Source organism: Anguilla anguilla, chromosome 6 (assembly GCF_013347855.1).
Source record: "Anguilla anguilla isolate fAngAng1 chromosome 6, fAngAng1.pri, whole genome shotgun sequence".
Classification (NCBI taxonomy): domain Eukaryota; kingdom Metazoa; phylum Chordata; class Actinopteri; order Anguilliformes; family Anguillidae; genus Anguilla; species Anguilla anguilla.
This window is the reverse complement of record NC_049206.1, coordinates 18631035-18869000: the sequence shown is the minus strand read 5'-3', so window position 1 is coordinate 18869000 and position 237966 is coordinate 18631035. Positions and strand designations below refer to the sequence as shown.

Genomic DNA, 237966 nt, shown 5'->3' with positions numbered 1-237966 from the left:
TGTTTGGTCTATACTGCAAAAGCACATGTTTAGATTTTGAATACAAACTAAGCACTTAGGTAACGCTTTTTAAACACATGGACATGTTGAAGAAGAGAACACTTCTACACTTCTTCAGAGGCGTCACGAGGTGGGGTGCGGACCGCACCGGGTGACACCATCAGAGGGGGGTGACACCAAAATGACTGGCAGTAAATTTTTTGTGCAGCGACGGGTTGAAACTAGCTAGTTTCTCCGATGCAGTTTACTGCCGATTGATTTAATTGGCGGTATTAATGTGACGAGAAGCGCTTTGTCATTTGAATGCATAAAACACGCGATTCCTTGTGCCCACTCCCACCAGCATTTTTTTTTTTTTTTGCCTCAGATTTGACATCAAACCTTTTTTTTTTTATTCATCAGTTCTGCGACCTTCTCCGGATACAGCGTTCACTGAAGGAGTAGCATCCCATACATATTTTTTTGTGTTATTTTATATCCACTACTGACGCTACTAAATATGACAGGTCGTTTGCTGTTCACTTCCTGCAGCAGTTCCTCCACTTCAGAACTACTTAAGTTTTTCTTACGTTTGGAGTCCGGTGCTCCACCGTCTTTAGATTTTCGTTTGGGCATTCTTGACTTCTCTCTCAACTTTTCTTTTCAATTTCTGTGTGTGCACACGGCCCTGCAGTCTCATGCCGTTTTATGGGGATTGGCGGGGCGTTTGCCTATGCTAATTAGGAACAACTGGCACGCGCTTTCAGTTTACGAGGACCATGGGATTCATCATTATAAGAACACGATTGCGAACAGTTCTACGGTTTAAGAACACGTCATGAATCTGACCAATTTAAGAAAAAATTAAGATATTGGTGAATGAGGCCCAATATTGGTAGGGACATGTCCGTACCATCCATATCCAAACCTGTGTCTATGGTATCTGGCATCGCTTCCTACCAGGTCTAGAGAAGGGACTCCTGTAATAAATCAAATTAGCTGTCTCTGTCCTGGGCTTTCAATCAGATATTGGATGGGGTTTGGTTCAGCTGGTCCAGTTGAACAAGAATTTATAAATTTTCTTTGTGATATGTGTTCTCTGCTGCTTTCTTACAGACAAAACTTGTTTTCAGATTATATCTTATAAATGTACAAAGCAAAATTCCATAGTAAGCACTGAGCAACCATGTAGTCTGCTAGGCCCACAATGACAGCAGTGGGCAACCAGGAGTTTGCCTAATATACTGTAACTTGTCAGATAGGTGTTCATTAGCTGTTGACCATAATTTTCAAATTATTTTCATAGAAGTCTTTCATAAAAACTGAAAGGGAGATCATGAAGTCACTAAATAATCCGTATAGCGCAGGAGCAAAAACTTCTGCTAAATTATTCATTTTAGTTAGTTTATTACCTCCAGTTAGTTTATGACTTCAGCTTTAACTTGCTTAACCCATTTTACAAGCTGTGATAGATCCCTTATTACATTTCTGTTGCACCCATTCTACTGCTAATTTATACGAGGCAGGCCGGTGGAGGATGGACTCCCCCTCTATAGCCGATTTCTCCCAAGATGTATTCCTATCAGGGAGTTTTTCTTGCCACCAAGGGTTTTTCTCCCCGCTGGGTTTTTTATTTTTATTTTTATTTTTTACCTTGTGCTTGCTGTTTGGGGGTTCAGGCCTGGTTTTTGCTCTTTATCTGTTACTTTGTAAAGTGTATTTGTGACAGTTTTCTGTAAAAAGCACTGTACAAGTAAAATGTATTTGATTTACTTTGATTTCACCTGAAAAGAAACATTGATGAAAGGACTTTCCCTAGGTCTTTCCCCTGGGTCTCATGCTTTAATGAGGTATGCTACAAGCCAGCTTTGCTGATTCACTGTGTGTGTGCTCAGTAGGGTCTCCTTCCCAAACTGTTCCCATATTCAAACATGAAAGACGAGATTCCTGTCTCTGGAAATGAGCAGCAGAAAACTTCCTGAACGGATTGAGGATTATAAAAAAAATATATAAAAAAACAGGCTTCAAAGCAAGGTTAATTTTGTCAACAGCTTTACTGAAAACCCCAGAAAACCATGAATGATGCCTCAGCAAAGGAAATATTAAATACTAAAATTTTGTGAATCCTAATATTTGAAAGGCTCTTCAAAATCTCAAAAAGTGCTGTGATGCTTTACCGTTTTAATTCACCTCACCTATGCTTCCTAAATAGTCTTTGTTCAGATAGCTTACAGCATCGACTGGTTTACTTTGCCACCTAGTGTACAACTACACAAACTCAAATGTTTATTCTTTAACTTATTTTATTCAAATGATTAATTTCACTTAGACTCACTAGGCTAACTTTGAGCGGAAGCACAATAAATTGAATGTGAGGCATTTACTAGGAATGATAAAGAAAGAGGGTCCAATAAGAACTGTTTGGCCTATTATTATGATTATTATTGTTGTTGTTGTTGTTGTTGCTGATGTTGGTGGTGGTGAAGGTGTTGGTGTTGTTGTTATTATTTCATTTGATTATTGTTTATTAAAGAGAGGTTTGACGAGTCAGTAACAGGGCACAAAGCAATGGACAATGGGTAACTCAGAAAGCAATGAGTAAACAGCCCTTGAATACCCGTCAATTTTGAATCTTATTTGGTGGTATCCTCAAAAAAGGCATATCAGGGGTCGCCTGTCTCCAACTGTTGCCTGGTCAAGCAACAGCAGCAAGTAGCCAACCTAAAAGACTCCTCCCCTTTTGATGATGGCTTGCTGACTGCTGTGTCCTTGCTGATTTAAAGCGGTCGATTTGATATAGGGGAGACTGTGAAACTGAAAAAAAATAATGAATGTTTGATAACGTGAATTTTATATTTGACGTCTGCAAGTTTTACCCGCAAATCTAACTGTAAACACAGTTGCATTTTATTTGAGGACAAAAAAGAAGACAACATGGACTTCAACGTTAAAAGATTAACAGCAGACGCCGGTATTTTTCTCACTCGTGCTGTACAGGTACTAATAACGCTACTATCTTGAATTTCTTGTAGTCCATCGATGTTACGAGCCACAGCTATTGCGTTATTCTTGTAAAGGAAAGCATTGATGTGTTTGATCCAGCAAATATTTCTGATCATGAAATATCTATGCCATTTCAGGCCTGTTTACTACAGGGTTTGGCTGATTCAAAGTAGATACGTAGCTGAGTTAGCTTCCAAGCGTTATGATTGTGTTGTTTAGCAAACATGGCTAAATGAACCTGGCCTGTCAGTTAGCTTTGCTAGCTAGCAAGGTAAATTTGCTATCTTGCTGTAATAATGTAATGTTAGCTAGACTAGTAACTGCCAATAAAATATGTATATGGCCGACTGTCTGCGGAGTGTGATCAATTCTAACGTCAGCTAAGTTAGCTAGCTATGTCTTTAGTCTAGCTGCTAACTCCACTTGGGTCAAAGAAAGTTATTTTTCATGTCAATTTGCTTATCTAGTTAACCAGCTAATGAGAGGAAAAAATTACACTTTATAACAGGTTAACACAGATAAGTGAGAACTCGTACGATAACTGTTCATATTGTGACCGCTGTATTCTGTCACACGCAGTTTACAGGTGAAATACTTGGCCAAGCTGAAAAAACCGAGTTGGATGCGCATTTGGAAACTCTTCTGGCAAGAGCAGAATATACGAAGCTGTGGACAGAGAGAATAATGAAGCAGACTGAAGTTTTACTACAGCCTAATCCAAGTAAGGAAGACGATTTTTTTCCCCCAGATTTTTTAAACTGTAAAAAAAACACAGGATTTAATTTCATTTTTTAAACTTCCATTCATTGCATTGGTGAAAGGGTTCACTTGATGCCTTGTGACTTCTGATGCCTTGTCTTCTCTTTTAATTGAGTTTCCCCACTACAATTTGCAGATGTCAGAATAGAGGAATTCTTGTATGAGAAGCTGGAAAAAAAAGTCCCCATGCGTGCAAATAACCACGAGCAACTGGGGACATACATGATTGACTCCGGACATGAGTTTGGGCCAGGAACAGCTTACGGTAAGCTCAGTGTTGCTGCAGATGCTTCCATGTAATAATGCAAATGTGTAAAGTTACCCCAAGAATGACCAGTGTAGGATTATTTCAGTTCATAAATAATATTTTTGCTGATACATGCCTTTTAAAGATTGTGAGCGTCAAGCTAGGGAATTCTTTATGGCATCTTGCTTCACAGTCCTCTCCTCCTACTCTAAATCTAAGGTACTGTATAGGTTGGTAAGGAGTGAGAACAACAAGGTGCCTACTACTATGTCCCTTTTGTGAATTGTGGCTCACCTGACATTCATTTCATCTCAGGAAATGCACTCATCAAATGTGGAGAGACTGAGAGACAGATTGGAGGCGCAGAAAGAGAGTTTATTCAGAGCTCAGCCAACAACTTCCTCACACCCTTCAGGAACTTCATTGAAGGGGACTTTCAGACCATCTCTGTAAGATTTGAAGGGAGAGTCCAATTTTGTTAGATTACTAAGAAAGTGTTATGACTGTTATTTTCCTCATGCAACAACTACCCTTTCCAGGACAGTTGTTTTCGTTATCATGATATTTCCACAGGGAAGGCACCAGACAGAGGTGCAAACCAGCCCAATGTTCTGCTCAAAACTGAGTAAGTGTTACCCTCATTTGCCTTCAGAGAGAACGGAAGTTCTTGCAGAACAGGCGCTTGGACTTGGATGTCACCAAATCCAAACTGAAGAAAGCCAGGGTTGCTGAAGCCAGATCAGCAGTGGGTATTCTTATTCCTCCTTTTACATTGCCCTTTATGCCTTCTAGTTTGTTCTTCTCTTATACCTGCAGGGGGCAGTGTCTTCTGTTTTAGACAGATGTAAAGTGAATAATATAACAGAGGCTGCACTGCAGAAAATCGACGCATTACACCAACTAAGGATTTTTTGTAAGGAATGGCAAAATCTTGTTAGCCACTGTCACAAAGCATAGATAAAGCCTTACTGTCCTGTACTATGAAATGCAGCTGATTCTGGGACAGGCTTGGAAGTGTGCATCCACAAAGAATACAAACTCTGCCTGCAAAACTTTGCATGCACTTCTGCTTGTACTGCTGATTTCATTGTAGACCTTCTGTAACTTCTGCCTGTAATGCTATAAAGCTTGTGTCTTGTTCTTTTTGTCTTTTCTTCTCTTCATACGCCTTCCTTGTGTTTTCAGCAACTGAACTCGACCCCGCCACTGGGCGAAGAGTATGGAGCCCACTTTAGCTACATGCTCAGCTTTCTGCATGTTAAATGGCTTAAGGTTTGTCAGCTCAGTTGAGTTCTTAGTTGATCATCTGCTCTCTCTTGCTGTTACCATGGCTTTGGCAGACATTGAAAATTGGGGTACATGCAGACATGGAGGACATCTATCACTTTGTAGACTTGCTAGGTGAGGATATCTAGGCAGCTGAGGCGGTGTGCATAAGGCCCATTATTTCTCAGTCCATGCATGTGTTCACCCAATCAAATAATTTTTTTACTCTTTTGTTGAATTTAAACTAGCGCTCAAGCTCAATTCCAGACTTTCTTCGTAAATCCAAGCATACAAAGCAAGGAAAGCCGGTAGACTCACTAGGATAAAAGCCATTGAAGCCATTGCCTGAGCACCTGGCACTTGTCTTTGTAAATTTGCAGATACACTGTGAAAAATGCACACACATACAAATAGCCAAAGTGCACTTTTTAAATAGCATTTTTTATTTAAATTACAACAGGCATTGTCATAATTTGATAACAGCAAGCATTTTATTGCTTATTGTGTTATGTATTGCCACTGGCAATTGCAAAAGTTGCCATACTCTTCAGTGGGTTTAAGGGCAGCTGTTGAGAAGGTATTGCTGTAGAAGATCATTATTTCCTACTTAAAACATCCTTTTGTTTGGTTTGTGTGTGTAAATTCATGCATGTGTGTACATGTCCATGATATTGTGTTAGTGGATGATACTGTATAAACATGTAGAGTAGCAGTCCTATATGATTTTCCTACTTGGTACCTGTATCTGTATTCATAGTGCTTTTAAATTAGATTGCCTTTATGAAGAATTCAGGTTTCTTTGGGCATAAAACCTCCTGCAGATACCTTATTTTTAGTCTGTCCATCTCCTCCCTTGTTGATAGCTGAGGAAATATTTACTTTTCTCAGTAAATATTTGACTTACTGTGGTGGATAAGGAGTCTATCACCTGTCTAGAAGGTGTTTTTCTCTCTCACACACCCACACACACACATATGCATGCGTACACACACACTTTGGTTTATTTTGGGCAAGTGTTGCAATGCAATGACAAAAGACTCGGGCACTTCCTTTCCAAAGGGATAAATGTGTGACCTCATCTGGAGGAAGAGGAGGAATTGAGATTGAGAGGCCTGGATGGTGTGTCAGGTCAGAGTTTGGAAGCCAAGGTGATTTCCTTGCTGTGAGATGTTTACTACAGTTGGGATATTTTGATGTACTAAGCATGCTCTGGTTGGAGATTTTTTTTGGTTTGTGGTTTTCTTTGGAGTGCAACTGAGGGCTAAATTTGTTGGTTGTCCGCTCAGCAAGTATGCTGCTTTGTCTGGCCAAACACCTGATTGTGTGCATTGAAACAACAATGTTTGTGTTTTCTTTTTGCTTCATGTTTGTCCAATCAAGTGAATAAACTGCTCTAATATGGAAGGAAAGGGAAAAATTTCCAGGCCCTGTGAGATGGCCTGAAGACTGAGTCAATGTCATCCTGTGGGTAGGATGAGCCCACCTTTTACCCTGTCATTTGGATTGACAAAGTTGCCTTGCCCTTGCTTTGGTTTCTTTTGTACATACTGACTACACACACATATCTACATGGCCTTGCCTCTTGAGTAATTATTGTGTCTTGGCTTTATCCCTGTGAGGTCTGTTCTAATTGGTACGTCGCTGTTTTTACACGCTGATCAGATGTGGTCTGAGGAGGAGGCTCAGGTAAGTGAAAGTCTTTGTCCCCATTACAGGCTGACACTTTCCATTGGTCACCAGCAGGTGGCGCTTTGTATTAAAACATTGGGGCACGTGTCTAACAGTAAAGTCTTATGGCATATTTTATGAAGATCGCTTCTGCCTTTAGTGTTAGGACTGAAAAATGTTTACACCTGACCTTTTCTAAAGCTATGCCCATGGTGTACTGTTGTGTATATATGTAGTCTGGATGGCGCTGTGCTTTACTATGTTTTTGTGAAGCTGTAGGTTATGTCTTATGGAATGGCAAAGAGACCAGTGGGTTTGTGCAAGTTATGTGCATAGGTTGTTTACAGGAAAAATGTGTTCAGTCCTGTCATTAACATTGAAAACTCCTATCCCTTCTACTGAACACATGCCCAGTATGAGGCTCCTCTGACTATTTCTGGTGAGGCTGTTCCGATCATGTGATCAATGTGATGCCATTCTGAGCTTGCCTAGTGTGATGCTACTTGCAGCATGCCTGGCATGGCATGGTTCCTCCTAGCATGCCTGGTGTGGTGCTCTTCTGAGCCTTACCCACCCTTCTGAGATTTCTCAGAGTTTGTTGCCCCTCAGGCGGAGACTGAACTGAGGGTGGCACAGAGCGAGTTCGACCAGCAGGCAGAAATCACCAGGCTCCTTCTAGAGGGCGTCAGCGACACCCACGTACGCACCGTGCTCACGCACCAAACTTACCGACACACACAAGCCCTAAAGACCAAAAAAGACGTGGCCTATGCTTTTCACTGCTGTCACTCTCAGAGGGCTTCTTTTCTGAACACTGAACTCTTCTCCTCTCTGCTTTAGGCGCATCACCTCCACTGCCTGAATGAGTTTGTTGAGGCTCAGGCCACCTACTACGCACGGTGCTACCAGCACATGGTGGACCTCCAGAAAAAACTTGGAAGGTCTGACACCACTGTTTTAGGAAGCATCTAGTATTTAGCTGTGTGACTAACAGTTGCTGGAAAGGGATGAAAGCTGCATGTGATCCCCTCAAGGTCATATGTGCTTTCCAGCTCAGGGGTGTTCAATCTGAGAGGAGCCAATGCAAGTCCAAGCACTAAAACACTTGATTCAATAAAAATGTTCATAATCTTCAGTTAAGGCTTTGATTTGTTGAATCACTTGAATCGGATGGAAGAAAAGACTACCAACTCTAGCCCATCTCAGATCAGATTGGTCACACCCCTAACCTAGCTAGTTATAATGCATGGAATCCTGGGAGCAACTTGGCTGCACTTGGCTTTGCAGATCTTTGTGTGATGCTGCCTAACTTTTTTTTTTAATTCATATTTTCCAGAAATTGTTCTGTAGCGTTAGCCATGATAAGTTACAGTAAAGGACAGAGAAATGCACAGCCATTCATAATATATGTATATTTTTTTTGTCCCAAATTTTGAGATTAAAATGTGATATTGTTTGTGAAAAGGGAACAGGGACTTAGTTGGGTGATGTCACATCAGGCAGCTCGTAACAGTTACAGTACATTTGAGCATGATAAACAGCACTCTACTGTTTTTAACTGTTCCTCTCTTTTCCAGCTTTGCTTCCATGCTCTCCTCCAACAACAACCAGCAATCCTCACCATCCAGGGCCTCCGTACCCATAGCTTCTTCCCCGTCGGTGTCACCCTCATACCCCTCTGCCCTGAATGAGCTGCCCTGCTCCAACACCAGCCGCCAGGCGCGGGTAGTGAATGACTACGAGGCCGCGGGCAGAGGAGAGCTGTGCCTGGCAGCGAACGAGGTGGGTCCTGTCAACCCTGCCCTTCTACCGCAACACTGAGTGCATCACTAAATCAGTCACATTCACGTGGGGGGGGTGGGGTAGAGCGAGCCCTGAGCCTGGAGACCCCCGCAGCATTTTATGGTTTTTGTTTTCACCATAAAATCACAAACCAGTGTAGCCCCAAGAAATAATGTGAGGAAATTGTAATCGAGTGCTTTAATTGATCTATTAAGTTCTGAGTAGCAACACAAATCTGCAGATTCTGTGACTTCCCAGGGCCTGGTTTGTCCATCCCTCTCGTGGTGGCTCAGTACTGCTGCAATGAGAATAATTAGCGGTTTGTCAAATTTTTGGCTAAATTTAGCCACTAACCGAATGTTGAAAAGCAAGTGTTTGTACCGCATAACAGGAAACTGAAACGCCACACCTCTTTTTCAGATCATCATGGTTTCCACTGCGCCAGGCATGGACTCTGATTGGCTGATGGGTGAAAGGGGGAACCACAAGGGCAAGGTTCCCATTTCCTATCTGGAGCTACTGAATTGAGAGTGTAGCATAGGCTGAAGGTATAACGGCCTATTCCTATCTAGAGTTATTATTTAAACTCAATAACTACCATTTCCTTCAAAGCTATCTGGAGTCTTCCACATCACAGGGCCGACAGCGATACAAGAACACATTGGGGAAATCCTTTTTAAGGGATCTGAGATTATGAAAGATCTGTGCCAAACAGACATTTTCCTTGTTTGCTGGGCATTTCTCCAACTTGGACATCAGCCATAGTTTTGGGTAGTGTGCAAAAAGAGTCATCGTACTGCCACGTCAGCTTTGTTACTAAGTATTTGCAAAGACCCCACATACAGTAAGCGTTTCCCCCAGGAGGAAAATCAGGTTAATAACAGAGGAGATTCTATCTGAAAGCTATGCTGTTTTTTAAGTAGTGAACAACAGTGCCTTGAGATAAAGCTATAGGAGACTGAGTGACTATATGTTGGTTAGACCTTGGTAAGGTGTCTCTTTGATATGTGTAACAAGGTAGTATTTACTTGATGAGCTTGAAGGTTTATTTTCTGCTAAATGAAAGGTTACTAATCACAGGAAGTTGTTTTCTTTGGAAAGTAAAATGAGACCTACAGGTGTTTATTAGGCATATATCTTAACTGAGAGAATTTACTCATGGTTATGAACCGATGATAAACTGCCATATGTTGCACATTAGTACTATTTAATTATTTAAGTATTTAAAGTCCTTAGTCAATAGAAATGTATGTATGTAATGTCACTTGCCACATTATAATAGTTCAGGTTTCTCAGAATGTTGCATATTAATATGAACACTAGTTTGATATTAATGTGGTAAAAGATCATATCTTATTGTTTACAAGAAAATGATGTGTATCAGTCTCTCATTCTGAGGAGGCTGGTTACCCTTAGCAGTTCTTTAGAAAACAGTTTTGTTGGAAATGTGGTATGCTGTCATCAGTCCATTAAGTTTGGCGTCTCGTGCAATAAAGGGTCTTACTAGCAATTGTTTAATTAGTTTGTTTCATTTTTCACTTAGAACACCATAATATGAGCTCCCACATGGGACTGGTGTGGTGTAGAGGTGTGTGGTCTTCTAAAAATATTTTATTTTATTTTAATAAAGTTTTTTATTGCTAAAATATGAGCTTACCTACTTTTTTTGAGAATTTATTTAAAATTGTAGCACATGCTTAAACCACCCTGCTTGCATGACACCCTGGAATGGTGACATTTCTCGGTAATAACCACTATAATAATGCTATATCATATTGATTGTTTGATAAATAGTACTACCTTCTACATCCCTATTTAACTTTTATAGGGATAATCAGACTTTGTTGTCTATAAAATGCTGACTTCATAAATTCTGAACACAGTGTAGTGAGTTAAGGGTTAAGTGGAAGTAGAGTTCTGTGGTCTGTTCACTTCCTGTTTGAAGGAGGCAGCTGCCTGTTGATCATGCATATGCTGATGCCCTGGGTAACTCCTTCCCCAAAACCAATTTAGAGAAGTGCTATTCCCGCACCACTCCGCCCTACGCACACATTACCACTGCCAAACAGCTACCGCCTAAATATTCTGGCTTTTCGTATAGAATGACTTTCATTTTGGCTTTGAGTGCTAAGATAATGAACTGAAGCTGAAAAACTTTAATGAGCCAAACTGCCTTTAACAGGTCTTTCTATTACGGAGAATAAGCTGCCTTTGTGTGAGTAACCAAGTGAAGCGAAATCTGATTTAGGTCTGGAGCTAAGAGCGACGCTTCGGCAAATAACCACAATACAAGGGGAGGCAGAGTTCTGAGGATATTAATGAGGCAAATGATAAATTACTGTGAATAATATAATGTGGCCCGCTATATATCATTCATTTTTTGGATAAGTGCAAAATAAACAGCGATGTTTTGCACATCACAGCACTTTTCATGTTGGCCTTGCTTATATCATAGCATAGATCTTCAGGATGTTAACACAATCACCAATCAGTCACTTTAGTTTCTATTTGATGGTGAACAGCATGATTAAATAAGTGGTATTCAAGTTTTGAACAAATATACTCTTATTTCAACAGCATTCTTGTCAAATAAGTATTTTTTGGCTATAAATCATTGTATTCTTGGATACTGCAGGCTCTAGTTCCACCACCTAACCTCAAATGCTTGTTGACTCGGCTGAAAAAAGTTCTAGGTTCTCGGTTAGTGGCATGAACAGAGCTAGAAACTGTCTGCTCATGACTTTATGAAGAGTTAAGAAGTCTAGTTCATGCACTTCAAATTCAGCACCAGTGCTTCAGAGATAGGGTTTGGAAGGAGGCCCAGAAAAGAAACCAATTTTTTTTCCCAGTTTCTCTGTTCCAACCACCATGGCCCAGCCTCACCACAGTGGTATTTTGGTTACGCTCACTCTGGTTTTCGCCCCTGCTCGCAGCCTCTGTATGGTATGCAGAGTTTCAAATGCACCCCAGTTACCCTTGTCACCTGTCTAGTCCCCACCGCTCAGCCTGAAACTACAACATGCCCCCACTATGCTCCAGAAACCAGAATGTGGTGTGGTTTTTCACTTTGCAAAGAACTCTTGACTTGGCTGTCTTTAGGTCATAAGGTACCATGTGCTCACAGCTTTTCACCCAGATTGGTTACTGTGGCTAAATTGGGCAAAGACTTTTGTGGCACACCACTGATACCTTGCGGTCTAGTCTCGTTTGTCACTCTATTGGGCCAATAGACTATTGTTTTAAATTAATTTAATACATCTGTACATAAATAGTTTACTTTTGGCCATTTAATACTTTTTACCAATGAGATCATTCTGTCCCAGGGTGATTAAAAATGCTTGTATTAAACATCCAGCTACTTATTTACTGGCCTAACTGAAGAGAAGCACTGAGCTCTAGAGTACAGAAGCAGTGAGCTATGTAGGATTTGAACCTGTACCCTCCAGGATAAGTGATTGTGATGAATGGAGTATGATTAAGTGATTTCCTGCTTTTTATTTTTAGCTAAATAGTCAGTCAATCCATATGTTTATAAAGCCTTGTTCAGAGTATTCTGCTTAGTTGAGATTAGCCACATCTCTTCATACAGTTCGTATCCTGATGTGAACTTCACATTCTCCTGGTAAACATATTATGGGAAGTACTGCAAAAGTTTTAAAGACAGACTGCATGAGTTGTGGTTTTCGGGGATGGCCTTAGGGTGTTGATCTGGCCTAGGTGCAGCTGTGTGTGTATGACATTCACCCACGGCCAAACCGCAGATAGAAGTTTCTAAGCTTCAGGACTGCCCGTTCACTGCAGTTTGGCACAACAGGAAATTTCACATTTCCTCTGCTGCTTACAGTTAGAGCTTACTTCTGCAAGGCTCTCTCTCACACAAACACGCACACACGCACACACACACACACACACAACCGCCATCTTTAATGGCCAGATTGTCAGAAGCCATGTGATTCTCTATCAAATTACTTTATTCATGTACGTTCAGCAGTGCATGCACCCACAAGGTAAGTGAAGATGTTCCTAAGGCAATACTGAAATACTACTCTAGAAGTAAGATGTGGTCAGCACAACATTTTAAAAAGTGAAAGTGAGTGAAATGCATTGTATTATTTACATTCTGTTTTCATTACATGCTTGTGCCTCTGAGTCATAGTGGTTAAGGAACCAAGTAATGACAGAATTATAAGTTGAGCAAGTACACAGAGGTTAAATCCAGCAATATAAATAGATGAAATGAAAACAAATTGCATTAATTCCAGACAAAGTAACAGTGGCCCGTAAGAAGAAATACACTAAAACTGAGTTCTTATTATGCTGTCTTTATTTAGCAACATTGTTAATACGAGGTGGCCCGCATACATCTCTTATTAATTTGCCCAGGCACCCTACTGGACCTGAAGGTCAACGTAAAAATGACTATAATGCCCACAAAAGTGAGACAAACAACCAGGAGGAGAGCAACATACCACCCGCTGGGTTCTTCATTACTCATTCTGCACAAGTTTCCACTTAGACGGTCCACCATATTTGTCCCGTGAACAGCATGCAGACATGTCACATCAGGCCAATCCATGATATTTACGGTGTTCACCTCCTCCAACATCCTGTACCAGTCCATATCACAACAATTGAATGGGTTTCCCCCAAGGAAGACGGTGTGTAGACTGCTGCTTAGAGTCTCAGCCTGTTGAAAGGGTATGGAGGTCAGGCTGTTGTCCCTCAAATCCAACCACCTCAGAGGTGGGATACCTGGGAGGTGGGACAAGGAGTTCTTGGAAATGTCTAGAGATCTCAAGTGAATGAATGGAGTGAAGTCAAAGGCTTGAGTCTTGGTGTTGCCAAGGCCCAGCTGCTGCAGGGTTCCATTTAGACCAGCTAACGATTCCTGGCTCAGAAAAATTTGTGGGTTGTCTGAAAGCTCCAGGTGTGTTATCGTTGTGCCGTTAAAAGCAAATGGTGGTATCTGCCTCAGGCTGCACCCTCTTAGGTACAACTGTTTCAGGGAGCTGATGTCTGTCCAAATGACGCAGTCACAGTCATCTGTGCATGAGTCTAAGTCCTCTGAGGAACAAATATCCACCTTGTTGTAACTAAGATCCACTGTGGTGAGATTGGAGAGGCCCACAAACAGTCTTGTTGGGAGTCTCTGTAGATCATTCAGGCTCAAGTTAAGATGAGTTAAATAGGCTAATGCATCCAAAGTGGTTTGGCTAGCTGAGAGCATGGTTAGCCTGTTGCTGCTCAAGTCTAGCTCATACAGGGAGGCTGAGAGCTCTTTCAAATCCAATGACTCCAAGCAGTTCCTTCCTAGCTTCAATCTTGTTAACTTTTGCATCTTACCCAGAAAGCCCCGTGGGAAGTAAACAACACGGTTCCCAGTCAGGTCCAGCAGCTCCACTGAGGAGATGTCCCCATGGAGGGTCTCATCCCAAAGCTCAACTGTTACATTGCTTATGTTTCCGTACAGATTGAAAAACTGCACATGGGTGGTCCAGTTTAAGGAACTGATGTTGGCAAAGTGCTGATAGAAGCCAATCTGGTTGTCAGACAAGAGCAGAGTCTGGACATGGCTGAGGGTGGGCAGGAAAGGAAAGAAGAGGAGCCTGTTGTCCCGCAGGTCCAGGGTTTGTAAGTGGAAAGGTTCTTTCACGTCCTGGTCAGAGATGAACCACTCCAGGTTGTTGTGGCTGGCGTTCAGGACCAAGAGTCGGGTAAGCCGGAAGTTCACCAGGCATAGCAGGTTGTTGAAGGCCAGATTGAGTCTTTGTAGACTCTGCAGACTATTGAATGCCCCTCCCTCAATCTCAAAGAGTGCATTGCTCTCCATGTTCAACTCCTCCAACCGATGGAGGTTATGGAAGATAGTCTGGTCCAGTCTCAACATAATGTTCCCAGAGAGAGACAGGCGCTCAAGTGAAGACATGTTATGCAGAAAGAGAGAAACCATGTTTTCTGTCAGCCCATTTTCAGAAAGGTCCAAAACCTTTAGTTGGGCTAGATGCCATAGGGCCTGACTGGTCTGCTGGTACCCAGTGTGAATGTGGTTTTTAGCAAGGTTGAGGTTCTCTATGTTAAGGGCATTATGGAAGGTGTGTGCCTCGATGGTTTCCAAGCAGCAGCTGGCACAGCTCAGGACCTTGAGGTGAGGACAGCAGGAGAGGGAGGTGTTTTTCAGCACTCTGATGGGATTATTATTGAGCTGGAGTTCCTTGATGTTTTTTGGCAAGTCTGTGGGCACAGATGAGAGCTGAAAGTCTTTACACAGGGCAGCTTGCTGTGTCTGAAAAAGGAGAGAGGCATAAGCGAACATAGCTATTGTGAGGAATACAGACTCTCCTTAAATGTTCTTGGAAGTTTAATAAGTTAGCAAGCAAAGGAGTCTAATTTCTCAGAAAGTCTAATTTACATCTCTCCAGAGGACAGCCATTTAGTCTGTGCATTAGCATCCAATTATTAGCCTTTGTTCTTGTGTTAGAAGAGTGATTAGATAGCAAGGAGAGGACTATCGTGGATGGTCCCGCAAAGTATACAGATACACATTGTAAAATTTCATTCTTGTCCTGAATTGCTAGTCCCTAGTTCACCTGTGCATCGTCATTACCACTGGCTCGTTCACAAAAACTTTCAACAAATTATGGGAAGTCATTTTATGACTATCTACACTCAAAAAAAGGAAAAACGAGAATGGAAAATTAAGAATCTCACTTTTGGCTCCTGTTTAAAAATTTCTTACCGTTTCTACATTTGCATTTAAAAAGGCCAAGACTGTTATATACACAATGGACCAACATATTATGAGACTGCTGTCACTCTTACTTTATGAATGGCACTGACTACTTGTGACAGCCAGCAGTGTGGTTTAAAAAGTCAATGACCTGGTTAGAAACCCAGGCACTCAGTTATTTTCAAATAAATGAGAACAAATCAATCAACATGAGCCCCTCACCCCTTGATGGCAAAAACAGTCAACATCCATTCAAAAAGGGAGAGATTAAAGCCAGAGAGCCAGCAAAAATAAAAAGTGTATGTAAATATATAAATATATTCCAGTAATTCTAATAAATTGTGTGGCTATACAAATGAACTGACTAATTAAAAAAAGAATATAGACACTTAACAGACACTAACTATTAAAGTTTAAGTAAAAAAAATCTAATGATAAGAGAAAACATCCATAATGAACTGTATGACATAAATGATGGCAGAATGTAGAAAACCACTTAGAAAACTCGAATTAATTTTAACTTCAGCAAAATACATACGTCATATGACAATTTTAATGTGGACTGTTGATAGATGGAAGGAAAAAAATGCTACATGCCCAGCAAAGTATGGCAATGCCATTTTCTGGAAAAGAGAGGCCAGAGAAACAGTCCAAGTAGCATATGAATACATCAGAAGAGTTGGACACTATCTGTGCGCTGTCAGTACCCATTGCTGCTCTTTTTGGGAACTTCTGGAAAATTGGGTGCTCCTTACCAGTTGGCAGTGGGCATGGCTGGCAGCTGGCAGCTGGACATCCCAAATCAGGCTGAGGGCAAGGCAGGCCAGACAGGGGATGAGTCTCAGGAGGGGCATCTTAACACCATCACTGAAGGAGATAAGGTGCGGAGCACAGTGTTAGTTGCATGTGATGATGCAAACTTCCCCTTGCTCTCTCTCCATCAAGAATTCTTTTCTCATGGCTGATACAGTGAGAAAATTAACCATTTTTGGTCGCCTTACCTCCAGAGCCCACAGGCATATCGGAACTTCAGTAGCAATGTGCATTTGAACAGAATGTGCAATAAAGTGCAAAAAAAAAATGTTTGTATTTTTTGCATGTTCATCCCGGACCATTTTTAAAATCAATTACATATGACATATGCAAAGGAGTTGAAGTTGAATTCACAGAAAATATCTGGATCAGACCTTTCTTTTCACTATTAGTTTTGTTCATGTTAATAGTCAACTTATTGTTGGATTTAAACCGTTCAATTCTTTATACCGTGAATGAGGAGTGCACCTGCTTTAAAACTTGTTTAAGCATTGTATATTGGTACAACATGTCTTATGAACTGTTTATGACTCATATAAATGTGATATTGTTTTATAACTGTATTTGTCAGATGCTGGTAAAATAAAGGATAACTAAGTAAAATCACAGTGGCCAGCCACAGCTGACTATGCCATCCCAGAGGTCACAATGACAATTTAATTTTAGATGACAATGATGAATAATTAGAACAATGTGAAAAAAATGTACTACTCAAGAGCCTCAGTGAAACACAAAGACTTACGTGGGCAGTTAGGTCAGCCAGCTCCACACCATGTTGCACTTGCAACATCACTGGCTTCTCAGTAGCTCACCATAGCATCTTCATGATTCATGTAGTACCTGGAGAACCAAAAAAGCAGTGCAGTTAGATCTATCAGAACTGCAATGATCATAGAAGCTTACAAGTCGAGAGTTAAACGCTCTTTGGATCCTCATAAACGACGATTTATATAGGCAACCATTTCTTGCAGCAATGGCACGTGATTTAGCTTCCAATGTGTCAATGACGGTTTTGCATATTATTTGCACATGAGAATTGCATATACATGTGCACACAGCTTGCAGATAATCACAGGCTTTCTTCCTTGACTTCCTGATGGAATAGGCATCAGAGTATCCTAGTGTTCAGAATCCCCGCAAACCACAACTTGGAAGTGCCATTGCATATTATTTGCACATGAGAATTGCATATACATGTGCACACAGCTTGCAGATAATCACAGGCTTTCTTCCTTGACTTCCTGATGGAATAGGCATCAGAGTTTCCTAGTGTTCAGAATCCCCGTAAACCACAACTTGGAAGTGCCATTACATTAAATGATGAGTGGAAGTTGAAATGCATCAGTTTCAGATTTTAAATCCTAGAAACCACAGACATGCATAGGTATCTGCAGAAACATTACATTTACATATCACTAGCACCCTAGTAGTGTCTTTAAACAGCATTCCTACCTACTTGGCTCGCCCAAACGACAGAACTTCAGAGGAAACCACAACTGCTCACGCCCTTCCCGAAGTGCTGCAAATTCTCACATATTTGCAAGCATCACTCTGAGCTCCCCTTTCTGTTCTCGCTAAGCAAGGAGTGTCACAGCAGTTCTCAGCAAAGATAACTATATCACTTTCACCCACCGATTTTCTTGCTAGTCACAGGCGGAGATGACCATCAACACCATTAATATGTCCCTCTCAACTGCCTGATTTTGACGTCAATACGTGCTAAAGATAAACTTGTGTTCATTTTGCACTTGCGGAAGGTGGTTTGACATTAAAAATAAACACACATTTTCAAAAACAGGGATGAAAAGGAGGAAGGAAACCAAGAGCTTCTATCGAAGAGGGGTAGTACATGCACACACCGGCAAATGCTTAAAATGGCAAATAAATGCTTACATGTACAAACCTAAAGAATCTACAGGCTACAAAATCCCCTCTTTTTACAACACTTTTATTTGCAGTTTTCATTATCTTCACCAATGAGACAGAGACAAGGCAATCAGCTTAAACCTACTCGCTGGATGCCTCGCAATGCAGGGCTGCTAGCCAGAGGCACCAGACCAGCCTTGCCTTCACTTTGAGTCACATTGAGTAAAAATGGCATGGAGAAATGATAAATGGGGAATTAGCACTTTCTGAAAAACATTACATTATTCTTTTTGTTCTTCCCATATATGTATGTGTTTTTTTTTTCAGTGTATAATGTAGCGGATGAAGAATAGCTGCCTCCTTCGTGTCCTTGTCTTTCTTTAATGTGCATTTAGCTGCTCCAGTTAGTCGATCCATAGCTAAGCTAGGTCACTTGCTCTCACTCGCTACCAGCCTTGATTTTATATGCAATAATATGGCCTATTGATTCTGGCTAAATGTTTCATACACAAATATGGATTTTTTTAAAATATGCCTTTGTTACTTTTGCAAATGAGCTTGTCCTGCTTGTAAAAAGTCCTTAGTGAAAAAAGCAATATCCCTACAGTGCTTGTGCAGCTGTTTTACCATATAAACCAGATTTACCCAAGGTGCAATGCTTATGTGAATCTTTAGGCTGACCCAGAGCCTGCAGTCGTTGCTCTGGGTCAGCCTAATCTCACATCTGGTGAGGAACTCTGCCTCTTAAATAAAGCATTTGCATACTCCAAGATCCACCTGGTCTCTCTTTGGAATAACTTGTTACAATATTTTCAGTTGTCACATACAGTTTCTATATTCGAAGAAAAATGTATTAGATATTTTAAGACCTGTTGGCTTGACAATGGCGGGTAGTTGGCATATGAGATTTTGTGTTGAAGACAGTGCCCTCTTGTGGAAATACTGAAATGATGCGGGCTCACTCACAAATATCAAAACTGTTCTCAGTACTAATTTAGCATTATGTTTGAATTATTCCTCCTATAGTATTTAAGAATTTTAACTGAAAACTTACTTTGCATGTCTCTATATGGGTCACACATTTGACTTTGCATTGGTAATACAGGTATATAATAATATAATACAATTTAGGGAGTAACAGTTGACAGTCGGGTAAGTTTCACGACATTAAGAGAAACGGCATCTCCCATTACAAGGACGGATATTCTACTGATACACAATTGATTCTTGTTTTAAACAATATTTTTTTAAAAAGATAATGTGTAAAAATAATACATACAAGGCTGTTGGGTGACCACCTTAAGTCCCTCGTGTATGGACTGTGGCCAGTAGCCCTGCACAGTGGTGCACAATTGGCTCTAGTGTCTCCCAGGAATGGATAAGTTCCAGTCAGCCAGGGTGACAGTGTCTCTCATGGGTTTCTAACCTATTTTTTTCCCCCCCAATGTTCGACTTCCATTGGAACTATGAAGTGCTATCGTGAGATGAGACATTAAATGATCAGAAATGCGTAGACTGAAATAAAGAGGGCAGTTCGCAAGTACAGACTGAAGGATCTTGAAAGACAAAATAACACAGAGAACAGAAATCGTCGTACCAATAATTTTCACATATCTTTTTGGGAAATAAAATTATTACTTGTTAAAAAGGCAACTTTTCTCACCTATTTCTGTTTCTCACCTATTTTTATATGGTTTGCCTATACCACCTGCAAAGCAACCTACACATTAACCATATATTGTAAATGAAAGATGTTCGACAGGTAATTTGTAACAAAATACATTTGTGTCCACCTATTTTTTTCCCCATCGCAACTATCTAAAAAAAAAAGCCTTTAAAAAAGTCAAACTACTCAGCACACCTCAGTCACATGACAAGGGTCACATTACTGAACAGCTTCAGTTTTTCATGGTCGGAAGTGACGCTTGTTGATGTAGGTTTGGTTGGGGCGCAGCGTTCACTGTCAGAGAGAGGACAATATCAAAATCATAAAGGGGAAAAATCCTGACGAATTGAACAGTTGTCGGTAAAGCGGGAGAAAAACATGTAAGTAGTCAACACAGCTTGTCGCTGATACTGGTTTACCACCAGTCTTCGCCGGTGTTGGTTACCTGTTGCGACGATTCTGGGGTGGGCTCAAGGGTGAAGAATTGAATAACCGGTGGTGATGCGAGAACCTGGACCTGTCTGTCTTTCATTTCATCTCCTTACTGCGGCCTATTATTAATACGATTGCATTGCAGCGCCCATTCAGAATCACAACCCACGCAGTCTAGTGTACCGTTACGTTACCTAGTGATGGGTTGCTTGCTTACTAGATGACTAGCGTCGTTACCGAACATCAGCCTAAGCAGATGCATAGCCATATCATATATGACCAATATGAGTTGGCTAACGTTAGCCATCCCTGCGTTTATATATCTAGCCAAACCATGTTAGCCACAGGTCAAGAGCTAACGCGGGGTAACGTTAGTCAGCTGTCTGAACGTTTGGCTAGCTAACTGTTAGCCAAGAGCAATTGTGGAAAGACGTCTGATTAATTACTTGATTAATTAATTGATTAATCGCTTGCGATTTGGCTAGATAGATAGCTAATGTGGAAAGAGTCGACGTATTCCAGCTAGCCTGAGGCGGGTTTTCTAGAAAAAAGTAACGCCGTTTGCTGGGTAGCCAGTTAGCAGTATCGCTAGATTGCTAGCCTTATTTGATTACACTCGATTGATATGAGAAGCTTAACGTTACCACTTTTTCAACAACAAAGAGTGATATTCAGCGTTAGCTAATGAAGACTTTGTACCCAACGACATTGTAATTACTGGCTGGCTCTCTGGCTAACTTATCGTTGTTTTTTTGACCATTTGTTTGCGTTAATTTATCTCTAATGTTTTAGGATGCTGTAAGTTTGCTCATTTATTGATGCTAACTGTATTATTAGCTAGCTAACCTATTAACTTGCTAGAGGACCGAATAACTGGGAATTGGAGCTGTACGAACCCAACATGTTTGTTATTTGTTACTGATTATTATAATAGTGCAGGGATAGGTCGGTGTAGCTAAATTACTGTCTGGGTTTGTTGGTGGCTTCCAGTGAACTACTGACATTTAGCGGTTACGTAGCTATCTGAATTATAGTCCCATAAACATTGTAGCTATATCTCTGATATCGTAGGACACAACGTCGGTCGATGGTATTTTATTCAGACAGTATGCAGTTACAGTTGATTGTATTTAAATAATTTCATTAGCACCGTTTGTTATATAAAAAAAACGACAAAATTGCCAGCTGGCTTCTTACAGCAAAACTGTAAGGACACTAATTACTAAGAAAACACCATTGGGAAAATGTATGCCCTGGAATAAATGTTTATAATGTTTCTTTTTTAAGTGCAGAGAGGATCCAAAATACGTTGGTTTTTCAGACCCACAAGGCAGTGTGAAATCCGTGACAATTTGGCTGAAAAATCTGAAGCTGGCTAAACTGCTCCACTCTCTTTTGAGTGGTTATGTGAAAATTAATTTAGGAAAGTTAAGATCCTTTCGTTCGTTGTACCTATCAATTGTTCTGCTTCATGTCAAGTCAGCTACAGTAACATTTCAAGCTATTTTCCACCTCAGTTCATATGAGCCTACTAAACAGTGGGGTACTGATATCAGTATGTTCAGTCATGTGTTGAAAAAGCTTATCTCTGTGGAGACACTCAATATCCAGAGTAGTTTATAAAATGTGTGCTGCAGGTAGATCACTGCTTTGGTGCATCATGTCCCAGTTTTGCTGGGACCAGATAATGAGTTTTTATTCCATTGACATGTAACTAGTTTGTGGAACAGCTGTTTTGAATAGAATGACACATTTTACAGTTTGTTTTCCAGCAGCTTTGTTCTGACCCCTGAAAATATTGGGACATTTTGTGGGCATGGCCAACTCTGCCTTTGGCCAGATCACTTGGCCTACTTCCAGTGCTCTGTGCTTTGTTTCCAGTATTTTTATTAATGCATGTCTTTCTGGAATTGGATAGAGAATGACTATTGTAAAGCTACAGTGTGCTGGAACCTGCTTCTGGTAGGCCTAGCTATATGTTTTCAGATGAATCAAAAACCGTATGTTTGATTCTTGTGGAAGCTTTACAAGTTATGTATCATATCGTGTTAAACCGGAGGTGCTTGTGTTTGTGCATGTAGTATGCATCAAATGTGCTCCTACTATAAACAGGTTGGGATGTCAGAAATGGAGGACAAATGGAGAAAGAACAGAGCCCTGATATTGAATTCTTTGTTGGGCCAGAGTCTCCAGTCACTATGAAGTCACAGGAGTGCAGATTTAGCCCAAACCTATTACCCCCAGCCTTAGTATGCTGGGTTTCAGTCTTTCAACAGTTTTTGATTTGTGTGGTGAGAATGCCTATGATGGGATTGCCAATCTTCATTTGAAAGCCAGTTGCAGAAGATATATCATGTTCCAAACAAAATGGATGCACAACTACTTTTTAAAACATGCTCAAGCTGGTAAACCTTCCCTTTCAACACACAGGGAAGCATTGTTAACACTGTCTAGACAGCCCATGGAGACGTCAGACAAAAAACGTAGGTTTGTTGATAGTTGTCAGGGTGACTGAGAAGAGAAGAGGATTTGAACCACTGAAAATTGAAGGGAAAAGATAATATTAAAGACTTCCTACACTTCTTAAAAATATTTAACTGCTCTTGGAAGAATTACTTTTACTATGCAGACATATTTTTGTACAGAACTTGTCACCAGAGCACCGCCTTCACATTCTCTCACTGTACTTGGAGAGTTTCTCTGAACTTGCCTGAAATCTGAGTTGGAAACATGCACGTGACATCTTTCCTTTATAAGTTGACATGTGGTCATCTGTTTCTTCCAATAATGTGGAAATTTGGTTGAAGTTTCTGTTTGTGCTATAATGTAAAATTGGGAGGTATTTGCATTGGCCAATGTGGATGGTGAAGTACTGGCTATTGATGTACTGTAGTCCCAGAATGCATTCTGCATGCCATTCTACTGAGGGAACTATTTTTTAATGGGGTGTAAATTTGCCTTGGACAACTATCACTGTGCAAATATACAACTTTGTGTAATTTTCTGAATACTAGTAAATCCATAAATAATCACTTGTGTGTCCTGCACACATGTTGTGACATTTGGTGCCTACAAATCAATGTAAATGATACTTTGGATGGACATGGAGTAAAACTACAAGTAGCAGCTATTTTATCAGTGAAGTTTGGATTTCTGCATGTGAAGAAAATGGACAGGCTAGTTGCCTGGACCCTGTGAAATAAAAGTGTTCGCCAGGCTTTGAATTGATTTTTTATTTATTTTATTTTATTTTATTTTTTATTAAAACCCTTAATAGCTTTAGGATGAATTCAAACAGGGGAAGTTTTTGATTGTATGCACCAAGCATTTAGGCTGTTAATTAGCCTTATTTGGGCCTCTGAGTTACTGTTCATTCCTGATGTCCAACCAAAGACTTTCCCCAGGGGCTCATTTTAAAATGAACATCGACGTTTCATCCAGAAACGTCAGATTTCTTTCGACTTCCTGTCAGATGAAATGGTCGAGGACTGTTAAGGGAAAGCACTGGTGGCATTTTTATAGAATGGCTGGAGTTGCCCTTTAGAAGATGAGCTCAAGGCGTGCTTTCAATTGAATCCATCGCAAGGTGTGACAGAAATAGCACAGCATTGTGTGAGTAATGAAGTATCCATCGGCAGCGGTTGTCACAGCAACAAAGAAAGAAGACTAAAAGAAATAAAGATGGTTATTCTGTTGTTTCCTGATATTAGATATTTAGATGTTCTCTTGTAGTCATTAGATATTTAATTGTGGGCCGACAAGAGTTAATTTAATTGAGAGGCCGGGGCCGGGTATGTGCTCAGAATAAACAACGGGGGGGGGGGGGGGGGTTCATGAATGATTTCAAAATGAATCTCGGAAAATTATTTTTAATATAACATAGAACACAGCAAGCCAGTGGGTCTTGTCAGCACAATGAGCACAAACATGTTCTTATTTATTTATTTATTTAATCAGGATATCTCTTTGGTTGATTACCTTTTATAAAAAAAGATCTGTCGAGAGTCAGTGGGGTTGTGCACTACATTATACCTTGTGCGTAGGCCAGTTTCAGTTCTAAACTACACCAAGGTATCTATATCTCCAAATTGGTAACATTTCAGTCCCATCGAAGCTCAAAATTTTCTGATTTGTAATATAAATATTGATATAAGAGCTTGTTTGAATAGGCTACCAGCTTCCATTTGTAGCCTAGCAACGTGGAGAGCACCAGAGCTTTCCTGTTAACACCTGTAATTTCCTGCAACATGACGGCATGATGGATAGAGACACTGGAGCTGAATATCTGATTGATTTTATCGAGTATCTGTAGCATAGCCAATAGAACACTCAAATCAGAATTAATTTACTCAGCGGACGACCAAATGTGTATATTATTGCACCATTCTTAAAGAGCGTCTGTTCTACGAGTACTAGCTGGTCTCAGGTCATTGTGCTGTTCTTCTGTCACAAATTTACACTCATGTCCTCACAGGGGGCATGAAACCAGCCTAATCAAGCCATCTCGCTGCAATTTACCGCTCACGCTCCCGTGGGTCTTTCATCTGGCGGTGCTGCATTTCAGTTTGTAGGATCACAAATAATCAAGGGCAGGAGCTGCCGAGGTTGAAATTGTAATATATTAGCATAAATCTCCTCTTTTTTCACTGAGCGTTCAAGCTCTACAATGTAAGCAGGAGAAGGTAATTAATATCAAAATTACGGTGTGTATAACTGTGATATCGAGTGGTGGCTGTTGTTGCGAATGCTGGCCCCATCATTGAGCAACTCGGGGACGTGCGTTTGGATTCGAAGCGGTCGACCTCAGAATTGAAGGTTGTTCTCCATACTTGCCAGTCCATGGCAATTGCTTCAGGGTCCCTCGGCTTTATTTTATAATAATTAAGGGTCTCTTTCAGATTGCCCTTATGCTTCTGAAGGACAGTCATCAGCATATTGAAGCTCACGTATATAGGTGCCACACACACACACACACACACATGGTTTTTCCCTTTAATGGTCCAGTGTGGTTATGTGAGTCATGTTCCTGGTAATTGAGCCTGAGTAATGTTTCGGTTTTTAATGTTTCTATTTATAATCAGGTTGTCACACTGCTTCACTGTGGACATTTTTGTCATTCCATATAAATATGATTGCATGCTCGCCTCAGCCTTTTTATTTTAAACTGAATTTCCATATTTGCTCATGAAAGAAATGACTCAACCATGATTTCTGACTTACTGAATAACTAACCACTCAGGAGATTTAAAGTTGACCTTGAGTACCATAAAACATGTTAGACCTTTCATATTGTTTTAAAGCATAGCGATGGGATTGCAATACCTTGCCTCATTAGAATCTTTGTTAAAAAAAATTAAAAAAAATAGGTCATTTTCTGACCTTTTTACTGAATTCTCAAAATGGATGAATTCCAATTTATTTCAGTGTTGTGCCTACATATTTTGTTGCTTAGGTCCTTGAAGTAATCTTTCAGTCTTTGTGCTGTGCCCATAAGTGGTTGAGGGACTGCATACATTTGAATACAGGGTATAAAGTCATTCTTCCACATGAATATCAAATATTGCACGAATAAGGCATTTATTGCACTGTTAATTTTCAGCTGGAGTGAACACCAGAGAACTTCAGTTTTCACATTTGCACATTTGTCTAAAATTAATTTTAATCATTTCTGTGAATGACACCTGTGAAGGATGTTAAAATGCGGTCCGTTCAGGCAAGCCTTCAGGGGAAAGCCCTGATGCGCAGAGTCACCGTGACTGATCAGACCTGTTTTCTATGGCCTACAGAAGCAACAGACGCCACTGCAACATGAATCCGGTTTACAGCCCGGCTCCGACAGGAGTGCCCTATGCGAACCCCAAGGGAATAGGATACCCAGGTAAGCATGGTCCCGCGCCCCACTGAGTTGCAGGATGTCTCCAGCTGACCCTCACCAGCCTCGCTAATGTTGCTAACCCATGCAGGTCTGACCTTCCCAGCTTTACCAGTGCACAAACCCCATAGTCACAAGGCACTTTCTCACCTTAAGTCATATAAGAACTTCTGGTGAATATAATGTATTGCAAGTGTACTGGCATTGAAACTATCAAGGGTAAAACCAAAGTGTGGTTAAGTCTTATTTCCATTGTGAACAATGAAAACATCTAGCTAAAATATAGCATCATTAGGTAGCTATGATGTACCGCATAAGGCACAAACGGGACACAAATAATGACTAAACTGAGTTTAAATTCTGCAGCACTAGATTTATGCACACAATTACGACATCGTTTTCAGGTGGGAATCCCAAGTGGAGTGTCGACTGTAGTCTGCACTGTGGCAGTGGGAAGGCTGATGTCTCTCTCTTGTGCATTCGCAGCAGGTTTTCCGGTCGGCTACGCCACAGCGGCCCCTGCTTATTCTCCCAATATGTTCCCCGGAGCCAATGCTGCCTTTCAGACAGGTAAAGTAAGGCCTCTCTTCATGGAATTCCCTCTTAATTGCCCCAACGGGGCTTTAAAGGGGAGAGCAGACCAGGTTGGGGCTCCAGAGAACCTGGTCGCATGGTTACCGTCCAGCCTGGACTGTATCGGTGAAATCTGATAAGGAGCAGTAAGACATGCCCAGAATTCTGTAACATGCCCCTCTTACATTTCTGGTTGCCAGCCCAAAGTTCATTTCCCATTTGAGTGACACCATTTGGGCACCTGCTTGGGAAATGCTGGAACCAAATTTCCAAAATATATATTTACTGAACAAAAGATGCTTTGTTTTTGATTTTGAGGCCTTGATTTTTATGCTTTTTTATAACTGTAACAGCAATTTAATATTTCCCTGTGATTTCAAGCCGTTTGTTCTCTTATTTATATGTATGTCACAGTTCACATGGTTAAATTTTGCCTATGGCATTTCAGGTTTCACACACGGCACACCGTACAAAATGTCCTGCTCACCAACCACCGGTACGGTCCCGCCGTACTCTTCGTCACCAAATCCCTACCAGACAGCCGTCTTCCCAGTGAGAAGCGCTTACCCACAACAGAACCCATACGCACAGGTGAGTAGAGCTGGCCAGTGGCAAAGGGGCTACTGACAGGACAGGAAAGTTAGACGCTGGACTGATTGGACAGAGCTGGACGTGCGTTCATTCAGAGCTGTTGTAAAAATTGAGTAAATATTACTCCCTCTCCTTTGTCCTGACTTTCCTCTCCTTTGTCCTGTCTTTCCTCTCCCTTGTTCTCTCTATCTCATTCACTTCTCCTTTACTTCTCTCCCTCCATCTATTGCTCTCCCCATTTTCTCTTCCACCCACTCTCTTCCCACCTCCTGTCTCAGCAGCAAGGTACCTACTTCACACAGCCCCTGTACGCGGCTCCACCCCACGTCATCCACCACACCACAGTGGTCCAGCCCAACGGAATGCCAGCCACCATGTATGCACCCCCCATCCACACGCCCCGCGCCAATGGCGTCGCCATGGGCATGGTAGCCGGCACCACCATGGCAATGTCAGCTGGTAAGCCCCCTGCCTCCATTTACCAGTGTAATGAAAATTCAGTGTCATCAGTGTAGTAGCCTACAATGCAACAACCGGATGGAGCACACGGTAACAATACAATGGTGCCCTTCTCATCTCATCACTTTTAAAGGATGAGCCTAAACTAATTCTAAAATGAACGTTAATCTAGCTAGCTGGTTACTTAACGCCAACACTGTGTGATGCCAAAAGTGATGTCAGCACTTTCATAGAGTATCAGTGTGTTACTTCTAGTTGTGGAGCAGCTCGTGGGTGCACATTTTAACAGCCCTGGAATTATAAACATTGTCTGAATAACCTCAGGCACAGCCATAATGCTGAATATAACCCCAGCTCTCCTGGTAGTTCCCGATGTTCCTTGAAAGTTTTTAGATTCAGAGAAATAAAAATAAATGATTTCTTGAAAATGGCATTTTGAAAAAAGTACTATAAACTGCTTGAATTTTGATATGATGGAGATAGATGGTGATGCTGAAAAGCTTTGTGTCCCAGTTTTAAAGAAATGCCTTTAACGCCTGATATAGGCTAACCTGTACATGAAACACTAACCCAAACGATGTTATATAATTAACATGGAGATGCACAATAGATCACAGCACCAGCACTAACATATTTATCCACAATGCAATTGCAGTTGTGGTGAGAAACCGCATCTTAATAGATGTTGTGGTTACCTTTAATTGGCAGGCACCTTGTTGACGACTCACTCCCCAGGTCCAGTACCCCCTCACCAAGTCACGATGCCCACGTACCGGCCGCCTGGAACGCCCACCTACAGCTACGTGCCCCCCCAGTGGTAAAAGAATGATGCCGTAAGTACAAAAGTGGAAGGTTCTCAGTTCTAATGCATTTTAACATTGAATCGCACCCTTGTTTGCATGACCTGGAAGTCCCAAATTGCCAAATTTCTTCCGAAAATTCACAGAACATATATGGCTTTTGTACAGAATGAAAAGTAGGAAAATGTAATGGGTAGAAAAAAAGATAAGGGTTCATACCTTATTTGGCTGACCTGCCAGTTTATAACTCTGAGGTGAGTAAAGCCGAGGTTCTACTGTTTTTACAAAATTAACCTCAGGAAAAATGAGGTTTTAGACTAAACATGCTCAACCTTAAGTAAATAGCAAGTGGTATTTGGTAAACACCAGCAGATGGTCCAACCAAACATTTGCATTTTTATACTGAGCTGTCTGCAAGCTGACTCCCCCTTTTTATTTATCCCATAAAGAAGCTTAGAACAATGGACGATGGAACTGGTGCAAAAGCTTTTACATAATATACCATGGTTGCAGTTTTATGCAGACAAAACCCAAAATGCAGGAAAAAGACACTGCGTCCAGTGATTGCAGATATTCCAAGGTTCCTTCCATTAATTGTTTTTAAAGATTTTATTACAGTCGATGACCCAGACTTGACCCATAACAAAATAATTACTCCTGTTTCTTTGAGCCAATCAGCTTTCGATGTCAGACTTTTTAGTGTTTTTTATTGATCATAATATTTACCCAGCTGTTGGTAGCATTGCAAGATTAAAAGAGAAAGGGCTTAAAATGAATTCAAAAATGAGAATGAGAAGCTCTTGCTAGCTTGCTCCACATGAGTAAATTAAAACAGAAATTTCTCCTAGGTTTAAAAAAAAGATTAGTCTGTGTAGTTACAGCCATTGTGTTATTATTGTGAGTTGCCATATTATGGCAAGAATTTTTTTTTTGTTTTTATCAGAATGCAGATGAACTGGCATTAAATGCAGATTTCAAAATGTCCTGCTTTCCAAAGACGCAGCATTCCGTGGGCTAGCACGACCACTGATATAGCTGGAATCTATGCCCTGCTTTCTGTCTGTTCAATTTGGTTCTCTGGTCTGTAGGTTGAAGATACTAGATATGCAGTCATATTCAGTCCAGTATTCTACACATGGTGCTGAAGCCCTGATGTCACCAACCAGGATTTCATTTGTCCAGTCAAATTGAAAAGATTAGAAAAAAAAGAAACCAAACAGAAAAGAAGGCGGATCAAGAATCTTCCCATCCTGGGTAACTCATGGAAGCAGTTCCCCCGCACTCCAATCTCCCCCCCACACCCCACTTCTGTTTGCTTTACTGCCGATGACTAGGCTTTGACAACAATGTGTCCTGTGGACTGTCATGCAACTCTAAATAACGTAAATAAGGCAGTTTACTTTTTAGTTCTGGACCCATATCTAGCCAAATGCATGTTTATATAGATGCCAGTGTAAAAATATATTTAAAAAGCTTGCTCTATGTAGCTGCAGTGACTGATGCAAAACTGTCAGAAGCAAAATCCAAAGGTATTGAGTACAAAAAAAACCTATTATAAAAACAGGGGCTGACACTCAGTATCACAGAAGCTATGTCTTAATGTTACTTAAACTAAGTATTTCTTTATGAATGAACATGTAAATTAAGTTTACTATACATCTCAGTGCAGTATACTTTGAACCAATGCTAAAGTTGAACTTTTTTTTAAAGTGTGATTTTGTTTTGTACTGGCATAACAGAGCAGGCCATTTAATTTTGTTGGGTGATGCTGCGTTGATATAAATTTATACATCATTTGTAGACGCTGGTTTTTGGGGTGGGTGGATGGGTGGTTCTGCGCAGGCCTACCTGCCTATTCAGGTATGTTCCCCTTGGCTCTTCTCCTGTGTAGTGTTTGGGACTGTGTGTGTGTGTGTGTGTGTGTGTGTGTGTCTTGGCAGGACAGAGCCTTGGAAAATACTGCAGAACTTCTTTTTTTTCCGTTTTTCTCCCCTTTTGTTTTTTTAAAAACAATCTCACCTGAATAAAAAAAACATAAAGCCTGAAATGGGGGTGTTGAATATAGGACCAACCATGCCCTTAGGCATTGTAGAGGGAGCAGCTGTTTTCTCGGTTTATTGAATGTTTTGCCATTTTATTACACTTTAAATGTGCAACTTGCTAGTCATTTCAATGTCTTTTTAAAACTACTGGTGAGCAGTTCTCTCGAGTGGGTCATTCATTTGTTCGGTAGCTTGGTCTGGTCTTACAGTAAAGCGATTACCTCAAGGCCGCACCAGAATGGACTGACCACATCATTGTCTTTTAGGAATTCGCACTGCTTCCTTCATATTTACCTCATATTTGTGGGCTGTGTCAAGGAAGTGATGTAATACTTCTTTTGTATTATATATTTTTAAAAGACCAAAAAAAAAAAAAAAACAGCAAATACAATGAGTATTGTCAGAGGTTCTCATTAATTAGTTGATATTGATACTTGTGCAAGAAGATCAAATATATGCTCAAATCAGCATGCCTAATTAAAAAAAAACCCACAACTGTGCTCTTCTACTTAACAGAACTCATTTAAGTATATTGCTAACAGTCTACTATTTGTAGGAATCTACTTCTGATGTACTTTTCAAAAATGATATCTTAAAATGATGTTGAAATTGCCGATTTCCTTTGAAGGACCGGCTATCTCAATAATCAAATAACCGTGCTTTTTTTCAATAGCCCTTTCAATAGCCCATTACTAGTGTAATTCATTTCAGCGGCTTGCGTTTCTGCAAACACCACAAACCTGTATAAAGATATTCTGCCTGTGTCGCACTGTACCATCAGAATATGTCTTAGTTGAATGATCAGAATTTTGGCAGGTACAATTCTTTAATGAGCAGTTTCACATAGTAAACATGTCACCTGCATCTTAGAATTTGTACCAGAATGGCTGTTTCTGTTTCCCTCAAAGGATGATGATAATGGCCTATCAAAGTTGGCTTCATGTAATTCAGCTACTTAAAATGTTTGGCCCCAATTCAATCTGGCCATATTTCGCTGAACCTAACAGTCTGTATAGGCTGCTCTGCAATACTCGAGCACCACCCTGAAAAAAAATGAGGCAATGTTCTAAGCTTGATCTCAAAAAGGTTCAGGAATATGCCTGCATATCCTGACTTTTATTTATTTTAGACTAAAAGTTTTGCAGTGATGCTGCTGAAGACCAAGCAATGTGGGAAGTGCACTTGTACACAGTAGGACTTATGGGGCTCGGGAAGACTCTTGTTTTTGCCTTTGGATTCATTGAAATTTTTTATTTTTTGTTATGCATTATGCCCGAGACAGCAGGTCAAAAGTTTTGACTGCCTAGTTACCCACCCTGCTTCTTGCAACAAGTGGGTGTACGAACACAGGTTTGAACTGTCTTTGTAGTAGATGCAGTGACCACATTATTAAAAGCACTACTTGTGTATTTTTTGTTTGCTGGTTGCGTTCTGAATTGCTGTCCAAAATGTGATTTATTGTATTTTGATTATAATGGAATATGTTTTATTTTTGTTTTTTTCAGTCGTCTCAGCAATACAGTTGTACTGGTATTTGTACTACTCAATTTCACATATAAGGACAATCACCGCTTTGTGTCTCCACATTTGTCTGTGGCCATGGGATAATCCGATAATTTATGGAAAGAGGTTCTTCTGACACCATTCCTGGCCATTTACACGTTTTTTTTGGAAGCTGACGAGCTGCCCTTCACGTGACCCTGCAGGTCAGTGGCGGGAAGCTGGTCTGCTGGGAAAAGCATGGCAAACATTCTCTTCCAGTCCTGTCATTGTGTGTGGCATCCACTAGGTGACGCTGTGTCTCTGAACTCAACAACATTGATCAAAGGAAATGTTTTTTTTTTATGTTTGGAGAGATGTACTGTATTTCCAACATTTTAAATAAAGTTGATATACAAAACTTAATATGCGTTGATGGTTTTATATCCCCTCATCCCAATTAAGTTATACATCCCTATCAGATTCTTACATTCTACATCTGCCAGTAGTAGTTAACTAAAGGCATGGGTAACTGGTGTATGGTTTTATTTTGCACCCAGAATTCCTGTTTAAGAAGTACATGCCAGAAGATGACTTAAGTTGTAAGGTTAAGTGCCAAAAATCTCAAAATGATATGAAATGCCAAGATCTCAAACATATTTTCTGTTAATGACACACCTTTTCATGCATAAGTGAAGTTCTTTTTCATGCCAGCAGAGGGCGATGAAAAGCAAAAAGGTGAAAAAGGTCAAGGGTTGCAAATCACACATACCTTTGGAAAACAGACTGACCATCATCTCTTCAGGAACTATCTCATATGCCCCATAGATTATATCCAATGTATAGTGATCAGAGCATGTGAATCATTTTATCTCTTTATCTAACATGAGAACAGAGTTCAAGAAAGCATTTTTTTGCTACTCAGCACCAAGCCATGAGCTTGATTAACACGACAGCTCAGAAAGTTGCTGTAATATTTTTAAAGAGCTGTGTTCTGTTCAAATACTTTGTGGCTTGTCTTTAAAATATTCAGAGTGCATACAAGATGATTTGAACTGAAGTATCTTCTGCAAAAAAACATAAATCCTCATAACATCTGCCTGCTGAGGCACAAAATTGGGGTTTCAGGCCCAGCAGTAAAATTGCTTATGTCAAGAAAATACCCAGTTTGACTGAAAACCTCACTAGATGCTGCGGATAGCAATTTGTAAAAGAGAATGTCATAAAAAATAAATGAGGATAAAAATAAATACATGCTCATTCAAGGTTTCCACATTTGCATAGATGCCATACTTTAGGGGTAAATGCACAGAGGCAGTATTTGGCACAGTACGACATGAACACACACACATTTCCATCAAACGCTGTCTACAAATTTGGATGACTAACCATGTATTTAATCTAAAAAAAAGGGAATCACTCAAACCTCAGGGGGTGTAGAACCTTTCGTCGATGAAAGTTGTTGCAAAAAATCCTCTAGATTGGTTACAATCAATTGAAATCAGGAAGTGCATGAACATACACCTCCCGGGGAAGAATGTACTATATACTGATGGGTTGTAAATATTTTTTTAAAAAGAAAGAAAAACGAACACCAGGAGGTAAACGTGAAATCTTTGTTATTGTGAACCATTATCTTTGTGCCGTGTTTGCTTGCGGTTTGATTGGTGTGCAGGGTACAGGGTGAAAGGTGGACTTCTGGCTGATTATCAGACGTGAAGCTGAAAGTGTAGATTCATATATTTTGGTAGGGATATGACCACCCAGAGCACCAGGGCATGATGCTGGGCTATATGGTAACTGCTTTTGTAACTGGCAGCTTCTTTCACACATCAGTCAGGGCAGCCAAACGGTACCTTAACAGGGTGAGCCACCCAGAAGTCACTGTGTTACTGTCTTCATTGCTATTTTCATCGTTCTGTTGTATTTATTTAAATGTGGTGGTTTACCTTTCAGCTTTTCAACATAGTCTCAAATTTCAAGTGCAACCTGTTGCAAAGGGGTCAGAGTTCAGGGTGGAAGCTGACTTGTCATGGTAGCTTCAATGACCCACCCTTGTGTTGGGGTCTTCATATGTCCATCACAACTTCAGTTTTGGGCCACATTCAGCTGGTTATCATATATTGTGAGACACTAGGAAATAAAAAAAATAAAAAAATAGTTTGCAAACTAAAGATGTGCGAGTATCACATCCAAAACTGGAAAATGAGATTTCTATTTTTAAAGTGTTCATGTCACTCAAGCCTGGCTTAGTTATTGTGTGACAGGTAAATGCTAGTTACTCTAATCAACAACTACATGTATATATACATGCATTATGTATCCCCAGAGGTAGAGAACTTTACTTCAGCTGCTTCACGAAAACCTTAGGTTTGTAGAGTAGAGATTATCAGACAGCCCTGGATAAGAGCCCATACCAACAGATAGCTGTAAAAAAACACTTCCCGATTATTCAGTTAGATGGCTGAATGGGTGAGTATCAAGACATTTTATTTGTATTGGGAGGAAAAAAAATGTTCTCAACTCAAAGTTCACAGCAATTCATGCAAAACCTCATCACATTTCCAGGTGATGCTTTGAATGGCACTTCGACAAAGAAGTTCATTACTGAAATTAACATGAAGGCCCACTCGGAAGGAACAGGGGAGTGGCAGCTGGAGAACGACATGACGGGGGGCAAAGTGACGGACTTCTTCGGGTCAGACTCCGGACCAGGTGCGCTTCTGCAGGACGAAATCTTTGGGATTGTTTGACTTTAGCGTAGAGATGTTAACTTCATGGTTGGACACTCCAAGTCCATTGCAGACAAATGAATTCACAGAAAGAGGAAGAGACGGGAAATTGCGCTTTGTGGTACCCTTTCTCTCTTTTTGAATTCTGATGATGCAATGAACATTAAACAACAAATACAAAAGCTTGTTAACTGGCACAGTGAACAATTGGCATATGTTAAAAAAAAACAACACACATTGAAAGAAGTCCTTTCTTCAGTCATGGTCTTTCTGATGTACAAAGCGCAGGCTATAGCATAATCACATGATGACTTGGAGCAGTAGTAGTAGTGTTAGTACTAACAGGTGCATCTGTAGTTGAAGTAGCGGAGTAGTAGTGCTATGGTTGTAGTCCTAGTACTAGAAACGACGGCAATTGTTCTCTTCAAAGTATAAACAAGGTCCAAGAGCTGGTGCCCAAAGTCTGATTGTAACCAACCTATAAAGTGCTTTCTCAAAGGAACAAAAAATATCATCATCATAATAATAATTATAGCAACCGTAATACAATATCAATAATAACCAAAAAAAAGAAGAAATCATAAAAGGGTAAAAACAGAAAGTCCAGGCACGAGCAGCACGTGTCCCCTCATTTCTTGAAGGGCGTTAGCCTGCCGATGTTGTGCCAGAAGTTGGAGCTCTTGCGCTTGGGCTCGGCCAGCATGAAGACCTGCTGCTGGGGCAGGGCAGCAGGCAGCGCTGGGTGCTTCTGGCGTAGCAGGAAGTCGTAGTAGGGCCTGGTTACAGCTGCCGGAGGGGACAGGAAGTGAGTCAGTGAGGCCCACGCACACACATACACGCAATGCACTCACTCATCCTGTGCAAGAAAACAGATAAAGTATGTTGCTAACAGCCAACAAATATATTTGGTATCACTGACACTACATTCAATGATTGGAGTTGTTTACATGCTCTGAAAATAAATTTCACAAGTATGTGACTGTACAATATATAAACTGGGAAAAAGTGGAAAACATCAATACCTTCTCTAAAATGTATTTAATTAATGTCTATATCTTAATCTATATATTACAAGAGAAGGTATGTCCAGAACCCCTCTGTATCACACTCCAGGTGTCCTACATAGGGTCAAGACTGGGGTCAGCAACTGACACACTGCAAAAGTTAGACGAGAAGCCGGAATTCAGCATGGAAAATAGGTTCAGTAACATTAGTGAGGAAGCAGACAGCCAACTGAGGCTTAATGCAAAACGGAACACGACAAACAACCAGCCAAGCCAATGACCAAGGCGATTAGTTTTGTGTACAGTATGTGTCCTGTGGGCAGTATAGTGGTTGATTCCAGACAGTGCCTTGCCCTAGAAATGTAATTAATTTGTACAGTACATATAGGGCTTACGGTATATATCAATACTATATCAATTTCACTATAAAACACATACTATAAGCGAAAGAGAAAACAAGAAATAAATTCCCATTAAAATTCCGAAGTTTTTGTTTTTCTATTATTGGTTTTTTGTTCTACAAGTGTCACTTTTGATCAAAACTGATCTCAAGAGAGTAACTAAGGCAGCATTACACCGTACCCTGGGTCAGGGACCCCCAGGGGTCTACAAAGGAGCCTTCTGGGGGTCTTTAGCAAAATTGAAATCATAGTTTCCTTCATAAGAATGACCTATTTTAAACTTAAAGATAACATATACCCAGGTTTCACATCATCTGTGATGTTATGACCGTTGTAATTTATTACATATTTAGACAAATGATTTATATTGTATATATTACTAGGTACATCTGCTACAGATTTACAGTATATGATGTCCTGTTTTAGGCACGCTTCCATGTACCTTATTTTTTATGCTAAGCAGACAGTATAGTGCAGACTGAAGTGGATAAAGTGTCACTACTGAACTTTTTTACACAAGTGTGTGTCTCTGCTACTAATTTCAGCAATGCTTGAGATATAAAAAGGCCTTTGGCTTTGGGAACCCTGCCCAGTGTGAGCAATGTGACGGGTGAGGGCCAGGGTGGGTCAGTCTGGTTAGCTGGAGCGCATCCCGCTCGCACGTTACCCTGAGGCTAACGGAAGAGGTCACGACCCTGGGAGGACGCCCAGGACAGGGCCCTGCGCAGGACCCCCGGGGCGGGGGGAAACCTCGGCCGAACCCGGAGGCGCGGGGGGAGTTTGGGTCTGGGAAGAGGAGGGGCGCCGGCGCCAAACAGGTGTCGAAAACCTGAGGCAGGCCAAAGGGGGGTCGTGGGGGTTGGGAGGGTGAGGAGGTGAACCAACGGAAGGAGAAGAGGCACAGACAGAGGGACAAAGAGAAGGACAGATGGACGTGAGAACACTGGATGTGAAAGAAACAGGACATGGACAGAAAATTCTGGAAGAAAAGTGAAGGAACACTGTGCAGTGGCCGTCTGGCATCCCCTGCTGGCATCGGACAGGAGTTTGGGCTGGTGTGAATATCAGCTAAAGCAGGCTTTAGCCTGCTTATCCTCCCTGCTGCAGAGGTTGCATTGTGTCCCGAAGAACCATGTTCCTGTCACAATGCCAGTTTAATCCACCGTGGGTTTATTCATGAAGCCAGGAGGAAATTTCCCTGGAGGAATTTCAAACTGCCCATGGTGCATTTGCCACCTCGGGCCCGCTCCATCTTTTCCGCCATTATTTTCCTGTAATGGGTGACGGGGGTGCAGTTCGGCAGAATGAGCTGATACCTTTCGGCTTCCCGGCTGGGTGGCTTTTGCTGGCATTCAGCATGGCCTGTTTCTTCTGGACGTCTGTGATGGCGAAACCTGTGAGGAACCCAGAGGAGAGCGTGCATGATCAAGACCTCACAGGTATGGCACATTGTTGTTGCTCACAGGTAAAACACAGGTACACTGCTGTCAGGATTTCACAGGTAAAAACACAGGTACACTACTGTCAGGTGTTCACAGGTAGAAACACAGGTACACTACTGTCAGGAGTTCACAGGTACAAACACAGGTATACTGCTGTCAGGTGTTCACAGGTAGAAACACAGGTACACAGCTGTCAGGAACTCACAGGTAGAAACACAGCTATGCAGCTTACAAAAGAAATACTGAGCTCAAGAGTATGTTTTCCGTTAACTTCAAGACACCAATGAAATAGGCAATAATGTAATGACAATATGCCAAGATTTCAATTCAGACACTTTCCCTGAGGTGAATTTGCACATAGAAGCAGGCCAGGTGATATGTGGGGTTGTTTCTGTGGGCTCAGAGCTAGCTGGTCTGGGACAGTGCTTCCGCTTCGTGCATTTGAATGGAAAAACGAAACCGCATTAATCAAAATTCAGAACTTGGCGAGGGAGCCAACTTTAAATCCTGTACGAGGCGGTTCCGTGCAGAGACGGGCCCATAAATCTATCTGCTGCTGCCAATTACAAATTATCCTTCGCTTGCCAAAAGCGTGCCTTTATCCATTAATGCAAATGGCCTGGCATCGTCTTACAGGAAGATGTGGTTCACATTATGTTCTACTGAGGATTTCAGCTTTTCCTGTCTCAGTAGAAGGTCAGACAGGGCTATTACAGTCATCCGGGACAAACAGTATTTCCTCTCTACTGTAATCCATGGCTTGAAAATGATCCAAATTTCATAAGTCTGAAGAAAGTATTGTGTGGGTGTGTGTGCGTGTGCATATGTGTACATGTGTGTGCGTGTGTACGCGTGCATGTGTGTGTGTATGTGTGCATATGTGTGTATGTGTGTGCACATGTGAACGTGTGTGTGTGCATGCGTGTGTATGCGTGCGTATGTGTGTACATGTGTGTGTGTGTGTGCGTGAGTGCGTGTGTATGTGTGTGCACATGTGAACGTGTGTGTGTGCATGCGTGTGTATGCGTGCGTATGTGTGTACATGTGTGTGTGTGTGTGCGTGAGTGCGTGTGTATGTGTGTGCGTGTGCATACATGCCTGTGCACACGGTGTTGAGGGCGGGCGCAGTCTCACCTGTCTCCCGGTCGTGCTGCACCTGTCCCCGTTCGTCGGCAAAGGCCTGCAGCCAGCGCTGCTTGTGCTCCGGCTTCTTGGCGCACAGCAGGTGGAGCTCCTCCCCCCCGGGGGACCTCAGCTTGAGCGCGTTCTTCACGGTCACGTTCAGGTCCTTGTCCTTGCCGTCCTCCACGTCCACCACCTCGATCTGGTCCATGTCCATGCGGCCCTTGTAGTAGAGCATGTCCCTGCGGAGCAGATCCTGGGGACAAGAGAAACTCCACAATAAGCGTGGAAGCGATCGGAAAATATCCACACGAGCAATACGACATGCTGAGAACAAGCCAAAGGAAAGACTTTCTGTTCTGTACTAGATATTTATCTAGTCTGCTATGCAGCCTCAGTACGTTCCAAATATGTCCAGATTTTCACATTTATTTTTTGATGTTGTACAGAAAACCAATCAGGTATCTTAATATTTGTGTTAAATTATCATTGTCAAATACACTAGTGAGGCTTCCCCCCCCCCCTCCCAGAGAACACAAGTTGATCACCCCCTGCTGGCCATCGCTCACCTTCTTGCAGTAGACCATCTGGTGGTCAAACAGGAAGAACATGCGCTGCTGGCTCTTGGCCTGGGGCGGGGAGATCTTGGTCAGCTCCCCGGAGAAGATCAGGTCCGAGCTCCGGCTGAGGAGGTCCTCTCCCTGCAAAACCGCACGCGCCGCACGTTAAAACACCCGAACGTGAAGTACGGTACTCTACGGCCTCCTCTTCCCCAAAGCGAGGATGTCCTCACCTCCCAGTCCTCGATGGCGCTCTGCCACTGGGCGATCTTGTCAATGTTCTCCAGTCGCCGCTTCCTCTCGTTGATGAGCCGGGCCACGTTCTTCATGGCGTTTAACGCCGCCTCCACGTCTCTGTAGTCCCTGCGGTCCAGACAGAAAAACAGCTGCAGGTTCTCCCTTTCTGAACTGGGTTGCGTTTCCCTGCCTTTCAGGATGTGTAGCTGTGTTGTCAGCCACGTACGGGAACGTGTAGCGGTGTGCAAGGTGCATTCTGGTAAATGTCGGTGCGGGCATGTACAAATGGGTTTCTGTGTGCGTGTGCAGACGACAGACGCAGATGGAGGTGGTTGTTGCTGGGCGTAGGAACCACAGGTTAAGTTGATGCAGACATGTGCAGTTACTGCAGGTATGTGCTATTGTACAGCTAGCGCAGTAAATATACTTGCAGGAGTACATAGATGTTCCATGCATGTGCTGGTGTGTAAATATGCCTACAGGAGTAGATAAATGTTCCATGCGTGTGCAGGTGTTCAAATATACTTGTAGGAGTAGGTAGATGTTCCATGCATGTGCAGGTGTTCAAATATACTTGTAGGAGTACATAGATGTTCCATGCATGTGGAGATGTGTAAATATGCCTGCAGGAGAAGATAGATGTTCATGCATGTGCTGGTGTGTAAATATGCCTACAGGAGTAGATAAATGTTCCATGCGTGTGCAGGTGTTCAGATATACTTGTAGGAGCAGATAGATGTTCCGTGCATGTGCAGGTGTGTAAATATGCCTGCAGGAGTGCACAGATGTTTGTTATTGAGCTGGTCGCAGTACCTGTGCTGGGGGTTGGTATACTTCAGCAACTCGGCCAGCTGCAGAGGGTACTTGCAGATCTTCTGGACCGGCGTGAGCAGGAAGCCGTCCAGGGAGATGTCTATCATCTTCTGCAGCAGACGGCACGCCTCGAAGAACACCACGTATTTGTTGACCTTCATGAGCTTACACAGCTGGAGGCAGGCGTTGGGATGGTTGTTGCAGTACTCGGAGTAGATCTGGAAATCTGTTTGCTGGAACACAGGAAAGCAGGAGAGAGATGTCAGTCAGCACTACACCCTGAAATTTCTCTCTGATGAAAGCATGGTGCATAGAACATCTGAATTCTTGAATGTCAAAATCTGCTCCATATAATGTGTGTGTGTGTGTGTGTGTGTGTACACATGTGTTAGTTCCTTATTCGGGAAATTCACCTCTACAAAAAAAAAAAAAAAAAAAATGGCAATGAACACATACAGACGGGACTACAAATGTCACAGTAAGTGTTTTGGGGATTTTCTCACATGTTCTAAGAAACAGGAGCCTATTTCGCTGGTGTGGGGCTGCTCCTTGTTGAACTTCTTCTCCAGGGCCTTCAGGAATTTCTTCTGGAAGCGGTAGATCTCTTCGATGTTGCCGAAGATGGTGCGGAGCTGCTCCTCAGTAAACATGTCTGTCCTCTTCCGGCACTGCTTGATGTAGCCCTGAGTGGGGATACAGAAGACATCAAGCAGTGATTTAACATTTTTGTACAAGTTAAATGCTACATAACTGCTCTTGATTGGCCCTGTACCACGTACAAAAGTACTTCATCATGTCCACGTTAGTACATAACCAAACTGATTTAAACATGGAAGTGTCGCTTGTAAACATGACTGTCAAACATTAACTGTGCTTAATTACTGGCAATCAACTTAGATTATTGAGGTGTATCAAATGGGATAATTGTTTGAGAAGAGACTATTGCGACCTCTAGCTGGCGGAGGACTTAAGTACATTGCGAGAAAACAAGGGAACACAAACTGGTGGCGCAACCACCCTATCAGCCATGCACTAGGGCTTCCCGTGAGACATTTAGCATGCCCTACTGGTTCTCACATTAAGCAGTTGAATGCTGTTTCGGCTAAACAGAAACCACACCAAATGCACCCAAAATAGATGAGCCAGAATGCCATACTAAGCGCAGCCTACAATAAGGGGGTGGAACTCACTTACTCTCCTGGAATGTATCAAGCGCAGCCCAGTTGTGGGGGGTGAGTGAGTGGGACTTACCTCACAGATGTCCTTCAGGTGCTTGATGTAGTCTCTCTCTGTACTCATGATCTCGTTGATGACGTTGGCCCTCATCTGCTCCTTGCAGGGCAGGCCGGGGCCCAGCAGCCTCCCCGTGGAGGCGCTGTCCTCCTCCTGCGCCTCCTCCAGCTTAGCTAGGTACTCCTCCATCGGCTCATCCTGGTTCACTCGTAACTGGGAAAAACAGGCCAGAAACAGCGTCAGACATGCATGTGCTTCTACAGGGGCCTGTGAAGGAGGTCCTCAGCAAAATGTAAAAAGTATTCTCCCCATTTAAGATTAGTTTTTGAAGTACGTGTGTGTATGCTTCCATATTTCATTAATTGTACAGGCTATCCATGGGTATGTTGTGATTACAGTTACACACCTTATATAGATATATAAAAACTGATGATTTAGACATGATTCCATGTAGCAGCTGAAATGGGCACTGCAGACTGTAGTAAGTAGTGCAAAGTCAAAATAAAAATTAAATAGAAGGAGGTGTAGTATGGCCATTTGACCTAGAGATGAAAGGTGAGGAGGGGGCCTACCCGAACGAAGCTGGCCGGGAACCAGCCCTCGCTGTCCTGGATCCGCCCCCACCACCACTCCTTGTTGCTGGCGTCCACCACTTCGATGACATCACCGGCCTTGAAGCCCAGCTCCTGGTCGTCCATGGTGACATGGTCCCAGAGCGCCTCCGCGCAGACGCTGCCATCGCTGATCAGCTGGAGAGAGGACAAGCACAACTGACCTTGGATCATCCCTTCATAGATGCTGCCATCGCCGATACACTGGGAGATGGCGGGCACAACTGACCTCAGATCAGTCCTGAGGGGGTTGCACACAGTGCATGCCGGGATGCTGACAGTGCATGTTGGGACAACATTGATTAAACGCCACCGTCCAGAATGCAACAGCAAGTCATGTTTCAGCCGAACCAATAATTTGGCTGTTTTTTTAGAGGACTCAGCTACATAGTTAAAGACCAAGCTGTCACAGAGATTTATGGGGGAATTAACTGGCAGTGGAGTTCGGCTCATTTGGGTCTGACTGTGAGGAGCCTGGCAGGAAGGACTAGTCACAGGGGAATTTTAAGAAATATACACACATACTGCAATATATACTGTACCCACACACACACACAAGCAGAATGATGATAACAAGGTTATGGAGAACCATCAAAACAGGCTTGTCACCCTCCCATCACACTGTCACCATGGAGATGGTCGCTACTGCCCATTTTCCAAGCGATGCGCCCACACAAATCGTCCCCTACGTGCCATCGGCGTCGTAACACAATTGCGTGCTCCAGAAAGAATGCAGAAGGAATGGGAACCCGCAGGCACGCTTTCCCAAACGGTTTCCCGGAGATGAGCGCTCCTACAGAGCGACGCGGTGCGAACGATCACGCGTATCAAACAGACAGACGCGCACTCACCGGGCCCCGCCTCCGAACCCCAGAGCGGCCCTGAGGGTTTGCGCCCCGCTATTTATATCCGCGCGCGGGGTGTTTTCGTCGGTGACGACAGCGGCGACAAACGAGGCTGACAGAAGGAGGCGCACGCGGCCTGTACGTGGAGGCGTAGGAGACTCTGTGGCCCGCGGGGCACGTAGGAGCAGATTTTGACGGGATGGGAACTGGGGCCCGCTGACCTTTGGGCCAGGGCGAGCTCGCAGTGGTCAGACACGTCCTGTCTGCTGCCTCCGTCCACGCGTGGCTGTGCCATCTCCCCGTGAAAGCTTGTGGCGGCATCGCTACATTTGCATAACCCTCAGGTCTGTGAAGACCAATGCAGCTCAGAGGAGGGGGGGGGGGGGGGGTGCACAGCTGAGCCCATAGACACATATGCAGACAGGAGCACGCATGCTTTAATGCACTTTGCACTGATTAACATGGACCTCCTCCCGTACTGCTGATTGGATAGCCCAGATTAAAAGGAAGTACAAGCATACACTCAGTGCATTTATGAACACAGCCATCAAATAACACACCTACGAGTCTCTCTCTCACCCACAAACAAACACACACAGACACACACACACACACACACACTTCCTCTCACAGACACTTACACACAAGCACACATATATACATACATAAATATGCATGCACAGACACACACACTTTGCAATATTTATGAAAAAGCGGAACCCTGCGGTGCACAAGCGCACACCTCTCCCCCCGGCCAGCCCTTCCCCACAGCGTCTCTAAATCATCCCTGCTTGCGCTGCGCGTTAGCATCGGTGCTAACCGCCCTCCCCCCTGCTCCCTTCTCTCCTTTACCTGCGTACCCGTCCTCTCGTTCCGGACGCCCATCTGCGCGAACGCGCTGCGGGAGTGGGGGGCTGAGAGGGTACGGTCTCCCCCACTCCTCCCTCACTCCCTCGCCCGCGCCCCCTACTGGAAGGCCAGCAGGAACATCAGCACCACGTTGACGAAGATGAGGAGCACCATGATGAGGAAGACGGCCAGCTTCTGCGCGTCGGGGCTCAGGTTGCAGCGCAGCAGCAACTCGGCCAGGCCCCTCCTCGGCCCCGGGGCCCCCTGCGTGTCGCGAGCCATGCCTCCCTCCCTCCCTCCCTCCCCGCCGCCTCCTTCTCCTCCGCTCCGCCCTCCCCCTCTCTCCCTCTCACTCTCCTCTAGCGATGTCGGGAACACCGGCCGCTCTGACTCAGCATCTCTCCTGATCGCAGCGCGGCTCCCTGGCTCTCCTTCATGTCCTCGTTCCCCTCCGCCGTTTTCCCCCTCTCTCTCTCCTCCTCTCTTCTCTCTCCCCCTCTCTTTTGCTGCTCCTAATCTGCTTATACGGGAGGATTCTGCTAATTCCCTCGGATCTGATTACTTGGCGTGACGGCTTTCTTCCCGCCCCACGACCCTTCTGAACGAAAGCGGCAGACAGTAATGGACGCCGGGTCCGTCTGCTTCAGCCCCGCCGAAAAAACCGTCCATCCAACTCCCAGAACTGCCTGATGTATTATTTCTCCTCTTGCTTTTTCTCCGTTTTTATTTTTTTTTTGTTCGGCAACCAATCAGCCGGCCGAGCTCTGTGCCGTATCCTGGATACGAGAGCAGCTGGAGCAGTGTGTGTGAGTGTGTACGTGAGAGGAGGGGGGAGGATGGGAAATAATGCATTTTAAAAGCTTTCTGTCGGTCGGAGCACCGGATTGGCCGATTTTGGACTGCACCCTACCCACAACCAACCCCTCCCCCCCCACTTCCTCATGTCCTCCCTTTCCCGGGAGTCTCGAGGTAATTCAGAATGTCAGGATATTAATTAAGGAAAATAAACACAAGGCCATTCCGGTTTTCTCTTATTTTGTCGGAGAGTGTTGGCGGGTCTAACACTGCTGCTAATAGTGTGGCACTGGGCTGATGGGATCAGAGCAGCTCTCTAATACACTGTCTCAACCTGCTGTTCTCTGATCCTCCACCCCACCCCCACCCCCACCCCCACGACCCTCTGGCAGGCATCTTCAGCGTGAGGTCAGTGGATGCATCCCCTCCCCCTCAACCCAGACGCACACTCATGTGTGTACACAAACGCACGCTTGACCACACACACATACAAGCACATGCACGCATGCACATACACACACACGCAAGTGCAACTGTACTATAAATAGGCAGACATGCTGTTTGGAAAATTTTATCTTTAATTGGCATTGGGGTACTTTGAGCAGGGCTTCTACCATTTCAAGGTATGTTGACTGAATTTTGCAATATATTCCATTAAGACACCTATTGGTCCAAAGATCAGCAAATATTTAATGTATGGCCTCAAATACTCTGAATTTCAGTTTTCATTAGCAAGCATTAACGGCATGACAAACGTACATTGATTTTGGCAAAGCAAGGTGCAGTAATAATACAACAGCACAATAATAACATAACTCCTAACTACAAGTCAACCGATAAAAAGCAATTTACCAATCTGTCATTATGAGTAAAACTGTTATTTATTACAGTGTCACATCCATTACGGCTTGCATGGTGCCTAATCCATGCAGTGTAACAAGCTATGAAACGATCTGCGACTATTGCTCCGTTAAGTGCGCAATATAAAATCTAATTTCATTTTAAAAATGTGAGAGAAAACTAGCATGGCTGCTCCCAGCTGCTAGGCAACACGAGGGCTCAGCGCACAATGCTCCTGGGGCAACGGGATTTAATCAAACCTTTAATTACCTTCCCCTCCAAAAAAAACAAAAGCGTTCGTTTATTATTCCGCTCTTACTGGCCAGACGTGTTTGCCCTTGAGGAAACGGAGGCTTTTCTGGTTCTCCCTCTGTGCCGGCAGTATGCTGTTTTCACAGATCCCCTAATTGCTTTCCCCATCAGGTACCATCCATAATCTGTCACGTTAATGCCGTCTGACACGTCGCGGGTGGGGGGAGTGGGGGGGCTGGTGCCCCTCCCAGCCAATCACGCTCTCATATGGGAGACTGAGCATGTGCTTGCCCCCCCAGAGCTCCTTGACTGAAATGCCATTCGTGTCACTCAAAAAACAGTGGAAACCACAGTGGGTGTTTTTTTTTTAAATTCTGAATGGCAGATGGATATGTTCCAGACACAAAGAATCCACACAAACACATAAACACAGGCACACACACAAATACCCACACGCGGGCACACGCACGCACACGCACACGCACACACACACATACACGCACACGCACACGCACACGCACACATACATACAAACATGCACACACACAGCAGTTGCCCCAGAGGTGAGAAGCGTAGCTGGGGTTGTGGGACAGCGGGTTCTCAGGACAGGCGGCGTACCTCGTTGATGGCCAGCTGCTCCCCTCCTCCGCCCGAGTGGCCGAAACGGTGGCCGGAGTTGCGGAACTCCTCGTACAGGTCCTCCTCGCTGCCCGCGTCATCCCCCAGGCCCGCCTTGTCCAGCGTCCCGTCAGGTATCACCACCGCTGGGGGGAGGGGCCAGACACAAGCCACAACATCAGCCCACAGTGCCTTTCTCTGGGGCTACCACGTTCTATTGTGACATCACCTCTGCTCAAGGGTAACACAGATTCTCTATAACAACCTAGCAACCAGACACTCAGCTCCAGAATTAGGATGTAGGATGTACTGGAACTATATTACAGTCTTTTAATATCCAGATTGAGGCAATCTGGTAATATAGAATAACAGAAATAATTACACGTTCATCTACAGTATATACAAATGCCACGGCATTCCTGAATGACACAATGACTTATATCTGTTCTGAATGTGTATCATATGTATTACAGGCCATGCAAAGAATCAGCACACCGCTCAAGTTCAACAATAGGAAAAAGAACTGGCCCCTCTCCAGGTATCGACGTGTCCTTATTTATTAGCACATTGGAAAAATATTAAACTTTGATTTTCCATAATGCTCAATTTATAAGCGCACGGTGTTCAGGTGAGAAAGTGCGGTACTAAAATCTTTCAAATGTTCCCATGGCATCTTCTACAGAGACATAATACAGTATATATTGCAAACGTACGTATAGTGTAATTCAGATTAACGCGTGCTTCAAATATGTCTTTCCATGGGCGGAGCTCTGACACAGTGGCAGTATACATAAGCACGAGCACGTCTGAAGTGCCAGTGGCCAGAGAGTTCCTGGGGACTCAGGTCTGCAGAGGTCACTGCAATCAACCACCCCCCCCCCCCTCACCCCGCCCCAGTCTGTCTCCTCCTTCTGGAAGAATCTCAGCCATTAGATTATTTTCGCTTGCGTTCCCAGCTCCTATTTTTGGCACACCGCTCCGAGCGATCCCCGTCCTGTTCGACTCGTAGCCCTTTCAGACATATTATGTTTAATGAACGTCAGAAAGCATCAAAAAAAGCAGCTCTGAGGCAAATGAAGAACTAGAGTCTCTCTCTTTCTCTGTCTCACCCCTCCCCTGCCTCTCTCTCTCTCTCTCTTTCACTCTCTCAGACATAGGAGGTAAGGGATGAGGAAAAAAATGGTAGAAGAATATGCTCTCCTTTTCATTTACCATGGGCCATGTGATCGAGTGAGGAAGCTCTTGTAAACTCCACTAGCATGCATTATCACAACGTACCTTTCAGTAAAATTGCACGATGGCATGCCCACGATTCAGCCTAATTGTGTGCAAACGTTAATCTTTGTTGCAGGCTTTTCCTGCAGCAAGCAAACAGTTGTCACAGCATCTAAGTAACCATGGCAACATGCTGCTTAGAATGCACAGCAAGAAAGCACAGCACCCCCTCCAGCAGAGGAGGGAAGAGCAGGTTCTGTTAGCTACTGGACATGTATTTCATTCTCATAAAAAGAAGGATGTCAAGATGGAACTAGCTGTTTTCTTGCACTATGAGTATTGTCTTTTGTCCTGGAAATGAATTTGTTTTTCTTATTTTTAAAACTGCCTCAACATGATTTAAAAAGCAAACTTCTTCACTTATCTCATTTGAACTCTAGAGCAAAAAGAAAAACAGGATAATTTAGAAATGTATATCTTGTCCAACATATGAATTCACTGAGGTCAAGTTAGTAATGCAATGACATCACTTCCTTTGGCAGACTTCATTGTCCCACTTTAAAAGCATATGAATTTCATTCAGAGTGAACCTCACTTGAAGAAATGAACAGTGGGGCTTCTGACCAAAATGACCCTAAACGATGGCCTCCCAGGTAGCAGCCAGGCCTCCAACCCCCAAACCTTCAGTTTCAGAATCCAGCACTCCACCCACAACACCACATTGAATTTCAGTGCAAGTTTGAGACTAAATCGTTTAGGAAATTATACTCTAGGAATAGTAGAATCATCTGGTCCCAGAGCCAATGTGTTACAGTGGCTTTGGTAAGCCATGCTCTAGAGTAGTGGTTCTCAGTATCAGTCCTGGGGACCCACTGTGTATGCAGGGCATAATTCTACCATAATTGTGAGTTTAAACTTTTACAATTTACCATGTTTGTTGTTAGTTGTCATTTGCTGTCAGAAAATTCCACTCGTTTTACACAAATGGTAGGTTTCCACAGTCTGAGCAAATAGGACCCAGCTGATTTCACCTGTCAGTTTGTAATTTAAACAATTAAAAATAGACTTTCTTTCATTTGGAATTATTAGCCATATAGTACACACAGCACAGTAAATGTTGGTCTGATCTAGGATGTGAATATGGCAAATTTGTTTTTTTTTGGGCATGCATCACTATTTTTGCGATAATGTGGCTTTAAGAAAGTAAATCGTCCTTCAGTATACCGTAAAAGTGTCTAATTAAGAACAATTAGCAGCTCATTACAATACAGAGCTTGTTATCATGGTTGGAACAAAGACCAGCATACCCAGTGGGTCACCAGGACCAAGGTTGAGGCTCACAGCTCTGGAGGAGTGGCCTGGCACAAAGCCACTGTGTGTGGCATGGCATGCAGGCAGGACTGGCCCCTCTCCAGGTATCAACGGGCCCTTATTTATTAGCGCACAATAAAACCACTGGACTGGAGTTGGCCGGCGTCCACCGGCTGGACTGTACTGGCCTCGCTTATAATGGATGGGAGAGACAGGTGCAGATGAATGCCTGGGGGGGGGAGATGGGGGATGGGCTGGGGTTGGGGTACTCTATCTGGGACTCCTCCAAAAAAGAAGGACGCTGGTAATATTGCATGCCCCCCTTCACCCCTCTATCGAATACCATCGGTATTCATCTCTTGAGTTCCACCTATTTCAATTTGTCCCATCTCAATTTGCGTCAACTTGTGCTGCATGCTAAAAAAAATGCTGTGTGCCACCTTTCAACTTTTTCCATCAGGAAAAAATTCTAAAACCTTATTTTGACACAAAAGAAAGGTATGCCTTTTTAAAATTCACATATTAATAGTGGTTCATATTCTCCAGTCTGCACACCACACACTTCTGTCCATCAAGTTCAGTGTGCTGTTTCGGACCCATTGGCTGCCCTGTAATCTGCCTTTCTTCTGTTCTGGCTGCTTCGTGGTGCACGGCACAGATACCTCAAAGAGAAAAGAACAATTACCCGAACTCCACTGTCATCTTCGGCAGACATCTCAGACACACCGTGCTCACCTCAGATTTCACACGCCTATTATTCAGCTCTTAGCCTTTCACAGGACGACCTTCGCTGTGCCAAAAACTCCCGTGAAGCAATCAATGAGGTCATTCATGGAAGGGAAGAGGGACTGCAATTCTTTCAAGCTCTACTGAGTAGGATTGTTGATATTTCAGCTATCTAGATTGTTATTTTTTGTGGACATTTTTATCTGTCCACAGAAGCTACTTCATTAACTGCACGGAAACTGAGTTGACTAATGTTGGAAGCTAGCTCCACTGTTGTAGTCAGAAAGATAAATCGATAAGAAGTCCAATGAGGAAGACAAGGAAGAAAATGATGATTCTGCCTTTGAGTGTGGGTACCCAGTTAATGATAGATGCTAGTATTTAAACGAGCAACACTGGTGCTTGGACGATGGCCTGTAACATTAGTGTGATGGAAACTGAAAGCTAGCTTGATAGTGAGTTTCAGAGAAATGGCCAGGCGCTGGTATGAGGGCTTGGTTGTGATGTTGTGATCAAGCGATGCTTCAAAACTGTACCAGCTCTTTGTCTTCCCCTGCTGGGACTGACAGAAGACTCCCATATTTCTCTATTTGAGCTTTCGCAATCATGGCAGTAAAACATTTAAAATTGAATTGAAAGAGAGTAAAGACACCCTCACACTTCAGTTTTAAATGCTTTATTGTCATGGTATATTTTACAAAACACTATACTGCAAAAGCACTTAGAGTTAGCTCATAAAATAGTCATTTTATGATACATAAATTTTATTTTTCTCCTCTCTTTCTTTCCCCCTCTAGCCTTTTTTTTCTCTTCTGAGCTCTCATGCTGTCATAGCTTGACAGCATGACCCAAAACATAGATTCAAAGCGCTGGGAACTTCCATAACTCCATAACTTCCATATCTTCTCATATAAATAAATGGACACAGATGCTCAGGGCATCAGTTGAGTGAACAATGTGTGTCACTCCGTGCAAAACTGAACTCTGGAATTTAATAACTGGCCAGAAAAATTCCAGAACAATAACAACCAGCCAATGAGCGCAACATGCAGCCAATCACAGAACCATGGCCCACTCCTGGGTTCAATCCATCCTCTCCACACCTCTAACTACAGGGGGTTCTGGTATTCTGCTGGTATATTACAGCTTATATATTCATAAAGAAATATGAAGAGCACAATATCCATTGCAAGTATTATCTGTGGGCATGCCTCTCATGAATATTTATAAGAGGCATACAATTAGAATGTTTCGGCTTTAGCAGACGGGAGACAGAACTTTAAATATTCAGAGCTCCGTTCCTGCCAGGTCTGTAGTATGTCATAACTCATGGTTTGTGTTATTAATTGTGTTTTTTTTTAAAGTTATGTTTGAAAGGTAATCCAGCAATACACAATGAAACATTTCTCTACTTATGCCAGCTTGCTTCCTACCTAGCAGTGTAGTGGAGATGTTTCAGATAGCTGATTTAGGCATGTTGGAACCACTGGCTCTGTCCTGGGTGTGGCATAACCAAAGGGCAGGGGAAATGCATGATAATTTGTAATAGTGCAAGTCATGATACTAGGGGCCTTGCATTGACACTAGGCCCCCTATCTCACAAAATCTGCTCTCTAACCTGCTTTACCGGTGGTGAGTTAAGGGCGTGAGATCTAACAGCTAAGGGCTTTAACAGAGGTCAAAGGTAAATACAATCAGGTCAAAGGTAATAGCATTCAGGTCAAAGGTAATCACATTCAGGACACCTGTCACCTGACCTGTTCACTTGGTGCTTAATCATTAACAAGTTAACATGATTAATACACAAAATGACTGAAATTCAAGACTTACTTGTAAGCTACAGTCTTGTTTAGACTCTTGCAAGGGGGGCAGAAGTAGTGACACTCTGCAGACGATTCTGAATGTCTGTCCTGACGCAGATCAGCAAACTAAGGCCAAATTAAGCAGGGAGAGGCAAAGACCAAATGCTGTGCAGTGGATTGCATGCCAAAAGCCCTCTGGCCGGGATGACCCAGACAGCCGCCCCACCCCCCCCCCCCCCCGCCCCCCAGCCCCACCCACCCAGCGCACTCTGTTGGGACGAGACACCTCCGCAGGCTAGAGCAGATGCTGACCCAGTGCCTGTGTGTCTCTGAGGAGCCTGTCTGTGCTGGTCTGCACTGCTGTAGGAGGGTGCCCACAACATGGAGTTATGCCCTCAAAATGGACCCATTTATGTTTTATGACAAAGCAAAAATCCAGGCAAAGGGCTACCCTCTAGTTATATGACTAATAAACCCAATCGCCCAGCAACACGTTTCCTTTCCTTTCAAATGGCTGATTTCAGAGAGAGGAATAAATGCGAATGAACAGTAGCACCTGGGTTAATGACTGATTATTTTTCGATCAATGCGATCATTTAAATTGAACAGGGTACAACCCTGAAAACAGGGGACAGCTGATTGACTGAGGGGTCATCCTCCCCATGAGTCGAATGACTTGTATGTGCTTCAGCAAAGAGGGCGGGTCCAAAATAGAAGGGCAGAGAGCTGATATCGCACATTATGATTACTAGACTGGAAAAGTGGCCGCACTTCATGGACGTGCATTGCAACTGTGAAATTGAACATCGACCCAACTCAAATGTAGCTCAATTCATTTAAGTCAATTGTTATTTTCCCTTTATGGTACAACAGACAAGCCTAAGGACAGGCCTTGTGAAGCTAATGTGCTCTAGGGGAAAATCTTGGCCTGTATCTGAGCTCATCTGGAGCCCAGACTTCCTGGAGCCACGCTGGTAGGATAAGATATGGCTTCTGCAGACAGCGGCAATGGATCACAGAGCCCTGCTCAGCTCCTGCATCTCTCCCAGCACGTCTGCAGGAGTCAATGCCAGACTGAAAGGTTAAGTCAGCTTTTAAAAGCAGCTGCTTTTGTGTACGGCTACGAGTGAAGTCAGCTTTGAGCAGACGTTACCATGGTGCAATGTCTCTGTACTTCCTGTGATGTCAGGAGGTCATGGACACATCGCTACAGGCCCTCCCGCATCTCCAGGGCAATTGGGGGGGGGGGGGGGGTGGAGGTTTATCCAAGCAGGAGAGAAGTGCTGACCTGTTTCCTGAAATTCCCTGTCCTTAAATAAAGCCGTCGGACACTGCAAATCCCCCCAAAGCCGCCTAATGCCGGAGCGGTTCACAGATTAATGAATACTGGAGAGAACGAATAATCTACCTCTCTGTCTCTCTTTCTCTTTGTTCTTTGTGATGGACGAGTGTACCGCAGTACCACGCTCACAGACATGGCTCATTAACACTTTAGTGGTAGCCTACTGCTGAAACAGGTAAGGTGGTAAGTCCAGTGTATACTGTGAAGCATACTGTGACAAGTTCCTTGTAAAATGTGCTATATAAATAAAATTTGATTGAATAAGTGGCAAGGTTAACTGCTGAAACAGAGTTCAGACAATTAATTACTTATCTCCAGGGGCTAATGTCTCATTGCCATCAGCCACCCTCATAAATACAAACAGACATTTAGTGAGCACGCGCTGCCATTTCAGATTTTGGATTCCTCAAGCGTGCGGGGACAAAACCAGTCAACCGCACTGCTAGTCTGAGCGATCAGTCAAGTGCCTCATCCCAGTCTCTGCTCCTGTTTGGGAGATGACCGTGCTCTGGAATCGAAAGTAGGGGTTCAGGGTAAGAACTGGGGAACCGCCTGAACCACAGCAGATCACATGAGGGGCTTTGGTCATTCTCCTCTAGCGCAGGTGAAGAGTGTTATTTAAAAAAGATCTCAAGAGCTCTCCCAGGGTGAGGCTAAATCAGGACATGGGATCAATATGGCTCGATGTGCTCGAGGGCTGACCCCACACACGGATCCATCCCACAAATTCTACCAGCCAAAACAAACCCCCCCAGTGGGAGTTTCGGGACATATGATTGGTGCGTTATGTTATTAAGCCTCACGGCAGACGCTGTTGCAGTATGTAGGGAATTATGGCCAGTTCAAATTTCCACATGATACCCTCGTACCCTTTTATAGCTGGACATTTTAAGCCCAGTCAAGGTCCTTTGTACGTGGCCACAACAGCCAGGTTTTGAACCTGCAACCCTTTGATTAAAAGTCTGATTTACTGACAGTTGTCATATTCCCACCTGAAAAATCATACTTATTTCACTTTTGTGTCTGAATTATCATACATTGTCACACTTCCACCAAAAGCGCAGAAAAAAAGTCTTCCAGCATTTTTTCTTTGCATAAAAAGGTCATAAACCCTTTTAAAAAATTTACATGTTAAGTAAATATCCTTCTAGGAAGGAAATGAATATTCATGATTGAGCTTGGGCTGGGCATATGCCCACTCCAGTGTTTAGAAGCCGGTATCTCCGACTGAAATTCCACACAGCCTGTCTGACAAACCCAAAACACTTCAGAAGGGACAATGTGCTCTAGGGATGGGGGCCATCCTGATTTACAGGCCCCTGGAATCACTCCCCCTCCTGTCTGAGTGCTCTACACCCCCATTGAGATTCCTCGGGTGCGATCAGCAATCTTAACAGGCAGTTAACTGCTGCGTTATTTATTGTTTATGGGTGGCAGGGGATTTGGGCTTGGGGGGTGACATAGGAATGTGTGTGCACCATGCGTGCGTGCGTGCGTTTGTGCGTGCGCTACAAGCCCGTCACGCCCTGATTGGCCAGTCCGGGACAGCCTCAGGTACTGTCGCCAAGCGTGGAGAAACCTCGAGTGTAAATTCCAGTGAGGGCATTCCCCGGTGGGAGACTCGACTTGGGCCGCAAGCTGACATTTAATTTCCTCCGCCAAGGAAACAAGTAACTGAATAAATGAATAAATAAAGGTGAAGAAAGAAGGGGACGAGGAGAAGGAGACATGAGTGTTTACACTCCCTCTGGGAAGGATGGTGTGGCCACACACAAACATATATAAACACAAACAGGCATCCTCTCACACTTACACACACACAAATACTATAAGTGAACTGAGTTAAGACGGACTGCAGTTTTAAGCTGTGCGTGATCTAGGCAGTGCTGTGCTGAGCAAAGCACGAAGGATCAGGAAGCTCCCCCAGTGAATCCTGAGCTCTTAAAGTACAGCCCCCAGGCTCTTAATTGAATTTGATGAGGGCAAGCTAATCCGATCCGCGCGGTAGCTTCCTCGGGTCTTTCTGAAGTGTGGCTGGAGCTCTGGAAAGGACGTGGTGGCCGGTGACCCCCGTTGACCCACCCATGAACCCTGTTCCAAACTCTCCCTACTCCCCCAAAACCTAAAAGAACACTGCTACTAGCCCTGTGCGTGAAGGAACCATGACGATGGTCTCCGGGGAAACATGGTTGCCCGTGCATTATGATGCGCTATCACCCAGTGCTAACAAACTGGTTGAGAATCAATGGCACTCGAGAAGAATGGAGGGACCGAAGGGTAATAATTAAATAGGCAGAAGATGTAGACGAGGTGGAGGAGTCTTGTGTATATATGGCTCCACATGCCCCGGTATCAAGACTCGAGCTCCGCTGTTGACGGGATCCTCCGGACTGCCCTGATTTAATTACACCTGCACCGCGGCCACGCCTCGTAATCCGAAGATGAACGGCCGCTCGGGCGGCCAATAAAACCTCCCTCTTTTCCTGGCCCATCGATCGCAGGGAGATGGATGGTCGGGTTACTTCACCGGGAATTACACAGACCATTAAATCCAGGTCACCCGCCGCCTGGCGACCACCCAGCGAGAAACGGCCACTTTAGACTTCAGACTTTCAACCCCGGCCTCTCTGCCACTGTGAGTAAATCAACAGCGCGAAATGGGCAGAGCATTGCAGTATTTCAATTTGTAAGCCCAGTCTAACCATTACATCACTCCAGAGATCAAGGAACATACAAGTCAGGACTATGGGGTCTAAAACTATAGGTATAGAACGTTCTGCTGTGCAGCACTATACTGTATAATGCTGTGCTGTGCTGTACTTGCAATGCACCATAATGTACTGCACTATACCACACTTCACTGCACTATACTGCAGTACAAATGCTCTACAGCAAGGGGTGCTTGACTCTGGGTCCTGGAGTGCAACAGGTTCTGCTGGTTTTGCATTTCACTTTAAATTAAAAAACAAATTTAGACCAAAAAAACGAGGGCTGCGTTCACGATCAAACCCCTTTCGGCAAAGCCTTTTGGCATATCTTTGACGTATATTCATTTCCGTTTGCTGGGAGTGCTGGGGGTGTACCCAAAACAGCAGGTGGCATATTTCAGAATTGCTGTTCACCGTACTGAGTCGCCCTCTATAATATCTGCAGCTCCGGTATCAGCACACTGGACAGTCAGTGCAGCACCATTTCAGTTCATGAAACATCTTGCAATGTTTTGCTTATTTAGAAGGCAGCCCCGGTGAGGAAAATTAAATAACTGTAATCAACCACTTTAATTGTTCAATTAAGTGCTGAGTAACAATAAAAGCCAGCAGACCGTGTGGCTGTCCTGATCCTGGGTTAGCATCCCAGAGGGCTACTTACTGCTGCTTTCTTTAGTGGTTATTTTCCTGACTGCTCCAGGAGAGGGCGCTGTATGAAGCCCCCCTTCCTGCCAACCTGAGCAGCAGATACCAACAAGTCACCTACTGCCTTGCGAAACACTCGTTTTTGGTGAGGGATTATGGGTAAATCGCACTGTTCTTTTTTTAGACCTCATTTAGGACGGGGTCAAATTTGAGTGAGCAGCTCGGCCAGTGACCTCCTCGCCCGCGGGAGACTCCCAGGTCTGGAACACTGCCCTGATTCTCTCATTCCCTTCTTTTCTCTCAAATTCACTTCCAATTATGTCTTTTTTGGACATTCGCACAAAGAACCCTCTTCTCCAAGGCCAGCTCTCACAAAATAAAACAGCAATAGCAACAATGACTGTTATAAGATCAGGTAAAATTAGCTGAAAACAAAAGTAAAATATAAATTTAGATATGACAATGGTCATGTTTTTATATATGTTATATATTTTTCAATATAAACAACAGGGGGCTTTTGTCTGTTGTCATTGGGGAGACGTACACTGCTGCCCCCCAATTGCATGTAATCAGAAGAGCTGGGCACAGTTATTGCTTCATCCGTTCAGCAATCATGTCTCCCACTCCTTAAAAGCTCCCATTCCAAATGTCACGTTCACAGTCTTCATCCAGCTAGCAACACAACCCCCCCCCCCCCCCCCTCCACACCACCACCCCCCTCTGCTCTAACAGACCGGCAGGCCCCCTCCAAACATGGAAGTCTGCTCGGTAACACTCTGTTGCTATGGGCGAAGGCTTTCTTCCCTCTCTCTCCCTCTCTCCCCCTGTGTGACGCGTATCTATTCACTGGCGGCCTGTGGAAGTCGTGGCGGACAGGGACATTGTCGCGTCTGCATTTTGAGGACTACATGCACTTCGCAGGAAGGGGACTGTGGCGGTTATGGGTTTTAAGGATCTGGTGGGTGTGGTCGGCAGATCGCCCCTCCCTATGCAGAACACAGGATTCCCCAATAACCTCATGATTACACCCTTTGCTATCAAAATCCTACAGTGGCACATGTTAAGGTGCCACACAACTTCAGGAATCTCTGAAGCTTACCCCTTCCCAAACTGGGGGGCATTTCACGTACGGCACAAAAGGGTCCCTCCCCAAGACCAAACTCAGAACCTTCCGGTGTTACACCACACCACTGCTATCTTGTCCGCCAAGACACTTGTCTACATAGAATATGCAATTGATTGATACTGTAATTGATTAATTAAGTTCTGAGAAACAACGAAAATCAGCAGACCCTGCGGCTCTCCAGCACTAGGACTGCCCACCACTGCTATAGATCATTAGAGAATACAGTGCAGAAAAAAACATGCCGACACTACACCTCCCCCTACTCCTCCTCTGTGTGGAGGGCAGTAAGGGCTGTCCATCACGTCAGAGATGATGGCATCGGGCTCCAATTGTCAAAAACACCTCTGGCTTCACACCGAAGGCACAAAGATTACACCAATTAAATGAGCTCCATTGTCCTTCACGCCTGAGACGATCGTGCCACACCTCTCTCTCACATCTGTGGATACAACATCATCATCAGGCCTCCTGCTTGACAGTGCAAGACACATCCTTTATGGTGCGTAGAGTAACCAGGGAGGGTTAACTTTATCGTAAATTTTGCATTGAATGTGTTGCTCATTTACTTGGCTTCTTCAGCATTCACCTGAACTCAATTTTGTAAGCAAGGTGCAACCTTACAGAACAAGAGGTCATATTCCATCTATGAACTGATGGCTCATGAACGGAGATCCCCAGCCAGTACTGTCCAAGGTTCCAACTTGAGCCTTTTTGCTGCTTTCCAACAGTGGAGTCACTATCTGACACATGCTACCATCCTCTGCCACTTCCCTCTGGTGTACAACACACATCTTTGGGCATTAGTAGGTAGAGGTGGTTGCACCCTCTGTCCATAGACCAATGGTGTGCTTTCAGAACACACAGAGCACAAAGTGCAGTATCACAAATATCCACACACATATACATACACACACACACACATACACACACGCAGACACACACACACACACACACACACAAACACAGCGGTGATGACAAACACAGAGCAAGTCGCAGCCCCATCTGTAAAATGAAGAACTAATTATCACTGTCACTTCACATCACATACAATGTGTCCTACAGCTTCAAGAGATGCAGGTTAAGCCCTTCAGGTTCCATAAGCTGACAATCAACAGCAAGAGCATTAACATCATCAACCGTAATATTCTCCATATTATACAACTCCCACAGCCACTAAAATTAAAATGATTAGTTGTGGCACCCTCTTGGCAGCTGTTGAATTTGCAGAAATTGACTAGACTCTGAAGATTTGTCTAAAATGTGGGTAATTTATTTTCTGAATACTTCTAAACATGAACAAATATAATAAGAGTTCTGAAATGTATGAGTTCCTACATGTATGCAAATCTACCATGCCTTGATGTTTACTGAAATGTAAGACTGGGTTGGTTGTTACTATGGCAATGAGTGCTGATGTAACGCATTCTGGTGTGTGTTCAGGATGACTTCATGTGGAAGGTCGTCCTGAATAAGATTAAAACAAGCCTTTTGCTGTCATCCCACGCAGAATCAATGAGCAGTGACAGCAATCCAGCCTTAGCCATTAAATTCAACAGGATCCATTTCCTTGTTTTTGTAGGTTAGTATATAGCTGCTACTCAAATTGTCAAAGCAGCACTAAAGTATTTTTATGGCAAGTCAGACATGAGCATACAGTAGCACAACCCTCTTCACAGTTAAACTGGTTTTAGAAAAAGCAAGCGCTGGCTAATTAGCCCCGAAGCACACCAAAACAATCCAAATTAAATCTCTGCTAATGAGGTTTGTCTCGTCCCAAGGGCAATCAACATGTGGAAATTGATTTTCAACATTCTGTCAATGTAGTCGCAAGTGTCACACACTTCGAGTGGACACGCTTTGATAAAGTGCCAGCACAAAATGGACAAGCAACAACACTATTCAGACCAGCTGTTCAATACTGCATGTCCAATACCCAATTAGACATTGTTATTGATAATAGGTCCAGAGAGTCTGTTTAGTGCAGAAAAAAGACTTGAAAACAATGAACAGGGCCTCAAATTGCTTTGATTTGTTTCTCATTATCTATATTTTTAAACAACCAACTAGTGATACAGCTGAGCAAGTCCTCAGGGAATGCTGGTCCACCTTAAAGGCCACACCATTTCCTGATGCACACAGCGATCAAACCTACTGTTAATGTTACGTTCCATACACCTGACAACCACATCAGTGTATACTACCATGATAAGTGTGCGTTTGTTTGTGTGTGCACTCTGCTATGTGTTTAAATGTGTTTACATGTGGGAGGGTAATATGTTGGTAAATGCAGAAGTGATGACACTACCCAGACCCCAGGAGAAAAAGGAAGACAGAGCCTGGAAGTGATGTCACCTCTTGTCACCGGGGGCGACACTGGTTCTCTGTCACCATGCCAACTGTAAATGGAGCTCCAGACAAAACTGCATTATGACCCACACCCTCATCTGCACTGATGTGGCCTGGATGATGTCCCCCTCTCCCATTGGAAGTAACATACGGCCATGTGACTTCTTGCTGTATTCACAACCATTGACCCCAGTGGCTTGCCGAAAGGCGAAGTCAATTTCATCGCAAAATCCCATCGCCTGAACACAAATTTCATTAAAAACCTTTTGGCCACAGCTGATAATGACATATGGAAATATACCCAAAGTATTGCCTTGAGAAAACTGTATGTGCTTATGTACAGGTGTGAGTTATTTTAAGACCTCTGTGTTTAGTTTATGGCAGAGGAGAAAGACAGCCCAATGGGAGGGAGCGTATCACATTCCCACAGCCAGCCCAGATAGATTCTTGCCCTGTGTTACCATGCAATCTCTGTGGCGATGGAGCTGTGAGGCTATTTCTCCATTTATCCTGTCTCCAGTTAATGTGTGTGCGTGTGTGTGTGTGAGCATGTGTGTGTATGTGTGTGTGTAAGTGTGTGTGTGAGTGTGTGTTGGGGGGGCAGTGGCAGGTGTGTGTAGGGTGCATTCGTTCCCCTCCAGGACCGCCCCCCCTACCCTGGGAGCCATTTCTAATAAACCAGCTCACCAGGAAATACTGTCATTAAAGTGCTCCTCCCACCTCTACAGCGAGGTATATTGTGTACAATCACCTTGAACTTGGTAAACCGGTTAATGAATAAAAGCACTGATGAGAGTTCAAGTGCTCCCCCCTCTCTGAGTCTCCTTCAGTAAGCTGAATGTCACCTGGCAGAAAACAGCTGGACCAAATCTCTGTCTGTTGTTTTGGGTGTGTGCTTGTTTTGCTCCGTCTGTGATTCGTCTGCTTATTTTCATTTGCGGGCAAGGCTTTCATATCAGTCGGTAGCTAATGGATTGGCTCGCGCTCCTCTTGCAAAAGCCTCAAATTTACAACGGACAGCCGATAAAGCCTGATTCAGCAGCTAGAGCAGGGTGTGTGGTGAATCGGAAATCTCAGACACACTTTGCAGCGCGTGGTGAGAAATTGCCACCGAGCCCCGTGATTTGGTTTTCCGTCACACTGAAACAGCCTTAAGATCCAGGGAAGACGGGAAGGCAGCGGCTGAGACCGAATGTCAGCGCCTGGGCGTTCTTAAAGGGGCCGCCAGGCTGACCGAACCCTGACCACGTCCTGCTCGCGGACACTTTCTGGCTTTTCAAAACAAAACGTCACCCGTTCCGGATGCATAGAAAGCGCCGCGCGGCGCGTTTGTGCTTTCTGAGGTGATGCATCACTGGTCTCCCCGCGTCCGCCCGAAGTCTAGAAAGGCAGGAGGAAGGGGAGGGTGATGACTCGAAAGCAGTAGAGAAAGCAGAACCCCTTAATCGGACCCCCGCCCCTCCCGAAACACGCCCCGCTCCAATGCATCTCTGCACTTGCATCACCTGCGCACCTGAGCGGAGAGACATGCCTCACATTGCAAATCCCCCCCGCCGCCGCCCCTTCCCGCCCGACACAGAGAGAAGCAGAGAAAGCCAGAAGGCGGCGGACGCCTCTTACCGGTGGTGGAGTGCAGGCTCTCCAGGCTCCAGTAGCGGGCCTGGAGCCCAAACCCGCGCACGCCCCCCACTCCCCCCGCCCGCCCCACGCCGGGGCTGCCGTCCGAGTCGGAGCCGGGCGAGAGTCCGGAACTGCCGCTGCCGCTGCTGCAGCTGCCCCCCGGCAGCGGGGCGCCCCCCTCGCCGGCGCCCTGCTGCGTCCGCATGCGGCCCGAGGCTGCTCCTCGCCCGCCGCCCGCGAGTGCTGACCCGTCGGCGGAGTGCCCGCGTCGCGTCGCGCCGCCTAGCTCCGATCCTCGCCCGCTGGGTGATCAGCCTCCGCCTCTCTCGCCGGCTCGCCCAAGACTTGCTCGAGCTTCCTCGCTCTCCCTCCCTCCCTCCCTCCCTCCCTCGCTCGCTCACTCGCTCGCTTGCTCCCTCTCTCTCTCTCAGACACACTCACACGCTGCCACAGCCTGACATCACTGGGGGTCCACTGAGGGGGAACCCAGCTGTCGCCAGGAGCCCGATAAGAGCTGCTTTCAGCCTGGGACTGAAATAGGCTTTCCTTCTGGTACACCCCCTCAGCCCACCCCTGGCACCCCGCCCCCTCCAGCCCCTTCCCGTTCCTAAAGCAAAGATGTCTGTTGAGTGGCTGAAATGTTCTAGTGCGGGCAAAAACTCCTACAGTTAAAACCTGTCATTGAGAGGGCTTTGAGATATGACTCCCCCCCCCCCCACATACATACAGATACGAACACACACACCCACACATATGCGCACAGGCACACGCTTACGCGCACACACACACACACCGCCAGCTGGTGTGGAGCTGACTGCAGATGTGGATTATATTGCTGCATCCCTATTCATTCTTTGCAAAGGAATGAACAGTGATTCTGTATTAAAATATGAATTAATGCACTAAATTACTGTGGCTTTTCATAATTTTGGACCACACACAAAAATTCCATTAACAGAATTCACGGAATACCACTAGATAAGTTCACTAAATTCACTGAATGTGGCCAACTGAATTCCATCAACTGAATACTCTGATGCCCAGAGGTTAGTGTTCAAAACATTAACCGTACTAGCGAAATGCCATTGTGTTATAATAGCAGGCACAAGAAAACCACATCTGAGCTGTCATTTCAACTTTTTATTTTTTTCTCCCAGAAAGAGAGATTGCACTTTTAAAGAGCAGCGTGTTCTATTACCTGAATTAATTATCAGTTGTTTACCTTAAAGTCAGTTTGCAATATGCACTGATATGCATCTGACAGTACCTGTAATTCAACCGAGGCGTTCTCAAAATGGGTAATAAATATTTCAAAATGAGCCCCTGGGAGAGTTTTAAGTTTTATTCTGCACACCCCCCAAATTGGCCCTCAGCAGGGAAATATATAAATGCTTGGTATGTTCCTCTGAACACTTTCCCTGGTGTTAGTTTTCACATAACACGCCCAAGGCAATTTAAAGGAAAGGAAAATGAACAAATATGCTCAGAATAACCACCAGCAAAAATGCATTTGAACTGAATTAAATGGGTTACATAACCATGTAAATGATAAGGAAAATAGCTGGCTGAAAGCTAGCATGAACTTAATTTGCCTTTTGAAATCATCACATATCCCTCAAGATTTTACTGCTGATGATGTGTTTCCAAGTTTTAGAGAACAAAGAAATGCAGCGGAGAGATGAGAGGGAAATTCCCAGGATTTCTGCTAGTGACCAGCTGACCTTCAACTGACACTCCAAACACAGAAAAGAACCAAGCAAACAGGCCATCTAGATTAATACAACAGTGTGTGCTAACGACATTCCAGTTGCTTCCGAATTCCCTGGCAACACACAATATGCACATCTCAAAGTTAGGGCAAACATGCTCTCTTTTTACCTGGCAACATGTCAAATTAGATTCAACACATTTTAAGAGAAACACCGCACAGAAATACAAAATATGACTCAAAATATGACAGAAACACTTGGTTGTTCTCTGACTGCAGGCTATGTTATTTTTCTACAGCTTTATGCATTCATGCATATCTAATTAAAATATTGAATCAATTTAGATTTGCCTGTCAAATGCACGGCAATCATTTAGATGTGAACCCCCAGGAAACCTACCACCATGCATGTATCATTGGTTATGCTTGCTCATGTGACCAAACAAGCGCCCCATTATTGTTATTGTCAAATGAATCACTGTCAAGCTAACACAAAATGTTAATGCTCACTGGGTGGTTTTCTTTTTAAATCAATTTTATACCCCAGTTATTGTTTTCCCTAATCATATTTGGCTCTGCAGTCATTGTCGATGGCTCCGCAGTGTCTCCTTCCTGATCTTGGTGTGACTCACGGATGACCAGCTTAGCTTCTCAGGACACATTGTGGCATGATTTGGTTCTCCCTTCACAACATTGGGCAAATCTTCTTCTTCCTCACCCAAGAGGCTACAGAGCAACTCGTCAGAGCCCTTGTAATGCCTCGTCCAGACTATTTAAAGGTCTTGAGAAATGTCTTATGAGGCCTGTGCCATCAGGCCTCTGTAACTGGCCCAGAATGCTTCTACAAGCCTGGCATTCAACCTGCCTAAATACACACTTGCCACTTTATTACGCCCTTCATGGGCTTCTCGGGATTTAAAAAATATTAAAAAACGAGTGATTTATTTAAGAGCAGACTCCTACCGACTGCTAGTAAAGTATGACTGGACCCAAAACCCCACTGTTTGGAGTTCTTCTCAGAATTTGCATAAATATGCCAGGGGGGGTGCTGGGAGGGCATTCTAGAATGCAGTGTCCCGTGGTGCCACGGTACAGTTATGCAAAGGAGTGGGTTCTGTCTCATTTAGCACAGTCCATTTAACTGCGTTCCATTTAGCTTGTGCTTTCACACAAAGAGAGAGAGCTGAGGCGTCTGGCTCGGCTCTGCAATTTAAAATGCGCGTTGGAACGGACACCGGGGAAATCACGGCACGTTTTCAAAAGGTCAGAGATGACCGCCGAGCCAAAGCCGGGAGGCCCGTTAGCTGTGATTCATTGCAAGTGCAGGAGATCAGAATGCAGATTACAGGTTTAAATAGAACACAGGGAGGTTTCTGTACCAGGGTTCATGCTGAAGACTACATAAATATGATCATCTGTACTCCACCTACAAACACGCTCCACTCATATATAGCCTACTACTGCTGAAAAGTTCAACACACACTTCAAATACAATACGTGTGGGTGTACCCGCTTCTGCACATACATACGTGTGTGTGCGTGCGTGCTTGTTTGTGTTGTGCGTGCATGTGGGGAGTGTGCATACGTGTGCGCATGCGTGTGAATGCATGTGTTTGCATTCATGGGCATGAGCAGCTGACTGTTTTGAATTCCGCAGCAGGTCCACATTAGAGACAGTAGCATGATAAGTGGCCAGGAGCCAGAAGAGAGGTGACAGCGAACCAGCCTGCTTCTAATATAACACTGTATTACAGCGGACTGCTGTGGAATGCACCTTATCAATGCAGAGACAGAAAGGCCATTAAAGGCAAAATTTATCTCTGATTCTGCACCGCAGACAAATTGAGGAATTCACAGGAAGGACAAGATAGATAGTTTAAGAAGATACAAATCTGGGCTTTAGCTCATGCCAAACGAACACTGAAGCCTTGAGTGAAGTTCAGAGCACTGCGCCACTGCTGAAGAAATATTGCCCTGACATTTGCAGGCTCATGACTAGGCATATATCAACCAAGAGAAAAATAAACTCTGCAGAGACTTCGCAGGACAGCTTTCTCGACTGTGACTGATGCAGCTCCTGAGCCTGGAAACTGTCAGAAACTGAGAACAGAACCAGCACCACCTGCTGGCAATTTCAAAGAACCCGCTCTCCTGATTTATTGCACGCACGTTCAGAGGAAGAACACAGACCGGGGCAAAATAAATAAAACATGTCAGTTTTCAACAGCAACTACTCAAGAGACATACGAATGAAAGACCTAAGCCAGAAATAGGAGGCATAATAATAATGCACAGCATTTGTATCATGCCTCCCATCTCATTCTCTCAAAGTATTTTACAGAGAAAACGCTGAAACTTAGAGAGGGAGGAAACTGATAAACTCAAAACTGTTAAATTGTGGGATGATTTTATGGATTGCTCAAATCAACCAGGTTAGGAATTTTTCTTGGACACCAAGGAATCTCCTACTCTCTGAAATAAGGTCTATGGGATCAGCGAAGACTTGAGCAGACTGCTTTCATGATGTATGGAAGCAAAGTGGAGACGTGGACGCAGTACTCACCCTGGTAGGAGACACGCTGTGGCCAGCCCAGGCAGTCCAGGCCAATGGGGGTGCTCTGGGAGAAGCACTGGTCTTTGAGGGCCAAAGAGGTAAAGGCCTCATTGGAGATGAGGGAGAGTCTAGCCTGGGCCTGTGGGAAACCAGCAAAATCAAGGCTGGGGAATGACAAGACCTCACTCCAACACCTGCACCCCCCACCCACCTAATAAACATCCCTTTAGATTCAATTACTGGTGTTTTTATTCAATTACCCCACCATTCCAGATCGGTAGTAAGATTTCTGAAAACAAATCCTGAAACTAACACATCCGATCACTGCAATCGGTTATCTCAGAGAAAGAAATGTCTGTTTTAAATTCAGTCAATGGAGGAAAATGCTTTTCTACAGAACAGTGAACACACCAGCAAGGATAAAGGCAGTTCCAGAAAAAAAGACAAGTTAACAGTGTCTGACTACACTGAAAGAATAACAGTGGCAGTGGAGCGGAAAAGCCAGACTTGAAGACCAGAGGCGAAACGTGAGGATGAACGTAGGGATGTAGGAATGAAGGAACGAGGGTCCAAGAGAGGAAGCAGGAGGCAGAGAAGGAAGAGGAGGCTGAAAGTTTGACTGGCGTTTGTGACCACGCCTCCTACTTTCCCCACCTCTCCCGACGCCTGCGCGTTAAGCCAGCTTGTGCTCCCCGGTGTCGCTACGGTCATCCTCCTCTGTCTCTTCTTCAGCTTTCCGATCCGAATGTCGTCTGAGCAACTGCGCCGGCCCCTCTGTGACCTTCGCTCCGCCCCCTGCTCCACCAATGGGGCAGTAGGTCCCACTTCACCCTCTCCATATGTGGGCATGGCACAGTTTACCAGGTCGGAGACAGGCCTGGGGCCCCTTGAACCCTGCCCACGGCTCTTTGCCCGCAGCACGGTCACCACATCCGGCAGCCGTTTCTCCAGTAACTGGCCAGCTGGTCTACTACCATCCTGCATAAGTTTTGAGTGCACATTGTTTTTTGTTAGAAATTAGTTCTGCTGAACTGAACTGCAGTCACATGGGCTGCTGACTGGTGCACACAGATCAGCCTCAGTTACACAAGTACATTAATGTCCACACAATCACATGGGTTCACACAGCATGTTCACATACAAAAAATAAGCAGTTCTGAAAACAGCCAATCATAATTACATGTCAACACAATGTTGTCCTGGTCAAAACCACCTGGTTAAATATAATTTTTGTATATTTTCATGAACAAATTAATCTGCTCAAATGAACAGAAAAAACAAACATTTGCCTGTTTTAAGGTAGGCAAGTACTTGTTATTAACTATAATTGTTTAACGTATGGCCAGTGCAAAGTAATTTAAACCTGTTCTCGTGTGTTTCTTCACCAACTATTTTCAAACTGCTAACACTAGCAGCCACCTATACCTATTTTGCAATTAAGACCAGATTAAAACCCAGGAAAGAGAAACATGGGCTTGGGTCAGCTTGAATGTTTTATATTTATTTAACTGACTTGTGATTTGTTTCCCAGCAAGCTAGATGGTAAGCAAGGGTAGACTGCTTTGATTATGGTGGTTCTCTAGTCAGACAGCTTGCTGACAGCAGCAGAAGTGCTTCTCTCTTAGGTCACTGTTCATTCAGCTGTTTCAGGAGTACTTCTCACTTGTAAAAAATCTTTTCTTAACATGCACCTATTTTATTATAAAATAATGCTGTGTGTGATCTGTGTTATTATAGGAAAGCTGTAACAAAAAAATTTCTGTTTTTGTGAATGTAGGCCAATGTCGAGTCCAAGTTGGTGCCTATGTCTGTGTGTTTGTGGGTGTGTGTATGTTTGTGTGTATGTGGAGGGACATTTGCTGTCATTACTATCATTATGTGTTCATGTGTGTACTGTAGATACATGATTAATCAAGCAGGTAGGAAAACAGAAGTGTTTCTATTTGAACAGGGCACCACTAGAGGGCACCAGAGGCACAGAGATTGGGCCTTCTGGCATGTAAAGCAGGCTAGAACAAATCCGATGTCTGTACGTCTCAGAGATTGTAAAATTGCAGAATTCAATTATACAGAGGCAGTAAGCAGTTAAAAAAAAACAGAAAAAAAGCTGACTCGGCCCTTTTCATCCTTTCCCGCTCCTTCTCAGACCGTAAGCATGAGATAAAGGGAACCCTGTTCCCCAGCGAGCAAGCTGTCACAACGCTGAATGGTATACACACACACACAGACACAGACACACACACACACGAACAAGACTGAAAGGATCCACACTGCAGGGTGAGATGGATTAAGTGGTAGTGCCAACTATTCATGCTCGCTTTGGACAGGACAGTAAAGAAGAGGAACAAACGCATTTCATGGCACTCATCAGAGGGGATAAATTAGCCTCACTGAAACAATTTGGCTCGGGAGTAAACAAGAGTTCCTTTTTCCGAAGAGGAGTTCGAATGATGTTAAACTGCGAACAATCTCCTCCTTGTTAATGTGCACCAATACGTTTAAATAAGTTTCACACAGTATGTCCTATTGAAGCTTTGCAAAAGACATCCTTTGAAATATAAACCACCTGTTCTTTCTAAAGAGGAACATTCCCTTAGGGAATTCCTACTGGGAAATAAGCCATGTCAACAAGCTGGGAATGTCATGCCAGGAAGTCATCTCCTGCCCCACACACACATTATTATTGCACACCATATTTGCTCTACCTTACCTCAAACTCATTGACAGACATGGAGGTGACCAGACCGATGGGTGAGGGGCTATCCACTCCGATGTTGTCGCGCTGGCACTCTGTGTTCAGGGAGATGGCCGATGATAGCTGTGCTGCTCTGGGCTTCAGAGTCTTGGGCTTCTCTGGGGGGTCTGAAAGCCCTTCCACGCTCACCCCCCGACCCAGAGAGAGGAGGGAGATGGCAGTGGGTCGAGACGGGTAGCGAAAGCTCCGGCGGTGGATCCCGGGAACGGGGCTCTGGGGCTTGGGACTCATGGGACGAAGGGGACCATCCATGCCCTCAAAGGAGCTAAAGGACCTCGTAAAAGATGGGGCAAGTTGGAGGGCCAGAGGAGCCACTGCGGTGGGGTTGAGGGATGAGGCAGGCATGCACCCCCCCAGTGGTGGAAACGTGGAATCGTCCCAGGGGGGTGGCCCAGGTGGCTGGGTTTCTAAAGCACTGTCTTCAGTATTGGACTGTACACAGACATCAGTGTGAGGCTGGGTTATGGCGAGGCTGTTTGGTGGAACCCGTCGCCTTGTATCTTCTGATTTGCTCTCATCTGGGGTGCCCTCCAGCGGCTCCTGCCGCACGCCCTTATTATTTAGGGCATCTGTGTAACGAGGGCGTCTTGAGTCTGGGAAGCCCTTAAGCCGGTCCTGGGCAGACCGCAGAGCATAGTCACTGTGGATCTGCCGAGCAGACCTGGCTCTACCTCCGCTGGTGGGTTCTGGGTCTGAAAGAGCAGGCTTCTCCAGCTCTGCCTCCTTAGACTGCTTCAGCACCCTCCAGGACTGCCTGGTCTTCCGCTTCTCAGACTCAGGCTTCAGGCTCTCCTCCTCAGCCTCCTTTTCAGGAGGCTTAGATTCAAACAAACTGGAGAGGGACCTATGGGCCAGGGTGAACCTCATTCGCAGGTTGAGGCTGTCTGAGCTCTTGCTCCTCTTGTGGCCCAACTTCTCAGCAACAGGGGGGTTCATGGAAGCTGGCGCTTCATGGTTGTAAGAGGGGGCATCCCCATCGCAAGAAGCTTGCCTGTAGATCTGTTGGACATGCCTGTTGCGGGGTTCCAATGGACAAAACCCATCCTCCTCTCCCTCATGGACAAGGGCCTTTTCAGCATTCTGGTCGAGAGGGTTGCCCTGATCAAAGATATTGTCATCCAAGTTCCCATGCTGTTGCCCCTCCCTCTGTAAGTAGTCAGTGCTGGAGGACAGGTGAGCGCTGCAGAGAAAAGGGTTCGGTCTGCTCTCAGGTGACTCTGCCCTGCTGCCCTCATCCTTGTCAGGAGAGGTGCCCCTGCATGAGAGCTCGGCCTTGCACTCTTTAGCCTCTTGGGCCGAACTCTTGCGCTTCCTGAATGAGGGTATCCTGGAGAAGACAGAGAACTTAGTCTTCCCTGCGGACCCAGATTTGGTTGCCTTGCTCTTCTCGACCTTGTGGAGACTGGAGTTGCTATCATCCATTTCCTCACTGTTGGTGCTGATAGTGTCTTGGTCACAGGAGACCTTGGTAGGGGTGTGGTGGCCGTCATGAACTACATCTCCATTAGGTGTGGGGAATGTTACCTTGTTTCCATATAGATCAGGGCAGCTGGTACTTGACTGTAGTTCCAAATCTGTACTTGGTAACTTATTCCTCATAATCTCTGGTGTAGTACAGTGATAAGGTGGGAGGGATGAGGGGTTTTGGTGTGAGTACATATCACTAGTGGTCCCCCTTTGCACCCCCAGCACCTCTGGTTCTGAGGTGTCCACATCCTCCACCAAGAGTGAATTCTCCTGAGGGCGATCCGATTCAAAAATAGGTTCCAGGTTGTTAACTGTCAGAAAATTTGAACTCAAACTGTCATCTGGGTAATGGTATGCAACGGTCTCAATATCATTCTGTAATGGCATTGGGCAGACCTGAAAAGGCACACAGCATTCCTCTGTCGTAAGAGAGGTAAAGCGGCTATCTGGGATCTCTTTTGCTTTATCCAATGTGTGTTTGTCTTCCATGTTGTTTTCTAAAATGAGTGAATATTCTCCACCAACCTGTGAGTAATAAGCTAGGGGTTCAAGTCTTTTTCCTCCTGAGTCAGGTGGACAGCCTGGCTCCTGAAGTGGATTGTCACTTTTTTCAGATTTCTGCTGGTCCACCTGGGAGTCCAGGTTACTCTCAATGTTATCCAAGGCTACGCATTCCCCGTAGTCTATGTCCATGTATGGGGGGAGGCAGGTGTTGACTGTGGGTGGGTCCTGACCAACTACTTCATCTTTCTGTGGGCCACCTTGCCCCTGGAATCTCTCTGTCTCCCTCTCTTTGTGGGAATCCGTCCTACAAAGAAACCCCTCGGCCAGGCCCGACACCTGAATGTGACAGTGGGGTCCATAATCCAAGGTATCAGAGATGTACTCTACATCCCGGGTACTGTCTTCCAGTTCTGATCCACTGGAGGTTGCAGAGCCTCTATCCATGCTTTCCCAGAGTGGGCCAGAGGATTCCGCCTCATAATCATCCTCAGAGTGAATGTCCAGTCCCCCAGGGAACAGGTCTAGGGGCTCACTATTGACTGGATGGGCCTGCTCTGCAGGAGCATCAACAATTGCATCAAAAGTACTGGCAGCGCATGACTCTAACACCCGCTTGGTGTTGTTATTGGTGTCAGAGTGGCATTCAGACTGAGCTGGAGACTCTTGGAAATAGCTTAGCTCAGAAAAGGCATTTTGGTATTGTGCTTGTGGAATATCTAACACGATTTCCCACTTCCTCAACAGACCACATTCCAGATCGGAGGCACTCATCCCCACTGTGTTCCCCTGGGACTGGGCAGCTTCTGTTGCGCCATTTTGAGACTCTGTCAAATGGTTAGGAGTCCTCTGTGTTTCTGCTGATTCTTTGTCCATTTCAGACAGCACATCTGAACCACTGAGTAGAGGCTGGCTATAGTTCAAATGCACGTCAGAGGTCACATTGAGAGAAAGTTCCTTTTCGTTTTCATGGCTCTGTGGTACACCCTCGTCTGACCACTCGAACGACTCTGTGTGTGAAGGTTGGGGATCAATAAAATCCTCTACCCCTTCACTCTGTAGAACGCATGTGTTGTCGCCTCCTGAAGAGAGTTGACCTATCTCTCCCATCTCATTGGCGGAGAGGTCTGACTTCAGTTCGTAGGAATCAGCAGGCCCCAAGCTGTCTGCATGAGCTGTCTGCATGACCTCATGTTCCATTTGAGGGAGGTGTTTGCATGTTTTGCCCAATTTCTCAGTAACATATTGTACACAGACATTAGTGTAAGACTCAGTTTCTAAAACATTATCCTTAAGACTGGGTTGTACACAAAAATTAGTGTAGGACTCATTTTCTGAAATATTTTTCTCAATATCTGACTGATAGTAGATGTTAGTCAGGGGCTGAGTTTCTGAAACATTTTCTACAATATCTGTAGGTATACAGACATTACTGGGAGATTGGGTTTCAAAAATATGTTCCACAGTATTTGTATGAATGCAGGAAATAGCCTGAAGTCGGGTATGTAAAACAACATCCTCAAGACTGGACTGTAAACAGGCGTTAGTGTTGAGTACATGGGCTTCAGTGTGTGGCTGGGATTCTAAAATATCGATCTCAGTATTGGACTGTAAACATATGATAGTGTGAGGCTGGGTTTCTAAAAAGGATTCCTCAGTACTAGGCTGTGCACAGATGTTACTGTGAGACTGGGTTTCTAAAACATCTTCCTCATTATCTGACTCTTCTGGGACTTTATAATGAAGTTGGGTTTCTAAAACAGTTTCCTCAGTGCTGGGCGGTACACAGATGTTATTGTGAGGCAGCGTTTCTAAAACGTGTTCCTCGAAATCCGACTCATCAGAGGCAGTATTGAGAGGCTGGGTTTCTAAAACATCTCCCTCAAAATCCAAATCATCAGAGGCAGTACTGGGAGACCGGGTTTCTAAAACAGTATCCTCAGTACTGGACTGTACACTGGTGATATTGTGAGGCTGGGTTTCTAAAACATGTTCCTCGAAATCCGACTCATCAGAGGCAGTATTGAGAGGCTGGGTTTCTAAAACATCTCCCTCAAAATCCAAATCATCAGAGGCAGTACTGGGAGACCGGGTTTCTAAAACAGTATCCTCAGTACTGGACTGTACACTGGTGATATTGTGAGGCTGGGTTTCTGAAATATTTTCCTCAATATCTGACTCTTTAGGGGGTATACTGTGAGGCTGCATTTCTGGAACAGTTTCCACTGTACTGGGCTGTACATAGATGTTACTGACAGGCTGAGTTTCTAAAATACCATCCAGAGTACTGGGCTGTGCACAGATGTTACTGAGAGGCTGGGTTTCTAAAACATCTTCAAAATCTGACTCTATACTGTAAGGGTCGGTTTCTAAAAGAGTTTCCTCAGTATTTGACTCCACAAAGATGTTACTGTGAGGCTGGCTTTCTGAAACAGTTTCCATAGTACTGGGCTGTACACAGATCCTACTGTGATGCTGGGTGTCTAAAACATGTTCCTCGAAATCTGACTCTTCAGAGGCAGTACTGAGAGGCTGGGTTTCTAAAATATCTTCCTCAATATCTGACTCTTCAGGGGCTATACTGTGAGGCTGCATTTCTGAAACAGTTTCCACTGTACTGGGCTGTACACAGATGTTACTGACAGGCTGAGTTTCTAAAATACCATCCACAGTACTGGGCTGTACACAGATGTTACTGAGAGGCTGGGTTTCTAAAATATCTTCCTCAGTACTGGGCTGTACACAGCTGTTATTGTGAGGCTGGGTTTCTAAAACATCTTCCTCAGTATTGAGCGGTACACAGATGTTAGTGAGAGACTGAATTTCTAAAATATCTTCCTCAATATCTGACTCTTCAGGCACAGTACTGTGAGCCTGGATTTCTAAAACAGTTTCCACAGTACTGGGCTGTACCCAGATGTTACTGAGAGGCTGGGTTTCTACAACATCTTCTTCAAAATCTGACTCTTTGGGGGCTATACTGTAAGGGTCGGTTTCTAAAAGAGTTTCCTCAGTATATGACTCCACAAAGATGTTACTGTGAGGCTGGGTTTCTGAAACAGTTTCTACAGTACTGAGCAGTACACAGATCCTACGGTGAGGCTGGGTTTCTAAAACATCTTCCTCAAAATCTGACTCATCAAAGGCAGTACTGGGAGCCTGGGTTTCTAAAAAAGTTTCTTCAGTACTGGGCTGTACACAGATGTTATTGTGAGGCTGGGTTTCTAAAACATCTTCCTCAGTACTGAGCGGTACACAGATGTTAGTGAGAGACTGAATTTCTAAAATATCTTCCTCAATATCTGACTCTTCAGGCACAGTACTGTGAGCCTGAATTTCTAAAACAGTTTCCACAGTACTGGGCTGTACCCAGATGTTACTGAGAGGCTGGGTTTCTACAACATCTTCTTCAAAATCTGACTCTTTGGGGGCTATACTGTAAGGGTCGGTTTCTAAAGAGTTTCCTCAGTATATGACTCCACAAAGATGTTATTGTGAGGCTGGGTCTCTGAAACAGTTTCTACAGTACTGAGCAGTACACAGATCCTACGGTGAGGCTGGGTTTCTAAAACATCTTCCTCAAAAACTGACTCATCAAAGGCAGTACTGGGAGCCTGGGTTTCTAAAAAATTTTCTTCAGTACTGGGTTGTACACAGATGCTATTGTGAGGCTGGGTTTCTAAAACATCTTCCTCAGTACTGAGCGGTACACAGATGTTAGTGAGAGACTGAATTTCTAAAATATCTTCCTCAATATCTGACTCTTCAGGCACAGTACTGTGAGCCTGGATTCCTAAAACAGTTTCCACAGTACTGGGCTGTACCCAGATGTTACTGAGAGGCTGGGTTTCTACAACATCTTCTTCAAAATCTGACTCTTTGGGGGCTATACTGTAAGGGTCGGTTTCTAAAAGAGTTTCCTCAGTATATGACTCCACAAAGATGTTACTGTGAGGCTGGGTTTCTGAAACAGTTTCTACAGTACTGAGCAGTACACAGATCCTACGGTGAGGCTGGGTTTCTAAAACATCTTCCTCAAAATCTGACTCATCAAAGGCAGTACTGGGAGCCTGGGTTTCTAAAAAAGTTTCTTCAGTACTGGGCTGTACACAGATGTTATTGTGAGGCTGGGTTTCTAAAACATCTTCCTCAGTACTGAGCGGTACACAGATGTTAGTGAGAGACTGAATTTCTAAAATATCTTCCTCAATATCTGACTCTTCAGGCACAGTACTGTGAGCCTGAATTTCTAAAACAGTTTCCACAGTACTGGGCTGTACCCAGATGTTACTGAGAGGCTGGGTTTCTACAACATCTTCTTCAAAATCTGACTCTTTGGGGGCTATACTGTAAGGGTCGGTTTCTAAAAGAGTTTCCTCAGTATATGACTCCACAAAGATGTTATTGTGAGGCTGGGTCTCTGAAACAGTTTCTACAGTACTGAGCAGTACACAGATCCTACGGTGAGGCTGGGTTTCTAAAACATCTTCCTCAAAAACTGACTCATCAAAGGCAGTACTGGGAGCCTGGGTTTCTAAAAAATTTTCTTCAGTACTGGGTTGTACACAGATGCTATTGTGAGGCTGGGTTTCTAAAACATCTTCCTCAGTACTGAGCGGTACACAGATGTTAGTGAGAGACTGAATTTCTAAAATATCTTCCTCAATATCTGACTCTTCAGGCACAGTACTGTGAGCCTGGATTCCTAAAACAGTTTCCACAGTACTGGGCTGTACCCAGATGTTACTGAGAGGCTGGGTTTCTACAACATCTTCTTCAAAATCTGACTCTTTGGGGGCTATACTGTAAGGGTCGGTTTCTAAAAGAGTTTCCTCAGTATATGACTCCACAAAGATGTTATTGTGAGGCTGGGTCTCTGAAACAGTTTCTACAGTACTGAGCAGTACACAGATCCTACGGTGAGGCTGGGTTTCTAAAACATCTTCCTCAAAAACTGACTCATCAAAGGCAGTACTGGGAGCCTGGGTTTCTAAAAAATTTTCTTCAGTACTGGGTTGTACACAGATGCTATTGTGAGGCTGGGTTTCTAAAACATCTTCCTCAGTACTGAGCGGTACACAGATGTTAGTGAGAGACTGAATTTCTAAAATATCTTCCTCAATATCTGACTCTTCAGGCACAGTACTGTGAGCCTGGATTCCTAAAACAGTTTCCACAGTACTGGGCTGTACCCAGATGTTACTGAGAGGCTGGGTTTCTACAACATCTTCTTCAAAATCTGACTCTTTGGGGGCTATACTGTTAGGGTCGGTTTCTAAAAGAGTTTCCTCAGTATATGACTCCACAAAGATGTTACTGTGAGGCTGGGTTTCTGAAACAGTTTCTACAGTACTGAGCAGTACACAGATCCTACGGTGAGGCTGGGTTTCTAAAACATCTTCCTCAAAATCTGACTCATCAAAGGCAGTACTGGGAGCCTGGGTTTCTAAAAAGGTTTCTTCAGTACTGGGCTGTACACAGATGTTACTGTGAGGCTGGGTTTCTAAAATATCTTCCTCAATATCTGACTCTTCAGGCACAGTACTGTGAGCTTGGATTTCTAAAACAGTTTCCACAGTACTGGGCAGTACACAGTTGTTAGTGTGAGACTGGGTTTCTAAAACATCTTCAATATCTGACTCTTCAGAAGCTATACTGTGAGGCTGGGATTCTGAAACAGTTTCCACAGTACTGGGCTGTACACAGATCCTGCTGTGAGGCTGGGTTTCTAAAACATATTCTTCAAAATCTGACTCATCAGAGGCAGTACTGGGAGGCTGGGTTTCTAAAAATGTTTCTTCAGTACTGGGTTGTACACAGATGCTAGTGTGAGGCTGGGTTTCTAAAACATCTTCCTCAACATCTGACTCTTCAGGGGTTATACTGTGAGGCTGAGTTTCTAAAAGAGTTTCCTCAATATTTGACTCTACATAGATGTTACTGAGAGGCTGGGTTTCTAGAACATCTTCCTCGGTACTGGGCTGTACACAGATGTTAATGTGAAGATGGGTTTCTAAAACATGCTCCTCAGTGATCGACTCTTCGGAAGCTGTACTGTGAGGCTGGATTTTCAAATGGCCTTCCCCAGGACAGGATTGTACACAGACATCAAATTGAGATGGGGTTTCTAAGACATCATCCCCAGTATCTGGCTGTAGACAGACATTAATATGGGATTGGGTCTCTAAAATATTTTCCTCAATATCTGATTGCATACAGATATTTGATTTTGAAACTGGGGTTTCTAAAACATAGTTCTCAGTGTCTGGCAGACAAAAGTTTGTAAAGTGATGAGTTTCTAAGATGTCTTCCTCCTCTTCATAACTCTGACTGTCCTTGGATATAGCCCCTCTCCTCTGCTGATATACTTTGCCCTCATCGTCTGAATATGATCCCAGACTTTCAGAGTTTAGTTCACAGATCTTCATAGGTTTCGATCCAGGGAATTCCCATGGGTAAGTCTGTTGTTGCATTTCTTCATCTGAGAGATTAGCATAGTCTGTCTCAGAACACAGGACAACATAAGTGGCCTCATTCTCACTGGGGTCCTTTGAGGACTCCAAGCCTTCCGATGGAGACATTAGTTCAGTTGCACCTGAGTCAATAGCTATAAACTGAGGCTCTGCCACAATTTTTTCAGAAGATTTAAACTCAGATTCTGTTACAGTGATCTCAGGGAATTTTACCTCTGACGGTATCACATTTATTTCAGGGGTGAAATGCTCTGAGATAAACTGTGGTTCCATTACACTTATGTCAGCCGATTTAATTTCTGAATGTGCTGCATTCATTTCAGTAGATTCCAGCTTTTCATTTGATACACAGTTTCCTGTGAGTCTAAACAGTGCACTTGCTCCATACGTTTCTGTGGGTTTAAACTGTGAGTCTGTTACATTGTTCTCTCCAGGTTTAATCAGTACGTCTGTTCCACATGACTCTGTGGGTTTAATTTGCAAGTCCATTACAGATGTTTCTGTAGGTATAAACAGTGAGTCCATTTCACATGTTTCTGTGAGTTTCAACTGTAAGTCCATCTCACATGTGTCTGTGGGTGTAACCTGTGAGTCAGTTCCACATGTTCCTGTTTGTTTCAACTGCGAGTCTGTTACAGAGTTCACTCTAGGTTTAAACTGTGTGCCTGTTTCACATGCTTCTGTGGGTTTAACTCGCAAGTCTGTTGCAGATGGTTCTGTAGGTTTAATTTGTGAGTCCATTTCACAGGTTTGCATGGGTTTAAATTGAGAGTCTGTTCCATGTGTTTCTGCACGTGTAACCTGTGAGTCTGCTCCATGTTTTTCTGTTTGTTTAATATGTGAGTCTTTTGCAGAGGCTACCATCCCAGAAGCGTTAAGCACAGGAAGTCCAGCTTCCTTGAATGATGATTGAAGGCTGTTGCTCTTCGGGACCTCATTGGATCGAAAATTCTCAGTCCTCTCTGGTAAGCCACTGACACACGTCTGATGTGCTGTCCATGAATGGAAGCTAACAGAACCCAGGTTTTGAGAGGGGTCGTGCTCTGTAGGCTCTTGGAGCCATTCGGGGGCCTCTTGGCACATCTCTGACAGAATACGCATAGAGCTCCCTACTGTGGCATGTCCCACGCAGCCCGTGGGGTGGGGTGGTCCTATGCTGGGGCCCCCTGCTGCCAGCAATGCAGGTGGCCAGTCATCACCATCAGGGGCAATGTCAGAAATTGTGTCGCTATGCCAGGAGTGGGTGTCAAAGTATTCCTCTGTGGTGTCCTGGGCCAGGTCGCCTGATTCCAGAGCATCAGGGCACTCTTCTGGACCCAGGGCCCCCTCTTCCAAGCACCCGCTGTCATTCACAGGGTCGTCGAGCACTTGCGGGGCCTGAGAAAGACAAGGGGGGAGAATGGAACAAATTTAAGGTTCTGAATCTGTGAAGGCGGAAGGAGGAAGAGTCCATCTCAACAAAGAGCTCTGGCAGAATTAAAAAAAACAAAAAAATATTAATAAGGAAGTGAAACACACAGTAAGTCCTTTAATATAGCTGAACACAGGCTGGGATGGGATTCAGGCTCTTGTTCATTCATAACAAAAGAAAACACATGCTCATGTGCGTAACAGCAATGGAATGATAATTACATAATTACATATGAAGCTCGATTTTGTGCACTTGGAATACATGTGTCATAGAGAGGTACAGTACCTCATGCCTTTGGTTACAAATCCCTGTGGACAGGCTTTGCTAATATTCCCAAACTCACTTACTTATTAGCTTTCACATCTCTCTCTCTCTCTCTCTGGTCTTACAAACAAATTTTATTCTTCATTTTATATGAACCCAAAAGATTCAAATCGTTATATAGTGAAGGATTCATTAATCAGTGATAGTTGTAAGGGGACTGAACTGTTCTAATGCTCAGTGTTGATTAACTGTGCTCTCTCTCTCTCTCTCTCTCACACACACACACACACACACACACACACACATGAATCAAAGATTACAAAAATGACTTTTCCTTGATGCCAAGGAGCCATTCCAAGAGTGTCTCCACTGCCAAAATTTAAATACGTGTAAGAACAGGTCACAGGAACACAGTGGTTTTTCTCCCTCGGGGTCATACTTATGCCTGAGTACATCTTGCATCTGGCAATAGCGAATGAGTCTCTGGGCATGCAAATGCCCATCCAAGCATCCAGGTCTATACCCAGCCTAACACCGCTCCCATGTTCCCAAGACGTCTGTAGCCAGTTAGCTGGCCGCTCAGCCTCTCTTTCTACATGTCCCGCTCACTTCCTCTCTCTCCTCCCTCTTTCTTTATTATTTCATCCTTTGTTTCCTGATCTCCTTGGCGGGCTCCAAGCAGTGTTTTTGCAAGTACTGTATGTGTGTCTGGGAGGAGTGGCATCTCAAATATCAGCACCATCCCACCAGGCAAGCTGCAGTACCTGCTGCGTCTCGTCCCGGAGGTCATGGAAGGTGAACAGGAAGAAACAAATGTGGGGGGTGTGGGGAGCTGGGGGGTACAAGCAGGCAGGCCCTACTGAGCTTCCTCCTCCTACCCTTCCCTGAAAGACCACAGATAGTGAGGGAGTGCCACAGAGGTGTGTCTCTCCCAAGCCCGGCCAGTCTGGGCTGGTTGATCCCTCGCACCAACAGGAGGAGACACCAAGAACACTGACTTCAGAAGCAGTGGCCGCCAAAGGCAGCCTCTGAGCAAGAATGAGCTGGAGGAAATCTTCCCCGACATGATAACAGTGATAACAACAGAGTGTAACTGGCTAAATTTGACAAAATTATTTCCTAGAACATGGTAATTGCCGTGAGTAACAGAAAAATTCCCACATTTCTGTTTTAATTTGGGATAATAGAAGCCATGAGTAGCACTGAGATGTGGGCAGCATCCTTTGCAGAAGGAACAGTATATTGTCTGTGAGGAGAGCCCCACTGGGAGCTCAGCGTTCCTGTTGGTGAAAGAAGGGGAATATAAACTGGGGCAGGTGCTCCCTGCTATGGTGGAAGCTTTTTGTGCTGTTTTTCTCCCTCTTTGATGTGAGAGACTGGCCAGATGAAATGGGACTCACACTACCATGGGAGGTGGCAGGGAAGCTCAGGAATAAAAATACACAGTAAAAAGCAGGTGTTTCCCCAGCTCACTCAGGAAAAGAACATTGGGAGAAATTCAGTAAAAATCCCATTTGGTTGTGTAATGCTATCATGAAAGCATTCCTCACAAAGTCTCAGAATGCATTTAGGTTCCTAACAAAATCGGCTAGCTACAGACATGTTCCAGACACAACAGTATTGGTGAAATCCTGTAATGGTCATCATTTCTTTCCAGAATTCAGCGAGCAAAATATTTTGGCAGTATCTCTCAATTAAATCTTCATGGAGTCTGCCTTTGCTGGCTGTATGAATGTACAGCATGTACAAAATGAGGCATGTAAGGCAGTTGGGTTAAAGGCAGCTGCTAGGCAAACAAAAAATCTAACAAAAACAAAAAACAATGAGTTGTCTAGTCACAGTCTCGTCTGCATGCTTAGGCCTTCCTGACACCCACATCGGAAGCCTGTCAGAGGCTGCTGGGGCTTAACTCCTAGGGTGTGTGTGTCGCCACCCTGAGTCAAGGAAGCCCTGATCCTGTTAGCAGTGAGGTCATGCTCGGTCGAACAGGCGTGACATCCTGACAACTCAACACAGCCGAGCCAGGGGAGAGAGGAATCGCAGTCTCAGCAGAACGAAAATACACAAACCAGGAAGCCCAGATGTGCTAAGCAGTACCAACCAAAACCAATTTCTGCTGATATAAAACTGACATACTGACTGACATACAATCTGACTGACGAACCAGTGTTTTGTAGTTGTCCATGACCATGAAATGCACTTTTGTACGTCGCTTTGGATAAATTGGATAAAAGCGTCTGCCAAATAAATGTAATGTAATGTAACATACTGTATGTACTGACTGAGGTCGCTGTCACTAGGCCCTTTGCATGTCTGGTACTGTCAGTGCTCACACAGGCCAGGGTACAGTTAGGTTCCTGCTTTTTACACAAACTTGAAAAACTCACTACTCTCAGAAAAAGGACAAACTTTTCCCTCAAAACTCTGAGGTAAGTGGTAGGCTAAGAATTCTGGTAAAAATGGCATAAGGCATAAGGCTGAGGTGGGATAATAAAGTCAGCTGATTTTATTCCAACATCATGCTGGGGGGGGGGAGCGGTCTCTTTCTCTGATTGTCTCGCCATGCACAGGTGAGTTTGGGGGGAAGGGGGTGGAGCAGTGAGTAGGCACCTCTTCGGAGGCAAAGGGACAGGGGCGACTGATATGATCTGACGAGATATAGGGGCCCCTGCATGTCCCCCTCTCAATACCGCATGATCAAATGCAGCAGCAGCCAACGGCAGCCGTGCATGGCATTAAAATATGCGCCAGATAGGCTTGGCTCCCTCCTTCTCCTGCTGGTTCAACAGGAAGGACAGCCAGACGGAACTCCCTCAAGGCCAAGATCACATCGTAGAAAAAAAAAACTCATATCTGGGCGCAAATAAAGCAGCAATGCAGAGACGCATTAAAGGGGCAGCTCAGCCAAAACGATTATTTCATATGCTGTTTCTCACCTGCATAACTGCTATTCTTTCTCTCCTGTCAGTAATCAGCTCCAGTGCCCAGAATCAATGATCTATCAAAAGGCGCTTCAATGCCACTTTCTGCGGTTCCCATCCTTACAGTGAGTGAGAGTGAGTCAGGGCATGTAAAGCCTCAAGGTCCGCATTGAGGCAATAGTCAATGTCACGACCCCAATGCGAACTGTGACCTCTTTGCTCTGCCTATTTAATGACAGGTACATGGTATGATTCGGCTCAGTATGATTCAAGCCTGCAGGTGGTGCTTTGAAACTAGGAGGCCTGTTTGACTGCATTTTCTGGGTCGACTTGCTTCTCAGAAACAGGGGTGGGTCCTTAATCCACTTAAAAATACGGTTATGTTGCTTTGGCACTGGGCCAACCTAGAGAGAGACTGAGAGAATGATTTTCCCCCTTTTTCCCCAGCTATGTACACTCCTCCTTCAAACTGATTTTTTAATTGTTGTATGTCAACCATTTAACAGTCACTATTGTCCTTATGAGGCAGTAATGAGTCCAAGCTCTAGCTCACTATCACCATGAGGATGCTCGGCCCGACAGCTCTGAATAACAATAATAATATTTACAACAGGGAGTTAAGAAATTAATGATCACGTGTTATCTTAGCTTTCACCATGGTGCTATGCCATTATATCAGATAAACAGTGCAGGTATACAGAGGGAGAACAACGGGGGGTGGCAGGTGTAGCATTCAGAAAACAACATTTAGTGGATCAGTAGCACTGTGCTACACACCAAGGTCTGGGGTACCCCACTTTAGCATCAGCCACAGGACACAAAGAGGCCCTGTGCGGTCTCACTGCCTATAATAAAACTGCTCCTATTTGCTGCTATCAGGGTCCTGAATTTGCCTCTGATCATTACACACTACAGTTGGGTGCTGTGCCTTTAACAAGAATGAAACGTCACTGAATGAGAAAGCAAAAACAAAGATGGAAAAGATCCAGCAAGAGATGAAGAAAGATTGAGACAAGAAAAAAGGAGATTCAAAGGAAGAAAATGAACACAAAACAGAGAAGAGCAAAGATGGAAATAATAAATGAAAGGCAGAAAGAGAAATGGATGTGGGATGCCACGTGTAGCATGAGCACATGGGTTTTGGTTTCTTTGCACAGTGTGGGGTGGTGCAGTGATTTCTGGCCCCAGGGCAAGATTCCCGCTGGTGTTCGCGGGGCTGTGAACTCGTCTGCATGAGCTCACTGCCCAGGGGACGTCTCCTGAAGGCACAGCGGAGGGGAGAGGAACAGAGCTGTGAGGAGACAGGGGAGGAGACCTAGTACCCGCTCCCCCCCACCCCACTGCAGCATTGTGGGCTGAATTACACTGTGCTAATAGGGACTAAGCTTCTTATCATGGAGAAAAGGGAGAGAAACTTCCACCACAAAACCAGCACAAATAGAGCTAAGCTGCCCTTTTCCTCCCATTGACCTACTACACAGTGCTCGGCTCCAAGCATGGATGAAAGTGTCTCCTGTCCATAGCTGCAAACCTAAAGCTAGGACCAACTTTAGAAAGACCATAGAAGGTATTCTGCTCAACAGGAACAATTTATAGATACTAATACAAACCACTGTAAACACAACATAAAATTTTCCACAGAAACAGGAAAAAGTAGTCATGGAATGGTGGTGTATGGAATGGTGGTGTATGAAATGGCGGTTCATTAGTCTTCCACACTATAAACTGTACCATGTAGAAGTCTGTTTCTAACCTGTCAGGATGAGGAAGAAGAGACAGTGTTGTTGAAAACTTTGGTTTAGAAAGATATTCTCTGTAGTGGGATCCCTTACATCTGCTGTACAATGACCTCACTGCAAATACCTTTTTCTACTCTACTGTAAATTCCAGCTAGGACCAATTTAAGCTTGTTTGAGGACAAACTACCTTGACAAGAAATTTTGAAATAAATATGGAGGTGTAGATGCATTGACTCTTATTGAGATGTAATATATTTGTTGAATGAACTTGAACTTGACCTCAACTGCAGCTGTTCCACCTACAGTAGCTAACTGGTCACCAGCTGCCAGGTATTGTCGTAAACCCAGCTCTACCTGATTACTGGCTTCCAACTGTAGCAGGCCACGAGCTACAAATTACCAGCCACCAGCTTAGCCAGCTATCAGCTGTTTTCCAAGCCTAGCTCAAGCTGCCCATCAGCTACTAACATCGAGCTACCATGTTTCATAATTCTAGCTTTAGCTGGTCACCAGATACCAACTACCAGCTACCATGGTTCATAAACCTAGCTCAAGCTGGTCACCAGCTACCTATTATCAGCTATCATATTTCACAAACCTAGCTCTAGCTGGTCATGCTGATTACTGGTTACCAGCCACCAGCATAAGGTATTCCTTTCCAGCAGGGTACCACACAGGCCTTCAGTCTGGATGTGTTTTGGACCAGAGAATAATTAGCCGATATGTATCCATGTAGCAGGGAGTAAGAGTTGTAGTTCTTTACTATTAGTAGTAGTCCTTTGCTTTGCAGCTAGCATTATAAGGGCATATCAAGTTATTTACTGCTAATATGAAAATTAATTTGATACCTGTCTTGCTTTACTTTTCAAAAGGCAGTGGCCGTTGTTTATAAACACAACCAAGCATTGGTTGTGTCTACCTTTCTCAATGGGCATTGACTGTTCTTGGTATCTATAGTCATTAATTTGAATTCGACACTGGATACTGAGAACAGTAAACTGTCCCTTCAAAAAGGAAGACTATGGAGCCAGAGAGACATTAATCCCATAGTGCATTGTTCCATTGTATTTATAAACCTCAGCCTTTTTAATTAAAATAACAAAAAAGTAAGCAATTTTGAAACAGGAGCCAAAAGAGACACAAGGGCCTACTTTGGTGACAACAGAAGAGTAAACATGCCTGGGTGCTAGTGGAATTGATCTCTTTTTGCCTCTGTAATAAACTAAAAAAGTAAACTGATTTATAAACTTGGTTTGGTAAAATTACTAATCATAAAGCAATATTTTAGGCTTTATCAGGCAAAGATGAAAATACAAAAACAGCACACTTCCTCTCATTCACAGCATATCATGACAACACCATGAAGTTTTCATGGGTGAAGGTGTGAAACTAACCGGATGACAGTCGCTGTTTACTCAGGTTGCACTGTTTCTCCGCACAGGAGTGTATTCAAAAGGGACAAGCTGGCCTGAGAGAGGCAGAAGTTCACAGTGCACTGTCTCCTCCTCTTTGCTACTCACTATTCTTCCCTCTATCTCTCTCTTTCACCCATCTTCTGCCTATCAAGTCATTTCAAATCAATGTTTTATTGCCAAGAAACACATTTTGTAAATATTTAGAGGCTCAGTAGTGAGGCTGCTCAGCTGTTGAGCTACTGGATGCAGAGATATGGGCATGGATTCAATAAACAACCACCCTTAAAATTCATACAATTGTAATAAAAACTGTAATTTGTTCACAGACACAACGAGTCATCAGCATTAACTTGCTGAACTGTTTAAATTGGACAAAATTTAAAACTTTAATTTATACATTGATATAAAGTTAAATACAAAATCCTGGACATGGTGTAATGTAGTGTGTCCTGCACTTGCTTTCGCATTCAAATGTCTGTGTGTCACAGGGATTTACAGCAACAATGTTGTGGTATGCAATGTAAAAACTGTGATGCAATTATTTTTGTATATTGCCAGAAATAAGCATTTATTATTGCAAAGAACTCTAATTCATTTTTTACTCTTGTTCTTTGTCTATCTCTTGCTTAATCCCCCTCCCTTTCTCATTCAGTTAGTTTCATAAACATAAAAATGTCTACTAAAATATACTTCTTCCAATGTAGTGTTCAAATTAATATTGTTCTTCTGATCAGCAATTAGCTGGTTATATCTACTCATGTCATGTGTATGTGAAGTGTGAGTATGTCTGTGTGTGGGGGGGGGGGGGGGGGGGGGGGGGGAGGGGGGGCTGCACTGTTTCTCCTATAGAAATGCAGCAATAGCATGAAGAATATGATCCAGCTGCCAGGCACTTTATCATGTTCCTGTGCCGTGGCCTCATGGTTATAAACCAAGGGCAAAGAGTGACATGCCACCCCAACAGTAATCTCTGCACGTGCACAAGATACATATACACACATAAAACCATGACATGTACACAGACAAAAGACGCATGTCCATTGTGCACGTGCACACGCACACACACACACACCCAGCACAGTGACAGGTCTGGATTGAGGTCTTTCAGAGAGCAAGCGTCACTCCATTAAATCCAGATACGGGCCCAGTGAGTCAGCCAGCTGCTCTCATAGCAGTGCGCTAAGAACCCTCTTAAAAGGCTAACCTTTCACCATGCCGCTCAGCCAAGTTCATCTGTTATCCTACCCACAGACTCCGACCAAACAAAACAAAGCTTTTCAGAGATAAAGATTCAGCCTTATGCCCCTGCCTAGGCAGCCTGCAGCCAAAAATGCAACCAGATTCACACTGGCAAGCTGCCCAAACCTTGATACGTTATCTCGGGATTAACAGAGTACTAATTGGCTGGCTCACTTTGTTCAAATTCACAGTGGGATAACTCTCTGTTTTTTGAATCAGATAACCTAATTAGCCAAATTCTCCAGCGTAACTCGGTTTAGCAAAGCTGTTTACCTCTGCACCAACCAAAATATCTTTCAAAAACAGCCAATAAAGCAAGTCAGAACTGTACATATAAATGGAATTCAATGGCAATTTTCAGCAACAGGAACTCGTCACATTGTGATACATCTGCTAAGAAACTGTAAGTAAAACACAGAACACACCTAAATTAATGACACATTTTACCTGATGAGCATAATTAAACACCAAGCAATAATGACTGAAGTATATGGTTTATTGGTTCCTTTTTTTCTTTGATCCTGCATGGTTTTATTTTAATGAATGAATAATGGTAATGTAATATTGTTAATTGTTCATACATCATCATATAAGGGTAATTTATCTGATTTACTGATTTGGCCAATACAGTTGATTCAATAGAAATAAGCTCTCCCCTGTCAGTGGCTCATTTTCCTTTCAGTGTGTTTTCCCAAGATGAAAGGGACTCTGTGCTTGGGTGAGTCTTTTTAGTTAGTATCATTATCCCTTCAATCAGTTTCCCATGTTTTATACACTGCAAAGCCACCTTTAAGTATAAAAGACAGTAACACTGGCGTCATTATTAATATTATTAATTTGCAATGACAATATTATTGTTATTATATTATTATAAGAACTCCGGGTGCTGTTGCCATCACCCATAAAACAGTAGATTTTTTGTGTTAAGGGCTGAGGCATACTGCAAAATGTTTTGTAAAAGATAAACAAAACATAATTTACACATTCAGAGGCAATAACAACTCGGTATCATGCCCTTTACTTAATATAATACTAAACTTAAGAGTTGGCCTGCTACTTCATTAACAGGATTTATCTGTTAGCCTATGGCTCCACAAAACAAAAAGATGGAATTGTTAAATCCAGTTCCCCAACTGGCAATCAAACCTAAACTCTTGGAGTTGCAATTGCAAAGACCCGTATCCAATATGTTACACAGTCTTGCTCAGTCTGTCCGACCAAACATTTTTCCTGGATTTTTCCCACCCATTCTATGCCTGTTAACACACTTTGTCCTCCTTCTTTTATCTGTGATAAGTATTTGCTTAACCTAACAAATTGTTTCCTTTAGCAGTGAACCGTTGTGTTTACCCAGTACCCAGCAGGGACAGTGAGTGGTCATGCTGCGTCGCTGTGAGGTAAACGTGACCGTAGGGTCAACCGGCGTGTGACTCCACCATTGAGTCACGCCCAGCCTTTATATCACTTTATCAATTCTACAGCAACAGTGCTCCAATGTTCCACCCAGCACACAGAAGACTGCTTTAAATCCTTTAACAGTTCTGCAGTTTGAGGGTCTTTGTATGTCTGTCTGTGTCAGTTTGTTTGTCAGTCTGTGTTGATTTCTCCTTGCATCTATCTGTATATCTATCAACTATCTATTTATAGATCAGTCTCTCTATTTATCACCCTGTCTGCCTTACATTCTATGTTTTCCTGTCTTTCAGACAATTTGTTTTTGTTGATCTATGTACCCTGTGTGCTTGTCAGTCTCCATCTTTCCCTGTCTGTAACATTCTTAATCAGCCTGTTCACCTGTTTCTACTTGTCTCTCTCCACCCATCAGTGTCAGTCCTCATCCGTACGTCTAGGGAGGGAACCACAATGGGCAAACTGAGCTGGCAATCCAGATGATCAGCCTGTGCCATGGCATCCTCTTCCGTAAACGCAAGCGCCTAATATTCCTCAGCCTTGCATTTACCACACCACACTCTACAGCCACACGTCCATCTGGAACATCTACGTTACATTATCCTTAGGCCCATCAGCCAATAAAACCTGCAATGAACATGCAATAATAATTTAATACAAAAGGCCACCTTGCAGACAAATACACAAACTTACTGTAACAACAGCTAGATGTACAAAAAGATCTCGAGATAGAAAGAATATACAGATTACATAAATAATAAAAACACGTGAAAGTCGTTAAGATCCACATAAACAAAGCCAGATTTTCCTACCTAGAGGCACCAGAATCTTGGCCAAAGCTCTGCTCTCCACCATAATCACCTCTTTACATCACTGGCAAAGGCTCCTATGTCTAAAGAAGATAAACTCCTAGCCATTATCTGCTTAGTTTTGCTGCTTTTTAAACTGTATTTATTAGTTTGGGACAATGGTCGTCGCAGGACAAGAGAGGAACGTTCTATTAGGGAATTCAAGTGATGACTCGTCATAGGCTGTTATTCTGGCACCACAATAAAAGCTTTTCCCAGTCTCTCATTTTAAGACTGTTAATCTTCAAATGAAGATGTCTGAGATTGATTTTCCAAATAATATTTGTAACGAGATTTTTCTTTGTAACTGCAGCCTGTTGTTGTTATTCAATGACTACTTCCTTGGGCTTTACCATGTAATTGCTGTTTTATCTGTATTTGTTTAATAACCCAGTACATACAAACTATTAATTGTATTGTTGCATTTTATTTTACAGAACCTGCAAGAAAATCTCTGAAATAGATCTGAATAGTTTTTGTTGTTGTTATTATCATTTTCCTCCTGCTTTGATTGCAGCCCCGCATTTCTCCTGGAGTGGAGCCTGCCAGCAGTGTTTACATTCCAGCACTGCTCGTGCATTAGTTCTCGCTCGCGCTCTTTCTCTCTGTAGCCGTTCGATTGAGCACAAACACGACGCAGCTTTTCTGAGAAAGTTAGTCTTTTATCTATCAAGTTTTCTGAAGGACACTTCAAAGGGAGAGATGAGGACAAGGAAGATGCCTTTACAGTAACTCACATCAAGTCGTGACTAGAATCTGTCAGCAGTCCAAAAACATTACTCCGTCAAATATGTGTGCGTATGTTGTATCCGACAGCAAGTGATTCATTTTCCCTTTCTATAAGTTACACATATTTCTATTATTCATAATCCAACGAATGAAAAACCTGCGCAACAAGATCTTTTATCTGGGTACATATCCCATCTTAAGCATAAATGTTCAAACAACTTTAAAAGGCAAATATTGGCTGCACTAAGAGAAGCCAAACCCCTGAGTGTGTGTGTATAAAATATTGAGCATTTATCTGCCTTATAAGGGCAATATACCTGGTTTGTGCGTGGTGCATCAAAATAAATATTTACCCTGGAGTACACACTGAAAATATTCTTGGCTCTATCTTGAAAACTTTTCTTTTGAATTCACAATTATAGTAGTAATCAAAAATGAAACTATAAAAGTCAACAATGAATTTAGACATAACTTAACATGCAAAGCAGTGACCATAGATTTAATTGGATAAAGTGTATTTTATGAGGAAATCATAGTTCTCTTCCTCTCCCAGCTGTGCAGTAGAAGACACTACTACCACACTGACTCCAGACCAGTGCAAGAGAGGAGGGATAGTGTCCTCTCTCAGATGTGCATAGCAGAAGATACTGCTACCACACCGACTCCAGCTCAGTGCAGTAGAGGAGGGAGAGTGTAAACTCTCAGCTGTGAATAGCAGCAGACACTGATATCACACTAACTACAGATCAGTGTAGAAGGGTGGAAAAACATCAGAAAACCTCCAGAAAATGCAGAGTGGGGGTTGCTGGGTACCTCAGTTGGTAAGTGAGAACCAGGGCCTCGGATCGAATCCTACCCATGCCAGTGCCAACAGTGGCCGGCAGCCCCACAGAAACAGTGCACCAATTGGCATAATGTCGCCCAAGGGATATACAGGAGGGATTCAGCCAGCAGGGATAGCAGTGTTCTTCGCTTCAGCCACCCCTGTTGGTCATCCAGGCACCCATGGCTTGCTCTCTGCATACGCATATGATCGGTTCTCCTCTGCCCCCACTCTGTGTGAGCGTGGCTTGTGGCTGCAGTGTGAAAAGAAGCATCTGGCTGGCACCACGTATTCAAGAGAATCACAGCGAGTTGTCTTCCCTCTCCTCAGCCAGCAGCAGGGGCCATATATGAGCATGTTTGCACATAGTTCAGGAACTGGACATTCCAAATTTGGGTGGAGTTGGAGATGCTCGGTTTCAAAGAAATGCAGAGTGACTGGAATTTTTCAGGTTTTAAAAATGAGCTAATTACATTTCAGTAATAGAATGCAGCTGCTGCCTAGAGCTGCTATGCTGTGCCACCCATGCATTCAGTGCCAAACTGCCACTACGCACCCGCCCAGACTTGGCTTACAGTGTGGAATCAGGCCTGTGTGCCTGGGCCGTGCCCTCGCCCAGCACGACCGATGTCTGTCAGGGCCCTGCTGTCTGTGTGTAAGCTGGGCCCCATGGTTCACACAGGACACAGCTGTCATTACTGACATGTCTTACTGTACATTCACTAGGGGGAATGTGGATTCTGCTCATACAGTATTGAAGCTCTCGTCCACAGCACATAAAACAGCTTGCAATGAATATTGTAAACATACATCCAGAAAACAAATGTATACACACAAACGGACACCCAAATAATGAAAACATACACAAGTACACATATAAAAGCACACAAACACATTTACCCCTGTGACATAAGAATGCAATTTTATGTCACAGGGGTAAATGTGTTTGTGTGCAAACAATTAGTGCAATTCAATTCAAATGGCCAGCACACCACGTCACTTCAACAGTCACCTTCACTAAGCAGCATATCTGCACGTGTCAGCGAGATGCTGGCCATGCACTCACTGAACAGCCTACAGCAAGGTTAAAATCCCTACAGGATTTGAACCTGCAAGTTTCTAGTTACAAACGCAATTTCTTGTGTACGATTTCCCACATGGTCACCCCAAGGCCTCAATGCCCTGGTAGCATGGCAGGTGTTGGCAAACGAGGATACAACATGGAGGGGGGCATGGCTGGTCGGTCAGCAGCAGCTCTTTCAGCTGCTAGACAGCCGCTCCTGCCCAGCTACCCCCCCCCCCCCCAAGCTTGGTAGGGGGTGGGGAAGCTAATCTCTACATTCCAGATTGTTGCAATTTATTGCAGAGGGGTTTGCCCTGATTCTTGCGCAACAGGAGTTCAGTCATGAGGAAGAGGATTTCCAGTTTCATCACTGACCGCAAAGACGGCATTCCCGGGTTACACTCAGAGCTGGTTCCTCTGCTTATCCTACGATAACACCTACCCCCTTCACTGTGTTTTTCTGCCACCGGACTGGAACTGGCAAGACCCCATCAGAGACTGGGCCATTTATACTGTATAGGGTGCATGGGGCACACAGAAATGCCAACGGGAACAACTCAAATCAAACACACCTCAGGTCAATGTGTTATTTCATAATCATATCATGGCATTCCATGAAAGATTACATCACAGATTCCCGATAAACTGGGCACATGGGTTAGCTCTATGTTCTCTACATTGAAAGTTCTGTCTCTGCCACTGCTGAAATTGACACATTCCAATTAGTCTGGCTTCTGGGAGTTTCTGATGCTATCAGTTCATGAATATTCATGTGGTTCTCCACAAAAGTGGCAAAGGATGGGCACACCTCTTCATAAATATTCATAAATGCACTAAAGCACTAAAAATTTGTGCTACTAGAAACCTCCCATAGTAAGACAGTAGAAAGAGGGGGTTCTGGGTGGCTCATCTTGTTAAGGCAATGTTATAGTGCTTGGATGGGCCCTGCAGTCTGGTATCAAATCCGGCCTGTGGCAGGGCCAACTGCAGCTGGCAGCCCCACAGGATGAAGCATAATTGCCTCTACTGTCGCCCAGGGATGGGCGGGTTTCAGTTGGGATGACATCACCTCACCACAGACCAGCAACCCCTGCTGCTTGATCGGGCACCAGCAAGTCCATCTGTTGAGCTGCACATGGAGTGTCTTCTTCCAATTCATGTCTGTACAGCCCCACTTGTGAAGTACAGCGTGATAAATGAAAAGAACTTGGCATCGCAAGCTTCCGAGATGAGCACGTACGTGCTTGTCTGCGCTCTCCCAAATAGATAATAGAGGTTTCAGCAATAAGTGTTGATACATACAAAAACTGGCCACTCCACATTAGGGAAAAAGAGAGGGAGAAGCATTAAAAATAGAAAGTACAGAGAACATACACAATGCAGGAGCTAACCGTCAGGTTACCAGAGAGTACCTGTGGTTACATCATATGCAGACTTGAGATGCATTTAAAAAATTTTGTCATTTGTATATTCTACAGCTCCAACGACAATTATCATTTGAAGTTTCCCATCATATCACTTTCTCTCCCCAAGCACTGATTGAAACTTTACACTGTGTGAACAATGACTCACTCACTGAACCTTCCCTCACAATTTCAGGCTGGAAATAAAACAACACATTTTACTCAGGGTTGCCAGGCTCTATGTATGCATATATATGAAGATGAAATTAAATGGAATATTTCATAATTTTATATTAAATAAAAAAACATTTGGGTACTGCTCCTAGTAATAAATTCTCACACTTGAGTATTTAAAAAAATTGGACTTGCCTTTACTTATTACGATTATTAGCTGAAATAACAAGGCAAAATAATAAACACAGACAGCTGATGTGGATGCTAAGGAAACAAATTATTTTGTGTAGTGCTGCAAGCTCATGTCCTCAAATGACAGAGCATTAAGTAGGATCACTGTACTTATCCTGAGAAGACAAAACAAACCAGTTCAGCTTCAGCTAACCTTCGTTTCCCACCAAAGATGCTGCCATGGCTAAAGGTGGACTACAGCCCCTGTCCTGAAATTAAGATGAATCTTTACAAAGAGGATTTTGGTCTTACAAACAAATTTTATTCTTCATTTTATATGAACCCAAAAGATTCAAATCGTTATACAGTGAAGGATTCATTAATCAGTGATAGTTGTAAAGGGACTGAACTGTTCTAATGCTCAGTGTTGATTAACTGTGCTCTCTCTCTCTCTCTCTCACACACACACACACACACACACACACACATTTCCTGCTGCCACACATATGATGCTACTATTTTACGTGTACTTTGCATTTCCTCCACACTCCACTTATCTATAGACTTTTAAAGGCTCCCATTGTGCTTTGGTTCTGTAAACTGCAAACCGCATTTTCTTGGAAGCAAGTGTGCAGGTTCTTGGTTTCGTTCATTGAAAATCTCACTCTCCTCATTAAGCCCCCCCAAAAGGGTTTACACGTTGCTCCCAAGCGTCATAGCAACGGCACAAGCGCTTGCCAACATTGGTCAAGCACGACGGAGCTTGGCGAGAAAAGGTACAAGAAATTGGGTGGGGGGGGCGGGGCTGTGGACTTCGACCCCGCACCGCTCCGTCCGGAAAGAGCCTCCCCTCCCTTCTAATCAGGCGCCACCGACATCATATATGAAGGGAAAGCTCTGGAACACTTTTCTCGCGGTTACTGAATAATGAGAGACAAGTGTGAAAATGCCTCTGTACCTTTAGGCAACTGACGCCGGTGACAAGCAGCATGTCAGAGCCAAAACATAAAATTAGCGTGTTTGCCCACAAACCAGCGGACCACGGGCACTCGCTCACTCTACCCCAGAACCTCAGTCTTGCCGTGTGAGCCAAACGTCCCTAACAGAGTCCAAAGCAGCGCACACACCGCACGCGCCAGAACCAAGGCAAAAGAAAAGCAGACGATAAAAGTTACTGCCAGTTGACTTCAGGTTGAAACGAGGAAGTCGCAGGCATAAAAACACCCGCATACACAGAAAAAAACTCTGCAGTCAGACAATAAATAAAACTTTCCTAGCACTCTCTGGCTCTCCTAACAAGTTCGGGAGCAATAACATGAGAACGAGGGTTTAAGACAGCTAACCACCTCCCACCCCCCTTCCTGGGAAGATGCAGCCCTTACCTTGAAGAAACTTCTGAGGAAGTAAATCACGCTGAGCATTTTGAGAGCGGTGCAGAGTCCCCCTTCTCTCTGCCCTCTGATACGGGACCCTGCTTCCCTCTCTGCTCCGCTCCTGCCTTTGCACGCTCGCTTGTTGCTATTTTGGACGATCCTAGTGGCGGGTGGCTGGGGTGTGGGGGGGGAGCGCAGCCAGAGGCTTACGCTGAGGAGTTGCATAACAATGAGGGCTTAACTGCGCAGCGTAGCTGCTTGGCTGCGCAAACAGGTCGGTCTGGGCAGGCTTTCTCCAAGCCCTTGCTCGCTAGCTGTTTAACTATTCACCACCTCTCCTCTCCACTCAAACCACCATAACATGCTAATTGCACTGGTTTTGAGAAAAGCAGGGGGGTGGGCAAGAAGGGAATAAGGAGGTGAAAGAATAAGCAGGGTGGTGGAGTATGGATGAGGTCATTTTAAATCCAGAGAGGTTTGGAGAGTGAAAGAGACAGTGTTTTGATGAATTCCAAAGTGGTTCGTGAGAGACTGTCAAATAGAGGTCCCTTTTACATCCTCACCCCACCCAGCCATCATTTTACTGAGATTCAGTTCCTCCTCAGTCACACAGTTATCTCATAAACACTCTTCATGTTGGTGGTGATGCCACCAATCACATCTGGAGATTGGAGTGGTTTCATTTTCCCCCAAATAGACAAATCCCCCAAATCTGTCCTTAAGCTGACTTACAAGTAAACACAATTGTTACATCTTTTCTCTTCACACTTATTTTGGCAAGTTAGTTTCAGTGATTGCTTAACTTCACAAACTGTGTTTAAAGAACAAATTATTGCTTTTGATTGTTAGTCAACATTAAGGAATGTTGAGTGAATCCCTGCCAGTGTTTTTCTAATAGGTGTCTACCTGAAACAAGCTAACCTGAGGTCAGCGACGCAGTGATGAGATTTGCTGATCTGAGCCACATAAGATACGCAAACATTACTCAACGTACATGGAACAAACTTACACAAGACTCATCAGCAGGGTTAAATAATAGCCTGTTCTCTCTCTCTATCCTATCGTTCTTTGCTTTCCTTCTTTCTATTTCCCTTCGTCTCTCCTGAGGAATCAGTCTGTTGTGTCACAGGGTTTTCAACCAAGTGTGAATGCCTAAATAGAAGAAATAAAAAGAGTGGCTTTAGAAATCCACTGCAGCTCCCAGCAGTACTGACAGGCAAGAGGGTGAACCCCACACATGGTCAGGAGAGAGACAGCACAAACATTTCTTGTACAAAGGGCCTGGCATGTGGGAATTAAAAGGCTGCGTATTCTTAACACTGAAAGTTCCGTCTCTGCATCTGTTCAGGTTGAACATTACAGTTGGCTCTGGTTCTGGTTGGTAACAGGAATTACTATACTGCTAGAGACGTTTGGAAGACAATAAGGCAAATACTTATAAAATAGTAAAGGGATATAACTGTTCAAAAATCCCACGCTGTAGAACTGAAAAAATCATGTTATACTTTTATTATTATTATTATTATTATTGTGGGTTGGTGTGTAATTAAAAGTATGTTCTCAGTGTTTTCAGTCTTGTTTGGAGGAACGCTGACAGTACTGCTACAGGATGCCCCCTGCTGTCTCCCAATGGTAATGTGAAAACTAGAATACACAGGGGGCTCAAAAACCCCATCCAAACACCATACATTTCTCCAACACCATACATTTCAAATGAAATTTTTTTATTGGGTTCTGAAGCTTATATATTTTTTTACACCATCTGTAGCATCTCGATTGCAGTACATGAACCAGCTTATTCTCTGGATGGGGAACCACTGCAGCAGAGGAGGAAAACTAATTTTCACCAGCCTGTTAATGACTTGTTTAAACAATGTTCCATTGTTTTCCGATCCTCAGCACATAACCATACATCAAAAATGAAATTTAACTTCATGAAGCGATAAATATTTTTGTAACAATGATTGTTTTACTGAGTTTTTGTTGGATCTACCATGTACTGGTAATGCCCTGGTAATTGTTTAAAGAAAACCTGGGTTCACACCCAAGTCATGGATGTAATACTGTTTACGGAAGAAAAAAGAAAGCAAATTTAGAACCACAGATGTGACAAATCCTTGTCAGAGGTAAGAGACCAGAGGCTCGATGGTTCACAGCTGAAAATTCAAACGAATCACGGAAGTGATTTTAGGGCATGAGTCCAGGGCATGGCAGGATGTTGTGTTCCTTGCTGTGACTTTGAGAAGACACACCTACTGCCGGAAGCGCTGGCACTGACAGTGCTCAGCCACAACCCCACTTTCAAAAACCCCACGTGTCGGGTGGCGGGCGTGTCTGCAGGTTTTAAGCCAATATGACAACGATGTCTGTTACACTTATACAGACATCTGACATCATCATCAGGAAAGCAGATCTGAATGGCAGGGCCAAATCTTAATCGAAGGCACAGTGCTGCCAGCTTATAGAAAGGTGAGAATTCAATGAGGAAAAGAATATACCTCCCCTCTTCTTTTCTTAAAACGTCAGAAGGGAGAAAGGGCAGAAAAATCTGAAGGCAGAGCAGCAGGTGATTCTAAAGTGGCAGAGTAAGCACCATGGACTCATCGGCCCTTGTAATTTGAGAGCTGGGCATTCATTCAAAATCTGTTCCTCTATTGAACAGAGCAGTCCCACCCCAGTCCGCCTCACAAGAACCAATTATGCACAATTAAACTACTGCTCGGCCAATCACCATGTGACCCACAGTTCCCAGGCTTTTCCAAATCACAAATGTATAACACAAGATAACTTGGCTTATATTTTTTCTTTTTTAAAGGGCAAATCACTGTGATTGGGCCCCTAAAGCAGTTTTCTAAGGCTCATCTTTGAAAAATATTTAATTTTCATCGTGCACATTGATATTTGAAACATGGAAAACACTTCATAAATAAAACATATTCTTATTATTTAAAATAGGGCCACAGTTAGGTAATGATTTTTTTTGTGGCTAGCTCACAATATGCAAGTCAGAAAATGATAACTTTAGCAAATTTTGGCACAGAAGCTTGGTTGCAGCTACAGTGCATATTATTGCATTGTGCCACTGAGGCTGGAGGAATCCACAGAGTCCTACATATTTTTGAGTTTTTACCCCTGCTTTTATATCCATGAGCAAGGTCAATAGTTTATGCTGAATGACTTCAGCAAAGACCCAGCTGAAATAAAGCCTTGACCTTCACACATAATGTGTAGGTTGTGTAGTTGTGAACACTTTAAGTGAATAGACTGAACAAGGCACCATATAAATAATAAAACAATGTCAAATAACCTGTCAGTGTGCGTGTGCCGTGTGAAAAGTTGGATTGGTTCATTTGAGAACCTCCTGATGTGGAGTTTTGGAAAGCAACTTGCACTTTGCTGCTCTTGTGGCTTCATTTTGTGAGGAGAAAAGATGGACGAATTAGAAAGAATAACCAAACTGTGCCCAGGCCAGGGGTGGAATGTGATATGAGTATCCAAGATGAAAGAACGTGGTACCAGATGCTTCATATTTGCAGCATCAATCTGTCAGTGCTGGTAAAATTGGCAAACCCACTGCACCTCTGGACTCGCATGTACCTCTGAGAGAGCTGAACCGAAAAACCCCTGGACTTCAGGAATCCACAGCACTTTGAACTATTCACTTAAAAGAAGTACTTTAACTTTAAATGACTTCTAATGTGTAACGTAAAGGAACATGTATAACATGTAAACCTAATTTTAATTCAGGACAGACATTAAATATTTCAAAAGAGCACCGTAAAAATAGTTTATTATGGCTCCTGAATGGCTCAGTTGGGAAAGGGACTCAACATAAGTGTATCACCAATTTCCATCAAGGCCAAATCACTGACTGACTCTGGCCAACAGCAAGACACACTTGGCTCTGTCCAGCTAGGGGTAGGCCAAATTATTTATATTCAAGCTTCATCTAGTCCACCCAATAACACGTCAGGCGCCCACACAGGCAACCCGTTTTTATCAATAAGAGAGACGTCTCTGGTCTGTGCCAACTCTTCTGTAGTACTATGTGGCCTGTAGTGTCTAAAAGAGTCATTGGCTCTCCATCACATGCATTGGTGGAGTCCAGACACTTCAGCTGCAGTGTGCCACATGCACTGAGAGACCTCAGTACCATTGCCAGGTACAATTTTGAAAGGAAAAAAAGGAGGATTCATGCTAAAAAAGAATTTAAAAACTGTATGATTGGATGCATCAAGAACACAAGGGTCCTTTTGATGTTTATTTGTAAATTGTGCATGCAACTGAAAACTTTCCTTGGGTTTTGTTTTCTTACAGAATCCCCCTTGTGGTTCAGATTTTCATTGTATTTTAATTATCTGAAAACCTCATAAGGATCAGATCCTCCTCTGTCATAGTCTACACACATACACACACATTCACGCACACAAAAATCACCCCCCACTGCCCAGAACAACAGGCTATTCACTGTCCCGACAATGGCCATGGAGATAACATCCTTCCTGTTCCCAAGGAGACAATAATGACTTCTTGGTTATTATCCAAGCCCAGCGGTGAACTGCAGCCAATCAGCACAATCTGGCACCAAATGTGGACTCCAACAATTCCTCAAGCAGGGAGAGTCCCCCAACCTTTTTTTCCCGTTCAGTCAACCTTGCAGTGAGACAGGCCTCTTTCTCATGATGCACTGACAGTCCCTGTTTTGTGAATTTAATATGAATCATTGGGATGTGGTATTTAGACTCCCTATATCAAAATGCGAAAGGCAAAGTGACAGTTGCACTCTTGGCCTGGTCTGACTAAGTGCTCCCCGGGTGATCTGTGCCAGTGGTGGCCGTATGCTTGTGTCACTATGCATTGTGTTGGCAGTGACAAAGAGATATGATCTGCTCATAGTCAGCCTGAGCTCTGCTGTTACACTGTCAGAAAGACAAAAGGGAGAAATATCTACGATCTGAGCAAACAGTGAAATTACTGTAATTAAAAAACCCCCAATCTCACTGCCCCAGGCTAAAGCCAGACTGAAGTCACTAGCATGCCTCACTCAATCTGACAGATCTCACGCACGCATGCACACACACACATGCATGCACGCACACACACGCACGCACGCACACACGCACACACACACACGCACACACACACATGCTCGCACACACATGCTCGCACGCATGCACACACACACGCACGCACGCACGCATACACGCACCCACACACACACACTCGCACACACATGCTCGCACGCATGCACACACACACGCACACACAATCATTTAATCACAAACCACCTACTAACCCACAGTCTCTTGCACACACTCTCATTTTTCAAATGTCCACACACAAACTTCAGGGCATCATACAGATACTGTACTCATACACTGATCTGTAATTACCATGGATGACCTATAACATTAACTTGACTCATTACATTAGCCAATCCACATATTTCACAGACCACTGAATTTCACCACAATCTGACATGTATGACACACTAAAACATGACCACAGGGTACAGGGTTAAGAGGCCGGAGCCAGCTGAGACAAAGGTCAAAGGTACTTGGAACATCATGGTGGATATGATGACTCTAACCCCAAATTCACCCATCCCCCAGTTTATTTTGCACAGAGACTTTCAAAGTTTAAAAGTCAAAATGAATTTGTTTGACTTCACCCTGACCCCGAGGCAACGTAGAATTTGGGGGGGAAATATTAGCTGATACATCAGCTTCTGACAACTTTTGAGAACCACAGCATACAATAGATTCAATAAATACCACAAAAAAAATCACAGCTCACTGTGAGAAATCACAATTCACCACGAGATATATCTCAATGCACTGAGAATCGTTTTAATATGCCCTTAAAATAACTACGAACATCAACACACTTCCGTGACACAACAGAAGGGTGGAGTCAAACATAAACATACAGCACCAATAAAACAGGATGAATCAAATGTAATAATGCACTCGCAGACTTTTGGCAATACTGAAAAAATAGATCAACATAGACCCTGTCATTATAGCCTTTATGACCTACCTCCTACAAGGCATTGTTTTTTATTTGACGATAAACCTGTTGGCACAATTGCATAGTGTGTTTTGCCTCAAGGTGTGCATGCAGGATGTCCAACAAAGCACGTTCCCTGGAATGTACCCCCTCAAATAATCAAAATGAGCAGTGCATTGTCAAGAAAGCTGATGCTTATTTCATAAATAAAGGAAGAGAGTGGTTACTTTGAACAAACGACCCTCATACCCAACTAACCACCATGGATTGTCAAAACAAAACCTTCCTGACAAATGGCTGTTTCACAGGTGACCCGAGGTCGGTCTGAGATTGCCTTGGCAAAATGATGTCATTGCTGACACTGACACTGAATCTGCTGAGAATGATTCTTACATATGGTTGTACCTGGTTTTGGCAAAGGATAGAAGAATGATAGCTTCTGGGTAAGGTGCCAGGTGTGCAACTTCCGAATTTACCTGGAACGTCAAAGAAAAGCTGCCAACACACCAGCTGAATTAATTTAAATGTACATTTCACTTCATTTAGATGCAGACAATAATTATGATTGTCTCGCCTCTGTACACCTGCAGTTACTGGGAACAGGCAGTGGTGGGGCAGGACAGGTTGTCATGTATAGCACAATAAGGCAAACTTGTTTTTTTTAGGACCAACTAAATTGCAATGGAACAATGCATTCACTGTTAATCCGTGTGAGAGACACACACTTTGTTACTTGAGAAGCATTACATGAAATAATTTAAACCAACTGGAAATGATCTCAATGGTTTAGGGTTCTCTAGGGAGAGGGAGTGACTGCATTATTTTCAGATTCAAAGATATTCTCTCATTAAAAGCTGTCAAACTCTATGTTTTTTAGTGCTGGGCAGGTAAAGGCTTCTTAGGATCGAGCTCTCTAAATTTCATAGAGCATGAGAAATTTCTGGAATACAACGCAACATTGGTGATTCATTGGATCATTTAACTATGTACGATGCTCAGAGTAGACAACTTGAAAGTCAAATTATTTTTAAAAATACTTCCAAAAATACTTCTGCTTCCAAATACTAGATGCTCTTCTTTGTTCTCTGATTTTAAGATTTAGAAGAGCACAGACAATTCAGTAAGAGTGCTATCCTCCAAATAATGCGTTATCAAACCACTGCTTCTTTTCACAGCCCACAGTCATGAGTCAAAAGAAAAACGTCATGTGCAGCTTGAGCAAGATGGTGGTGGGTGCTTGAGTGACCAGCTGGGATAATTTGTCATATGGCCAAATACAGTCACCTTGGCCAATTAATTCCATCCCCAGGCAATATTATCACAGTGTAAGCACATCATTACATTGTGTATTGTGTATCATTGCACATACATGTTTCATGTGCTTTTCATGTTTTGAGGAAGCAACTTTTTTTCTTCACACAAAATGGATACTCTCTTATCAGACCAAACTCCAAATGTAACACAACTGGTTTGGTGGTAGATGGCTGGGTGAATGTTATCTGTGAGGAGAGCAAAGCAATCAGTGCTTAATGATGAGAGGGCACGAGTTGAGGGAGGACTGCTCACCATTAAAACAAGGGCTTGTCAGAGGTCTGTGCAGCAAAACAAAAACGTTTCTTCCACTTGTGAGAAATATTGGCATACCTGCACTTCAACAGCTGACATTAACATGTCAGCAAATTACTAGCTTGGGCGTTACGAAAACATAACAGACATACACAGCATCTTAACAGGTAAGTTAAACGTTCAGCGTTTAACGTTAACAGGAAGGGACTTCAGTTTGTATTCACGCACATTCCGTGCCATGCAGGTAGTGTGGCAAAAACGCTAAATAAAAAAGATATACAGCTAAAAAAACAGCTTAGGCTTTTTCTGTGGAAAAAAAGCTGAGAGTTTATGACTCCAGAAACATTACAACAGCCTGGGAAAATGTGAAAATTCCAGGGGCACAATGTTCTGCTTCCAGCAGGGAGGGAATGCCCCCCCAAAAAATCTAGAGTACACAAACGATATCTCTCTCGTACATGCATGTAACTGTGCAGATGGGCCGTAGATGTTCTGCATACTTGAAATACATATGTTACATGTGACTCTCTCTGGCGCTGTGTTCGTTTGCTGTTAAGTGGCGTATCGTAGTAACAGACAGTAACAGCAAGTAATCATGCTGTGTTTATACTACAGTTGGCATTTTGATTTTGAAATATTCCTAATTAGGATAAATTGTTACATAGAGATTCCCATCCATCAAATCAAACAGCAGAGAACTGCCCCTCCTCCTCCCTTTTTGGTTGCAATCAATTTATTTTTTCATTTCCCTCTAGGGTATTTTCAACAAATAAATGTGTGCAGGCATAGTGCCTTTTTGGATGTTGAAATCAGTCTAAAATGCATAAGCAAGTAAAGGTCAAAAGCCAAGCTGAATTCACAAAGCATTCTATGCACTCAAATTCACCAATCCACATCTGCTAAACTCGTAGCAAAGTCAGTTTCATACAAAATAAATAGTTTTTATTGCTTTCAAATTCTTTTTTTACTTGACCTCCATGTATTTTGACGGAAATGAGTTGAAACTTATGCCAAAAGGGGCAAATATATTTATGATCCTAGTACTGAGCTCAAATGGCAAGCTAGCTGTTAAAGAGATACAGGTGGTCAAAGCTGACCTATTTGGCTGATGGGGTCAAAAACAAGGTTCCAAATTCTCACCAGGGCCACAACTCTCATAGGCATTAGTCTGAATCTGTTAACATCAAAAAAGCTGGGCCTGTTAGTGATTAATCCCATAAGGAATGACTCTGCTTCTAGGGGACCCTATAACCCTCAACACAGCGGCAAACTGTGTGGTAACATTGTCACCCAAAAAGTCATACATCTCCAGGTGGGTGTGTATGCACATGAGTATGTGTGTGTGTGTGTGTGTGTGTGTGTCTGTGTGTGTGTGTGTGTGTGCTTGCATGTGTGTGAGATGGGGTCTCAGGGAGGGCTGGGGGTGCAGTAGTCTTGGCGACTGTGAGAAAGCTTCTCTCGAGGTCCTGTGAGATTGAGGCCCTCATGTCTCCACGGTAACCCCATTAAACAGGGAATAATTACTCGTTTGCTCCCTCATTTGCATTACAAACGAGGTTTGGGGCACTGTTCAATTTTGGCCCTTGTAAAAGCCTCGGAGCACAACTGATTTTATAAAAACTCTGTCTCTTGATATTCTCATTTATCTTCTTTTAAATGAGCAAAGTACAATATATTTGATTACCCGCAACTTTGAATGTTGCTGCATAATTGGAAAAGTCTCACCTGCCCAGCCTTTTTAATGATATGGTAATGCCATTAACATTTTTAATGAAATCATGAAACTCTTGAAAGTCTACACCATGCTCTGTTGTGGCGAAATACAATACAAAGCCCTTGTTTCTGAGGTTTTCTGTCACAGCAGTGTGGTCTCCCTTCTAGTCCAGTCTATACTGCAGTCAACATTGAGGCTGGTAATTCTTTATCCTGTCATGTTTTGTCACCAGAACCAAAGCTGCTGGCGTTCTTTATCAGTGGGCTTTTCTGGCTCCTGTGCACTGGCCGGGAGAGTGAGGATGCACTGGAGCACAGCTCTTTGCCTCAGACAGCAGCCCTGACAGCTGCCTGAATGAAGAAAATCCAGCGGCTTTATTTCAGAGAACCAAATGGGTGGACGGCTTCCGGATATTCTTGGTGAACACCAAGAACACACAGGGCAAAGTGCAGCATCACAAATAGCCACACATGCACGCACATACACACACACACACACACACACGCACACAGAATCTGATAAACACATGGAAAGAAAATCTCTCACACACACACACACACACAAACATGCAATAATCCTTTGTAACCAAGCAATTTGGACCTCATCCACTGTCAGTTTAACAAGATTTAACAGCCTTTTACAGAGTACTTTAGTGAGGTTAAAAACCTCACTAAAGTAACTGCACTTAGAATGACAGACACACATTCAGTCCCTTAGCAAGGAGTTTAAATACTCTGTCACTGCAGGCACAATGGCAGATTCAACCCTTATTGGTTAAGCGCAGTTTATCAGGCTGCTCTGTCTGTTTTCAGTAAAGTTCTGGTACCTTCTGTGTGCCCTGGCCTGTATCTGAACCTCACCGCAGATCTTTAATCAGTAGGTAGAGTAACCAGAGGAACAGAGAGAGAATGAGAGGCCAGTCATTACTGTCACTCTCATTTCCCTGCCTTTCCCCCCTGCTGACATGGTCAGTCATCGTAAGAGATACTCTCTACAGGAACTGCCTTTGGCTCACACCCCCTTTGGCTTGGCCTACGGGCCCAAGAACATCAAGGGAAGTGTTGGGCTTTCAACACCGGCAAGCATGCACACACACAACAGCACATAGAAAATACAGTTAAAAATAAATACAGTATAAAAATACACTTTCACCCACGTAGCTCGCTCACACACACACACACACACACACACCTTTGTAAACAACACGTGCATGCACTCACATACACAAACACATCTGCATACACACTCATCCACAGGTCTTTGACAAAAACATACATGCATGCTCATGATGTACCTCTGTCTCTCATGCACACAGACAGCTCCCATGTCTCAGCAGCACACAGAGGGTCAGCCAAAGAAAGATATTTTGAGTCCGAAAACGGAAGTGGAAACAAGAGCCCCCTTCTGAACACGTTCCCATGCAGGAGATGGATGGATAGACTGCACGCTGGCACCACGCCTGTGCTTTTTCTACTGAACTGCAACCCTTCACCACAATTCCATGATGGAGTCACACCAGGTGAACTCCAGTCCAAAGAGAAGGGGAGAAATGGAGAAATGCAGCACCTGCAGACAGTTTAAGATAATAAGCCAGATTTATGCCCTCAGATCCCATTAACCCAAAATACTGTACTGTACTGGAAGCACCAGCCTGGAGAGACTTGTTTATACAACCCTGCTACCATGTGGGCCAAGGGCTTGGGGTGAAAGCCCAAGCAAGTATGAAACAGTGATTAAGATAGTCCTCACAATTACATTTTGTTTTGAGTAATTTTTTTTTACATTTTTTAAAACTCTCACTACCTGTGGGAGAGGGAGGGAGTAAAATATGGACAGACGCAGAAAATATTGGGGCAGTACAGTACTTCACAATGATCTTACAACAGAAGCGCCACCACCAAAAGCGCGACACTATGGTTTGAGAATGGGCTCACTGGAAAGTGTTCTGTTGGCTGTAACGATATAAAAGCGGTGACCCTTGTACAGAAGATACTTCAGTGTACGTCAGTGGCACGTACTTGGCGCATCCAGCCACACGCTTTTCCCTGGGTTAAGCTTTCTTATATAACCGGGCGTGCTCGGTGCCAGCCAGACGGGGTACAAAGCGCGGTCATGTCACAGCTGCGGCGGCGCCCTTTTCATTGTGGAGGTGTTCAGTTCTGTAACCCGAGTGCATGGGAGGTCCGTCTAATGTCGGATTAAGTCATTGTGTCGGCACCGTGAGATTAAGACACGGCCCGGTTCCAAAGAAGGGATCTTGTCTTTTTAAAAGTACTCTGAATGTGCGAAAAAGACAAGTTCCCAGAACAACCAGCTCTGCGCTCTAAATACCTTATAACTCAACAATTAGTAACACTGGTTCAAAACCCCACATGAAAGAAAAACATCATGTTGCGTCGGTAAATGGGGAAAAAATACAGTTTTAGAGCTGTTCCATTCAATTTCTTTGAGATACAAGGTTTTTGTGCGACACCAATGGTATCTTGCTTTGATGGCCTTGTAAATTAGATAAGAAAGTAAGTAAATAACTAAAAGGGAGCCCCATCGAGCATAATAGATAACAGTTCCATAGAGGAGCCAACCATTTAAATGAACAACTGGAATAGCAGCATATCTATGATGATGGTACTATAGAGAAGCTGTTTAGAAGACTGGGTATTATAAAGCCCCTTGGAGCTGACAGCCAGTTGGCAGCTGGATCGTAGCAAGACCGGACACAGCAGTGTGGGAGCTGGAAAGGAGCGATTTGTTCTGCAAGCTAGGAGAGGCAACGGAGGGGGGAGAGAGGACTGGACTCAATCAGCTTCCCACTTCCAGGAGACAGGGAGACCCTCAGCTTTCAATGACATCAAACACAACAAAACTTAGCTTAGCATTCTGAAAGCTAGACCCTGCAGCACAAACTGGAGTGCGCACAAACTGATGTTTCACCTTTAGGCCCTTGCACTGAATATGTCAAGGGAAGTGGGTCAAGCCTTCATGGTTGGTCACCGTAGTTCTAGGTGGTGTGGTTTGGTTATGGTGGTCAACCGGGGGTGATCACATTTTCATTACAGCCAACTTTCATGGCTTGAAATGTTTCGCAAGAAAAAAACAAAACATCAGCCCACTAACATGTCTAGGAACGTTTGGATGGAAGACAGCCTCCCATCTGATAAAGACAGACTGACACAGACTGCATTCAGAACATTGCAGTACTGATAGTGTGACAGCTAATGCGTACGTGGGGTCAGGCGGACACGAGAAATGTCTGTATTAGGACAAACACAGTACAGAAGCATGGGTTACGTAAGAGGTAGGTGATCTATCGTAGGATACTCACAGAATTTTTTTCTCCACAACGAACTACAGTAATCATTTCAAAATGGTCAGGGATTTGGGTTTTAAAGCTTTTGGTGGTCTGAATGTGTAATAATGTTTTTATAATACTGACAGAAACAGGAATATCAACACACGAATGATATATTCACATAACATATCATCCATTGTGGAAGAATACCTAATAAATAAGTATATTACAGCAACTATTTTCACATGCCAGCAACTGTATGTGCATGCGTGCAAGTATTGGGAGGGGACCCTTACTGTCTTTACACACTGACTTTTCAGACGTGGAAAACATAAAACAGTTCAGCCTGGTTCAGATCAACTCGACATAAGTTACTGGGCCGGAGATTGTGCTGCCAAGCCCTGTAAGGAGCTTAAAAATATTAAGTGGAATTCAGAGGCCAAGATGTCGCTCACATTTATATCAATGAGGAGAGGGAGCACATGTACTAACAGAGGAAACGACAGATCATCACATCCATCATAGTCCGGGACAGCAAACCATGCCTGGCACAGTGGTCCTAGCTTGCCCTGACCTCTGACCTCTGACCCCTGTAGGACACTACGATCCCAACAGGAAACTGAGCAGGTGTTGGTGCCTGGGCCTATTCTCTCTGAAATTGCCTAGCAGGTTACAGTTAATGGACATATTATATATATTTATATGTGACATTTCCTGATAAAGTTCAAACAGTAACCAAGCATACATAAAGGTCAATCACTCTTGAGAAGCTAATTAACAAACCTGATGGATCTTACCAAACACTTTCCCAGAGTATTATTTTCTCCCAGACCAACAGGCCCGCCTTTCCACAAGGGCTGCCTGGATCTACACCATGCAGCTGGGAGATCAGAAGAACAAAGAGCCCTGCTGCCCATCGGGAAAAGGGCTGAATGGCTCCACCAACACTGGATGCACTGTTCGTCATCCTAATGCCAAACGCTTCATTTGCTATTTTAAACTCTGGCCTGCATTATTCAGCTATGTTATTTTTTAGGAGGGGGGGGGGTGTGTGGGGGGGTCTCGTGCATTGCAACAGCTGCTTAGCCCATGATGACAGCAGCTGTGAAATGTTTCGCTGCCGCATGCCTGCTCACACAATAGAAAACTTTCCACTAACGTTCCCCCACTTTTGTGTCTATTGGAGTGTTGCACGAGAGTTCTGAAAAAGCCAGTGGGCAGCCATCATATTACAGCTTGGATTGTTCAGGTGAAGAGGTTTGAAAACTGAAACACGTCCACAGCCACCTCTGACCACAATGCAAGATCTTCAGTCAGAATTCATGTTGGCTAAACGGTAAAGGTGAGGAAGATGTCAGAGGGGCTGATCTCTGACTAACACCTCGTCTACACAATGAGGTGCAATTAGATGCGACAACAGTTTATATTAAATTGCATTTTTAGAATATCTTTCGCATTCTCCCTCTTCACTGTAAATAGGTACACAATGTCTCAATGCATTCCATTGAGCCAGGCTATTTTCAGCACCTGGCTATGAACAATGTCATCAGTTCCCTCGGGATGCACCCTGATCTTTGCACCCTAACCTCTCAGTGACCCTGATCCTGGCAACAAGTTATTTACATACATAACAGGCCTTGTGTGGAACACTTAGCAAAAATATTGTGAATACTAAAAAAGCACAACTGCTCAGTTTGGAAGGGAGGGTTGAAAACACCACCACCTTGAACCTTTTGTTTTGTCTGCTATTTATGAAATACAAAGCAAGTCAAACAACTTATTTTGTCTTATCATTTTTTTAAATGTGTTTTAACAGGATGATTGACTCGGACACATGCAATCTAGCCCTTCATTGTGAAGGTCACAGAAAGATTGAGGGACATTGTGCTCATCCTGAGAGATCTGTCTGGGTGACAGCTTTTCCACTCCGGGTGCCAGTGGCACTGCCGAGGTGGGGGCTGTGGGAGTGGCATGAGGTGGAAGGGCAAATGTGACAGGCTGCTTGCTGAGCTAAGTGTGCCAATGCTTTACTCGCACATTAAAGAACTCAAGAGTGTTACAAATTCTTATCTGGGGCTCTTGAATTATTGACTAAAGTATCTAAATAGTTAACCTGATAATAATCCTGAATAGGGTTTACCAAAATATCCAGTACATGCAACGTGAGCTATTAGAACTCACAACTAACAGGGAAAAAAAAGTTATGTCATATAATATATCCTGTCTGGAAGCGGGATTAGGTTGAAGACAGCTCAGCGATTTATACACAATTTAGAGCAGGGATGTAAAAACCTGCCATCCTGTAGGTATTTACTCTAACCCTAACAAAGCACACCTCATTCAACAGCTAGAGATATCATTGAGCTACTAATTAGAAGAATTAGGTGTGCAAAATTAGAGCTGAAACAAAAACCTACAAGGCAAAAGATCTCCAGGAACAGGGTTGCACAGCCCTGATTTAGAGGCATACAATTAGTTACAAGGGGTAACACCTCAACAGCCCAGCTAACTGAAACCCTGCTGTAAAGCAAACATTCAAGGACATATTAAGGTAAACATAACAATGGCTGTGATGTTGTAGATCATAAGTAGCAAATATTCATTCAGTCATGATGCGGCAGGCTGCCTTAACTCTCAGTAGAGAGGTACAAATATCAATTGTAAACATATGGTACCATGCAATTACAAAAGGTACAATCACAGACTAATACTGTAAACACAATATGAAAGTTTAAGCAAGCAGGACTTAACCTTAATGTTTTCTCACCTTAAAAAGACTGTCTGGAAAGGATCTTAACATAACTTTCCAAACAACTGTCATGCCATGATGTATTCATAGTGTCCTCACTGCTGTTGTGGATGTCTTATGTAAAACGAGCATTCCATAGAAGTTTTTTAACGTGCATCTTTCCAAGAAAATCCTTGAGGTTTTTTGGTATCTACAGGATGATACATCTTCCACAATTGCAAAATTCACCCGTTATGAGCACAGGGAGTTCTTCTCTGGCTGTTGATTTAGTGAACACCATACAAAGAATGACTCCATTGGAGATTTACATCAGGGACAGACAGAGCATGGGGGCAGCCAAGACGGTCACCATCTGCAGAAGTAGCCCTCTAACACTTAAAACATTAAGTGTGCCTACACCAGGACATAAACAACCTATATACAAACAACAGACACCGAAGCAGTAGCCAGCATACTGACACAGCAGTCAGTAGGCAGGGGTAATCTGGTGCAACATGAGCCTGCATTCATGAGCTGGCACCTGGTACCTGACCCACAAAGAGTGGCAAACATTTCATGCATGGTAGATGTGCATATCGAGCTGGAGTTAAAGTAGTGTGATATAACTGAACATTAGTTAAAAGAACAAAATTACTTACTGTATGTAAATAAATCAACAAGCTATCGCAGAAGAAGAAAAAAACCACATTGGAAATTTGTATTAGATTATTTGGTGCTCCATCAGGTCCCCTCCCCAAGTGCCCTCCTCCCAGTCTCTTACCTGTGACATGGTTCTGCCACCACAGCCCCAGCTTGGCATCCTACTGACCCTCACAGACAGGGCTTTCCTCCAGTAAACACAAACTCCCCAGTCCGAACAACACTCCGCTGCTTCTCACACTGTACTGAGCACAGTACGGTCTGCGACAGACAGGGGGAAAAAAAAGAAAAACAGGGCAGGGAGGAAAAGCCCTTCCCTGGAGAACGGGAGGAGAAAAAAAGAAAAAAAGAAAAAGCGAAAAAAGCAAGTCCGTCCAGAAATCTAAAAAGTGCCGCTGAGCCAGATAGTTCACGCGCGAGGATGGGGAGGACCAATGGGGAGTTTCTGGTTAGGTGAGGAGGACCAATTGGGTGCGAGGGGATGCCTTGCCCAGAGCTGTCAGACAGGTATGGCTCCTCCTCTTTCACAAAAGAGGTGTGCTTTGTGCGTGTGTCTGTGTGTAAAGACACACCTGGGGATTATCCAGACAACAGGTTTCAATATGGGGCATGGCAGTGCGGTCTGCCACCACAAGATATGCTTACAGGGCTTTTTTGCAGTTTGGTAGAAGGGAAAATGCAATAAATAAAAATAAATATTCTGCTCGAGTCAGCCGAACACTCACCGATCTATCCAATATAGGGGGAAAAAGTATTTTCTTCAAACAAAGGTCTGGTGACATTTTCAGATAATCACATTGCATTAGCAGACATTTAAGGCCATTCTCCAAAAAAAAAAAAAAAATCAACATCCAATCTTACTATTATCATTCAACCAATGCATTTCATTTGTGTTTAAAATGATGATGTTAGTTTTAATAGTTTCATTAGACATGCACATTAATGCAAATGCATATTCATATTACTTCCAGATCCAGATTCACAATAATCAAAATGATCTTTCTGTTTAGCATTTGGACGCACTCTGGGTAACCTTATCTGCATTGTATAATTCTGTTCATTGTTTAGTGTTCAGCAAACTAATTATGGTGCAAAATAAATTTTAAAAAACTTGCTTTAAAATAATCTCTTTGCTTTAAGGACAAAGCATGTCATCAGTAAAATTAACCATGGCCTTTCCTGTTGGTTATGCTTTTCAACTCAGGGCGTGCTTAGGGAACAGCTTCTTATAAATTCTGGACTATCTGGCGCAAGCCCACTGGACTCCACTCTCGTAGCATAAATTGAGCGAATCAAAAGGGCTGTCAGAGCAGAGAGTGAATAAAGTTGGCTCGGACTACTTAAGATGGGGGTCCATCCAAACCAGCTGCCCAGGGCAAATGAATGGCAGAAGCTTCAGAGGAGGGAAAGACATGAAAAGTGTCCTTCTACAGCTGGGAAAGGAGATACCCTGCGGACCATGGCCTGATGACTCCCTGCCTTTGATTCGCCCCTTCAGACCCGATGCACACTCACACACAATGAACTCAGTGACCGTGTGAAAGGCCATTGTTGTGCATGTGACATATATTAGCAATCCTGTATACAATAAGTCCTGTATCTCTGGGATGTTTTAGAAGAAAGTAGAAAAAAGAAGAAAGAAAAGAGCAACTAGTAGACTGGTTTGACAGTAGCCACTGTGTTTCCTTTTTGGCATGGAGAGAGATTGTTGTTATACTTAATGATGTCTGAACACTAGTCTACAAGACACATACTAAAGATTGACATAAATCACACCCAAGCAGCAAGGCACACACTTTTGCTCTAGACAATGGGATGCCTAATAGTGCTTCAGAACTTGTTTTGAAATTTTCAATATTGTCAGACTCCAGGATTTTGGGTGAATTGCGGGGGAATATAACTCGCGCACAGTTCCACGATTGTAAAGGTCAGGTCAATGCACTGTTTATCCTGGAAGTACTTAAAGGATTTATCCCACCCCAAGTTTATGTTGGAAGGGAGAATGTGTCATGACGAACTGTGGACCCCCCTATGCAAAAGACAAATGGAAGCGGGCAGCAGGGCGTTCAAGTTCATCCGAAGTTCAGAAACATGATGATGGATCTTGCCCTTCATCCTATGTAGAAATTCCCCAAAAATAAGGGGAAAAAAAGGAATTTTTACAGATTAGTTCAAATTACTTCTGCACTTTGGGCGTAAGGTGCACTAATATTACAAAGCTTTTGGCCTATATTTGAAAGAGACACCTTGCTTTTTTGGTTTGCACAAGGTTACATATATGGTAACCACTGAATAATTAATAATTTCTGCAATAATTACTGAGATGTTGATAACAATCTAAATTCAAAAATAGTTAGGGTTCAAACACACAGCCCAGTATATTTCTTGTTTTTCCTTTCATTCTTCTTTCTTTTTTACTTTCTGTAATTATATAAAATATTCCCTATAGGCATTAACGTGATAAGTTAAACAAGACTGCAGCATCCTTTGAAACAGCAAGGGTGGAAGACAGCATGACTTGAACAAACCAATACCAAAGTACTGGCAATAAGTAATGGCAATAGTCCCCAAGCCACAGCTAGACATTTCCAGACAACGGTGGCAGAAAAAACACCAACCAAAACCAACACAAAGGCTTCTAACCTCCATGAACTTTCAAAGAAATATGTCATGTGCTAAGAACAAATAAAATTTCTCCCTTTTTAAATGTGAAAGAAAAGCAACAGAAACCACAGGAAGGATCCATACTTCTATCACTACCAGTGGAATTATTTTCTTTCTATTGATTCTCACATGTTTCACAGAGCAACACTGTTTCACAGAGCAACAACACCCAAGATACCTTCCCCCCACAACCCTTCTCTTTTGCTATCAAGTCCACTAGGCAGGTGTGGTGTGAATGCTTTGAAATAGTGAGGAGGACTTCAATTATATACTTTTTATCCAAGATCCCACACAGCAGAAAGACAATTTATTGCACTGTGAGCAAAAACAGGTGTGTGCGTGCAAGCGTACCTCAACAGAAGAAAATGAAATAAGGTCATATTTAATCAAAAAAAATTTTAAAAGTCTCCCTGTGATGCATAAATATGGGTATTTTAGCTTAGTTCCTCTGTTTTCAGGAATTCCATGAAGGTGTGTTAACTTACTTAAATGCCTTTTCCTTCATTCTACTCTTGGGATCCTATTGGACCTTGACATATAGAAAAGAGGAATTCCAGGATGATCTGGGAAAAGAGGACTGGAGGCCTGGAATAGTCCACTGTTAGGCGAGGGGTGACAGGGTCAGGGGGGCAAAGCCCTCTGATCTTACGTGACCCCCACACTGAAAGCTGATCACAAGTTCCATGTCATTTACTGTGGTATGCAGTAAGTTTAAAGGCCAGATGAACTGTTCTCCAAGAAATCATTTCAATTTAAAACTTTGAAATTTCAACTAAGGAAGAGAACATTACAATGGAACTATTTACTGGGTATATCTAATTGAGTTTAAATTTGAAATTTATTTTTTATATTTCCTAGGGGTTAAAATATGCACAACACTGAATAGCCTTGGTGTGTTTAGCTGGGCAGGCAAGCTTACAAATAGTACTTTACCTGATTTAAAAATGCTAACAAATACAACCAAACCCATATGCTTTTTATTTATACATAAAACAACATCTCAATCCCATTTAAGTTTTCTCTCCAGTCTCTTCTGACAACTGTAACTGGCTACGACCTTAAGCCTGGTTAGATCCGGACAGGCAGAGAAGAGCCATCTGTTAAATGTGTCAGTGCTAAGCATAAATAACTAAAATTAGTATTGTTGCCATTATGTAGTGCCTAAAAATATTTCAGTCCCAGAGTGTTCTTTGGATAGGGCTCCAACTGGATTAATATCACAAATACTTTTTTTTTAAATTGCAAAGGTTCCATCCAAACCACGTCGCCTGATCGAGCACAATGCTGCGGCCCATTTACAGGGAACATACAAAACTATCTGAACTAGTGAGAGGGGAAAAAAAAAAGGTATTACTATGGTTCAGTGAATGTGATAGAACAGGATGGTAGATTGAGTAAGCCTGGCAGGGAATCGCAGGCCGGTAAACAAACATGCTGAAACATGTAGCCAGCACAACCAGGGAAGAAACATCAAAAGACCTGTCACTGGAAACGAATAAAACCAGGATAGAGCCCCACCTTTCTGCAGCACTTACACTGGTCTAACAGTTACCACAGAGCAATAAAAATTGCACTGTCACTTTGAATGTGTGGCATAATGTTCGCCAACAGAGCTGAGCGTGTTAATCACGGTCTTTGACCCCCTGGGTGTTTAAAATTGAGCACACATGAAAGACTGTGGCATTCTGAAACAACACGCCACCAAATAAGGGCAGCCAGGTGAGCTTCGTCTTTTGGGTAAGCTGACATCACCAGCTTTATGTTTGTAACAGCGAACAGCAAAGCCATTTTCTGCATATTAAAAGAATATTTTAACCAATTTGTATACAAAATTTTCTTCAAATTTGATATGGCCTGTTGTAGTGCCTGTATTTTTAAAGATGAATAAAGAATGATGTTTGACTCATTCTTGAAAGGGAACAGAGGACCTAATTGAAAAAGGTTATAACATACAATGGAAATATTCTTCAGTCTGGGTTCATTTAATTCAATACATCTTTTGAAATATCCTTATCCTATTTAAGACCTGTTTAGTGACCCAGCACAGCATGCAACTGGTGTTGTTGTTCTCTGGAAAAAATATGGGGCAAAGGAGGAACTCACCAACTGTCAAATATTACTCTACTTTAAAAATAATAAAGAAACACTCAAGGAAACAGGTTTTTTTGATACAAAGTCAGTAAGCGGACACGCTTGAAGTGTCTGAGCCACGAGACAGGAAGGGCCAAACATGCTGAAGCCTACCTGTGGCACGTCAGGGGAGACTCTTAATCTCTGTGAAGAGAAAAAAGAAGAAAGAAAAGAAGGTTAAGGACAGGGAGCTTGGAACATTCGTTATGCATGTTCCCCCTAGGCCTTCTCCTCCCTCACACTAATTTGTGCCTCTAAAACGACTTTACTCGCATGTGGCGTGGAAACAAGTTTTTCAAAAGGCGTAAAAGGAAATGACTGACAGCTCTATGTTTTTAATTGGTGACTCTAAAAATGTTATGTGTGGTGGAGGAAATAATGGCACTTTGAGTGAGGGAGCAGAAGGGGGAGGAGGACTGGGCTGCACCGAATGAATAGATCCTTGAACTACGCTGCTTTAAGGTTTTCCCTATCCAGTAATTGCCTCCATCTCCCATTTCCGATGTAGTTTAAATATCATAACATTTGAAGTCCTGGGATTAATAGATGGATGGATGGATAAATAAATAAAATAAATACCTGATACCTGATACCTGATAATTCTAAGAAGTTCCACCTGGTGCACTTACCTCATGTGGAAATGTGGATCTGTAAATGACCACACATACTAAAATCTGTCACCTTATGATGGTATCACTATACAGCGACCTGCGACCATACAGATAAGTATCTGGGCCAGGACGTGCGTCCCTCAGGCCAGCATTAACCCTGCAGGCATCACTACCAGGGCCACTCACATAAAATCCAATCCCCCACTGAGAACTGGTTCCATATGGAACCACTGTCAACCGAATCAAGGTCACCATTGGCTGTGCCCCCATCAGGCACGCTGTAAAGCAGGAATGCCTCAGAATTCTCTGAGGCAATTACTTAAATTGCTCCTATAACGTGTTTGTTATCGTTTCCTTGATCTGGAAGGTGGCCCATGGCCCGTGGCCTAAAAAGAGGTAACACTCCAAACAAATGTTCCATATACAACAGAGAACATTCCACAAGTCTGATTTAGGAGCCTCACATTTAACAGTGAGGAGATGATGGCAGCATTTCAAAGGCACCCAAGAAGAGATAAAGGTGGATATCTGCATGGATAAGGCCAGACAACCAGTTATGGCAGAAGTCTTGTAAAAACCCCATATGCCACAGCCCAGGGGAAACATAAGCGACAAGACATTGCTTGCCTGGCAGGCATTGCTCTCTCCTGAAATGAAAGTAACACAGACTCTGTGGTGTCTTCTGCCTAACACAGGCCTATCCTACACCTAGATACAAGACACCATACATGTAACCTGAAATATTCACTACTTATTAACACAGCAAAAGTATTGCTTTGGTCAACAGCACTTTGTAAGAGCAATCTAGCTTTCTAATTGTGACAAGTTATTCCACTATAAGGATATCACTCAGGTGGAGATAGTCTCCACATTAATTAACTACCATGTTAAAAGATATCATCCAATTGAGTAATAAATCATTTCATTATGACATGCAATTATGTGGACAACAACATGAACATTATAAACAATGTGAAAGAATATTTTCAAAGGATGTCCAAATATACTTCGTGTATTACAAAATGTACAGTATGATGCATTTCCACTTTCACAAATGCAAGGACACATGCTGTGATAAAATAACATAAGAATAAGAATGATATATGAATGTCAAGAACATATTTTCTTAGATATAGTACCATTTATATAGGCTAGTAAATATAGTACTGGTTATATCTACAAGTTCATATTTAGAAGTTATATTGTTTATTTTACCTAAAGGCTGTTAGTAAAGAAGGTCATCAAAGTTAAAAGCGGAAACTGATATAAATTTAGAACTAGCTGGAGTGTTAGCATAGCGCTAAGTACCTGCAACTCTGATCATGCCAGAAATGAGGGACAGAGGTTACAGAACCAAATTTTCAACCAGAAGGTCATTGGTTCAAAGCTTAAATCTTGCCCAATAGCAAGGTGTTTAACTCAAGTAAAACCACTGCGGTATAATAGGCGAATACAAAAAAATGTCACCTGTGCAAATTATTCTAGATACTGTATATAGAAGCACAACATAAGAAATATAAGTCATATGTACGACGGATATAGCACTGCTGTGGGAACACGTTACAGGCTACTGGCTTCCCATTCACAACATGACGTGACTTCTAATCTAACCACTATCACCAATATTTTCCCTGTTTAACAAAATCAGAAACAGAGGCATCTTTAAAATTTGTATGTACCCTGGGAATTGGCAGAATTGTGATCAAGGTTAGTGGGATCCTGCCACTGGTATAAATACAGTCAACCTGAGTGACACCAGAAAAGGAAACAGCGACATAAACAAATAACCAGATAAACCAGATTCCCATCTTTCTACTGAACTGTCAGCATGGAAGACATGAAGGAATTCACCACCATATTTGATATTGTTGATATGCTCACTTATACAACACCCAAAGCAGTTCTTAGAGGAGCCTTAAAATGAATGGCAAATGTTTTGTTGGACACACTAAGAAATCATAAACCTGTCCATCATAAACTTTCGGCAACTGTCTGGTTCCATGTGTCCAAATAAGCAGGACAACAGGAACTTATTTACAAACACCTAACTTTTCTTTCAAGCTCCAATGCCTTCTCATGAGATGATAACTACAAGGTATGCTCCTTGTGCTCTACCATATCTTTCTGTGAAATCAAGCAATTCCTGGTTGTGACGTAAAAGAAGTGCTTTCAGGTTACATGGGGCATTGTCTTGACATCAAGACCGGGAGTTTCAGTGAATGACAGACACAAATGAAGATATACATAGTGACCAGCAGTAACCATTATGTTGCTGAAACCGGCTTTTCAAATCCTAATGAGTCTTCAGGCTTGCCATTAAAACTTTGATCTAAGGGCTCACTTTTTACAAAGGATACAACTTGGTGATTTTCATCTAATTTAGGATGTTGATGTTGGTGTCTTCAGCACAGTCTGTGTGCTTGTATTGCTCAGCCCCTGCGTTCATGGCAACAAGCATCCTCACTAAATGCCACTTTAAATTCTGGGTTTATGTAACCTAGATGCTGGGGAACAGGCTGCACGGTCACTTCAGTAACACTTTCAAGGCACCAGGCACGCAAACAGCCAATCATAAGGATCGAAACACAAGCTGATGACCCCATCTATGCTTAATCAACTGAAGTTTCACTTTATTCTATTCTGGGGTGTGACACAGCAGTCACTTATTTAAATGTAAGTAACCAAACCCTCTGGTCCCCTGTCTCCACCCGCACCTCCACAATACCTTAACTTCACACCTGCCACCCTCTGCCTCATTAGCAGTGTGTTTTACGTGGGGTCAGGAGGTGTCCGGTCACCTGGGGAAGTCCAGAGCTAATGAACTTTCCAAATCTCTTCCGGGCAAATTCAAGACAGGACTGCATTCCTCTGGGGCTAAGTTTAAACTTCCTGACCGCCACTGAATTTGACTGCACCCCCACATGTAGCTATGTACCCCTCACATGCACAAACATTAGCCTATCAGACACCTACACACATACCCTTGTGCACAGATACTGCACACGGGAACACATATACACACTCCCACACACAAACGCACAAGATCACACACACATGCTCACATGCGCAGACAAACAGATACTATGAATGCATGGATATATACTGCATTTGTTTACTTCTATTCTATGACTGTTCTATGTGAAATAGGCCCATTGTGACAAAAAAGTCACAATTGTGTGAAATAAACTCACAACTGCGAGAAAAAAAGTTAGAATTCAGCAATTTAGCCAACTCCTTTCTATGGCGGAAACAGGCTTCCATAGTTAAAGCCCCAGTACAAGATGGAAATAAATTCATATTAAATGTCATATATTTTCTGAATAGTCATCAACTTCGCTTGGCCGCTATTGAGACCAAGCGATGTGAGAGCTGCGATGTAAATTATGTCACAAATATCAATGATAAGAGTAGGACCCCAGGGGTCACCAGAAACATTTATTGAGTTCTGGTGTCCATATTTGCGACAATTTACATCGCAGCTCTCACATCGCTTGGTCTCAATAGCGGCCAAGCGAAGTTGATGACTATTCAGAAAATATATGACTTTCAATATGAATTTATATGACTTTTTTGTCACAATGTGTGTGTCTCTGTGATCTTGTGTGTTTGAGTGTGGGAGTGTGTATATGCATTGATGGAATTTGGGTTAAAATGTCACAAAAAATCTGAAGGTTATATCACAATAACATGTCAGTCCACAATATATCAATTTAAGGTTAAACTGATATTGAATTGCATTTACAAAGGTAGGCAGTTTCCGTTGAAAATCACATAGATAGCAGACGCCTGAGTGGTATGAGAGGTTGTCAGCACTGTTTCAATTTTTCATTCATTTTATGAAATTAAACAGATTCTACTGTGGTTCATTTAGCATGTCGAGGATTGCAGGTAAATTTGAAAGCATTGAAAACTTTTAAAACAGGAAATTCAGTATCATTCATGACAAAATTGTACTAATAAATTCATGGACCATTTCTAATTGTTTTCTCCTACAGGCGGCCCCCCTCCATTTCAATGGAGGAAAAATGCTGAACTGACACACAAACGGCAAACGACTCAAACAGCTCTCTCACATACTGCATGAACAATGATCAATTGTAACAGTTAACCAAATAACACACAACTGCTCCATAGTCTTGGCAGTGATAAGGATACCCAAATAAATTACAGAACAAAATGGCCACTTGTGAAGTGTCATACCGTCAATCCTTACAAAAAAGACAATTATTTTATTTCACGAGGAGTATTTAATGCAGAGAAGAGTCTCCAAGTCTCTGTCATCACAGATAAGATTTTTCCTATAATTCTGGAATGCAGTTCTATTCTTCAGTAAATATAAACACATTAGCTTGTTGAAGTTATGTGCGATGTCAGTATAGTGTTTATATTTGTTTTAGAGAGCATTCCAGTATCCTACAAAAAATTATACCTTGCATACCTGAGGTCACTGGTAGAATGTACCATAGCAAGCAAATAATTGTCAAATAAAATAAAAGCACACACATGGACACTGGTTCTGGCAATATTCCCATTCCAAAATACAGGACACAAAGTGGTGTATGCTTAGGTAAGGTGGTAAAGTTTTGGGGGGTGGAGGTTGTTTCCTTAATTATTTGCTGATAAGCAACCTATTTAATAAGGTAATTAGACAATCAATGTTATAAGTACTGAATGTAAATGCAACTGTAAGTCCCACTAATTGCTATAAAATGCAGTGCAGTTAAGTTGAATTGTTTTTAAACAATGTAATACAGAATGCTAAGAAAACTTACTTTGAAAGTATTAGATTCCCTGAAATGTACCGAGCCATTGTGTAGGTGTCACTCTGTACAAGTTAGAATATTACACGGAAGGGTTTATTGAGTTTTTTTATCATCTCATTTACACCGAGTACATAGTGCTGAAAACGATTCCTGACTAAATAAACATCTCCCGACGTGGCTGCCTATACATTCTGTGCACCAGTGGAATTAAACAGAGTCATTGTTAATTGTGTGCAATAAAATACATTTCCATATCTGGGTGTCTAAAGAAAAGGGAGGGTTTCTCGTTTCTGTGGATAGCTGCAAAAGCCCTACACATCAAAGTTGCATTAAAGGTGAAACTGAATCAACAGGTCTTCAACTTATTTTGTTTTAATGGCCCAGACACCGGGGTTTTGTTCCGGTCGGAGGTGACGTCGAAGAGCCCACACAAAATAACTATTTAATAATTTTCTATTTCAGGAGTTTAATATAACACTTATATTTAAAAGCGAAACTGATGTTGCAAAGAGTACTATATATGGTCTCTCACCTGGCACAACTTCAACACGGTCCAGCACAGGATGTACGCCGACAGAGTGAACTTTGCCCTCATGTACCGCTCAGGTAAGCAGGTGAGGTGCATCTGCACTTCGTCCAATCCACCTTCCAGATGGACATTCCCCTCTGCATTGGGTTCGTTGCCCACCACAGTAACTGATGTACTGTAGGCATTGTTGTTGTTGCTGCTGTCCATGTCTTCTTTTTCGAAAGTAGCCTAGCCTACATAATCATCGCCTTGGTATTCCCTATCCTTCTCCAGAAGCTACATTCGGGTGTCCTTAGTGTACCTCCTGAAATGCGCCGATTTAAAAACACACAAATGTCTTGCCTCGCATAGAACGCGGCTGAAAAAAGTTTTGGGAAAAGGCACAGTGTCCACGTCTCGCTCGCTTCATTAATACTGGAAAACCTTTACCGTCGTTAGCTTTTAAATAACCCATGAAAGACGCCGTTGTGTGTTGCACACAAGATAAATATAGTCCTAGCTTAACAGCCCTGCCAAGTGCTTCCAAACCCCTCTTGCCAAAAAGAGTACACAGACATTACTCCTCGGCTGCCGGCTGCCTTGTAGCCTATTGAACAAAGTGGCGCTATCGAGGTGAGCGGGCAGCAATGTGTAAGAGAAACCGTGCAGACAATTTCCAGGCTTTAATGTGCATGACTTCTGAAAACCTTATCATACAACAAATACAAATATCGAACGCTCTGTTGAGAACATATTGCACTACACTACAATAGAACTATTGCATTTCTTCCCCTTTAATCTACTGACACAAGGAAGGGTAAGTTCCCCATCGACGGACTTAATATTTTAGACGATACTATTTTTAATCAGGGTACTGTAGCAAATTAGAAATGAGAGAATACAGCCATTTTTTTGGTTGTGTCGTGACCTAGAGGTTACGAGTAGGCCTACGCATAGTTTACCCGCTTAAAATGCAGACTCATTGTCCGAAGCCTGATGTGGCAATCGGAGTTTGACCCCACTATGCACGGACTGCGGAGAGGTTCCGCTCTGTGGACCGTCGCAGGTGTTTTGGGATTAGAACGCACGACTGAAGTGGGAGAGGGCTGCTGAAAGAGGTCAGCACCAAAGCTCGCAAAACCCATCGCCCGGAGAACGGTACAGCTGCGTGCAAACACATGTCTTATTGTTCCCGACCGCCTCCATCTCGCTGGTCCTGATGCAGATAGATCTTACATTCACTACTTAGTTGTCCCTCGCTCCTCACTTTAGCTGTGCTCACATTACTGAGTAAAGTGGTATCGAGTATTTTTGGATGAAAGGTTTTGGTCAATAATGGACACTGGGTAAATAACTTGCCAATGAAGCAGATACAGTCGCGGACTCGAGGCGCCTATAATCCATTAGTTCGTGATCAATATTAGTGCAGACATCAGACATATTGAAGCTGAAACGTGGAAGGTGCAACCCTCAGTCCAAACCAGAACCAGTCCGGCCAGAACACAAGGGCAAGTAAATTGTGCTTTTACATCGGTCAAATTAAACATGCTTAACCCTATACGAAGTAATTCGGAAGACTTTGTTAGCTTGGTAAACGCCGAGGAGCCGCGCGGTACAAACGCTGCCCTGACAAAGTTTGTGTTTACGTAGCTCTCCGTGATTACCCTCTACAATGTCCTTCACGCTGTCCGCATCGCTGACTTCCTGTCCTCTGGTCCTCCAATTCCATTAAAACGTGAAAACACGCCTCGTGCCCCGAAGCGAGGACATCCTAACGTGAGTCGCCACGGGTTTGACAAGGCGCCCATGAAATTATTTCCCTAAATATTTATTCCTCAGAATGCTCCCTATTTAATTGACTTCCACACACGTTTTAAAGGATATTCATATTTTTTCTCTTTAAAACCCTATATTTACCATTGACACATATTTGCACAGCAACTTCCCTATTCATTTTTCACAAAGACAAACCCCCAGATTTGGAAAGAAATCCCCCTCTCGCGACCTTTAGCACACCCAGTACGGACCAGATTGGTAAAGCTTTATTGTCAACCACACAGTGTATATACATAATTTTAAAATCAATCTTTAGAAAAAATATGAGTATAATGTAGGCTATTCATGCATTTGAAAGAATATTGCACAAATATCACTTTTTCAATTAAAAAGTAAAGCAAATATTGTCACCAGTTGTTCCTAAATTATAAATACTAAATGTGTAGGCCTGTTTTACATTCTGTGAAATAATTTATTGCATGCAAACAGTTACATTCTTAATTTTCACAAAATATGTACCAGACTTGCTATTTTTATACACTGTATTTGATCAGCAATTGGTTTATGCTGTTTTTTCACGCTGTAGTTGTACATAAATAAATCAGAACTCCCATTTCTTGCACTGAACAGAAATCTTGAGTTTGCAGCAATCTGTACATCTGTTAGCAGTTTGACACATCATCCCTCATTTATACAACACTAAATGTAGTGGCAGAGAAAACAAAACCACCAATAAATCAGTTGTACTTGCTGTTAGCCTTGAAAATCATACTTTTTCTAAACTGTTTACACAAATCCCAGTCTAGTTTCACTTTCATTTTTATTTAATATTGTTCCCTGTATACTGCAATATCTTTACTCAGACACAAAATCTGGCCAAATACTTTTGCACAAGGGTACAGAAACTGTAATCTATCCAAGTATCTAAGTACATGAATTTGCAACATCTGGTTCAATCCACTGGTCCACACAGATGTTCTGTATATCTCAAGGGAAAGTACGATCCAAAACAAGCCATGTTATGTGCATGTCTCTGATATCACTTCCTCCAAATCTTGTGTTTCTGGCTAGTTTCTGGCACTTCAATAAAATAACATATAATCAATTAATAAAATATAGAAATTGCTTATCATACAGAGAATCATAAATCAGACATCTAATTTCAATAAACTGCAATGGTAGTCTGCATAATCATTTAATGTGAAGTTTAAAGGCCATGAAGTAAGGGAAGAAGCTTTTGCAGATTGTCTAGACTTTTTTTATAATGACTCATTTTAATTTGTCAAAATTGATTGAGTTTAAAGTTCAAGAAGTTATGCTTACTGTAAAATAAAGAGGAGGACATTTTGTCATGAAAGCATTCTCTGTCAATCCGGTGTGCACACTGTCACTGATGGCAATTTCCACTGTTGAGCCCTTGAACAACTGAACAACATGGTGGGGGCTGAAATCCAATACTGTTCTATCATTCACTGCCAGCCTTTAGCAGAATGCCATTCTTCCACCACCCCCCCCCCCCACCCCACCCCACCAACTGGCCTTTCTTAGTCTCTCTCCCACTCACCCCTTTCTCCCACACTCTTCCCCACTGACTGTCTTTCAACCTTTTTAGCTTCCCCTCTATATATCCTTCAGTCTCTCCCCAACTATAACTCTACCTACTCTAATCAGGGTTTAACTCCTTTACAGCAGTTGATAATTAGGTAGTTTGTTCTTGACAATGGGACAATGATAAGGTTTCCCTTTGATTTTACTTGGAGAGAGAGAGAGCAACCACAAGAGGTCTTTATAGTCAGAGGGAAACCTAGCCTGTGAATTTAAAGCTTATATTATATACTTTTGATTTGGTTCATTAAGTGTGTTAATATGTTATTTCTGTTGTTTATACAACACTCTGTATTGCACTGTTATGTATATTTTCCCAATGATATATAATAATAATGGGATCTTAGTTGTCTTTAAATTTGCTGGCTGTAAAAATTATACCTGCTACGTTGCAATAGTTTAACTGGCCGCCAGATGGCAGACCCCCCAGAGCTGTCACGCAAGGAGCAACACAGTAATATTTCAGAGGTAAGAGGTAAATGAGCACGCACGTCTCCATACTGCATGGGGACTCTTTTCAGGACCAATGTCATGCAGATGCAGAGCAGATTTGCTCATTTTCACATAATCTGGATGGTTTATCTAACTTAAGTAAACTCGGTAATTTAGCCAATCCGCATACCTTAAAGGTCAGCACATCAGTACAGAATTGATGCAATAACAAGGCAATGAATCTTATCCATAATACAACTTCACAGCTTCAAGCACCACACCACTACAAGGGCCACTTATAAATTGGAAAAATGTCAATGCCATGCAAATAACTACAACCAACAGCCTTTGGTTGACTCAAAGGCACGTGTGAAAAGAACACATTATTTTAAAACAACCGTACATTGCATTCAAATAAAAGAGAAAATGGAACACAGCAATGTCCTTTCTCAGCGACTAAAATGAATTTTGTAGGAATGAGAATGACTATCAATAACCAAAGACAATATTCATATAACAGAGCTAAAGCCCTAGTCTGACTTCCAATTAATTTACTGGATAGCAAACTTCTAAAAAATGATATATTGCATACAATATATGAAAAATCCATCAAGTAAAGAATATATTTTCATATGTGAAAATATACCACATTTATGAGAAAATATATCTATGATTTGCATTAGCTATTACATGCATACACTGTCAAATATATTTCAACAAAACATACCATAAAATGTATTGTACAATATATGCATCCAAATTATATATAGAATAGAGGGAGTATATTTTGCCATACAGATATGCTTAGCAAACATTGACACATTGATATATATTTTTAAATGTAATATTTCACCATTCATTAAAATGTGTTTCCGTATCACTACACTCAGAATAGGTTCCCTTCTCATTCTCCAAAACTATCCAATTAAATCAGTATCACCATTCATGGGCATTTTCATTAATATATAATAAATGTCATAAAAAGAGCATGTATTTGAAATAAATGCCTAACTGTGTTCAAAATAAATACAACAACTGTGCTCCAACCAAATTTGGTATCAATTTAACTGCTAATGTTTATGAAGGAAAACTTGGTTTTGTGGATGATTTTATTAATAAATAAATAAATAAATAAATAAATAAATAGGCTTAGGGAAAAGCTGACCTGCCAGGTTCCTACATGTCATAATCTGCCTCTTCCAGTCTCCTGACTTTTCTGAATGTTACTGTGGGAACTGAAGAAATGGGAGATTGGGTCCACTTCACTCCCTGTAAAGAGACAGCTCCTCAGGGAGAGAAGGACCAGTTGGACCCTTACCCTAAATCTACTCAAGGCATGCACAACCCCCTAAACCTCCCCCCCCTCCCCCCCACCCACACACACACACACACACACACAGACACAGACACACGCACACAACAGAATATATCACATTGCACAGAAATCTAATTTACCCAATAAATCAAATAAAGGTGCCCAATAAAGACAAAACAGACACCATAGTAATATAGTTTGTTTTGTAAGAGTGCTAAAGCAATTGTGCTGCTATTTAAAATTCAATAAACAAGGTTTTCTTTTTTAAATGTGTAGTTTAAAAAAACCCATCATATAACTGATAAAAAAACAGGATAGTCAATACAATTGACACACTTAAGGCTTTGCAGTCCTTGAATTTTGTTTGTTCTTCTAATCTGCTGTATACAAAAGATTAAAAGGATAGTCATTCCTTTGAGCAACAAAACTAGTCCAAAAGACTTCACAGACAACTGTCCTAAAAAAATCTCAGTTAAGTGATGTCTTGAAGATATAAATTAATCCAATTATGTGAACATTTTCAAAAACCATAAAAATAGAGACTGAAGAAGAAGAAGAAATGAACAAACTGAGCATAAAATTCCCCTATACAGAGGCGGAGATGCAGTAGGAGGCCACATTGAAGGAGAGGACATTGGATATGCAGTTGGATTTGGGAGGAATTGGAGCTGGGGTTGGATTTGGGAATGGCTGGATTTGGGATTGCAGGAAATGGATTGGTGTTAGAGATGTGACTGGAGATAAATTTGGGGATGGCTGAAGTTGGGATCTGGGAAGTTGATAAGGATAAGGCTAGTGATGTTACAGGGGTTGAGGACTGGATTGGGGATTAGTCAGATTTGGGGTAGGGTGGTGAATAGGGATGGGCCAGAGATAGTGTTGATTGAGGAGTGGTGTCCAGAGGAAGAAATTGAAATTTGGAGACAGTGTTGAAGCTGGCTTTTAAAGACAGGATTGGTGCTGCTCTTGCTGGGTTCTGTGAAAAGAGAGGAGATCAGTGAGTCAGTAAAGTTAGAATGAGCAAAGTACAACTGACTCTTCAAGTCAATTTAATGATTACACCTCATTTTACGACGTTTCTTTGGCAAGTTTAACACTAAAATCTAATCTTTGTTCAAGATTAATTTGCCCGAAAATGAAGACATATTAAATAACAGACAGCTAAGACAAAAAACACACATAACAACACAGTCAATTTAATCTAATAAGAGCACTGAGGAAAGGTACTGTTCTCCAGTCTAAGGTTGCAGTGTTTAGCTGGCTTGACATGAATGCACAACGCCACTGAATCTCTCTTCTGTGAGGGCAGTTCAGCTGATTGACCCAACTGCTCCTTTGTAGCACAAATCACCACACTTCCTCAGATAAGACTCGTCCAAAACTTCACTCACAACAAACCCGGCATTGAGAGCCACACTGACCGGCAGAACAAGCCTGCCTCTTTTCCAATGCCCGCCCCTATCCGCACTCTCAATGCAGACTGCACAGATTTCAGACTACCCATGATGTTGTTATTATCCATTGTGCTCTGGGCTGTCCTGCGGAAGATCTAGGGTAAAAGTGCACTCTAGGTGCAGAGAAATATTTTTCTATTTTGCGATACTGTGTCATGCATTTATTGTACTGTATTCACGTTTTGACAAGATGTGTTTGTCATGGCAAGAAAGCAATTTGAAATTGAGAGAGAGAGAGAGAGAGAGAGAGAAGCTGGCCATCATTTAACAGTTTTTGTGATAGCAGTAGCATTTAGAGTTGTGTGTCACCTCTTGGTTATTTTTTCTATTTGTCATCTCTTGAAAAATATTCATTGAGCCAAAAGATGAATTATCATCAACTGAAGTAAGTATGATCCCTTTTGATTTTGTCTTACATTTTCAACTCCATCAAGGGAATCAGTCAGAGTAGGCATTTATCGCAAGCCCAGACCTAGTTCGCAGCTCTATGCAATTAGAATGGAATGATATGCAATAGCCTGGTTATGTTCTGAACAACGACAATGCATTGACATTTTAAGGATAATAACATACATTTATGTCAATACATAATGTGGTTCCTCTGGCCTAACTCCTTCATACCTTAATAATGTATATGCTGCCATCATGTGGTCATAAGGTTACAAAATAGCTCTGCAGAGGAATCTTTAGCAGGTGCTTTCAAATTTGGTACTGGTGACCCACTGGTTTAAGCACATATTTCTGCTTTCTTTTGTCTTTGAATTCTTCACCCCTCATAAATAGTTTAGGATCAGTAACCAGCTGCATATATTTCCAGCAATTACGACCCTGATTTCACTTTCTAGCCTATAATTTTTTTAAGCAAAAATGTAAAGGAATAGTTCAAAAGGAATAGTTTTCCATACAGCACATGGAAGCATTTAAAGCATTCGCTGACCGGTCAAAAATCCTGGAATGTGATTAAGAGACATTTATTCCTTGATGGCAAGCATGCCTGTTTCTAACATAACGTGACCTTAAAAGGCCAAAATGAAGAACAATTAACAGGTTATACAATTCAGAAGTTGCCATATTGTTTCCAGCAAAAAACAGCAACCATTCCAGGGCCTGGTTTGAAAGTCTCTGGTCTAAATCAAGCGGTTTCCAAACAACTCGGAATGTAACTGGTGTGAAAAGTGAATCACCCCCCACCTCTTGACTGCAATTGACCAAGTCTCAACGACAAGCCTTTGAAGGGAAATTTATAAATATTTAATAACTGTTAAATCCATGTGATCACTTCCCATGGGTCACTCACACACAAACACAGGCAAGAATAAGAGTAAATAAGCCTACAGGCAAGGAAGAGTAAAGCCTTTCATCCCTCAGACTGCTCTCCCTCCCTTGTCTATTCTTTCTCAATCTTCACCCCTTTATCTTCTTCCCCTACTTCCTTGCTTCCTGACAGGAGAGCCACTGAGAGCACTTAATGCCCCACAACCCCCAACACTGCAGAAACACTAGGGGGGAGCGGGCGCGTGATATTTCATGATGATCTACAGAACTTTGATCTGACCGCTGTTGGCACTTAAACAACGGTGACTGGGACACCAATATGGATGGCACAGAAGTCGAGTTTTATTTAGGAGAAGAGCAAACAGCTTTACGGCCTTTTGAGCAACAGTTACAAAATGGCAACGTCCAAGTCGTTAAAATTGACTGAACTGAATTAAAATGAGGAACTCGCTAATGCCATCCAGAACTGTAACCATCACAACTATTTCACCTTATTCAACAGCACAATTAGGACAAGCTGTAAAATACTCACACAGCCTGACGTGCATTGTGGAGTTTCCACCAACTTTCCTGTGGACCAATCAAACGGCATGAAATCCAACGGTTTTGCATTCCCGGGCGACAACCCCGCAATGCTCTCACCACATGACTGTCAAAACACCATATGCCACCCCTCAGTGGGTTGGTGGGTGCTGTTGTCGTGATGACCAGACACACACTCCACGAATGGTGATGACATTTCATTATTTTATAAATCGCAGAAATCAAAACAAACATATATTTGTGTACGTATACATCTGTGTACATTATACATGCACAAGCCTTGTTTGCTCATCTTCTTCAAAGGTGGTAATTTTGTAGTTGACCGTATACATGAACCGTATGGGTATGTGTGTATGTATACATCAAAATTCTACTGTTTACAGAATATCCCTCTCAGTCATTTCCTCTAAATAATTCATCTTAAGTGACTTTATTGTCTCTGTGGTGGCCAACATTTTGTGCCTTCAAGAATACAGTGTATAACCGGGGTAGGGGGGATGGGGGCAGGTGGATTTTTTCTAATTTGTTCTAGGAATTGAGATATTTTCGCAACTGGACCATTTCACAATGTGCTGGCTAAGAGCTCCAAAAAAGGTTGAACTGCAGGAACAATAAATCCACATCTGACAGATAGGGATTCCAGAGATCCGTCTTTGGTGTTGTGTTAGTAATGGGCTCTTTAGAATTAATTCATATGGGACATAAACAGACCACATACAGGATATGAGGCTATGCTTAAAATATGTAAGAGCAATAGAAGAGCACAATCGGATGTATATTATATAAATTGGTATGTATCACATACAGGCAGCGCACTTGGAATTTTTAAGGCTAATTCCAGTTCCTGATACAACATGACTCTGTCAAACTCTTTATTGTCTCTGTGTTAAGAAACACATTCAGGACATCACATGCATTTCAGTCCTCAGCTTATGTACTGCATTTACCAAAGAAAGACTTTTCATTGCTAGAGGAAATGTACCAGCTAGCACATAGCTAAGTACTGTAGGTCCAAAGTGAATGACAGAGGAATGACTCACAGTACTGTTTGTCAAGCCATTATACTCACTGCTGAGCCACAGCAGTGTTAGAGTAGACAGTATATTTGAACGCACAACGCCCCAGTGGTGGATCGTTAGCTATCTTCTGAGGCAGACGGAAGGACCAGTTCTTCAGACGGCATCTTGGTTACACATCGCCCCACCCCTCCAACCTTCTGTTATAAGTTAATTTATGGTACAGTATTTATATGGGTTTAGGTTGTGGGATGGTTTTACGGCATTATGTTTTCTTAAGGCATGTTATGGATGCAATCTGTATCTATTCAGAATTTGCATCTTGTTTCTTTCTTAGCATAGCTAACTTAGCATAGCATTAGGGTTTGTGATATTGTATGTTGTTAGCCAGGTCTAGCACTATTACACATATAAATAAGGTGAATACATTCACATGTCTCCCACATTGCAAGCTGCTCTGGATAAGAGCATCTGCTAAATGGATGTAAGGAAATATATATCTTCAGAGATCTCCCAGTCATCACTGCTCATATAGCATTACTCTCGAGTCCAACAGTGTGACCTTTACAGAAGGTTGTTCGTCTCACTATGACAGAACAAGAGCAACCATTGCTATGGTCTCTATAGCCAGGAAACAGGTTGCAGTGACACTGAGGAATGGTATAAGCTGGCCTGACCTTGAAGTTATGGTTCACTCCCTCACCCCCCCACCCATTTTTTTCATTCCCCGCCCTGCAGAGCTGTGGCTCTTCCTATGATTATTTACTACTGATCCAAGATGGCACCGTCTGCCTGAATATCATTGGGGTTGTGTGCAATTGCAAGTCTTGAATCTACGCTCCTAATCTTTCCAAGCCTCCACTTTATCGTTGTGGTTTCTGTGGCCAGGCTAATAATAGACACCCCCCCTCACGCACCCACCCAACCCAGCCCACTTCCTACAGATCTAATAAATTATTTCACTCAAATCACAGCTTCTGAAACCCTCCGATTCATGCTGCTCCTCCAGCAGCCTGTGTTCCTCTGAGCTATCTCCCAGCTTGTCCTGACAGTGGGATATAGATAGCTCTTGCTGACAAACGCACAAAGCCATGTCCATTCCTGCTCTGTATCTGCTGTTAGACGATGAGACGCCCCTTCCATCCCACCCTCCCATCTCTTCAACCACCTCGGCAGCATTGCCGCACAGGTTTTCTCGCACAACAGAGAACACACATAGCAACAGTGGCGCTGCTCCGTCTCCACGGAGATGAGACATGGTTCCCATGGCAGCAGAGTCTGTGGGGTTATGGATTCAGCACTGCGATGTGATTTAGTCTGTGATGAGACACCATGCCATGAATTTTGTTTCTATGGAGACCTTTACTGCCATACATGCTATGCATTCTAACCTGCTGTGGTGCTTTGGTTTTAATTTTGTGTAACTAAGAAAATTCTAATTTTTGTTTTATTTTTACACAATCTTTTAAAATGTATTTCAATTAAAGGTAAACGGTGATCCACAGCCATGGTGCACAAGTAACAAATAAATAAATTTGGAGAAACAGTGATAATTGCCTCTGAGCAGTCTGACATATTAATCAGTGCACCATAATGGTCTTGCATCCTATGAGAGGCCATCATGATTGCACAGTATACAATATACTGCTCATCTCCAAAATCAACTGCTTTCAGATCAAGAAAAACACAATTTCTGTTCTATAATGCTTGACTTGTATTGCAGCATGTGTATCACTAACATTGCAGTAAAACAAGACAAACTGATTTAATTTCTAGAGCAAAAAGAGCAACAGCCTGCCGTCTGCCCACTGTATTTTCACTGCTCAACAGAGCTGGTATTTGTCGCTAACATGGTGCAGCTCATAATGTTCCCTGCCCCCAAGCGTTTTCTCAGTTTGTGAATCGAAGGAGAAAATGGATGTTTAGCGTCCTAGAGAATTATGCGGATGAATGCCAGAGGTGCTACGGGAGGGCACGGTCGTCCCTTGTGGGGTAAGGAGCGGGACGGTCGTCGTTCACACTGGTTTCGGTTCCCCATCTGCTCAATACTCCCACGGTCATCCCTAATGACCTGGAAAAGAATAACTGTCCGCAAATATCAAGTTCATCTGAGCATGTACAAATTTAATGAACCTCGATCGTGATCCTGTGTTGCCCCATGCATGGTGATGGCTGGGAAAAATAAAGGACTCAGCTGTATCTGAAGTGTACTGAAGACTGAGTCAAATGACACAGATAAAACAGTAACAGGGAGGCATGGCTGTCTGCTGAGAAGGAGAGTCAGTGATTTCAAACGCATATCTCTTCAGATTTACCACAATCTTACGGCTTAAAAAACTGAATGCAAAAATATTATTAATCGCAATGTGATACTGAAGATTCACCAACCTGAAAATGCTGGTGTAATGTGCTATCACTGGCTGATCATCAACCAATCATAGTGCCTTGCCAGTGGTGTGTTCCATTCATTATGTGACTCATGATGCCTCACTCACTCTTTGATAGTCATAAAGCTACTTAAACAGTAAGATGGCCTCATGACATGTGACTTTCTAGGTCCTCCACCTGCTGTAAATGATCTACAAAAAACATGAGGATAAGCACATGCGTGGTGGCCTCAGCTGGCAGCTTAATTCATTATATTGTACTTAGTTTCCTGTCCAAGAGCTAGTGTCACAGGGAAAGCCCAATATGTCACCGTGAAATACAACCTGAAGATTACAATCTGACACAAAGAGCACTGGCTGGTCAGAGCAAGGCCTGCTGAGTAAATTACGACATTCAACTTTTAAGGAAGCTGTAGGTGTTTCATTTCTATGGCAAAACTTCCAAATACAAAATAGCCTCTTCAACACCCCTCATTGTTACTATGGTTTGGAAAGAAGAAACTGTGGCAATGACATCACCTCCATATTTCCCATACACAACTGTCTGAGCACCAAATATGTCAGCACCGTCTTGCTATGGCAGGTCCCCTGTCAAAAAGGCAATAGCCTGCTTTGCCTTTTAGCCATGTTGGACCTTACCCCTGCCTTAACTTCTTTTACAGTAACAATGGTAACTCAAGGATGGTCATAACTTCGCTTTCCTCATTTACAGCATAATATCTGCTTTATTCTGTAAAATGTCTACAGGACAAACATCCAAATATACAGTACATATACACAAGCAGGGCTGAATAATATCAGTTACTACACCAAAGGAGCCCTTTAGAAATGTACATAATTTAAGTATTCATGACTTCCATAGATTAAAACAATATTTTATATTTATGTATTAATTATACATCAGAATTTTTGTCAAAAAGGATTTATGATGAATGTATATTTGTCTGCACAGCAGGTTAAATATGTGAAATAATGTAAAACACATGTGAGATGTAAAACACACATACCATGCGTAGTATAAACCAATAATATGATAATAGAAAATTCCAAAGCTAGACGTGCAACAACTATGTACCATGTTTACTCATTTTGAAAGTCTGCTGTTTGCTTCCGAAGAGAGTTATATACATTATGTTGTTTTTTAAAAGTTTGAAAATCTAATAATTGTAAAACGTTTAACTTTCACCAGCATCCTCTGCCTGTGGCCTTTTACAGCTTAATGAGACAAGGATGGCGAACCCCTCCATTTTCACCAGTCCAAGGGACTCTAAATGGAAAGATCTGATATCCAAATGTTATTTTTCTGACATTGCTTTATTGTCTGTGAGCTATGCTTTCAGAGTAAATAAATATACAAATCCAGTTCAAATTAATTGAACTAATTAATTGAAAGGAGTAAAGCATCATATATTTACCAAGGAAATCTTCTATGAAGGGTCTGCATGATCTTTTTCAAAACCAAAACTGAAATATAGGGAATTAATTTGATTCTAGATGCACTTACAGAACATTGCCTTTGTATCATTTTCTTAAAGCCTTTCTTCTTGCTCTGAGGTAATTACCAGCGACTTTTAATCTACTTAAACAGGATCTGTGAAATATCTGGACCCCTATTTCAATCAGAAACAAATTTTGATATTAACTTGGAATTTATAATCACAGAGCTTCTTACTTATATGACCAGCCCGTGGTGGCTGAACTACTTTCATTTCTTCATCCTGCATCGGCGTTCCACCTTCTTTTCCTCCAGCATGACATAGCCACATGGCCCGTCTCGGTTCACGGCTGACTTCTTGTGCCGCCTCGCCTTCTCACGTGGCTGCCCCCTGGTGGTGGCAGTGGCCTCCCCCAGTGTGGCGATGACATGACTCTGACTGCTGCCGAACTCTGAGTAGGTGGAATTAGACAACGGGAGGGACCTGGGCCTAGGTGTTTGGGTGGAGTTTTGGTTGTGTTCTGAGACAGAACTCAGGCTGCCAGCCTCCTCCAATGGAGGAGAGGCCAGGCAGTCAGCTCCGAGGTGAGGTAAGGAATCATTGTCAAAGCCACATGTCCCGTGGTCACCCTTTTCCATGACACCGCTGTTCCCTCCACCACTGATTTTCCGCTTATGCTTTGATTTAAGATACCTGTGCCTCTGCCCTTTACCCTCTGCTTTAACATCTTTCTTGCTGCTGAGCTGGGAGAAGGAGGCGCCCTTATCGTGGTCTCCTTTGCTGGGGCTGCCGCTGATCTTCAGGGAGGACACCTGGCCGACACACTGCTCAAGAATCTGGAGTATGTCAATATCGCTTCCTGACATGCAAGGGCTGATGGGAGAATCCAGGAAGCCCCTTGGGAGTGAACGGGGAGTCCCTGGGGACCCTGACCTGTCGCAGCCAGTGTAATGAGAGAGATCAGAGGTCGAAATGTGCTCAATGAGGGACAGACAGGAGACACACAGGTAGAGCTCTTTGGAGCCCTGCTTCAGGGAGCTCTTGCAAGAGCTGCAGAGTGAATCTTTGTTAATTGCTAGAAGGAACACAGCACTTGTCCCAGAGCCTGGAGACCTCAGCGCAGGGGATTCCAGGTCTCCATCAGGGGTCAGGGGAGAATCCTTATTAAATATTCGGAAGCAAAAGCCATTTGTGGGGGTGCTGATACGACTCCTCACGTGGCTGCTGCTGCCTGGAGAGACTGAAATGGGTCCTTCGTCCATGGGAGTAGGGGTAACATTGGTTTGCACTGGGGCGGCATCTGGCTGGCAAGGTACAGTCTCTTTGGGATTCATTGGCCCTGTGTTGTCATAATCTCTGACTGACAGCTGGCTCTTTGCCCCTTCCTGAACCTTTGGAGAAACTGTTCTGCTGTTCATGTTAGCGGAGGTAGCGCCTTTCCCAGTGTCCACCCCATTGCTTTCAGGCTCGGCCAGGCTCATCCTCTCAGCCCTCTGCTTGAACCAGTTCACAATCCCCATAGCCAGGGAGATCTCAGTGTCACACAGCTTGAGCAGACAGTCTTTCCCCCTCCAGCTGCTATGCAGGAGATCCTGACCAACTAGGTCAAAGGGTGGAGCCAAGGGAGGGGCCAGATTCTCCTCCGCCCCAACATGGAAACTGTACATGGACATAGGAAGGTCACCAGCCAGACCAAGAACACTCTCTGACAGACCCATCTCATCATCAAAGATTGGGGTCATGCCTGTCTCACCTGGATCATAGAACAGCTCATAGAGGGCATCCCCACTATAGCTATCCCTGGGAAAGCGGGCCGATCGACAAGGAGAGAGAACCTCCCTACTTGTTACCTCCTGGCCTGGGGAGATGTACTCATAATAGCCTTCATCACTGGTGGAGATGGTTTCCTGGGTGTCACTTTTTTGTGTCACCGTATCCATCCGCTGCTCCATTGTGCGAATAGAGGTGTGTGGTGAAGTGGCCAAGTGTTCGGCAGTTGGTTTAGTTGGGGTAGTGGTGGACGACAAAGCATTTACTGCCTTGCCCTCTTTAATGGGACTCTGCCTCAAGAGAACAGGTCTGCCCAGGCTGTCCCACATTCCAAACAAGTCTAAGATCTCAGAGTGGGCAGGGGAGGCCATCTGTTCCACCCCTCCCTGGAAGGACCCTATCACAGGGCTGGATTTCCTGGGCTCGCAGATGTCCCTGTCAGGACCTTGGCCCTGTGTGGCCTCCAAAGGGAGGAGGTTCTCCTCTTCTGCGAATATCTCCCCACACCCAGTCTGAGAGCCGAAGCTCTTCAGGGACGTGACATCCTCGCAGATGTTGTGGCAGTAGTCAGAAGAGGAGGAGTCTGAGAGGGGGTCATTGTGCTTATGGGGATTTGAGTGCCCAGCAGAGGGATGGTTCCGTGATCTGCTGTGTTTCCTGACCCCATTATGCACAACCAAATGGTCCATACCTGCCATGCCAGGAGTCGGGGTGCGAGGGGAGATCGCCTTCTCCTGCTTTGCCCTCTTCTTACCCAAAAGATCTTTGATAGCCCTTCTGGGCCTCCGCAGGGAGATCCTCTTCTTGGGGATGGACTTGGCAAAGGAGGGCACAAACGGCACCTGTGGTGTCAGGTTGCGGTAGTCGATAATTTCCCGGCTGCAGCCAGCAGACACTCCCTGGTTCTCCCGCAGTAGCTTGGCCCGTCCGCTCGGTGAGACTGCGAACCCGGAGAAGCTGACACTGCTGACTAGCCTCCCCTTTTGGCGGACAGTGGGCGTGTGGCCGCCACTATCAGTGGACCCGTCATCTAACTCAACTGCATACCACCCCATTCCCGCCACACAGTCATGGGTCTTGCTCTTCCTCACAGACCCAGTATGGGCCCAGGCTGCCGACAGGGTATCCGTGAAGGCAGGGGACAGGATATCCTGGCAATCCAGTGAGGGTGCCACGGGGCTTGCTGGAGACTTGGTGCAGCTGCCCTCGATATGAATGCTGGTTTCCATGCCACCAAGGGAGGGGCAGCCTTCACTAAAACATTCAGTTTCACCATTGCCCCCCTCCATACAGGGGCCGATGTTGTCCCCAGGGGCCAGTGGTCTGCTTCCTTTTGGGGTGTTTGGCAGCTCTTCCATGAGGGCTGGTTACATACTTCACTGTGAAGGAAGCACAGAAAATAATCACCAAAAAATAAAAACACAGAAAGGTGCACATCACATTAGACAAGATTCTTGTTTAATTATTATTATTATTGTTTTTTTGTTTTTTTTTGTTCAAAAGCAACAATGCAAAAATATTTTGACTTCACAGTCTAATTTTCCCTTTTGCTAAGATGACATGAAGGATTGTGAAACTCCAATCATTGCACATTCAAAATAGCACTCATTCACCAGCTTCATCAGTAAACATGTTTACTTGCATGGTTCTTAAGTGGTAATGAATTACATTCCTCATTAGAATCAATTACAGAAAAAGAAATTTATCAATTCAACTGGAAGCAATCAACTACTTACCCTATGCATGTATTTAGGCACTTTACATACTTTATTCTGTGTATCACTACCTATGGCCATGTGGTGTGTTTCATTACTTACAGCTTGTGGTTTATGCATGCACTGTCAAATTCAAATGTCACCAAACATTGTAAGAATTCCATCCTGAAATGCATACATACTCTGTTAATGAAAGACAAGCACGCATAATGAAATCTTGTGTGCCATGTCATCTTTATTTGCAGGTGCTGAAATAGCGCGGATGTTTACTACTTAAGAGTATACTTGTTCAAAATGGTTCATTTTAAAGCAGCGTATGGATTACAACTGAACAGTGGACTGTTCTGTATAGCCTCCACTGTTATCAGAAATTAGATATAACAACAGAATCCTACCGTGCAAACTTGGACAAATACATGCTACGTGCAGGTTCAGAATAAACATTAGTGAATGTTTTGCACTAAGCAATAATGAGATTATTCGAAAATACCAAATAATTCTAATAACAATAATATCGATCCGATACAGATTTGTAATAGCTACATTTGCAATTAGAATAACAATTGTATATACTCAACATTTCATTTTTTATCACCGTTCAGATAGTTAACGCTCCACGTAACGCTACCCATTTAAACTGCTAAAAAAATGATATCGTAATTAATTATATCCCATAAAATCATACACGATATCTCACATGCATAAATCAGTGCCATGTAGGCAGCTTAACAGTACTACACCAGGCAGCTCATGGTGTAACCTATTAAAAGCGGCATGTACAATTATTATTATTCTTTTCTTTTTTTTTACCTTAATTTCAATAAAAAACCTCATATGTCAAAGGGAGGAGCGCAGTCCTCTTCCTCGATGTTAAAAAAAACCCCTCCTTCGGAATAATGGAAAAAATGTCCATGGCCCCAGTTTAAAATTTGGAGCAAATGATGGACAAGTAAAGAGGAACATCACGTCCTCAAGATTCCCAAAAGACGCACATTCGATAGCTGTCCCGCTAAATTATTAAGCAGAGCTGTCTTTGGAGGGCACATACCTTATCTATATTTAGGATAAATTACCGTTTGGTTAGAAACGCTACCATACTCCTGCAATCAATAATTAGAGTCACGTATTTATAATCGTTTCTCGTGCTACAATTTCACAGAAGGCTGCCTTCGAGCGGAGTTGCATTCCGTTTGAAAGGCTAATGATGGTATTTCCATACCTGTTCCCACATTGCGCCGGACGGATAGTATCCGTGGCTGTAACTGGTCAGTCAGTTGAACTCAAAGCGCTGTAACGTCCTCATACCAGGAACGACAAACTCCGGATTAATCATTTCGCGCCCAACATGTTCATTGATCGTGGGAATGCCTGCGTCCACCAGACCGTCTCAGAATCAGAGAAGCAAGGTACAGACGGCTAGATGGGAAAATGTGCGCGTTTGTGAAACAACACCACAGATAAGGCGTCGGAGGTTTAGACTACACAACAGTATGATTATGCACATTTATCTGCTATGACGTACAGCACAAAATGTACACTTTCTGGGCACGAACGGTAAGAAAAATAAAATTCACAAGTGTAAAGAAATATTTAATTTCTTGTGCAACAGAAAAAATATACATAGCTTATATGCATCACAGTTGATATTGCCGGTCCATTTATTTTTCCCTTTTATATTTAATAACAATATTTCACAGAAAAATGAAGGCATGTGCGGGGCTCAAATAAGCAAAACATGCTTGGAACATACTTGTCAGCATTGCTATCCAAGGCTTCAACAAATTGGTAATCCTCTCGTGAAGTGTAACAAACATGCTGACCTTAGAGGACATAGCAGGACTGGACAACATCCATGGGCCAATCAAACCAGTCTTAGCTCTTACAGCCTGTGACTCACGACGCCCCAAAAATTATATTATTTTCATAATACTACATTCGATCCAGCTAATACGGATGTATTGACCCAAAGGCATTTTCTCCATCCCACAAATTTTTAAGCAACCAATTTTAACAAACATTTTGTGCAAAAAGGTACAATGAAAACAGTGACACAAGGCTTAAATCTCCATAGGGAGAATTTCAGCATCAGCATACAATGTACATTCCACGGGTCAGCAGTAAAGTGGTTCAGTGCCACTGGTCACAGATAGGGGCCCCAGCCCAGGTACATCTGACACAGGTTGTTGTCATCTGTGGCTTCCTGTATGAGGTAATGCACATGACCCTCGATGGACAAGGGCAGACCCAACACCTTGTTCCTGCTCTTTATCACCCCCTGCAGGCGCTGCTCAATGTCCAGGACGTGCGTCTTGGCCTGGAGAAGGAAGAGCAGATATCAGCCCTGCAGAATTTAGATATTCTGGTCCAAGTAGTTGTTGAATGCTAAATTGCTTGCCTGATTTGTGGAACTGCAGTGAGTGTTGCTGAGAAATGATTTATGTTAACCTTGTTACAGGATGACATTGTTGCATTGTAATATACATTCTTTGTTACTTCATCCTACCTTTTGCAGGGTTGTACAAAGATGAATGTATCAGACATTTTTATAACATCTTTTTATCTGTGTTCTTTTTTTCTTCCAATTTAAAGCACCCAGTAGGTCAATCCAATTACTGGCTTCCTCTGTCAATTGATTTCCTCAAAGACGAACATGGGCATCTTCCGAAGTGAAAACTGACGCTTCTTATCACGCTGCAGCACATCAGCTGAGCTCTGCTGTTACTGCACTGGACACTGCTCAGGCAGCTGCAGCAGACAGACTGCTGGAATTCCAGCGACCAGAAGAGCCTATCTCGTGTGACGAGCCGGAGAAAAACCAGCCGACTGCAAGCCTCCCTCCCTGAGATACGCTATGGTCACTCGCACGCTGTCCGTTCAGGTTGTTGGAAACAGTCGGCACTGGCACGGCCTGCATTTTGCATCATTGCAAAAGAGCCACTGCAGGGCTATTAACACTGTGAATAGGTGTTAACTGATTTTCAGATAAAAGCAAAAACCAACAGACCCTATGGCTCTCCAGGGCCAGAGCTTGACCTCAATATGCAGCCAACAGCCTGTGGCCATGGATTTTAAAAGGTTGCAAAAAAACCCCCCTAAGAAACGTGTATAAAAAGTGCTAGTAATACACAAAAAGTTTGCTTTCTCACCACTGTGTCAACAATTAATAGTGTACACAAATCTTTATAATAGATCAAATTAATTCCCTGGTTTAAATCCCCACCTCCTAAATAAGAGGGAATTGTCAGCCAACAGTGAATCAGGGGCAGCTCAGTACCTTCTCATTCAGGATCTCCCCGGACTCGTTGGCTTGCGTTTTGGACGTGCCTTTAACAGGCTTGCTCCACTCCACCAGGGGGTCATGAAGAAATGTCTTTAAGACGCTGCAGGGAGGAAAAAGAACGGCAACTGCTGCTTAAACAGCTCCTACGGGGCAACTCCAGGAATGAGATATGCTCAAATACTGATCTGTAATCCAATACAGGGAAATATATTCTATCATGGCCATTTTCTAAGGAGAAAATAAATCAATCTGGTGAATAACTATTTATACAGCCTGGATAGCTGATACATAGAAAAACACACATTGGTTTCCATCACACTATTAAACAGACTGAATGAACTTCAAGTAACTGGGACTTTTCAAGAAATTCTATTTACTTTACAATGGAGGGGTTGGCGTGGCAGGAGACAGTTTATCTCAACCAGCACCACTGTGTAGCCCCCCTCCAGGTGATCCACAAACATCTTTGTGGTTGAACATTCACCAGACCTCAATGTAAGATGGGAAGCCATGATCTTTTCAGAAGATTCACCGGGGTTCTGATTAGACAGGCGCATTTGGAACGCAGCCAGGACACCAGGAAATGCTCCTGTCCTTGTAACGGACACCTCCACCGGAATCATACCTCATGAGCGGTTCCCTCTGATCCCTCATTAGTCGGATGGTGACCTCGCAGGCCTGTCGGAAGAGCCCCTCCGTGCCCATGGGCCCCATGGCATGAACCATGTTCTGGGTGAGTCGGAAGGGGACCACCTCTGGCACATCAAACGTCTCTCCCTGCACCAACGAGGAGGCGAGTGTTACGGACATATGTGAGAGACTGACAAAAGTAATTACAATACATTTATAACCTGACAACTGTCAACCCCAAGAAACAAACTCAGAGAAAGGGTTGGATCACCCATATTTATTGCGCACACTTATAGGTGTCAGCTCGGCTGTACACTTTCCCTTGGTTTAATTTTTAAATGCCTTTGTCCTTTTATCGAGAGCTTAAGAGGAGTACACGTTTTAAAAATGTAGACTACAATTTCAAAAATACATATTGCTACTGTAGGTGTTTGTCATTGTCACAAATTTCCATCAATCAGATGTTATTTGAGGTAGTATAATAAAAAAAATATACCAAAGCACATATGAGTGCATTCATAAAATCAGTGTGACTCCTTTGAACTGCTGTTAATCATCTCCTCGAACGAATGTTAACCACACAGACGATTCACAGACGATTCAACTCACAATCTGGAAGAAACTTGTGAAACTATGCTCAGGATAAATAAATCTGAATACACTCAGGTAAAAATGTTTTAGCTGCACAGTGCTACGTCCTGCGACACAGCGCTCACACACACGCTCACCTTGTTGAAAAGGCAGTTGAAATCAACGTGAACGGACTCCCCCGTCAGGGAGTCGAACAGGATGTTCTCCCCGTGGCGGTCTCCCAGTCCCAAGATGTACCCCACCATAGACATCACAGCAGTAGAGCGGCAGTAGAAAGACCTACTGCTGTACCTGAGATTGACAATCATAAATTTCTTGACACAACGTCACTGAAACATCACTTTTTTTTTTTGGGTGCCATGCATTCACTGGGCGTCACTCTGAATGACACTGGGTGCTTTTGAAAACAGACAAAGAGTGGTCCAAGTTACCATGAAGTGGGGTCAGGGAAAGTCCTGAGGAACCACTCGTGGAAGACAGGAGGGTGTCGAGCAAGGAGGACCTCCCTGTGCAGCTTCAGCCTGTCTTGGAATGAGGCCGATTTGGGGAGAATGTATTTGCGCAGCTCCTTCCCCGACAGATAGATGCCTGAAATGAAGGTCGTGCATCAGCAAATAGTGCAGTGGATATGGACCTGTGCAATTGAAACTGTATGTTTGAATTGCAGGTATTGCACTGCCGACGTACTCTTGAATAACTGGATAGTATGTAAAAGTGTAAAAATGTTTTGAGTGTCACTCTGGATAAGCAAACAGACAGTACCCTTCTCCTTGTAGAGTTTGGTGAGGATGTGGCGCAGGCCGGCAGTGTTGTTGACCCACTCGATGATGCCGCACTCTTCGTTGAGTGGGATGACCGCGTACGTCCGGATGTGGAGCTCCCTCCGCCTGGACTCTGCGTCCTTCCTCAGGCACTGGTACACGTGAAAACAAACACCACAAATACTAGTCCGTGACTAGTCCAGTCGGGGGCCGTGATTTGGACCAATACGAGGAAAGTGTGCATACGAACTTAAAGGTGGATATACCCGAAACGTTCAGTGTTATGGTGTAAAGCACACGAGACTCCTGCAGCAATGGTACCTTGTTGATGAGGCAGTTGAACTCCATCAGCCTGCAGTCCTTCCTCAGGTCGTCTTTGGGTTTGCACATCATGGTGTAGAACTTCCCGTCTGAGCCTTTCAGCGCAATCTTCTTGGGCTTCTGGAGAGAGGGCAGGATCTCCACCTTCACAGAAAGTAAGAGGGATACCATTGCTCATCTTGTCAATAGCAGTTTGTCATTTTGCATGTACACAGATCCTTGGAGAATTTTCAACAAACATTACAAACTTGAAAATTCACATTGACATGGCATGTCGGTGCCTTGGTATGGCACTTTGAATGTGAATGTCTATATATAAAACAAAAAGCATATGTCAAAGGATGAATAGCAGCTCTCTGTTGATGGTAAATGCAGATATCTCTGGGGACTCACGCTGTCATCGAAGCCTGCCAGGTAGACCCAGTGGCCGGGGAAGGCATCGTGGTTGGGGTTGGCCCCGCCAGTAGAGGGCAGTGTGGGGATGAGCACGGACTGCAGGGGGATGAGGATCTGGCTGAAGGTGGGCTCCTCTACCAACCGCTTCAGCATCTTGAAGTGAACGCTCATGCTGAGGGTGCTGCAGTTCCCATCCACCTGAAAACACAGCAGAACCAGTTCAGTACCAGCTACCTGTCCTCCCTACTGCCTGCCCTATGCAACTAGAACCCAGCTCAGATCTGTACAGTAAAGGGACTAGTTCTCCAAGTAGAAAGATTAGCAGCTTCACCTTGAGTGCAATTATACCAATGGGAAGCTGGACAACTGCACAGTGATGTACAATAATAACAGGTGGCAGAAAAAAAATCTACTTTCCAGAAAATGACTCCACAATAAATTTAAATCTAAATCTTGGACTACAGCACACTAGTATGGCTATGTAGATTTACCCAAAGTTGGTTTGAGGCTGGACCTGGGAGATTTGTGAGCACCCCTCTAATACCCAAACTGGCGTATGAAGAAGGGAGGTTTCTTACAGGTTTGTTGCAGAGCTCCAGCAGCTTGTCAGTCAGCCGGGTGGCATCGCCGATGAACTTCCCCAGAGACTCTTTCAAGCTGGTCGCCTTCCTCAAGATCTCTTTACATCTGTTCATCCGGGTCGGGTATGAGGACTGCCAACCCACAGAATGCATTAAGTTAAAGGTCCAGGAAAATATAATATGTGAATTCTTTACTGCTGTGTTGTTTTGCATTCACTAACAGCCAAGAAATATTTTTAAATGATTCTTGCAACAACAAAAAAAAAAACATATGAAAGCATGTGCCGAAATTGGCTAGTTAAATTATACGTTGCAAAATTCATAAATTGAAAATTACTATTAGCTTAAATATATAGTGTAACTAACAGAAATTTTGAACATATGCCATATATATATATATTGATAGAATCTATACAGTAACATATGTTACTATACATATGTGGACCCCAGGAAGACTAGCTGTGCTTTAGGGCACAGCGAATGGGGATCTTAACAAATAAACAAATATTGGCCAAATACTATATGACTATTGTAGGGGGGAGGCTGGCTGTTCAGACCTTGGACACGGCAGTCATCATCCACATGGCCTGCTGCGGGTAAGCGAGGAAGACCTTGGCCACGATCTCCAGCAGCACGGCGAAGACCTCGTCGTTGGAGTGGCAGATGCGGGAGATGAGCTGGGAGAAGGCGGTCAGGAACTGGTAGGGCGACAGGTTGGCGGTGTGCTCCATGATGGCCGCGTTTATCTTGGTCAGGTCCTGCCGCATCTGGAGGCGGTCGGAGCGTCCGGCTGGTGATGAGGGAAAAACGTTCGCGCTGTGATTAAACGGAGGGCTAGGGCTTGGTTGCAAAAAATATAGCAGAGGGAAAATTAAGCTTCTTGAGCTCCAAAACAAGGGGGGATTCTGGCTGCTTTCAAATCAAAACCAATAAGAACTGCTCATTGTAGAAAAACATGAGAATAGTTCACATTAGACAGTAATTGGCAGCACTCAACAGCCCTGCCTGTTTTGGGGGCCATTAAATCTCACTCTTCTGTCTCTAGAGAAATTACCCTGTAAGGTACCTTTAATGCTCATTTAACGTGTACAAAAAATAGCCTGAATTTATTCTGTACATATTCGTATCAAGATGAATTTGGGAAAATGTGTCAATATGAACATGGAAATTAAACCCAGGGAAAGTATCTGGTTGCGCACACAGCACAGTGCAAACCACAGTCCAGGTCAAAGGAGATTGAAAGATCCCAGTACCTCAAACAAAATGGTTGCAGTTTTATTATGAAACAAACCTTGAACACCATTTAACTTGGAGCAGTTCTAAATTATTCATGCTTTGCTTAATGTTCACTAATGTATCAGCAACATCTTTACATCCCATTTCAATTCACTTTTGGACCTGAACTGAAATGTCATGTCAAGTCAATGTGTTGCTGATGTATTAGTGAATCTTCAACAAAGCATGAATCATTTAGAGATGCTAGAATTTGGAAGCAACAACAATATCAACACACTGAGCAACAAGTTACCCTTTTCCCATTCATAAACCTTTGCACCAAAGTCCAGCCACAGAGAGAGCATTCGAGGCATTGCCTGGTATATGTACTGATTTCCGAACTGCAGTGCCCTACAAAACATGAGGACACACAATCAATTAAGCAGGAAAACACATCAATAATTCAGTATTTATGGAGTGTGACAGCCTGCAATCTCATACATTTGCAGCCTCACACGCAGCCTTTCCATTGAGCTGCCTGTTCATGATAACCTGGGATCGGTTGGCTGTGTCATTCTTTAACATGATAACCAGTCCTGGGTAACCACATACGGCCAGGGCTCTTAGAGTTTGTATGATCAAAAACAGGACTAACCACAGAAAATATAAACACAAATAGTTTGCACTTGCTTTCCAAAAAAGGTGACAATGTAGCGAATCAGATTGCCCTGTTTCTCCAGCTTGTTGTCGGTCACCATGGGCATCAGCTTGTCGTAGTATTTGGCCAGATAGAAGTTACCATCCTCCCACTCCGGCAGAAGAGCTGTCACGTCCTAGATCAGGAAAGGGAACGACTTAAAAAAGCGTTTTTATTGGTTAATGCCTCCCATCCCACTACCAATGAGGTTTGTGTAGTTGGGACAATGCAACAGGCTGTTCTACAAGAAATTGCCACTAGCAGAACCACATGAAACCCCTTTAAGCCAGGAAAACATCAACTGTTATTTGTTCATGTAATAAGACATTTTCTGCAAGCTTTTATGTCCGTTAATAAAACCAACACACTGAGTTAGAACATCATTATTTCATAAAGTACATCCCAGGCCCCTCAGCATTAATTCAGACGATTTCATACCGAACTCTCCCACTTCCCAAGACATACACTCCCCTATACATTCTCATATGAATGCACACACACCAATGAACAAGAATGCACAACCGAAAAAACACAGACAAACACATACAGACACACTCCAAAATACAAATACACACACACAAATACAGGAAAACATACACATATGTACACAAACACGCTCTAATTCTACACACAAAATTACCCTATATGCTTTCATGATGGCGTTGCTCTCAAAGTTGGCAGTTTCCTCCATCAGGCGGCCGACCAGCAGCATGGCCCGGCCCTTGATCTGGATGCTCTTGGGGTCAGTGAGCGGCTGGTCATCAGGGAAACACTGCTGCACCCCCTTCTGCAGGACGATCAGCGCCTTGTGCACGTCTCCCTGAGGAACAAGGACAAGGGCTCTTACAGGGAACACAGAGAAAGCTCTCCGCTGCATTCACCAAAATACTGGTGAATATGGCTAGCACGTATCAACGGCTGAGAGAACACCTAGCACGTACAAATAAATTTCCATTTAGCTTACACATATTTTTTGCAGTTTCCCCCAAAAAAAACTATTCAGTAAACATTGAACGACAGGTAATCACTATTTGGGATTTGCAGAACATCCAGGTGGTGCCCTTCAGTCAACATATTTTAAATCAAAATATAATAAGGCAAGATAGCTCCAAGGTTATGTAACCGCAAAACAGGAATATCTGCAACAGTTTGCCGACCCAAAGCTCCACTTCAGGGCTCATTTCCAGGCTTATTTTCCCAGCATGCCGTCACAGCCGGCGAGGGGAGAGCGCTGCGGTACCTTGGACCACAGCCACTTGGCCTTCTCCACGAACAGCTCGGAAAGGCGGGAGTTCTCTCCGTTGAGCAGGGCGTTGAAGGCCGTCTGGTGGTGGCCGGCCCTCCTGGACACCCGGGCGCTCTGGAGCCAGCACTCGCCCACCAGGTCCTCGTACGCCTGCCTGGAACGCGCCCACGCGTTCCGTCAAATCACACGCCGACCACACATCCACCAGACTACGGGTCTGCTGTTACTCTCAAAATCCCCTCTGCCAGAATTCCCAAAACTATGACTGTACTTTATTTCAAAAAGTTTTATATTTCCTGAAAGACTATATGCAGGTAATATCATAATATGATTCTAACAAACATACTATGCTATATATAGAATTTATTGAAATTGAAATTTAAGGACATTTCGGAATGTATTGAATCCTGAATTTTTCCAGATCATTCTGAATACAAACAACCTTGAATTATTAACATTCCAAAAGATTTTTCAAGACGTTTTCAAGAACCAATGGCAAAACCTGCTTCTAGGTTCTCTGTGAACTTCATGACACAATCAAACACAGAGATCCCCACTCCCAACATAAGGGTTTATTAGTGTATCCGGTAGGGGTGTGGGTTCCATACCCCTTGCTGAAGCTGAGCATGGCTCTGCGGAGGGCAAGGATGGGCTCCTTGGCCCGGAAGGAGTTCTGCGTCATCTCCAGCCGGGCCTGCCAGTTGAGGGTCTGCTCCCCATCCTGTGGCCCTGCCCCCTTCTGCCACTGCTTCTCAAGGTCCGTGAAGGCGTGCTCCAGCTCACTCAGCATGTGCAGCCTGGTCGCCACGGAGACAGGCAATCAGAACCTCCCAAGAGTGAAAGCAAGGCTATAGGCCTGGCAGCATGCCATGGGGAGCTAAGGTTTACTGGAATGCATGCGAAGCCTGCATGCACAAGTGCAATGTCACATTTTGATTCATTAGCAGGAGTTACACAAACACCATCTCATCTTAAATCTAAACTACAAGACCTCTGACTGCAGCTAGGTTCTGAACTGGTTACGTTCTGGGTTCTGTAACGGGTTCTGTAATCTGTAATCTTTATTTAGAGCTTTTATTCAGTACCTTATGATATACTCGTATCCCCTCTGATACGTTCCGCATTCAAAGCTGGCGGCCGAAAGAGGCACCACCTGCTCCTTGCGGACGATTTTCAGCTTCTTGTAAAAGGCTTCGGAGTCCTTCTTCTTGGCAGCCAGCAGCATCTGGCCCTGCCTCACGCTCCACGTGCTGGACTTTCGATCTACAGAGCAAAATCGATAAATACGATATGCCAAAGGCAATAGAGAGGTGTATTTTCTCAATAGGTATTGTCAGGCTGAAATCTAAAAGAAAACTCCCATTGGCAGAAAAGCTAAAGTGCAGTGACTGTCACCTGAAGCTAAGTAGTCTTCTAGAAGGTCCCATTGGGTGAGCTTCCAGGCGGCCTCCACCCTGTATGTGTTCAGTTCCGATTTCCACTGCGGCCTTCCATCAAACAGGAAAACAACATCACGTGGTCAGAAAACAGCCAGTCCTTCTCAGATACAAAGTCTGACCCTCACTAAGATGGCTGGGAGTGTGTGATGCAGAACTGAAATTATCAGTTATTGAAAATGAGAAAACTGAAGTGAGATAATGAGATAACTTTGTCTCCACAAAGGCACCTTACAACAACATGCTGACCTTAATGTTTGCTGAAAATTGGCACAACCACACCTGCAACACCCCCCCACATGAGGAAACAGGACAGTACAGTGATAAATGGCCGAAACCCTTGCAGGTACCTGTTAGCGAGCACGCCGTTGACTTGAGTAATGACTGTTGAGAGCTGTCCCAGTCCTAGCATGGACTTCATCACCCCATGATAATGACCAATCTAGGCAGGGAAAGGAGAGGGGCGGATGGAGAAGATATTGTGTTAACAGCACCCAAAATTTGTACCTTAGACCACTGATTTGAACACCAAAACCAAAATCACTCTCAAGAGAATCCCAAAGCACTTTAACAATCAGGGGGAGTAATCTGACTTACTACAGTTAGCAGTAACAGTGCCATTTATTTACAAAATACAGTGAACACAACATCTGTTTTCCAGAACATAGGCCTGTGTTGTGTTTGCGCAAAAAGACAGAAAAAACAAGGATAAAGGGAGACTGTATGGTGCAGTGGCCAGCTGACTATCTGGCTATATATGAATTCCCCATGCAGCTGTGGGTTTCATTCCCGGCATGGCACTTTATCTACTGTGATTCCATGTCAATCTAAAAACATCTCAGCATGTCCATTTATTGTCTGATTAAAGCAAAAAAAAAAAAACACACACACGCGCGCACACACATGCACACAAGGGCAGCACACTGTCCTTTTAAAAAATCTCTATGCAAGGAATACACTTGAGGCTGATCTTGTTTCTCCCACATTCACTGATAGGCTGGCAGCAGGCCAATGCAGCGCAGCTGCCTAGATGCCCTCTGATTCACTCACAAATAAAATCACTAGGACTACTAATCCTAGTGATTACATCCTTTGAAAATACTTTTGGCTACCACTGTGCATTGTGACTGGCAGACTGAGAGACTGAGGGTTTGTAATTTATCAGAGACAAAATGGAACAGACTACAGGCAAAATTCACTGGGCTCAACAACACCAGTTCACTGTGGTACACCAACATATAGTGGAAGTTGTGGAAGTATTGTGGGTAGATTTATGCCCATTTATGGAAACACAAATGGACAGAAAGAGGACGATTGGCCTATAAGTTGGACGATTGGCTGCTAAGTTGTAGAATCGGACTGCAGGGACGCATGGGGCCAGCGGAGGGCGCCATACCTGGTCAGACTCCAGCTGGATGGCGCGGTCATAGCAGGCGGTGGCGTCGCGCAGCAGGCCGATGCTCTCGTGCTCCAGTATCTGCTCCCGCAGCGAGGGCTCTTCCTTCCGCAGCGCGTTAACCCCCCTCACCCCGTCGGGCTCATGCATGGCTGCGTACAGGGTCTGCCAGGGCCAATCACAGGGGGATTCCATCAGGCTAATCTACACTGAAACTATGGGCACCATGGACTGTTCATTATAAAAATGAATACTTTATTATACAATTATCTTCAGTACCTTCTGTGGGGCCCTTGTAAACTGCATTGCACACCGCCTTTTACACTGCAGACTGAGTGTATATTGCACATGCACACTGGTACGGTACCTGCAGGAAGGTGAGGTGGTCCTGGATGTTCTGCTTCTTCTCGATGATGAAGGACTCAAAGTGCATGACGGCGCGGGTGTAGGCTCTGGAGCGGAAGGAGGCCTTGGCCAGCACGTCCTGAGGGATGCAGTTGAGAAAGGACACCACGCTCTGGTACTCGCCGTCCTCCGGGCCCGAGTCTGAAACACGGAGAGGCAGGGATCTCAGACAAAGCAAAGTCACCAACCCAAGGGCATTCGAGTGCTTTAAACCTTCCCTACCCACAAAATTTAAAGGACTGAGAAAGTATTACACACCACCAATTATTTATGTAACATTCCACTTAACAAAAAATAAATTCAGTTAAAGGTGCGGTAAGTGTTTTAGCAACACTTTTGTTCATATTTAGTTAAATTTCCTTTACGTCCCGACAGATATTAATAAGTTAAAGTCTCTAAGAAAATCCAGTCTGTCTGACTGCCCCAGGCTCTGAAATCAACCACTCCAAATTTCCAGTGCTTAGAAGTCAAGCAGCGCAGGCATGCATGTGTTGGATGGGAGGGGCTTTGGGGGAAGAGCTGAGGGGAGGGGGCGGGAGGTGGTTGGTGGGAGCTTGTTTCTCCAAACTTGCACACAGCACTTTTAATTCAAACGCGGCAACGGTGGACGGGCATGCTCACCGTTCTGTGGGGCCTGATCGCGGGAGGACCGCCCCCCCGACCGGGCGGCGTTCAAGGCCTGCAGCTTGTGGCGGGCCCACTGGGTCAGGTGGTCCAGCATGGAGAAGACCGTCTGGGTGCTGAGCTGGGTCAGCCCGGACTCGCTCTCCTGCGGCCGGCCCAGGCGAGCGTCGTCTTCCTTCAGCACCGCCATGATCTCCTTATTCACCTGTGGGGGGCGACAGAGAGCTCTGAGCGTCTTATTCTCCCTGCGCTGGAAAATTCCACACACTGCAAGTTTAACCATTGGACTCAAACCTCATCCTGGTCTTCTTTGGTGCAGCCCAAGAGCACGTACACCAGGATGTGAGATAGGAGGTAGATGGTCACTTTGTAGTCGTGCTTTATTATAAAGCTGCAGCAGTTGAATACCTTGCTGGCGAGCCCATGCCTGACCTGCAAAGGCAAACAGCAAGTGTCTCATGAAAGCATGTTCTGCCTTTTTGAACATTCAATCATAACCCAGGTAAAGATGGCTAGTGGTCATGGCAGGGAAGTAGGCTATACAATCAAGGCACATTTTTGTTTGCCTCAGAAAGTTTAGTCATTAAACTAGTTAAAGTAGGCAAGCCTAGTTCAGTCAGACCCTCACTACAGCGTGGGAACATTATCTGTCACACACTGGGACCACTTACTTATAACTTTTGCCCATAAATGGTACTGGACCCTCTTTTCAAGAACGTTCCAGAAGATACTTCCTCTTTATTTATCGATACCACTTTACAGTAAAAAAAAAAAAAAAATCAATCCATTTCAGTCAAAGACACGATCCTAGGTTGCAGATAATAAAAAACCTACAGCGACTCACCTTGCTTATCAGATAGCCTGCCCACGTGGCTGACCAGTCAGCAAACTTGCTCCCGCGGCTGCTACGGTAGATTGGCTTCTTCAATTTGGACCAGTTCACAACCTTCTGAGAACTCTTGTACCTACAAGCGACACAAACATGAGCACACACACATACACATCTCAAATAGAACATCCGCACAGAAAATCACAATGGCAGATCGAGCAAACAAGCCTCAGGCTCCCATAGAGGAGCCTGCGTCCCCTGCGTCTGAGCTAAGGAAAGAGGAGTACACTAGCTAGCCTGCTAGGTACAGACCTGCTGTTGAGATGGGGCTCCAGGATCTCCTGCACCTGCTCCGGGAAGCGCCTCCACAGCCTCCGGCCAGGGGAGTCAGTCCGGCCCTCTCGGCACTCAAATATCGCCAGGAGCTCCTGGAACAAACACTCTGTCAGCAAGGATGGAGAGAAGCACTAGGACAGGGTGGGATCACTTCACTACATTTCACCCCCTACCCAGAAGAGATAAGGTAAGGAACTGGTCTTAAGGTCAATGGTTTGATTCCAGGGTAGGACACTGTCATTGTACCCTTGAGCGAGGTACTTAACCTGCATTGCTTTAGCATATATCCAGCTGCACGAGTTGAGTAAGTCACTCTGGATAAGAGTGTCTGCTAAATTGCTAAATGATTGTAATGTAAAGCAAAAACTGAGTGACAGTGTAACCTTTCCCCTGACCTGGCAATCGCCCTCAAATCAGTTTTTCCATTGGTTTTCTTTCTTAGAAAGCATGCCAACTACAGTAATTATAATCAGCCACGTGTAATTTTATGCTTTTCACTTAATTATGTCTACACTTTTCATGGTTACAGCTGGCTGTTATAACTGATGAATAATGAAGTAGTTTCTTTTTCTTTTTATATGTAAACACTAGAAGCAAAAAGTCTCCCATTTCTCACTCACACTCAGCCACTAAGTCTCCAAACCTCCCTCTAAGCTTGACTGTAATATATACAAACATTTACAAATGAATGACGTATTTATTTTTTATTTAGATTTTTCCCCTGATTTGGTGCTTAAGGCATCTTCTTTTCAATATCCAGACACTGAGTTTAAGAATCAGAATCAGAATCAGAATTATTTATTTGCCAAGTACGATGTACAAGGAATTTGCCTTAGTACAAGGTGTCTTGTACCTGCATGGCGTAAGCAGCGGAGTCCTGTGCCCGTACATCATCAGCGTAAGCCAGGAAGGTCCTGGTCAGCTCCGTCAGCAGCTCGTAGGCGAAGTTGGCATCGTCCACCCCGCTCTGTTTGCACAGAGGGCAGTCAGAGTCAGTTTGAACTCACAACCGGCCCACTGAAGCACACCAGCACAACAGATGCATCCAGCTAACGGCATCAGCTATAACCCTCCATAACAAACAATGGTACATCAGACTTGACTATTGCAACAGCACCGACTACAATTATGCGTACGCAAATACCGGCATGGCACCGGCTCTCCAGGAAACAAGTTTGAGAGCCCCACTCCTTACTGAACAGCAGTCAGATCCTTGGTAGCAAGAGGGTGGACTTTTACCACAAAGGTGGAGCCTTTCCCCTGGGTGTCGGCAGTGGAGAGGTCGAGGCGTCCCGGGTCGATGGCGCCCAGCTCCCCCAGGCACTCCCCACAGAGCAGCCGCGCCTCCGGGTGCGTGTCCTGGCAACCCTTCAGCAGCACCGTCACCAGCTGCGAGATCACCGGCTCCACCGTCTCGCTGTCCATCACGTACCGCAGCAGCTTCTCCTGAGGGGGCGGGGCCACACAGAAGGACACAGGTTTCAGCCAATCAGCTTCAGCTCTGCTTGGTTTCACACTGTAACAGGAACTACGCTCAGGGGATCACCATTCAATGTTAATTAGATTTTTTATTTATCCTTCAGTGAGTTCCATTGAATTATTTATCCTTCGGTGTTTTTCAAGGGAGCCCTAGCTTGAGATATAAGCTCACAGGGGAAAAAGTCAACAAAACATGGAAGATGAACACCATTGATATACGTTCAATTGAATGTAAAAAAATGGAAAGAGGAGAAGGATTCAGGCAAGGAGGAGAAAAAGGAACAGGTAAAGCAGTGGCGTACCTGGTTTTTGTACATCATCTCCTTCAGGCTGGTGAGAGCATGGATGCGCACATCCACGTTCTCGTGCTGGATGGCCCTCATGGAGAGCTGCAGGGCTGCCTGCAGGTCCGTGCTCTTGGACGTTTGCTGCGGGTTTGAAAAACGGCATCATCTCTCCTGTTCCATTACACATCGTGCATCAGCGCTTCACTGCTCTCACACAGGTTTTCAATGCGATTACTTTTCTTTCTAGGAGAGCAATCAATGTGGGAGGGGGGAGGATTGCGGTCACTGCAAGCTATAGTATGAGCCATAAGTACATATTAGACTCATTACCACACCTGCATCATGGACAGTTTTCCTTTCTGAAGCTGGATTTTTTCAAGAGAAGCGCATCAGCACTCCACCTGGTATTTTATCCCAGGTTCAGCCATCAACAATGCTACATGCTTCATTAAGAGCTTCTGGCTCAGGATCCCAGCTCTGCTTCAGCTCCAGAGAGCCTAGACTGACCTTCCTGTAATCCTGCAGGACCTGGTGGATCTCCTTCAGCTCTGGGTGATCAGGCAGGAAGTAGATTTCATGGAGGAAATCCTGCACTTCATCTCTGGGGAAGAAAGTGAAATCACAATCTACATTATATATTTGGAATCCAGTGATTGCACACCTAGCACAGATCCCAAAAGAATTAACAAAAGGGGATTATACTCTCTTCATCCATCAGCAATGTGTAAGTTCTTGACTGGCTGGAGCAGGGAAGCCATTTTGTACACACACCTTAACCACACGTCAGGTCAAGTGGAGGAAACAATGTCACAATGTACACGGAGGATGGATCAGATAATGAAGGAGCACTATCAAAAAATAATAAAGGTCACAGAGAGGTTGTCAGAGACAGACTCTCTCTCTCTCTTTTCCCCATACAAGAATTCACCTGTTCTCTATGATGAGGTAGCGAATGATGACGGCCGTCTCTTTGGGCTGGACGGGGATAAGGGGCAGCAGGGCCACCATGACGTGACTGAGGAGAGGCCCCAGATACGGCGGGTCCACACAGCGCACAAAGCAATTCCATGTTCTGCAAAGACAAAAAACAAAACAACACTCTTGCGGCTGATGTCGACCGTAAAAAGACTGTAGCTAGACCGCGGCGACCGCTGCGCGAGCTCGAGGGCCACTCACTGGCAGCAGAGCTCCGGGAAGTCGTCTTTGTATCTGAGGCCGGTCCTCAGGGTGGTCATCATCTTCACCCTCACCGAGCTGATGTGCTTGGGCCCCATCAGCTTCATCAGAGCCACCAGGCTGTTCAGCGCCTGGAACGCAGGGGGTGGGGAGGGGAGGGGGGGAGAGAATGGGTCAGGCTCTACGCTTAACGCTCCGGGTCCAACCGCTCTCGGGCAGGCACTCCGCACTCACCATCTTCTTCTTGTCCTTCTCACCCGCGCTGGAGCTCAGCAGCTGCATGTTGAAGAAGGCCAGGATGCCCAGGAGCTTCGGCTGCAGGTAGTCCGCCTGCAGAGACGCAACGTGCATGGGCGGTTCAGGATGGTAGAAAAGCTTTACCTGTGCGCTACTGAAAAACTCTGGGAAAGCTAGGGGCTGGACGCACTACAATTGCCTAGGAAGCACTCTCAGACATCCCACAGATGCTTTCTATTCTTAACATTGAAAGTTCTCTCTCTCCCCTGGGGCTGTGATGTTCCAGTTTGATGCACCTTATGAATATTCAAAAAGGGACATGTCCAAGGACACCAAGGACAATACTGTGGAAATGGGTGTTCTGTTTTCGGACACACCTCTTAATGAATATTTATGAACTGTAAAAAGGCACCCCCTGGGGGGCGGCGTACCATGCGGTCGGGCGTGGTGATGTCACGCGGGCCCTGGTAGGGGTCGTCTCCCGAGGCGAAGGAGGCCAGGATGGCCAGGCCGTTGAAGACCTGCTGGTAGTGCTCCCCCAGCCGCAGCAGCAGCTCGTTGTGCAGGCCCTGGAAGTCCTGCCGCAGGAGGCTGCCCAGCTCGATCTCCGTCTCGCTCTGCGAGGGGGACAGAGACCGCCGCTTACACTCCCACAGATCAGAGGAATGAGCAATGCGTGCGTATCTGCACATGTCCTGGACATGTGTTAGACAGGACCCTTTGTGAAAGCAGTGTATAATTGCTAAATTTTCAGTAACCTGACCCTTACAATGGTTTCGGTTGAACAATCGTGTAATTATAATTATATAGACCTAATAACTGAACACTCTCTCACCATCTTCAAAACAAAAATATAAAATAATATGTCCATTTTGTGTTCGAAACAAACACTCATTGGTGTTTTACTGATGATGTACTATGTTATGCTATGAGCAGTTAGTTTGCGGGTCACCTTGAGGTAGTGGAAGGCCCTCTCCAGCTCGTCCTTGGTGCAGGAGCACACCAGGTGGGAGAAGATGTACTTGAAGTTGTTGATGACGATCTCCCGGCGGTTGACGTTGAGCTGCTTGGCGATGGTGCGAATGAGCGCCGAGGCAGTGGCGCTGGCCTTGGCGGCCAGGTAGGGCAAGAGCACCTGCAGGGTGCGCTGTGGAGCGCACAGCGAGAGACAGGCCCGTGTCACGCAAACTCACAACACCACAAAGAGTTATGGTAGAAAGGACGTGGGAACACCACGAAGACAAAACTGACAGGATTTCTGGGCTAAAAATAACACCACAAAGAGTTATGGTAAAAAGGATCTTGAAGGGAGCCCTTATTAATCCAAAACCGATGCTTGTGAGTGAACGTGTGAGTAGCCCATGTGTGGCTCAGCTGACGAGGGGTCAGTGGGGGCTTACGGTCAGGAAGCGGTTGAGGTCGGGGAAGTCGAAGACGTGGGCGACCTGGGACAGGATGTCCAGGGCCAGCTCCCGCTGCCGGGCCGCCTCCTCCTGCAGGGCCTCGCTGCTCTGGTCGGGCGTGCAGCGCAGGGCAGTCACGTGACGCGAGTGCAGCGACTCCACCAGGAACTGCCAACGAGGACACAGGAGGGCCAGAGATAAGAGCCTCTAAATGTGTATACACATAAGAGGCCATTTCGAGGGCAAATTCTCAAAAACTACTTGATTTTACTTTGCCCGGGTCTGCAAGGACTGAGGGGTGAAAAGGGGAGAATCAAACATATATATCCTTTAAAGAAAGCTTACTTACCCCCATTTGTTTTGAACAGATTTCACTATTTCAGCACACCAAAAAACATGTTTTAATAAAAACTATGCTTTAAAATCTAAAACTTAAAATTATAATGTTGCTAAAGGTACGCCTGACTTGAGCACTTAATGATAGTGACTTTGATAATGTTGAGCATCCATAACTGTAGTACTGCTGCGGCTAACATATCTGAGTGCACCTGCGTTCTTTGTTTTCTAATTAGCATCTCTACTAAATTAAAGTAATGTGATGTGATAGATAGGCATGATGCTCACCTGGCAGACGGGGTTCTTGTACTGGCTGAAGAAGGACTGCAGCTTGAGGTCCCGGGAGGAGGCCAGGGCCCGGATCTCGCTGTAGGCGGCCACCGACACCTGGGCAGACTTGGACAGCAGGCAGTGGAGGAGCCGCAGCAGGGCGAAGGACACCAGGTTCCCCGTGGCGGCTCTGGAGCACAGCGCACACAGGCAGGTCTTTCATACACCGGACTGACAGGGGCGCAGGGTGAGGAGCAAGGGGAAAGAGAGCCTGCGGCATACCTCCCGATCTCTCCCGTGGTGAAGATCAGCGTGTTCTTCACGTCGTTGTTCCGACTGGTTTTGGCGTTGGTGTACGCCTCCTTCAGCCGGGAGACAAGGAGCTGAAAGAGAGGAATAAAGAAAAGATGAAAGAAACTGGAAGCACTCCAGACTGAAATTAACCACATTTCAACCTGAAATACACAGTACGTCAGTCTGAAATGGACATTTCAAACTGAACTACACTATACTTCAGACTGAAATGGACTACATTAAAACTGAAATACACTATACTTCAGACTGAAATGGACCACATTAAAACTGAAATACACTATACTTCACACTGAAATGGACCACATTAAAACTGAAATACACTGTACTTCACACTGAAATGGACCACATTTCAAACTGAAATACACTGTACTCAGACACAGTTTTCAAACTGGACGGGAGCATACCTCTTTAAGGTAGCCGTCCCCTTGCCAGCATTCCAGCAGGTGTTTGATGTGTCTGCTGAAGTGCATGCGGACCTCCTCCCCCGGGTCCTCGATGAGGCTGACCAGCCCATTGACCAGTGCCTTGGTGTCCGGGTCTCCACTGCCCACTGCCACGTGTTTGCACAGGTGTGGGATGTTCCCTATAAAAGCTGTGGACAGAGCGCAGACAGACTAATGCCACTCACGCACATAGTGAAGGACGCAGCTTCGCAGCGATGCAGGAAAAGTGGATGGATTTTTGGTAAATGAAGCTAAAAGAAGTGTTTAAGGAACGGTTTTAGAGGTGCTGCTGGTGCAGGAGGACGGGAGGCGAGCTCCACAGACCTAGTTTCACCGCGCTGTCAGCGTCGGGTCTGAGGAGCGCCAGGAAGGGGGTGAAAATGGAGGCCCCGATGGCGGTGGCTTTGCCCTGGTGCACGGCGCTGACGGAGAGCCGGGTGCAGAGGAAGGCCCCGGGGGGTCCGGTCTCATCCCGCGGGACGCTCAGCTGAGAGTTCTCCGCCAGGCAGCAGGCCAGCTGCCCCGTGATGCCAGCCAACTCTGTCTTCACCTGGACAGAGCTGTCCTGCAGCTTGTTCCTAGACATTACAGCAAATAAGTAGGCATACGGTAACACTGCATGACAGTGCTCATTTACAGCTTTAATTATTTATCTCAACATGGACAGGCTACAGTCATGCACAGTATTTATGCAATTCTTGCAATTCTCAGTGCATGTTTGCATAATATTTAACTGGATGCAGTGTAGGACGCAAATTGATTTAATGTGGAATCCAGCAGCTCAATATGTACACATTTTCTGCAGGAATGTAAAATGCCAAGTGACTGACGGAGCTTTCGCAGTGTGAGTGCATGACAGAACATTATCAGATACAGCATATGACGGAACATGCGCAGACTGAGTGTATGACAGAGCATGCTCAGTATGAGTGTATCACGGAGCATGCTCAGTATGACTATCTGATAGAGCATGCTCAGCGTAAGCGTATGATGGAGCATGCTCAGTGTGAGTGTATGACAGAGCATGCTCAGAGTGACTATCTGACTGAGCATGCTCAGTGTGAGCACACAATACAACAAGGCCATAAAGAGTATACGACAGAATGTGTACAGGATACAAAAGACCGGGCGGTGGTGTGTGGGGGTACGTACAGCAGCACCTCGTGGATCAGGCTGTAGGACTTCACCCCCAGGTGGTGCAGCAGGTTGGGGAAGCCCCTCACGGCGCTGGCCCTAACGGCCTCGCTCGGGCTCTGCAGGGCCCACCGGTACACAGACGACCTCCAGTCCGGGCACGTCTTCTTCGGCAGCAGGGACAGGAGGAAGACGCAGTGCGCTCGAGCCCCCGTCGCTGCGGGGAAACCAGAGGGTGTCACTCGCTAAACAATGAACTCGCATTATTACAGCTGCAACAAAATACAGTCAAACACAGCACTGTACATAGGTCTGATTTGGAGTGTGAAACAGGACTCACAGAAAGAGCGGGCCAGTTTGTGGCTGAGGCTGAGCAGGTTGGAGGAGAAGCCGGCTGACTGGTAGGCGGGGTGAGAGGACTGCTCACACACCCAGGGCACGGACAGCAGGGCACACAGGCTCTTGTTCAGGCCCAGGTCAGTCTGGCAGCTGCCTGCAGGCCAATCATACAGACAGGCACTAGTATCCACAGACAAAGTGAAATGGCAAAGAGGATGAGAACAGACAAGTCAGCCCATCCCAAAAACTGATGCTTCTAATACATGCTCTAGCAGGCTAGTCTGACCAATTGGCCATTCTTATCTTTAAACAGTCTTTTGAAAAAATGTACTACATCCATCACATGGTTGTAAATGAGTAGGTATGAGTCAAGGGCAAGTATCACTAATGCAGAAATACACAGGCAAGTAGCACTAACGCAGGACTTTCAACACAGAGCAGTGCCCCTTTGGAAACATTTTGCCAATTTGAACAGACTATGTATCAACTCAAGAAATTCTACCTCATTCCATCTTTAAGTTCCATAGCTCCCCTTGTACAGCATTATTTTGCAGGAGCCCACCCCCCCATTGTACCCCCTTACAGCTCATGTAGAGAATGGCATCCAGGATCCTGATGGTCCGGTCCACGCAGGGCTCCAGCTCGTCCGCACCGTCGGCGTTGGCCAGCACGGTCCGGCAGCCCTCCACCGCCTGGGCCAGCGTCCGGGGCTGGACCCAGACCAGCCGGGGCGGGGGTGCGGCGCCGGCAGACTCCGGCAGTGGTTCGGCACCGGGCTCTTTAACGTCCGGCCCTCTGTCAATCGCACAGAAAGGATAAATCAGGAGAAGGCTAGAACACTGTTTCCCGAACTTTCTTTGCACAGGATTCAATTAACGAACCAATACAGTAACTGTGATCGCCGTTTATTAAAATATAGCCAAGTACAAATGTATAAATATAACACTAAAAAGTTTTTAACATGTCAAAACAACCACATGTACTTACATGCTAGTAAGAGAAGTGTTTAATTTGACCAATGTTAATTCTAACAGAAAGTGAATGGTGATTAAAAACCAACATAATGAGCATCTGCACATCAAAGGCCTCATCACCCTCTAGTGGCCGATGACCCCCGCAGACCGTGCGCCGAGCACAGGGCCGCCAGGTGCAGGATGACGGCCACGCCCTCCAGGGTGCAGACGGCCTGGGAGACAGGCTGGTCCTTCAGCTGCGCCACCAGCTCCTCCAGCCGGGCGTCCACCACCGCCCACGCCTCGCTCCTCAGCCTCACCTCCGCCTGGCTCGCTCTGGGCCAGAAACACAACCGCACACAGGAGGAAGCCCGCGTTATGCCAGGCCTCATTAGGAAATGCACCAGTGAGTCAGACCCGCAGAACATTCTAGATCTGGAAACGTTGCTAACTAGACAAATGATACTAAGCATTTCAGAGCTACACCAAAGTAGCCAATAGCTGATTACTATTTGTGCGCCTATAAACATGGACTCCAAAGCGGCTCTATTAAAATGACAGACTTTCTTAAAACCAGTCCTTACACCAGGGGGTTTTTGAGTGGCTTTCCCGACAGGGGCCCAAGAGACAAGCACAGCCTCTTGGCGGGCAGCTCGTTCCCAGGCCCATCGGCTTCATCGGAGGTGGAGGAACCCGTGGGAGGCTCCTGGGTGAGTTCCATCCCTTCAGATATCAGGGCAGCATGCAGATACCCTTCCAGATACTGTCAGACACAAAGAGAACAACAACCAGCACAATTAAGTGATCTAAAATAAGGGAGATGTGATATATAGGCATCCCTGACAAAAGTGAATCTGAACACATTGGTACAATTATGTTTTGTGTGGTGACAGAAGGCATATTTCATAAAATTCTGAATATAAAACTTTGTAGTAGAAAGTCTTTATTAAGGAGGAGAGGAATGACAGCCATACAGACTGAACACTGACCTCCATGTGTGGCTGAGAGCCAACGGTCTTGACGAGAGCTTTGCAGATGTCGTTGACACGCTCCCTCCTGATCTGGACAGCTGATTCGTAGCCGGGCGGGACAGAGGCCAGGAGAAAGCGGAAGATCTGGCACAGCATCATTCTCGCCTCCTCCGACTCCAGCTCCGCCAGAAGCCCCTTGGTCAAGAGTCCGTGGAGCGTCTCCATCAAGGCGTTGAGGTGGACCCGCTCAAACATGGTGTGTGTGTGCAGTTCCGGAATGAACACGTGTCCGGATAGCCGCTGGAGCTCCGGCCCGTAGAGGTTTAGGTCCGCCGGGCTGACGGAGCCCAGGGAGCCGAGGACCTGCAGGTAGGCGGAGAAGAAGGCCTGCGCCTGTCTCTCGGGAAAGCCCCCGAGCTCCACGACGTGCGCCAGCAGAGCCATGGCGGCCTTCTTCACCCTGGGGCCCCCGCCGGCCATGTCGGCGCACCCCACCTCCCACACCGCCCGGGCCTCGCCCCGGAAGAACACGCCTCGCAGGACGTCGGTCAGCACCTCCAGCGCTGTGGCCTTCAGCGTTTCCGCGGCGACCGCAGAGGTCACCTGCAGGGCCGAGGGCGTGAGGTAACCGGCTGCGCCCGCGGGCGTCACCGTGAACCTCTCCAGGGTAACGGGCCATGCCTGGGGACCGCCACGGGCGTCCCGCACGCGTGTGCTGACCAGGTCCTGTGAGAGTCCGATCAGATCCCTGGACAGCACCCCGAAAATAACGGGGCTCTTGGCTCTGAAGAGATGCAGTAAAGAGCAGATGACCAACGCAATCTTCTCATGAAGACTCTCGCACTCCTGCGAAGCGGCAATGCGCAGGAGCCGAGTGATCATCCACTTGCTGAAGTCTGCAGTTAGAGAAACAGGGAAGTAATGATCAGTACAGAAAACAGATCATAAAACAAGTTATCGTCCTGAAGGAGGCAATACATTATGTGCCCCCACTCTTTATTAAAATGTGCCCTAAAATGTTACATTTTCATTTACACGTTTTACGCGTGTGTGTGTGTGTTGTGTGTGTGTGAGAAAACCCCCGGCAAACTCAACCATTTAGTGTGTTGTCAGATTAGCTTAGTTTGATTTGTATGAGTGTCTGTGGATGTGATATAGAATCTTGATATGTATCCCACAAAATGCTGGGAACCACAGTTCCAAATAAGGTGCTGGCCCATTCAACTCAAAGGAGCGCATCACATACCAGTGCAACTGTTCTCCACATCCTTGAAGCGGTCAAGCTGGCAGGCAGGGTTCACAAACATCAACGATGAAGACTTTATAATGTGTCGCACAAAGTCCAATAACATCACACAGGCTGGTGCCGAACTGCTCTTCTTGGACAACTCCAAGGCAACTAAAACAAAAACACAGTTATTCTTATTCAAACATCACTGTCCATCTAGCAGTCTTCTTGCTGTCAGCCATGGCTACTTCACTGCTAATACAATATTAAATGGTCAGCTGGCTATAGAAGCTTTTAAAATGAATTCTATAACAGCCTACATGACTCTACAGCAGTTCAAAATAATAGAATTGAGGACTTTTTTAGGACCTGCAATTTACTAACTTTTCATGTGAATACTCTATAAAAAGATTATTCATAAGCCATTTTCCACATCATTTCACTTTAACCAGAGTACAGAGATCATGAAAATGTTTTAGAAAAAATAATATGTCATGATATAGGCTATACAACTCTGTCATGCCTGAATTTACAATATTTAACAACTCTCAAGGTTTCCAATGGCCCGTGGAAAACACAACTTCGGGTATGCTGTGCATACCTTTTGGACAGTACTTGTGTTGTCATTCTGGCTCATGCCAAACAAATCAAATCTTACCGACGTCAACATCTGTCAGTATCCTGTCAATGAACTGGCAAAGTATTTGTCGTGGCTTCTGCACTACGCTGTTGTATTCTGTTGAACCGGCACTGCAAAATGACAAAAGAATAAGGTCGCGGTTTTTGTAAAAACAGTTCGCTAGTTACTACCTAGCATGGATACGCATGTAGACGTAACGTTATATAATTTCATTTAATCAACAGAAAGGTATTTCAGCATGCTCCTGTAAACATCATTTCTTGCTGCTAGCCGGGCTAACAAGCGCGAGACTCTTGCGGTACGTTATCAAGGAATTTACCTTCCAAGTTCCTGCAAAGCAGGAATCATGGCTGACATTTCCAAGCCCTGCTCCATCATATTAAGATTATAAACACTGTCACACAACACGTCAACAGCAGGCTGAAGAGTAGCACCACAACGTTACATCTGTTTTCGGGCGTCCATGGCACATTGTTCAAAAAGTTTCGCTCGTCCAGCGTCGTCTACAGCATCCTCGTAGGGTCAAAATTATGAAGACGTCACGCCGTCACGCGGAAGCACACAAACATACATTATCATTGCATGTTGTAAGTTTGCATTTACTGGGACACCCATTACTTTTAAAAAATGATATAGGTGTCTAAGAAATGAAGCTAAAGTTCTTGAATTTCTAAAGATATTAGCCACTAATACTACATGATTTGTAGTCTCTAGAATGCCAATGAGTCTTGGCATCAGCCAGAGACAAGGTGAACTGCAACCCATTCCACAATCCCAGTCTCTACAATCTGTTGTACGTTTAATTTTTTCTTTATTAATGCACCCCACATACCTATGATTCAATGATGTAAGACCAGTAAACAAATTTGTTCATAATTCCTCCAGCTGCATGAATTACCAGAAGCACAATTACTGGTCTGTACGAGAATAAGACCATCTATTGGGAAATCTGCTGTTCTGACACAAATATGCAATGTAGTGTGGTATGCTGGTGTCAGCTTCCAAGGCTAAGACTGGTGTTGGCAATCAGCCTGAAAAACAATGTAATGCATCTGGTAATTCAATAGCAACATGCATCAAACTTAACTGTATTTATTACTGGCAAAATGCGTGGGTGGAGATGTGAACCTTGCCATGGCACTTTCCCACCTGTGCTCCCCTCTCTATCCCTAACCCTATCCAATTTCTACCTGAATAAAGAAAAAAATTAATGAATACTAAAAAATAAAAATACAAAGCAGGTCAGACAGTCCTGCTCTCCTTAAAAACATGCATTACCATCAAATTAATCAAGTACAAATGTCATTAAATTGTCAATGAACATAGAACTGTAATGATTCCTGTTAAAAGGTTATGCCAAAGCTTTAAGTACAGTATGTACCCCAACCAGGTACCAGACATCACAAGGTGCTTGACATCACAAAAGTCTATACAGCAGTTTTCCCAGTTAAACATATGTTCAGAACTTTCAAAATATGTTCAATAAAACTAGACAACAAATTTTTATCTTAAATTCTTTTTTAATGAGAACTACAAAAAAGGAACAATCATGAAAATAAGACTACAGTCACCTGCCTGGAAACCAGACTGACCTGCCACAGCAATGATTTCCGTGTGGAAAATTGGGACACCAGGTAATGTCATTATCATACAATATAGAACATTGTTGGCTCTAATCATGGAGACAACATGGCTGTTTGTGCAGAATGGGGGAAAAGAACGGAGAGTACAGGAGGAAGAAATGAAGGCTCTCCAAGCAAAGTGTCTTCTTCCATCTTTGAGGCACATAAAAAAAAATAAAAAAAATTCCGCACCAGTTATTACTACATCACAGTTGTGGGTAGGAGGGACATGATTCATCAGTGTTTACTTTTCTTTGATTTCTTGTGAGATCTGTGTGGGGATCTAGACTTGGATCTGGATTTCTTGTGAGATCTGTGTGGTGATCTAGACTGGGACCTGGACTTCTTGTGGGATCGGTGTGGGGACCTAGACTGGGATCTGGATTTCTTGTGAGATCGGTGTGGAGATCTCGACCGAGTCCTGGATTTCTTGCTTGGTTTTTTTGGGGTTCTCGACCGGGACCTTCGTGATCGTTTTGGTGTCCTGGGTGCTGAAGGTGACCTAGAAGTGAAGCGGAAATTGCATTAACATTTTAATGTCCCAAGCCACCAGCAAATATAAAGAAAATTCTGTAAGGAAGAAGAAAAAAACAAGTGCATATGTAATGGGAAGTGCTATAAAATTTTACATACTCAAAGGGGTTTTCCCCACACAGAAACATTGCATTATTAGCTGAACAGACATGAACATGAAGTTTCAACAACCTCTGAACTTGAGACCACTGTCCCAAAACATTGTCATGCCTAGCACCCATGATGTAAAAGGTGGTACCTCTTGGAGGACTTCCTGCTCCTGTCCCGTGGAGAGTCTTTGTGTGAGGAGCGGGAGATGTCCTTGGTGTAGGACCGGGTGGAGCGTTCTGAGCGAGGGGAGGGCGATCTGGCCCGTCGATTGCTGCTGGGCGTGGGACTGGGCGAGGAGCTGTGTCTGCGTTTCCTGGCAACCAAGCAAAACACTTGTCACGGTGCAGTCGGCTACGATGAAACAATCCCCATTGAGAGCATGTGCTTCAGGTGTGTGAAAGATCAACCTTTATCCGTCTGAGACCAGAGAATAAGAGCGGAGTGGAGCAAGGAGTGGAGTGGGCTTTAATTTGACTGGAACGTGGAGCGGGGTTTCAAAAGGATGAAGCTTTGGTTATTTCTCCCACTCCAATTTCACTCCCGATGTCACAAAATCGCAAGCTTTGTGCATGAGCAAACATAAAGCTCAGCCTGGTAGGCCTACGCTGCTTTCCCCAGGTCCTACCCCGTTGCATGCAATTAGCTAAATTTGCTAAGCATTTTGTTAAATATTTTTTGCACGGAGACTGACAAATAGGTGCACCATTAAAGTATATGCCAAACAGCGAAATGAAGAGAGAAGGTGACAATATTGTCTCCACAGACAAAGATTCTTTGTGGAATCTGAAAAGACATTACAAGAAGACTTTTTTTTTTTTTTTTTTTTTAAACATACAGAGAAAATGGCCAGCACTGCAGCTAGCTTGCCAGCCAACCAATTAGCCAAATGTTTAGTTGAACATATTATTATCATATTATAGCTTTACCTAACTTCTGTTCCCGTATATAGTTCATAATTACTGTGTCTAGTTCATAATTCATCCTATGTCGAATGCATTAAATACAGACAGCCCCAAAACTCATCAAAACTTCAATCAATCAATCAATTTTATTTGTATAGCACTTTTAACAAAGGAGCTTTGTCACAAAGCAGCTTTACAGAGAACCAGCCCCCAAAGAGTAAGCCTAGGGCAACAGTGGCAAGGAAAAACTCCCTGACTGATAACAGGAAGAAACTTTCAGCAGAACCGGACTCAGAGGGGGAACCCATTTGCCGCGGGCAGGCACCGGTTTGTGATGGAAAAACTTGGATTCCTCAAAGTAAAGACTCTCCTGTAAACCTTGTTTCATTGTAATTGTAGCCCATTAATTGCTGACCTATGTGAAGGCAACCTCCGCTCCACTCGCATGCTGTCTGAGAGCCACCGTTACCCACAATACATCACCTGTTCTTATAGACAGATGTAGTCCAGATTTATCCAGTTGGGAAAAGGAAATATTCTGTTATACTGTTTCTTTATTCGCATGCAAATGCAGTGTTATATTTGTTCAGAGGCTGTTAAGATCTCCTACCTCTCCTTTCTGTTTGGGGTGGAATCATCTTTGTCTTTGTCTTTCTCATCTTTCAAACGGACCTCAGGTTTCTCCTGGTCCTTTTTCTCCTTCTCTTTTTCCTTCTCCCGTTCTAGTTCTTTTTCTTTTTCCTGGAGAAACAAGGGAAAGGAAAACAGATTTGGCCTGTCAGGTAGGCTCAGGGTAGGTACAATTATGGAGCTCTTGCATGGTAGGGCTGGGGGACATCTGGATGTTCACACCTTCATATCCGGGTAAACAATTTCTCAAATAGGAAGGAATAAATTCATGAATGGTTGGGATGTGTTAATAGTACCACAGGGTGACAGCGTTGCTGTTAAAATTATAAGCATTTTTGGCTAAAAGAATTGCAGATTTTATAAAACAAGTTTAATATCAGACTATAATGTTTGAATGAGCCACATGCATTAAAAACTGTTCCTGCTCCTACCATGCAACACTGTGTGAAGAGATGCCATTTAAAAAATGTGCATTACACGTGCACAAAATGATGCACTAGTAGGACAGTATTGAGATTATTACTACTGCTATTTCTGTACACTGTATACCCCAATATATAGCATTACTGGAAATTGGCATCAAAACCATTGCATGGGATACACAAGAAACCCTATTTCCTCACCCTCTGCAGTAATTTGTCTCTATAGTGCTCCACTTGCTCCTGGATGCTCTGGCCTGACTTCTTTGGCCGTTTTCCCGATTCCAATTCGTCTTGAAACTTCATCACTTTGAGCTGGACAGAAAGCAACGAGAATGTGACCCATTAACCCACTCAGCCAAAAATAAGCAGAGAACCAAACATGTTGGGAACCTGGACTCAGCTGAGATTAACGTGCAGGGTCTATTGTTTTTACCTCTATCTCCCGCAGCTTGGCACGCCTCTCCTCTGTGATTTCCAAGGCCTTGGCCGATTTGGAGTCGGAGGACTCGGCGGGCCGAGCTGGGTTGGGCAGTGGAGGCAGCTCTGCCGATATAGAACTCTTGGGGTCCTCCTCATCTTCACTCTCCGCCTCCTCCCTGCAGAAACAAAGGTAGAATTATGAAAGTGGACTACCTCCAAGGTCCCTGGGCATGGTGGAAAAACATGGCAGGCAAGGCCAGTGATGGAAATGACACTCATGCTTAGCCACTTCAGCCAATACACTTTTTCCTGGATTCACCAGCAGGCAGCTTCAACTCAACACGCTCATCTGCTCTAGTAAGAACCTGGAGTGGCTCAAACTACGATGCACTGGGACTACCATTTCCATCCCTAAATGTACATGGGCTAGCGTCTGGCAGGAAGAACCAAGATTTCATATTTTACTGCATTAAGGACCAGTCATTTCATGCAACCTCTGACAGTCTTCCATAGGGTTTCCATTGTTAAACAGTTGATTTTATCTTTATTTTTCGATATTTTTTAAGTAAAAAAAGCATCTCCTAGCATTTCACGAGCTATAGCAAAAACATGTGTCTGGAAGCTTGCCAGCCATCAACAACCTACAGTACATACAACAGCTATTTTCACATTTAGCGGCACTTACTTCTTCAGGCTTGCCTCAGTCTCTTCTGGCTGATCGAAAACTTCCCATTTAGAGGTGGTTATAGCTGGGGGAAATGGAAAAGGGCTGTTAAAAATGCCTGAAATCAGAGGACCTGAGCACAGCTCAACTAGATTATTACCTAAAGAAACCTCACCTTGTGCTTCCAGTGCTGAACCATCTACTTCCTCCCACTTTGAAGGTGCCGTCTTAAAACCCTGTTTTTGCAAAGACTGGTCCACTGAAAGAGAAAAAAGGCACATTTAGAACATATTTTTCAATTTGTAAATGAGAAACTGGCCCAAAGAATTAATTTGACCGTATGGATCATATGCTGGCGTTCTCTGACCTCACCATACCCGTGAAGTCACAAATTCTGGACTAACCAGATGGACAACTCCATACTGTTATCATTGAAATTTTGGTCTCCCAGCTGTTGAAGCTTAAAATTTACAAGTTGATGCATTTAAAATATTTAGGAAGAAAAAATATGCTAAATTAAGGCCCAAAAGCACACAGTATGGAGAAGCGATCTGTAAAAGGTTGCATTTCTTAAGGACATCTTCCTATAAAGGTACTAACAGGGAATGCCATCCAGATCCTCCTCAACAGGCTTTATTGGAACCCCATCCAGGTCATCCAGGGGAGCTCCGTCGATGGGAGCCTCAATAGGAGCCCCGTCCACGTCCTCTAGGGGCGCCCCGTCCAGCTCCTCCTCCACAATGGGGGCTCCATCGATGTCTTCCGCAGGCTCCTCCTGTCCAACCCAGAGTCAGAGAAGTTAACATGCTTCCTACACAACCCAAAAACTCAGTGCAATTATGCTTGCTGACTGCTTCAGACCTTCGTTATCTAGCGTGTCTAAGTGGAGCATTCAGATCAAACTAAACAATTATTGGATTAACAGCTTACCGACTTGACCCAGTGTGATATATAAAAAGTCGTGCAGAACAAAATCCCAAAACCAGGTTTTATGCACAATGGTCTGACATTTCTGGCAATTTGTTCCCTTAACCATTCTATTAAAACAGATGACAGTGTAATTTCATATTTCTAGAAGTTGCTGAGCGACACCAACATCCATATGAGCTTGTCTAGTATAATTTACACCACGATACTGACCTCAACAACAGGCTGGAGGGTAGCCTTCTCTGTGTCCAGGCTGACCAGGCCTAGGAAGATGTTCTGCAGCTTGATCAGGAAGGGGTCTGGGTACACTGTCCAGTCTTCCCATGCCCGGAAACAGGACATCACTCTTTGCTGAGAAGCAACACCAGCAATGGGAGAGTAAGGCTTCGTGAACGCAAAAATGGATAGTACTTATATTCTCACAAATACCAACCACTGTGTTCCGATTATGCATAACAGACCAGTATCTACTGGCTTCAACTTCGAGCAAATATGGTTGGAAGACACAAGCAAGTGAAAACCCACTGGGGAAATACACATTCAATGACAGTTTATTTTACTTTTGCTTGGTCAGTTTTCATCATTGTGAATAATAGAAAAAAATACCTTAAAGTTTTCTGACTGCAGGTGTCCCTGTATGGTCTTGTAAGTGGCATTGAGGTCAGAGAAAATCTGACACAGTTTTGCTTCAAAGCTGTATGGTTAAAAAATGAAGAAAAATTAAAAACAACAAATTCAGTTAAAAACAATAAATCTACCACATTAAGAGAGCATACTTACAATTTCCGATAGTACGAAGCATTGGCAACTTTAGCTGATGAGTTGTACAGGACATCTGACACCAAATACAGTCGTGCAATCTGGAGGAAAGAAAAACAATTACTTCAGCACTTTGGCTATGACACCAGCCTTCAAGAGTGCCTTTGCAATGACACAAGACTAAAGAGCATTTCTTCATTGGTCGATTTAACAAAAAACTGACATTCCACATCTGCAGAAAAATCTGATAACCAGACCCAGATTTCCCTCACCAAAACATGATATGAATATCCACATTTTGCCAAGCAGATAAATAACACAGTGCCCAGACATCTGCATTCACTCAAACTCCAGGCAAGAATTGTCAAAAAAACTATGAGAAATCCCACGGGAAATTAATTTGACTATGCTTACAACGTAGACGGGTAGTCATTCCCTTCTCTTACTCTCTCACTCCCTCTCAATGTACTACAGCTGGCAAGCAGATTTTCCTGAACCTCACCTTCTTTGGCAGAGGGGTCTTCAGGATGGACAGTGACTCAGCGATGCACTCCACGACCTCCTCAGCGGCGTCCGCGTGGCTAAGGCAGAACACCATGGCCTCCGCGATGTCGCCCTTTCTGGGCGCCAGGGCCCGGAGCATCTCCTCCAGCTTGTCTCTCTCGCTGCGGCAGAAGGAAGAGCAGGAAGCAAACCCCGTTGAAGAACGTACTTCTTAAAAAATACATTTATTTTCTGATTCTTTTTCGCGAGAAACCCAGGCTGAGACTTCAAGCTGGCCCAGGTCATGCCGGTTACAGGCAAAGGCCAGGATGAGTGACTGATCGATCCAATGAGTGTCAGCCTAACTAGAATGAGGGGAAACAGCCCAGTATTCCAAACTAAAAATGAGCCAATAGAATAACACTCATTACATCTTCAATCTTTTACTTTAATCAAACACACCTCTCTAAAGGTACTCGGTACCTTACAGCATAAACAATGTAATGTGCAAAATACTGAAATATATTTACAGAAATATATCTACTGAAGAATATTCATGGAAATATATGCACATATACACAATTTTACAGAAAATATATAAGTCCCTTCAGTTTGAACACTCCCCCCATGTGAGAAACTCACTCGTCTTTCAAGCAGCCTTTTTTGCTGGCGTCCTCCTCTTCTTCCTCCTCTTCATCCTCCAGTGTCCCGTGCAAGTAGGGGTTCAGTGGAGGGGGGCGCCACAATGACCCATTCTTAAACATGCGGAATTCCTCAGTCTTCCACTTGGTGGGAGAGTCTCCCTGCAGCAAAACATTTTCACGTGTCAACCAGGAACTTTTTTTATTTTAAACATCTTTACCCCTTTTTCCTCTCTAAATGGAAATCGCAACACTTCGTGAGTTACTGCAACACGACCCACTTAGTGCACTGCACCAAGTTAAATGCACCCGCCCTTTAGCCTGGAACTAGGTTACACCAAACAGGCCTTTCAGTTCTACAGAAGAGCTAGCGCTAGTGAATCTCTCACTGACGGCAAGTGATAGCCTGTGGCTTCCTGTGGTATTGTTGGAGGGAACTAATGTAGCAGGAGCCAGAGAAACACTATATGACTTCAAAACCATCAAAACCCTGGCAACCATTAAAAGATAATGTGGACTTCCAGCCATAACTGTCTGAAGACACTGTAATAGAGCCATGCCTGCTCTCACAAAGCGCACCAACCAGGAGCCACCCAGAAGAAAAAAAAAAAGACAATGCCAAGTTTTCAGTAATAGAATGTCACTGCTACAAAGAAATCAATGTCCCACCTGTAGAATGGAATAGAGCTTCCATCTGTAGTACACATGTGCTGGGCTTTGGTTCTCAAACAGGAACCTGTTAATAAAGAAAATCACATGAGCTAATGAAACAGCTGACAAGACAGAGGCGTAACACTCACATAAATGACTGGGAAAGTGTGTGTGTATGTGTGTGTGTGCGTGTGCATTCACTGTTTAAATGCTCTGGTATCTAGTTGGTCATGCCAATAATTAAAACAGGGGATCCCATTTGAATCATCAGACTGAACAAAGGGGATTTTAGGAGAGGATGAGATCCAATTACAAACTGTGGCTGACAGTAAATCACTAAACCTGACTTTTGCCTCAGACAGAAAACAGCACATGCCTGATGAGAAGCAGGCAGCTGCTGTAACCAAATAACTTAATAGCTTAATAGCTCCCATTTCATTTGCTCTGTTACATGCATAGCATGAATACAGGTCCAATGACATACGTGCAGCTAGCAGATACCAGGAGCTGGCTGCTACCCAATTCCACAGGGGCAAAATCCTGGGAAAAAGCAGTGGTTTTGAGCAGTGAAACGGGCACTTGTGAGCTAAAGGGAAGCGTCTTACACACCTGAACATTGGGTTGCTGATCTCCCGGTTCATAACCATGGCTTCAAACATTGGGCCCTCACGCACCACAAACTCGATCATTCGGTGAATCAGGGAGAGCAAATTCCTACAAGAAAAACACAGTTAGAGCAAACAGATTCAGAATCATCATACAAAAACTCTTCTCTTCTACATATTTATGTCACATTCACTAAAATTACACTAGAGCTTCTGCCAGAGAAGTTTTTTTTTTTTTTTTTTTTTTTTTGCTGCTGCAAGCAAATTTTAAGTTTTTCATGAAAAGGTTACACGTAATACACCGATCGAGCAAAGGGTATAATTGAGATTAGAGCAGAACAGTACAAGATGCTGACCTGAAATAGCGGAAGACCTTATTTTAAAATTTTTCCATTCATAAATTTAGAATACACTTTTTATTTTCTGTTTTGAAAACACTTTCTTGGAAATGAATCCAAGATTATTTGGTCGTAACTCCTACCAAAACTATTTTGCTTTTACTACAATTTTATAAAAGAATAATTTCAAGAAAGTAAATGAACACTTTACCAATGGATGAATAAATGCTGTTGAAATTATGAAACACCGTTCAGAACATTAAACAAGCCAACAAGAACCTAATAAAAGAATACTAGAAAAATAATGAAGTTCAGCATTTAAATAACCTAAAAATAAAATTATATAAAAAAAGAACCAGGATATTTTGACTGCTTTTCTTTTTTAAGAATTAAAACTGACTCACAAGATTAACAACCAGGAATCTGTCAATACAGTGTCATTCAATTAAATTAAACTCAATGACAATTAAAAAAAGATTTTTCTGCTGTCCTCAATGGCCTTCATTAAGCAATACCTTCCCCAAGTACTATCTTAAAGTGGCTACATAATTACAGAACCTCTGAGTGCATTACAGTGAACAAATGTGAATGACAAAAATTAGGGGGGAAAGGCACATTCAGTGGTGTAACCAGGGCAATGTGCATCTTGAGGTCATATATGTGGAGTGGATAGGTGAGGTGGGGTGAGTGTGCAAGATTACGATTAAAGTGGCCAACATAACAACAAGGGATGCCTTTCATATATAACACAGTCATATGTATTGGAGCCGATCGTACCCTTGCCAGGTAAAAACCTGAATACTTTCCCAATCCGTCCCGTGACGCTTTTCAGGTCCCTCGCTGCTGGAGACAGCTCAGCTTGTGCAGCTCACCAAGGCCAATGTCAAAGGTCAAAGGTCGCTCAGACTACATGGGATTGGGGCTGGCTGTGCGCATGTTTGGCTGGCAGAGGCCCAAGGGGTGTGCGGTTGGAGTGAGCAATACTCAGGATGCTTTGCGCGTACTCCAAACTTCAGCAGAGCTATGGTGCTTATTAGTGCATTTAAAATATGTTGGCAAAGTTATTAATGCAACTCAAACTCAAAAAGATGTTTTCTCGGCACCTAGTGTAATTCTAGGAGAACAAGATTTGGTGTGTGCTTGTACATTCACTTATATCTCGATACTTTATACTTATTAACCTTCTCCCCAGTCTTTCCTCATCCAAAACAGTTCTGGCACTTGGCATTTGTTAAGAATCTTATGAAATGTCAAATACCTGAGGAAACAGCCTGTGCAAACTATCTTCAGTGAGTTTAAGAATTGCATCAGCACATTTTTTTTAACCAAAAGTTAGTTTTCTGATGCTATTAATCATTGAGACCCATAACCAGATTAGCAGTTTCATACTGATAATGGACAATAAGATCTACACGTCAAGTCAAATGTGGAATCATTTCTCCTCTCATTTCTCCAGAGCTTTCTCCTCTGACTATTGCTCTCCCAAACCAACCTCTTGCAGCATGCTTTGTCCAATTCAAACTTTTTTTCATAACTGATTTGGGAATTTTTTTCTACAATTTACTTCAATTGGAAAAAAAAAGAAAAACATGTACCTTTCTGTTGGGATAACCACTTTGACTATGGCTTGCGACAGAGTCTGGATATGAAGTCACATCAGATAATAAACATAGAATATGTGAGTATTGTTTGAATACAAGAAACAATCAAAATACTTAATGCATCAAAATTTGCACATATGCACTTTACATTACTGCTGTCAGTTTTAAAACTTCATACAAAGAAAATGCTTATGCTAAACTGTCCACTAATTCCAGAATAAAAGGCACATTTTGTGCAACTCAATAACTGAAGAGGTTCATATCAGATTTGAGTTATTTAGTTAAGTGGCCAATTCTATATTCTAGAAAATTCCATTTTAATAAAACAAGCAAACCACTTCAGCTATATAAATGCACAGCAATCTTTGCTTTCAATTAACAAACAGCCGACAATTTTAAACAGTACTAACTGAACTTCATGTCAATCAGCAATTACAATCAACCAAATACTAGTTATAGTTCATTAAATAATAAAAGAAAAACAGTCACAATTCTGATTTCTCATTTCTCCTCATACTTACCATTATTCCAAATCACTAAACAGGATATACCATTATCCATGATCATTTTCTGAATATTATAAATATCTTTAATTGTGAATTTTGCTGTCCATTTCATGTATAGCTTGCTTGCTACATGGAACCTAATATTATAGTTGCAATACTTATGCTTTTGTACCAAACAAACCTAATAAACTGAACAGGTCAAAACAGCTACTTCACTGAGCAATTACAATGGTTGAAATGACCCATTAATTGCACAGCAAATTACCTTATCAAACTCCTCCTTGTTTTTCGGTGGGGGCTGCAGCGTGGCGTTGGGGTTCTTTAGCCTCTCGCGGGGCTGGGCGTTGAAGGGGAGTCCAGAGGGGGGCGGAGGGAGGGTGTGTTCCATCATGGAGGGCGGGATGTATATGGGGTGGGGTGGGATCGGGACACCCTTACCCCATCCCAGTTTCATCTCAAAATTCATAATGGTTTTGCCTGGAATAATTCAACTCAAATTAGGTTTGTTTGCAGAATGGTGCGATTTGGACATGTAAACAGCTTATTTGGAATATTTATCTCAATCAGGTTTTTCACGACAGTTTGCAACATTAACAGCCTTGTTTACGGTCAGCACTGCTCTTACTACCCACTGCATTATAAAAATGAGCCAGACAGCTAGCAGTTCACAGGGTGCAAGGGCGGACGGCCCTGCAAAAAAGACACAACATTTTTTGGCCGGAGGGAGAAAATATCCTACTTTATAAAATGTTGAACGGTAATCAAAGAGTTTAAGGGACAGTGTAACGAGGCTGTTTTATTTAATCGGACTATGCACGGCTGCATGTAAACGTGAATATTAAAATAAAATTAATTTATCAGTAGTGTATACACACAACTTACTCTGAATATTTGGAATAATGGCAATGACCAGAATATTGTCTGCATGTAAACGTAGTCACAAACACTAAGACTACAGGAACACTCAATCATCCCCTGCACACAGCCTTACCGTTTAAATGTTTGAGCGCTCGCTCTGCGTCTCTCCTGGTCATGAAAGCCACGAAGCCGCAGTTTCTCTCCCTGGCCCGCTCCTCGTCCGTCCTGGGCCACATGATCTTCACGCTGGCCAAGGGACCATAACGACCAAACTCCTGACAAAGCATCTCCTCGTTCATCTGAGGGACGAAAACATGCCGTCACCTTTTTGGACCTGTCTGAAAAGGCTGGTGTGCACGTGCAATGACGCTCATTACCAGTGACAATATTTTAATGTATTCCCGTATAATGTTACATGTCCACTGGCAGACATTTTCACAGCCCGTGAACAGATGCAAGCCATGGCAACAAAAAGAAATCCATATGGAAGGGATGACCAAATTTGGTTTTAAGCTGTATCCAACATAACCATAATGTTTTGTGCACTGCCATTTGCATGACATGTTTATGGGAATGTTAGTACTTCTTTCAACATTTGACAAACTCGTAAATTTTGTGCTGTGATTTGTAAAAAAATAAATAACTATAATATCTTTTTTTTTTTTTTTTAACAAATATGTACAAATGTACACACACACACACATATATATACTAAAAATGAATTAAAAAACAATGAATAAGTTGCAGACAAAACACACTGCATAAATTGTACAGAAGCCATAGTTTTAGGTCAGGGCTAAGCATCTGACTGCTATATCTAAGCACTTTTTTTTTTACCTGTGGGTTTATGTTTCCAAGATATAAATTAGTGGTAGAAGGGTCTCCAACATCATGTGATCCAGGTGCGGACTCATCCAGAACTGCAAAACAAGATGGTTAAATGGTTGTTGCTGCATTCATTCTGACAGCAAAACAATGAAATAAGAGCATGCCACGAAATAAAATAAAATTACCACTGAAGGGACGGTTTCTTCGTGAGCAACCATCCACTAAAAGAAGCAGAAAAGCAGTGTAAAACCTTGTTTCCACACAAAGACGAGCGAGTACACAGCACGGTTAGAGGGTCAGGTGTGGGGGTGGGGCAGGCCAGACAGTGCCAGCGATAGGACAGCGAGAGGAGCTCAGAGTCAGGGAATATTCTAGCACAGTGGTTCTCAAACCCAGACCCGGGAACACGCTGTTTTTTTTTTTCCAACCACAACTGCAATCCCAGAATTTTAACACGCAGTTACTCCCACCATGCCACAAGGAATAAAATTCCCATGTTCATATTTGTGCTTATTGTACTATATAGCAAACAAATACACAGAAGTTTAAAATTAATCATTGGCTCATAGCTGCTGAACACAGGTTTAATTCCTTTCATATTTCTTCTTAAACTTGTAAACACAATGCAGGTTTGATTCATCATTTGCTTGGTCTTTCTTCATATCTTCCAGATGGTAAGTTTTAGTGGCCATGTGCCCCCAAGTTAGGATCCTACTGATTCACCTCAGTCTTTAATGTGGTCAGTAAAAAATATTTTTCCTCGTTTCTTATGCAATTGTGTGCAATAGAACACAATAAGCACAATATGAACATGAGAATTCTACTTTGAATGCAAATGAACTCACTAAACAAGCAAAGCACCTAATTCATAAAATTTACAGCTTGTTGAAATTCTGGAATTGCTATTGTGGCTGAAAGACCCAGTGGAGGGCCCCAGGAGCAAGTTTTGGAGCCACTGGTCTAGCACAACTAGCTGAGGCAGGCATGCCTGCCCACGGAATGCCAGAGAGGTTTCTGAATTTTCTCCAGTCTGAGTCCGATTGCACAGATTAACTGATTTTCAAGCCTGAGCATGGATGCTCAATGTCTGATATGAATGGTGAAATTCTGTGTACCTCCAGCATGTGGTCACCACTCTTCACTGAGCCGAAAAACTCATCAAACTATATTGGAGGTTCCGGTGGGGAAAAAACAAAAGACATCTCTGGGACTCCAAAACCCTTCTCTAACAAAAGTACAGAACTCACATGAGCGCCTCCCGTCCAGGCCAGAGGGGGCTTCGAATCGGCTGACCCGTCCTTTCATCTTGTGCCTCTCGACCCGTTCTTCCTGTATCCTGAACGACACGAGTGACACAATGATCAAAATGTACCCTGAAATGAACCGCCATAAAAACGGCAAGAATTGTTAACAGTCCCTTACTGCTTGAGCTCCTCTTTAAACAACTCCAGGTTACTTTTCTTCTTTCCCTTTTCCCCCTTCTTTGAGGCCTGAAAATAGAAATATTTCAAGGTAGTGGTACTAACACTTAAACTGGACAAAACAGGAAATAAAATAAAATTAAAAAGAGACAGGGTGCTAAAAACAATACTTACATTTCTATTTTTTTCTATTGATAAAAATTGTGGAGGGGTTTCTAGCGGCAAAATATTTTTTGTTTCTGTGAAGCGAGACTTGGGTTTGTAGAGCTTTCCTTTCTTCTCATCAGTAGTAGCTTCTTCTGCAGGGAGATTTAAAAAAAAAACATATTAGGCCATTTTGAAATGGGCTTGTGGGTAATTTTCAGCCACATTATAACCATTCTTTTGTAACAGTATTATTTGCTTAACAAAAGACTGAACCTAGGGTGACTTGCATGGCTCATGTCATGCAGTCCATTTTACATGTTAAATGACTTTATCAAAGCAGGCAGCAAAAGCTACCACGGTAGTCAGTGTGCAACACCTGGATTAAAATTTGCATTAAAATTACAAGCTCACAACTGGAAAAATGTGTACTTCCTTAAGAAACTCTGGCTAATCCACCAAGGTTGTAGACATTATAGACCAGATCTTCTTTATGAAGTTTTTCACAGTGGACTTTCAGATTTCTACCAAACATAGTTCAAAGTGTCCATTTACCTTTTGTTGCGTTTGCAATGCCACCTCTGACAAAAGCCTTGATCTTGCCATCCCCCCCTTCGAACGCAGCGAGGAATTCCTCGTAGATCTCCGCGGCAGCCCTCTCATCCTCCTGTGAAACATTCCAATGACAATATGGCATATACCATTATGGAAATGTACCAGCAGAGCACAGTGCAAACAAGCCAATTTCAAAACAAAAGAAACGGTACACCTGAAACAGATGATATCGAGTCTCATCAACTAAAGATTACTTCATCTGAGGTGTCACAACTGGAGCCAATTAAAATCTGCACTCCTTATCTTTTCAAATCCCAAAGAGGTCTTCTTCTCTCAACTATTTTCCTAGGTAATTACGGAATCTTCCTTTTACCACTAGATGGCAAAGAAAGCATTATAAAGGGGATGTGGATACTAGCACAGTCTGAAAGCAATTAGCAACTTTTGCTCTTCAAATTTTAACGTCTGAATGTTGGAACAAGGAATTTTCAATTTAAGAAAACTGGTTGCGGTACCTTAAGCACCCTAAATACCCTAAGAGATGAGAAAGGGCCGTGAAGCATGTACAGCGTAGGAACCGGGGTGAGTGGTTTAGGCTGGGACATACACGTGTCAATATTCCATTTACTTTCATGCACGTTCAACAACTTTCAGCTGGACTACATCATAAACAGGAGCGCCATGGATGGTGAAACTGGTGCATTTACCTTCTTTTTTATTTCATCTTGTTCCTTCTTGCTGAGAGTTCTTTTTGCAACAGCCATCTTGCCAATGCTGAAGGCTTTAAGCTTACTTTCCAACAGTGCCTAAATGACAGATTACAAAAACAAGTTTACTGCATAAACCAATGACATGCCTCTGACGTTCGTACCATTTCATTAATATTAAAAGATGCACCTCTCATCACATAAACCTGAACCAGGTGACCAGAGTAACAGTATGACCAATGCGTCATTTACAGAACCAGCAAACCACCTAACTATTATTTTCAAACAATTCAGGTTTTCCAATGTCTTCTACGTAGACAAGATAGCTGTCAAAGTAATAAACTCATACTCTACAGTAATATGAAACTGGCAATCAATGTTACAAAGGTTTAAAGTTTGGCAAATCACACAGCACACTGTCGATTTGAAAAATATTGGATTTGTCCCTTTCTGTCCAAACATAAATTACTCAACCACTTAAAATTACGGAAATTTCAGTAGCTTTAACAATAACATGCAACGGCAGCAATTACAAAAGACAAACTTTTAAAAGGCTGTCACTTAGCACTTCAAAAATCGTTTTACCTAATTGTGTTCGCTGACAAGTAAACTCAATTAAAGCTATAGTCTACAGCAGTTCAGACAAAATATCGTACCGTACAAAAAGAACACCTAACGCGCAAGATGATTTGACCACTATTACTAGACTATAGAAATACTAAATTGTCATTAGCGCTTGTGGGCTACGTATGCAGGCTAACTAACGTTAGCAACCTGCGGCTGTTCCCAATAGCATCCAGATACGAACGGGGTGAATGTAACTCGTTTTATAAAAAATCAAACACGAGATAAGATAGCTTCTTACTTACACTACCAGATTAACTGGACTTTACAACAAAAACAAAGACACTCTTAGTTTTGCTAAAGAGGGAATCCATAATCCCTGTAGCTAACTTAGCCTTGCACGTGTTCCCCTAGTTGGTTAGATAATTGACGACAAGCTAGCTGGTTACGTGAAACGCAGGTTAACTGTCCTTATTTGAAAACTACCTTAAATTCCCATTTAGTCAGCCAGATTAGCTAACATTACCGACAAGACTAACCACGTAGGCTATCTACCTAGCTAGCTATTTTACGTTACAACTAACGTTAGCTAGCATGGCATACAAACAATTGGCTACCTAGCTGAAAAGCCTTGTAGCCACTTGTGATGTATACACATACCTGTGCGTTTTAGATAGTCTTGGCTAACGTGGTTCCTATGTATGCTCAAAAATACTAACGTTATGCAATCGTGTCGTTCACAAAACAGTTGACAGGTAGCTAGTTAGCTATAAGGGAAACAAAACCCGACGTTACGGCCTGGCAGTGCTACAATCGTAATGCTGTTTTTAAGCGTAGCACAAGAGGCCAACAAACATATTTTTCAGATTTTTGTTTCAGTCTCTAAATATATTGCCAGGAACCTCAGTTGTATTGTCTTTAGCAAATTCAGATTTTCACTCTGTTATTTGGTTACCTTAGCGCTGACTTTCTGCGCACTATCAGGCGTTGTATCCGCCATCTTGCTTATTTTCATGTAACATTAGTCGATTACCGATGTCTTGATCATCGATAGACAACCAGTCCTGTGGCTGAGGAGGCAGGCTGCAGGTTTGTAGGGCCAAGTATTTGCAAGTGGTGCTCACTGCAGAGCCAAATGGGTGGAGCTTGACATAGTCCAACTTCACCACTCTACTTGGTGCTCACTGAACTAGTGCTACAAAGTTGTAGGAGTGAGTTGGGGTGAGGGTGGGGCTGGACCTGAGCTGGGGTGCGGCTGGACCTAGAGGTGGAGCTGGACTAGGCCAAGCTCCACCCATTGGGTCTGCAGTGAGCAGCCTCTCGGACTAGGGGCACTCAATTAGGTCCAGAGCAGGGGTCATCAACGTGTCCGTACACGGACAAACGTGTCTGTACACTGACAGGGACTTGCATGAGCTATTGAATGAAGTATTAACCCCCCTCACGCAACTGTATGCTCCAAGGAGACGGTCAGACTTTTATGAAAACCATGCGTGGTTCCCTCGTCTATCAATTAATATCTGGAGAAGCTTTTTGTTTCTGCCTTCTGACCTGTTGAAATTGCCCGAGGGCGTGTTTTCAGTCTTGCTGCAACCCGTCTACGGTTGAAGTTCACGGTTAGTATCGGAACATGGCGTCGGTCAGTAAATACTTGACAACTAAGAACTCTTCCATAGCTGGGGGCGTATTGCTGCTTTTGTATTTTCTAAAACAAAGGCGACGTTCGGCCAAGTTAAACAGGTATGTAGCCCAGCCTTAAATATGATTTTTTTTAAAATATGACACTTTTTCCCCAAATGTGGCCGTGGTCTTGTAACCTAAAAAGAAAAGAGACAGGAACGGAACAATAATTTCAATCCATCCTGAACGACTGTGAGTGAATAGATTACTTTTTACGCAAATACGAGTGACTGTCACGGACCTGTTTTTCACACTTGCGAACACATGCTCCACAGTATTTTTACGAAGTGGCCAAAATGCTTTGGGGACGCTGACAACTCTTCCAAATTTAGATCACCAATATAACTACAAAGGCTGTGAGCGGAATAGGATCTAATTTGCAAGGCTGTTATACGAATGTAGCGAGATGCAGTGGGTTTCTATGGTTGATATGTGCGGTGTCGACGCAACTTTGTGTGATTAGGAGAGCGCACGAATATGGGGAATTATCCTACGCGCTCCGCGTCTCAGTGAGAACAATCCACTGGTTGCAGAAAGGATATATGCTACTATTTTGAGGTCGGCGTAAAGGTCGGACGTATGGATTGTGCAGAATCGTATTTTGCGTTAGATTTATGCTGACATTACTTCCCAAATTTCATTGATCGTTCTGTAATGAGTTATTACAATGATCCTCACTTCCACAGGTCGTATTGCGCGCGTACAGGTCAATAAACGCCGGCGACCCACGTCTTCATTATTGAATCGTTTCAAAGTCTGTTTTTAACCACAATCTATTTTTATTTGCACAGCTATTTGAATTTTTTCAATCATGGTTCCTGTGACTGCGGGGCTTTGAAGCTGAAGTTGTACTGTAAATTAGCTATTGCAAGCCAGGACAGATTGTTCCGTGGTGCATAGACAGAGAGAGCCCAGTCAACTCATTGTATAGCTATTGAGATTATTTCCATTTTAATTTCATTTTCAAGTATACTTTTACCAGTTGGTTTTGATTGCAAATATGTGGAGCAGGTTAGGTTCATAACATTTTTTTTTACTATATGGAACTATCATCAATGAATGATTTAAGGCAATAAAGTGAAAATTGTGCAATGGTCTGAATAAAATATACTTTATTGAATACCTATTGGAATACCTTTGCAAGGCAGTGTACACAAATATAGGGCCATTTGTAGCTTGTGGCATAACCTTGAGCTTGTGCCTTCTCTCTTTGAAGTAGTTTGGTTTATTGTACCAGGTTGTTTTGTTAATAGGAAGAGACCTTGGGGGGAGCCAGACGCGATAGGGGGAGCCCATCGTCCTCTGGCTCACGTCATGTATTTAGGTTCATGGGGAGCAATACGGGAAATCAGTCGGTTTTTCAAAACTGTTTTAAAATTTAGGCAAGACTGGTTGAGTGCAAGCTGGATGTGGCTGTCCAGGGTGGGATAATAAAATGCCTGGGACTGAGGAAGTGGGATGCTATGGATGAGCTGCTTTGACCACAAACTCTCAAATGTCCTTGTACCAGCCACTGTAAAGCCAGCAGCTCATCAGAAACCTGTAATTGTAACTATATTTGTAATTGAAGCATATATATCATTAAAAAATGCACACAAACATACACTAAAACTGAAGTAGGCTACTATCAAAAAAAGCCCTAGAAAGTGAACTGTCCTTTTAGTGGGTAGCCAGAGAGGTGACCGTAGCACAGTGGTAATATGCTCATGCTTCGTTGCTCTCATCAAAATATGAATGCTGCATTCTGAATGAGGTTTAGGTTTTTCAATACAGCCATCAAAGTTGACACCCAAGGCTACAGCCATAGGTGGCTCAACTATGTATCTACTGAAACTTAAGGAAATGTTAGGCTCTTTCTTCAGTATTTTTTTGGGACAGTTTATCCAAGCCATAAGAGCTGAAACACATGACTCTTGCAGAGAAAGCTGCTGAGCTACACTTGATTTCATTTATGCTCCTCACAACGAAATCTATGAAATCAGGCTAGCTGGAGTTACGAGTAATTGTTGCCATTGTGGGCAGAGCACCAACACAGTAATACGCCATGGCTACGAATCACATATATTGTTGGAATTGAAAATGAATGTTGTTGTGGAATATCACTAAATTGATGCTTCTAAAATTTCTGCTACTTTTCTCACCCCAGTTGGTCATCATCACAGCTTTTATGTTCCATCGACTTCTAATACTTTACCCACATCCTGTCCGCTGTTACACCAAGATGATGTTCGGTAAACTGGTGAACTACAGCTGAGCATTTGTGACTGATTTCTGCATTTTATGACTCAATCTTTCTTCTCCACAGTAAGAAAGGTGTACCGGAAGTTCGGGTGAGCCCCCAGGTAAGTGTCTTTTTTGCTTTGCTTTTTAAGAGCAAGAAAAAGTGGTGTAGACCCAGCTTAGTGGCTGACACACATTGGTTGTAAGAGCTCCAGTAACCTGATTTAATGTAAAAATTTCCAGATAAAAGTGAGATGCATGGGCTGCTGAAATGGACGCGTCGATTTGAACCTTTCGTGTGTTTTTTCAATGAGCAGAATGATGGAAAGAAAGACCGCGCAACTGTGGATAAAGTCTTCTTTGCTCGATTTAGCCGGATCATGAGGATCATTGTTCCACGAATATTCTGCAAAGAGGTGGGTTTTTTCTAGTTTATCAGGAAATGCTTTACAGGCATGGAGCCCTGTCCATGGTTGTTTTAGAGTTCTGATGTTGTAGTGAGAGATGCTTTTTCATAAAAATGATTTTTATTTATTTATTTATTTATTTATTTATTTATTTATTTATATTTATATTTAGTACTCTATACACCAGTTCAGTATTAGCTCAGGAGGTTCCGTTAATGAAGTAAGCATAGAAATATGTGCCCTTTCTCTAAAGGAAGGGCACATAATCAGGTCAGAAAAAGAATGAAAATGATTATGTTAACAAGAAAGGCTAGTATAATGTTCTGAAATCTATCCATACTGAATTTATTATCTCATCTTTAAATTAGCCTCAAATTAAAGCCTACATGTTGAACTGTAGTCCTAGAGAGAATGTTGTAATCAGTTTTCAAATGATATTTAATCAAGGAGGTGGCAATTTAGAATGATACGTATAGCCTGAAATGTTAAAGAAATTAATTAGCAAAAGTAATTGCTTTTTACTAGACCATTTTCTAGTAGTGGGTATGTCTGACAAATCTGATTTATGCTGCACACAAATGAATGGGGAAAATGTTGAAATCGTATTCATTTTCCTGTTCCCACTGTAGTCCGGCTACCTGCTTCTCATCGCAGTCATGCTGGTGGCTCGGACGTACTGTGATGTATGGATGATCCAGAATGGCACCATGATAGAAAGGTAATAATACACGTAACAAAGACCTTTAATGATGGAGTTTTTATATATAGTTTTAACCCTGTAAATTCTATCTTCTTTATGGTATTCACATGAATTCAATTTTTAATCTTCCACAGTGGAATCATTAGCAGAAAAATGAAGTTATTCAAGAAGCACTTTTATTCCTATATTGCCGTCATACCCGCGGTAATTGTCGAACCATGATATCTGCACTGGTAGAGATGTAACTGAAGTAACTACCTTTCTTCTGTTATTGCATCGCACATACTTGTACGAGCTAATCCGGAATTCTGTGGCTTTGCAATAAAGAAACTTTTATTAATAATTTATAAAATTGGTAATAACAGATCCACCTCATGCAATACCCCTAAGCCTCTACGCTTTGTCATTTTGTCAGTTTTTCAGTCACAAGATTATGGTTTCGGGGTCACATAGCTTGCTGCTTTGGATAGATGTGCCAGCCTACTAGTTTTTGCTGCATGAACTGTTTGCTCTCCCCACGAGCTACTGTAATCACGTTTGCATTTTTGACATGTCTCATCTGCCTTCCTGTGTGTGGTGACTGCTTGTGTTGTGCATGTTGTGGTTTGCAGTGCAATTATCGGCCGCAGCATAAAAGATTTCAAGAGGCACTTGTTCAGCCTCATCAAAATCATGCCGTTTGTAAGTTGGCATTTCACCATTACCTTTGCAATTTTATCCCCTTTCTGTTTGGACATGAACTCAGAAAGTCCTGAAAGTGGCATGTAATTTGAAAATATTTAATATGTTATTAGGGTATTAGATCAGCTTTGTAAAAGCCGAGATAACTGTATTGTGATGTGAAGCCTGTGCAGTGGAGAATTCACTGGACTAGCACGGCAATGAACACAAACTGAACGGATATTTACAAATTGACAAGTATACAAAAGCTTATTTTACAAAATGAGTAAATGTTATTTTGTAATGTTTAGTTTGGCAAATATTTTCCTTATAGCTTGTTTTGTATTTTATTGTAACAAGATGCCGTCCATGGTCAATAACCTTTCACTTAGTCTCATGTCAGGGTTTTTTTGTGGAAACTGAAGAGTATTGACATTGTATGATACGTAGTGCTCGCAAAAATATTTGCCGCTGAAGTATACTCATTTTTTGGGCATATGTCATTCCCCCTAAGTTGAGAATCATGTAATTTCCCTAATGTTCCTATTTCAGATGGCACTGGTGAACAACTTCTTGAAGCTGGGTTTGAATGAGCTGAAGCTTTGCTTTCGTGTGAGGCTCAGCAAGCACCTCTATGAAGAGTATTTGAAGTAAATTTCAACAGCCCTTCACCATATTTCCTCAGTTATGCCTCTCCTGATGCTCAGTCAATCAGTCAGAAACTTCCACATGCAACTAGTTATTTATTGTTAAATGGTTTTGAGGCATGTTCTTTTTTACAGATTATTTTAGCTTGACTTCAAACCATGCTATCATCAATGTCCCTCTTATACCCAAGTCTATGTCCAAGGTCATGGAGATAAGAAATGTGATAGACAACTCTCAGTAAACTGGCACAACCCTAATTAGTGTTGAAAACAGAGATGATGGTAGAGCAGCTTTCTGCTGCTAACAATCACAGACTTGCTGTTTTCTTCCCAGAGGCTATACCTACTACAAAATGGGAAACCTGGACAACCGCATTGCAAACGCAGACCAGCTCCTCACACAGGATGTAGAGAGGTTCTGCAACAGCGTGGTGGATCTGTACTCCAACCTCAGCAAGGTGCAGTAGGGCTTCTGCCAAAATAAGTCTTGTCAGTTGTAGAGGTCTTTTGTAATGTACATGTAATATACATTATCTTTTAGTACAGGGGTAGCTAACTCTTTTCCTGGAGAGCCAAAAGGTCTCCTGTGTTTTTTTTTTTGTTTTTTTGGGGGGGGAGGGTGGTTTCCATCTAAACCATCAGAAAACAGCTCAGACCCAGGAAGCCATGTGAGCTGACTGTGTAATCAAATTCATTAATTGAGCAAATGGTCAATTAAGAGTAACAACGAACACCATTAGGGTTTATGTGTACATTATATTGTGTGCCACCTATTTTTTATGACCTAAATGAAGACCTTGCGCTAGTATGCATCATTTCTTTTACTTGTTCTAGCCCATTTAAAACAGAATTTTTATCTTTTTTCATCCGAAGACAGATTGCCTTGGTGTCACCATTTTTTAAAGTTTATTCACTTTTCAGAGGTGGTTTTTTCTTAAGGATTTTTTGTCTAGTGTTTGCTTACCTGCCTTAACGGTCGCCTTACCTGTCATTCCCAGATCCAAGTAGCGCTTTTTTTTTTCAGTTGTTTGATAACAATGAAAACCAGTAGACCTTTGCAGCTCCCCAGCATCAGGGTAGCTATCGCTGTTCTAGTGTTTTATTGTAACACATTAAATTAAAATGCCTCTTTCCCCCAGCCCCTCCTTGATATCAGCCTGTACATCTTCAAGCTGACGACAGCCATCGGTGCTCAGGTGAGATTTACCTCCTCCCCCACCAGAGAGCATTAATCAAGACTTTAAGCATGGACTGAACCACTTCATCAGTTTGTTTTGTTTTTTTAAATTACCCAAGCTATCAATGTTGTTGATATTAATGCAGAACTCGTTTAGAAGTTCCCCATGTTTCATGATGACAATAGGTAAAATACCATAAAAAGCATAATGGTTTTGTTGTTAACTCACTGCATGGTAGTGCTTGATGAAGTCCTGTATTCGACAAAGAATATGCTACACTGGAAGGCCTCAGCTTTGGGTCTTTTCATGAGCAAGATGCATGTCTCTCTGTGGCTTATTTTGAAATCAAGGGCCCTGCAGCCATGATGGCGTACCTTTTGGTCTCTGGGCTGTTACTGACAAGGTTAAGAAGGCCCATCGGCAAAATGACTGTGACAGAGCAGAGGTATGAAGGGGAGTACAGATACGTCAACTCGCGTCTCATCACAAACAGGTGAGCTCCCTAAAGTCCCTTGAGTTTTTTAACACGCCACATCAGGTGGCTGAAATTGCTTTGTTCGGTTCAAGACTCTACAGTTCTCATCCCCCAACAGTGAGGAGATTGCCTTCTACAATGGTAATATGAGAGAAAAGCAGACAATCCACTCAGCCTTCAATAAACTGGTGAGGACTTGGGCTATCTTTTTACAATGTCTGTCAGAACCTAGTAGTAATGAACACCTCTCATGACATGCGTAGTACAAATATTTAATTTTGAAGGTAAGTGGCTTCCATGTTCAAAATGGAGTGCATCATGAAGTTGATAAACTGCTAATGTATCTTTTTGTCTGTTTTTTTTCAGGTTGATCATTTACACAAGTTCATATTCTTCCGTTTCTCCATGGGGTTTGTGGACAGTATCATTGCGAAGTGTAAGACTGCCTGTTGTAAAATTATTGAAAGCTGTCAAGGGCTCACATTTTTAACATTTAATTTGGCACATGCTACAATGAAACATGCATATTGTTTTTAATAGACAAAACCCTCCCCAAAAACATGACTCCGCTATGACTGGTAATGTACTGTGGCTGGAGTCTTCAGGATACTCATAGGCTGGATGGAGCTACCGTCCTGCCAGTCAGGGCTTCTGTGAGCAAGTAAAATTACCGTGATTGGTTGAAATCAAATAGGTCTTTGATAATGGGTCTTTGATATTTTTTGGTTCCTGAAAGGTCACCCTTTCATTAGTAGCTGTCATTCCACAGGATTGTTGTAAGGCTCTGCAATATTCCTCCCTGTAGACCTTGCGACCGTGGTAGGCTATCTGGTGGTGAGCCGGCCATTCCTGGACCACTCCCATCCTCGTCATCTGAACAGCACACACGCCCAGATGCTGGAGGTGAGAGTTTATATATAGGTTTATATTGCACTGTTCTCTTCACTTTTTATACACACTATATTTCAGCAGAGACAGGAAAAGCCAGTTTGTAGGTATTGGTCAGACTTGGCAGGATTTTGTGAAAAAATCTTTTGTGCTTTATAGGTCCAATGAACACAGGCTGGGGTTCAATGAGTGATGTACTAACAAAAGCAAGCATTTATCTTTCATCACAAACACAGATTGGCAAGTTCAGGAGTCTAACTAACTAACTTGCTAAACTGAGTTTGTGATTCAGAAAAGTGTAATGCTTGTGTTTCCTTGTTGGTAAAGTTAAAAATGTTGATTTAATACAGACCACAGTCAATTCAATTCAGTTTTATTTGTATAGCGCTTTTTATAGATAACAATTTTCTCCCCACTGGGATGTAAAAAAACTCCCCAATGGGAAGGAATCTCGAGAATATGAAGAACCTATCTGGCCAGCCTGGTGTAAAGTAGTAGTTGAATGGAATGTAGTGGAAATGCTACTAGGGATCTATCCCAGCAAATGAAATGGGTTAAGTAGGTTACAAGTGCGGTGATAGCTAACAGGAATAAAAGACAAAATGGTATAGTTCAGTATAGTGTAGTTTAGAGGGGCCAGGTGATGGATCTGGAGCTCCAGGCTGCGTCAAGCCTGGGCAGGGGAGGAACAGGGCTGAAGCAATCCATGTCCTTGGAGCGAGGGACAGGAGCGAGAGACAGGGCTGGAGCGATCCCATGGACTCAGGGCGAGGAAACAGGCCGAAGCGGTCTTTGAACTCAGGGCGAGGTAAGGGGCGGGAGCCGCATGGAACGAGAAACAGAGAAGATAAGGTTAGGCACTATGAAGTCCTGTAGGGTTTACCTTCAAATGGTAACTTCTAGAAAGACATTCAGCTCATGTGATTCAGAGCATAATTTCAAGCTAAAGCCTTGAAGCATTGTTTTAATGATCCTTGACAGTAGAAGGCATTTGGGAGGAACAGAGAGTTGCGTCTTCTCTGTGTCTACTGTTAGTGGTCCTTTTGAGATTGTTTTATCCACTGATAGCCCAAAGCTATACTAGTGATAAGGGCAATAGTGTAGCATAATAGTTAGCTACCTGGGTTTGTAACTCTGAGGCTGTAGGTTAAATTCCCAGGTGGGGCCCTGCTGTTGTGCCCTTGGCCAAGGTACTTAGCCTGAATTTCTTCAGTGTCTGCTAAATGCCTAAAGAATGTAAATGATTTATCAGAGAACCCCATAGGCCGGGGACACTCAAATCAGACCCTCAAGGCCATTAGTACTGCTGGTTTTCCCCTCTAATCAATGACTGATATAAACCTTAGAGGCTGTGTGAATGGAATCTCTGGCCAGTCAGTGATAATAATCAATCAATTCATTAATTAAAAAAATGCTTGAAAAGAAAGGTAGAAAGGAGAAAAAGAAAGCCAGCAGTACTATGACCTTGAGTGGCAGATATGAGTATCCCTTCCCTGGGCGACCACTAAAGGTCTCTGTTTTCATGGCCTCCTTTCTCTTGCAGGACTACTACCAGAGTGGCCGCATGCTGCTGAGCATGTCTCTGGCTCTGGGGAGGATTGTTCTGGCCGGCAGGGAAATGACCCGGCTGTCGGGGTGAGCCTCTTGCCTCTGCCGACTCGCTTTTTTCTGCCGGGCATGCTTCACTCAGTGAGTCAGTCAGTTATTCGGCCTGTGAGTGAGCGATGAGGAATGGATGAATGAACCAATGAATGAATAAACTGTGGCAGAACAAATGAATGGAATGAGCGAATGCGAGACCGATTTGTTGTAAGTCAGCGATGGGTGAGGGAGCAGGAATGAATGAATGAATAGTGAATTATTTGTGACTGACCATGTCTGCTGTATTAACAAAGGAGTTTGGCCGCTTACCGGAACACTGCAGGTTTTTTTTGTTACATTTCTCTTGAGCCACATACTTAATCTTAATCGCCTCAGTGAATCACCCCAGGAGGTCTATGAATGGGTAGCCTGTTTACAGCCAATTAGGTTTACCCTTTTTTGACTTGAAAAGTGTCTGAAAACATCAATATGTATGATATTTCTGGCAGTTTACACTATTAGAAGGAGAGAGCTCTTAAGAACAGTGTAATAAGATAGTGTAATAAGATTTGCACTTACGGGATTGTTTTCTTTGTTAGGTTCACTGCCCGTATCACCGAGTTAACAAAGGTGCTTAAAGAACTGAATGCTGGGAAATATGAGCGAACCATGGTCTCTCAAGAGAAAGGTAACCTGTATATTTTTTATCTGATGGTCAGGTTATATATTCAGGATTATACTGCAGGAGATACTTGCCACACTAAGTTTTTTTTTTTTTGAAAGGCACATGTTTTATTTTTATTATTCAAGTATTTAAGCTTTTTGTTTCTTTTCTCTTAGAAATGGAAGGCTCTCAAAAAATGACACTAGTCCCAGGAAGTGGAGAGATCATCAATGCAGACAATATAATCAGGTATTTTTTAGTTGTTAAAAATGGATATGTTGTCTTAACTTAAATATGAATATTTCTCAATGTTTAATAAAACAAAATATTGTTGATATTTTTGAGTGACAGGGAAGTCAGCATATATATAAATGAATGTGAAGTATACATACCTTTTGTTTATCTATTTATTTATTTGATTGTTAAATCATTTTTGTCTTGTAGGTTTGAGCACACACCCTTAGCAACACCCAATGGAGATATTCTAATCAGAGATTTGGCCATAGAGGTGTGTATACATTTATTAATATTTTGCATTCATTGTATGAAAAATAAGGCCATTGTAAGTTGTTCTGTGTAAGAGCTTCTTCAGACTAAATAAAATGTAACAGCACAGCACTCTGCGTGACTTATGGTAGTGACCTCAAGTGCACTTGCTGTGTTTTTTAGTCAAAACCTGTTTTTCATTGCTTTACCTAGAAGATAGGCCAAATGTTGACATAGTGCCTACTTTCAAAGTGCAGGTTTCTGTGTTACAAACTGAATGTTTCCTGCCCTTAGGTAACATCTGGGACCAATGTTTTGGTCTGTGGTCCCAATGGTTGTGGGAAGAGTTCACTTTTCAGAGTCCTAGGAGAGGCAAGTATGATGTTGAAAACTGAACAAATGCCTTGGTTTAAATGCCAGTTTAAACCAATTTCAGCCTTAGTTTGATGTGTAAGACAGTTATACAGGGATAATAATGTATAGCTTTTCTTTGAGTTATGAATTTCAGTGCCGCTATTGTGTTTATTTTAATAACTTATGTGATAAAAAGGTTGGTTCTGAAAATATATTGTGTGAAATTAAAGTCGTAGCTTAAAGTCAGTAAGGCAAAATGGATAAATAAATGGTTACTTCACATAAAATGAACTTGCACTTGAATTAAAATAAAAACCCAATGCAATCTCTGACACAACACACCAATTCCTTTACTGCTGTCCTCTAGCTGTAATTTGAAAGTAATGTCTTTGTTGTTTGCATGAAGTAAATGACTACAGGGTTTGCTGAAGTCTGAAAGTGGTTGTAAAAAAGGTTGTACAGTTGCCTAATATTGAAAATGTCCAACTGTTTATCAGCTTTGGCCCCTGTTTGGAGGCCGGCTCACAAAACCAGAGAGAGGAAAGCTGTTTTACGTTCCCCAGGTAAGACAAAAAAGATCCTTCATTCCGGCAGTTTCTTCATTCAAAAATAGGAAATGGAACAGTCTCTTTCTTGCCTTGGCTTTGACTTGATTGTTACCTTACATAGTACTTTAATCTGTTGGAATCCTTGCAACATCAGTCTCTCTTTATTCTGATCTTCCCTTGGTAATAATGCATGAGTCATGATCTTAAAACATGGTTCATTTCCATTGCTTTATGATTGTACTATATTACTATATTCCTCAGGTAACAGTGTACCTGTTAAAAGAGTTGAATTTGGGGAAAATTGCTAAGTGTCCAACTCATTGTAGAGGCCATACATGACCCTGGGTTCCCTGAGGGATCAGGTGATCTATCCAGACACACACAGTGACCAGAAAAGCAAAGGAATCTCTGATAAGGTATGTTTCATTTTGTGGTCGAACAGAGCCTTTACACCCAGTCAGTGCTGTTATGTTCCCACGGTGTGTAAATTTCAGGTCTGGCTGCCAAAATAGAATGGTCTAAGTGATGTGTGCGTGCGTGGGTGGGTGGATAGGTGTGTGGAATATGGACCATGAAAGAAGCCAGTATGATAGTATGGAGTATGAAAATGAACTGTTGTGATCATCAGTGACCACAGTTGCTAAATCTTAATCCAAAACTGAAAACGTACAGATAGGCACTTTAAGATTATTTCAGGATAAAATATAAACGCAAAACTGCAATCATGGCCACTAAGAACAAAACTATTTTAAAAAACCAAAAGAAAACTTCTCTGCTTGTGTATAGCCACCTGGTGTGTTTGAGTTTGAGTTTGTTGTGTTTGAGATTTCTACATCATACTTCGCCAAAAAGCGCTAGGAAATGAACAGCACACAGCCAGATGGGTGGTACAAAAAGGCCAGTCACCCTTTGTTGTATAAATTGGGCCATATCAAACGGTTTCAACAAATCAATCCCACACGCTATCCAACTAAACTCAAAATACTGCTTCAAAATTGACATTGCTACATCTAGTTCCTCCTCTGCAACTCTCCTCACTCTCCTCAGCCACTCCTTCCATAACTCCTTCCACTGCATGAGGTCATGACCTTTATCCTGTAAGCAAAGGAAAGTGCCTGTACACCGTGACTTTCACAACACTTACCTAATGGAAATTTATGTGTGTGCATGCACATTTGTGCATGTGAGTCATATTAGACTGTCGAACATTATGTTTAGACTTCAGTTATATTACTTGAATATTGGATTTTAGGAACTGCACTATTTTTAAATATCAAATGAATCAAAATGAACATGATTCTGACTAATCCAACATTTTGTTGCAAGCACAGGCAGATAAAGGGAGTGTGTGTATATAGCAAGTGAGACAGCTGGATATGGAGCGCTGATGTGGGTGGTGTTATGCCCCCTGGGACAGGTGCTGAAGGAATACCTGGACAATGTCCAGCTGGGACACATCCTGGAAAGGGAGGGCAGCTGGGACGTGGTGCGGGACTGGATGGATGTCCTCAGCGGTGGGGAGAAACAGAGGATGGCTGTAAGTTACAAATGGACGTAGTCAGGGAGCTAAGCTCCTAACCAGGCCTAAGTTTAGGTGATAATATATATTTACTCACATATACACATATATTCATATATTGGCTGACATTTAAATTATGAATCCAGGTCCAGTGGGTTGCAGGGTTGAAAGCCTTTCGTAAGAATATTCTTTTTTGGGTGGTTTTCACTGGCAACCTAACAATGGGAATACTGAGTTTAGTCAGAGCCTTCACCATGCATGATTTTGAGGGGCATTAATGTTATGCACTTTCTGTTTGGGAATGACGTAATTCATCAGTACTGTCAACATGCACAGGTTAAGGGGAATGGGTGTGGTATTAATGTCACTTCCTCTCAGTATTTTATGTGCTTCCTGGAGTCGGGTCTTGTGTTGACTCCCCGTTACCGCTGTGTTCTAGATGGCACGGCTGTTCTATCACAAGCCCCAGTTCGCCATCCTGGATGAGTGCACCAGCGCAGTGAGTGTGGATGTGGAGGACTACATCTACAACCACTGCAGGAAGGTAACCTCCCAATACACCGCCACAGTGCACTGTAGCTGGTTGTCCTGGTTACATGTGAAATCATTCCACTGCTTACTCTCTTTTTTTTAATTGGTGGTTGTTTGAACCCACCTCAGCAGGACTCAGGTTAAAAGGTACACTATCAGAGAATGTTCAAAATTACAGTTGTTTAATATAAAAGAAATAAACGGTATGACAAACAGTATGTTAAGCTTGTAATCCTATAACAAACTCATTGAAATCTATCAGTGTGATATCAGGTGTGCATATTAACAGATTTAAGTGAATGCTACAGTGTAGCAGTGCACACATTTTTCTTTCATTTAATTGATATATGAGGCTTGCTGCTCATAAATCCTTTCTTTTCCCTTATCTTTTCAGGTTGGCATTACTTTGTTCACAGTTTCTCACAGAAAGTCTCTATGGAAACACCATGAGGTGAGACTGCATGCTAATAATAAATGTGCTTGTAGTCAGGTATACGAGACACTTCATAGTGCCATAATGAACTATCAAGTTTAATTTAGAAAATGCAAGAAAACAGATTAGGTATGCATTTCAAGATGTGACTCACCAACAATCAATGATGTCCTATGCAACTTATTTCTGACGTATTTAATTCCACTGTTACATTAATAGAGAAGAGTACTTGGTTTCTGGGTTGTTAGTTCAAATGCACATTGTTCATGCAATAAACCGCTTCGAAGTGAGTTTCTGGTAACTGCGACAACTGAAGACTCACCTCTTCAGGCTGCACCTCTCCCCATCCCTCCTTACCTCCCTGTAATCTCTAAATTGACTGTAAGCTTAGGGTTGTAACTAGGTAGCTGTTTCTTAGGTGACTTAGTTAATGCACGTCTTAACTACTGCTTGTATTTTTGCATAGACTGCGTTGTTGCTGTTCTTGTTTGTGTTAGTGTTAATCAGTTTAACCTACAGGGTCCAAGTTGAACTATGCCGTTGTTCCCTGCACTTGGAACGGAACTTCTCTCTAGGGTTTTCGACACACTTGTTCCTGGTTATGGTTATACACTTCGTTGTACGTCACTCTGGATAAGAGTGTCTGCCAAATGCCTGTAATGTAATGCAATGGTAATTTGATTATTCAACGATTTTAAGATTTAGATGTAAAATTCCTTGTTTCTTTCTTTGGCAGTATTACTTGCATATGGATGGAAGGGGGAACTACGAGTTCAAACCCATTACAGAGGAGACGGTGGAGTTTGGGTCATAACGGGTGTGTTCCTTTTCTGGTGATCCATATGGAGATGAGTAAATTGTATGTTCATGCCTCTTGCCAAAAAAATATGCTTCACATTAAAGGTTGACGCTATTTAAACCAAATGTAAACTGTACACAAACTGTACACTTCAAAAATGCATTAATCCACTCAATATGTGCTCTGAGAGCTTAAAACAAAAATGTTTGATTGTGTGAGATTGTTTTTTCTTATCTTTATCCTGTAATTTGTTTTTGGAAAAAAGTTAATTTCTCTCCCCAAATTGAATTTCTGTGCCATCCATGGATATGTGAAGAGCATTGTAACTGGTGCTTGTACACTCCTTTGATGTATTCACCTACCACTGCATGACTATTTTACACCCTGCAGTCCACACAGTACTGCAGGGCAGCTAGGAGAGGTGTATCTCATACTGACAGCAACCGGCCTCCTGCTAGCGTGGACCCCCAGTTATAGTACACTAATCGCATTCTTTTCTAATTATTTGTGTGTTCAGTTTGATCATAAAGTATTTAAGTAACAGGAGGTTCAACGAATGAGGCATCTCTTAGAAGTTATCATGGTAACAACCCACATTTAATTCTCTACATGGCTGTTAATAATTGCTGCTAGCATTCATCGTGTATGTTAAAAATCCAAAATTCTGTCTATCATATTTTTAAAAGCATTTGTTTTCTGTAGACCTGGTCCAAGGACCAGGAATGTAGGATCGTGTCCTTATGGCCCTAGAGGGCTCTTGCGCTCGAAGTCTGCTCAAGTATCGCTTCAGAAATGTGTGTGAAAGTTCATTAGGATAAGATGTGTGCTCCTCCACCTGACTAACCAGGGCACAGGTTTATAAATAACGTGACAGCAACTGTGATGTTAGCACCATGCTGTCTGCTGTCCTCTTGTGCAGTGTAATTACTCATTCTGTGACATTCTAAGCAACGGAGCTTGAGCACATTTTCTTGAATCAGGGTGGGTTGCCATTGCGCTCGCATAAGCTTTGTCTTCGAATGTCTCCAGTGTCTATGTGCGAGGTCACTGACACTGCCTGGTTAATGAGTTATTAATGCCATGCTAATAAAGTACATTCGGAGCTGTTCAAAATTAATGGTGTATGTTCCGTTTTGTGTACCAGGCTTATTCACAACATAACCCACTTAGTCACAGGACACGTTGTCCTAAAGTAATTAAATAAAGCCAGAACTGCCTGAAAGGTAAACATAATGTCTACGAAGGAATGCGAGGGGTACAGACAGAGATGACCTGGCTGTCTTCTCATCCCATAATCTTTTTGTGTCCAGTCATCCTTCAGAGCTGGTAGACCATTCATGAAATACTCCCTTTTAATGTCTGATAATGAAATTCCACTCTGCATCTTGGGCGTGCTTCCTTTAAAAAGCAAATAAAATTGTGAAACGTTCCATAACCACTAGAGGGCACTAGTGGTAGACTATTGCAACAAATATATGCAAAGGAAAATGAAACATTTGCAGTGATATAGGCAGTCCCCAACTGGGTAATTCTGGAAAAATCTGTTTTCTGTTTAACGTTCCCCTTAGAAAGGAAGTACAAAAAAATGGAATGTGCAGTAAAACTTTTCCCCCGTCGTATGAAGAGGTCTGATATATATAAAGGAAACGAGCCCACAGAGAAACATATGCATTGCAATTTATTTGTGAACACTCTTGGTTATTTTCTAATACGGGTCCAAAATGGACAGAACATACAGATAGGAGTGGTGAGTTTGTGGTCCATGAAAAATTATCGTCCTAATCTACTGGAGTGTCTCGGCCCAACCCAGAGTAACAGGTCTGCATGCTCCGCGTACAGTTGGCATGATTGTATCAACACTTTGTAGTCTCTTTTTAGAGTCTGTCTTCTTGGTCTCATCCACAAAGTTTAATACTGCATTGACTTAAAACAGGAATTCCAAAACAGGAAATCACATAATCACATTCACACACTCTTTAACACATTTACCAATCGCAACATTATCCATACTACATATTAATAATTAGAACACATGTATGAAAATACAATCTAGGAGATCTCATAAATAAATACCTACAAAAATATACATCTAATATATAAATAAGACATTTCAAAACAAAGTAATATATTAATGCCCCTTAATAGATGTCTATAAACAAATACGGAATATCAATATTAATCAGGGTGAGTTCGTTTTCACAAAACCCCCAAAATTCAACATTAATTTGCTATGTTGCTATTTTAAAATAATAAACATAAGCGCGAAAGTAGTGTAAAAACAAATTTCCAGTAGTTTCTTTGTACTCTCCATTAAAATAACAGATCAAAAGCAAAAGTACAAAAAACGTAATACATAACAAAAAAAAAAACATGGCCGCAGCGCTGATAGTGAAGATAATCAAACGTGTTCAAGTTTCACAGAAACTGGATGAAGGGATTCCAGTGTTTATCGACCAAAAGGAAGATCTGCTCTCGCCCGGAGCCTCTTTCCCGCCCCAACTCTGCCGTCCTATGCCAGACTCAGCTGCAGGTCCTCAGAAACCGAATTAAGGGATTCCAGTGTTTATCGACCAAAAGGAAGATCTGCTGTTCCCCGGAGCCTCTTTCCCCCACTCTGCTGTCCTATGCTGGACTCCGCAGCACATCCTCCTTCTCTGACCTGGCCGCCGCCCTTCGCCGCCGGCAGCACACCACGATCAGGGCGACGACCATGATGACCAGGACCGTGAGCACCAGGATGGCTCCCACGATGACCCCCAGGCCATATTCTGGAGAAGGCAAAAGACAGAACCGTCTGATCACGTGATTGGCTGAAACGGGTGAGGGCATGGCTGGAAGAAGTGACCCTGATGACACACAGTTGGACGGTTGCTGTGCTGGCTAATAGAAATGCTGGGAATACCACAATGCAGAGCCTCCCCCTGAGCTAATGAACAGCCCTAATGTCCTCTGACTCAGTGCCGAGTTGTTTCATGCCCCGTTCATAATACAGTTTATTTTCTCAGGCATTACCTTTATTCAAAATGGCTAACAGTTCATGCCTTGTACATTTGTGCAGCCGGATATTAATTGAAGCCATAGACGTTAAATAATGTGCTCAACCATTAAACATTGGGGAGGTAGCTACATGGGATCTGAACCTAGAACATTCCAGATAGTAATCCAGTTCCAAAATCTATCTACTTCACTCTCCTGCTTCAGTTTCGAAATGGATAAACGGTAAATGGACTGCATTTATATAGAGCTTTTATCCAAATCGCTTTACAATTGATGCCTCTCATTCGTCAGAGCAGTTAGGGGTTAGGTGTCTTGCTCAAGGACACTTCGACACGCCCGGGGCGGGGTTTGAACCGGCAACCCTCCGACTGCCAGACAATCGGTCTTACCTCCTGAGCTATGTCGCCCCAGTTTCTGTTCTTAACAGAGCGCTGGGCCCTGTTTCGGATCTCTCCACGTACCTTCAAAAATGGACTTGTGCTCCTTGGGCGAGCACTGCGTGCGGCTCATCTCCCCCAGCTGCTTCCCCAAGCTGCGGGACGGGAGGAAGGCCTGCACGCTGAAACAGTAGCTCTCCCCTCCCTCTGCGTCCAGCTCCATCTGACTTCTGTCTGTCAGTTGCACTTTCTGTGGAACAGAACAGCCTTCGTGTCATATTCAGTGCTTTTATAGTGTACCGTCTGTGTATATGTAACACATACATATCTACACATACTGCATATGCCCTCACGCACTGCAACAAGTATCCTATTATACTATTCCACATATAACATCCTATACTGTTCCAATGACCTTTGGACTACTTACTGTACGTCGCTTTGGATAAAAGCGTCTGCCAAATAAATGTAATGTAATGTAAATACAAAGTGACAAATTTACAGTGCATGTCTCTCAAACATACATCTGGACAGATCTACTCAAATACAAGTGTTGCTGTTACAAGGATTAACTTTTAATTTTACAATTACATTAGAGTGGATGGATGACTACTGACATTCTCCATTTGAAACCTACCTTCCCAGTGCTTCCAGCCTTTCTGTAGGTGACTCTGTACTTCAAGTCATCTTTGAAGATGTCTCGCATGTTCAACAGCCTACCACCTTCATAAATGGCAGAGATAGGGTCTTTTATGTATAGAACAATCTTGTTCTTGACTTTGTCTACGTCGATCTTGAAGTCAGGTCTTCCTATCAAAGCTGTAACAAAACAGCAAAGACAAAAAATGAACAAGTCAGCTACAAACCATATAAATAAACTGTTTAGAATGTAGCGTGTCAAAAGGTGAGCAGGTGATGGGGTGACTGGGATCAAGACACCTACTGTCTTTGTATGGGCAGAATTGCTCAGATCTGGTGTGGGGGAACTCCACAATGTCAGAGGTTGCGCCCCTCTCTGGTTCTGACAGGACATCAGCGTAATAATTCTCCTTCAAGTCGGTCAGCATCCTGGTCAGGTCGCAGTCTGTATTTTTGGTCCTGATGCAGTGTGGATTCCTTTCCCGATCTTTGCCCACTCTGGAATGGAGAAAGGTGATCCTCTAGTTTTAACTAGTCAGGCGATGTAAACCACGGGCTTCACATTCATTTATAAAGTAATTTATAAAGACATTTTACCAATTCTTTGGAAGCAAGTGATAATTATTGTAGATATCCACACTGGAGTCAACACACATAAGCGCCAAAACTATTTATGCTATTTTTAAATGCACGCTATTTTTAGAGTACAGTAAGGTTTAGTCAGGGCTTCCTTGATTAGTGATGTTTCAAATAGTCCTATTGAAAATGTAATAGCTGAAGGGAAAAAAGCAATTTTTCAGCTTTTTTTTTTTTTTCTTTCAACACCACCCCCCCAAAATATTTTTTTATTACAATAATCATGTAGGTAGTTGAATCCGTGCATCTGTTTAAGAACATGCAATTTTTCAGCTTATTTTTGTTTTTTTTCTTTCAACACCACCCCCGCCCCCCCAAAAAATATATTTTTTTATTACAATAATCATGTAGTTAGTTGAATCCGTGCATCCGTTTAAGAACATGCACATTACATATTAAGTGACCAATGGCATCTTTAGTTAGTAGTGGCCTCATTGTCATTTCTCTTCTCTTTCACTTTAAAAAAGGTGTTAAAAACAACACATAATGTGCTATTTTTAAACACACCACCCCGTATAGTTATGGACAAAACATTTTGTGTTACTTAAGTTTCAACACTGTCTGTGTTAAAAAGTTAACTTTTGTAACACGCATTCTTCATTTGTAACACAAAGGTAGTATGCTTTTTGAGAGTGCTTCTTTCATTTACGCAGTCAAATCGCGAACACTTTCTTTCTGTAGGGTTAGTGAAGAATTGTGCTGCATGCAAAGTAGCTGCCACAATTCATCCCAGCAGGACATTGGCAGGTATTCAATGACTGGGATGAGTCTTTCAAGTCGTGTCTGGGGAAAGGCTCCCTTCCTATCTTGATGCGTGCAAATCGGGAACTTGCTTGAAACTGAGTGAACTTGTCCCATGTCGATGGCAACGCGACTGCCGTCAAAAAGTGGTATAAGTACTTCCTTATAGCCTATTGTCTGCGTGTCGTCGTTGGTACGCCAGTATTGCGTTGTGTTAAGGAAATATACAGCTGTTTAAGACGGTTAATTTAGTTTAGTATGCATATACAAACGCACCTAACAGATATCGATCTGTCTGAAGTAGTTAAAATGTAGCCCATGTGTAGATTTATAATTACGATCCATATGCTCTATCCCATTGAAAAGCCAAATACGCACAGAAAATCAAATACAACGCAATCATTTGGAAATAATTGTACTTACCCATAGAATTCAACAGTGTACGAGTAATCTGTGGGCTTGGGTCCCCACGATAATAATGTCTTGAAGTTATATGAAGACCAGGTGACGTCTTGAGCCTTAGGGAAATCGATGTTACCTGTAGACACAACAAAAAAGTTCGAGGTTCAACTTGGCACAAATGTTAGCTATTTGTCAAATTATTTTGCTGTCATGTATCATTTGACATATAAATGGTCATTTAAACGCACAAACTATTCAACGTGTTTTCAGTGTGGGAGTTCTCATCAAACTGCATTGCAAGACATAGTCTACATCGAATAGGTTGGTCACAATTTGCAAATGTAATGAGAATAGCATCTACAAGTTCAAACAGCATGGCGTTCTTTTTAAACAACGTTTCTTTGTCCAATGGGAACTTTGAAACTACATCGTGTTTCCGATGTAGACTATGTTATCTGGTTACTGATAAACTATGGAACATACTGAATTCGTTCGACTAATAACCTACCCTACATATTACCGTGGTGGAATCTTTTTTTTTTCTTCTTTTTTACCACCCTAACAACAATTCTGCGCAATGATCCCTGGCTAAATCATTTTGAAGCCAATAAAATGTATTAAGACATTGTACTAACCCGAAGCTCTTCCCGCGAGATGGAATGAAAATAAAAGTAATCCAATGGCAATGCACGTCCTCGCCTCCATCGTATTGTATATTCCCAAAGCGAAGTAAACTGGCCCACACGAAAGCGAATGTTTCAGCTTGCTCACGGTTGCTAAAACGGTTATCTTTGCAAGAGTTTAGAGTTTTTAAAAGTTTTGTTTGGTTCTATATTTCTATGAAATAGAAATGCCGAGACCTGGCAATTTACGGTGAATCGGGTCCAATTAGGCTACACTATCGAAGTATCGCTAGAAGAACAGATTTATAGCACAGCCTACATGAGTCACATAGGTCTCAGCGAATAATTGTTCCTGCCCACACAGAATAATTGTTCCTGCCCACTTTTGTCTCCTCCTAAAGAGTGTTCGGTCACTGGCTGAGCACGCAGTCGCGAAATTTGACTGCATATTAGGTGGCCAAATATGGTCATCCGGACTCAGAATAAAGAAGTTGACACCACACCTGCGAGACGGGAGAATACATGGAGCATTAGGAACGTAATGCCATAATGCTTTTTTCGTATGCCTAGACGTTGGGTCCCGACAGAAATTTATTCTGTTGTAACGTCATTTACTTCCAGTTGACAGGTATCCGTTGATTGCATTAAATTAAAAAAAAAAAAAAAAAAAAGTAGGCTAGGTCGGCGTTAATGTACTATTAGACAGAAAAAAGCCTACCAAAAAGTGCCTGAAAAGATACAAGCGGTTGTCACTGTGGTGGTATAGGCTATCCTTATAGACACATACAATTGTACCCTAATCAGTAATGCATAATTCACTTAGACCTTTTTTTGCTTGTAAAAGGTAGCCTACTTATTAGTAGCCTACCTGAATAGAACATAAGTTGTACTTTCAGCATGCATTGGGGAAATCTATTCCTTGATTAACAAAAATGTACAACCGCACCTTTATTTCTGAGAGTGATGTGGAGTTTTTTAAAAGTTGTCAGCATCTCTTTGTATCCCAAAAGGCTGCCTGATTTTTACAAAACACCTGCTGTTGGGAGAATGTACAGTATAATAGACCTATTGTGTAATAGTAGGCCTATGGAGATATTCCTTATTTTACCCTATTTTACCCTGCTGAAAACTTAAGGGCAGGTTAGGCTTGTTAAAATTGAATTTTCAGTAGGGTAAGGACGACTGTTGAAGATTTGGATTTTTATCTAATCTTGGTAGCCAACTATTCTCGAATTCGACAAAAACAACCAGTCAGGTATCCACCAGGTTTAAACTGGATAGCCTGTCTGCGCCATTACTTCGGAATGTAGACTATTTAGACGGCTCCCGTTTTCTATCGGGTCATACAATGTAAACCAAAAGCATATAGACTAGGATATTCTACATAATACTTAGTCTGTCAAATGATCTGACTTCATTAAAAAATTATTTTCTGTTGCCAATTGGCTAGTTGCCAAACTTAATGGTAGGCTACTGCCTCTGAACTGAATCAGTGAAACGTGGACTTGTTGCTTGATAACAAGTGAGACGAATGTGAGGGGAGATTACGGGGAAACTGCTGGCTAATTAGGATGGGTCTCATAGCTTTTCAGACCATATTATAATTAGAATCTGTATTCGACCGTATTCACAACGATTCATTTAAAAGGTAGCTACATTTTATTTATTTATTTATTTTTACAATTGCTGCCTTAGGCCTATTTACAAGATAATACAAAATGTGCCTACTGATATTCGCATTAATCAAACAGACTATCAACTATAACCTCAACTGTCAGCAACGTTCATGTATCTGAAACTTCGTTATAACTTTCAGATACATGAACGAGATCATGACATCAAATAAAATTCTAAGAGGACATCCAATGACTTACAATAGGCTACAATTTTCCTTCAGATCGCAGTGCTTTAAGATCGGAGTTGCATGGGAATTTAGAATGGCTGAGGACAAGTCTATTATAGGATACCCATTTTCACAATTTAAGGCCCGTATGTTGCGATGCTGAAGAAACATATAGCCTATGCTAAAATACACCCAGTAGAAAGGAGATACTCTCCATTCTACAACTGCAAAGAGATAATTCACCTTCACTACAATATTATTAGATCGTAATTAGGCTAATATTTATTTTTAGAGATCAGTTAGAATGTTTGTACACTACGTAGGCTATAATACACAATAAATAAGCTCATATTATTTAATGTAGACCAAATTTTATTTATGAAATTAAAAGTGTTGTCTACCTATGACGTAGTCCTGTGTTTTGAAGAACTATGGCTACTTGATTTGAGACTTGAGAATGTATCTTTAATGGTTTTTGTTTACATTTTTACATTTCAAACACATTCCTTTTTAAAAGATCAAAAGGAGACAAAAAACACATTTAAACATAGACCCTCACATAATTTACAAAACAAGAAAACACTCAAAAGGAAAACATTATTTACAAATCAATAATACATACAGCCATACTAACACCAAGACAATACTTGTTTTAAGACATTTTTTTCACATAAAATTGACATTCTTAAGATAAAAAACAACAATAGGTGTGCTCGGGAATGGGGTGAAGAGCGGGTGCCCCTCCTAGGGGGGTGGACTATATGATTAGTTCTTTCCAGTTGTCCACCTCCCATTTCTCTCTTGCCAGGTCCTTGTTTTTCCGCCAGTCCACCAGAACGCCGTCCTGGAGGAGGTTCTGAATCCTCCTCTGGAGAGTGATCAGGTCTACTGCTGTTTTTTGGTAGACCTTGATGTTCCTCGTCTCCCACAGGACCTGCTTGATGGTGTTGATGATCCCCCACTGACGTTGGAGCTCCTTGGTCTTGAGTCCCTCTCGGGGACCGTAGAGGACTCTCTCAGCCATCAGGGAGGACATTGGCAGCAACCTGTTTTGGGAGACAGAGGAAACAACAGGGCCCCAGACCCGCCTAGCCACAGTGCACTCCCAGAACAGATGGTGAATGTGTTCTGAGTCCATCCGAGACTTCAGAGACTGTGCCTACATCTACGTGCGTGTAGTACTGGGGTTGTATGAGAAATGAGGTTTGGCTTTCTCCTAGGTTCCAGGAATACCAACAAGTTGGCTCACTAGCAATAGGATACCCAGACTTCAAACCAGACAACCATTTCCCATTACGGTGTAAGTTAACGCAGATCCCGACAGTGTAGAGTTGCTTGTGGCTGTGTTTGTAAAAGTACTTAGAAATGTGGACAATTTTTTGTATGTTACGAAATGAATCAGAGGAACTTAGGAAACCGTGCGTCCAACGTCGGAATATGTATCGTTTTTTCCCTCTGTCAAACGGCTAAATCAAACGAATGTAGCCTGAGTGATAGTTTTATAAAAGTTAGAGCAATAACGTAATACACACACACACATTTTTAGTTCTACGACAGTAATACCAAATCAAAATACATTTCAGATATTCAACCGGATTGTTTTTTTAAATAGTTTTCTAAAGTAATAGGCTACCAACATTACAAAGAAATGCACAAGCTCGTTTGTTTGGTGCATAGTTGGCCTAGACTTATTAAGTGTTCAGAAATAATTATTGCGTGGTGACTCATGGCATGGTAGCACAGGCTGCGTATTGGCGCTGCTATAAAGGGCTGCATTTCAAGTATCAGTCCACATGTGCTAATCATTGTTTAGCGCTGACCCACTGTTACCTCTTCGGCTCAAGTGTGCCGAGGCGCAGGGTAGAAAATGATGTCATAAACGTCTCCCTGGAATTCCAAGTTGTTCCACCGTGTGGTCGCTGGGATTACACATCGTATCCAAGCTCGTTCATTCCCTCCAAGACGGCTTGGCTCATTCGTGAAATCCGTGGTTTTATTTGTAATGTTAAAGAATTCATGAGGCACAAAAACGTGGATATTCGTTCACTACTGAGCTATGACTACCCCTAGCAGTATGATTTGGGCGATTAGTCTTTAATTTTCCCCATAAATTTAATAAATGTCAGTTCGACTCATTACCATTTACTTTATCCTTGAACTCATTTTTATTTTCCACAAATGGTTTCAGTGATCAAGTGATCTGCACTTTTGTACTCAGTTATATAATTTAACCATAAAAAAATAAGGTGAGCTCATTTTAAAGGGAGGATCTATCATAAAGCACAGTGGACACAAAATTCAAAATATGTAAATATTGGACAATTATTCTTCAGAACATGCTAGACAATTTGGACATATAGTAACCCTGAGTCAGAAGGGGGAGAGGCATCTGAGGGATTTGTATTTGAGCTTGCCTCAGATGTCTGACCCAACATTGTGTTAAAGTGCTTGCTTCGTTATTTTTTCTAAACTAGCAGACAAAAGCTGACAACTGAAAAGAGACTAGAGAGCTTGGTTTGCTTTTAGGAGAGAATGAATAGTGGGCCTATATCGAGCCTAAAAATATATTCAGTGTGGGAACATATTGACTCCCTAGGTGTGAAAACCCTGTCAGGGGCGTCATGCAAGCCAAAATTCTGCGGGGGGGGGGGGGGGGGGGGGTGGCACAATTAGAGTGGGGAGCATGGGGTCCTTCCCCAGAAAAAAAGAAAATAATGACGCTTCACTTTGTTCTCTTACCACCAAATAGGCTAATTGACTGCCTCTTACACAGTACTTTGACAACATCATTATTATTATTATTATTATTATTATTATTATTATTATTATCATCATCATCATCATGTTGTTGTTGTGAGAATCATCATTAGGCTATTCACTTAGCTTTACCCGCTTCACACAGATCGGCAACTTTATCTGCCTGATCATCATCATCATCCCTTGATTGGTCTGAAATGGTCATATGAAAGAGGGAACAAATCTTTCAATTAAATCTGCATACATTTCCATTAAGGAAAAATAGCCTATCACTATAAATCTCACCTAGGATAATCTACCTCTTGCACTATCAACCTCCTGACTGAGGACAGGGCTGGGGCTTAAAGAATGACAAGATTTTCCTCTGCATCTTGACCTGGAGATATCAAATGGAATTCAGTGTTTTGCTAACTATAACCTGTGATAGTGGTGGTAAAAACTATCAGCTCACTGCCATAAGATTCACACAGCTCTCCTTTACCAATATTAAATAGGATGCTATGCTATCACAAGTCATGACTAGCTAGTGAGCCAGAAGGCTAAACACCCGGATTGAGGGATGGCTACTAAATTTAGCTGGTACTAGCCAACTATCTTGCAAAGCAAACTATGCCTATATTGCTCAAATACAATTAAGCATGTATAACTAATTGCATTTCATTTTCACACGTTTGAAAAAGGGATTAATACTAACCACTCCAGCAACACACCGTTAAGCTGTAGCCTACATCTCCTCCAGAATTGATGCGCAACAGAGTGCTGTGTGTGTGTGTGCGTACCTGCTGTTCCGAACAGATTTCATTCTGCAACTTTTGAAAGAAACCAATACTATAGGGAAAGGGGGTGTGTGACTTTTTGAGGTATGATCTATGGCATAATTAGAAGAATACGTTTGACTCATAATATAAAATGATCATACCTACATATTATAAGAAATAATAGTAATAAAATAAAATAAAAATATATAAAAAAACCAGATATCAAAAATCTGGTGGGGCACGGGCCCCCCCAGCTTGAATGGGCATGACGCGTCTGAACCCAGTGGGCCCTATTCGACATAACATAACACACCTTCCTTATCTTTGAACAAACTGAGTCGAATAGATAAATTTTGTGTAGACTTCTGCTTGTCCAAATGAATTTCATATGTAGCTAGATTTGCCATGCCTGATTATTATTTTTACTAGACCTCTTAATTTATTCCCAAAACACTTGGTTGTAAGATTAGATAATTCCGTGGTATACTGAAATGTTCCTACTTCTGGTGTGTTGAAGATTTATTTCCTGGCCGTGGCTCCAGGTTAAATTCCTCATTTTTATAGTGCATTGAAACAGAAGAAAAAGGAACTTAGATAACAGGACTGCATGACTAACAAAGAAAAGGAAGAACAATATTTACTGGCTACTTAAATCCAGTTGTAACCTTGTGTGACTTAAAATTAAATTCATTAAAAGATGACTGTAAACGTGAGCAGACCAGAAGCCTAAATGTTAGTAGGCAAGCCTAAATAAAATAAGAAACATTCAAAGAATGCGTTAGATCATAGATATCACTCACATGCAATTTTATGATAGTAGCAGTAACAAATTCTTTATATAACACATTTGTTTGTAGTGACATTCATGGATGTTGCTGTCTTACGAGGTATATGGGGTAATTTCCTAAATTAATATATAATTATTTAATTACAAATTATATAATTGTTTACATTTAACATGCTTGCAAACCATAAAAGAACCCAAATCCTGGAAGTTATTTCCCAAACAAATGGACACTACAGAACAGCCAAGAGATACCTAAGTAGCACAAGTGAAGGATCAACTTAGGAGTATGAAACGTAGCTTATGGCGAGTTGACTCCCCCCAGAGTCTCTACTGTTCGGATAAAACACCATCTAGCATACTGCACAGGGTTGGCCGGCCCCGGTGAAGAAATCTTTATGGAACTCTTCCAGGAATGGGATCACCAGCGTGACGGCTGGAAACAAAGCTCGGTTTTGTTTGGGCTGGATGCAGGGTCGGCCAGGAATTCAGAGGTGCCGCACTGCCGTATCGGGTCCGAGAGGAAGCATCTAACAGAGAAGGCAGGAGGACTAACCAACAAGTAAACTTTCTCATTTAAAAGAGATTATAAAACATGTGCTCATTGCCCCACTTCTGCTTCACTGGAGGAGGTCTGTCCAACTGTTTCAGCATAATTTCCCATGCAGTTTTTTCCAGTCAGCTTTCCTCCTTGTCAAGAGTGCTACCTACTGTGTCAAGAGCGCTACCTACTGCTGTGTAACAGCAATACGTATTAACCGCTGTTCTGAAGAGAAATGCATGTGTGCAGTCTACACCAACATACAAAAAGTGTTTTTACTCATCAGCCTCTGTACTGAATTGAGCACAGTCAATTGCTTGAAAATATTATTCTGTACTTTTTGACCTCCAAACAGGAAACAGGAACTCCGTGTGGGGTATTAAATCCCTGGTCAGAAATACTTTCCCAGCATTTCTCTGTATTGAAATGAATAGCTATGCTGCAACGAGAAAACACTGCCCAGCTTTTATGAAGGATTATTATGAAATAAACAAATAAATAAATAATATTAGGATATGTTCAGTTTATATAGCTGGATATTAAACAATTCAGGTTAAATGCTGCAACTGGTGGTACATTGGCATTGCCTCAATTGGGAGTTACATCTTTTAACTTCTAGAGGTAAGCCCAGGTCGTTTACTGAAGGCCCTCTCCATCTCTAGACCTGTGATTGTATCTCATGTCACTTAGTGATTCTGCATTTACACATTTCCCTCCAGTGACCAGTATTCAGTCAGCACTGTAAGTGAACCACGGGGGTAATGATAAAATCACTCACGGCTCAGCACTGCTCACCTCTCTTTGACCGAGGGTCTGTTGCCTGGGTAACAGTAGAGCGGAGCCCAAGTTTAATCCCACTTTTAAAGAAACAAAGCCTTCTTTTAGCTGAAAGTGCTGCAGTCTTTGGTGTTAATTTTGAATTTGAGCAGCACATTTAGGCAACAGTTCCTTTTTTAATTTGTTTATGCTACTTAATGGCAGCCTTTATCAGAATAAAAATGGGGGAGGATTTAAAAAGTCATAATAAAAAACCTAACCCCTTACTTATTTTGTAATTTAAGCCAGTGTTGTTGTTGTTGTTGTTGTTTCTCATAACTGTTGCTATTAGTTCACAGCAAAATTCTCAGTATAAAATCAGCTTTAACAATACATTTTACACTGGTTGAGAATTTTTTAACCAGTGTGAACTCTTAGACTTTGCTATAGTTTGTTAGTTTAATTAACACTGAAAGTTTTACTGTGTTGCTGGGTTATAGTTTCCTGTGTAGAAGGTCCAGGTTATTTGCAGTGGCATTCACAAGAGCCATGGCTAAAAAAAGGGATTCATGTTTTTGATAATCAAATTGAATGTACTCCCCAAAATGAAGTTTCCCTTTGCCTTCCCAAGAACATTTCACCCACTGCTAAAATCTCCAGGACACAGGCTATGCTTCCATAATTGTTGTCCCAGATGCTCTGGCTAATTTTCCAAATATTTCAGCACTTAGTCATGTTCCCACAAATAGTTGGCTCCTGATTTGTGTGCATTTCTAAATGTGAATATTATAATGATTGTACTTACCAGGACTTACCAGCTTCCACATATGTTTTGTTTTGCTCTAAAAAATGATAATGGGGACAAATCTCCATTGTTCGCGGCAGTGAGGAGAAACACAACTTTAGTGATGTCGGAAATGTTCTAATCAAACTCTGCTGCCACCAATTATTGTTTTATTAATTTGTTTTCTAAATCAGTTAATGGCTCAAACAATATGAAGTGATATTATCCAAACCACCAAATCACTTGTCATACAGCTGCAATCCCTTGTGTTTCCAAGGAGATTTTTTTAAGGAAGGAGAGCAGACAGCCCTTCTCCTTAGGTCATTTTTCATTGTAATTCAGATGGGGGAAGGAAAGAGATATACAAGGAGAAATGAGATCACAGTACAGAAAGTTCCATTGTGGAAAATCAAACCCATGGTTACATGGGGATTTCTACATGGACTGAGAATTGGCTGCCTCATGGACTGTGCCACAAGGTCTCCCCAAGGTTATATAATAATAAACAAAATATGAAGGAAGACAATCACACGGTAAAAATATCAATCATTTTAAAGTGGTAATCCTTATCTCAACTAATTAGAAGCTGCTCCACTACCACCTTATCAAGGATCTATTCCAATGAATAGGAGTTAGTTTTTTATACATATTTAGATTTCAGATTTTTAAATCTTCCACTAGGCCCATCGTATCATTGCGGCTTCATCTGTTAAGTCTGCCAGCCAGTGCTTCATTTTTGTCCATTGTCCACCAGCTGTTTAGCCACGCAGCACCCCCAAAACAGTTAATTTATTTTTTGAACAATATTTATTTATTAAGTTAAGTGACCACCATATCCGTGATGGTGACGGAACGTGGTTACTTTTGTTTATTAAACCTGTACACAATTGTGGTTGGAATGAATGTCCCTCTGAGGCTTATAAACAGTATCTTCAATCCTAATGAGAACAAACAATCACAAATAGGATTTGAAATGGATGTTTGTGGGGGTGGCTTGTTTGATATACAAATTCTGTCAGATTTATGAGATAATGAGACCAAGTTGACTGCAGAGAACTAACTCTTCAGGAGTTCAAGGACACAGCTGGAGTCTTGAGTGCATGACTTATGTAAACAAATGTGTGTGTAAGTCAGACTATGTTCTTGGCCAAGTGAAGGCCCTATTGCTCAAGTAATCAGTCCCTTTACTGTTGAACAAACAGCCATTATTCAATCCATACTTTGCTGGCTTAAATAACCACAGCTTTTAGTAAAGCAGGGACAGGTGGAGTTGGAGGTGAAGAAGTTCATTGGAAAGGGGGAACTGTAGGATTTTGCAGAGGGATCTCTGATGCCCTGGAATTTGTCATGAGAAAGAGAATCATCAACATGCTTTGTGTGTACCAGACAAACCAGTTTACATGCTGAAATTAATGCTTTCGGTCAAATGCCTCCAGTAATTTAGGCCTTTTCATTTTTGGCTTATTATTCACATGAAGTCCAAGCTAAAGGATGTAGCCAATGTTACAGGTTGTTCAAAGAACACAATAATACGAATACCACAGTTTGTTTAAAAACCCATAATATCTTGTCAGCCCTACTAACAATGACGCTTAAAAATGGACTTGTGCAATAATGAATGAAGCAATTCATGGTAGTCCTTGCCAGGTTACTACTGTTTCGCATTGCAAAACACCGTATCACTAAACAAAGCATCAAGTCTTTGCATGCGAATGAGCATTTTTCATTTATGTTATACAATATTGGTGTGTCTGTGTGTGGCTTGTGATGTCACATCTAACCTAACGTGTCTGAACTAGTAACTTTGTGCAAGAACATTTCCTGGAGGATGTAGGTGATACACTAATTTACAGTGTGATAATTACTCATTCCACTTCAAAATATCCCAGCAACACATCCCTTGCTACATTTTGGAGATTCTCCAGGTCTATATGTGTCAATAACATGGGAAGATTTTTCAGCTATAGGTAGCTGAAAAATATTTATTCATGGTTTAGTGGAAGTTTCCAAATCAAACAAGATTTTTCCAGTTACTTTGCTACTTTGCATTTTGTTGACTGAAATGGTACATGCAGGATCGTGAGTAAAATCAGATGTATTATTACTTAGTCTTATCAATAATATACATTATTATACAGTATATATATATATATATATATATATATATATATATAAATATATATATATATACATACACAGTCCTGTGCAAAAGTCTTAGGCACCTGTAAAAACAAATGCTGTACAGCTAAGATGCTTTCAAAAATAATGAAATGAAAGGTTATAAATATCGAAAAAAATAATATAAAGAGCAGTAAATAGTTAAAAACAAAATAAAATCAATGTTTGGTGTGACCACCCTTCTCTTAGGTACACTGTCCGGCAGTTTTATAAGAAAATCGGCTGGTAGGTTGTTCCAAGCATTTTGGAGAACTTGCCACAATTCTTCTGCAGATTTTGGTTGTTTCGCTTGCTTCTGGCTCTCCAGGTAATCCCAGAGGCCCTTGATCAAGTTTTTATCTGAAAAGTAGTCTATTACTTAAAATATTACTTTATTTAACAAAATACAAAAATGTATCTGTAAAATTTCATTTTTTGGAAAATTCATGTTTGGAAATCTCAAATTTGCTCTTTTCTACTGACACACTAATGCAGAAAACAAAAATAAACATCTAAGATCAAATGTATACTATATTTTAAAATCTAGGGTGCCTAAGACTTGTAAGTACTGTGTATATATATATATATATATATATATATATATATATAGTGTTTTAGTGTATATGCACATATTTTTAAAAAACAAGTAGTCATAAGCAACTGGTATGCAAATGCAGTTGAATGAGTGGTTTTGGTAGAAAACCACCCATTCTTATAATTTACACAAAGAATATAAACTAAGATATAAACCATGAAAAAGTGTAAATCATATTAGATTAAGTCAAATATACCATCCATTAATGATTAGGTGATATAAGGCATGCTTAGCACTCCATACATAGAACATAGAACATAGAACAGACAATGGGTATATTTGCTCAGTGCCATATTCAGCAATGGCTTTTGACTAATACAGTCTTCTATACTCTATACCCTGCTGAGTGCAAGCAGCTACAGCCAATGTCACTTGTATGTCATGTCTAATGCCACATAATAACAAAGAGAAGGCATGCTTGTTTCACCTAATATGACTTGCTACACCTTTGTGTCACTTGCATAGCATCCTGGCCTTCCTATAGTTTGTAATCACAATTCAGAGTACATCATTAAATAATATTAATCTGCTAAATTAATGAATAAAGTGGCAGGCCCTACTGAATGTCCCTGACAGAATGAGATACAGGCCTTACTGGCCTGCTGAGTCCCGACCGCTAGTGCACTGCGACTCATGAACAGCCATGAACAAGATTCAATGGAGACATCACATTATGGATTTCATTATGCACTTGCATTGCAGGCTTTCTTACTTAGGGCAGCCTAATACAGCTCAGGTTTTTATGCCCTGCTTGGTTGCACAGCTGACACTCTTCCTAAAGCAATTCAGGTTTTAAAACCTCGCTCAGTGGCAACAAAGCAGTGTTCCATCTGAGCAACTACACCACACGGCCGTTTCAGAGAAACTTCCCACTGCTCAGTGCATGTGCTCCAAATGAGATGGATAATCTGTGAAGCACAGGCCAGAATGTTCAGCTTTCCTGTTGCCAGGCCGACAGCATAATTCACAGCTGACTGGAAATAAAAGCTAGTTAATTTCTTTGAAATAGGACTGAATGTCAAGGAAAGAGAGGCAGGACTAGAACAAGTGGCTAAACCCTGACTCCCTTTTTTTGTGGGAGCTCTCCATGTGCATAAATATATGGCTGACATTCCAGAATATTTTTTGTATTCCTTTATTCATGTATTATTTCATTTTCATCATTCTGGAACAGGGAGACAGCACCCGAATTCAGAGTTTTTCCAGAATCACTTAGGAAGGTAGGGGAACAATTATATGGTACTTTGCCTATAATGGACAGATGTTTAAAAATACAAGCAATTATGAAAGTGACCCTTTAACATAAATGGGGCTTGTAGAAGGATTTCAGTCATGTTGAATCTAAGCTTTTAAGTAAGAATAAAATTGTATTTTTTTGGGACAAAGGGTCGAAGTAGGATTGTATGCTTCTATGTCCTAATCTTTGCTTGCAGAAAGTAACAGACACAAACTGCATCAGTTGAGTAATACAAAAATAAAATGAAACTGTACAAACATCCAAGAAATCTAGAAATTCCACTCAATTACCAGGTTCTGCTAATATCTTTGACACCTTCCTTTCGTTATAGTGATGAATTTTAGGTGCCCAGGTAAATTCCCAAATTTCACATTTTAACTTCCACCCCCTACCCACAGTTTGTGTAATGACACTACACAGTATACGTAATGGAGAAGATCTTTGCTGAAACTGAGTTTACAAAAACAGGAAGGAAGTGGATATACGGTAGAGGGCGGTCGTAACATTTCCGGAAGTGGCTCTCAGTGTCTACATACATGGAAGTTATGTTAAAAAAAAATGTTATGTAGTGCATCCACATTGTTGATTTCAAGGCATTAATTAAAGTTACTTGAACACATCTTACTTGGATAATAACATTTTACACATATGTATGGAACAGAATATAAAGAATATAGAAGAACATGATTACTCTATTTGTAGTTCTTTCTTTGGTGGTGTGGTAATTCTGAATGTGATTCAAAGCCAGTGAATATTTCAATGATAGGCCTAATACTGCTGTCCCAGCTCTTCTAGGGCCTCATAACAACAGCTGCTCCCATGAGCCTTTGGAACTTGCATTCCACCAGTTTTTTTTCCCACATGATTTGGAAGAACGCTGCCTGCTTACAATAAATATCCACTTTCAGGCTCTGCTCTTGAACTGAATAAACCCATTACTTTCCAAAAAAAAAAAAAGAAAAAAGAAAGAAAAAAAAGAAAAAAAACAACTGGTGTCTCTTTAAGGGTGTGTTGATAAGAACTTGGTTAGATTCAGCAGGGCATTTCAAGTCGTAATAATTGTTCACAATCACAAACACAACCGCTGTTTGATTTATACTTGTTACACTGTTTCTTTTTATCAGTTCTGCCCAACCATGTTCCTAGAGATGTGTAGGTTTTCATGTCAACCCTAGTTTGGCACACCAGATTCTAAAATTAGCTCAACAATATTTCTAGCTGTTGAATGAGGAGCGCTTTGTTGTGGTTGGAGTGAAAACTTACAGGATGGTAGATCTCCAGGAACAGGGCTGGGCAGCCCTGCTTTATATCAATCAATCGATCAAACAATCAATCCAAATGTATTTGCTGTGTCTATTGATGTATTAAATATCAGCTGAGTCAGAGGGTTGAGGTGATTGAGAGAAAAGGAGGGAATGGAGAAGAGCTGTAAGTGTCAGCTGATCTTTATATGACAAATAACATTGATTCTGAGTTACATGTATGTCAACCTTCTGAACTATGTTTCTTGAACATTTTACCATTGAATGTCTAAAAAACAAATACAAATTAGCAAGGGGTTGTATATTGTTCATTTCGTTGAAATATTCCTTTAAAAATTGTATTCTGAGAACCACAAAATGCAGTGAAGTGGGAAAATGTTTGTAATAATTTTAAACCATTTCTAAAGGTATTGCTGCTGTTGTCATTACCGCTGAATATACTACAACACCATCATCATAATAATTGTTTTTTTTGTTATTAATGGTTACTTTGATGTGTAGTACTGTACATTTCATAAGAGCAAGTCATATAAATTGTCGTACTTTCCTTTTTCCTATTTACAACATAAAATACATTTTTAAATAAGGGAAGAATAATATAGTAAGAAAATTATAAAAAAAAGACCCTGAAGAGAGGTCAAAGATCAAGTCTGTCACCTGGCCCGGAACTGAAGGCACGACCATCTGGCCGGGTCAGAGCATGTGTTCAAACCTCAGGACTGCTGAGACCACTCTCTCTGAGACTTAATGTTCTGAGACCCTGATGTTTGACTCACATAATTTCTGATTGTTCATAGATATAAATAAGTCTGTGACTATTTTAGGCATATAATCGACCAATACATGTCGGTGACTGTTTAATGATAAAATCTGAATTAGTAAGGAGCCTGCCCTAAATGCTACCACCCCCGGCTTTAAACTTAATCATAAACAGATGCAAAAGCCACATCTCTCCTGTGGGCCAGGGCAGTTTGCATTACAATGTGAACTGAAAATGACTCAATGCAAGATTTCTGTTCTCAATCTGATGAACTAAGGACTAATACTTCCTGGAAAATGTAGTCGTACTACAACAAAGTGTTCTCCAAAAATAGCAGTCTGCCATACTGTCCTCACATCTGGGGTGCCCGGCCTTCCTCAGAAAGGCGTGAGTGGGCACTGGCTTCGGTTCCGGCCCAGAACTAACACCCCCTATACAGCTAATTAACTTCTCATGGTCTTCCATTAAAACCTCGATTTGATGAATCAGCTGTTTTAGTGCTGGGCTATATTAAGCCCACACCCACACTCTGTCCTGCTGTCCAATTTATCCCAGTGGTGAAAAGTACAATCCCATTGTCTTCATCACTGGAAGAAATGCCCCATAGTCCCCAAATAATTTGTAAGCAGACAGTGGCACTTGTGTGATTTTGCTCTTATATTTATTTATTTGATAATTATAAAAGACAGCACAATCAGAAGTCATGTATCAGTCTTAACCTTGACTTTGACTCTCTGCATTGTGAGTATTAACTTAAATACAGTGTGTATTTAATTGTACTGTAAGTCGATGGAAACACAATTTTATTTTATTTTTTTTAATTTCATTTCGATAGGGAATCTTTAGAAACACAGCATCAAAGTATCCAGTCAATGGAAAGGGGAAGTTGACCCATAACCATGTTTTTAGTAAAAGCTCAGCCAATGTGGTTCATCACTGAATGTGAGTTCATTGTCTGTAGGAAATAAACTGGAGCAACAGACATCATTTCTATTCCGCCTTACTTCCTCTTATCATTTCCTAGAATGACCAATAACGTCGTGTGGAATTGCATCAGATCTTTGTGCAATTAATCCACTGACACAGAAAATAATTTTATCTCTTTACAGAAATTATGGTTTTGACACCCCAAACAAGCTGACAGACTCAGATTTACATAATTTGGAGTGATTTAACTCTTATTGTTTCAAAACAGTTTTGTCACTGCAAACATAAAAATATGAAAATATATGATTTTTAAATCTTATTATCATTTAATGTCTGACTAGAGCTTGAAACGGATATTTTTAGGAAATGTAAATATTATATTGTATTGAATATGAACCCCAGGGACAGAGTGTAGCTAGACAGACTAAGCACACACACCAATCCATGGCCTTTACTAGGATAATTTACACTTGTTATGGTCAACCACACACCATTCTTCAGTTTTCTTTTTCTCATAGAACAACCCCAAGTACCTTGTAAACACTGTCTGTTTATTTATTAACCAGATAGGAATGTCCTTGTCCTGAACATTGAAGGCACTGTCTGCACTATAGTTGAGTCTCAGATTGTTCTGATTTGAGGGATCATTATGAATATTCACAAGTAAGAACATGACCTCCAGGGCTAGCACAATAATAGAACCTCCTACAATCAGGATTATTAAAATGGAATTAAGACAGAAGATGATATTTCCATGCATTGCAATCTTTCCAGAAGTAAAGGAAGTTATGTTAAGGTAAGTTCTTTCTTAGTTTTTATTTTTTATAGTATGTGGACATTGTAGTTTGTCTTATAATACAGATGTCTAGAATCAATAAATACAGAGAATGAAAGAAATGCTCACAGTCTTCCTTGAATAGAAAACATCTGTGATTTTGAATCGTTATGCTATCCGTTTTCAGTTTTCTCTTGCACTATAGGTCCATAAGGTTTAACTCCATACTAGTGAGGGCCAAGCCTGTAGCGAGTTTAGATTTCTGATACCACTGACTTATGATTTTGAATACTGTATATGATTAACATTGGACCAATGGCATACAAATGAAGGCAGGGCTCTTTTAAATATACCAGGATTACAATGATGTTATGAGCTCATGTTTCATTGCAGTTTTTCACTTTGATGCCAATTTACACTACTCCATTTTATACTGTATCTACATTAATGCTGTTCCTATTACTCCTTTGATGTGCATTGCAGTAGCCTACTTAACCATGATGACCCTTGGAACTCCCAGAACTCAGTTAAACATGCTTGCCTCCAGTTCAGGCAGGGGTCTATAATTGCATGATTGGGTTATGTCATTAGTTGATGATGACCAGGAAGCCCACAGTACTGTAAGTGGCTCCCAACCGTGTGCCAGGCAACCAAAGGCTTTCTGCCATTGTCATTGTATAGTCTTTTCTAGGCTATAGCCTGAAGGCTGCAACATTCTCATTGACTCACAGGTGAATGCATCGAAGAGTGCACTCACTTCAGCTGCAATTTTATTTGTGTAGGTCCCATAGCGATGACCTGATGAGGCGCACTTGGTGCTTTCAACGTGGGGAGAAAGAAAATGGCCGAAAACTCGACAAAAACCAATAAGATTTCCATGAAATGCAAAAGCTGTTCCTTCACATATGTGTACCAACCTTAGACTGTCAGGGGAAAATAGGGGATAAACTCAGCAACAGCTTGTAATTGCACAATTCCTCTGTGATCTATCACCAATTTGGACAAGCGCCCGGATAATTTTCACCGCTCATGTAGTGTAGTTCAGTCATAATAAAATCTCCATGAAGAACAAGTTACTTTTTGTTTTTTGCTCTTCTGGTAAAACAGCAACGTAATATTGTAAAAATGTCACCTACTTTAGCAATATGAAATTGCTATTACCTGAACTTCCTCAAAGCACAAGGGAACAAAGTAAAAAATAATCTAAATATGCGATATAATCATTGAAAGTGTAACCTTTTTTCCTGTACAGAGACTGTGACTATGATAATATTAAATATCAGGCCAGGAGTTACATTTATTTGTAAAAATGTACCGAAAACAACTGATATGTCCACTGGTGATTAATTCATAGCTCAGAGTCATCATTATCTCCATTAGTATGATTATATTTGTCATATTCGGGTCTGCCTATCTTTTTTGGGTGGAGCAAGTTTCTACAGGAAGAGCGTGATAAGACAGACATAGCAGTATCTGTACCTAAACTATAAAACTGCCATTGTTTTTCACATTAATAGATGCATTTATTCATTTACTGTACTAGAAACATTTCAGCTGCAGTTAGAAGCTGCCTGTTCATCACAGGACCAGGTTTCCCTTTCAATGTTGCCATGTTACCAAGTTTTTTCTGACTCAGTAAGAACCATCTCACATGCTTTATGCACAGTCCAACGCGCTTATTCTCTTACCTTGCATGTTTCTTGGTCAATAGCTTTCAGTTTCTCTGAAATGGACATTCAAAAGAAAGATTACATGGGTTTCCATTTCAGAAAAACTGGAAACTATTGACCAAGAAAATAACTATGCGATCTAAAAAATAGAAGCATCACAAATTAGTCAGAAAAGCCTACTATGATTGTTAGAGTGCAAAAGAGTTTATGTCACACCAACTTTTCCATTTTGCAGCATCACAGTACATTGGAAGCCAACTCAACGTGCGGTATTGTACCCAAACAAGTTTTTCACCCAAAAGATTAATTCCTCATGACTGAGTGTTTGAGTGTTTGTCTTCTTCTCTCACCACTTCCAAAGAAAACATTTGTCTTGCCAGAGCTGACAATCCATATACACTGTTGATGCGTACAGTACTCTGTAAAAATATTCAGTGCTATCAGCTTTGATAAGACTACATTTAATGCTGATAGAGTACATTCTGGAACATGCACAAACTGTATTGACATAAAGCACCGTGGTTAAAACAGCTTTTTACAGTGATAGAGTAACATTTTCATCCCTTTTGGATTTCTGTGAATCTATGTTTGAAGCCACTTAACATTACACATTTTGTTGTGTAGCTAAGGTTTAGCGCTGACAGTAGGACTGTCTGACCCTCACCCCAGGGATGGAAACCATGTGGGCCTGAGAAAGATGTCCTCGGACACTGCGTGAGAAGATGTTCTCAAAAAACCATTTCGCAGGACATTCTCAGAAGCTGCCTCCCCATACACGCCCGCGCTGTAACCTCCGCCCCTGTCCCACAGACACACCGGCCCCTGCGCTAGCCCCGGACAGCGTATAGTCGAGGTATGCAGCTGCATGTAGGAGAAGGCCAGGCACCACTAATCATTCTCTCCCAACAGAGTTCAGATATTGTTCTCATTGGTCCAAGGAAAACACCTCTCTCTTGCCCCAAACTTCACCTCTACGTATGTTCTCACATCGTCCACATTCTCACAGGCCAGAATTCTTTATTTTGGACCACAGTTAAAAATAAGTCATGAGAAAGGCTCCAATTTTTTCACGATAGTCTACATTTCAGAATGTAGACTGTCAATGTTACCACACATGCACAAAATCTAATGATTTGATTTGGATGCTGGTGTGTTGTACCTTGAAAATAATTGACTTTTGTATTTGTACTATTTTTTATGTAGGTGATATTTATGGTTTCCCTTTCGGTTTCTCCACATCAGAAACTAGACTCAGTACAAACATATAGCACAAAATATACACAACTCCAATTGACAAAATTATTTTATTATTAGAAAGAGCCACATGTCTCTTACCAAAGCATAATCTTGGATTTTTTAAGATTGCAGCTTCTAGACTGTTGTCACATGCCACATTAACCACAATAAACATCCCCAGACTCTCAGACATAAGAAGAGCGATTATGCAACAAAGAGTGAGGAGAGTAGTCTTCCTTTAAAATAAATATCAAAGGCATTCTGGGAAGTAAGAAATTTCCAATTACTGTATGCCAATGTGAACAGATTAATTTCTGCATTTAAACATGATCAGTGTCTTTCAAACACAAACACACGTACACACATTTATAGTTCTACAGTTGTAAGATCAACTATACTTGGTTGATTTTTAGGTATTCTTGGGATTATTGTCTTACTGAAAGATCAATTTATGACCATGTTGGAGCTTCTTGGCAGAAGGAACCAGGTTTTTGGACAATATGTCTTGGTACTTGTTGGAGCTCATGATTCAATTAACCTTAACAAGAGCACCAGAGCCAGTACATGCAAAAGAACACCACAACAGACCATATTTCACCATTGATATGACATTCTTTTTAACAAAGTGTCCTTTTTACAAATCCAAACACAAAACTGCTGTGCATGGCTAAAAAAAGCTTAGTTGTGATCTTACCATAGCGTCCAGTTCCAGCTGAAGTTCTAATAGTTTTATACTGCACTTTTAGTCATCTTTATCAAGAGTGCTGATAATGAATCGGTTGGACTTTCTCTATCCATATATAGTACAGACCAAAAGTATTTGGTTTTTTTAAAAGAAGATTTTTTAAGTAAAGAATTCAGTTAATATATTTGCATTTATTGAATAGCAAACCAGTATGAGCATTTCTTTTATTTCTACATATAATAACACAAAAAAGAGTTTTACTTAAACATTTTCTTAGACATGACTTTCCACCAAATTAGCCTACTTTAGGTTTAATTACATTGAAACAAATTACTGAAAGTCTGGCCAATCATTTTGCAAATGGGGGATGAGAGGAAGGTGGACGGGTTGTTAAATTGACAACTCTTATCTACATTAAGTTTTTAAAACCACAGATTTTAAAAGTACCATTGGTCTGTAGTGTAAGTAAAATAGACACCGGCACATAGACCTAGACACTTTTGGCCTGTACTGTATATATATATATATATATATATATATATATATATATATATATATTAGGTACACTTATCTAGTACCAGATAGGACCCCCTTTTGCCTCCAGAACATCCTGAATTCTTCACAGCATGCTGAAAAGATCATTCATAGCTGTGAACCTTACATTCCACTATACTACTATACCATTAATACACCTTGAAATCAATTGCTTTAATTTATCAATTAAAATGCTGTGTAAAAGCAGACACAAGCAAAGCACAAGGCTTCGTAGGACCGGGGTAGATTGATATAGATATACAATACTCCGATTAAATTATTAAATTGATTTTACTTTTGATTTCTATTGATACTTTCTCAAGGTGCTGAAATCCAGGAAAGAGAAGGTCACATGAAGACAGTGCTTTGCTTCATCAGGCTCATGGGAAAACAAAAATGCGGAGCTAAATAAAGTGGAGAAGTTACCATGGTGCAGCCTCTATGATGTGTGGGAGTATTGAAACTCATCGAACAGCTGTTTAAATATCCAGCGGGCCACTGTTCCACATGCTGTGAGCCCTAGGTCCTTGTGACCGAGGTGTTCTATAACAACAAGTGTGTATTATTTGCTGAGGAGACAGATGTCCTGATGATCGCCCCCCTCAGCTGGATGCCGGTATCCAGTGGTGTTGTGAGAATGTGCTTGGCCCAGATGACAGATGGGGGAGCATGATGGAAAAGCTCAATGACTGATGGAACTTGGAAATGGACCCGGAGACGCTGAGCAGACCCTTCTTCTATCAGTGCCCTGGGCTCTGGGTGATTAAACCAATCAACAGTGTCATGCTGTGCTGGTCTGAGCTGAGATTGCTTGCTACACACACTGTTTGTTGTAGTTGGTAGCAGATGGGGAAATGTTTTCAAAGTAAGGGGGTTGAATGTTACCTCCTGAATTTCCAGTGAAGTCATTTGAGTTTGTAAGTGTGTGGACATGTGCGGTTTTCCAGTTTGTGGGATGTTATCTGCACCCACTCCACTGTCCCCTGCTCCCCACCCACCTCCTCTGGTCCCTCTTTCAACCGCACCAGAAGGACTACACTGAGCTCTCTCAGTGGGAGCTCTCCCCATGTGACATATGATTTTCCTGCCAAATGAGTAATGATCGCGTAATGATAACAGTTATTGGCCCAGTAAACCAAGGCAATCAGGGAAGCGGAGAGAGCCGTGACTAGCACTCTTCATGAATGCCCCGCCCTCTGGCTCTGCCGCTTATTCCTACCACGTCTCCGGCTGGGTTTGGCCATTCCAAGCGCAGTCCAGCAGCCTGAGGCCAGGATATCTGCAGCTCCAAAAACTAACCTCCCTCTGCTTTCGTGTGCATGCAAGGCATCAGGACCAGTGTATATTTTCCGACTGGCCTTTTTTCAAAGGGGTTAAACAATAAACACTATTGTTTAAGAGTGCATCCTAGGCATTGCTTTTGTCCACTTTACAAGCCATACTGAATGGGAGCAACAGCCCATTATTAGACTAGTGTGTATATCCCTGGAAACAGTAAGTCTATAGCCTTGACGGAATATGCTCCTTTCCCCACCCTTTTTATCCCATTTTGTATCACTATCTGCTATTATCTAGCATCACTGCAGAACCATTTACGTCCACACAGGGGACCTGCAGCAAGCCCCACTGCTCCAGTGAACTACCCCGCGAGCCAATTATATAGATATTTTACATACTGAATGTTGTGAAGTACTACAGGAGAGCTGGTGCCAATGGGAAGACAGGGGAATGTTTCATGGAACACATGAGGCTGGCAAGTGGTTTAAGAGTGCCAATGCAACTGCGGAATTTACCCAGGAAAATATTGTGTCACTGCAGCAGATGCCATGTCATCATTGACTAATAATGCCACCATTGGGCTTATGTCTAATCATTAAGGTGACCACTTCCTTGTCTCTTGACCATAAAGGAGAACTAACCCAATTCTAAATTCAGCATGACGTGCAGTGGGCACAGTTTCTCATCTAGAATGAATATCTGCAGACAGCTTAATTTAAAAATATATATATTTTAAACATTCCCAAGAAACATTTGACAATAAACACAATGAATATTAAATGAAACAATTACACAACAGGTCAATGGTACATACAAGACTATTGCTTTATAGATTATTAAATGCATGATGTGTCACACCAAGAACTTTCTGCTTAAATTATCCTTGAACAATCATTCTTTGACCAAGACAGACCATGTTGTTTTAATACTAGCTGCTACATGTTTTTCCACAGATGGTATTTCTCTATATAATTGTGCCGCCATAGTAACACATTTCTATACTTGTCAACCACCATTGACGGTAAGAAGTAATTTTAGGAAAACGCTTCCGACATTGCTTGTGTCGAAAGTACTGCGACTGAAACATCTGTAGATTTACTTTGCAGCCACATCTGTCTAGAATGTTAACAAGTCAGGCATTCTTCACAGTAATTTTACGACAGCACTAGCATAGCTCAGGAGATAAGAGCAGGTTGTCTGGCAGTCGGAGGGTTGCCGGTTCGAACCCCACCCTGGGCGTGTCGAAGCATCCCTGAGCAAGACACCTAACCCCTAACTGCTCTGGTGAATGAGAGGCATCAATTGTAAAGCGCTTTGGATAAAAGCGCTATATAAATGCAGTCCATTTACCATTTACCATTACTAGCAGTAAGTATTTTCCTAGGGTTTCTGCTAACATTAGCGAAGGCTAGCTAGACAGCTGGCAAAGATTCTGGATTCTGGCCTTTCAGTGCTATGTTTACATCAGAGATGAGCCTAAAAATGGAGTGTATCCCTATAGCAGTACATCAGAACATTGTGATGTTTAGTTATTTTATTTAATTTTTGGGAGCCACCAAGGCTAGCTAGCTACAGCAGATGGATGTAAACAGAACCTAACTTGCATTTACAGTTGTCAAGGATGTTGTCATGGAAAGGTCAGAGTTGATGAAAGTACCCAAATGTGCTGCAATGTAGCTGCCAGTGGCAAATACATGGCTGATTTTAGGGCAATCTTATTACATATTTTTTTCAAAATTTTTGTGGGCGTTTCAGGCCCCTCTGCTCATTGGGGCCCATGTCATTTGAAGCTGTAGAAATTGCCATGACACGCCTCTGTGTGTGCGTGTGGCTATATACATACACATGGGTAAGTCTCTGTGTGCGTACATGTGCATTTGTATATGTATACAGGTGCCTGTATATGGTATTGTGTGTGCACAGGTGGGTGTATGCATGTGTGTACACGCGTACGCATGCACATGTGTATGTTCACACAGTGGACCTCAGCGCTCCTAAAAAAGCTTTGCCTTTTAACTGACAGACTGGTCTCTGCGCTGGTCTCTGTCTATCACTGATACATACTCAGCTCAAATTCCTTTAATCCCTATCGGATGGATAAAGCATTCAAGATAAAGGCTCCTTTTCCCAGGCCACATGCATCATTGTGATATGAACATTTTCATTCCAGGGCTTGTAAATATCACTGAAACGTCTTGTACCACAAGACGGTAATTTTACAGATAATATGGAAGCATGTGATGTAAGTAATGTCCTTACAAACTCACTTTTCATCAGAAGAGAATGTGCTGTGATTGCAGTAAAAAAGACTTAAAACAAAATTAGATTAAATTTTGCATTTGAAATGAGACTGAAAGTGCTTGTGTTATCATCCAAATTGAACCTTCAAATACTGAGGTGCAATGTCTGTGCCTTTAAAGAATTGACTCATATGGTACATGCCAAACCAAATGTTTTTACTGAGCTGGTTGAAAGTGGTCTCTCCAATTTTATGAGGTAATAGAGAGGTTATTTTGAATAAAACATACTGCATGTTATGCTGAAATGCCACTGGGTTTAATGCATCTGAGTTCATCTACATGACTTTTTTGTACTTAGCCAAAATGAGTTCATTTTGTGGATCTTTATTGACACTATGGAATACATAGGCCACCCGACACCATACACCATGCAGAAATCAGTTCAGATTCATTGAATTCCTGCTACAGCATTGTTTGGATGGTTTGTGATTACACTGACAAGAAGCAATCACACATTATGCAGTAATTTACCATTTGACTGAAAAACTGTATTCCAGAGCTTGCTGCTAGACTGCAGTGCAGTGCTTCAGGTGTGGCTGAACGAGGGGGAAGAGAATGTGGGTGGGGAGAAGGAGATAGTGGAGTAGATACAGGCCCAGTTCCAGGTGGCAAGTGTTCAGGGATGGTTTTCTTTTTAGGAGCCCGGCCCAATACTGCTAACTAGGGATCAGAATGGATCAAATTTGGATTTTTTATCTTGTGCCTGACTGTACTGCGGCAATTTATGTTCTCACCCTTGAAGTTAGTGATGTAATGTGAGAAGTTTTATTAAACTTCTTTTAAAAAAGAGATCACATGATCAGAGTGGAAAGCAAATGCAACATGGATCAGCTGGACTAACGTGCATGTGAACTGATACAGATCAAATGACTGGGATTGTCAGAGGTTGATTATGATGAAACAAGATGGCTATTTCGATGTAATATAAATAGTAATAGTAATATTAATATTTTTAGTATTGATACCGTATGTTATGTTATTAATAAGTGTTGTTTATTGGAGCACATTTTCACCATAGCAATACTCTTATGCAATCCATAGTTGTTCACACTAGTCACATTAAACAGTGCACCTGTTACATGCACTGGTTACAGTGTACTGTATGTTCAGTTATTTTACATAATATTGTCATTTGTTCCATATGCCTGGCTAATTTTTAGTAGTGGCTAATTGAAAAGTGGTTCATCACAGACAATGCATTCAGTTATTAAGTAGGTTGTGTCAGAAAGTATGGGAACCACTGTGTAGAGCCATTAAAAGGTCACAGACTGTTTCAGTGTCATCCATGCCTGCATTAGACAGTTTAAAAAATATGTTAAAATACATCAGTCTGCAAAACATTCAGGTAAATGTTTTGAATTCTCTGGGTGCAGCATTTGGGTATTTTGCCAAATGCTGAACATTTAGCTCATGCTGCTTGCTTCAGCTTTTAAACAAATTCCAGAGACAATCTGCAGATGTGCTCAATGAACTCCAAATGGTCTGAGCGAGGGTGGAGCTTCAGCACATTGTTCCAAGGGATGATGCTAGTATGGTTTTTGTAAATGTCATTATCACTAATTATGAGGGGGAAAAACAAACTTACTTGTATCCAGAAACAGCTAACAAATTGAAATACTGCAACTCTTTCAATGTTGCAGTAGAAGTATAATGGCTAAAATAAAATATTTGTACTATGTTCTCACCAAACTCATGCGTTTTAACCAAGCAGCCAGACCAGGCTGTGTTTCTGAAGCTCGCTTCCTTGTTTTGTTGAGAGACATTGGTCACTAGTGCCAGTGCGGTTACATTACATGCATTTAGCAGATGCTCTAATACACCACTTTTTACATGGCATTTACATTGCATCAATTTATAAGTTAAGTTCTCACGGGTACAATGGTAGTGTACTATCTGGGAATCAAACCTGTGACCTTTACAAGATCAGTTCCTTACCCATTATATTTCACCTGCTTCAACTGTTTCAGCCACTTGTTTCAATGTAAGTCAATGGTAACAATACAATCAACATATGAAGTCAATAATTTTTTCCCACAAGAAATTATTGTTGCAATAGCTGTTTTTTTATTTTTCTAATGTCTCCTCATATGCCAATTTGTTAAGCAATTGTGTTATTTGGACTGTAATATTTTGTGGCCAAATTAGGGAAAGCTTGTGTCACTGCCGAGTCACTGTATCTCACACGATTAGTGGATGACTGGACTTCATGTCCCTACTGCACAGCCTCCAATTTCCCAAGCTTCAAAATACTTTTCACCAAGCCCATGGAAAGTCAATGGGTGATGTCACAGTGCCTTTGTTCGTATTTTTCTATGGTTTTAACTAATGCAGGATGCAAATATTTTCTGGCAGGTCAAAAATTATGATTTGCCAATACATATTAAGAGACAAATGTGTGTTCATTTTTAAATGTAACAAAAGCTAAAGCCCTGGTGCATTCTAATTATCTGTATTGAATGAATATATCAAAAATAGTTGTCAGGACAAAGAGGAGCAGTTATTTTGCATAAGGGGCATGTAGAAGATGAAAGGGCCAGTTTATCAAGCTACAAGGGAGATTGTGTCCGTTCTAGTTTAGGGCTGAGGTCAGACTTAGGATAGAATTGTAAATTATGGGAACATCATAATTCAAGTTGTATGATTATACAATATCTCATTGTACGATTCTAATCCTGAACAGGGAAATAGCTAGGAATTCCGAGTCCCCTGAAATAATATTTTTCAGGGCCCCCCCTTTTAATAAAACAAATGACATTCTGATCCTGAACTTGAAGTTGATCTGGAGAGTGTGGAAATAAGAGAGATGTTTTGTCTGACACATTCTTTAGGTGACACATTCTGACATCATTTATGAGATCCACTCTTTTCCTGCACCCTTTGGGTATTTTAGATCTTCATTACTGGTAGATACACTGTATATTCCCTGTACTCTACCTGGTGTTTAATAGGGGATGGAGAGTCTGGGAATCCAATAAAAAGCATATGTTTACGTTAGCTAAGCAGCATAAACAACATGGAATTTAGCTAATGTAAACTGGAGTAATTTGTGTATAAAACATGTTCCATACGGCTGCAGGATGTTTTCTAATTGCATAAAATACGATACAAGTCTGAGATAATGGCTTTAACTCTGTGTTGGCTGCAATTAATAGTGTATGTCTGTTTTTCAGCATGAAAGGAACTTGGTTTGTAGCTTCATGAGCGGGTACCTGGCCCAGTACATTAGATCAATACATTCTTTTTTGACTCTTTTCAACAACCTTCATTTATCAAGTGATTGACCATAACAAAAACCAGCACACACAGGGGGTTGCAAAACCTGGTTCTGGACAGTCACAAGGCCTGTTGATTTATGTTGTTATTCAACACGGTGATTTATGGTGTTACTCATGCCTTCCAAATGGGGATCCTGGGACTTTCTGGGGCCTGGGAAGGCATCCCAAGGGGTCCTCACCAAAAAGGGAAAAAATTGAGAAAGTAATATTTTCACTTCAAAGAATCACTTTGTGCTTATTTCCCAGGTCATCATTTAAACATTTTATACTTTCTGAAAAATAGCTTTTTGTGATTTACATATTTGACAATACTATGATTATTCTAATTATCATAATTTGATATTGAAGTACTTGTATAAATACATGAAATAAGCATATTTAGACATACCATAGAACCTCTACAGTACAAACACATCAGGAAATTTTGAAAACGATGTCAACATCAAGTTAAATAATTTGGAATGAACTGAATCCTTTTGTTGAAGGATTGTTACATAAATTACTGTTTTATCTTATTTTAAATAACCTACTCACATTCTCTGACCCAAATTTAAAATACAAAAAAAAAAAAAATCTATAACCAGGATTTTATTAGAACATTAATTAATCTATCATCAATACATTTTCTTTGAGGTACCCCACTATCTTTATTATCTTGCTGTGCTCATTTGTTTTGTTCTGGTCCTTCTGTTTAGCAAGTAATATTTATTTCCCAAATTACGTTCTTTATCAATAGTACTACAACATTTTAATAGTATTTTTTTAATTATCAATGGAAATGATTGAAAATAATAATAGTGTAATTTGTTTGGTTTAATGATCACTTTTTGCATCAGCCTAGCTTTTGCATCAGAACATGCACTCTAATTGAGATATTAAAAAATTGAAGAAAATAATAGAACAGTTAATAGATTGATTGTAACAAATCAGAAATTTGACCATGTGAAGGGTTTTTCCAGCCCACCACACATTTAACAAAATGCATACAACATGTAACTAAATGCTTCACACTTTTAGTAAATGTTTGTACATTTAACTAAATGTTCTATCCGGTAAGCTAAACGCTTCATACATTTAGCAAAATATTTACTAAAATGCATGGTAAAATAATAGTGTTTTATGTTGCATTGGCCACCCCACAGTAATAGGCCACATTCTTTTGAGAAATTGCTTGACTACCTGAAACAGGCCCTTAGTGACACATTCTGCCAGCAGATCTGAGTAAATGGTTTCTGCTCCTGTGCTGTATTTCCAGACTAAGTTGTGATTGTGCAATTTAAAACATTTCTATAAGTAAGTGAAGCTCTTTGAAAATGAACTCCCATATAAATTAGGAAGCAACAACTATAAATCCCACATGAAGTGGATGAAACTCATGCCTGTTGGATCATAACCAAACCAGTCAAACCACTGAGCTCTTCCAAGAAATGAAACAGCACATTACAAAATTTGGAACCACCCATTAAGGTGGTTTCCCAGATTCAATAAAAGGAAGGCTAGGTTCGTCATGGGCAAATGCAGACAAATGCTAAATTTGGTCAGACCACATGCATTTAACTTGAGTGTACTTTCGCATTTGCATTTATTACAATTTGTTTTAAAAATGTATGGGTAAGCCACATCTCCCCCCTCAAACTCAGATCTGCAAATGATGAAGTTTCCTCAAACTCAGATGTTTTAAGGTTTGCACTATACATGTCAAATATAATACATACACTGTGCTCCATAATGTCTGGGACAAAGGCATAACTTTTCTTGATTTGACGCTGTACTTTGAAATTTTAGATTTGTAATCAAATATTCACATGTGGTTAAAGTGCAGACTCTCAGGTTTTATAACAAGTTATTTTTATACATTTTGGTTTGACCTTGTAGAAATTACAGCACTTTGATACATCTCCCCATTACAGGACACCATAATGTTTGGGACAAATGGCTTCACAGGTGTTTCTGATTGGTCAGGTGTGGTTAATTGCTTCCTTTGTGTAGGAATGAGAGCGTTCAGTATCTAGTCTTGATTCTAGACTTTTGATTTCCTTTGGAGTCTGTTATTGCTGTTTTTCAACACAAGGAGTTGTGCCAATAAAATTCAAGGAAGCCATTATGAGACTTAATTAGAATAAGAAACAAAAAAGAGAAGAAAGACATAGGCCTAACCTGAGGCTTACCATAATCAATTGATTGGAACATCACTAAAAAGAAAGAAAGCACTGAAAAATATGACCTCTGCAGCTGACTGAAGAATTCTCACCATAATGAAGAAAAACCCAAAAACACCTGTCCAACAGATTAGAAACACTCTTTAGGAGGCAGGCATGAATGTGTCAGTGACTACTGTCTGCAGAAGACTTTAGGGAACAGAACTACAAGGGCTACACGGCTGCTAGTTAGTTGCATAAACTGGCTGGCCAGTTTACAAAACATTTTAGCTCAGAAATCTTACACTCACATTATGCATTGCAGTTTGCTGTATATTGTGCTAAGATTTATATATTTATACAGCTGGACATTTTTACGGAAACAATTTAAATCAACTCCCTTCCTCAAGGGGGCAACAACAGCACTCTACTTTGGAAGAGAAAGCCCAGTTCCCTATGATGGTTATCCTACACTGCCACCACAGCAATGTGTGTGGGCACTGCAATTAAGTTTCCATTTTGAGTGCATATAGTAACTAGTCTGAAAACACAAATACAAAAAATTTAAATGAGGTGTATATCTATTGGGTGATCACTCCAGACCAATCAGGGAGTAGGGGGATGTTTCATTCCTTGTTGTGAAAACTTATATTTGTTTGGAGTCACGGAAAACCAGCTTAATCTGCACTAATCTTGTTCTGCTTAATTAGATGCACAGTGACATTTAGTAAGAGGAAGTTAAAAAACATGAACGTACCTAAGCAGGATGAAAGAAAGTGCAATTGGCTGAATTTGCTGGAGCCAATGCCTCTGTGTTAAGACCAGGTATCAGGTGCCAGTCTTTAATCAGACATCAAGCCCTTTTGTCTATTAAAACAAATAGTGTGTTGACACCAATAAATGACACAGACTTATGTAATTTTTTTTTCATTGTATTTCCATGTGTTTGAAATATATTATTACCAGCAGGCTGCAATATTTCCTCTGTCCACAAGATGTCTGTAAGTGAAAGGGATATCACATTCAGCAGGCTCCACAACTACTTCTCCCTGGGGCCCAGATAATAATAATAATATATAAATAAAAATTTATTGGCCAAACATTTTACAAGCTATGTTGTGCATGTATGTTAATTAAATAGATGCTATGTTAAAATATGAAGAGCTATCGCATAATATTCTGGAAGATCTGCTGATACTGTGTCAATGCACACCTGGACATAGTCACAATTTTTATGCAGCTGAATAATACTTATTTCTCATTATTCAAAGGGCCAACAGTATGTTGAATTTGGCCCCTCAGCCACAAGCCATATAACCCTGTGATGCAGCAATGCAGTAATGCAATTTGACTTCTTCAGCCACCAAAACACGTGCTCAAAATCTACCCTTTCACACACACCCAGTGAAATTATCTGGTTATTTCCTGTGACATATCTGTAGCCTTATATTGCAAACTGGTCATAATTTCTGGCTGGTAATATCAGGTTGTTTGTGATGACAGGTAGGTGAATGCCTACAGATCAACTATTTCTCAAATGAAAGCATAGGTGGATCTCTTCCACTGCATGGGTGAGAGACATACATACAACTCCAAAATTGTTGGCACCCATGAAGACTTTCATTTTCTAGCATTTTTGACATTATAATGTGCCTGGAGCTGGTATTAACTACCACCTCTCCTTTGCCCAATCAACCACTGAAGCCACACCCAAGTGTGGGATATGAAGGCCGTCATTGGACGGCTTTCTGTGTCTGGTTCTCATAGAGTCTGGCAGCAGAGAGACTGAGAGAGAGACAGGCTGTGGCCATTTCATGGCCGAAACAACATTAAGATATCAGTCTCGTTTTGGGGCATCATGCTGCAAAGGCACCAAGCAGACGCCATGCAAATTCAGGGGACTCACGGTTCTATTTTTATTGTTGTCTCATCTGATGACATTTTCTGTATGTGTCATAATTTGAGGTCTTGTCGCGAGACTTGTTATAGATAATAAAAGTTTGCCTGTAAAATAAATGATTCTCTGTAAGATGTACCCACTTCATATAAAGTAATGCATGCAAAAATGAAATAAATTTAAAGTAATTTTTTTTTAACCAAATGAGATACTATCATAGTTGATTTTAGGCTAGCAAACTTGATGTAAACTGCAAGTCAATAAATACAAATTCATTAAATATATATATAATGTAACAGTTGCCAGTAATGATCATTTCCCAACCTCTTGACACTAATGAAAATTCATTCTTCTTGTCATTGTTTGTCATTATCAAATGACAAATTAAACAATGCAGAAGAGTAAACACAACCATGTTCATTAGCCAACAAAACCAACAAAAACATAACTTTCAGATGGTTTGGGAAACTGAAATGGGGTGTTTCTGTAGCCTATGGACACAAAACTGACAGAGTTGCTGCAAGCAGCTCCTGAAGGAGGAATATACAAAATTTTATGGAAATATGAATATCTCAGCAGATACAGAAGTATGTTTAATAGTTGTAGTAGTACTGGTTGAGTCACTTAAACTGTTCATGTCTGATTATATCACTGTTCAGTAGTTCAAGTCTTTGGAAAACTTTGAAAAATACATTTTCTGTTCGTTTTGGCTTTGTATTTTAGCACTGCGTATTATATCTATATCTGAATATCTTGAATAAGATAATCTTTTGAAAACATTGTGTTTATAGGTTCGAAAATTAGAAGTGTCTTAATATTAGATGTCTCTTCATAATTTTTAATCCATTAGAAGGGAGATACACTGGCTGTTACTGCTAAGACTTCAACAATTTGTTCTACCTATTTTGTGGTGGCCAACAGCATCTATCTAATTATGGCACATGCCATAATGTCTTTTGTGGACATGTGCCTGTCTATGCTAATGCACAGTGATCGTGCATTTCAACCGGAAAGCTGTTAAAGTGGGGGTGAGGGTGAACTCTTAGGCCGCAGATGCATTCCAGGCCGGAACGAGTGGGATGGAGGGGCTGAATGTCGAGTGGGAAACGTGTCATTCCCAGACGTGGTCTCACCATAAAAGGGCATTTGAGTGAAATCACTACCCCCGACCCCCAGAAGCCCGAGCCTCGTCGGCACAGTCCTGACGATATTCAGCACCCCCACGCCGTAGACAGTCTAGTTTAGGTTTCATCTCCAGGGAGGAAAAGCTGGAAAATTCAGCGGTTCAAAAGGGGACGCAGTGGAATTTTGTGGACGATTTACTCGTTGCATAATAGTTTCCAGAGTACATTTTTTTCAGCCAAATGAAGCTGTTGACCTGGGGCTATACAATGCAAGCTGGAAACCAAAAAAACTTTTAACATATAAGGAGAAATATATTTTGTTTGTAGATTTTCAGTTTGTATCGTACAGCCTGGGGCCATACCCTTCTCCCAAAAAGAACAAACAAATAAAATAAATACATGACATGAAATGAAATGAAGACAAGTGTTGTTTTCTTTATTTCAGTACTTTACAGAGCACACTATAGCTACCTCATTGCGGGAAAAAATAATTTATTTTCTTCCATCTGGCAGATTGCAGGTTGAATTCCAAAGCTAGGATGCAGGATTCTGTATCAGTACCAGGGCATTCCATGAAGTGCCATTTTCCTGGCTGGAAAAAAAACTGAGGACAGTCAAGGGATGCAGGTCTACAATTCCTATTGAGTCACATAATGAATGTACCAGCATTAGCCCTGTGTAGCTTTTCAGCTGCTGTCGCTTCAAGTTTATTTTCCACTATATAATATGTATTTTTTCAGTCGTATATACCAATTTTATAAAGTGTCACACAGGCACATAAATCATATAATTTTAGTCTGTAGTCATTAGTCTTAACCTAATGTCAATTTTGTTAGGAGTTTTGAAAAATTACTGTTCAAGGCTACGCTAAAATGACTGCAACAGAACACAGTGCTTTTAACAGAATTAGACAAGATAATAGATTAAGTGACAGGGTAACTGAATAGACAGATGGACATTTGCATGAAGAATCAATCAAAATGGCAGATCCAGATCTCTTTTATCTCCACGCAATTTGTAAGACTCGTTACTCCTTTAGCAAGTCAAATTTAATGGTAATTTTTAACAGCGGAATCGTAAAACCCTGTTGTGGCGGTGATACATAATGTAACTGCTGAAATGATCCAATTCTTTGGCCTCAAATTTAACATTGAGAGTCAGCATGAAACAGTACTTTAAGTTACATTACACTTACATGTTGGCATTTCATATTTACAAATGTGCACACAAAAAAAGGTTAGGCAAAGAGCAGGTGGAATGTCAAATCGGCGGTGTAAACTAGCACATTAATATGAAATATTTCTCCATAGTCCTACCTAGATCATTGCTTCTGTCGCTGATTCCTGGTGCTAAAAAGCCACAGGGTCTGCTGGTTTCCATTGAAAATTTGCACTTAATTGATCAATTCATGCTCTTGGTTACATCGTTAACCTCAACCAATTTCAGGGGGAAAATTCAAGAAATATTTCGGAGTGGAACACAGGGAAAGTGTTTTGTTGGACATTCCAGATATGGATGTCCAAGTTAGGAATGTAGAAAACTTTTTTCCTGGCTATTTATGATCACACCTGTGTGCTGTTGAATGTCTCAACATTGTGAAATGAATTCTGAAAAAGACACTGAGGCTGTGTCAGAGACAGCTTACTTGCCTACTATTGAGTATAGATATTGTATACAACTTGTATGTTACTTGTATTCTCAATAGTAAGCAAGTAAGCTGTTTTGGACACAGCCTGGCAGTTTCGGGCCATGCACAGGAATTATGTGTACCTGTGGATACAGTGCAGGCATGCCCATATGCACAAGACTGTCTTTGTTTTTGTCATAATACAGACAGACAGACATACAACCAGAAACCCTCATTCTAGGAGAGCTTGCCTTGTGGTGCCACCAGCTTGGAAACTGCAGGACAGAATACTTGGTGCTGTAAAGTGTGGTATAAGAGCATGGTGTTCTTGCTTTCTCACTCACCACTTGTTTCTCAAATGAGGAAGAAACAGGCAGGCAAGCCAGAGACAAAAATCCTGTTCAGGACACTGACAGTGAAGCTATGTTAGGAATGCGCCTACCGGGTTTATGAGTGGAACCATTGTAAAAGAGAGTTAGAGCACAAACTCTTTCCTTACAGTAAGGGCTAGCACATTCCAGGAGCATGCTGAAGTTTTTTCTTCATTTTCCAGCAGAATGCAATGCAATAATGACTCTGCATTGTTTACGACAGTTTTGCTGTAGCTCTGTCCTGGTCTCTGGCCATTGAAGGCTGGCTTTGGTATTACACAGACAAATCTGTGTGTTTGGAGGAAAAACTGTGAATATAACTAGTAGTAATTTTACTTTTGATAACATATTGTGCTGCTTATATGTGTTTTTAATTAATTTTGAACACCATTTTTGATAGTTTAATCATTGATGTTATGTATCAAGGTTTTAATCTCATTGTTTCATTTTAGTGCACTAGACTTTATCTCTCTCCCTCTGTTAAGCTATTACCAGAGCTCTTCAAAAATAAGGCCAAAGTGGACTTTCACTGAAAGCATGTCCATATTTGTAATGACTTATTTTCAATGAGAGAGTGCTGATGGTGAACTTGTTCATGTTAACACTATCTTGATGATGGCAGTGTTCCATGTCTTGAACCTAGGTGCAACTCCCTTGGACAAATTGACCCATGGGAACAGCAGCCTTTTGGCTAGTCAGCTTTTCACAACTGGTAGCCAAATCACTTCATGCTCCAAGTTCATTCCTCCAGTCAATGAGTTCAAACTGCAAAATAATTAGTCATTTACTCCATGCACATCATGATAAACTGAACACAGGTCAGTTTAACACAGTTAAATCTCGGCGGACATAATGCCAAGCTATGTATTCACAGAATTTTGGGGAGGATTCCATTAGATTCACATTCAGTTATTATTATCCTGAGAGTGAGCCAAAAACAGTTTAGGAGAATTTTATTATTTCAAACAAATTTTGTCAAAGACAGATAAATATTCCTGGAATATTATGTGTAAACTCTGGAAATGTCCCAGAATGTGTATCAAATATATTTTAAGGATGTTCCAGATGAAAGTACGGGAATGGTGGATTTGTTTAACATTGCTAACAGTCCAAATGAACACAAACACAAACCATTTTTTTTAATTAATAAAAAACTGAAAAATGTTCTTCTGAATTAAAGATAATGTCATCAAGGACATCTAGAAAACTTGGAAAATGTATGTGTGGCATTCAGGTCCGCCAGAAAGGCAGATTGGTCATGGCTACGCCGGCTGGTGGATAGAGCACATGCATCTGGGCTGCGTTTGCTAATCAGCCCAGGTACTTAAAGGTGTGCTGCTCTCCACAGTTTGGGGCCGAGACCGGGAGCTAACATTTAGAATGAGTTTCTTTATTTGAGTTGCGTTTAATTTCAGTTTTGTTTCTTTTAACAAGATGGGGGAAAAGTGAACCGCACACTGAAAAATGGGAGGAGCTGGCCAGCTACAAACGGGGAACTGAAAAGTTGCAGCTCAGTTTTGCTTTCTTTTTTCTTTGTTATTTTAGTTTATTGTTTTTGCCTGGAACCTGTGAGGGGGAAGGGTGAAGGGTGAAGATGGAATTTATTTTATTTCATGTTTGTGTGGTTGCGCGCTCTCTCTCTCTCTCTCCATGCAGCAACCAACGGTGATCTCCCTCCCCGGGGTGTCACACTGGCGTGTGACAGTATGTGTAGGGTACATTTTCCCTTAGAGAAGATATGCATGAAAGCACACCACTGGAAGACATTTCTGGAAATGTATTTGATGTGTTCAGTTATTTCCATTCAGAAATAAATGCATTTAAGCTTGTTTCAGGGAGAAAAAGTCTACAGGAGTC

The 237966-nt window shown here is 42.5% G+C and overlaps 10 protein-coding genes across 28 annotated transcripts; 3 read left to right on the top strand and 7 right to left on the bottom strand.

The window, feature by feature from the left end:
* The first annotated feature begins 2703 nt into the window (after positions 1-2703).
* Positions 2704-10216, top strand: sh3glb1b (SH3-domain GRB2-like endophilin B1b). Its single transcript, XM_035423304.1, has 11 exons — positions 2704-2976; positions 3562-3703; positions 3878-4006; positions 4304-4437; positions 4641-4733; positions 5174-5260; positions 6917-6940; positions 7532-7621; positions 7763-7863; positions 8500-8704; positions 9125-10216. The coding sequence occupies exons 1-11, from the start codon at positions 2914-2916 to the stop codon at positions 9230-9232; spliced, it is 1176 nt and encodes a 391-aa protein (XP_035279195.1). The 5' UTR covers positions 2704-2913; the 3' UTR covers positions 9233-10216.
* Positions 10217-12592: 2376 nt separating this feature from the next.
* Positions 12593-32450, top strand: LOC118229621 (myelin-associated neurite-outgrowth inhibitor). Of its 5 annotated transcripts, none has more exons than XM_035421745.1 (7): positions 12593-12711; positions 25995-26086; positions 26567-26650; positions 27102-27244; positions 27523-27703; positions 28412-28536; positions 29592-32450. In XM_035421745.1, exons 2-6 carry the CDS (start codon positions 26017-26019, stop codon positions 28522-28524), a joined length of 591 nt encoding a protein of 196 aa, XP_035277636.1. In that variant the 5' UTR covers positions 12593-12711; positions 25995-26016; the 3' UTR covers positions 28525-28536; positions 29592-32450. The 5 variants fall into 5 exon arrangements, with proteins under 5 accessions (XP_035277636.1, XP_035277638.1, XP_035277637.1 ...); XM_035421747.1 differs by lacking the exon at positions 12593-12711 and adding an exon at positions 20003-20156 and having other exon boundaries at positions 26570-26650; XM_035421746.1 differs by lacking the exon at positions 12593-12711 and adding an exon at positions 20003-20156 and having other exon boundaries at positions 27526-27703.
* LOC118229619 (transforming growth factor beta activator LRRC33-like) lies at positions 13007-20240 on the bottom strand. 5 transcript variants are annotated; one of them, XM_035421741.1, is made up of 4 exons: positions 20222-20240; positions 16987-17084; positions 16187-16298; positions 13007-14987 (listed from the first exon to the last, which is right to left on the bottom strand). In XM_035421741.1, exons 3-4 carry the CDS (start codon positions 16283-16285, stop codon positions 13044-13046), a joined length of 2043 nt encoding a protein of 680 aa, XP_035277632.1. In that variant the 5' UTR covers positions 16286-16298; positions 16987-17084; positions 20222-20240; the 3' UTR covers positions 13007-13043. The 5 variants fall into 5 exon arrangements, with proteins under 5 accessions (XP_035277632.1, XP_035277633.1, XP_035277630.1 ...); XM_035421742.1 differs by lacking the exon at positions 20222-20240 and adding an exon at positions 17877-17992; XM_035421739.1 differs by lacking the exon at positions 20222-20240 and adding an exon at positions 17697-17846.
* Positions 32451-34480: 2030 nt separating the features above from the next.
* LOC118230331 (rho guanine nucleotide exchange factor 4-like) lies at positions 34481-72837 on the bottom strand. 5 transcript variants are annotated; one of them, XM_035423223.1, is made up of 14 exons: positions 72509-72837; positions 68192-72451; positions 66136-66459; positions 65491-65620; positions 46379-46524; positions 42141-42317; positions 41587-41781; positions 40839-41018; positions 40336-40568; positions 39519-39648; positions 39295-39426; positions 38738-38981; positions 37478-37555; positions 34484-35542 (listed from the first exon to the last, which is right to left on the bottom strand). In XM_035423223.1, the coding sequence occupies exons 1-14, from the start codon at positions 72797-72799 to the stop codon at positions 35385-35387; spliced, it is 6678 nt and encodes a 2225-aa protein (XP_035279114.1). In that variant the 5' UTR covers positions 72800-72837; the 3' UTR covers positions 34484-35384. The 5 variants fall into 5 exon arrangements, with proteins under 5 accessions (XP_035279116.1, XP_035279117.1, XP_035279114.1 ...); XM_035423222.1 differs by having other exon boundaries at positions 68192-72837; XM_035423224.1 differs by lacking the exon at positions 66136-66459 and having other exon boundaries at positions 68192-72837.
* An 817-nt stretch (positions 72838-73654) lies between these two features.
* Positions 73655-121086, bottom strand: LOC118230332. 3 transcript variants are annotated; one of them, XM_035423227.1, is made up of 3 exons: positions 120327-121086; positions 114535-114564; positions 73655-78054 (listed from the first exon to the last, which is right to left on the bottom strand). In XM_035423227.1, exons 1-3 carry the CDS (start codon positions 120528-120530, stop codon positions 73657-73659), a joined length of 4632 nt encoding a protein of 1543 aa, XP_035279118.1. In that variant the 5' UTR covers positions 120531-121086; the 3' UTR covers positions 73655-73656. The 3 variants fall into 3 exon arrangements, with proteins under 3 accessions (XP_035279118.1, XP_035279120.1, XP_035279119.1); XM_035423229.1 differs by lacking the exons at positions 114535-114564; positions 120327-121086 and adding an exon at positions 109748-109909; XM_035423228.1 differs by lacking the exons at positions 114535-114564; positions 120327-121086 and adding an exon at positions 93670-93865.
* Positions 121087-122313: 1227 nt separating this feature from the next.
* amer3 (APC membrane recruitment protein 3) lies at positions 122314-138498 on the bottom strand. 2 transcript variants are annotated; one of them, XM_035423230.1, is made up of 3 exons: positions 138246-138498; positions 133778-136690; positions 122314-126406 (listed from the first exon to the last, which is right to left on the bottom strand). In XM_035423230.1, exon 2 carries the CDS (start codon positions 136667-136669, stop codon positions 133811-133813), a length of 2859 nt encoding a protein of 952 aa, XP_035279121.1. In that variant the 5' UTR covers positions 136670-136690; positions 138246-138498; the 3' UTR covers positions 122314-126406; positions 133778-133810. The 2 variants fall into 2 exon arrangements, with proteins under 2 accessions (XP_035279121.1, XP_035279122.1); XM_035423231.1 differs by lacking the exon at positions 138246-138498 and adding an exon at positions 137837-138238.
* Positions 138499-138599: 101 nt separating this feature from the next.
* atr (ATR serine/threonine kinase) lies at positions 138600-163503 on the bottom strand. Its single transcript, XM_035423221.1, has 47 exons — positions 163301-163503; positions 163000-163091; positions 162360-162512; positions 161132-162009; positions 160727-160905; positions 160284-160478; positions 159773-159984; positions 159191-159343; positions 158869-159067; positions 158041-158294; positions 157678-157865; positions 157241-157341; positions 156977-157148; positions 156350-156520; positions 155902-156096; positions 155381-155566; positions 154947-155042; positions 154713-154843; positions 154465-154608; positions 154044-154137; positions 153552-153677; positions 153010-153216; positions 152624-152737; positions 151747-151862; positions 151450-151570; positions 150900-151037; positions 150603-150810; positions 149944-150122; positions 149577-149741; positions 148531-148622; positions 148140-148231; positions 147830-148007; positions 147353-147541; positions 146739-146898; positions 146139-146318; positions 145492-145634; positions 145115-145212; positions 144144-144376; positions 143584-143718; positions 143003-143203; positions 142610-142753; positions 142290-142440; positions 141959-142115; positions 141665-141818; positions 140932-141083; positions 140301-140406; positions 138600-139340 (listed from the first exon to the last, which is right to left on the bottom strand). Exons 1-47 carry the CDS (start codon positions 163357-163359, stop codon positions 139167-139169), a joined length of 7965 nt encoding a protein of 2654 aa, XP_035279112.1. The 5' UTR covers positions 163360-163503; the 3' UTR covers positions 138600-139166.
* Positions 163504-164481: 978 nt separating this feature from the next.
* Positions 164482-181050, bottom strand: LOC118229661 (U2 snRNP-associated SURP motif-containing protein-like). Of its 3 annotated transcripts, XM_035421823.1 has the most exons (26): positions 180809-181050; positions 179290-179388; positions 178583-178694; positions 178058-178182; positions 177885-177952; positions 177710-177798; positions 176648-176683; positions 176472-176554; positions 175768-175933; positions 175042-175253; positions 174265-174308; positions 172336-172440; positions 171745-171811; positions 171077-171237; positions 170454-170616; positions 169973-170052; positions 169799-169886; positions 169406-169543; positions 168866-169040; positions 168441-168524; positions 168287-168350; positions 167615-167777; positions 167383-167493; positions 166740-166870; positions 165376-165540; positions 164482-165105 (listed from the first exon to the last, which is right to left on the bottom strand). In XM_035421823.1, exons 1-26 carry the CDS (start codon positions 180866-180868, stop codon positions 164841-164843), a joined length of 3054 nt encoding a protein of 1017 aa, XP_035277714.1. In that variant the 5' UTR covers positions 180869-181050; the 3' UTR covers positions 164482-164840. The 3 variants fall into 3 exon arrangements, with proteins under 3 accessions (XP_035277714.1, XP_035277715.1, XP_035277716.1); XM_035421824.1 differs by lacking the exon at positions 176648-176683; XM_035421825.1 differs by lacking the exons at positions 174265-174308; positions 175768-175933; positions 176472-176554; ... (5 more) ...; positions 179290-179388; positions 180809-181050 and having other exon boundaries at positions 175042-175164.
* A 157-nt stretch (positions 181051-181207) lies between these two features.
* LOC118229662 (ATP-binding cassette sub-family D member 3) lies at positions 181208-196740 on the top strand. Of its 2 annotated transcripts, none has more exons than XM_035421827.1 (23): positions 181208-181469; positions 183839-183875; positions 184071-184169; positions 184790-184878; positions 185472-185541; positions 186073-186170; positions 186502-186625; positions 187307-187363; positions 187696-187838; positions 187939-188008; positions 188187-188256; positions 188626-188723; positions 190252-190343; positions 190889-190977; positions 191130-191202; positions 191398-191461; positions 191734-191811; positions 192291-192356; positions 192668-192757; positions 193759-193878; positions 194300-194404; positions 194786-194842; positions 195561-196740. In XM_035421827.1, exons 3-23 carry the CDS (start codon positions 184134-184136, stop codon positions 195636-195638), a joined length of 1767 nt encoding a protein of 588 aa, XP_035277718.1. In that variant the 5' UTR covers positions 181208-181469; positions 183839-183875; positions 184071-184133; the 3' UTR covers positions 195639-196740. The 2 variants fall into 2 exon arrangements, with proteins under 2 accessions (XP_035277718.1, XP_035277717.1); XM_035421826.1 differs by having other exon boundaries at positions 181456-181593.
* Positions 196741-197284: 544 nt separating this feature from the next.
* LOC118229169 (tissue factor-like) lies at positions 197285-202419 on the bottom strand. Its single transcript, XM_035420886.1, has 6 exons — positions 202051-202419; positions 201437-201551; positions 199941-200134; positions 199635-199816; positions 199082-199247; positions 197285-198391 (listed from the first exon to the last, which is right to left on the bottom strand). Exons 1-6 carry the CDS (start codon positions 202118-202120, stop codon positions 198246-198248), a joined length of 873 nt encoding a protein of 290 aa, XP_035276777.1. The 5' UTR covers positions 202121-202419; the 3' UTR covers positions 197285-198245.
* Between the last annotated feature and the right edge of the window lie 35547 nt (positions 202420-237966).

Coding starts and splice junctions, on each gene's coding strand:
- sh3glb1b (XM_035423304.1), top strand. CDS start 2,914: ATGGACTTCAACGTTAAAAGATTAACAGCAGACGCCGGTATTTTTCTC. Junction 2,977..3,561: donor TTCTCACTCGTGCTGTACAG/GTACTAATAACG, acceptor TGTCACACGCAG/TTTACAGGTGAAATACTTGG. Junction 6,941..7,531: donor GGTCTGAGGAGGAGGCTCAG/GTAAGTGAAAGT, acceptor GTTGCCCCTCAG/GCGGAGACTGAACTGAGGGT.
- LOC118229619 (XM_035421741.1), bottom strand. CDS start 16,285: ATGCCCCTCCTGAGACTCATCCCCTGTCTGGCCTGCCTTGCCCTCAGC. Junction 14,988..16,186: donor GCCATGCCCACTGCCAACTG/GTAAGGAGCACC, acceptor CTCCTTTTTCAG/ACACAGCAAGCTGCCCTGTG.
- LOC118229621 (XM_035421745.1), top strand. CDS start 26,017: ATGAATCCGGTTTACAGCCCGGCTCCGACAGGAGTGCCCTATGCGAAC. Junction 26,651..27,101: donor CAATGCTGCCTTTCAGACAG/GTAAAGTAAGGC, acceptor ATGGCATTTCAG/GTTTCACACACGGCACACCG. Junction 27,704..28,411: donor CACCATGGCAATGTCAGCTG/GTAAGCCCCCTG, acceptor TTTAATTGGCAG/GCACCTTGTTGACGACTCAC.
- LOC118230331 (XM_035423222.1), bottom strand. CDS start 72,799: ATGCAGCCTCACAGTATAGCCCCTGAAGAGTCAGATATTGAGGAAGAT. Junction 65,621..66,135: donor ACGCGCAGGCGTCGGGAGAG/GTGGGGAAAGTA, acceptor GGTTTCCCACAG/GCCCAGGCTAGACTCTCCCT. Junction 41,019..41,586: donor ACCTGAAGGACATCTGTGAG/GTAAGTCCCACT, acceptor ATCCCCACTCAG/GGCTACATCAAGCAGTGCCG.
- LOC118230332 (XM_035423227.1), bottom strand. CDS start 120,530: ATGGACAGCAGCAACAACAACAATGCCTACAGTACATCAGTTACTGTG. Junction 114,565..120,326: donor CCGTGTTGAAGTTGTGCCAG/GTGAGAGACCAT, acceptor TTCTCTTCACAG/AGATTAAGAGTCTCCCCTGA. Junction 78,055..114,534: donor TCTCCCCTGACGTGCCACAG/GTAGGCTTCAGC, acceptor TGTCTTTCTCAG/GCCCCGCAAGTGCTCGACGA.
- amer3 (XM_035423230.1), bottom strand. CDS start 136,669: ATGGAAGAGCTGCCAAACACCCCAAAAGGAAGCAGACCACTGGCCCCT.
- atr (XM_035423221.1), bottom strand. CDS start 163,359: ATGATGGAGCAGGGCTTGGAAATGTCAGCCATGATTCCTGCTTTGCAG. Junction 153,678..154,043: donor TCCTGCAGGATTACAGGAAG/GTCAGTCTAGGC, acceptor TCAAACCCGCAG/CAAACGTCCAAGAGCACGGA. Junction 142,754..143,002: donor TGGCAGGCTTCGATGACAGC/GTGAGTCCCCAG, acceptor CTTTCTGTGAAG/GTGGAGATCCTGCCCTCTCT.
- LOC118229661 (XM_035421823.1), bottom strand. CDS start 180,868: ATGAAAATAAGCAAGATGGCGGATACAACGCCTGATAGTGCGCAGAAA. Junction 169,544..169,798: donor TGCAGTCAGAAAACTTTAAG/GTATTTTTTTCT, acceptor GTTGCTTCTCAG/CAAAGAGTGATGTCCTGTTT. Junction 165,106..165,375: donor AGCAGGAAGTCCTCCAAGAG/GTACCACCTTTT, acceptor CTTCACTTCTAG/GTCACCTTCAGCACCCAGGA.
- LOC118229662 (XM_035421826.1), top strand. CDS start 181,484: ATGGCGTCGGTCAGTAAATACTTGACAACTAAGAACTCTTCCATAGCT. Junction 184,170..184,789: donor CACGAATATTCTGCAAAGAG/GTGGGTTTTTTC, acceptor TTCCCACTGTAG/TCCGGCTACCTGCTTCTCAT. Junction 191,812..192,290: donor TTTTCAGAGTCCTAGGAGAG/GCAAGTATGATG, acceptor ACTGTTTATCAG/CTTTGGCCCCTGTTTGGAGG.
- LOC118229169 (XM_035420886.1), bottom strand. CDS start 202,120: ATGGAGGCGAGGACGTGCATTGCCATTGGATTACTTTTATTTTCATTC. Junction 200,135..201,436: donor TACACTGTTGAATTCTATGG/GTAAGTACAATT, acceptor TCTCCATTCCAG/AGTGGGCAAAGATCGGGAAA. Junction 199,817..199,940: donor ATTCTGCCCATACAAAGACA/GTAGGTGTCTTG, acceptor GTTTTGTTACAG/CTTTGATAGGAAGACCTGAC.